This window comes from Acanthochromis polyacanthus, chromosome 1 (assembly GCF_021347895.1).
Source record: "Acanthochromis polyacanthus isolate Apoly-LR-REF ecotype Palm Island chromosome 1, KAUST_Apoly_ChrSc, whole genome shotgun sequence".
NCBI classification, from domain to species: Eukaryota; Metazoa; Chordata; class Actinopteri; family Pomacentridae; genus Acanthochromis; species Acanthochromis polyacanthus.
In genome coordinates this window covers 22,712,585-22,985,383 of record NC_067113.1, presented here as the reverse complement: position 1 = coordinate 22,985,383, position 272,799 = coordinate 22,712,585, and the positions used below count along the sequence as shown (strand labels likewise).

Genomic DNA, 272,799 nt, shown 5'->3' with positions numbered 1-272,799 from the left:
TCTCTGTTGCAAGAAAAAAGAGCATTTTTAATCCTTTTCCCCAAAGCAGAAAGTCTGTTTCTAAATCAAACTGGAAGCACATTTATGTCTTTGCTCAGTCTGAGACATGAACCAGTATCCGACTCAGCTAAAACACTCTGCTATTCTGTATTTTCATACAAAAATAATACTTTTTCATGTCTGCAAAAAAAACAAGCAAGGACAAGTTATTTTTCAGGATGCAAGATAAAAGCCACAGCACACAGCCCAGGGAAACATGTTGATCATGTATTTATTTTTGGATTTTGGAGAACAGTTGAAGGTGTTGTTTTCCCTCAGCTGAGAATCTGTGTCACTGATGGAGAATCGTCAGGAAATAATTTGGTGAAAGGGAGACACATCTTACAGCTGAGTAAAATCCAAAATTTTGAACATGGACAAAGAAAACTTTGTCTTTTGGTTCAACATACCTCACTAACAAATCAGTCTTTCTATGTAGTGCAGTCCTTGGGCATCACAAGCCTGTGCTAGAGCTGTTTTTCCCTGTAGAAGAATAATGAGGAGGTGCAGTCAGACCATTCTGCACATCGCTGTGTCACCTCTAGAGAATGGTCTGGCTATGCAACACTGATGTGGTTGTTATTTTACCACCCATCTAAGCATTGTTCCAGGTCAAGCACAGTCCCTGAATCCTGATTATCAACAGCACCTCTCTCCAAAAGGAAAATGTGCCTCGTCAGACTGCAAGAAAGGCTCAGGAACAGAAAAAGCCAAGCCTTTCCTCAAACAAACTGGCTGTATATTAGTTCCTTTGGTTTGCAGCGTTTTCTTTTTCTTTGTGAGACATCAGTCAGTGGCAGGTGAGGTGAACGACATCGACCAACTCGTAGCAATGTTCTGATACAAAACATTTGACATTCCTGAGGACTGGTCTGACTCTGCATGTAGATTTTGGGTATGAGCCTGCCACTGGCCAAGCATTTAAACTGCTGCAGTCTATGTGTTAGTCTTTTCAAAAACGTCATCACAATGGGAAATGACAACCATCTCTGGGCAGTGACATGCACACTGAAAGTTTCAGGTTCTGCTAAAGGTTTAAATCATTCAATGAGGCAGCCCTGCTTGTTTTTACTTAGAATTTTCCATTTAATTGGCAGCACTCACCTTCCTGCATGCAAATGTTTCACCAAAACAATTCCTCCATCAGTGTCTTAAGGGGAATGCTGCCCGAGAGGTAGCCTAACCGCGCTAGACAACCCACGGCAACAAATTTAATTCTCTGCCAGGGTGGGTCTAGTTACCCTCCATAAGGCTTGGGGCTGGATTCTCCTAAAACTGGCCGGACCAATCACCATGAAGTGTAGAGTCAGAAGGCGGGCGTAACTAAGTGACGACAGAGGCGCGACGATTCTGACAGAAACAACCGGAAACAACTAGCCTAGCCGCGCTAGACAACCCACGGCAACGAATTTAATTCTCTGCCAGGGTCGACAACAAAAACGACAACAGTCGTTGAGCTCCATTAGCACCGACTCTGAACAATCTTTCTGTTAACATGTCTGTAATATACTTGAGCTTCACCCATTGACTGTATAAATAAGGCTTCACCGAACTACCATCCTCTGATTTCCGGCGCTCTAGGAGCCTATTCGTTGCGCTGATTGGTTGTATACCTACCCAATTGCTGCAGAGTGATTTGAAAGACAACCTTTTAGCCCGCCTCCCTCCCTGTCAAGCGGCCCTAGACCCTTGTGCCTTCAGAGCATGGGTCTAGCGCGGCTACCCGAGAGGTGTACTACAAAGCAGTTTTGACAGGCTTTCTTTATGGAAGCCAACTAAAAAAAAAAAATCTAAAACTACAGTCAGAGATGACAGACATCACACCAGTGGTTATCAACTTTCTTTGTTAACGCACATTTTCTGCCTCAGACTGCATGTTCACATGAAAGGGGGCATTTAATGCATCACATGGCTCTTCTTTCAAACAAAATGGATCAGCTGGGTATCACTTTGCAGTCAGAGGAAAAGGTTGTTGGAGAGTTAACCCTTTGATGATCAACATGGATCATGACCCATGTTGTGAATCAAAGGATTAAGAAGAATATAAAAATTTATGATGGTGTGTCAAGATTAATTTTACCAATCGATGCAAACACTAATTTCTAATGTGACGGATGCACATTAGAGCTGTTAAACTTTAAACTTCAATCATTTCAGCATGATATTGACAAAGTTCACTTAGGTCTGACACTGTCCCATTTTGATGGATATTACTTTGGCTTTGCAGTTTTTTTTTCAAATCAAAAGTGAAGTTAATGTTATTGATTGGATATTCTCTGTGATAAATACCAGTAGACTAATCATTTTCTTAATCTCTGTTGTATTAGCTGCGGTACCGCCAGTGTAAAACAGACTTGGCAACTTATCAACACTAAGCATAAAAACATATTAATGCATCACCAACTGAATGCATGTAAGTTCACATACTGTCTGTAATACTGTAACTGTACAGCAGGGGTGTCAAACTCCGTTCCTGGAGGGCCATATCCTGCATGTTTTACATGTTTCCCTGCTCCAACACACCTGATTCAAATGATCAGGCTCGTTATCAGGCTTCTGCTGAGCTTGATGATAAGCTGATCATTTGAATCAGGTGTGTTGGAAGAGGGAAACATCTAGAACATGCAGGATAGTGGCCCTCCAGGAACGGAGTTTGACACCCCTGCTGTACAGCTTTGTTCAGTGTGTTACTGACACACAGCTCAACGGGTCTGCAAATGTAACATTTTCCCTCAGCTGAGAATCTGTATCACTCATAGAGAATCATCAGGAAACAAATTGGTTAACGGGAGACCCATTTTTTAAAATCCGACACTCTAAACATAACCTCATGACACTGAAAACTCTGACTTTAGGCTCAACATACTTCGCTGACATATTAATCTTACTTCATGGCAGAGCCCTTAGACATCCTATTCTTAGCCCAACCCAGACCCCTCTATAGAAGAATGATGTTGAGGTGAAGTCAGGCCATTCTACACAGCGCTGTGTCAACACTAGAGAGCAGTTTGGATATGCAACACTTGTTCCAGATCATGCAAACTTTTTAAGCCCTGACTGGCAACAGCAGTCCTCTGCAGCAACGGTGTCTGCTGAAGAATAATGTGTTACGTCACGCCACAAAAACTGCTCAGGAACAACCCAAGCACTGATACAGCATGCAAGCTCTCCAGTTCCCAGTCCGGTTTAGTATCCATGGGATGTGTTGGAGCAAACCCAGTTCAACTGAGGATCCATCCCAGGATCCAAAAGATTTGCTGCCAACAGGATGGTGCTATAGACCACAGAAGATCCCCAGAGGTGCATGTCCAGGTCCAAATGGGTCAGATTTTCATCATTTGGCAGCATGAGATGGATGAGGTGGTTTTAATGCTGTGGCTGATGTGTCTGAAAAAAATAGAGAGAAATGAATTTCATCTTTCTGGCCTTTTGAGATCAGTTTAGTTTTTTTTATTATGGATAAAAAGCGACCACAGTTTTAATCCAGTAGAAATCTTAATTACGCAGAATAAAGTTTCTTTAGACAATTGTGTGTTTTTGCTTTGTGGCAGATAAGGGTAGGCTTAGTTTTTCCAATTTGGAGTGGAACCTCATCGGGGCAAAAAGCTTTTGTTTCAGAGAAAATTTCTGTAAGAAGTTTTCAAAGTCTGTGGAGGCTTTTGTAGCTGCAGATTAAAGCCTGCTGTTTTAGAATGAAATATTTAACAGTCATATTAGTCTGATGTTTATGTGCCGAATACTTAGTCCACACATTTAAAGCAATGCAGTGTAACATTCACATAGGTCTCTCCAATCAGCCAGGAACACAACAGATGCGTGATTGTGTCGTTCACAACTTAATTGAATCTGTGGATGAACAGATAAGGAAGCTGCATTCACGTGCAATTGAGTTTTCATTCTCCAGAGCACACGCGAGGTTCCTTTGAAAACTTGTGACCTAAAACTAATGACACTCTGTTGAATTAACTAGGCCTGCAGAATAAAGGACGCCGCTATTATTCATTGGAGAATCTCTTCAAAGATCCAATTAACAAGCTCTACTTACAGTAGAGGCAGTGATTAATTTAATGGTGACCCGGCTTTCACTGTGAATACTAAAACTCATTCCTTAACAAGTCCACATCCAAAGCAGTTTCAACAAACTCACAGTAGTTTGACATCCTGAACTTTGCCTGCTGTTTGTCTCCAATTTTGGTTCACCTTAAAATTAATCTTCAAGAGTAAAGTGATGTGTCCGTTTGGAGAGGAATAGAGCAATAGATTTGCAGGATAGTCAATACTTGGCAAGGATTGTGGTGATCGTCGAGTAGTTTAGTGGAAAATACTGATAGGTCTTGGCTTGTACTAACGTCCTTAGCCTGATCTCATGTTATGCTTTTTTATAGTTTACCATAACCTCTGTCATGGAGGGCATGAAGCAGAGCTCCTGGATCAGCAGTTCACACTCCTTCCTCCTGTCTGCTTTCTGCTGAGCAGGCATACACATCATCCAGTGCAATCCTCCAGTGTGGGGGATTTTACTTCACACCAGTTCACAGCTCCACTCCTAGTTTTTGCAAACTAAACTGTGACTAAATTTAACTTCTGTGTGAGCTCTTTGAGAAGAAGAAGCATTTTGTTCCACTAATATGTGCAGTCATAACAAGAGGCATGTTAAAATGTCAATTCCTTTTACACTGAGACTAAACACAGTCCATTGAGTCGTTATGTTCTGCCACTAAAGGGATCTGCATCTGCGCCCAAAGCAAAAGTTGCATGAACTTCAGTTGAACTTATTAGAAGGCACAGTTTCGTGATCCCATTTAGCAGAACAACAGACAGGCATGTAGCTGAGTGAACTTCACAGAACTAAACTCATGCCTTTGCTTTGCACATTCATAAATAATGAGGAATGATATTTTAATAAGGCCTGTGCTGAAAACACTGTGAATTTATGCTTTGATGTGAAATCTAGGCTTCCGCAAACAAACCCTGAATTCTTTAGTGAGATTGTGTCACTTTGAGGACTGTGATTTTTCTTCAAACCAGACGGTGGAACGCTTGGCCTCAAGTGACTCCGTGATCCAGTTAGCAAAGCGGCACATATCCATTTCCCCGCTGACGGTGTGATTTATTATGAGCAGCCAGAGCTTAGTGACAGAATTAGAGAAATTAGACTGATTAATGATGCTATAGTGGTGTGATGTGCTGTGGTATTACAGGGATCTTTAAAATTGTCACTCGAACACTGATTACTGGGACAAACTTCTGTTTTTCAAAGCAAAATCATGTTTGACTAATTTAGCAGTAAAATGTTCTTTTTTTCTTTCAAAAGTCGTAATAATAGACATTTCTGATATATAGATTAGCTTTAATTTTGCATACATTTAGCTTTAAAATCATGATATATTATTTTTAACAGCTCTGAAGATGCTGCTTTTTTTTTTTTTTGTGCAGCTTAAACGTCACTGACTGCAACACTGAGCTTACTCTGATGTGTATCTTTGTGTATTTCAGTATCAAACCAACATCTGATTTTGTTATGGGCATGCCACTGGGCATTCGCTGGCCCCAATTCACAGCAGTATGATCTCTGTAAAAATAGATAATAATAACATGCATCAAACTGGATCTTGTCATGTAGCCATATTCCAGGTTGATAGTAATGAGTTGGAATAATGTCATGCCACCTACTAGGCTTGCCTGCTCAACTTTTATGAATGCCTGTGGTGTGACTGATGTAGTGTGTCACCCAGGCCTTTATTTCCCAGAATGCACATGCTTATATTTATGTGATTTCATGTGTTTATGTATACGGCATGCGCGTGTATGGGTGGATTCATGGCAGATCAGTCATTCTGTCTGATTAATCCTAAATATCTGTAAAATGAGGGACTTTTGTTGTAATTTTGGCTGTGACAGCTGCATGTCAGAACCTATGAATAACATTACTTCAGCTGGGAATCGATGCATAACGAACCAAAAAGCAATACAGCGGGAATCAAACAGGAGGATATTTGGGCTAAAACCACCAGAGACACAATTTATAATAAGAACAGTCCACCCAGCCCTCCCACACACACACTGGTTTATTATTTGTCAAAGGATATGTGAGTAAATTCATGCTCCTCCTCCCACACTTCTGCAGACAAACACATCATGTATGCTGCATGCATGCACACACACTTTTCATGTGCTGTATAAGGACTTTTCCCAGCTTTATGCACTTGCTTTTCAGTATGTCTTGGTTTGCCTTTCTGAACTGATGCATAGCCAACAAGGCAGGTGATTCATAATTAATGCTCAGCTGAATATACTGAAATTCATCATGTGTGTTTGAGCATGGGTAACCCACCGGGAAGTAGCCTTAACACGCAGTATTTCTCTCCACATTTCTCACATTAGCTGCCTGCAAGTACATATAGGAGACATTCAGCCAACTTTCAGTGTCCCTGTTGAAAGTGATAGCTTCTAAGTTGGTTTATTTTCTCAGTGTGCCTTGTGCAACCACAGAGTCATCAGTCACCAAGGTGCTCTTCTTATTCTTTTAGTTTCCGCTTGGCCAAATCAATTTGCTTTTCATCAGCCAACAATACAGGCAGAGAAGTCGTTGTGATAAGCCAGTGTGCCACATCTGCTCTAGCTGAATTAATGCATTTTGGCTATATCACAGTCCAAAACTGCAATGGCCTCCCTGGCTTGGTTTCTATGACAGCGGCTGTTATTGGCCAGTCAGATGTGATAAAGCACAGTGGCACCAGATGCACAGTATGTGCTATTGTCCTGGATAACAATGCACAGTCCGTGGCCACATTTTTCACTGCCCACAAGTGAAAGAGAGGTGTGATTAAATGTAGCCATGCATGTACGGACGCTGTTAGGCAGGAGTATATTTCTACTGTGTCTGTACAGTATCATGCATGTTTCACCTGAAGCCATTATGAGTTCAATTAGGCAGCATTTTTTAAACTCTTCTTTTTATATTCAGATTGCATGGGTTTTTGCTCATGGAAATGTGACAGATTTGTGCAGTTTATGTGTGGTGTAAAGCTTTTTCTGTGGTTTGTCTCATTGTCTTGCAATAAAGGGCACCTCAGTAAAACTTTAAAGTTTTTCACATAATTGGCTTTGTGTTTTGTTAGTTAGATACCTTCCATTTTTTTGCATTTTACATTTTATTCTGTGCAAATGAAAATAAACCTCCAAGTAAAATTTCCAGAAGTCCAGGTTTTTCTTAGCCTAGCCGCGCTAGACAACCCACGGCAATGAATTTAATTCTCTGCCAGGGTGGGTCTAGTTACCCTCCATAAGGCTCGAGGCTGGATTCTCCTAAAACTGGCCGGACCAATCACCATGAAGTGTAGAGTCAGAAGGCGGGCGTAACTAAGTGACGACAGAGGCGCGACGATTCTGACAGAAACAACCGGCGCACAATAAACAGCTATCTTTCGACTCGGCTTTGGTCACAGCCCTTAAAGATTTGAAGCTAAAATTCAACTTGAAAGATAAACAAAGGACGGCACTGAAGTGTTTCATTGAGAAGAAAGACGTATTTGGACTTATGCCGACGGGATATGGCAAATCCTTAATATACCAGTTGGCTCCGCTGGTTGGGAAGCTAATGGGACTTAGCCACAATCCGCCGGTGCTCTCGGAACTACGTCAGCCTATTCGTTGCGCTGATTGGTTGTATACCTACCCAATTGCTGCAGAGTGATTTGAAAGACAACCTTTTAGCCCACCTCCCTCCCTGTCGAGCGGTCCTAGACCCTTGTGCCTTCAGAACATGGGTCTAGCGCGGCTAGGCTAGGTTTTTCTTTGACCTTCCCAGGTCATATCATGGTAGGATGGAAGTGTTGAGCTGTTAAGATGTGAACCAGCTGAATAGATGGTGAACATTAATCACTGTGCATGCCTCCAACTAGCAAAATTACTATATCGCTGATGTAATTCGATCTTTTATATATCACACATGCCATTTTACATGTTGAGAAACCAGAGTGAGAGTTGGCACAGTGAGATTTAAATCTGAAGCTTAAATTGTCACTGTTAAAAAGATGCTGTAAGGCTGGTGTGGTCCTATATTTTGGTTATTAAAAAAAAAACATATAAAGACCTAATGTTTTTGAATTTCCTCACCCTGTCTGTGGTACTCAGCCTAAAGCCCAGTTATCCCCAGTAAGAACATTAATCTTTGATAAAAAACTAAAAATGTTTATTAAAAAAGCCTAAAGACAGTAATATCCTAAACCAGCTGGGCACTGTGGTTTCATTACTCAAACAGGAGTAAATAGTGCATTTTAGGGGGACTATTTCCGGCCTCTGCTTAGTTGTACTAGTTAGTACTTTCCATAGAGCAATGATGTACCAATCAAGACAGATAATACTTATTAGTAGTTAAATCATTGTTGATTTTGATAAATACAAATAAATACCAGTAAAATCAAAAATACAGTTGCTTATTCTTTAATGCTAGCTTGTTACAAAAAAAAGCAGTCCAAAAACTGGTGCTTTTCTGTAGAGTGACGTAGTCTGATTTAATGCACCTGCAAGTCCTTTCAGGTTGCATGTAGAATCCTAATAAAGCAGATACATTTTGTGACATTTTCAAATGTCTTCCTGCCAAAAGGGCACCAAGAAAATGAATCTGCGTAACACTGAGTCAAGCGCCTTGTGTGTCACGGCGGCTTTGTTGTACTTTAAAGCTAAGAGGCAGGTATTGGGAAGATTAGTAGTCACACGAAAAGCCCCAACTGTCAATCTCATCATCAAATGTGATGGAACTAGTCAATTCTCCCTTTTACTTAAAGGATTCTCAGCGATAATCTTCCACTTTTAGGTGTAATCACAATGCCTTTGTTGTTTGCTTTTAAAACAAAATTAAGTCCTTTGTGTGTGATTTATTGTTGTTTTTCATTAAATGTAAACTCATTACCTACTACTATGCTTTTTAAGTGTCAGATTCATTGCAAAGAGCCAATAACATAGGCTGTATATAAAAGGTCATTGTAGAGATCGTGACACATGTAGGTGGTTTGTGGAGAACCATTTTAAAGTCTCGAGGCACTTGTGAATCACAAAGTGAGTGTATCCTTCTTCATCACCTAGTTTACTCTAAATGAGACCACAATTTACTAAATGAGCACTGCGTTGTGTTGAAAAAGACTTGGAACTAGTAAGTAATACCATAAACTCATCAGGAAAGTGTTAACTGAGGTAAAAAAAATTAAGTGAGAAGTAGGTTCGTTTTGGGCTTAACTGCAGTCTTGTTTATATTTGCAATCAGATAAGTCTCCCCCTGCTGGCCATTGCAAAGAATGCAGGTTTACTTCCACACTGGCCTCACTTGTCAGATCTGGAGGCTCCATCTTTTATATACAGTCTATGGGGATTACACATTCAACCCTGAAGTGTGTGTCTATACAGTACATCAGTTGTGTGTGTGTGTGTGTGCACATTCACTGTAGATGGAGGAGAAATAAGCACAGTGGTTTGACCCCTGACCGCTTATCCTTCTGCTCTCATTGCATCAGTCCTGTCAGAAACATTCCTCTTTCTGCAGCAAACAACATCAAGGTCCCATATGTATAGCCAAGGTCTTTGACAGCTGCAACGGGGCTGCACAGACACGCACATTGATATAGCCATAAATATAGCTGAGCGGAGTGAAAATGGGATTTAAAACCCCTTTTTCATTTTAATCTACAGGAAATACTGATGGTGTCTGTCACATCACATTAAAAAAAGAGTGTATTAAACTTGTCAGCGGCACTAAACTAAGAGCAGGAGACTGGCAGCATCTTTGTATGATATTTTTTTGTTAAAATAGAACTCGGATGTGAAAGGATTTGGGTACCAAGGAAAATGAATGAGATTCGACATAGTAGTGGAAAAAAAGTGCAATGTTCCTACTCGACTATAAACTATTCTTATCACATCGTCAGTGCAACTAACTCTTGCTTCCAAGGAATGTGGAAATCAGTGCTCTTATTCGCCCTGGTTTAGTGTTTAATTTGACCCACGATCCAATAATGTAGGTCTGTCGTGCCCTAAAGTGATGACACAGGTAGAGAACCAGTCAATGCACATAAAAGAGCTGACACTGTTACATCCTTCCTGAGGAATTCAAGATGTCACATAAGGTTAGTGGACAAATTTGTAGCTATAGAATTGATCATTTCCTAGGGCAGTTGGTATATCATTAATAATATTGCCTTGTACGTGATAAACAGCCTCCTGTGAACCATATATGTTAACGTTGAGGATACACCAGCTTTCTGATTTCTTGAGTCTTTCTTAAAGCCTTCTTCATAAGTTTGCATTTTTCTCTACATCTGGATAGGTCCCATAATTCCCAACCTAGTCATTCAGGAGAGTGGAACTCAGGTGGAGATCGTGAACTTTCTGTGTCTGAATGAGGCCTGGTATCATGTTCAGTCCCAGCTGCCCACAAGGACCACATTGAACTGGTGTCTAACTCAGCTGCTCTGATCCTTTGGACCACCACAGTCAAAAATATGGATATCAAAAAGTTCTTGACCGACATTTACGTGTCTCAGAAGACAGGAATAGTGTTCCTTCTTAGGCTGATCTCACACCTAATGAATGAATAATGTCTTATGTTCATACCGCCACAAAAAGTCCACACCTGACTTTAATTTGAATCCATGTTCCTACATATTAAAGTGCACTTACTCCTCCATATGTACACCTTTACTGATTCCTCTTCTCCTTGTCCTTCAGTATAGGATGAAACAAGTCTCCCTAACAAATTTCTCACGAACACACCTCAGGACTTGTCACTGCTCCCCATTTGACGTTGCTCATCCGCTCATGCTTGACCGCTGCGCCCCTCTACCCTCATTTATCCACCATTTACTCAAATGGTCTTCATTGGAGAAGTGTTTTCAGAGAATAAGGTTTGGTTACCAAGATGTTATACTGTGGTTGTATCCATCTCATCAATAAAAATATATTCCAGGGATCAATAAGTGCAACTTACCATGAATATCTAGATGATAATCAGTATTTTTTATCAAGGGCACATCAAACAACATGCACAGTGCCGCTGTCAACCCAACCATTAGCTGATGTTTTCCTTTTTATACATTATAGTGCCTTTCTAGTATTATCTGTTCATCGTCCTCCTCAAGTAATATTTAATGCAGTCTCAAATGTATCCTCTTTCATTTAATGCAGGACTCATGACATCTTCACCCCGGGGAACCATGTGACACAGCCAAACTCATTTATTACATATTTTTTTTAGCCCTGGCTCTCTTCCCACGTCTTTCATGTGCTCTCACCCATCCTAAATTAATGGAAATGAGCTCCTACTTTAAAAATCTACTTCTATGATCACCTGATTAATTTTGTTTATGGCTATCTGGGATATTCATCTTAGCCCAGGGCTCGGCTCAGCCATTATAAATAAAATTGACTTTCAAATGTCCTCCTGTCATTTTCATGCTCTTCCTGCCACTGATTGCTTTTTCCCTTTGTGGTAATATATTCAAGTGGACCCAAACAAATGATTAAGAAAAACAGGCTTTGGCAACAGGTTTTGTTCAGTCCATAGACACAAACAAACACACACTCTTGTGCAAGTTTCTCATGCCTGAATGACACACCAGAGCACCACTCAGCTGGACCACTTGCCAGTGGGTAGAGTTGTGTGCACATTTGCCTCACAGATGCTGCTAAAAGTCAAACTGTGATGGCCTTTGCGGTATTTCCTCCCTCGGTGGATGTAGTCTGTGTGTGTACGACACGCTGAAGTGTGAAAGGAGATCATTGCTGAATATTGAACGACTGAGACACCTCGGAGGCTCGGTCGGCCCAAGTGTATGTCATGTAACCAGGAAGTCTTGCATGTGAACCTGATCTTGGATCGTTGTTGCATGCCACTGTGTTCCTTTTTCGCATTTCTATCTGCTGTGGAAATACAGTCAAAGCAAAAAGGTATGTACTGGACAACACAACACCTCCTGGACTAATGAAGGGATAGTTCATAAATATTACGACTAATTACCAAAACATCTACCCAGTTGTGACATTCAGATTTATTAATGGTGTTTACTAGGGCAGACTGACACATGACATAATTGGCATTTTAAATGAGTAGCAATTTATTTAACAAACAATTATCTTTTTTCTTTGTATTAGCGGCTAACATCATATATAATGTACTATTTTGACATAGATAACGAAGCATTTTTTGATTTTTGGCATGTCTTTTTGGTGTAATACCCACCGGTTGCCACCTGTCATTTGGATTAGTGCTGCAAAAGAACGCTTTGAGTTTTAATTCAATTCAATTTTATTTAAATAGCAGCAATTCACAACATGTCATCTCATAGCACCTCACAGATGAAGGTGAAGACCTTATGGATTTTAAACAAAGAACAGAGAACCCAATAATCCAAAGTTGCATTTGGATCCCCTTTGAGCAAGCAATTGGCTATGTCAGGAAGGAACCAAAAAAAAAAAAACTCTGACAGCACCAGGCTCAGGTAAGGCGGCCATCTGCCTCGACTGGTTTGGGCGAGGGTAAGAATGAGGGAGGTGAGGATAGCAGATGGAGAACAGACAAACATTTGAATGTGCTGGTCATCGGGATCTTTTTGTACGCTCTTGCTATGTTCCTACTATGCCTGCATGGGTATTCTTGGGTGTTCGTTATTATTGTCCCTTTGTGTTCGGCCAGCATTGAACTGGCAACCTGTCCAGGCTGTACTCGCCTCTCGCTCAACATCAGCTCCAGTCCCCTTACGAGCCTCTCCAGGATAAAGCAGGTAACACTAATGGATGGACAGATGGTTGCATAGCTTTAAAGAATAAGTTATGTTAGCTGGCCTGAGGGAAGGCGCCACAGGATCAAGAGGACGAGTAGAGAGACATGGATGAGTGGTGTGTTGAATGCTAAGAGCACAGAAGCATGTTATGATGAAACATCCAGCATCCCCTCTTTGTGCCATTATAGTCCATTATGATCTCTCGTATACAATGCTCCTGGTCATTGTTCCTTTCATCCATGTGTAGCATCACGGTTTTGTTCCAGTACTGTCAGATTGTGTTTGACATTCTTCAGACTCTATGGCATAAAACAAGGCTCTGTTGACCTTTCTTCACTCCATGTGTGTAAAAATGAAGGTATACAACCAGTCACAAACATATATTTGTATATTGTGCTCTTCCTTCAGCAAGTGGAGAAGAGGAAAATGTGATAACTTAGAAAATGCCGAGGGCCAGGGTTAAATCAACACCTCTGACATCTGTGTCAACAAAAAGCTTTAACCTTCCCTAAGGCAGAGGGATGACAGGACTGTTGCACAACATTTTGTAGAAATACAGACACCACAAATGAGCAGAGGTTGATTGAAATGTCTACAGTGAACCACTTCAGATTAGTGTCAGATTTTTTTGTAAACAAGCAATCAAAATGCGCGCATGAGAAATTGTTTTCAAGAGTGTTGTGTGGCTGAATCCCAGGCTCCTGTTCTGAATGTGCAGTAACTGACTGACAGGCAGCGAACGGATCCTCCTCTGCTCGCTGCCATTTCTGATTTTACACTCTGTTGAGTTTGTTGTCGTGTGTCCTCATGTGTGTATGTGTGCCATTATTACTAACACCATGGTTGTACTTCCCCCTGTGACCCATAGAAACATGCTCTCACAACACACCCAGGTCAAAGGTCGCACCGAATCACGAATTGCATTCAAGGACAATGGGTGATTCATCTCCCTGATCAAATCTGCTCCAGCAAATGTCATCTGCTGTTTATTTGAATAGATGCCCATTTTGGTATCAGTTTCTTTTATTACGCTGTGCACAGTCAGGAATAGACCCCATGTAACCTGCTCAAGGTCATTTTATAAGAGCCGACTTTATTTAGAAGCTGCAAATGTCAAAACGCAGTTCTTAGTATTTGATCATTTAGATTAATAGGAACTCTTTTATAAAGATTACACTACTGATCATCATTTTTAGTTATTTAATTACATATTTGGCCATAAAAACATTTGCTACAGCAATTTATTTAGCTAATGAAGGGAAATTATTCTCTTTACTTAGGAGCATGGCGGGGAAGGATTCTATTTTACACCATTCTGTATTTAACACATGAATAAACATTGTACAGTTGCAAGCTTGTATGCATGCAGAAATGAAACACAATTCATAATGACATCATTCATTTTGAACAATGCAACTGCAGTGCAACATCTGTTTACCCAGCTGATGCAGACACACAAGATCTGTGAGAACTTGCTTCACTTAAAAGCAGAAACTGAATGAATACAAAATGTCATTGCAATCTTAGTGTGAACAAGCCCCAAAGGAGGAAACAAATGCAACTAGAAACTGGCTCCTGTCGGAAAAAGTAATGCAGTTCAGCCTTTACATCAAATCCTGAGCAGGTGCAAAAAGTCAAGCATATTTTCAGCATAATTCTTGAAAAATAAAACCCCTCTGTGAACAGGAACATTTAAGAAAATTAATTTGATAGAAATAAGACACTACTGTACTACAAGTTGGAGAGTTGTTTTCAACACAAAGCCCTTTAATTAATCTCTTTGGTTTTGATTCACACATAACTCAGTTATATAGCGGAGATGAGAACAACAGCAACTAATTGCGAGACGTGTATCCCTGCAGACCGTCATTAATTAAACTCTCACAACGTTATCTAAACTTAGCCTTGACAGTTTTGCCTCTGGAGAACTGGGAGCTTACTTGCAGTGATTTTTTGCTTTGAATCTGGGAGATTAGTTCCACTCTTTAAATCATTGTGACAGGAGGATTAAAGACGCTGTAAACCCTAACATAAATAAGATTAAATAAGCATTTTTATGCCAGAAAATGTTAACCTGACTTTTAACTTGAACAGTTAATGGCATGATATCTCTTGGAAACTTCAACAGACTCTTCTGTAATGTGACACTTGTTGAGTCACACAGCTTTAATTTATCCTGTGGCGTCGTGTGCCAGCCCGATCTCACGAGGATTCGTGAAACTGTCACGTAAGTTTTAGTTTCGGTTTCGTGCGCACCAACACGATTTCGTCATGTTTTTCGTGCCGCTCACCACGAAATGCGCACCAATGTATTTTAAACGGCGGACTTTTCGTGCCACCCAGAACGTATTTCAAACGAATGTGTGTATTATATTTTTAATGTAAAACCATGGCGAATCCAACGCTATATTTTGCATGACATCGTCCCTAACCATAACCCTAACCATAACCATAACCCGGTGGTACACTTACCTTTTTTTTTTTTTTTTTTTTTTTTTTTTTTTTTTTCCCCAATTTGCATAGGAATTTCAAGAATGTCCGGCGGCCGGCGGCCGCAAACGCGATCACACAAGCAGTATACGCCGATGGACAGCTTAGATCGCCATGAATCCGCTGGTATAAACCACTTTCAGCTGTGATTACCACAGCGGGTTTCGTTGTGAGCAACACGAAAAACATTTCGTGGTGAGCGGCACGAAAAACATGACGAAATCGTGTTGGTGCGCACGAAAAAGAAACAAAAAATTTACGTAACAGTTTCACGAATCCCCGTGAGACCGTGTTGCGTGTGCAAGGCAATACGCTTTGGATTTTATAAATCTCAACTTATTCACAAGTATTTAAGAAAGTAAACTAAAACATATGCTCATTATACAGTAGGTACTTAATTTGACTTGCAGGCCCATCATTTATCACGTTTTAAAGTCTAATTTTTTTGCCACAATGTAATTAACTAGACTGATTGCTTTAGTACTTGAATCATTTTAGTCATTATAATATCATTGCTGACTGCAATATATAATCATTCATATCAATAAAGTGAACAGGATTTATCGAGGTAACTAACATTTTGACGAAAATATATGTACTGTTGAAAACTTCTTGGAATTTAATATCTTTTTCATTATCATAGTTCACATTTCTGTAACACACTAGGGCTACAGAACTCAAAATGTATATGCATAGTCTGGCCAAAAGGTTTAGGAAGGTGGTAAGAGGGCAGACACAGCAGATGGGTGTGCAATAGATGTGAAGATTTATTTTAGAGTGCTTCTCTTATCATGTGACACTTAAAATTGCTAAACAATACAAGAAGATGATTTACAAGGAAAAATCTTTTCAAAATTAACCCTTAGCTACTCCAAGAAATGCATATTTTGGCAGCACAGCCTCAATTCTCCATCAAAAGAGCAAAGTCTCTACTCTTTATTTATGGTGTTCAATTCACACCTGAATCACTTCAGCCCAACCATTACACAGCATAATGACCCACTCTATAACCTTGAAAATGCAAATAACATCACTTTGCACTACAAACTTGTTGGCATTTGGAATGTCTCCCTAAGAGCTAAATATTTGAAGTCAGCACTACATGATGCCTTTTAATACAAAAAATGTGTAGCAAAAAAGCAAAAACCGTCCACTTGGACTGGCCCAGTGATGTCACTCTGATGTCACCAATAGATTTCAGGAAGTGCTGGGCAGCCCCTCCTCAAACACAAGTTCTTCATGGTGAGTCAGAATGAAGGAACAAAGAAAGGTAATTTTGAACAAACACATAATTACACCACATTTGACCTGTAAATTGATAATGGATAGCTGAAGTGAATTAATGCTTGTGCGTTTTGCTTTAATCCCCCTTGATGGAAGTAAACTGTTACATCATTTTAACACAAACAAGCCCATGATGGTTTGTGCTGCAATGTTTTACTAGCATGGTTAAATTAAAGCAAAATACACAAGGAAAAACGCATATTATGTAATGTGTAGCATGAACGTGTTGAGGGACAAGTGGTGAGGAGAGTTCTCACTAGAGGTGGACTGATCAGCCTGCCTGATAATTGTAGCTCATTTCTGGCATTTTTCGTATTATTGGCATCTATATTTTTATTGATAGATTATTGATAAATTAAGGGCACTACTTCAGGTCTAATGCAGTTTCCTCTCTCTGTAGTCACTCTGTGGCGAAAATTGAAAAAGAAACACAGACCGTTGCCAAAAACCAGCTTCAGATTACCCAGAAACAGTCTGGAAAACAATATTTAGCAATGCTTTAAGATATGAACCTTAGTTTGAAATAAAAGTGACAGAAAAGTGAAAGATAAGAAAGTAATTAATAGCAGACGGAACTGCAGAAGGCGAAGTAATCGATTTCAGTCAAGAGCGAACTAATTTAATCACTCTTATTTCTATTTTACATATTCAGTTATAGCCATCCTTATAAATGAGGACACATAACTAAGAATATCAGGTTCTCTACTATCACATGCTGTTCAAACGTTACATCTGATGTATATCGGCTCAAAATATTGGTTATTGGCCTTTCTTGATCCTCAATAATCGGCATCAGTATCGGCCCTGGAAAACCAATATCAGTCGATCTCTAGTTCTCACTCATTTTGTCACAGTATGAAGACTAGAAAACAAACCTGCTTTTTCTCAGTCTCTCTCTAAATTTATAAAAGACAGAGTGCTGATCAAAACTGACATTTTTGTCTTTTCTTGCTGTGAAGCACTAAGACGGGTAGTTTATCTTGTGCAGTCACACTTATCCTCCACAAATGGCCTGTCCATCAGCCGGCCCAGGTGAGGCTCTTGACAGCTCAGCTTTGTCTTTACTGGCTGCTGTAAACCATAAACAGCAGCCATCATTTGGAGCTATAACATGTACCTGCCAACGTGCTGCCACAATCCCCTGCTGCGCTGTCACCGGCAGCCCACTACTTAACCTTTCACTTCCAATTCTCCACAGCCGCTCTTCATCTTCATTTCCCACATCTCGTATTCAGATTGTAGCCTGAATGTGTGACGGCGTACGAGGTGAGGGGGAGGCAGGAGGTTATGGCTTAGTGCTGAGTGATAGATGAGCAGTGCAAAGTGTCACAAAGCATCCATGGAACATCTGGAGGCAAGAAGTGACAGGTGCTGATGTGCCCACTCCTGAGGCGATGCCCTTCAGTTGATATTCAAGAGTCAACTCTCGTTTCATTTTTTTTTTTTGTAACATTAACCCACAATGCATCATGATCCAGTTCAGTTTTATCTGGTTAAATTTTGCGTGAAGTATTTTTAAATGCTCGACAGCGAGACATGAATGAGAAGTGCCCATCAGAATTCTCATTTCATTACTGAAGAAAGGCGTTTGCTTTGTGATTCTTAAACTCGGCCACGCTGAGCGGCCTGTATGTGTGCTTGCTCATGTGCAGCACCGTGTGAGTCACTGATCAAGGGTCTTATCCTTCCCTTGAGTATCCTTGCCTTCAGCAGATTTCCCAGTAGAACCACCTTTACCTTTCCACTCACTCGGTTGTTTTCTCTTTCCACTCGTGTCTTGGCTTTTCACTTTGAGCTGCTGGCTGTTTTGGGACCCTGTCGCTTTGATCTTGTGCTCTAGCAAAGCCTGCTGCGTTTTTCCAGAAGGGAAAAAGAAAAGTGAATGAATTAAATGTGGTAATTTAATTTGATCATTTCATTCTGCAAGCTTGTGCTTTGACTTAAACATCATTCTGCACTGGTAGGGATCTAGCAGGAATATTAATGAGATAAGTACTTTTCAGAGACTGCAACACATTCAAACATGCCATTGCACAAGTGCTCTATAGCTGCAATAATTGTGTATTCATCATGCTTTTTTGCTGCAAATTAATGCTTTTATCCATATGCATGTGTGTTGTTGTGTTATAGTATCATGTTGTAAAAGCTCTAAAACAGTGAAAATGTGCCATTACCTGTGTGGTCAGTAACATTATGACTAGTCTTTCAACTGCTGCATTTGGTTTTTCTTGTATATCGAAACATTTTTGCACTTTCAGTATCATATTGTGGGGTCAGTGTGAACAGGTTAAAGACAGAACATTGATATATCATCTTTTATAAAGTGGATATGGAGAGCCTTTTGGCAAACACTTGCTTATTAACACATTCAGCAGGTATGGGGCATCATTATCATTCATTTGAAGTTCTGTTTCTATCCAGCTGATGAATAATATCTGGCTCTTTGACTGCTAAAAGCACCACTATGTTCCCCAGCTAGTTGCCAGCTTTTTTGTCCATCTGCTGATTGATGCTGAGCAGGTAGTGTGCAATGGGGTTTTTCAGAGCACTGGTGCTGAAAATACCTGTCTGCTGTGGCTGAAAACAACTTTATAAGAACGGTGAGAGTGAAACAAATCCGTAAGGATGTGAGGAAATGGCTAAAGACTTCTGTATAAAGCTCTTTAATTGTCTACAAGTGTCTAGGAATTTCTAAAACTGAATTTCTCCAAGAAAAGAATAGCTATAGTTAGTGATGTGTGAATTTACAACAATTAAAATGCTTAGGTAGCCACATGTTTAGATCATTCTGGGTGTTGAACTGCCCTTTAGTCCCCTTTGTGCCTCCGGAGCCACATAAAAAAAGAGTGCCTGCTTCATGTTTCTTTATAATAGCATAAACAGGGTGTTTTATTTCTGGAGATAAAAGGTTCTCCAAGGACCATTGCTTCCACAATAAAAAGCAGGGAAACAGTTTAGGGGTCACCATGTGAATTGCAGGAGGATTTCCGTGGGATGTTTGTGTGCAGAAGCTGTGCTATTTAGCCTTTAATTAAGGATCCTTCAACCTCAAATGTTGAAACATTTATCTTTGCTGCACCGTGGGGTCTTGTTGGTGCTCAGCCTTCATAATGTGTGGCTGGTAGTGTTCCCTCCCCGCGATTTATAACATCAATCAGCCGCTTACTGTACATATTGTTCTCTCAGTCACGGCGGCAACCCTCATCTCAGTGAGTTAGGATGCAATTGAATGATGACGTCTGGAGGAAGCTTCAGAGGCCAGTAATGAGCTTGTGTGTCGTTGCTTTAATCTCATCTAGATGTAAATGCATTCTGGTACAAGTTGGCCGACTAATTTATTCAACCAAATGTAGCTCAATCAATTTAGCCTTCATCTTGCTATCAACACTGCAAAAGTCTTTCTGATGGGAAGTGAGAAGCCGACTAAGAACAGTTGAAGTTTTTCCTCCCACCAGGAGAAAACAGAAAAAGGATTTTTTTTTCACTTCAAATGCGAGAATGAAAAGCAGTGTGGCTTGGATAATTGCTTCATATTTAATATGACAAACATGCAGATGGGTGGGTGAGAGGCTGTCTCAGACGAACGCAGTGGTTGCGTGCCCCGTGCTGGTGCTCTTGCTTTTGTCCTTGTTGGCCTGTTTCCGGTATGCACTTCTCATGTTTGCTGCAGTGGTGCATGAAACGTGTCACCGGATGAGTATGGCCAAGCACTCACAGTGAATCTGTCTGAGTAGTGTGTGCGCGTGGACATGTGAATGTCTGTGTGGTTAGTTGTAGTGAGCTAGACATGTAAAATCAGTATTATCTTGTTGCACAATTGTAAAAGTAGCTCCACTATTTTTAGAATATTAAAAGAAAATTTGACCTTACGTTGTTTTTTTCAGTTTCTTTTCTTTGTAGGTCTCTTTCGGGGCCTCATAGTGTCCTTTGTGTGTAGAGTTTGCTAACTTTTTTGTCTTATGGAAATGAAGATGAACCAGTGTTTCATCGCTCCACCCACAACTTCTGTACATTAACTCCAGGAAAACAAATCTCTGGCAAATCGGTGCACCAGCTGTTATTTTGCTGGAGCAATTTCCCCTGCAAAATCAGTTGGTGTGCAGATTAATTAAAATGCATTGTGGTAATGTGTGACATTTAGAAAGACACATGGGGAGATTTTTCAGCTTTGAACAACACTGGTCTACATGCTTAGATAAGCTAATCTGCTCTCCATACTTTTTGCACAGGACTGGGAAGCATATCCCATGTAATAAATCACAGCCTGTAGCAGATAAATCACCTGTTTTGAAATATTTATGATACTGACCATTATAAGGGCTAATAGGAGTTGACACTGATGTAGAAAAGAGTGTTCCGATTTTTATACTCCCCTGACCACTTGATCTTACATTTCCCACAATGCAACTCTAAAACCACTTTACTTTTAACACAGGTTGTCCCTCATAAATAACCTTAATTGCACCCACATTGCTGCAGATCTAATCATTATATAACAGTCCCCACATATCCAGTGACCCTGCAACATTTTACACTTGTGATCATCGTCACAATGCAGATCATAAAATTTGACCCAGTTTTCCAAACACACCCGCCCCCCTAAAAAGGATGAAGCTAATTTCCTGGCCGGGATAACACCATTCTTCACCATATACATTATGGAGAAGAGCCCCTAACAAGCTTACATAGTTAACCGGGTATCGAAAGTGGATGGATGTATGAATGGAGGCCTGTTGCATGTTGCAACATATTCCTAAAATATGAACTCTGCCCGCTAAAATATTGATTTCATGTTTTCTTGCTGTCACTCTGCCGTCTGGGGAAAATGATTCCATCACTGTGCAGTTTCACTTGAGGGCCTAATCTTGTAGACCAGATGAATGGTAAGTGGTCTCTAAAAGGCTGTCAGTGTTGATTAAATGATAGCTCTCTGAAAAGGTCACCGACCCTGTCAGTTCACATGCACATAAACACACACGTGCACAAAAAACACATAACCATCATTCCTCGTTTGTCGTCCCCTTCAGCAACGAAGACTTTCAGTGCCAGTCACAACAGTGAAGGATGACCATGGAAGCCAATGTCACTTACTCAAGTAGCTCTGAAATCATGCTTTATCTTTTCAGACATGTTCACTTTTTTTTAGCTCACTAGATGGACGAGGACCTTTTTGTTTGTGCTGGTTTACAACAGATAAAAAAAGTCAATATCTCAAGGCTGCATGAAAGTCGTGCTGTTGGCTATCATAAAGAGATCATTAACTACAAAGAAGTATCACAATACTGAACATATTTTTTTTTCAATAACATTTTGTACACAAATTTTGGTAAAGTTTTAGAGCGTTGCTTTTATTTTTTTTGATACCTCATAGTGTTTAAGCAAAAATTTTTTAAAAAGTAACCATTAAAATGAAATCTAGAAATGGCATTTTGTTGATAGTTTTAAGTAGAATTAGAGAAAGTCAGTGAGCTCTGGTACATATTTGGAGTTATTCTTGTCACAATAGGACACAAATACTATAAGATGTTATAAGATGAGGAGCATTTAATAACGTTGAAAGCAGCTACGACTTGTTAAAAGACATTTTGATTGATGAATATCATGGCGAAAATGTAAGAGATGGACTTCTTTGAAGGTAAAGTGTATGATTTAATGGGATCTTAGTGGGGAAAAATGGAAGTGAATAATCATATTTTCTTTCGTGAATTATCGTCTGAAAATAAGAATTGTTGTGTTTTCATTGCTTTAGAATGAATTTGTATGTTTGCAGGAGATGCATCTTTCTATAGTAGGTCAGAACAGGCAAACCAACCAATAACTCTACTTTTTCGTTTTCACCTGAGGTTGTCTTACTTGCTGCTTGGTGAGGGGAAGTTGAAACCAATCTATAGCCTGTCCACTTGTGGCCTCTATATCCGACACACTCATCCTTTAATATACTTCATGAAATATTTTACATTTGCACTCTTGAACAGCATAGATGTTGTGTAGTGGTTGCTCAAAGGGATTCCAGAGGAAATTTTGGATTTGTTTGTATAATTCTGCAAGCTCTTCATGTAACTATGAGAAGTGCCAGTGCCTTGGGATGACATATGTTGGGAATTGGTGCTATACAAATAGAAATATTGTGCTGCAATGCATCAGCACTTTGTTTGGTATAAATAAAAGACCTGCCTGAGCAGCAATGACCAATGCGACCGTACAAACACAGCCCCAGTACAAACACCCCAAAACATCCCATAAAAATGTCACCAGAATAGTTAATTGTAAAGAAACTAAGAGAGTTTCAAGTTCACCTGGAAGTCTCCAGAATTTAAAAAAGACTGCCTCACATGCCAAACGCCTAGTGTTTTATACTTCGGGCTGCGTTCACAAAGCTGATACATTTTTCTGACCTTCAAGCTCTGTTTCTGAATCCCAAGAATATCGTGCCCAAAATGAAATGTAGAACAATGTGGCTTTGCTTTGAGGTTGGGATAAGGTCGTGCAGTTGGTACAATTAACGATGATGAATTATTCATACGTACACGAAGACGCGATACATTAGCCGTTCATCCTCAGAAGGAGACACATTCTAGGCCTGCAGTTAATGGAATAATTGTCTCCTGCAATTTTGTCAGGAGAGGCAAACACTGAAAATTACCAACTCCAAAGGTTGTATCTCATGTGGCAGTCGTATATTTACCAGACATTTAAAGAGGAAGTGGGAGGATTACAAGTTCGTGTCCGTATGTTGACTGGTTAATAAATTGTTCCGTTTTTACTGATGACATATTTATTGTGGTTGTTAATGTGCTAATCTCTATAATGCTGGATCTCCTCCATGTTTGATGTCTTTATTTTTCATTTACACCTTGAGAAGCATAAAGTGGTATCAACCCGGGAACAGCCTCATCTAATGATGTTTTGACTTGAGTTCTTCTTCAGCTCAGCTTTGCATATATGTCTTGCATTGCTTAAATTCATGACAACATATAGATAAAACATTGCATAATGCGAAGCTGCAGCTTGCAAATAGATGACACAGTGCAGGTTTTTTCCAAGTTCCTCTCAAACTCTTTGCACTGTTCTCCGTTTTCTGTGCCTGTTGTTGGGTTCACAGTTTAAAAAAAAGACCTGATTATCTGCAGGATGAGTTCAGCTGGGGGGTGGCTGAGTAAGCTAGTGTCGATTGCCAGCAAAGATGTACAACTGCAGCCTCGGTATCATGGTTTAGTGGTTAAAAAAAGAAAAACCCACACACACAGTTTAGAGAGCTAACCTCCTTTAAATCAGTTTCATGTTTCTTTCCTCCAGCATGGTCCCGCAGCTGTCAGAAACACTCAGCTGTCGTTGTAGATTTTATGTGTTTGTGTCATTTTTTTTTTCCTTCAAATTGCTGCATTAACTTTAATAGCACAGAGAACACAGAATCATAAATGAGATTTTGTTCTGAGTGGAGCACTACCTGTTTAAATCAAACACTCGCCCTGTTGAATATCAATGGAGTCTGTCAATGTGCCGCCGACTGGAGTGGACACCGTTGCAAAGGGCTGAATACAGATCAGAGACAAAGTCGCACTTTTCTGCTGCTGCTGCTCTGCTTTCTGTCCAATTTCCCCTGATAAATGTTTTTCCTACACAACCTAAGCATCTAAGAATAGAAGATGCTCTATTCTATGCAGATTGTTAGTACATTTTAAGGCACCTTTGTGACACGGAACTTTGGACTGAATACATTTAGCTTCAATGATCCAAATGCACAAATTATAATAAAATCTTGATAACCTTTAGCTGTTAAAGTTGTCTTTTCATCATATTTAATCCATAATAGCTCTTCGTGTCCTTGATCGGAACATATTTTTGTCAGGGCGCTCTGTTGTTACCTTCTCTGTCAGCTAGAGGTCAGCAGCAAACTAATTTTGGATGGATCATTTTGTTTGTGCAAATCAAAACTGAAATGTTTGGATGAGCTCATGCTGCTTGTAGAACAAACAGTGGACAAAATATCAAACAGGAGTCCTTTAGGATCGAATGCTACCCCATATAATGGCAATGCTACACATGGCGGGCTTTATAATGACAAACAGTTGACAGTTTGTTTGTAGAGATCCATCCATCCATCCTCTATACACCGCTTTATCCTCATTAGGGTCGCGGGGGTCAGCTGACTCAGGCGAAGGCAGGGGACACCCAGGACAGGTCGCCAGTCTGTCGCAGGGCTACATATACAGACAAACAATCACACTCGCATTCACACCTACGGACAATTTAGAGTACTCAATTAACCTTGTAGAGATGTTGCATTATATTTTATTTTGCTTTCAGAATTAAAGGGATTTTTGTCATTTATTTACATATATAATGGTACATTTCTTTTCCATTTTACATTAGAACATCTTTAATATAGTATGCATTAAAATCCCGACTGTGTTGAGCATCCTTGTATTCATCAGCAGATGGCAGTGTGTTTCTACGCTCCACATCTCTCTTATTTGAAACAGTCTTTGGCCTCTGAAATGAGTCAAATGAAGACACCCCCTCTGTTCTTTGGCAGTCATCTGCATACTTGCTTTGTCTGCCTCTGAATCCTGTCCTCGCAGCACAGTTTAACGTTAAACCAAATCAAGGGTGACTGTGTTTTCCAGCCTGACAACTGAAGCGGCTCCAGTCCAACAGGCGGACAGCCGCTGTGATGATTGTGACCCCATTAAAATGTGACTCTGTGCCAAACTGGAGTGGACTGCTGCTGCTGCAAACACGGGATGTGGTGTCCACTCCATTAGCAAATGCTGCTCCAGCCCAGTGAAGTCACGATAGTAATTAGTCCTATGGTAACTCATCGATTTAGTAGAGCTTGCCTCTTTTGTGATGTTGCATTGTCTCCTTTTGTTGTGCCACTATTAGAGCTCGACCTACTGATTCTAATATTTCTATATGCAGTACGAGAGATTTCTTTTCCCGTAAGATCTGTATTTTTAGGATTTACTTATTTGCAATTAAAATATTATGAATAACAATCAAGAATAATATGTAATTAATACAATTTAGTGCTATTTTAATCATTTATTTATTCATTTTATTTTATTTTTTATTAATTTGAACCAAAATGATGTAGCATTCATCATTTAGGTTCAAATTTCTCATTATAGGTCTAGCTTTTCATGCGAAAGAAGAAAATTATTTAACTAGCTGACCTAAAGCATACAGTCTGAGCTGATGATAGAGATAACTGAACAATTGTCTGAGCTTAGTTTAATCATATTTAACACTGATGATCACTTCACTAGATTTACCTCATTGACGAGATCAAATATGATTCACCTTCTTATGCAATTATTCCTCCATGGGAACAGTGTTTTAACGAATAGCTGGCCAGATTATATGGATTTCTGTGATTCTTCAAGGATATTTCTCCCTGTTTTGTGAATCCTCAAATCCAGCTGGTTTCCCTGCTTTCCCCAGTGTGAGTTGATAAATTTACATCTCTTGAGATAAAGATCTCTTATGAGGCGTTTTGAACCCTGAGTTGTTTTCAGAAACAAAATAGTTCCTCCCAAGTAAACGGGCACGTGTGTCAGCCTCCACTGTCATGTCGAGTGAAAGCACCAGTGGAAAAAACCTTCCGAACATAAGATGCTCCTTGAATGTAGCCGAGATGTGCTATAAACATCAGGAATGAGTGAATGCACATTGAGCAGCTGCACAGCGTGTGTGTGCTACCTCAACAACTGGACTGATTGAAGTGCACTGGGGTGTTTCAGCCCTTGAATACGACTGTGTCTGGTCGCTGGGGTTTTTTTCTGTTTAAGCCTCGCCTCTACTCGGCCTTAATCATTTGGCCAGGGAGTCATCCATTTCTCCCCTCTGGATACAAATCAGACTCAAAGTGAGAAGTACAGTAAGAGCAAAACCCATTCTGCTGAGCTTATCCACTACAGTGTAAGTAGTTAGCGAGCATTGATTTCACACCAGATCAAATCTATCTTGGACTTTCTGAGCGGCCGTCTCTGCAGTTTAACGCTGAAGTTTCAATGCAGAAAAGGCAAAAGAGGTTTTCTTTGAATCAGTAGTTTTTCATGTGTCCTGTGCTCATAAACAGACATTTTACTGTAATAGTCATTTTTTCCAGAAGCTCCATGGTCTGCATGCCATCGATCAGCTCAGCAGTCTTTGTTTAGACAACAGTGACAGATACCGAGTCGTCCAGTCTCAGCTTGAGATAACACAGCTGTCCTCCCCTTCGTTTCCACTTCTTCTCTGGCCATTAAAAAACAGCTCGCTGTGATCTGTCCTTTTCCATGTAGGCATCCATTTCTTTATTTTTTTTTCCATCAAAGTTTCATTCCACATGCCCTGTGCATTCTTTTCAAAACTCATTCAATGCCATAACTCAGTAAAGTCAAGTTTGCTATCAATACTGAAGTTCTGATTGATTAAAAAAATAACTCATAAACAGTAGCATATATTGTATATTCTGTATGTTTAAACCCTAAAATTTGCAGAACGGTAAGCTGGAATGCTGCGTGATCTCCAAACCACAAATCTCCAACTTACTGTCAGACTTTCCGGTTGGAGAACACTATACTTAGGCAGATCAGCCTGGATTATATAAAGAAAAAAAACAGCAAAAAGTTGTCTGACAGTTGACAGGAGAGCTGCTTAATCATGCCACTTTTTAACAGCAGCCCCAAAATAAATATTAACATAATTCATCAAAGTCAGCACCTCGCATGTGGTCAAAGAGGGGCACTAAAATCATTCAAACACCCCACATGCTTCCACTTTAATGGAGCAGGATGTAATAAAGTCAAGGTCACTTTACACTAAACAGTGATGTTTAACCTCCTCGTGAAGAGAAAATGTTTCATTACTGTTACTACATGTGGCTGGAATGAGATGTTAAAATGATTCAAAAGTCAACATACTTGTGTTTTCTACATGCTAAGTGACAGAAAAATGCAGTTTAGTGTTTGAAGTTCCTAAAAACAGGGTTTTATATTCACTGTGGTGATCACGATGACCCACTTTCCGGGGTGAAGATGACGACAAAGCATGTTTGCTGTGTAAAGTGAGCCTCCTTGGCTCGTGTCCTAAATGCAAGACAAACTGTTTTGAAGCGTCGTCTCCTTCTAATGACTTTCTCTTCCTTGTCTTGTCTACGACTAATAAACCAGTGTGCGAGTGTGTGTGAATGTGTGCTGGATTTAGATTAGACGGATGTGTGGGTGTTCTGCTTAAGTATATTTTATGCTACCATACGAGAACTGTTTCTTTCCCACAAAATAAGGCGGAAACTAATCATTTATTTTTCTTATTAGTCTCCATTGGTCAGATTTTAGTGCAAAATGTTGCTCAAAATAGAACAAAAAATTCCTCATTTTAGTTTAGGGAGATATAAACTACAACAATACTGTAGCTATTCTGCACATTCTCATTTTTTTAATGGATGTTTTGGACTGGGTGGGTGGTTGTCATGGTGACAGCAGACTAACATCTGAATAGCAGTGTTGCTGTGAGGTGGTTTTTATTTTTTGTCAGTTTTTGTTGAGTTTGTCTGTGACTGGAGGATGTCTTAGCTCTGGTCACGAGAGCAGACAACAGGGTTTTCCCATTTTTCAACAAGCTCACATAGATTTTGTTATGAAGTGATAAACCTACCAACAGTGATTAGGAACAACAAATATGTCTATTCACCTTGTTGCTGTGGGTTAGATGAGATGACCGACACATCTGAAGTTTGCATACTGAATACATAGCTGGGGCCAATAGTCAGTTAGCATAGCTTAGCATAAAGGCTGGAAACAGGTCAAATCATCTATCTCGCTCCAGATGTAACCACCAGTACCTCTGAAACCCTTAAGTCTAAAAAAAATCCCAAATTCAGTCATTAACAGCTCTACAGCTGTAAGGCCAAAATGAACAACCTTGGCTCTGTTCATAAAAAGGTACTTGAGAGACTTATGAAATCCAATAAGTCTCTTCAGTCTCATCACCAGGCTACAGTGAGATTTGAAAAACTCCATTAAAAATTGACATTTTTATCTCAGTCCTCTTAAAACTGCAAATTAGACAGTAAATAACATCCTTATGACAATGAGCAGAATTGTCTAAAATGAGATTAGAAATGATCAGCTTTACGTATGCCAAATATCATGTGAAAGAAGTGAAGCACAGCAAGTGCTACATTCATTTTATTCACAGAATTAAGCAGCCTATTCAGTGAGTGTGCCATATTTTGCAAACTTCAAAAAATTCCAGATGTGCTGAACGGTGATCGGTGGCTGGGCCTGGCATCTTTCTGTGTGGCGTTTGCATGTTCTCCCTGTGAAGCATGGGCTTTCACCAGGTTCTCCGGCTTCCTTCCACAGTTCAAACGTATGCTGAGGATAACTCATGATTCTAAATTGTCCGTAGGTGTGAATGTGAGTGTGCTTGGTTGTCTGTCTCTCTGTGGCCCTGTCATAGGCTGACAACCTGTCCAGGTAAACCCTGTCTTCTCCTTGACTCAGCTGGAATAGACTCTAGCATCCCTGTGACCCTAGGGAGGATAAGCGATGTATAGGTGATGGATGGATGGAAAAAAATTATGGTCTGTTGTCTGTAATAACAGATTTAGCCTTGTCCAAGTGCAGACACCTCCAAGGAGGAAAGGATTAACCTCGCAAGTTGACATTTTATATGTTGTATAATCTATTTAATAATCAAAAATGGGAATTTGCCATTTTATTGGGGTTTATGTACTATAATAATGTGTCAGCAGGGACTGGAAGCCTCCTTGAGTCACTTCCCAAGGCATAATCCAGCACATACTCTTCAGTTTTGCTCAGAAATAACATCTAGAGGTATAAAAACAGATTTTGTTTCCATCAAACAGAGACAGACTTGTGGTTTCCCACATATTTACATGCGTTAACTTAAGCTGAGCTAACCCTCTGGCTCCAGCTTCATATTTACCATGCATATATGAAATAGTATAGATCTTTTTCATTTAACTTTTGACAAGAAAGCCAGTTAGTGTATCGGTGAACTGTGAACTGTTTCTGTAAATGTAATATTTTGTTAGTTATTGTAGCTTGTCATCATTAGCACCAATGCTTATCATATCATCATTTCAAGAACACAAAATATCAACTTCAGTTCACTAAAAAAAAAAGATCAAGAAAAAACCTGGATGCTTCTTCTCTGTAGTTTCACTTGGGAGTTCAAAAATGTATTTTATTTCAGTTTGACTTTGAATGGGGAGAAAATCTCCCACCACAGCGCCCAAATCCTTTCAGAAGTATCTGCATGGCTCTTCCTGTTCTTCACTAATCCGCCTTACCCCACCGGTACAAAAAGTTCTACATTCTGGATCCGAAACATTTGTGATCCTAAGCAGCCCTCTTGGCCGACAGGTTGATCTCCAGAATAACACGTCTGAAAATGTTTCCCATGCAAAAAAAGGAGGAAAAAAAACAAAAGTTTTGTAATCTCTAACAGTCAAGCTGAACCTGACACTTTGACAGTTTCCTCTCTCAAGTTTTACATTTATATCAGGATTTGTCATGGCTTTCAAGCCCGTTCCCTGATTTTGATCACAGGATTTATTTCTCTGCATGAATAAATGTGGAGAAAGGCAGCTGGATATGTGCACCCTTTGTGACAGGAAATCTATATAGGACACATCTGTTGGGGAAATCCTCTCAGATCTCTAATTGAAGGAGGACTGAGGCGACGGGGCGGATTCGGCGAAGTCACGACATCAATACTCCGGAGTGAACTTTGAGCTGGTTGGGTGGAAAGGTGCTGCTTTGTTTCCCGATGTTCTTCAAGGTACTGAACTTCACTCTTGTGTTTGAAATCAGTGTGACTCAGGTCCTATCTTCTTTTCTCTTTGTATTTGAGTGTGACACAGAGGAATTGTCAGGCAAAAAACTAAATGTGCCTTGTCGAGATATTTCACCCCATGTGCCATCGATGCACGCTTTAATCGCCAGAGTCTGCAGAATATTCCAGACACTATTCAGTAATAAGTGGCAGATTTTACCTTCAGACTATTTCTTCTTCTTCTTAACCTGCTTCACCTTCAGTTAGAAGTTTCCTACATTTCCCAGAATCCTCTTTGACAACCACACAAAATATGCATTTGTGTGCATCCAGCTGTTGGCTCTGCATGTGGCCAGGAAAAGAAAATAACAGTGACAGTGATATTAGGAGAAAAACAAACTCATCCTAGTTTCTGAAGAAAAAATATTCTGAGCAACTGACAGTAAACTTGAGGACAGATCTGTTTTTAATGTCACTCCACTGTCACTGCTGGAAATCTTATTGTCTGTGACTCGTTGCCTCAAAGAAACGATTGGAACCAATTGACAGTTTTGGTTCAGGAGTTCATCGCACACTATATTTAGTACTGCTTGATTTGATCTTTTGAAAGAGTCTTTGTTTTCTTGCAAATATTGCTCAATGTAGAGCTATTTTTAAGCATTTGCCAATCATCTATCAGCTACAGAGCTAGTTTAGAAACAAAACTGTTAAAACAAGGTCAAGGGATAAAATGCAAATGGACACTTTAGGACCATAACTAATGTTAGAGTTATTACACAAAAAACTAACTTGTACGCATTCCCAAAAAATTATGACTTTTAGATTTCCTCCCCCTACGAAGTAATTAATTACATTTCTCATTATAGTATTTTTCAATCTCCTGACATTGTCACCTAATTTCTAGTCAGCAATTTAAGGACAAACCTTACACATGTCCAAATACCTGCACAAATTACATGCACAACATCTTTTTTGTGATTTTAAAAAAGCCACAAATTGATGAAACCCAATCCAAAAAGGACCTCATAGAAAAATGTTGTGGGATGAAAAATGAATAAAGTCGTAACTGTAGAAGTAACGGGAACAGTAATGTGCTGCGTACCACACAAACACAAATATGATGTGATTACAGTAATGGTTGACCCCAACACTGACCAGGACATGCACATGCATGATAATGATGGCTTCACTCATTTTGGTACAAGATTTTTATTTTTTTTTTACACATTAGTTTCTAAGAAATAAGAGACAGCAAATGAGGTGAGAGAGATTGATCGCTTCCAGCTGAGAAGCCTAAGGGGCGAATGCCAGATAAACTGATCCTGGATCAGTTTTGTTTCCTGTGCTTTTTAGCTACCATTAAAAGCAGCAGCTATGAAAGCACTGAATCCAAGTGCACGCTTTACCATATTTTTTAATCAATAAAATATTGGAAAGTACTGTTTAAAATGGATCTGCATGCTGGCAATTCTTCTAGATTTAATTACAGCAAAACTGCAATTGCCAAAAACAAATTAAAATTTTGACTGGTCGAGTAGAATTACTTTCATTTGGGGTGTGATCGTGCTTAAGAGGGAGATGTTTTGTAATTTAGAAACAGAATCTGCATTTTGTTGATATGATTAGTAAAATAACAATAATATCTGGTGGGCTGTTGTTCTATTGGATACCATGTTTTTCAGTGTGATATTAAATTTTTAATGTGTGCTGCTGCCACAGGTTGAATTGGTTTTGAATAAAAACAGAAGCAGCCTGACGTTGCCAGCCACTGGTATGTCTTGTTGATTTGGTGTGGCTTGTGTGGTGGATGGATTAATCGCCCGCACAGCTTTTCTGTGAAACCATCAAAACGATGTCAGCTCAGCTAGATGGAGACGGAACGTCTGCACGGACAATCTGCTCGGTTGAATCATCCATCTGGGATGCGCCACAATCTCCTGCACATTGTTCAGCAGGCATCTTTCAGCTTCAAAAGAGGCAATGATTTCGAAGGCTGTGCTCGCTGGATCCAGGTGAAACAATAGCTTGAAGCAGGCTTCTGGGCATGTGTGAATTTAAGCAGCTGGGGTTCCTCAAACAACAGTGTTTTTTTTTTTCTTGGTTCATTGCCTAATCCATTATATTTAAAGAAAAAGCAGACTCAAGCTGATTTTAGTCCCATTTTTTCCCCCTCCAAAAGGATTATTCCTGTATGTTACTCGTCATAGAGCACTCTTAATGGATTGGGAAATTATTCTGACACGACTCTGTTCATAGGACCTAAAAGATACAAACCAGAAGGAGATGGAATGAAAATAAATTTGTTTGGGGAAATATGATTTCTGCGTCTTTGTCCTGCTAGCTTTGTGCTCTCTCCGTTTCTCTCCATCTTTCAGATTGATTTGCAGCGAGACAGGGAAATATGTCTCGTAGGATGTAACGCTGTAGCCTCTTAAAGGTTTGATTTCTTCATCCATCTTCTTCTTCAAGGCTCTGTTGTAATCTCACACAGCTGTCAGACGCAGGAGAACGTGGACCTTCGACAATTTTTTTTCTTTAGTGCTATTGAGTGAACAGTTTCCACTTCGGCTTTTTCAGCTCTAATGCTTTAAAGAGTCTTTCCAAATTGCTGTAGACTGTCTCTAATGAATGTAGCTTGTGTGCTGCATAAAACTGAATATATTACCATTGATCTTCAGCCCTCTACATTCAGACTAAATGTCCTGATGAAATCACTTCCAAGATGTATTTATTCAAGGTTTTTTTTTTTAACAAAACTGCAGGCTGAAAAACGTTTAGCCCATCCATTTGTCACCCACAAGAGACCAATACAATGAGTTTAAATAGATTTTGCATACGCATAAATAAAACATAAAGAATTGTTCTGATTACATTGCTTCAGGAAAGATAAGTAAACAATAAGGAGAACAAGAATGATCAGATTTTACATCAAATATGAATACATTCGTCAGACTTGTCCGTGTGCTTACTAAGCTTTCATTTTCTGTATTGTGTGAAACAAGTAGGTGCACTTCATCCAAGACAAACGGTGGCCGGCTTTATTAACTAAGCCATGTAGTAGAAATCCAGTCCCATTATGAATGCAACACTCTGCTGCTGCATACATAATACATGTTTTTCTTCAACTTTTTCCTCTCTCCTAACTGTATGACAGGTGGCCGTATAAAGATCCCCTCACTGGTTTGTGGTTTCCTTTCCTTCACCTCTCCACCGTGAGGGTGAGACACTTTTATCTCAGGCACTTTCTGAAGTCACGAGGTTATTAACTGACAAACTCAAATAATATTTTACAGGTAATGTAGCCTGCAGTCTAAAGCCGTACATTCTCTACATACTGTACATCGTTATTTTTACGCCTTTTTTTCATCTCCTATAGCTTCTTTCTTTGCTGGAATGGAACGACATTTGGGAGCCTATTTGTTTTCTTGCTGAGAGTTGAAGATCAGATCAATACCACTCTCATATCTGACCTCAAAATGTGAGGACAGTCAGCAGCATGTTAGTTCAGCTTAGTATAAAGGTAGCAAAATCCACCTTCAAGCACCTCTAAAACTCTGTGTTTTCCCCAAACGTTGAACTATTCCATCAATGCAAATCTACAGATGAGAAATAACTGATCAGACCGTTACATGCAAGTCTCTTTCCCATGAATTAATGAAAAACAAAGTTAATTTCAGTTCAAACTGTCTCATGACCTGACCTGATTCAACTTGTCCAAGCAGGCCCAGATTGGGTCAAACTATAAATATAGGAGTAAAACTGACACACTTTCTTGCTGTGTTTAAGTACAAAAATGTTATTTCCAGTCCTGGGTCAAGTTAGATGGAACTTCATCCCTCAGCAAATCTGTTTCCTCCAAGTTACTGTAATATTATAACTACAAGATTTGTTTTTAAATGAACGAAGAAGTACATCAATGAATTATACTACTGTTGGTGGGAGGAGGTTGGGGTAGATGGTGGACGTCTGAAACACAGGGTTCATAACTCTGATCTATAGTTAGGTTTAGGCAACAAAGGCACTTTGGTTAAGGTTAGGAAAATATAGTGGTTTTAGGTAAATGGTAACAAATATGTTGTGTGTAAAGTTACTGCAGACTTTTATCTAACCTTTCCAACTTCTAACTTTAACCAAGTGCAACCATGCAGTGCCTAAACATTACCATAAAAAATAATAATGCTTTAGTGAGTACAAGTGGATCTAGTATATCAGAAAGAAACATTTTAGTCGATAGAAATGAAACATGTTGTTAGCGAGCAGTTAGCATCCACATTTCAACTCCCTAAGCATATTAATTAAAAGCATTTCCTCATTATATTAATGGAAAACCTAATCCAGGATGCATTACTTTTCCTTCTAAACACATTTGTTATTGCAGATTAGTTGTATGTAGATGTGATTTCTAAACAGGTTTGCACCAAGATGGATGGAGTGTAAAATACTGACAGATGTCAAAATGTTAAAGACAAAACCATCAAAAATTATACTGTTTTCATTGTGGAATTCCTTTTCAGTCTAACACTTCTAAAAACTTGTTTGTGTATTTTGGCCCAGGCCTGGAAATAACTCGGTCACCACTGAAAAGCTCAAAGGTTTTGCATGTTGTTTAAGACAAAAGCAGGATACTTTTATAAAATGACCCATTAAATGACCAATAAAACATATGACATTGGTACTGAATTAAATGTATGTACAAGAAGTGAAAGTAGTGATAACCTGATAGATTTATACATCGTGGAAATAGCCATTTCCTCATGTTTTAAGGCAGTCATTATGCACAAGTCTCTGTTTTAATCAATGATGCACAAACTGAGATTGATGGCCAAAAAAACGCAAACTGTCTTTAACTTTCAAGCGTAGCAATTCCTATGTACATTTGGGTGAAGAGTTTATAGTGTGATCATAACATGATGATTATGTAGCCCACTGTGCCTGTTGATACACTCATGCAGCCTGAAATGTATTTCATGACGTATCTCATTGTTAAAGCTGCACTTGCCTGAAGTAGAAGTAAAACACCTTTTCCTCAGTTATGCTTAGACGATGTTTTTCCTCCTCCAGAGTAGAGATTTTGACATAATTTTTAAACCATTTGCATCTCATTTCAACATTGATGACCTTTAAAGACTGAAGGGATGCATTTAAAACTTGAATAATAAATAATAATCTCAGTACTTTCTACTAAATTCTGCAAATCAGTCTAATCTTCCATCATTTAAAGTCAAGCACAATGTCAAGTGTATCCATTATGGATGCATTTTAGCACTTTAAACTGACATTTAGCCATTTAAAGACACCACTTGTTTCAATAAATGTACATGAAACAACTTAAAACTAAGTGAACATAACTCATTTTCAGGTGATAAAGTCTCAAAAAACTGTCATCCAAAGTTGAGAATTTTGAAAGCATCATGAGAAAGTATACAGTATAAAAGCAAACATTAAATCAAGCTGAATAACATTTTACTTTTTAATATGCCTGTTTAAATCTTAGTAAGTGGAAAAATAATAAACAGCACTGCAGATACCTGTGTTGACTTTCTCTGTACATCTTTTGTCCCATGGAAGCAGATCAGACAATTTTCATACTTGAGTTTATAAGAACATCTGGAAAATATTCGCCAAAACTGTCCACTCTCTCTCTGCAGTCTTTTAAGTCCACATGTTGGTAAAAGCTGCATCTCTTGAGTGCCAGTTTCATGCATTTATGTACAAGTCAAAAATGACCAGACATTCTGGATAAATCTACCTGTGAAGGGGAGAAGAAGGAACCAGTTTCCCAGAGTCTCAGCTTTTTGAAGTGATGCAGGAGGGATGCCAAATGGCCGAGTCTTAGATCCAGTTCACCACCGAGTAATTTCTGCCTCTTCCTCGCTCCTCCCATCTTTATCTCCATACCAGTCAACACAATGCAGCTGTAATAGCTCACAAGGGCTCTGCTCTTCCAGCGGATGAAGCACAGAAAGAGTTTTAAACCTACAAGGTGGTGTAGATGTAGACAAAGATGATCACTACCAGGTTGAGAATGGTCCCAATGATGCCCAGCATGGCCAAGATGCTCTCCTCCTTACTTTCCTTGTCTTGGATTCCCTTTTCCTCATCATTGTAGACAGTGTTTACCATTTTCCCTGGAAAAGTCTGCAGTTTTCGTCTCAGACCAATCTGGAGTGGGCAGATAAGAAAAAAAAAGACAAACACAGTCCATGTTTTAGTTAATACAACTGGTTATTTCCTTTACTTTGAAGATTCACAGTGTATGATGAACAGCGATAATGGCAATAATCCAACAAGACAATTTATCTGTTGGTAATTTGGCTGGTGAGGCAATACGATAATTAAAAAGTGATTAGGAAAGTAATTGATCGGCATGCTGTTATGTAGAATGGATTACATTCATTGCATGGAAAACTTGCATTGTGATGCCAGTATTTGGTGAAGCAAATGCATTATTATTTGAGCAGAAGTAGTCTCAAGTGGCTTGCAGTTTTGATCTATACATGAAAGAAATATACAGTATGTGGGAAAATGCTGAGGCCCTGAGAACAAATCAACAGATTTGCCTGACATGAAAAAACAATAACGTGTGATTGTCTTTTGTTTTTGTGCCATATTTAGAGTAAGCCTTTGCTGCGTGATTGGTAAAAAGGGGGTTGAATCTGAATAAATATGCTGTAATTCTGCTTCCTGTTTTGTTAAAGATCTTGATTTTACTGATACATCAAACAGAATATTTACAGTCTGCATCACTTTGAAAGGCTTTACTGTTAGACACAACGAATGTCAGTCGATGTTCTACCTACATCACAGCAACACACAAACCGCACACTGCGCATGTGTCAGGTTTACTGTACTGCTGTTGCATCAAGTTGCCTGTAAGCTGCTGTAAAACTATGTTTTATTCAGGAACATAAGACAGACTTTCTATTAAAAATATATCACATTCGTTCCTTCAATAAAATATATCCTGAACACACAAGATTCAGAATACGTTGTTAAACAGCTTTTAAATGATTTTGCATTCAAAGTGTTAAACAGATGCAACATTGAGCACTGAAGCACTTTAAAATGCATTCACAATTTCTGCACACATTATTATTATTTTAAATCAGCTTTAATCCAATGTGTCGTGGCTACTACTAATTACACACGTATGATTACTCCATCATACAATGCTTTTTCTTTCTATTTGTGACTCTATATGTTGATTCCGAGCACTTTCAGGAAATCGTAAAATATTTTTGGTTATGAACAGTACTTCCAATGTGTCCGTTTGACACTTATATGAACTGCAGCATATGGCGCTTTATCCTTTTTTCAGGTTTTATGACCGTATCATAAAATATCCCAGAGGCACGCACTGGGTTTTCACTTTAAATAAATATATCATCATTTCTGCTTATTCTTATTGTGTTGACACTTGTTTTCAAACAAGAAGCGAGAATTCTCACAATCGTGGGAGTTTGTGTAGTTCTGAGCTGCCCTCTTGATTGACATGGTGAGCATCAGATGAATGGCCTTGACAGCTCACTGAAGCCCAGTGAGTGGGGAAAAAAAGCTGCAGAAATTCCTGCACTCCGCTGTGTTCAGCTGTGGTGTTTCTTCAGCTGTGGTGGGACTGCCCCCAATCCAAGTTCTCAATGTGTCAGCCCTCATATGTGAGTTTTTCAGGGGTGTGCGTATTGATTTGTGTAGCCCGGGGTGCAGTATTAGAAACTAGCTGTATGTTTTTAGCCTGCAGGCGCAGCAGCTTGTGCAAGTTGGCATTCAAACACCTCTCAGGAGGAAAGTGCTCCTTTTGCGGGTCAATGGTTTTTATATGCCGACGAGCAACAGAAAAGCATGTAAGCTAATGCAGACTAAAAATAAACCCTCTAACTGGGAGCTGTTCCTCTTAGTGAAAACCTTTGATGCAAGATAAACTACACATTTTGACTTCCAGCAAGAGTTTACAAGAAAAAGTATCCTAAAGTACTTTCAGGGTACAAAATGTTCCTTAAAAGCTGATGGTCTTTATTGGAAAGGAACTGACTTTCCAGCAGTAAAAACAATCCTGAGCCACTTTTTGTTTTAACATTTTGTGTACTGTCACTTCTTGGAATCTAAATTGGATTGAGAACATCTGATCAAAATGAAAAAAAAAAAAGTCAGATTATATTCACCTTTTATCTGTGTTGGCATGTGTATTGCTTTCTGTTTACTCTGTCTTCTCTGTGCTGAAGCCACCTGAGGGAGAGTTAGACATCAGAAAAGAGTCTCAGAGAATGTGAGGTTGCGACTGACATGTCCAGAAATTTCAACACAGACTTCCTAAACATTTCTTTCTCCTGTCGATAAATCCGACTTCGCACAGTTGTTCTTCAAGTCCCGGATTGTTAAGGTCATTTACAGAGTGTCCTTTGCTATAATTAGAATTTATGCAGCCTTTTGAAGGAGGTCTGACAAAGTAGTTTTTATGTCATTGGTGTAGCACTTTCCCCGCTTTTTCTGCGTACTGATTGCGTTCTCTGACAGTTTGGCAAGGGAAAAAGGTCTTTGCAGAAATCCTCCTTTGCCAGGAAAGTCTAGGTATTGTCTACTGTGGATATATTGCAAAGAGGAGAAACAGACTGAGTTGATCACGTTCATTATGAGGTCAGTGCAAGTGTAGAAATGTTACATTTTATGAGGGGAAAATTCAAATCAGTTATAAAAGCACCACTGCCAAGGAATGGCGTCTGTGTTTAAAGATGACCTATAAGTTTATATAAAAGGCCTTTAATACTGTAAAAGTCAAGCTCCTTTTGTTCTGGCCTGTTTATAAGGGTAAAAGCATCAAAATGATTGTCCTTTCTAAAGGCTAACATCCCACACGATTACTCTCTGAATGATCGCACCGTCCAATCACCGCCGTGCATTGTGCTCTGGATGCGCATAAAAACCCCATCGAGCCGTGTTTCTGTGTTGAAGTGCACCCTCCTCCTCTGATCTGTAACAATGGGCTTTGATTGCCTCTCCTGGGGAGCACTATAAACAGGGCTTCCCTCAACCTGAATGGAGATCTTTGTGTGGCGCGCTGGATGTGCCCTCATGCATGAAGACGCCTGCTTGCTGCTGATATAAACAAGTGCTCAACAAAAAAAAAAGCAAGAAAAAACAAAACCAGAATTGGTTGGGGTGGAATTATGTCCTGAAGATGTTGAGGGAGAAGGAAATGGGAGGAGCAGGAGGTGGTAGTGGAAGTGGCGGTGAGTTGGCTGCTGCCAAAACCTGAGCATTGAGAAAGCAGCGTGTACAGCTTCACGTCAACCTTCTGGACGATCTCCAGTGCCTCCTTGTTCAACAACTCAGTTTGTCTGTGCAGTTTCTGTTTCAATGCTGGCATAATCATTAATCCATAATGAGCTCCTCTGTCTGTTTAACACCCAGATTGAAGACTGTGTGACAGAGCTGTCATAATCTGGGACAATCCAGAAATGACCGTCACTACAAGTACACTTAACAGTCTCCACTTCTCTACCTCTTATCGATTGGTCATTTGACTGTGTGCTCCTCTAAGCTGCAGGCTTTAGTATTTCGGTATTGATTTCTGTTGCCACTCAAGAGCTCATTTCCTCACATTTTTATGTCTTCACTTTTCTCTCTGTGATTAACCCGAGCAAGTCTGTCAATACCAGGAGTCCTGTGCGATACATGTGAGCATCTCTAAGCCAACAATTTCAAAATTAAAATCACCTCCTTGAGATTTTATTTCTCGCTGAAGTGAGCTCACACCTGGATCTTCACTCATACAGCAACAGCCAGAAGCGTATTTGTATAAAAAGCAGCAGACAGACAGGAAGGAGGAGAGAAAATCGGGTGAAGTCATACCTGGGACAACAAATCAGGACACTCCTGCTACACCTAACAGAAGCTAACGTTCTCAGATCAGATCAGTGGAGAGTAAAACCTTTTGCCACTTGAATAATCCTGAGCATGTCAAACAACTCCAGATGCTAACTGGGTCTGACAGGCACAGTCGCTTTTGGCATTGTTTTAAAATGGAATTAAAGCAAACGGCTCCTCGACCCCTCCCCAGTTTGGACGTACACACACACACATACATACTGGCATACATGGGCTGACGCCCAGCACAAACAAACTACGGAGCATGGCGAGATCTAACGAGGCGTACGCGTGGAGTAATCAAACAGGAGGAAGAGTGACAGGAGGAGGAAAAAATCAGATGAAATGTTGCCAATAGTTAGTTTGACCCATTTTTCCGTAGCCTGTACTCACTGTTCTGTGAGTGAGAGGGAAGTGACAGACCTATTTTTGATTTGACAAGATTGCATTTGCACTGTTTTTTGTGTGTGATCAAAAAAATCCAGCAAAAGATCCCACAGAAAAGTTACAGGAAGTTACATGTTAAAGAAATCAGACAGAAGCATCCCTGCATAGTTGATAGTTTATCCATAATAGGCACAGGAAAACTTTTATATTGTGGGGATTTAAACTTCATCATTCCTGAGAAAAAGACTGCTGTTGAATACATAGTTTGACACACAAATAGGAAAAGACATACTTTCTTTTAAGCTTATCCTTCTGCATTTATAGGAAGCATTTAAACTTATTAATAATATGCATGAGGTGGAATACTCACAGATGAATGTGGATGCATTTTCTGCACAAATAAGCACCACAGCTAAACCGGCCAAGACAAAATAGTTTGATTGTAAAGCGGGATTCAGGGTGTCTCTGCTGCCTTAATCAATGATTCATGCAAAGACAACTGAGAACTGGAAATATCCCATATTTATAAAGAATATATCACAATGCATAATAAATTCATACTCGCTGTCATGACATTTAAAAGCAGTGAAATATTCATGAAGTATTTGTTGATTGTTCACAGATTAACCAAGATGAGTTTAATGGAAAGAGAGAGGGAAAAAAGCTGTGGCTGTGGGATGACAGTGGGACTTTAGAGACCTACCTTGCAAAGCATCAGGAATAACATAGCATTGGACATGCTGGAGGGGGACGCCTTTCCGTAGTGCACAGACATCCCTGGCAACTAAGGCGAAAGTCGACCCCTCTCATCCTTCGGCTGTGGTGGGGCACAGGATCCAGAGAGGGCTGGCTCGTCTTCCAGGCGCTCCAATTTCAGGGCTCTCGTTGGACGTCGTCTCCCGCAGCGCTCCAGCGTCTCCTCCCCGAATTTCATCTCACTAGTGGCCAAGTTCTAGCTGCTGTCACTTTCTCCTCCTCAGCCGTGTGAGAGCTGAAAACTGTGCTGCCCACCTCCTCTCTCTGCTCTTCCTCCTCTCTTCTCGCCTGCTTTGCCTCACCACCGCTGCCTCTCTCTTCTCCTTCTTCTTCTGCTTCTTGTCTGTGTGGAAGGATGATGTCAAGTTGAAGAATGGAGTCAGTTGATGGGCAGATGGGGGTGGGAGGGTAACAAAGCTGTTTCATGTGAATACTTCCATCCTCCTTTGTCTTTTATTCCGCAAAGCTTACAAAAAAAGGAGTTTTTCGGTCGTGCCTCTCCTTCCAAGACGCCCTGCCAACCCTGATTAAAGGCTCATGTCTTTTTTCAAACTTTTCTACTGCTCAGCAATGTGAAACGGTGCTGATGTCTTTAAAATGTTTCCTAAATAACAAAGATAAGAAAGCACCCCTTGCTGAAGTGGTGGAAGCCCCTGCTTGCTCTACATGATGTGTAACCAAACATACCTTTCCTTGCGCTCCAGTGGCTGAGTGTGTTTCCCCAACTAACTGAGCAGAGCGTGAACGCTGGACGGATATAAGGAAGAGACAGAGGGAAAGAGGAGGGGGTGTGTGTGCTGTGAGGGAACCAGTCCCCTCACACTGACGCTGTCGTGGTTGCTTTCGCTCCACAGGCAAGAGGTATCCCCTGCTCCCTTTCTACCGCGCATATTAATGCAGCCACGGTTGCCTGGCAACCGACTCAGGGGAGTCACACACAGCCTGACGACAAGAAGCATTTGTGACAGAGGCCGGGATGAGGGGCGAGGGTCTCCTCCGGTGCGTTTTTTTTTTTTTTTTTTTTGGAGGATTTTGTGTGTGTCTGTGTCTGTGTGCGTGTGTGTGTGCGTGCTTATGTAAAATGCACCAGTCATTAGTCAATATGTGTGTGCAGTTCTGTTTGTGTTTGTGCAAAATGCCAGCTCCTGTCAAAGTTGCAAACAGTCAGTTGATGGAAGAGCATGAGTAGGTGTGTGTTTGAATAATGTAGCTATTCATGCATAAGGCACAAGTGCACATGTGTGTGAAAAAGAGAAGGGTGTGCAACTTTCATGCGTTTTAATGCATAATGCCAAGCAGGCACTTTGTGTCCAAAGCTTCCATATAAACAGTATTTTAAAAACAATAACATTTTGTAGACAAGCCAATTAATTCCAAAGGAATCAATTAGTGGATTTGTTCATAGAGGCAAAATAAATCCATACAAATTCTTCATGTCAAGTTTAACTTTAGTGAACCTTCAAATTCTTGCTGCTGTTCACAAATAAACCATCTTGGCACTGCTGACCTCTGTGGATACAGAGAGTCCAAGAGGGAGTCATTTGTGGCAGGATGTTAGTTTTGTTGCACCATCCAATTTTATTTATTCCATCTGGTACAATACAAACTGTTCCACAAAACAGCAATGGTTTTCTGACAGTTATCTGACAGTGGAACAAGTACATTGTTGAACAATCAACAAAATATAAGGGCAGAGTAAATAGTAAAGTGAATAGTAGTAAATGGAGAGATGGCGAGAGGACTATTGTGACTGACGTGCTGTTAGCTTACAGTAATTCACTAATGCAATTTCTCGCTACGTCACAAAGCTTCTAGGACCAAATACTCAATAAAGAAACGCAGATTCATTTCATTTTTGAAGTCTCTGATGTGATGGAGCTTAACATTTGATTTAAACTTTAACCCATTTGAACCCCAAAACCTACCAATAGGTTTTAATGCATGTTATCATTAAAGCAAAAAAGACCACAACAGCATCATTTATCAAAGCCAGAAATGATAAAAACAGAAGAAACTGATGAATTTTTAACTTTCCAAAGGTCAGTGAACTGCTCATCTGTGACTTGCCAACTAAACCAAGTCTAATGTTAGCATTATATTTCACCAAAATCACTCGTCTCGTTTAAAAATAAGCCAAAAATCAACATTCAGATTCTATTAGATGATAAGATAATAATAGTGATGTGCTTCTCAACTGTGTCATTAGTGACTCAGTGATGTAACAATAATTCAGTGTTTTTTTAGACGCACCGGGGGAAATGTTGCATCTGTGAATTCAAGGAATTTTTAATTTTTGCAAAAATAAATAACTAAGGGAATTAAACTTTCTTTTCTTAACATTTCTGGTATTTTAACTGTGTTATACTAGCCTAGCCGCGCTAGAACCAGGTCTGAAGACGCAAGGGTCTAGGAACTCTCGACAGGGAGGGAGACGGGCTAAAAGGTTGTCTTTCAAATCACTCTGCAGCAATTGGGTAGGTATACAACCAATCAGCGCAACGAATAGGCTGACGGAGTTCCTAGAGCGCCGGAAATCAGAGGATGCGGTAGTTCGGTGAAGCCTTATTTATACCGTCAATGGGTGAAGCTCAAGTATATTACAGACATGTTAACAGAAAGATTATTCAGAGTCGGTGCTAATGGAGCTCAATGACTGTTGTCGTTTTTGTTGTCGACCCTGGCAGAGAATTAAATTCGTTGCCGTGGGTTGTCTAGCGCGGCTAGGCTAGTTGTTTCCGGTTGTTTCTGTCAGAATCGTTGCGTCTCTGTCGTCACTTAGTTACGCCCGCCTTCTGACTCTACACTTCATGGTGATTCGTCGGCCAGTTTTAGGAGCATCCAACCTCGAGGCTTACCGAGGGTAACTAGATCCACCCTGGCAGAGAATTAAATTCGTTGCCGTGGGCTGTCTAGTGCAGCTAGGCTAGTGTCATACTGCACTAAAGACAAATTTGAGTTTTCTCTACTTCTAGTCATGGTTGTGTTGTTTCCGTAAAAGTGCAGGACTTTATCTGGTAGGTAAAACTGTGACAGGAGCAGATAATACCCACACACTGCTTCAAAGGGGTTAAGTTAGAGGCCAGTGTCTGCAGTTATTTGTCGTTAAGATGATGATTGAACAAGGATTGTACACGTTGTGGCTCAAATTCTTCACTGAGACCGTCTGTGACGTAAAACTGCACTAATAATCTCTGTAGACCAAATCTTCGCTGACATATGGGACTCTCTTGTTGGTTTCTGCTTTCTGTTTCTTCACGTTCCACACTTATGTTCAACGTGAGCTGCCAAACTGCCACCAGGTGGGTCATAGTGAAAGTTAAGGCATGGGCCGTAAAAGATTCATAAAAATATACAATGTCAGACCGGGTTAGTGCAAGTGTGTCAGAGCTGGAACAGCCATCAGTCAAGAGCGTGCATGTGAAAGTAAAAGCACCTGGTGTGTTCACAAGCCATGTGTTTTCATGCATGAGGTGAAAACATGGATGTAAATCTGCAGAGGTGTGCATGTCACCTTTTACATTTCTTTCACAAACACACTGTATTTCCTCATCATATACATCCACAGTACATAAGTTATTTCGCCTTCGGACAAGCGGCGCATCAGTGTCAGTGACAGGAGCGCATAATGGATACACTGATCAAACATGAAAAACCCTCAGGAAATTTGCTGTGCAATCCGACACCAGGACGCCGTACCCTCCCTCTCCTTGACTGAACTGTCCCGTCCTCTCCCTCCAAACTCGTTTTCTCACTTTCACCTCAGCCAAAGGGAAGGACACGGGCTCTGAGTGTTTGAACTGTGAACAGAAAGACTTATCCCTCAGTCTTTTAGAAGATGTGACTCACCGAGGCTATGCCACCCATTTCTCATTTAAAGAAATAGGCAGTTTTATTACTTGAATATTTATAGCAATTCATCAATTTACATTTTGGCCTTTGGCTTTCTGCAAGAGATATATCTTTCAAGTAAAGAGGGCAGAATAAATGCTGCATCTTAATATGTTTCGTTATGACTTCTGAGGTCTCAGCTTGCTTGTGTTTTTATTACTGGGGATAGTGAGGATGTTTTAGCTGCAGTTTTTTTTCCAGTAGTTTCTATTTCATCAATTCTTGAAGAGCGATAATATCGAAGCATCTACAAAAGTAGCTTGATGTTGCATTTGAACGCAAAGTGAAAGGTTCATCTATAAGCAATGCTGGTGAAAATTCTGACCTGCACATTGTGAAATAGAATAAAATAATTTGGATACTGATTTTCCCTTGAACAATATTTCATTATGTGGACAGGTTTGGCTGCTAATGGAAATGTTTAGAATGTGAAACAGCTGCCAACAAATTAGTTTAGACTTGATGTTGCTTTGCGCATGAAATGACCCGGAATGGACAGCAATAAAAATGGAAATGTAAAGGAAACATTCCCTCCGAACTGAAACCACCGGTGTGCATAATTTTACTGCCGACTTTCCATCCCTTCCCTGCTTCAGGATTAACTAACTTAAACTGTTGCTGCCTGCATGGGCATTTATATCAATTAATCAGAGGGTCCATTGAATTTGTTTCTGTAATCTGGTAGAGTGTTTTCCAACTGCATGATGACCATTCTTTGTCTCGCATCAGTTTCCATTCAAACGAGTGAAGATCAGTCTCAGCACAGACTCGGGCAGCTGTATGCTCATTGAAACTGTTATCAAGCAAAATGTGTCTTTTTTTCTGTGCACACGACAAAAGCCAACAATATTTTATCCTAGAGTTGTTAAATGTCCTATTAGGATTGCAATAATCAAGTTAGCAATGGTGCTACAGCCTATCAATTGTTCGCTTGCAATTGCTTTTTTAAACTGAAACCTACTAAGCACTGCTTGTCCAGCACGTAACAGCAACCAGACAAGGTTAGCAAGCATAATAGAACATTTATCCACTAACATGGCGCTAAAATATATGTTAATATTGTATTAAAACCAAGCAACAACTTCCATGGCGGAAAAATTCAGTTGAAAATAGCAATTTCTTGAATGGCCACTAGATGCTGCCTCTAAGTATTGGTCAGTCCCCATAAACCCTCATGTTGAAAACTTCAACTTCACAGCAGAAATTAACACGTTTACACCCTGGTGCAAGAAGCTGTTTTAGGGTGCTTTCACATATACGCCTTTTGGTTCACTTAAAGCGGACTGGAGTCCGCAACACCAGCAAGTACGGTTCGTTTGTGCTGGTGTGAAAGCAGACCAGATGTTTTTGGTGCGGACTAAAGAACCGGACCGAGACCACCTCTCCCGCTTCTATGTGAACTCCAGTTCGGTTCGCTGCTGGTGAGAACACAAACCTGTCTCCATTCGGACCGGCTTGATGGCGCAGCAGACTTTTTGGTCTACGGGAGCTTCGGTAGCAACCTGCACGGGGAATTTTGGGATAACGATAATGTCTTGCAATGCATCTTCTCCGTGCCAAAAACGACTGTGTAATGTTCTCGTACCGAATGCGAGCTTCATGCTGGAACAACAGCAGTATTTGTGCTTGTTGCATAAAGCAATGATACGAATATATGGCAACAAGAACGAACAGGAGAACATAGTTCATTGTTTACGAATAAACCTCGATCCATGGAATAAACCCAGCCTATTGTTTTCTTCTGGGATTTTTCCCTCTTCACATGCTGCGCCAATCAGCGTTCACCTACATCATTATTTTTGTGAACAGCGCCGCCAAACGACTGGGGGGAGATATAACATTCATCGTAGTTGGTTCAACTGCAAAAACACTGGTGTGAATACGAACCGAACCAGTTGAAATTAGCAACATTGTAACAACTTTTGAGTCCAAACGAACCACTCTAATGGACTAACAGATGTGAAAGCACCCTTAGTCTCTGTAGATAATTTTCCCATTTCTGCAACTATATGGATCTTAAATGCATAACTTAAAGTTATGTGTAGTAAAGGATGTAGGAAACTGTCTTTTTATTTATTGTTTTATTTATTTTCATCAAGGCATCCACTTCTCTTTTTTTGTTGTGGTTCTGCCAAGTGGCCAAAAATTCAATTTGCATATTTAAAATCATAAACAAAATTATTTCATTGTTTAGGCAGAAAAAGCACAACTGGAAAAAACATTGGTAAAGGTAATGTCTGCCACGTACAGTCTACACTCGGGTTCCACGCAATGTAAGCCTTGAGTTTGCTTTAATTAATTTCACAGGGTACGATACTTCAGCTTCCATTTCATCAGGCAGATGTGAGGACATGAAGGCATTGTTGCAAATTGGTGAGAGAAAATAACTCACCCCCACAAACTTCAGTGTTTTGTTTTAGATTCAAGGGTAAAGCTAATGGAATCTGAGGGTCTTCACAATCTAGATTAATGGAGAAGTAACCAGCAATTAATGCCTCGGGTTTTCTTTCTTCATGTCTTCTCTTGCTTTTTTGCTGTGCGTATATACACTTGTTCCACCTTTGCTTTCTAATTTGTCCTTCAGCGAACGCAGCTCAGCGTTGCCACCTCATTAATTATTGACAAGCCAGAAAGTTGTTCCCTATGAGCAAAGTTTGCTACAAACCCGAAACACGCCACATATCCACCCACGTCAAGGCCCCCGAACATTGGATTTCAGAAGTCTAGTCCAGTAAACCTTTTGTATCGTTGTCAGGGAACCTTGAAGAAACATAAAACACTAGCAGGTCTGACAAACTAACAAAGTGTTGGCTGAGCTTGAAAGAAAGACATCCAGAAATCTACAGAATCTTTCAGTCTCCATGCTTGTTTTTTTTTTCTTACAGGGTAGAGATGTGCTTGTAAGTTAAGTGGGAGCAGTTGTATGAAGCTAAAGGAAAGGCATGGCCGCCATTAATCCTAATTAGCAGAGAACATGACAGCAGCATATGGGTGTCCTCCAGTCAGAGAGCCTGACCTCCCAATCCGAGTCCTGTCACTAAAACAGATGCCAGAATGAGGGAAATAGAAATCCAAACTTTGAGAAATGTTTTATTCTTTCAATCTGCGGTAAAGATGGATGATTCGTGAGCAGAGGCCGGACAATGTAAAAGCATTCCTGTTGATCCTGTCGTAATGGGGTCCTAGTAACCTCAAATCGGTGCTCTGTGTGAGCTAAGAATGTAAAACAACAAGAGAAGCCATTAAAGATTGATTTCAGAGTTTTCTGATGCGTTTTCTTCTGCTTGGGATAGAATGGAAAAAACTGAAAAACACTCTTGACCTACAGGGAAAAAAAGGCTAAATCACTCAGAAATTTTTGAAAGTAGTAGTAGTAATGCTTTTAGGCTTGATTGGTCAAAGCCTGCTGCGAGCCGACCCAAGACTTGGCTTCTGATTTTCATTTTCATTCAATTATTTCATCGCGCAGCTTCATAATCTAATCAGATGCTATATGTTCAGTGGAAGTCCGATTTGACTCCCAGGTAAAGATTCTAGCAGTCCTCCACATATGGCTTTCAATTGGATGCAGAATTATGTATTCCATTTAAAATGCTGGATGGAAGATGAATTAGTGCATACATTGTGATTAGGAATGCAATATTTCAAAATGAATGAAAAATTAATGGCTTGGCTGGAACAGCACCACAGACTTGAGCTTACTGAGTTGTTCAGTTCTTTACATATTCAAATGATGTATGTTGTGATGGATGTGGTGCTGGAGAGGAACATGTTTGTAATTTGGCATTATGAGCACTTTGTTTCCCTCGTGACAAGACAATGTCATAAAACTTTGTTAGGGACACTTTTCGAAGCACAGAACAGCAGAATGTGCCTGTAAGCACAATGAATATCACTGCTGAGTTAGTTTCATGCACTTATGATGTGGTGGTTACTTTCTTTTCCGGATCTTTGAGTTGTGGATGGAGCTTGAACAGATGTCTGAGTGTTTTTAACCAACTAATGGGGCTAACAAATTGTAGTTGACAGTATAAATTGAAGCTTTTGATCACATCTCGTAATATCGTGCATAAAAATATGCAGCAACTGAATAGATGCTAAGCTGATTTTTTTTTGTTTAGATTATTTGTTGAACCACTACAGAGAGAAAAATGACCTCAATTGCAATCTGTATATCCCTCAGTACATGCAATTAGAATACAGGGACTGACATGGCCTAAGTATAATAATTTTCTCCCTTTTTGAGATGCTCAGACACACCGAGAACTTTTTATTTTAAGAATGTTTTATTTGCTAGTTTTTACCTATAATTTTATGAATAATTTGCTGTTATTGTACAGTTTTGTCCTGATTGAATTACAGAAAAGTACAAAAAACATCAAAAAAAATATTTATTTACACGATAACCCTAAAAAAAATGGGACAAAACTGTAAATAACGTCCACATAAAAGAGCCCCTTTTTTATTGAATTTAAATTAAACATTTTACTGATATTTACCAACCATTTTTTTTTAATTATGCATATTAGGGATTGGAAAAAATGCAAATAATGTTTGCAAAGTGTTACTTTACAGATGTTTCCTGTTTTGGTAAATTACAGATTATATAAAATCACATTTTTTAAAAAAGTGTTGTTTTTTTTACCTGACTGTAAAAACAGAAAAAATAATTATGTAATGACAGATAATGTTCACATAAAAAAAAACTATATTTTTACATACAGTAATTTCTTTTAACAATTTGTGGCTAACATTCCACTGTTTCACTGTTTTAAAATCAACTTTAAAATGAATTCTTTTACAGGTATTTGCTGCTATTTTCAATTTTTCCATATTTTGAATGTTACAGTATTCTGCTATTCTTTAAGCATACTTTTTTCTGGCAACATTGCTCCCAGAATTTCACTTCTTTTTTTTAAATTTATTATTTTTTTACCATTTTGTTTTTCAGTGCATATTAAGGGAAAAGCCAAAAATAAGAAGCTGGTTGATGAGGATGCTAATGAGAGTTTGAATGTGTGATTGTGTTGATTTTTCCACATCTGTGACCATATCAATAGACCATCTTTAAAAATGACATTTTAACCTAAATACTGGTGATAAACATCCGCACCTCGTCCAAAACACAAAGATACATTTCCACCTTTGTTTTCCTGTCCGTCTCTCCTTCTCTGTCTGTCTTCTGGTATTCTCAGGGCCTAATCTCAGACTCTACTACTTACATCAAAAGCCTGTCAGCCCAAGCACATGAAAGCCTGTTTTCTGAGAGCTGCTCGTCGTCCGACTGGAACGCTCGATGCAGCTTTCATTTTTATCCTCAGAACATTTGGCGCATGGTAGCCCATCCTGAGACATCCGTGGGTCAGCACATATACACTCAAATAATTGTATTTTTCCGATGGAGACGCATTCAAATGTATTCCGCTTCGTGTATCTATGCGCACACATCCCTTTGACTGTGAGCGTTAACTGTGACACATGAACTTGAAGCACAAACAAAAACCGGTCATCAATCAGGCTGAGATGGGGGATAAAAAGACACGAGGCAATCAGCTTTGTTGTTCGGCTCGTTCAATATTATTGTCAATTTTCAAAGTCACTTAGGGAGGACATCTTTGTTTGCCAGCAGGCGTGTGACACTTCTACACTCCGACTTCGCCAGATACAGTAAACAACATCTGGCTTTTGTGGGAGTTTCTTATGGCATTAACGCATGTGTGAAATATCGCACACATCTACTGACACAATACAAACTGATGGAGACTGTGTGTACAAACAACTTCCTGCTTCTTCGGGTGGGCGTCTGTTTTTGTGCAAAAATGCCTGAATTAATGAGTATCACGATATTAAAATGTCATTATGCCAACAGATGCAGGTTGAAAATAGCCTGTGAATTAATCATCATTCTAAAGCAGCCGAATAATAGAAGTCTTTACTGCTTTTACTTTGCTGAGGAGAGGCTCTGTTACAGCCCCCTGTCTTCTGGGGGATCTGATGGTACAACAGAAGGTGTAGTAATAAATCATGTGTTTCACAGAAAAAAAATATCATAATAGCCCACAGGTTATTCAATATTAAAATGTTGGCGTCTGAATGTAGAGAACAGTCTTTGTTTTCGCTTTCAAATCCGTGTTTGAAAACCATCGATTTGGTATTCAGGTAGATTTCTCTGCACCAACATCATGGCACTTTATTGGGTGTTTGTTGAATAAAGATTCTCACGTATGGAATAAAAAGTTCCCCCTTTAAGAAAACTGGCCTTAAGCTATTAAATAATAAGGATGATAATCAAGGACAGAGCAGCATTAGCAAGGCTAAGAAGCATCCTCCACATCAAATGATTATTTTTCTCTCCAACTTAGATAACTAGGCTAAGTAGGACACTGTGGAACTGAGAAATAGATCATTATCTGGCTGAAAAATAATGTGTTGAGAAATGATTCAGGCAATTCAAACATACAAAAGCCTCTTTTATGTTCGGTCCTCTGGGTAGCGACAATGTGATGTTCATCCTCCGCTGTGCACCGTCTTTCATACGGCTGCAAAAATGTTCTTGGGCATCTCTGGTCCTGCTTGCAATGCATCTTCTGCCCTGCTTCGACAGACAAACACACACGTGTATTGCTGTATCGATGACGAGTCGGGTGTACGGGGGGAAAAAAAACAACACGCAAAGATTTTAAAAAGGCGTGTTGATACATCTGTCTTTTCTGAAACGGTTGCAAGCCCATCTGCCAAGACTCCCTGACAAATGATGCATTTGGTGGGAGACATTAACATATTGAACATGGGGGATATCGAGCCAAGGGATTACAGCAACACAATCCTGGATGGATCTGATCTGGAGGTATTAAAAATGAAATAAGAAATCTCGCAGCCTTGCATCGAGCTCCTCTGTTTTGCTCCCCTCACTGCAGGTGATTTAGGAGGTTTAACAATAGCACTTATCCTGCAGGAGGATAAGTCTTCCTCCTCTGACCATCTCTCTTTCTGCCATTCTCCTCCTTTTCACGCATACATACAAAGAAGCACCTTTGCTCCTTTGGAATGAGCTGAGATCACTGAGATTTTATTTTTATCGATACCACAGTAGGTGAAACTCAGCCTCTCTCTCTGTTTTTCCAGACAGTGTTTGGGGAGTCTAGAAGGTTAGAGCTACGGTTAATAAATGATTTAACCTATTAAGTTTTGATCTCTCAAAACAATGAAAGAAATACACTTTAGCTCGTTTTAGATTCCTAATATGTTCCAAGCAGTCCATTTTTTAGTTCCAGTTATCGATCTGTTTCAGGAAATATGCTGTGATGCAGATCAGTCAGAACCCCTAAAGAGCATACATTGTCTGGGGTTGGTGTAAAATTGTGCTATCTTACTAAAATAGCCTGGGCTATTTCAAACTTTGTCTCAAATATTACCTCAGTGTGGTTTGAAATGCACCTGGAAGAACCCTGTGCCTAAATCTGCTTTTATTATTTCAGATTAGTTTGAAATAAAAGTTTAATCTCAACATGTTAATATTGATTCAGATAGGGAAACAACGCATACAAATGTATGCAATTCAAATGAAATACTGCATTTTCTTTCAGACTAACAATACGGAAAGGAAGTTTTCTCATACCCAGTGTCTTTTGCCATCATTCCCGAGATAGTAGAAATGGAGCTGAGACATAAAGAGAATAAATTTGAAAAGGATGAAATTTGGAAGGTTTATGTCTTAAGCCCCAGGCTACCAAATGCCCTAAATCTTAAAAAAAAAAAACGATCAGCTAAAACTCAGAGGAATCCTTTACGGTGGCTCATTCATTCACAATTAAAGGCCACAGTAGTCCCTATAGTACGTGAAATGTTCATACTGATGTGGTCCAAATTATGTGTCGGCACCAAATTCCTTTAACTATCAACAGTTTAGTATAGATTTTAGAATTTCTTATTGACTATATTCCTTTTTTTTTAAAAAAAAAACAAAAACATAACCCATAAGAGCTACAAAGTAAAAAAAAAGAAAAGAAAAAAGTGTCTTGATAAAGAAACTGTGAAAATCTGGCGACAGTGGTGAAAACAACAGGAAATATCTATGAAATAGTTAGATTGTTTTTAGCTAATTTAAATACAAAGCAGCATAATGTCAACGTCACACATTTTAAAGAAACAGATTAATGTTTGTAACAATGCAGATTATTAATGTGGACATTAAAGTTTTAAAAAAACTATAAAAGCTGAAATAATTAATGGATACAGAATGACCATTTCTAATTAAGATTATGTATTATTGATTTTTAAGTGAGGAAATGTAATTATTATTTCGACTTGTACTTTATGACAAATGTTAAGCTTTCTTGGATAACGTTCAGGGTGGGCTGGAAAAAAAGCACTAGCTTCATGCCCATCCTATTTTGGTTATGATGATGAAATTGAGAATATAATGTTGTGTTGAAGTGTTTGACCAAAATAAATTCATTCATTCATTCATTCATTCATTCATTGTACACAGCTTTGGTCTGTGATTTGTTTTTGTTTTTTGACAATCAACATGTAAATTAGCACTTTTCAACATATAGATTATTGTAAAAATGGTGAAATAGTGTAACATTTACATATGTAAAAACTGTGGAAATATCCATACTGATTTAAAAACAGTTAAACTGTGTAATTTTACCATCAGTTGATTTTTATAAAAATGCAGAAATTGGATGTGAACGTTGTGTACAGTTTTGGCCTGTTTTTGTGTTTTCACAGACATATGAATCAGTACATTTCACCAGTTACTATCTGTAATTTAACAAAACCATGAAAATCTGTAAAATAATAGTAAATTGGTCCAAAAAATTACTACTTAAAACAATTTGACTATAAAAAAATGGGGAAAAAATGGCTTTTTTATTATGGAAAAATACTGTCGGTGCAGAGCTTTAAAGTTGGCTCGCTCTCTAGATTTCCCTTCAGGTGCCCAATTAGACCTCCACTCAAATTGAAGCGGGAGAGAGCTATGAAATTGTCCATATAGAGATGCTGTAAGTGTGAGGAACAATAAAGTCAAAGAATCTGTACAGTTCTGACAGCAGATCCATTCATGTAAAGTAAGTGAAAGCAACAGTACTTAAAGGGATGTTCTACATTTAATTCATCTTTGGTCACATGTGTGCAAAAACCAATTAAATGTGTTCCGTGTTGTTATGTGTTCACTTAATAATGAGGACAATGGTGTGTTGATCTGAACACACCTTTATATCCCTTTTAGGCCCATGAGACCGTTATTCACCCGTACAAACTCCCTCAGTATCAAAACTGTGCCTTAGTTATTCAGCTGAAGATATTGGCCCCAGTAGGAAATTATAAATTCTCAGTGACTGCTGATAACAGTCTTATTTCAGTATCTTCATGATAGGCGAAAAGCGCAATCGCCATTCGTCGGCTGCTCAGTGAAAAAGGCTGATACGGTACATGTCATTTTTTCGATGATAAACTTGTTTAATTCCACTGTACTTGACAGAGCGCTGAGAATATGCATGAGTGAGTATGCATTATTAAAACAGCCTGTTCAGACAGCCCTAATGCAATAAGGAGAGGGGTCCTCCATGTTAATCTTACAGGCATTCCCTGCTGCTGACTGTGCCTCTACCAAGAGTTAGAGGCTATGTTTCATATCCTATTTCATAATTATACACAGCATTTGCATATTTTACTGAGGGTTTCAGAGGAGAAGGGAGACTGACACTCACTCCTCTTGACTTCCTTTATACAGCTATCAGAGAAAATGACTTAGGTGGCAAATATATCACCCCATGTTAGAGAGGTGAGTTCATGACATAGGTGCAATTTAAGGAGAGCATGTTTGAAAGAGAACAGATAAACTGTGATAGAAAATCTAATGTTCCAGCAGCCATTTAGGTTCATATTTGACTGGATGGTGGATAAAAATCTTCAGCGATTTCCAAGAATATGCAAATTTCTGGGCAATTAAATGTAGTTTCTGCAGGAGACTACAATAATTAACATTCTGTTTCCTAAACATTAGCATTAGTAAATATATAAACTACAGACTGAATTTTAAATAGCAGTGGTAGACAGTAAATTGAAGATTTTTCCACACAGCATTTCTACTTCTTGACTTTTTAGTCTTGGCACTGCCTTCTCTTTATGCAAAAGAGTTTTAATCAACACATTTTGAAGATTTATGATATTTTGTGGGATTATGTGGACTGTTAAAGCCATCTACTCTGACTTCATGTGAAACTTTGTCTGTTTTCAGGCCCTACTTTGATTTATATTACACTCACTTTTAGAAGGAACAACATATTTCGGATTCCTTCAAATGATTTCCTAAATGCAGCTGTTACACATGGCAAACTGTGTTTCCCCTTTTCAGCAGACAGGGAGAATGCATATTGACCTGAGAGAATCTGACACTTTGTCATCCCAAGTGTGTTAATCAATCTCTTAACAGCCCCTGAAAACAGACGTACCACCAGCTGACATGAGCATTCAAAAATGCCCCCAATAAACATTTATCTGAATTGCTATTGTCACCCCTCGTTAGCCATCATTTCATTCAGCGAAGAGCTGAGCATCAGCGAATCTTCATTTGCTGGCGCCACGGCGGAGGCCCTTAAGTCCAAGGAGCAGAGGGAAGCACACGTCAATAACAGTAAGCCAATTAAAATCAGTCTTCATTTAAGCTGTGATCTCTATTGATTGGCCTTTCAATTCTCATCCATCAACCCAGCAGACTGCCTTGAAGGGTTGGAGGGATGGACTGTCTAGTGACTCCAAGCCTCTAAGCTGCCACTGTACCAGCCCATACCTTCAGCTTTTTTGAAAATCAAGCCAGCTGGTTGCACAAGCTAAGCAAATCCTTCACAAGAGAGAACTTGTGGATCTGATCCTGTTACAAAGCTGCAAACAGCAAGTACAACTGGAGCAGCCACTGAATATCAAAGCAAACACGATAAAAATATTCAGAAAGCAGCACGTTACAGAAACAGACACAAACACAAGAGTCCAAACCTGCTTTTGTAGCTCATAAAATGGATATAAAGGGGACAATTTTCAGAGCATTGACACCAAAAGTTGGCTACAACCTTAACACCTGACATGACATGTAGTAGAACATGCTCATAGTCAGTTAATCCCATGTTTAGTAGTAGCTTAGTTGTTCAAGCAGAGCAATGAAGATGAGCTTGTAATAGCGGAAAGGCATCAGATGTCTCGTGCTTCACCACCACTGGCTCCGTCAGCAGCTGTGTGCCATCAGCTGACCGGTCACATGCAGTCATATTCATGCTGTGTAGAGCATGACCTGACACTTCTTACTAATACGCTCATGCCAGCACCGTTTACTACCAAAGCTCCCTCCACCACCCCAACCTTCCAACTGTGTTTTTGGAAAGCTGATTTGATTTAGATTTAAGACTCATGTGCCACTGATTTCTGAGAAATGGTCAGAACGGTCAGAAGTGACTGACTGAAATTAAGATTTGCTTAAAAAAACACAGTTTAACCTTTGATTTTTTGATTTGAAATTTAAAAAAGAAGTATAAGTCTACACAATAAAACAAATCCTGTATGAAAAAAACCAAAATGAATAAAAGTCAGGAGTCGGTACCAATGCCCTTCAGTAATCGTCAGCTTATTATGGATTTTAGCCATAATAACTCATCAAAACATACTTTCACTGTAAAACAAATCCTGTAAAAAACAGAAATAAATTTTAGAAATAAAAAATTAAAGTCTGGCAACAAGAGTGCACAAAAAACATATATTGAAAAAAAGGGTGAAAACTGTCATGTTCAAAACCTGCAGAAAATGGTAAAAAAAAAAAAAACAACAACAACAGCAAATATGTTTAAAATAGTGACATTTTTGCTTATTTAAAAATACAAAAGCAGTGTAATTATACAGTCACACAATGTAAAAGAACAAATTACTATTTATAAAAATACAGATTTTTGATGGAGACAGACGATCAGTTTGTATAAATTAATACTTTTTTTTCTGGGGTTTTACTAGTTATCCATGGTTTACCAAAACAGTGAAAATGTATAAAATACTGATTTTTTTTTCATGATAGTTAAACACTGTTTTAAAACTGACTGTGTTGCGGAGACATGATTGTCTTCATTAAAAAGATTTCACACAACTCATTTACCAGAGGATTTTCTGATCTGAGCACCTAAAATTGTTTGGGTTAAGAAAGAACTGTGGCCATGACTGCTGGTCTATGCTTCTGAGGCATTTCAACCAATTATCATCAACAGACTCTTGTTTTTCTTTGTGGGACTGTCTCATGGATGGATAATACACAACACAGCTTAACTGTAGCAGTGTCCAGTCTTTTCTGTTGAGATGAGCTCAAAACGGCTCCTTAAATGGTGTCAAAAATCTGCCAGAGACAGTCTGCTTGATGATCAATTCCATGTGAAGGTCAGTAAGAAGATGTGCACTGGCCCAGGGGCTTCTTTCTTCTTTCTTTCTTCTTTTGTTCTTCTGACTTTCTCTCTCTCTTCTCTCTTAAAAAAAAGGCAGAGGTGGTCAAGCAGCAGCAGCAGAGTGGGGGTTGGTGATAGTGACCTGACATGAATTGTAAATGAGTGAATAAAAGTGTGGACGTGAGCGTCCATCTACACAGCACTGCTTCAGCCTTTTTTTTTCTTTTTTGCTTACTTTCATCTAATACTGTCTTGTAAGCATACCTAAATGTTAATAATTCTAGTGCTTGCAGATGCATTTCTACCGCGCTCCCAGTTTTCTTGCAGACTCAAAGGCCTTGAACTGTCAGTGTCTTCCCCCTCGAGCACATACAGCACAATGTAGCAACTTTCTGGTTCAGCAGCTTTGATAATAATCTGACCTCACCTGTTTGGTTGACTTGGGGAGTTCTGATTTTCATTCTGTAAGCCGTGTGAACATCACAAAGTGGGAGAGCGCGTTCATCCTGCAATCGTAACCCTCCTTCATTTTAAAAAGGTTATTTGGTGGCAACAAGCCTCCTCTAAGACGGTGTCGTGTGAAGCAGCCTTGTCCTGGACTGAAGCCATTTTTTCCCCCACAAATCACTGCCAATTAACATTAAAAGCTGGCGGGAGATGGCGGCTCCATTTTCATTATTGTAGCCTGATAAGGAGCGCTCACACAAGCGCACAGTGACAACACATTAAAAGGTCACCGTGACAAGGTGACAGGTCGGTGATAGCTGTGAACTTTGGTGAAAAACAAAAGCCAAACACTGAATTTTCTCGAATTGGATGGAAAGTCCCTGTGAAGAATGTAAAGGCTTTATACATTATTACAGTAGAAGCAATTTTCTTGAAATAATGATATTCTCTATAAGAAGGCTGCCTTTATGCCTTTGATTTATTCATAGTGGCATTTCAGAGAATGTGTGTACAGCTGACAGACCTGAAGTAGGTTATCTGTACTCCTACACTTAATACACTCTGAAAGTCTGGGGCGCATCTGGCTCTCTTTCTGCCTTTATTCCTGCCTGGAGGCTGTGTTTCCTTATCAGGCCTTATCTTATGTACGCTATGTTTTACTGCCCTGACAAGGCACCATAGGTGGCAAGTACATCTACTCAAGTCCTAAAATTTAATTCCGATGTGCTTTACTGGGGTATTTCCATTTTGCGATTAAATTTCAGAGGAAACTAATCTCTTTTCTTCTTTGCTATGGCTACTTTTACTTTTCTACTTTTCAAACTTGAGTACCTGTAATTCATTGATTTTTGTTTATACCTAACTTCAACATAACAAGAGTTTAGGTTCTTGGGTAAGTGGATTTAACACTGTCACAGTGATGGGAAGGAAACAACTTACAACAAAGATATCTGCCTTTCCTAAACAGACAGTTTTGTTTTTGAAAAAGGAAATGAATCTTTAAATGCCTATACGAGAGGATTCTTAATGGAGTCTATACTCAAAACATTTCATTAAGCTATAGAATAGTAATATTATAGCTTTTTAACTGTGTTAAAGTTGATGAGTTTCAAAGTCTTATATCTCATCTTAATTAGTCTTTTCGGAAAACTTTATTTCGTTCGTGACGTGCATGAAATTGATATTTCTACAGTAACAACGTATTAATTAAAATCTGAAAATAATGTGCCAGTGTCAAAGGAGTCACCCGCAGCAATAAACCTACAATTACTCCCAAATCTGCAACTCCTCTCAGAGTTTTGAATAATTGTTTTGGTGTCCACCCGCAACTTTACTGCTTTGGTTAACTCTCCCTGGTCTCTTACCTTCATTTTAGGCAGCAGCACTCAGCTTTACTGTATAAAGCCACGGAGCTTTCATAAAACCATTTATCTGCACTAAGAACTGGTTAGCATTAAGAAGAATTTAGCAATTACAGAGCCACATATTTTTGTCAACATTGGTAGACACCAAAAAAGAGAGAGAACATTAAGTTAACAGTCACCAGGAGGTCAAATAAACCGATTCAGATAAAATCTCATTGTCTGCTAGATATGTGAACAACTAACTGCTATTAAGTTCACCACATGGGCTTTAAATGGGATCTTTAGAAAATGTTTGGTGGCTTTAAAAAAACAACAGATTTATGGTTTGAGTGCTGCTAGAGGGTGTTTATCCATCTCCAATATCACAAAATACTGTGACCTAATAGGTTTGTTTGATCCATAGATTTTCTAAATTCATATAGATTTTTTTTTTTAACCAGAACCACCTGTTTGGAAAAATCTGAAAATGGTTGCTGTTCAGAATTTATCTTTTAAGTGCACCTGCTGTGAGCATAAGCATAGGAGTTTAAAAGATTTAAACAGTAAAATGGAAAAAGTTTCAATGTTTCACATGACAGCAAAGGGGTGCAAAAGTAATTCTAAAAGGCTTTTACCATTGCTGTTGTTTTATTAGTGTGTTTGTGTGACTGAGGTGTGAATGCCTGAGATATCTGTCCGGTCAGCAACAACACATCTAATAGGAATACAATGCAAAAGGGGAAAATGTGAATTAGGTGAATTAAGACATGGAACAGCCCGAGTGTGTGAATCCTGCCTCGTAGCTGCAGCCTGAGTTCCTAGCAGAAGTCACAGTGGTATGATGGTCTTCGATGCTGCAGAGGTTTCACCATGGCAACGTGTTGCCTGTCGCACCCTGGCATGTGCCAAGGAGGCCCCTGGCAGCACTCGCTCTCTGCTGTGGCAGCCCCGGTGTTCCAGGCCGCCACATTGTTTCGCCAATGATTAATTACCATCCTGATGAAAAGTGAAGGCTCTAGAAATGTCACCGGGATGACATGAGCTTGTCAGTGTGGGCCAGCAGGGAGCAGCGTATCGCACACAGACATCTGGAAGGATACGAAGCACCAACTGTTATTATTACCTGAGCTGGTTCCTGTTGGATTTTTATGTGACTTCATTTTTAACAATTTTATTATACCTCCCTGAATCCGAATTCCAAGCTTCTCCCGTTGTCTCTGTTAAATCACTGAAATGTAAACCTCGTTAAAGTCAAACTAATTCATCAGGCAATGTCAGAAAATGTGTTTTCTCCCCTAATTCAACAATCAATATCAGCTCACAGTGAGGGAGCAGTAAGCAGTTGATTATATTCATTATTACAATGCCTCTAAACATGCACTGAGCCCTTCTCCTTCATGCTGCAAACGCACAATAACCCCTCATGCAAATGTACTGTAGGTTCAAGATGTCTGCATAAGTGTTTAATCCATTTGTGTTCGCGAAAAAAGCGGAGGAAGGTATTGCTTGATGAAAAACACAAATGACATACCAAATTTCCCTGATGAATTGGTCCATTTACTGAAATAAATTGAATTGATGCAAAGGATCCCAGAGGAGCAGAAAATTGTTCAGCTATGGATGAAAACCCTTGCAGAGCTTCAGCACCTACAAGCAGCCGAGCTTATTTGTATTACACATAAGACTTGTAAAGATGTGCTGACAGCCCCTGTTTATCCCACTTAATAAGAGCAGATTTTTTTTTTACTCAGAGCTAAAATGTTTGCTAATTAACTTGGGATGAAAACAGGAACAAACGCAATTATTTAAATGAATGAATCTGATTTCCTTTTGTTATGATATGAGAGACGCATGTGTTGAACTCTAAATGATGGCTCTGTTTGTTTTCCTCCTACAATTATAACAACAGGTAAAGCGAGTTTTGTTGAAACCAAGTGTCTTCGTGCTTGGGAAGCTGTGACAGTTATTTCATGGTTTAGCATATGTTCAAAAATCACAAGAATGCAATTTCATGCCAATGAGTAATTGGGCTTAGGCCTTTCAAAGTCACTTTCAAGGATCTTTATTCTGAAAGGTTCATACTGTATGTTCAAGCTTGAGACAACCATCACCGGAATTTATTGATTTAGATTTTTTTTCTGTGGCTTTCCTCTGTTTTGGCAACAGATAGTCGCACATCCATCGCTCATCATCGCCACTTTGATGCTGCAGAACATATGGCGAATTACCAGAATGGCTGTGTGAGCAGATGTTATTGGTTAATTGAAATGCATTTGATCTTGAATGATTAGTGTCCATCAGAGCATTTCCTTGTTTGGTGTCCTAATGACCGGAGCTGCTGTGACAGCGTGTTTCCTCACGCTGGTTTTATGGGAAACTTATCCACACGCCATTACCAGCTTCAGATCACCAGTGTCAGCATTGCAAGTCAATGCCTGAGTTTGATCAACTCATCTGGATGCACAGAGAACAACATCATTAATACAGCAACATTACTACTGTATTAGCTATCTTTAACCTGACAATAAAGAAGAGAAAGAGGTGCATCAGATGATTCCCAAAACCTTCACACAAGTCTCTTTTCTTAAACATTAACAGCAGGGTACTGAAAGGGTTACGCTGACCACTTTTGGTTTCAGCGTATCCAATATGGGATTAAAATGCTGGCAGCCAACTCATATCCCAGAGTCATCTGAGAAAATGAAAACTAGTTACACTCAATAACACAAATAAACATTTCTAAGCTCTCCTTTCAAGACTTAATAACCATTATTTTTTTTAATTTGGCAAGTTAAATTTAAACAAAAAGTAAGTAAAGTTATGTGTATTAACTGATTCCGAGAATATGCTTTTAAGGTCTCTAATCTGCAGGCTATCAAATCAGAACCACCAGAAAACTCTGGTTTCACTTCTCATTTTTTGATAAAACTACAAAGAACAAAATAATATTGGCACATACAAGACCATTTAACAACTCAGGATTTACTCTCAGTGCCAACATTCAATACCAATGCAGGAGGTGTTTTTATACTTCTAAGCGGCGATATGAAAATGATGGGTTTGAAGGTAAAGGTGGTGAAAGGGCGTGTAGCAAATCAGACTGGCATGCAATAGGTTGAAGACCTGTGAAAATGGTTGTTTATTTTTAATGCCATAATTTAGTCACCAATATCAGTTCCTAACCTTAACCAACCCTTCCAAAATGCCTGCACATAACGTAAAAAATAACAACAATAAAAAACTTTTTGGGGTATTTGACTTTGCAATTTGTTTTGGATGAAGGGAGAAAAGGACTTTACTGAGTATAGAGCCATGATTTGGGGTTAGAATTGCTGCTTGGAAGATCTCCAAAAACATTGTCTCTCATAGAAAGACTGCTGTGCAGGATGGTCCAGCTTCACTTATCACCATTCTGCTATAAGTGGGGGGGAAAAAATTCTTGGCTTGTTTGTATTTCCTTAAATTAGTCCCAGTTGTCTTGGTGGTGCTAAGCCCAGGATGCAGTGATGGTACCCCTGCAAAACAGTTTTGGGTGGAATATATCTTGGTGAAATATTTGCACGCAGCAAAGGAAGTCATTCAAATGAATTCATTGAAAGAACAAAGCAAGCCAGCTAATCTAAATCTTCATTAAAAGTTGCTAGTTTCACCATGTTAGTCGCTGCTTGGAGGCTGTTGCTGTTTCACATAGTGAAGGGGATTTTAAAAAATGAAATTAAAATAATGGACATTATTGAAGGATTCCTCAAAGTCTACACCTGGTGAGTCAGACTCTAGAAACAAAACACTGAAATAGGAAATTCATAGCAGGTCGCCAGTGGGCCTGAACACCTTTTTGAACGTGCTGAAAGGACAGATGCTTTGGTTGTAGCCTTGTGGGTTTTGTGCGATCATATACTGGCTATCATTGTAGGTCAGTGTAATCTCTATTGATATTGTAGACGTGCTGCTAAATTTCATTGTGATATTGCACATATCACAGCACTTTAGAATATTTTTTTTTCTCTTTTCAATGACTCAGATTGGATCCACTAGTTCATTTTACTGACAAGTTTCTATTTAAAGGATTTGTTTGACTTGTTTCAGCCTCATTCTTGGTGTGTATACTCAGTCAGCAGTTAACTCCTTTTTGACAAAAGTGATTTATCTTTGGACAACTCTTTCTACAGACTTCAAAGCTGTACTCTCATCCTACTAGACTTGAAGCCTTAATTTGAGTGTTTTTTTCTTGATTTCTGTTGTTGTTTCCTTTTGGTTATTTTACTGTGCAGAAGTTGAGTGTTTTCACTTAAACTGTGCAAAATGCATAACTGTCAATCCCAAGACACCAAAAGGATGAAGTTGACAGTGTTGCCAGCTTTTTTTTGGAAAGATCTCAAAGGTCCAAAAAAAAACTAAGCGGAAACAAAACAGAGACATCATTTAATGAGCTAAAACTGTAAAAGACACTATTTTCACTTAAATATTTAATGTAGGATTCCCTCATTAACCATTTAACAGATATAGACGTCATGAAGCACTTGTGTATCTTTGACTTGTTCATTTCTGACATGGAGGCAGTGGAGAGGGATATTGCAATTAGATAAAGTGAGAAAGACACTAAAAGCCTTCGATCATTTTTTCGCAGTTTCCCTGCTGGGCTCAATATCATCCAAAGTGAGATTAGTCTCACAACATGAGGGAATGTCATCAACTTATCAACTTTTCCATTATGGAACTGATTAGTCATGAACAACCCATGAAAAGCTGTTTGTTAGTGGATTTGGGGGAAAAAAGCAGTCTGTTAACTTGATACAAACAGGTTCAAAAAAGATTCCTGTTTAGAGAGCCTGCTTCCAAAGACTACTGCTGTAACATTTTAATCACCCTCACTTCAGTCCTTCTACCAACATCAAAGACAGTGTTTGGGTCAGAAGTCAGACAGCTACCAGCAGATCAGAATAGAGTAGGAGCTGATGTACAGGAGGAATATTCCTGCCAAATGGTAATTTGCCGTTTCAGTCTATATTTGCGGCAACCCTGTGCCCCTTGTGCTTTTGAAATGCTCATCTGATTAGGGAAGATCTTTCAGAAAGAGGCAAATATGGGTTACAAGTTCTCCAAACACGCAGCTGATTATACATTCTTCCTGTTTCATCAGCAAATGAGAGGTTCTACCGCAGAGTGTTTCTAGACAACTTTGTATGTAGCTCCGACTGTGCAGTTTTCTCTGATTTACAGTGGTCATCAGTGGTTTTCTCTTTCTCACCTTGCATTTTTTTTGACATAGTTTACTTTAAAAATATGTTGTAAACATAAAATTCAGCCTTTACAGAATTCATAATAGAGCACGCTGCTAAAAATGCACCCAATAAGCAAACATCAGCCACGTCAACACACTTCGCTGAACAAAACAAAAACAAAGCAAACGCCCGAAGCCGTCCTTGGGCTTGGTTCGGGCTGGGCAGAGGGGTAACCTAAAGACTCAGAAAGTGTGTAATGAGGATTTTAGTGCTCGTGGGGACTCGAGGAAAACCGTGGTCTGCTGCCCTGGTGGCTTGTGCCGGGGATCAATGGTCATTAATCTTTCCAAAGAGGCTCCGGCTGCACTTTTTAGGGGGTAGAAGGATTGCTGACCCAAGTACAGGACGTCTTTCTGGGTCCAACAAGCAAGGTTTTCTGTGTTTGGATGTCGAAGCACTGCTGACCCGTTGTGTTCGGCTCCAAGCAGAGCTCAGTCACAGTGGAGACTAATTAGTGGAATATGAGCAGAAATCATAAAGCACCGATCAACGGACAGGAAGTTACTGTTGTTTTTTTTTACTTTGTGATTATGCAAGATTGTTTGTTTCTTTTGAAACTTTGCATTAGCATGTAGGTATTGATCGTGCATGCGATGATGAATCGAGTCCTGTATTACTCATAATTACAAGAAATCACGTTTTAGCTTAGAAACTGTTTACCAGTGCTGGTGTCTGTGGACATCTGATGGACTGTAGTGCCATTTTTAGACACTAATCCTTTACCTCTTCATTTTGTGGTTCTAAATATTTTTACTCCATTACAATTACATTCATTTGACAATTTGAGTTTGTAGTTACTATACAGATTAGGAGCTTACGAATAAACCACAGAATGAACTTACAGTTAAGCTAAAATTGTTCTAAAGCTTATTAAATGCAGTATAAATAATTGTTCCATCATAACCATATCCAATGGTAAAATGTTACTTGCATCTGTGTAAACAATGCAGTTAAATGATATGGTATATAATATTTAGTAATCTAAATGTCTAGTTAATTTTGATACTTTAAGAAGCGATATTTCAATGCAGGTCTAATTTAATTGTATTTAAGTACTTCTGTTTGCCCTGCAGTAGTGCTACTTACTGTAGGTTAAATGATTAAATATCTTCTTAACTTAACACATTAAACAATAACCTCAATTTGTATATGCTTCGATTTTTTTTAATACATCATTGGCAGTATAAAACCTCCAGCCTCCACCGAACGCACAATATTCATTTGTAATAATTGAATGTGCAAGATAATCGAACGCATTGAAATGCAATCCTGAAATTACCAACAAACCACTTGAGAAGAAAAGCGCAGGCCTCCCTGCAGCTACGAGATATATTTGAAGGGTACCTTTCACTCTCGAGCGAAGTTGTAAAGTTTAATGACATAAAAGTACAGCTGAATGGCTTAATGAACTTGCACATGCAGTATAATCCCCGTGTGATTCAACCACCCACACAAGGTTTTCACTGAGCAGCTAATTTGTCATTATAAAGAATTATAGGCAGTGCTCTAAGTAGACCTGTCATCACACGAGACATAACAATACTTCAAACTGTCTTACCAATACTAGTGCAATGTACCATGGGGTATTACACTGTATATGGCATTGTACTATAAAAGCAGGCAGGCAGGCAAGATATTTCAATTCAAATTCTGTTGAATGTCTTACTATAAAGTCGGGTTTAAAACAAAAGACAAATATATTTTATCTTTTGAGAGGATTTCTTCAAAGTTGGCTTCATTGTCTCCCTCAGGTTGGCTCAACTTAAATGACTAAAAGCTGGTCAGTTACGAAGGAGTTACTACTTTTCATCTTTTCTACGCCGTTCAGAGCTTTGTTTTGTGCCCACAAACTGCAAATACAATCTCAAGAACAGGCTCTCCACTGCCTGGCTGGAGTCAAGGGCACTTAGTGACATGACGCTAATAGAAACTGGCACTGAAATATAAAAAATACAAACACATTTAGGTAAGAGGGCTTCAAGGATCTCATAGGGCAAAGCAGTAACTCTTTATGGCCCGACAAGAGCAACTGTGCTTTTAAAGAATCATGAGTATAAGGTTTTTATCGTGTCTGCCTTTCAGAAATCACTGTCCAACATAGTGAAATACATAAAAATACTTGTCATTTTTGCTTTAATAATGCATGCATTGCATCCAGAATAAAGAAGCCTACCACACATTAACTCTATACTGTGTGTGCTGCATGTTAATCATAGCCGCATACGTTTGTAGCAAAATGTGCAAAGTGGTCACCGTACAAAATTACATAATGAGACACTGGATGTTAAAGTGCATTTTTCATGGCAAGATGTTTTGCAGCTGGTTAATGCATTACATTACATATGATCTTATATTTCTGTCTCTTTCACCAGTTTTATTAAAACATCAGTGAATCCAAAGCAGAGTGAAGTTTACTGCCCTTTTGCATTTATTTTGATGAACTGGCAGATGGTGTTCTAAGTTATAGAGCAAAGCTGCCTTTATTGAGAATTGTTATTCGGGCAGGCATAGAAGAAGCAAAAATCTTACATACAGTGGCTGTACTGTGCAACCAAACAAAAGGTAAAAAGGTTATTACAGTACAAGTGAACATCTGACCCCATGTAAACCTACAACATGGTGAAAACACACGACTTTTCATCCTCACAGTCCATTTATTTTCCACCCGCTTCCTGACCGCACTTTATGTTTTCCTTTGGTCAGTATCACAATGGCACTGAGGAAATATTTTATATATTCAGCTCATTATTCACTATGTCTAATTAATGCTACACTCGAAATGAGGAATGTGCAATTTAGCATCTCTCGCCTGTCCCTGTAGGGGAATGCATTTAGGTACAATGTAAAATCCTCTTTGATGTAGAAATCTATTTTCATTGGTATACAGAACAGTTGATGCACCAACACAACAGCGAACCCTCTACTTCTTTATCCCAAAAGGAATTCACTTTGCTGCAACCCCTGTAGCTACTTATACCTTCGTTTTAAGTTTATTATATTTTTCTGAGGTTTAATTAAAAACATTTGCATCCGTCTGTTTACTGGATCCTGTGCCAGTTGACATTTGTCAGTTATGTTGAAGCAGCAAAGTGAACAAGAATCTTTAAAGCCAATGGAAATGCCAATGCAAACATGTATAAAACGGAAGATAACTGTGATATCTCGATGGATGCAAGATCTGAAGATAAAACTGACCAAGAAATTACTGTTGTTTAGACTCATGTTGTCTTCTTACTCCTATGTTCAGAAAGTCAAGATAAATTTGGGTGTTTTAATATGAATAGTGAGTGTTGAAACTAAGATAGATAGACAAAGTGGTGGTGCATAAATTGAAATGGTTTTCATTTTCTGTAATCGGTGGTGAAGGAAAAAGATAAGCTTGCATCTTCTGTTCTCCAACATTTATTTAAATTAAATCAATTAAGAGATATGAAGGGGGAATGTCTCCAGGTGGAAGTGTTAATAACTCATAGACATCTGAAGGAATCACAGGTTATATCTTTAACAAAGCATTGCATTTTATGCTATTATTATATGTAAAGTGTTATTTGGAAAAATCTGGAGTGAAGACAACTGTCATTGAGTGAGAAAGATGACATTTCTCTTTGTGATATCCAGTGGAGTTGAAATATAAAGTAGCATATAGCAGAAACATTCAAGAACTAATATATCCAGATTATACATGAGTAAATATATTCGGCTATTTCAAACATTAGCATCCCTGGTTGCCTAGATCTGCATGCGCAAAAATAATATCACAGAAATTAAGCTCTGCACTGCGACATGCGGGAAAATAAACAGGCTTCTTGTTATTGCATGAACAGAGTTTCGCCCTGTAGCAGGCTGTGGTGGTTTAATATTTAATGATCTTCTCTGACTCCAAGTGCAAACCTTGGCAAACTAATGCAATGTTGTTTGAAGCTGGACTCTTGAAACTGTGTTACATACGAGAAGTCGATATAAAGTAGCTTCGGTAGGATTAACAGCTGGTTTGCATGCAAATTACTCATAGTGGGTCTGTTTGCATCCCTGTTTGTGTGTTTGTTTCTTTCCCTTGGCCTCCAGCCGACCAGCTAAAGGCCCAGATGACCCAGATTGGGGCCAGTTGAGCTGAGCAGAAAGCGAGGCATGGATCTCATCTGGTCTTCATTGTGGACACATGAAGGACCTCAGCTGGACTGGAGTTAAGCATGTAATAACAGGAGAGCCAAATACACTAATTAGTTACATAAAGAGTCACTTTCCAAAAGCAGGGATCCACCATCATAAAAAGCATCATTTACCCTCTTAAAATGATTACTGGCATTAAACTAGGGCTCACTGTGAAGGCTAATAACCATCACCAGATGTCTTCTCACAAGGAGTGGCATTTGTAACTATTGAGCTGACTACTTTCTGCGGTTATGCATTAGCATACGGGACATAGAAATGTGTGTGTCTATATGTAAATGTTCTATGTGTGTGTGAGTTTTTGAGTCTGTGTCTATTCATCAGAGTGAATTAGCATGTCTTAGGCTTTACAGTCACCCATAAAAAAGAGCTGATATGTTGTCAGAATGACTATAGTACATCTGCATTTCCTTGTATAAACTGTTTCGCTGTCATTTTGCTCACCTAAAAAGCTGAAAATCCCATTAAATCTCTTTTAACATTCTTTATGTTAATGTTTGTGCCATACTGCAGGTCCTGCCCTAAATTCCTGACAGGCACTATTCCCAGTAATTAGGCTGACGCCAGCTCCCAGTAATGCTCCCACCTGGAGATTCCTTGTGACAGAATGGCAAAGAGTGTCAGGTATAAATTATATTTACAATAAACTCCCCCAGTGGACCATGTTTCTAAAGCACGCCAGGCCTTCAAACGACATCATGTAGTCTCTCCTGTTGCTCAGTGCAACACGCACCATGCCATATTAGAAATTAAACAGATGTTTTGTTTGGTGGTTTTTGCCTCACATATCCTAACTTGAGCTTCTGGACATTTGTCTACTAAAACTGATTTTGTTTGTTTTATATATTATACTGAGACTTCTACTCTTATCTTTTAATCGTGTGCTGTCTTCTTTTATCTACTTTTGCTTAAATGGGTGCATCAAACTGAACAAAAAGAAAATATGTTTGTGTAATTACATCTTTATTGTTGGACAAATAGAAATAATTTAGCCCTAAAATAGATTCTAAATAAGTACTATTATAATTAACACAAATCTTGAGCTCTGTTTTAAAAAAGTAAAACATTGTCTTTCCTGTTTCAAATTACCTTTGGTTGAACTCAGAGTTGCATAAAGAAGAAAATGATGTTATGTAGATTGAAGCCTCAGAGAGCCGTGTCTATCAAAACATTTGTCATCCAAACTAATCAAGGCGAGGCAGCTACATTCATTAGCTCGCCTCAGTTCGTGCCCACTTGTCTGCAGACTTCAAGCTCCATTATTGTTACGGGATAGCTCAGTGACATTTGGCCACCACTCTGAATATTCATAATGCACAGAGTGCACTGTGAATGATCAGCAGCCCTGACATGCTGAATGTGCAAACACCAATTGTGGCTGTGCTCTGAATCTGTGAATGAAACACAGTGAATGAATCATGTCCTACAATGTCATGATATGGCGCCTACTTTAAGGCTGTCATCACTGATTACGCATGTTTATAGTTATCAGAGCTTCACTAGTTTTCTTATTGCTTTGTTTGTTTAAAGGACTTGAAGAAGTACAATTATTCTGCATTCTGCTTTCCTAATCATGACTAATAATATCTCTGGGGCTGAAAAATGATGTGCCAAAAACTCTGAATTGCCACTTGAGGCTGCCTTCAAAAATGAGCCACTCCCCACAGACCGCCATGGTAAAATGTCCAAGTCTGCAGCAGAAACAAACATGTTCACAGCCTGGTATGAAAAACCACAGATTAAACCAACTGCTTTGGTGCAATCAGCAGCAAATATAAACCTATTGTTAAATTGGAGAGTTTGAGTATTTGGCTCATTAGCTTCCTTGCTTAAGAGTGAGCTAAGATAATGGAAACCACTCTTGTGTTATACTTTCATTATACCAAACAGACAGTTTTAAAAATTACAGTAGACAGTTTTTCTTCTTCTTCTTCTGCCCTCATCTACTGTGATGTCCCTCAGGGGTCAGCCCTCGGACCCATTCAATTCAGTTTTTATCTGTATACACTGAGCGATAGTATTTGTCAAACTGGTCTACCTCTGCTATGCTGATGAGTCCAAATTATTCATCTAACTTGCCCCAGATAATCATGAAAATCTGCACTTTATGCAATGCAGCCTTGTTGCAACCAAATGCTGGATTGCTGCTAATTTTCCACAAATGAAAACAGAAAAAACTGAAGTCCCGATTAGCCACATTATCACCCTTTACCTTGAACTGCTATAAAGCAACATAACACAGTCAGCCAGTGAGTTATTTTCAGTCATAATCTCAACTTTAACCAACACATCAGGACTCTGGTCCAAGCAGCCTACAACTTAGGAACATTGTTAAGATCAAGCCTATAACATTGTTGAAAAGCTTCAACAGACTCTCATTTTCTCGCCTCTGGACTAGTAGAAGTCAGTATTTACCCTCCTCAATGACGCAACAACCACCTGGTTACAGTTTAATCAGAACTCAGCCAGATTCCTCAGAAACACTCGACACGAGGAACAAAGAACTTTAGTCCTGGCTAAATTAAGCTCCCCAGTTGTTACAGAATTCAGTTTAAGATTCTGTTGATCACTTTGACCCCTGAGATCTGAGAATTAGAGTTAGCAGTCCCGCAGTCCAGACTCAAAACAAAGAGGAACCATGCTTTTACTATTTTATTTGGAAAATAAGTCAGAACAGCTCAGTCAATTCCTCAGTTCTAGAAGCTTTAATAACTCACCTATACAGACAGGCATTTAATTTTAATCAGTTGTATTTCATTGCTCCTTATTATGTGCCATGTCTTCTTTTAATGTTTTATTGCTGCATTCTAGTGCTTTGTCTATTTTAAAGTTTTGTTAGTCACTTCGTAACTCCAGTTTTGAAAGGTGCTCCAGAAAAAAGTTTATTAGGAGTATTATTAGTATTATTATTGTTACTCAGTGAAAATGAAATTACTGCTGGTTGGCTTATCTGACCACACAGACTGGTAGTGTTACAAGGGGTTTGCAGCAGACTATTTCTAAATTGAAAAGCGAATAACTGCTATTATATTTACATCATTAAACATGTTTATCTGCTCTCATATTCAGAACACATGAAAGAAAATGGCAAGAGATCACTAAGTTTAGCTGATCTTGTCAAAATAAGCACAAACAGATTTTTTTTTTAAAGAGGACATAGCTTGGAGACCAACAATGATTTGTTTTAGGTTTATATTTCCTTCCGCTCGCATTAAACCGCAATCCGACTGATTTTGTGATGCAATCAAGTAGCAAAGCTGGAGTTCACATTTTCTCCAAACAAAAGCGGAGAGGAGGTGCTGATCAGTCCAGACGTGTCTCTCAGCGGATGACTTGCCAAACACAGCAGAAATCCAGAGGTGGGTGGGATGCTGGTAAACAACAACAGCCTCTCCCTGTTCATGTAGTGAAGATGAAAGTAAGTGTCTCTGTCAAAATAAGGGAAGAGAGTCTGACGGTTTTCTTAGTAATGATAACTGCAGGCAAAATGTAAAAGATTAATGAGAGGATCCTGTCAGGAACGAATCAGTCAAGTTAAAGCTCAGTCATCACAGGCGAGAATTGGTCTCCTGCATTTTTCCTTTGTTGCTCTTTTAACACACACTCCTTCTTTCTTCAGTCTGTCATTCTCTGCGTCTTTCTTTTAACACAGCAGACACGATGACAGACTCAACAATGAACATGAACTGCATGACTAATATACTGTACGAAACATTGCCAAGACCTCATGATGTAACCTTGCATGCAATCAAATCCTTGCATAATGATCGGTGTTATCCTGCAAAGTGACAGACAGTGAAAGGTCAACCTTGAAAAGTCCTAGACAGCATGCAATACTAAAAGGCTGCCATGACCTTCAGGCGGTGGCATTCTGGGAAGAGGAGAGTGCCGTTATGATGTGGGGGTAATTGAAACACAGTGCCGTGATTAGTGGGGGCTTTTATTCGTGACTTCGTGGCAGTGAAAGGTCGCAAAGATGGCGCAGTAACTCATTCTGATCTGGCGCCTCGCACTGCTGTACTAAATAATGTATATATCACACGTGCCAAATTAAAAAATGCAAAGAAAATAGTAAATTTACTTTTCTGTGACTGTCTTTTCTCCATTAAATCATCATACATTCCCTTGACCCATCATGATATCACAGAGATCATTAAGGAGATAGATGATGAATAGTTTACCAATTATTCCTAATCAAATGATGATTAAATGCCATCTACCTACACTACCTCCACTGTCTGTGCTCTTCCTGCTTTTAAATGTACTTACTAGACCAGAGGCATACACTAAAGTAAGGTAGTGTTTTTTTTTCAGATTGACTGCTTTGCAAATGCAGCCAAAACCCCTTTTCATTTCTGTAATGAAGAAAACGAAGAGCATGACACCAAATTATTCAAACTATCTTAAAAAAAAAAAAAAAAGAAGCTAAAATTAATGTGTGCATGAGGAAATCTTATTTCCTTAGAGATCCATAATGAGAGACAGCTTGGAAACTTAAGTGAGATTTCCCTATATGGAGACAGAAACTGTTAAACAGAATGAACAATTTTTAAGCAGTAATCAAATACATTGGGGCCTATTTTGAGTCTATGGCAAAACACTTTTTACTCCATTCATTTTTTTTAAGTTAAAATGCCAATTTTGGAAAAGCAGGTTTTCATTTTGCAGGAGGCAGGCTTAGCTTAGCTTAGCTTAGCAAAGACTAGAAACACAGGTAGACGGTTACACTGGCCTCAGAAAGCCAGTGCCAACAAAGAGCTAAACTAAACTAAGTTAGCCAGTAGTTAGCATGGTTGTCAGTTTTCACCAGGCGTAAACTAACCGTGACGTCACCCGTTGGTTTCAACGCCGAGAAAATGAAGCCCGGATTTTGCTACTTCCTGGTCGCCGTTTTGGATTTTTTGGAGCCAGTGACGTAAAAAGCGTCATCAAACAGACTGGACCGGAGAGCAACTAGGGGCAGGATTGGCTGAGAACTCTCTTATCCCGCCCACGTTTTACCGCAGAGGCTTCTGTTGCTGTCCATCGAGTATAGCCACGCCCCCTGACTCCGCCAACTTTAACGATTTATTTAAAATTCAGTATTGATTTATTTTAAGATCGGCCACCTGATCTCTCATTTTGACCATGAAAACTAACGGGAAAAAAATCCTGAGCTGTAGAAAATCAGTCTATCAAATTTTATTTTCTCCAAAAATGAATTGGGGTCTATGGAGAAAAAGCTTTTTAGAGCCAACCCTAGCGGACGGCGTGATATTGCAAGTTTTTGACACTTCCGGGTTGGCTTCAATTCTGGAGCCAGATGCTACGTCCACTTTATATACAGTCTATGGTTTTCACACTGGGAAGAATCAGTCTAACTGTGCTGCACCGAGATCTGCAGAATTTGTTAATTTCACTGAAAAAATTTCCCTCTTATTCTTCTGGTACTTTAACCATCTCTGACCCTTGTAATAACTAAAACATATACAAACACAGACATGTTTATATCTTTTTTTGACATGACTGAATTCATTAATCTTGGCCTAAAACACAAAAAAGATAAGATCTGCTTTTTTTTTTTATCTCTAAATGTCTAACTAGAGAAATCTATGTACAAATCAAAGCCTTGATGAGTTGAGCTCTAACAATAGGCCAGCTTGCTCTATTGCTGCTGACACCCGGGGTAATTGCCCTGCTCCACTGCTGAAATGTCACGGCTGCTCTTATCCCAGGTGGGCTATTCCATCAACTAATAAATGCCATTGCCCCGCTCTCAGCACCAAAGCACCGTAACATAATATGGCACAACACTCATAAAAATCAGCGGATGACACACACCTCGCTGCAGATGTAATTAGCAGCACTTATCAAGATCTGATTTACTCGCTGCTAATGTGGGGACTAATTTGAATGCGACTAGTCTTTTAGAGCATTTTGTAATCAGATAGCATTAATGGGATTAACGGGTGTCTAAATAAGGCTAATGTTCATGTTTTTATTAGCTCTTATAAGCGTATTTTTTCGTTTTATTGTGTTATCTAAATCAGATGTTTTGCTTGAGCATATTTCGCATTTGAAAAGGAACATACATACATACAGGGATGATGCTCTACAGAGGAGATTCCTGCCTCTGTGTCACACTAAGTTTCAAGAGTCATAAATACATTAATTCAGGAAACTCAAGCCAATCTATTGTAAAACATCCCAATTTCCTTCCACATGCAGACAAACTGTCTCCGATGTCTCACTATTTGGTTTTAATTTCAACCAGCAATTACCAAAGACCTTGTCTCATTTATATGGTAATAACACCTCTGATGTGAGCCCTGGCAGCGCGGATCCACAGCTAAGGGTTGGCCTTTCGTGGCCGGGGCTTGTTCACTTCATTCTCCTGCCTGACTGCACTGACCAGCAAAGAGAGGTCAGCGTCTGAGGAGATCGAGCAGGGGCTCCAGCGTTTGTGGGTCGGAAATTTAATTTACTGTGACATATTATTGGTCGCACTTACAAAGGTGATGTGTGGTCCCTTTTGTTTTGGACCACCTGCACAAGAGGAACCTTGACCTTCTGTTGTGTTTATTGGCAGCAGGGATGTTTCTGAGTATCATGCTGCATTTATAAATATAACAAAATGTGCATGAAACCTCAAACAGCAAATGCTAAATGTTCACCACAAAAGAGATCATACAAGTGGAATTAATTAGTCATAAAGTGGTAACATAAGCCGACAGAGTGGAGGGGACAAGTTATACGAAGAAAGCCTAACAATCTCTTTCACTAATCCTAAAAGAAGTTTCTGTTTTATTGCAAAATTAAAACATATATATAAATACAAGCAACAATTTCACCTTTCCTATCCAAATATGTAAGTTGAATAGCCAGCACACAAAATAAGTTGCACTATCTTACATTTTTCCTTTTTTCAATGCTGTCATCTAAATGCTTATTTGGGTTCCTTTAACCGAGTTTTTATTTTAAAATTAGCCAGATTAGACATTTAAAAAGTCAGAGACGGCAAGCATTAGTATTACAATTTGTCTGGCAAGACTGATTGTTACAGACTGGAAATGAGAAGCCTGCATTTGTTTACTTCTCTCTGAAATCAAGGACTCTTTGAATTTCAAATAATCTGAAACTGCTAATATTAAAGAAAGCTTTTGTGCAACGCAAGAAAGTTTCAAAGAGAGCGGTGTGTCTTTGCTAAAGGTTAGTGGCTTGTACAATAAAAAGGGATTAATAGAAGAAAAGAAAATGTCTCTCAGCAAACATGTCTAGGGTAAAACACCAGTATTCACATCAATCTTGCAAGAGAGTTCCTTCGTTATACAGAGCAACCTGGTTACTAATTTCTCACCTCTAATTGGTATTCCAAGAAAACATCCTGCAAGTGTTTTCGGAAAGAGATTCCCGTTTTTTTTTTCTTTTTTAGGCAACTGGGAGATAATTCTACGTTTTTGCCCAGAATGGATTAACAGAGACTTGGCAGGAAAGGCCACTCCACATCTGAGATGTGATTTGAATGATATCCATGTCAGACTGTGATAGCTGCTGTTAATGGGAGGTCAGCCAGAGGTCAGAGGAAAGTGAGTCTGTGACATGAATATGACTAACGGCATTGCCTAAATATCTCAGAAAAACTGAGCAGTTTATTCAGCCTGGAAGCTTGAAGGAGCTCATTGAAAAGGAGGAATAATAGCACCCATCTTCTCTTTGTTTTTTGTACCAACATATCGTGTTTTAGGGTACAGTTTAAAAAAATGAGCATTTTTTTTTCTCTCCTGGCCTTAAAGTGTCTGCAAGGTGCTCTGCCACTAACCCAGACTGCACTGGGTTTGATCTCTCTTTCCTTCAGTATTCCCTGAATGTTGAAAAATCTGACCTGTCTTCTGCACAGCAGTATAAGGACATTAATGAGAAGCACTGTATTGATTTTCTATGAAAACACTCCACTGCTTTGTTGCATTTCCTTAACCTTGGCTTCCCTGAATCTGAAGCTGCCCAATTCAATTTTTCTTTGTTGGATTTTCATCTCTCTCTCTCTCTCTCCCAAGAGGAAATTTCATTAACTCTTTATTCCAGTGCTTGGCATCTGTTGTTCCACCTGTAGTTTAGTTACAAGAGGGGAAAAAACTAAAGAAAAACATGGTTAAAGTCGACCTATTTTTTTTCTCCAAACTGTTGTGCACTGCACTCAGTCAGGGCTCAGGGGGATGTGAAGATGTTAAATTTACATTTACAATGCTGAAAAACTTTGTGCTCCAAAATATGACTTTTCAAACATAACAGATCTGTACAGTCACCTCTCAACAACTCCTGAATCCGGAGCTTGTGGCGAGCTGACTCCCACTCGCAGATGAGTGTCGACAGCTTGTGTTTCATGCTGCGTTTTAAGCTCATTTGGGCTCAACAGTGTTGGCAGGTCAAAACAGAGCTATGAGCACCATCAGGCTTGTCACTGAGCTGAGCTTTCGGATGTTGGTGGTCTGTTTAACAGGCATAACGTTTCTCCTCTGTCAGCCTGGCAGGTGGGTGAACTAACACTGTGCTTCTGCATGGAGCTCAAAGTTAAGTCCTGCAATCTGTTTGACTGGTGTCACAGAAACTGTCATTTTGTATCAAATCTGGTGAAAGAGAACACTAAAAATGTACCTTTAGAAAGCCTCGGTGCGACAGACACATTCAGTTCAATTTAAAACTACATTCTACTTGAAATTTCCAAGGCTGTCAAATGCCAATCTTGTGTATAGAAGTTTCTTCCTGACCTGGGTTGATAGCCAAGGCTACAGGGCTGCAAGTCTCCAGCCCCCTGCCCAACCTGTAAACTCCTGATGTAAACCAGGTCGGTGCAAAGACAGACTGTGTGAGAGATGCTGCTGGGAGCATTGAATAATTCAGTTAGGTCCGCTGAGCTCTGATAACACAAGCAGAACAACAGCAGCGTATGAGCTCTGTGCAAGACAGCCGGAGTACCAAATCAGTACATATGAACAATACCTTGGAGTCAGTTAGAGAAGGAAGACAGAAATGTCTTGACTCGCTGTGCATTTTCACACAAGAAACCGGAGTCTCCTTCAAAAATGAAGAGAAGTTCATACTTACATCTCTATGCCACACATTTTAATATATTTCTCCACATGTACAGTATAACTAGTGTGACTTTACAAGCCTCGCTCAGGACTTTTAGACAAGAAGACGTCATAAAGTGAAGAAATGCTTAAGTCGCCTCCTGCATGGCCCCCATCTAAGCCCCATTGTAAGGCTTTGATCAGCATAACCTGCCATATGTCAGAGTATGTTTACTGCGTTCTCATTATATGCAGAGGTTGTTAACTTTTACAACCTCTTTTGAATGATGGGGGAAGTGCATACGTCTTCACAAAAAACTGTTGAGAAAACCTCCTTTTTTTCCCCCTTTTTTTCTTTCCTATCACGGACTTTCTGCCGTGTCTGCCAGATCCAAGTGATTTAGATGTGGATGCAGACGTGCTCATAAATCTTACAAACACTGAGGTAACGTGTTTCAGACTTGCTTACCAGGTGTAATTTGTCAAGAATGGGTAACTCTATTGCACACAGAGTGCACCCTTCCGTTTCAGGAGCTCACGACAGGAATTAAGGTTTAGTATTCAGTTTGGCATCAACGCATCAGGTCACGGAATAGATGTTATCGAAAGCAAGACAAGACAACGGAAAGTGGCTCACTTAGAACCATCACAGCATGCCTGTATTTAGTGTTTTAATATCATAAAGCTTGTGTTATTTTAATGATTTTATACACAAATCCATGTGTATTTACTCAAGAAGGATTCTTACGTACAATTTGAAGTTATTTTACTATCTGTGACATTTTCAATTTTATTCTATTTTTTACTCAACCTGAATGTGTTATGCTTCACTTCTAATATTAAAGGGGAACTTTGTTTTTTTTTTCAACCTGGGGTCTGCTTTCATTTGTCATTTCATACATGTGAGTGATGGAGAAATGAATTTTCGACATAGCTCCAGTATTTAGCCAGGCAGGCAGCTTAGCAGCTCAGCTAGCAGCTCAGCTAGCGAAAAGTATGGGGCAACTTGCCACCCCACGTCAAAGTCCGCCCTAACGTGCTTTTTTTCCCACACTGACCAGCTCGGATACTCTCAACGAGTGTCCCTCAACATACTAGAGATGAGAAGTGAACGAAAACCTCCACATTACCTGGCGATCGCTCTTTGTTGTGGTCTGTATCCAACTCTCAGGACGCTAGAAACAAATATCGTTCTGAAATCGCGCGATAGCTCGCGCCAAAACACCGGTATTGCCGTGAGTTATCGCCCGATTTCGGAACAAGATTTGCTTTCTAGCATCCTGAGATTTGGATACAGACCACAATAAATAGCGATCACCAAGTAATGTGGAGGTTTTCGTTCACTTCTCATCTCTCGTATGTTGTGGGACACTCGTTGAGAGTATCCGAGCCGGTCAGTGTGGGGGAAAAAAGCACATTAGGGCGGACTTTGACGCGGGGGGGGGGGCAAGTTGCCCCATACTTTTCGCTAGCTGAGCTGTGAAGCTGCCTGCCTGGCTAAATACTGGAACTATGTCGAAAATTCATTTCTCCATCACTCACATGTATGAAATGTCAAATGAAAGCAGACCCCAGGTTGAAAAAAACCGAAGTTCCCCTTTAATATGCTCTGACAGGTGCCGCACTACCTGCAAAATGGTACGTTTACTTTAATTACATTTTTCTCTCATAACATTTTACTTGAGACGAATTTTGCAGAACTTGTCTATTTTTAAAATGTACTATTTATATATCTTTTGTACTTAAGCAATGACCCTTCTTCCTTCACTGTCTGCCAAGGGACTGCAGATAAAAAAATAAATAGAATGAGGCTGGTGCAATATATCAAATGGCAAAGTTTGCAGATAATATTGGATATTGTACTTTGCAAAGTAAATAAAACTCAATAAGATTGTTGTTGGCAAGTTTATTATCATGATTCAAAACAACAAAAAGTGAGGTTATATGCAACTATATATAATTTCTTGTACTATAAATAGCGCTGAAGAACTCTTTGCAGTACAAGTTGATCAAGAGGTCACTTGGGAGGTGAGTCATCCTTAATTAGTATCTAAAACCAGTTTTGCATTCTGTGCACAAAAGAGCAATTCATGCCTATATCTGCTAGTGACACTGAAAACATCCAACGGTATTTTCTTTGTCAGCATGCCAGCATGTTATGAAAGAATCAACATGGCTTGTAGATGCTGCAAATGACAGTAAGGCCTTAGCGGTTGGCTTTAACTGCATGTTAATTAGAGGAAACATTTAGCCAATAATGCTGCTGTAATCACACCTGAGTAGATTCCCTCCCCGGAGTCTGATCTGTAAGCACGAGACGCAGCAGTGGGAGCACAGGAGACAGTCACTCTAATAAACAAGGAGCATTCACATGCTGCTACCTGACAGTAAAGGTTTATGTGGGATGTTAGCAGCAAAACAATGTGAGATTCATCGCTGAGGTTCTTATGAATAACTTGATCCACAGGAATATGAGAAAATACAAGCTTAGATTACCTGAAATGTTGAAGTGTGTCTTGTTTACATTGAATCAAAAACCTACTTGAACAGCAAAACAGAGGCTGCATTTCCCCTGAATGAGGCTTTTTCCAGCCTAACATATGAACCGACAAAATAACAGAGTAAGCAAATGATATGCTCTTTGGCTTTGGAAGTAATGCTAAGTTAGTACTGTAATGTAGGTAGTAATTATACTTTGCCTTAGGGCAGGCATACATAAGCATTTATCCATTTCTTACACTTCTGCTCTGGTGTTCTAGCTTTTGGAAAGGGTAAAGAAAAGCCACCGCTCTCGAAAATCTCGTCTCCATTACGTGGAAGGTTGGCAGTTTGGTATCTGGCCCCTACACATGTGAAGTGTCCTTGAGCAAAGCACTGAACCAAAAGTTTCTCTCGGTGGCAGGTGGGCAGCTTGCACGACAGCTCCATCACCATCAGTAGGTGAGAGTGTGCGGATGGGTGAATGGAAATGTTGTAAAGTGCTTTCAGTACTGCAAGACTTTAAAAACATCTGTAATTTTACAGAACTGGCCCTTTCAATTTTAGGAATTTTTTTCCATATTTTTGAAATACACAGAAAAGGCTAAACTAGACCTGTTGACTGTAAAATACTATTATTAATATAAAAAATCTGCAAGTGTGAACAAACCTTTATGGGAAAATTTTTCTTTCTTTTTTCATACATCAAAAGACAGTTAAAATACAGTCACAAATCTCACCTAAGTTCACCAATATGATGCAAATAAAGATAATTAGTACTTTTTCCTACAGTGTAAGGTAGAAAAGTGCTGACCATTTAGCATTTATTTTTCACCATGCCATCTGATAGTCTTCAGGATGTGTGGGGTTTAGGGAACTCTCAGTTATGTCTTAAGTATTCGGTGTTACATAAAAAGTCAAAAAATCACCAAATCTCCTTTGCCAAAACTGCTTTGCTAAAATATTATTACTGACTAAAGTGGCACAACAGTGAATTCATGATTTAAATGTTGCTGAACTGTCATTGGTGGATGAATTACATCACTAGTCCAACCAAAAACTCAAATGCCTTTTTAAAAAAGCAACTATTTATGCAACAACAAAAAAAAGTCACTCGGAGTAGAAGCTGGTTGAAAAAGTGTGTTTTCAGGGCCTGAAATGCAAAGAAAAATGCAAATTCAACTGGTCCAACTAACATTCAAGACTCCTCCTGTAATTTGTTCAACTTTACTTATAAGTTCAAATTGAATTAAATTCCTCTCTCGGTCCGCTTGAGAGTAATGTTCGTTTGCAGTGCACTTTATTGGGATAATACCTTTAAGGGTTATAAAATTAAACAGCAGAAGGTTGTTTATGTAACACACTGTTGCACTGGTGGAAGATAAACCACAGTTTGCAGAAAATTCGCCGCAGATGAGTGAAAGTTTCTTCGCAGGGAGGTTTGCATGATAATAGAGCCGAGCTACCTCCACCGCCTCCACACCCCCACCGCCGCTCTCTCTGCCTCAGCACTCCCCCACACTCACCCGCAGCTCCCTCCTGCTCGCTTTTCACTCCAGTCTGGATCTTTCCTGCTCTCTCACCCTCTCTGTCACACTGACTCTGGACTGTCATAGAAACAGCTCGTGATCCAAACCCCTCTCCTGTTCTCTTCACTTACATAAATGCCACATACTGTTGGGAGTCCTGAACCGTATTTTTAGACTGGCATAGACAGGCCATATAATGATGCCAGTCCCATTATGTAACAAGAAAACGGGAGGAGGCAGGTGCACATGCATGACACTTTCTTCAGCAGCACAGGATACTTTTTTAACCCGTCTCTGGCAGCCTTGTTTGAGGACAGGTAAAGCCTTCACATACACAGTAAACACTGAGCAGTGTTACTGTACAGTGCATCCCATACTACACTGCGAAAAGCAACCCACCACATGCTCTTGTTGTCTGGCAACTCTGCAACAAAGCCAAAGACGGATCTGACTTTATTGTTCAGCCACCTGCAAATGCTTTCTTACGGCCGATCAGTTCAAAAGAAAGACTTCATTTCATAGAAAACCTTGAAAAGTTGCGAGAAATCTGTGGCGTTATTGTGATCTACATCAATTTTAAAGGACTTTGGGCTTCTTCTAAGTCACAAAAGCTGCGTCATAGCTGTTTATCCTCTGGGCTTTATCAATTAAATAGTAAGGTTTTTAGCTCAGTTGTCCGTTCAGTGCCATCTGGGGCCTGTCAGGACCATGGACAGCATCAAATTCGTGTTGCTTCCTCTGCTTTTTCCTCTACCTTCAAAATGTTTTTTGGAACAGAAATACCGAGGGAAGGAATCAGATCAACTTTCATATTCTCTGTGTTGTTTTGACAGAGAGTAGAAGAGAAAAGACAGGAAATCACTGACAAAAAACTGTCTGAGGTGCTGTTCGGCAGATGCCTTTGTCAGGGTGGAAACAGTATTTTAGCGGTATCTGTATTGTTAAAGAAGTTACATTTATTGATATCACATGAACAGTTTTCAGTTATTAAAAGGTTGCTTTTGAATGGAATATCTATAGCTGATACTGGAAAAAAGCTGCTTTTTAATAACGATCCATTTCTCTCATGCTAACATACTGGTGACACAAGAGTAAAGATCAAGAGGTCACACCGGTCATTAGGATTAACTGTGAAGTCCATGTATATCCTACAAAATCTGATCGTAATATGTCCAATAGAAACTTTATCTCCAGGTGATGATGCAGGAAAACCAGGGGATCTCCAGAGTCATTAGGATACATCCTCTGGAGAACAAGAATGAATTTCAAAGCTTTTAAACTTTTCATTTCCACCATTTAAAGGCTTCATTTTGACTCGACTGTTTCCCACACACCACTAAAACTAAACAAAGACACACAATGCAGCCAAAGAGAACATGAGGGATTTCTGAGAAATAGTGTACCACGGCTTTACCTTGGTGTATTCTTTCCACATTAATGTTGGAGCCAGGACCCAACCGAGGAAATGCCTCACATAAAGTTGCTCTAATCGCCATGACACACTGTCCAACAGCACTAAACAAAGGAGAGGCATTTAAAACCTGTGCTGGGGAGGCAGAACCAGGTTAGCGCCAGCCGATGAACAAAAGGGAAACTGAAATCTACTTACATATATAAAGAAGCGGCTAATCAGACAAAACTGAAATGAACAGACCAGATAGTTTCCATCTGACACATTAGGATGCTGATAAACAAGCCAAGTATAATGCAAGGATTGATTGCTGTGAGTTTCTCTCCCAATGAAGTCTCTTACCTAGTAGGTAATTAGGAAGTGAGCAGATGCTGGTATTGAGCGCTTTGAGCGCCAGAGAGAGGCAGTAATTGTTTTCTGTTGATTACATGGCCTTTTGACAGAAAAATGGGTCACTGCAGTAGTGACCACAGACTTGGCTGAGAAGACCTTCCAGCACATGATTACAACAATTCCAGAAGCAGAGCAAAGTGTGGGGAAGAGAGAGGGTCCTAAAGATGTGGTGAAACGTGTATAGCTGAAAATGGTTGGCTGCGTTTGTGTGAAACATTTTTCTTTTATTTTAAAGTAGCACTGCATAAAGGAATATGCCAATTCATTATCCACATTAAAATTGAATTCATAAGCAGTAAAACACACTCTTGCTCAGTTCACAGGTTTTACTGCTGCAGCCTTACTTGCTCTAGTTTGACCTTTAGCTTATGGTGCTAAAATGACTGTTAATAATAGTGTTCTACTGCTGCAGAACAGTCATCTCTACTTCTGTAACTGTTGCAACACCTTTTCCTGTAATTAATATAATTCATAATTTGACTTCACATTCTTCCATTCATTAGTAGTGCTTTTGTTTCCACATTTGTTTTCCTTGTCTTGGCCATCTTTAGTAACTTTAATGGTTAAATATGCTTCCTTTTAAGTCATTGCTGTTCCAGATTAGATCTTCACTTTTACGAAATCCAGTCAAGACTGATTGCAAAATGTTTTACGTGTTGTTTCTCTTCTATAATTATTGAAAATACTGAAAGACAATACTGTACTGTATCACACCCAAGATGCCTGTTTGTATCCACTTTTCCTCAGTGAGCTCAGCAGATCCTTCTTCACGTATTTATCCTAGGAAGGAAATATGTTGTTCACAATGTGGTGCCAGTTACCACTTTACTGTACAGCGACCTTCTAAATCAGTAGTAGTCAATATAGAAGAAACTGTGTTATTTCCTTTTCTTGAACGCTAGCTCCATCTGCTGTTTATAATCCTAACAGTCACTTTAAAATGTGTGCTGCCACATGAGGAGCATAAATAAAATCAGGAATCAGGAGGTGAAACAGAACCTTGTCTCATACCGTAACCTGATGAAGGCATGTTTCTTAAGAAGACTGTCTCTGAATGAGAATAAAAGGTTTGCAGAGGAGACTGGAAATGTTCCCCCTCGAACTTTTACCAGAAGTCGTACCTTCATCTCTGTGACGTACTTTCCACGTCAACACAAAAGCCTTTTTAACGCTTAGTAATCTGGCAGATTAAGAGGGACAGTTCAAAGATAAATAGAGATGCCCCTCGTTCTTTTACAACAGTTCAACTCCCCTTTGCTGCACTGCCTGTTGCCCTGACAACCTCGTGTCACTGTGTCCGAGCTACAATATCCCCTGTCCCGGCTCTGCTCGTCTGTTCAGTTGATTACGTCTGTGCAGTGTCCCAATGGAGCTTTTATTTGAGTCCAGACTTTGCTTTGTTACCCTGTACAAAATCAGTAATGTACACTAGATGTTAATAAATTGGAGTTGTAAAGCGTGAGAAAAGAGAGAAGATAAAAGAGAGATAAAAAAAATAAAACCCCTGTTCCTTCCTCTCATTCACACACACATGCAAAACTCTATAACAGATATAAAGTAATCATACATTGCAGAGGAAAATGCATACACCTATGCAATTTTTTAAATTTTTCATCAGATCTTTAATGCTGTATTTTAAAACTTATTTAATGGTAGTTTTGATGTGACATTACTGTGTCCTTTACCACAATAAAAACCTATATACCTGAAGGCAAAAATATGAAATAGCACTGAAATTATATTTATATAATAATGGCAAAATAACCACATGGTTCCAGGATTAAACAGAGAAACAGTAGATATGATAAAGTGGTGCAATCTTACACCAACATAACACTGGTTTAACATTATTTTCCTGATGTTACATCTGTTGAAACAAGAGCCAGTTTCAACAGATGAAGTTATACATCACCCTTGTATTACTTAAAAACTGAATCTGATTATTGTGATAGCTTAAGTCATAAAAAGTTTTAAAATTGTGTATAACAATGAATCAGTATATAAAAAGATAGAGCCCTTTGGGAAAAATGTGTTTTTGGGAACGGTTCTTTGCAGGGAAAAACTTATGCTTTTACATTTAAGGATAGTGTCTAAGGTAATAAGGTTTCTAAATGATTTAAGCAAAGAAAGAATGTATGTATAGTGAAGCGTTGTTCTTTTTGACCCGTTCATGTTCCTGTTTTTTTACCTGGTTGGCTAAGAGGCCCAGACATTTTTACTGGAATACCTATCAGCGGGGAGCAGGCCTGTTAAATACTCTCCAGAGATTTACTTTTTACAGACGTGGGATCATTTTTTAGGCTTAAGCATGATAACAATACTGTTATTTGTTGCCCCTCAAATGGAGCAGCTGAGTCATTGTAATTAAAGTTTCTCACATAGGCCGTCCTGCCGTTAGAACGGAACAAAAGACAGACTATAGTGAGAGTTTGAGAAGGATTTGATATGCAAAGCTGTACAGACTCCACAACTACAGTTTCATGAAGACTTCTCACAGTCTTTCAAGTCTCCGTCCATGTTGGAGGAATACTCTTGAAACTGGAGGAAGTCAGAGAAACCACAGTTATGTAGTGAGCTGGGCTGTGGCCTCCATCTTGCAGCGGATCCTCCCCTTCGTCTGGAAGCTGTTGAATTTTTCTCCAGATGTGGCCGCCTGATTTCTTTAATGATACACTAGCTCGGGCCAGGAGAGTAACACAAATGGGGGTTGGAAATAACACAAACAAGAGTCCGTGAGAAGCAGGGTTGGAAAGAAAGCCAGTTCTTCTGGTTATTATCTAAAAATAAGACTCCTGCATTAACTTAAGTAGGTTTTAATGGCATTTTGGAATTGTGGGGAGACAAAAACTGTAACACACAATTATGCAATTACTGCACAGTCAGAAGGATGTTTTGGTTTTGCAGTTTTGCTTATGAAGCTCTTTTCCCTATAAAGCAAACTCTGAGGAAACTTTTTTATGAAAGTAATCACATCTTTGGATAGCATCACTTATATGCAGAGTGAGTCATACTGAAATGGAGGCCATGAAATGTAGCTAAATAGCTGCAACTTAGGGTATTAAGCAAAAGAAATCTTACAGTTATTTATTGTTCACTGTTTATGTCTTAAGCATGTTTTTTTCAGCCACATAGAAGGAATTCTCCCACAGTAAAGCAGGAATTTTCTCGATGAGACATCTGGGACTTGCAGGGCTCATTTTTTTCTCCCACTTTTACATTCAGTTGCTTAAACAACAGGTGTCTTTGACTTGGTCGTCCTCCAGAGAGAACAGGTTGCACAGCTGTCTGGCACACAGACACATGTGTACACACGAGCAAGAAAAGAGAAAGAGGCACTTAATGAAAGATGGCAAACAACTTTTTTTTTTTTTTTTTTTTGCTTGGATGGACTCTGGGTTCTTGTTGGACAGCCCTGGCATTGAGGTGCTCCCGCTGTGTCTTTTGTACGTGCAAGTGGACCAAACAAAAGCTTATTGAGGAAGCTCTGGGAAGCTCAAGCTGTTGGAAAGGAATGCCCCCTCTCTTGTGGCCCAGTCAGTCACTGGGGGGGGGGCCTCCAGCATCAGGCTGACAGGAACTCACTCACTCTTGACCTCACTTACCGCCATAAAATCTATTAGCTGAACATAGAAGGGCAATAAGGCCGCCATGTCGCTGATGTGATGCAGATAAATCAAACTAATTACTCGTGTTAGCCTTTGCTTGTTCACACTGTCTTATGTAATGTCTTTCTCAGTCAAGCTAATGGCTTCATTGTAGGCAAAAAAAGTTGTAATTTGTTTAAACGTGTGCTTAAATTGTATAATAAATGACAAAACACAGGCAGAAGGGAGAGTTTCTACAGTAAAAGTGAAGGTTATTTTAGTCTAGTAGAAATAATAGCAACATAAAGGGTGTGTTTTCCCCTCTATAAGAAGGCGGAGTTTTGTCCCTGGGGTCCTGAGCCAAACTGTGTTATGTAACGGATACGCTGTTTCTCATCCTGATGTGGAGTTGCTCCAAAGTTTACAGACTGACTGAGCTCCGTTCCAGTGACACATGTGATGATTTCAGCAGGACCTGGAGCGAAACATTTGAAGGAAAACCAGCCCCGAGAGCTCATGTTGAGCCAAAGAACTGTCTTCCAATCGTAAACCTAATTGAAAACTGACCTTAAACACTGCCAAGGATCAAGCCTTTGTTGGTTAATATTCAACTCTGGAAGCTGTTGCTGGGCCTGAGGGGGAATTTGGAAATGGGACTTTAGATTTCCAAAACAGCCAGACGCACGGACATGGGCACCGGTACGAGTCGAGGAAAGAGAGTCGCACCTGCGTGTGTCAGCGAGGTGAAGGTGACCAAAACGGGCTCCGGTGTCACTTCATCCAAACAGGACAGTCACCCTTTCAAGCCGCTCAAAATCCATACCATTTTACGCAGCGCACGTAACCGTGCGCAACCGGACTGCCACAGCGAGGGGCACGACTCGAACTTTTCTGGAGAGGAGGATGATATTGACGGAGAACTGGACACGGTTCTGGCTGATTACGAGGAGCGAGAGAGGGATTCTGGGAAGAAAACTCCCGCGAAGAAGACTTTCATCCGATCCAAAACGTACGGACTGTGCCATTTTAGCCGGGAGGACGCAGAGGAAGAGTTGTCAGGAAGAGCCGAGGAGCCACGTGTCTCTCACTGTGCGTCAAGAGATGTAAACAAGAGGAGCAACTCTGCCTTCACACATGTTAAAAAGCACACATCTGGGTGCCCCACTCAGCAAAAGGTAAGGACCATTATATTTCTATATCATTGAACAGATTGTTTTTTTAATTATGCAAAGCAGTTTATTATAAATGATGACCAGCAGGATGATTTTTGAATAACAATTAGTCTGAATTGTTGTTCAGGGTTGAGCAGAAAACATATAATATCCATTCTTTCCTCTCTCCTTAATGCCAGTCCTCTTCACAGGGCTTCCTGACAAGAGGGCCTTTGTTGGAAGCTGTTTCCACATCAGAAAAACAATTGTAAGTAGACAACTCAAATAAATAATTGATTTCCGAGCTCGGTGGAGTAAAGAAAAAAGACCACTGCCAGCTCAAATTCACCTTAAAGGGATCGAAATACCAACCCCATTATTCTCAGTGCAGATCAGATTTGTCAGAGGCTGAGCAGAAACAAACAAGTGTCTGTTGTTGCTGCTTTGTTTAAAGTGAGCGTGAAGAACCACAACATCAATATTTCCACTGCAGCCTGAAAGAAAACTAACAAAAATAAATCTTTTGCCAGTGGCCTTTTCACAATCAGGCATCTCCACTGGCAGTGCTGAATGTTAGATGTTGCTGTGAGTTGGTTTTCTCAAAAGATGATGCATGTGGCAGGGGAGAACTTCAAGTTACAACATGGTGTGGCTCATAGATTTTCTGTTTTTAATCAGCATCCTGGTGACGTGTTTCTTCCTGTCTCCCAGGACTTTTGGCAGCTGCCATAGCTCCTCTCTCACCATGCCAGTCATCCTGTACGATGGATCAGAAGAGGAGCTGATGGACACCATTGAGAGGGAATTTAGCTGACCCCCAGCTGACGATAATCCAGCAGTACTGTCCTCTGCAGCGGCCTTCATAGGGTAAAGTTAGTAGACGGCATTTATAAAGAGAACCAGGGTTGCTTCTGACAAATTTCCTGTGACCAGGGAAGGATTCGTGATCTGTATTTATGCAGCGTGGATAAATTTAACACTGTTTGGCTTGAACTTAAACAGCTTCACTCCTGGCCCTTTGCATTTACCCAAGTCTTATTTAACAACGTGAAGCACTGTAATTGCAGAGTTATAGCACCAGCTTGAACAGCTGCCAGGAGGTTCGGCTCACGCTGGACGGAGCCCGTTAACTGACAGAGGCCTCCTCGGTCTGTTATCTGCAGCAGCAGCAGCGGGGTGTCACTGTCATCCCATCAGTCCGGCCGGGCCTCCCACTGAGCCTGCACGGTTACCTATTACTTACACTCTTTTAACCTGTCTGTTAATAGGTAAATGAGAGAACGCAGACATTTTCTGGCTGATTAAGTTCAGCAGTTTTGCAAATTTATGCAGCAGTCGCATTCCTGTGGCCTATTGGGCAAAGCTGTATGTAAAGATAAACAGTTCTCCACCAGCAGTTTCAGAACACTATAGCTTTTCATATGTGGCAACCCTGCAAAGGTATGAGCAGGGAATGTTTATTTAAGGTTTCCTTCCTGACCACAGTTCCTGCACTTTTCCATCCTTTTAAGGGAGGAATGTGGCACCTCAGAGACTTTCAGTTGGACCCAGCTGTGCCTCTGCTGACACGATTCGGCTCCATTTCAACATAAAAGCCTGCTGCCACTTAGTGGTGAAGCTCAGTAGAGCAGACTTGAACACTTCAGTGAACAATGCACGTGTCAGCTGTAAAATGTTCTGTCATCATCTGATGAAAGGTGGTTTTTAATCATGTAGGTGACTTTTTTTAAAGTTTTGTATTGCAAATAAAAAAATATTCTGAAAGAAAATGCATGTGTGTGTTTTGTCATTGCATCATTTGACTCAAGTGTTGGCTAATAATCCACACGAGGCAAAAACGTTTCAATGCGTCATTTAATCATCACAGGGACAGTTTGGGAACGTTTCAGCAGCATGACTGTACAAAATAAAATACGCATTTGTAAAACAATAACGTAAAACACCATAAAATATTTTGCATCGTGTATTTAACAAATAAAATCTCTGCCTTGTGTGAAGTTCACACTAAGGGCAGTACAGTACTTTTGAAAAATCTTGTAGGTTATTGCATTCTCGTTGACATGTAACATGTTTATTAGGTAGTATTTTGCTTCTTTGAAGGCCTGTAGAACGATATCCTCCTCTGTACGGACTTCAGGAGTTTGGGAGGAAGGAGAGGAAGCTGATTTCTGAGCATCTCGGAGGTCCTCACGTTCTTTGCAATGTAATCCTGACAAATCCTGTCAGGAGGGTGGAAACAATCTGTCATTTCTCATTTCTATTTTGGGAGAAAAGTACATATCTAAAGTAACATGACCTACTAAGTAAAACACCTTTCAACAGCATTTGTACTTGTCATAGCAGAAGTAAAACTAATATTAATGAGAGCGGTTTCTCTGCATAAATACTCTGCAGCCATCTGTTAATCATTATTTCACTTCTGTCATGTGAAATTATTTGTGTTTACCTTCTGCAGTTATTTTTTAATAAAATCATGTCCTTGCTATTGATATAAAACAGTGGGTTTTTACCTGAACAGAGGATATGGCTGCATCTGGAAGACAAGTGCATCATTGCAGTGACCCTGAAAAGAGATGTGAAAGGTTTGTACAGGTCCATTCTGAGTCCATTTGCAGTCGTGAATAATTTACAGGACTATATGTTCATCACATAGTTTCTTCTACATGCTTCATCTGTCAACTGTAGCGCCTACAGACAGACAGAACCTCTCTATCCACAAGTATTTAAAGGCGCTATAACTTAGAAGTTACAGTTTTGGAGCACAGTTCGGAAACATGAAAACATTCTATTTTATGTATAGAGGTGGTTGAAAATCAACGGCTATTCTGAATGCATAAATTTCAAGGTTGATCCTGTTATCTCAGTTTACCCCCATATAAATTTTACGTGCCACATACGTTTGTCTCTCCGCGTGGTTTCAGAGTCGTGTCTGTGTCAATACACATTTACAAAACTTCATAATTTGTTTTCAGCATTTTATTTGTCATGTGATGATGCACTAGGTTTTGTAAAAAATAGAATGATGTCACATCTGTTTTTCAGCCTCCACAGTGGCTTCTGTGTGACTTACTGTGTCGACAAGCAGAATGTAGTCACAACTGCCGCCAAACACAATCACATCACAGTCTTTGCTTGGACACGCTGTGTGCCACAACCTTAGACAGGGGATTAAAGAAATTGTTCAGTATAGATAATGACACTTTCCTGTACAGAGTAATAAATGTGAAATATTAATAACCTGCTACCTTGGTTTATTCTTAAAGGGATGCTCCACTTCTCTCCATTTCTTGGTTTCAATGTCAAGCAGCCATCCATCACCTAATTGATGAGAACATGTACTATTGAAAAGAAACACTTTGAAGACATAACGTGACAAAAGGAAGTAGGACATATAAGTGAACACATTTTCTTACTCATTGGTTTGCAGTCCACGCTGAGACCTCCGAACAGGAACAATGCGTTGTCTGTTACAGCTGTGAGCGTGTGCCATGACCTGCCCACTGGAGTGGTGGACACCGGGACTCTGGAAGGCATATTTAGTGTTATATTATTAAAAACAAACACGGCAATAACCTGATAACTATTTATATAATATTTATTATTTGAAGCGCGGGTTTGGTCATGCATATTTTACACCACATACTGGCTGAAATGACACATTCTGTGTATGGGCACCTACATTTCTGACCACGTCCATGATTCAAGGTCTAAACAATGAATGTCACTCGTCCTGGTTTCCTGCGTTTAAAAACACAAGAACAGGTAATGTATGGCTGTCTTTAATCAGTATGACACAATGAGATAAGAGTAGCACTGAAATCCATCCAGGACTCTCACCATGACTCTTCCTCCACAAACGTATCCTCGACGACCGAGTGTGGCGCTGGCGTGAGCCGCCCTCGGGGCCGGAGCTCGGCCCTGCAAACAGGAAAAGTCACAGTGAAGCATTGGCTTTCTTTACCTTTTACCAATATAACACTGTCTTGAAATGTCACAATAGAAACATTTCTATATATAAAACATGTATTGGCAACTAAACTCTAAATAAATTACTTGGGTTTGTGGTTCGCTCCAGCTGGATTGAATGGGGTCAAATATATGGACCTCATTGTTCCATCCCCAAAAGACATCTTCCACCTGAAAACAACAAAACAAGGGAGAAGAAATTTTCTAAACAAAGCCTTGAATAAATACAAATCAAAACATACAGTATCAACCACGTGCCATTTTTAGAAATGTCTTTAATGCCTCCTGGAAAAGCCAATTTTTTTCAGACAGACATAATCAATAAAATCTATAAAACATGCTACCCATGACGTTTCATCTACAATGAAGCTTCTGTTCCTGCTGTCAACATCGGTCAGTAGTTTGTGGCCGTATCCTCCAAAGTAGATGATCCTGGAGAAAGTTAAACAAAAATGCTCACAATTGCTGTTATGCAAGCTGATGTTCAGTGGTCGCCACGTCAAATGGTATAAGAAGAACAGTAAGAATATAAACATTTGAAGACTATGGCTTCCAGTTTACTAAGGAAGAGTGACAGCACAGTATGAAATATGGAAGTAATCTCATAAACGGTGAATGGTTTGGGTAGGTAGGTACTGGTACAGGACAGAAAGTTGCAACAGTTGCACTAGAAACTTGTGTGGTCTTTACACAACAAACTGCTTGAAGATTTCCGTGTGTAGACAGCCCATAGATGATATATAAAAATATAAATATAATGATATTGATTGCTATTTAGAATCTATGGAAAAGCCTTTGCAATTCACAAATCTTACCTTCCATTATAAACCCAGCAGGACAGTTTGTCTCGAGGTGAAGGAGCAGAGCCAAACTCATGTATGATCTTCTTCCACATATATTTGCCATCTGTCAGGTCGACACAGTACATCTGTTGGAAGTCAAACATTGATCACTTCTTCAAGGAAATTTTGTTCAGCTCAAACAGTGACCTTTGAGTGTCTAATCGTGCATATTTACTAACTGTTTTCCAATAAGGAACACTCATCAATATTTTAGGGGCTGATAATGTATCTGCTTCTGAGAGATTTAAAGGACCCAGGTGAAGATTTCAACCCCTAGTAGCACTGCAGATAAACGTTTTTGTGACCTAAGCTAACAAATATGCATGTAAACAAAGCAAGGTTCAGCATTTTTAAATATCATTTTTAAAAATTGCAAATATTTTATGACTGTTGAATGTTTGTTGGAAATCTCCTTAGGGCACCTTTAATCAAAACATTTCCAATTTGACAACATTTGCAGGTGGAAGAGTTAACCTTGTGCCATCAGTGCTGCTATGTGAACAATAAATATTAAGAAAAGAGACTAATTATCAAATTCTTGTCAGTTTTACATGTATCACTGTGCCCATACTCTTACGTGAGATAAAATAAAAGCCTCACAGGAACAAAAGACAAAGAGTTTATGCGAAGTAAACATTGATTTTGGTCTATATCCATATGTACAATTCATTATGCTTTGTATATTGTCTTTATGAGGCCTTTTGCTATAACTTTATTTTTTGCCTCATTGTACTTTTGTGTTATCATATCTTATCATATCTTAAGTAAGTCCTAGTCTCCATCTTACCTGATTGGTTTGTCCATTGTCATCACAACCTCCAAATATGTACATGTGTCCATTCAGGGAGCAGGAGCAGGTCCCTGACATGGAGGGCGGGACTTCCCCTGACATGTGAAACACTTTCCTTCAAAACAGTAAGAAGAAAGAATGTAGAGAAACTACTCACATTCCCGTACGACAAAACATATTTTTGGAACCACAGATGTGACAGCAGACAGCTCCAGGGCAGTATTTGTCAATCCAAACACAGCAGGGATGTTATATGAGTTGATGACAATCGCCAGCAGGCAAAGTGACTGTCATGAGTAAACACACACTACTATTCATTGTTTTGACGTATTTGGAATTTATGTCATCTTCTTACCATATACCTCCTTCTAGATCATAGGCCCAGATTTCATCATTGGGTAAGAAAACTTCATCATCAGCAACGGACTGAAGAGAAAACACGAGTAAAATACAGAGTAAATACAATCTATCATTGTAAATTATTAGAATGATGATTTTTTAAAAAACAAACAAACAAAATAAAAACTGTTCATTACAAAAAAATGAAAGTAAATGTATCTTTCAGGGCCAAAAGTTTTCTTTCCAGTTACATTTAAATAGGCTTTTGGCTTATTATATGTTTTTGTTTTGTTTTGTTTTTTGGTTAAAACCAAAGGATAAGCCTCTGAATGACTAATGTTTAAAAAAAAAGTTTGTATATTCTTACAAAAAACACAGAGGTGAATCAAAACGTTACGAAACCTCACTTTTTTAAGCTTTCCTCAGACCAGTAGAATGATTTTACTGCTATTTGCAATTAAGCCGCTACCATCCAAGAAAAGAGCTGGGACCCCTCAGTATTATCAGTTCTGTTTTCACATTGCACCTCTTTTGTACTTTCAGAATACTGTATTTTATTGTATTTTGTGCTTTTAGAATACTCTATTTTATTGTATTTTGTACCTTTCTTATACTCTTTGTAGCAGCAATTTTGCACATTATTGTAAGTACCAACTATTTTTATGTACCTTTGTTGTAAATACCAGCATTTCTGGGACTATATTGCTTGTTCGACCAACACAATTGGTTCGCTAATTACTTGCTCTTTTGTACATTGTTTCCACATCTGTCTTGTATGTAACATGTGTGAGCTACTGGATACTTTGCCCAAGGAAATGAATAAGTAATCTATCTATCTATCTATCGATCGATCATTGGGTCTAACAACTTCACATGATGTTGGAGTGTCTTCCCCTTAATAACTGATCATAAACCTGAGAGTATACAAATGCAGCAGAGAAAAAGCTGCAATACTGTCCTCTGACATGTAATTAAGTATTATAAGATAGTATAAAATGAAAAATACTCAAGTATAAGAATCAACACAACTCAAGCACAGTGCTGGAGGGAATTTACCTATTTTTCTTACTGTGTATGACACTGAAATGCCTTTAAATAAGCTTAAACATGGCTTTAAGTGATGCTTGTTTTTTTTCCTCACCATGTATCCTCCCCACACATACAGCAGGTTCCCCTCCACCACGGCCGTGTGTCCGCTCCTCTCCCGGGCCACCAGCTCCGAGCAGTGCCTCTCAAAGACTGGATCCATGACGCTCTGCTATAAATAGAAAAAAGAAGGCATGGCTTTGAAACTAAAATTATAAAAATGTGTCTAAAAATGTCACCAGCACCCTCAGCTGCGGTTAGAATCTCATCATAACACAGATAACATAATAATAACACATATAACACGACTGAAGCATAAACTATGCAACATATAACACCAGCTTTCACACTGTTGTCATCGGTTTAAGATAAAAACGCAGTAAATTATTAGATATTTCTACAAAATCGTTGTTCTTCTGAACGTTACAAGCAGATAAGATCGTTAACAATCTGCATTCACATTGAATAGACGTTTAAAACAAACATTTCCGCAAATATATTTTAAAAACATACTCACAGGCTACAGGACACCCCTAGCTGTCGTGAAATGTTTTCCCATGTTGTGAAAACCAAAACCTTTTACGTGAAAACAGAACAAACCTTTCGTCAGCTGTGTAAACACCACTACAAAATAAAACACTACTTCCGGTTACAGCCGTTTTTCAGAATACAATCAGAATGCCGCAAATGAAAAATATATAACAACTTTTAAAGTTTACTCTTTATTTTTTAATTATGTCACCACATTTAAACTCAACAACAAAAAGTTAATTGTAGCTTTTGTGATTTTATTATGATTTGACAGATAAATGAAGACTGGAGTTTTAAAGTCTGTTATTGTGAAATAAAACAGGATCAAATAATTTTTCCTTAATGAGCTTAATTTGATACCCCGGGTCTCCAAATGTGATTTGTAGTAAAACACTTTTAAAAAAAAATTCTTACACACTAATTCATGAAGCTTTTAATTGTGAGTTTTTGCCCGAATAATTTCCATTCAGTGAACTTCAGATGATTAATCTTTATAAAAATGCAGAAATAATTCTGTTAGAATAACCAATTAAAAGCAATTTATTTAAGCATTTATTTGTTTATTAATTTTTTACCACAATGAATACAAAATCAGCAGCAACAAACAATGTTTTTCCCAGTTACAGTGAGATGAATTTGAAGTCTGTGGATGTAGAGACTAAATTAAATGTCAGGATATTTTTAATTATTATGAAATCTAAAGCAGTTCATACAGTGATTTTTAACTCTGATGTTGAGTTACACTGAGGTTTCAGCACAGCAGATGTGTCATCCATTGTGGTTGTTTACATGTTAAAATCCATCCCAGCCATTTTGCCTAATTGTTTATATGCAGATGGAGACTACAGCTGGCCTTTGGGGATGCAGCAGTTTGTAGAATACCAGGGTTACTTTTCTCCAAGGAGAATAACAAAAAGGTGCATTGATTGTATTCATGCCAGGTTTGCTGAATTAATTTAATATTGTTTGTGTTAGAATTAATCAGATGCACTCCACGCCTTTGCACTTACCTGATTAAATTTTAATAGTATAACACTAACTTGAACAGATGCCAGCAATAGTTGCCAGATCCACCCTATTAATACACAAATTAAGCCATTTGGATTGTTTTGAGATCAGAGAAAAGTAGTTTATTTGTGATACAAGCTGGGACAGTGTATACTGAGAGGCTGAGGGAGTATACAGGAACATCTGTGCTGAGCATGTGTCAGAAGTCCCAAAGTCCCAATGGGACACACCAATGAAAGCGATTTATAACAGCAGAGCTACAATCCTGTGGGACTTCAAATTTCACATTGACAAGCAGCTGCTGGCTAACCAATCTGACGTAACAGTGGTCGACAAGCAGCAGAAGAGGACACTTGTAATGCTGCTAACAGCAGCATCAGGATGAAGAAGCACAAGAAGATCAACAGATTTCAAAGGTGAAATTCACAGTGGTTGTAAACAAAAGGGTCATTATAGGATTTGAGCCTCCGTACTAGCTCCAACAGATTCCAACAGATTCATGTACAACATCTAAAGTTAGTTTAAACACAAGACACTTGACCATGTACAACATTGTTGTCCAGAAGAGTGCAGTTGTAGGTTCAGCAGAACTCCTACAACTTGTAGGCCTATGTTAACTGTTTTCACAGTGAGGCAGGACAAATTATTCAGCTGAAAGAGGTCACTGCCGTGACCGAATACTGTTGCCATTAAGGTGTGTATGTGGTGTGCAACAGAGTTTAAATAGTCAAAGTAATATCAGCTTAAATATATATACATGTCTGTCAGTGTGTGTGTGTGTACAAGAACAAACTGTGATTGTGTATATCGTGTAGAATGTTATATAAAGAAACATCAGATGGTGAGCTATGAAAAAATAATATTGTAAGGCAGTTCAGGTGGTAAATTTACAGTAAATAATAATAATAAATTATATCTGTAATGCCCTTTTTATTTCTCAAAGTGCTAAATTCAATACATTTGCATATTTTAAAAGTAGTTTGCATATTTGCAGTTTTTATTTTATTTTATGTTATTTTATTGGATTTTGTTTTCGTTAAGTTTAACTTAGTTTTAGTTTAAGAACTAAAAGACAACGGACAGGCTACAGTACAAGCATAGATTGTATCCATAGACTGTCTGGTTGTATCTATGACGACAACAGAAGTGACGACACATACGCGGAAGTTGACATTTAGCGCCAAAGCTTGAGCGCAAACAGAAGAAGAAGTGGAGACAACATTAACTATGGAGGTGGCTCGGAAAATAAAGGCAAAAGTGTCCGCTGGCTTCAAGATGAGAGGACTCATACTGCGACCGTAAATATTAAATTCTATCACGGCTGCTTTGCTAAAGTTGTTTTTGCTGATGTCGGAAACCTTCGATAAAACAACAGCGTGTTTTCAGACACTTCAATAGGCAGCAACGAGCTGACCGCCGTCAAAACTCTGTTAAATTTACACTATTGATTACAAACAATAGATGTTATGCTGTTGTGTAGTTTTTTTTTTCATGCTGTGTGCTCTTCTGAGGCCATATGGTGTGCAAAAAAAATCATTTTCTGTCTAAAACTAATGACCCTGTTTAGATACATGGACAGCTGCTTTTATCTGAGTCAAACAGTCATAATGTGAAAATACACAGAACTCGTATCTGTTGTGATTGCAAAGGTATGCCTGTGATTTTTTTCCCCCTCCGAATCGAATAATTTAGACCAAAGAAAAGTATGGAATTTAAAGCATGATCAGACATGACAATTACTTATTTTTTCCTAGAATTACAGGCATTAATTATTATTATTGTGTCTGATGTTTAGGCTGTATTTAATAAGCATTTCTAATTTCCTTGTTTATGTTTGAAAACTGCACAGTAATTAACATGAATAACGGATGGGTTTAGTATGTCAAAACAAACTACTATGTGTTTTGCAAGTATCCTGGGGTTGGAAACTTTAAAATGTAACCCTAAATCACGTGTCATGCATTAGCAACATTTCTGACATAATGTAGGAACTACATTCATTGTTTTGACAAGTGGAAAACTGCAGGATAGGTAAACCTGCATTGTTCATAGCACAGTGGGATCCTGACATTGATATATTAATAATTAGTTTGGTAAACTCACACCAGCAATTTTACTTTGTATTTTGGCTCAATGGCTGTTTTTTTTAAGTACATAAGGAATGATGATTTAACTTGGCTAGGCTGTTGTTTGTCTAGATTGCCATGTTTCCTACTTGTGTTGTGTTCCAGTGAAGCCAGCAGGTACCTGGTAGAAGTGCTGGAGTCTGTCAGTCACACTGAACTTGATGATGTTATTGAACGGGTCCTGGATGCGGTGGAAAAGCAGCCATGTAAGTACATTACAGCTGGTTTCTACAAGGGACTGTGTGTTCAGTACATAGTCTGCTGTGTGCGGATTTGTATTTGTCTGAAGTGTTTTCACGTTATGAATGTTGTGTGTTTTCCAACAGTGTCCTCCAGTATGATCGAGCTGTCCGTGGTGGAAGTTGCTGTGCAGGACTGCACTCAGTCTTGTGATGAAACCATGTAAGTGAGGCTGCAACTTGCAGTTTTTTCTTTCTTAATAAGTTTGTTGTGTTATGGTTAATTTACTATTTTGTTTATTGTGGGATGTTGTCCTATTACTTAGCATACTCACATTATCAGTGTTGTTGTGTGCAGTGTGCTTATGACTTTACTTCTGTATGTGGGTTCAAGACCGTATTCTCTGTTCTGTTCTAATTCTAACAAACAATAATTATACCTATAAAGGCTGTAATGATTAACTGGCTTTCAGAATTTGATAGATAAGTTCAACATTTTAGTCCACTCTTATATATCATTACATTAATTGACTAGATGTTTTCACTGATTCCATATGGACAAAAGTTACTTGATGATTCACTGTAATGATAGGAGGTGGATTAGAAAGTGCACAGACAAAGCTGTTTGGACTAGAAATCCTTCCAGTTAGAGTTGCTTGCTGGAAATACATGGACCAAACTCAAATCTATGTAATATTATAATAATGCAATCATGACATAACACCGACATTTTAAAGTATAATATAATATAATCAACTTTATTGTGCAGTAGTCTAAAATTTACTTCTGGGATCTTTCTTCTAGAGATAATGTCTTCAACATCATTGGAGCCTTTGATGTGCCCAGATACATTTACAGTGTGGAGAAGAAGAAATTTGTACCGTGAGTAAATGATCACTTTGATGATACAGAAGTACAATTATTTGCCTCCTTGGTACCTATGATTGTAGGCTAAGTTTTAAAAGTTTTTTTCTTGCCCTCTTCATGCAGCATCAGTATGACCAGCCATCCAGCCCCCAGTCTGTGTGGTGTGGCCAAAGACAAAGCTGAACTCTTTAGGGAACGCTACACAATCTTACAACAGGTCAGTAAGATCTGACTCATCATTCCACCACAGAGGAGTTGACCTCCTCTCTTTGCTGCTGTTTCTACTATGTGTGGTTTGCATGTTGTATTAACACAGACATCATTTTCTTTGTAGCGTACACATCGGCATGAACTCTTCACCCCTCCAGCAATAGGAGCTGCTGTTGAAGAGGGTCAGAACAAATTTCAGGTACAGAATCTGAAACCAGTGTTATGGCTTCGGTTTAAAGTATGTGTTTAATGTAGTTTTTTGCACACCTGGTTTACTGTTTTTGCATTTGGCCGACTACTCATGCTGTTGTTTTCTAGTTGAAGACAATCGAAGCTTTGCTCGGTAGCACAGCTAAACTGGGAGAGGTGATCGTACTTGGGATGATCACACAACTGAAAGAGGTGAGTTCACGATTTTACCTATTTCTTTGAAAGTCGTAAAAAATTGTGTCTTTCCATTCAGTTTGTCAGAAAATTTGTTTTGTATCTGCTCTCTAAAACATTTCTAAACATTTTTTAGGGTAAATTTTACCTGGAGGACCCAAGTGGAACAGTACAACTGGACATGTCTAAAGCAATATCCTTTCATCTGTTTGGCAGCCCGTCAGCAATAAGTGCTTTTTATGGCTTTTAAACATAATGCATTCCTTAGCGCCATTCTCACCAGTTTCATAACGGGCTGTACACAGAATCCTGCTTTGTGCTGGCAGAAGGTAAAATTCATTTCAACTCCTTCTGCAGCTATAGTAAAGAAAACTAAATAGGCAGCCACATGCTACACGTCTGTTGCTGAGGTGGAGTTTTCCCCTCTATCCTACAGGTTGGTATGAGGATTCTGTGTTCCACGTCAATGGTTTCGGGTTCCCACCAACAGAGCCTTCATCAGCTACAAGGTCAGTGGGTTAAATGGTGATTGAACAAACATTTAGTCAATATAGCAAGATGTGCATCCTGATATTATAGACTGAGGTGAGATGTGAATCAAGCCTAGTCTGGTCTGTGCAGATGAGCATGTTCGGAGCATCCTGTGTCACATCCATGAAGTCGTAACCTTGTTCTTCTTGCTAGTCAGTAAAAATGTCATGAATATATTGATGATGCCAATGAAGGCATAAACTCTATATTTACTTCCGTAGTGAAGTCAGAGATTCTTGTTAATGATGTACGTATGTATGATGTAATCTGACAGCATGATCAGCACTCCTCAGTAGCAGACTGTGAAGAATAACTACAATTACAGTTTAACATGCAATTAAAAGTATTCTACTAATTCAGCTTTAATTTAAGCATTAAGTTATTCACACATTTTTTCCCGTTTAGTAAGGGATGAATTCTTTGACTTCATTTTCAGTCTTAAGGCTAATCCAACCTTATTTTCTGGACTAGGTACAGCTGAACGAAATGCAAAAAAATCAAAAAATGTCATTATTGTTGACAGATGTGCAATGTGATATGAATCACGATTTTAGAATAAATTTTTAGATATCTTTCACACTGGAAAAAAAAATATGAAAGTGATTGATTTTTGCCGCTGCTTGTCCCAAACTAGCATGATTGGAATCAGGGCACCTTTGCAGTAATCAGTCCCACTGGAAAGTATTTCTGCTTCCTCACAATACGGTCATTGGTGTAAATTCCAGGGCATACTACGGCAACTTGAACTTCTTTGGGGGTCCATCCACCACTTCAGTGAAAGCTTCTTCCAAGCTCAAGCAGCTGGAAGAGGAGAACGAAGACGCCATGTTTGTAATGATCTCTGACGTCTGGCTGGACAGCGTCGAAGTGATGGAAAAGCTCAACATCATGTTCTCAGGTCTTATGCTGCAGACTTTACAAGTCAAGAATACGCACTTTTGAGACAACACTTATATTGTCAGTCTGTCTTTTCTTACAGGATATGCTGCCATGCCTCCCACCTGTTTCATTTTCTGTGGAAACTTCTCTTCTGCCCCATATGGGAAAACACAGATTAAATCACTCAAAGGTGAGCCTTTTGGACTCTAATCTCTCATAACAGACTTTTAAATTGGTCCATAAAGTTGGACAGATACTGTGATTTCATTGCATGAACACACAGTACACCTTTTATTCTGTATTTTGGCACAACCAGATCTAGAGGTCGAACTTACCATGAGCCCTGAAATCTCTACTAAAGTTCCTTAACCCTCCTGTTGTCTTCATTTACAGGCAACAAAAAATATTGTTTCCTTGTCTGAAAAAAAATCCAAAAATTCAGCAAAGAAATTCAACAAATTTCTGAAAATTTGCAAAACCTTCAGGAAGAAAATTCTAATAATTCCTTAAAAGTTTCCCTTAAAAGTTTTATTTAAAACAAAAATCCCCCAAATTTGGCAAGAAAAGTCTTGTAAATATTTTCAAAAAATGAGCAAAAATCTTCCCAAAAAAATCCTCAAAATATCTAAAGTGATTACATGTATATCAGTAAAACTTCTAATATTTTCATTAAGAACATTCACATAAAAATCAACCAAAATCCAGCGAATTTCGCTGGATTTTGGTTGATTTTTATGTGAATGTTCTTAAGTAACATTTTTAGCATTTCTTTTTTACCACCAAAAACTGTTCAAAGATTTCCCAAAAATGTTGAAAATGTAGACATCAGAAGTTTCACTGTGAAAATTATTTTTTTTCATCATTTTCAAACTTTAAAACGGGTCAATTTTGACCCGCAGGACGACATGAGGGGTTAAACAAGATGGCATCAGTGTTGACAGAAAAAGAGATTAGTTAATCTGTGTAGGCGGCCACTCCTCATTTCCCACGTAGCGCACCGCATCCACTGTCTACTTTTATTTTAGTGTTTTAATCATCACTTGCTAGCGCCCTCAAACATGCCTTGATTGAATGAAAAAAGGAGTATCAATGAGATTTCCACTGCTCTCTGCTAATAATCCTATGATTCAATCATGCACTTCAAATACAAAAGCGATAGGAAGTAGGTAATGAATGAAGGATGTAATCTCTCAGCCAAACACAGCATTACTTGGTGCAACGGATATGAATAGAAAGTAAGATGACAAAAATGACGTTGCGTCTTGGAGGGCTGAAGAAATTTAGTTTCGCTAATGCACAATACACTTTTAGTCACATTTATTACTACTACAGTGATAAATTTATAGTGGCTATGATGGCACTATAGACTGTGGCATTAATCATACTGCATAACAGCGAGCTAAAGTTTTTAACTTGCCAGAAATCTGCCCAGTTGTGAGAGAGCTACATTAATGATTGTTCCGACTAAAATCTGCCAGAATGAATAGAATTACATATTCTTTCTTTAGAATCACTGAAGGCTCTTGCTGATGCTATATGTTCATACCCCAGCATCCACAGCAGGTAGGATTCAATAGATTTGGCATTTTGTTCTGCTCAAGATTATTCCTAACTATTTCAGTTTCAGTGTGTTTGACATAAATATGTTCATCCTAAACCTGCAGTAGTCGCTTCGTGTTTGTTCCTGGTCCTGAAGACCCGGGTCCAGGCAGCATCCTGCCAAGGTAATCCTTCAGAGACATCTGGCTTTTAACATCATTCTGTGATATTCACTCAGAGGTGTGGACAAATGTGGTTAAATATTTTTCCCTCAGGCCTCCCTTGGCCGACCACATTACGGAGGAATTCAGACAGAGGGTGCCGTTTTCTGTGTTCACAACAAACCCATGCAGGTAAAACAAATATGTGGCTTTGACATTGGTTGATCAGGGTTTCAGTGTAATATGAAGTAGTTTTACATGCAAATAGACATTGTGTTTAGTTTTCAAACTTAGCGGAAATTGTGTCCAGACTTGTCACTGTCACTGCTAGAAAACTGAATTTTTACTGTGATTGCACGTTTTTCTCTGTCAGGATCCAGTACTGCACCCAGGAGATCGTCGTCATCAGAGAGGACCTGGTCAACAAGATGTGCAGAAACTGCGTCCGATTGCCAAATAACAATCTTGACATTCCAAACCATGTGAGTTTCAGTGTTTCTGAAAAACCTGTTCACACCTAAGTGAAAGTCCTCTCAAGAAAGACATGCACGGTAGTAATTTGCTGTTGTCAGAGGCTGACTTGCACTCCTGCACAGTGTTGTAAATGCCAGGAATTGTTTGTAAATATTGTTACAGAAATGTGTGGCTATATTTCCAATAAAATGTGTTAAAATGTTAAAATGTATTTTTATTTCTGTCAATAAACCGTCTTCTCTTCCTCTCTCCCAGTTTGTGAAAACTATCCTCTCACAGGGTCACTTGACTCCGCTGCCTCTGTATGTCAGTCCTGTTTTCTGGGCATATGACTACTCCCTGCGTATCTACCCAGTACCCGATGTCATCGTCTTTGCAGACAAATACGACCCCTTTAGCATCTCAAACACTGACTGCCTTTCAGTCAATCCGGTATGCAACAGAAGAAATCTGAATCAATGGCTGAAATTATTCTTTGATAGATAAACAATGCCTTTGCAGCTAGACCTTTGGCATTTATTAATAAGTCGTTATTCATTTATTTCTGCAGGGATCATTCCCAAGAAGTGGCTTCACTTTCAAGGTGTACTATCCATCCAACAGAACTATTGAGGACAGGTGGGACATATTTTTGAAGTTTTTTCTTTTTCTATTTGAGTTACTCAGTACTGATAACTGATCTATAAACACTTATTTTCATACTAAACTTTTGTTTGTGTGTCTTCACAGCAAACTTCAAGGCCTGTAAAGAAAAACTTGGATTTTCAAGATCTGTTTTCATTTGCTTTGTACATTGCCTTTGTATGATACTGGATGTTGAAAATTGAGTGGTAATCAAACCGTTGTATCTGTGCTTATGTGTTTTGTCATGAATAATAAAGGTTTTATTCTTTGTAGCTACTGAACTTTCTGACCTTTTATTATACTCTCATTTGCACAAACTCCCTGGAAAACAAAAAGGGTATAGTGCAGAGTGTTTGTATAAAAATGCACTTATTACAGAGTGCCAAATTGGGATTTATTGGGACTGTAAATAGATTTGTTAATACAAATGGGTAAACAGGTAAGGACTGTCAATGCTTTTATTTATAGTTTTTGGGACTCACTGGATAGCTTAATAGTGAGTTTATTCTTTTTTTTTCTATACATCAGCTGACAAATTTTAAGTTTTTTAAATCTAGTAGTAATATAATCACGGGTGGACTGGGGCAAAAAAATCAGCCCTGGCATTTTTGGCCTAGACTGGCCCACAACATTGTCGGTTGACTGAATCAAGCACTGATTTTTGAATGCAAGGACAAAAACTGACAGAATGGTCGGATTTCAAAACAAAAATTCCAAAACATCTGTAGAGACCTAGACAAACTTGTTAGAAAGTTGGAAAAAAATTGCAATCCAGTAGAGCAGGGGTCTTCAACTAAAATAAAATAAAAAATGGGGTGGCCAATCAGATCACCCCTCCGGAAGATCCGCCACTGCCCGGGCATCTGCCCAGGCTTTCAAACACAGGTGCAGCCTGACAGCTGCACAATGACTGGGGAGCGTGCAGGACGGAAAATGCGGACCGGATTTTCACAAACCTGGCTTTCTGTGGAGTAAAAACGTCAACTGGATTTCCCCAAAGGTTAAATATTCCCATAACAGCAAACTGGAAGGTTTTTTTTGCCTGTGTGATGTTTGGAGTGTGGCGTGAGAGCGTGTGAAGGGACTAAGTTGCGTGTGTCTTACGGCCAAAACGTGAGAGTTGGCAGCCCTGCAGTTACTAGTAATATAATAAATATTCGAGTGCACCTCTTCCCTGCAAAAGGCCACTTCGTTTTGTTCTGACCTCATCAAGATGGCGGATATGAGTAGTCGCTTCCTTCCGGTCGGGCCCCCAGAATACTTGTGATGACCTCACGTAAATGGCAGACTGCTTTTGAATTCTGCAGAACAACAAACATCTGTTAAGGTAACGCAATGACAAGTGCGAATACATATTGCACTGACCAATTAAATGTTAATGTTCGACATTAATGTTGTAAATCTGATTTTATGACGCTACTTACTAGCAACTGTTAGGGTGTTTGTTATCAAGTTTACAAATGCTATGTTGCTAACGGTTGTGCACACGTGAACGACCAAACAGCTGGTGTTTGCATACTAGCTGGGTTAGCTGCCACGTAGTACATGGCATTTTAATCAAATATATAAAAAAACTTAAGTCTTTTGTTGGTCTTCTCTTTGCTATAAACGTTATGCTAACCGCTAGTGGTCACTTACTAACCTAAATAGTTAAGCTAGCAAAATAGGTCAGCAGTAATCGTGCAACAGCTACCGTTACATGACCTACTGTCCTCAGACATGCTCAGTTTACTTTACCAAAAACGAAAATATCGAAGGTATAGAGCTAGTAAACATTATATGCCTTCCACAGGAAATTCATGTGTTGCTATTTTCTCATGACTAGCACAAAAAATCTTGTCATTTCCTGACGACCTCTTTTATGAATGTGGGTCATTCTCTGTTGGTTATTGGACAAACAAATTAGTTAACTGAATAATCCTATCACCGCTAACCTCGATGATTTTTTTCTTCCTCTCACTTCTTACCTTGGTAGGAGACAGGAGAGACTGACATGGCAGAGAGAATGGCAGAGATGGAGGAAGACATGGGAGATGTTCCAGCCGGAGAAGATGACAACGACTCAGATAGAGAAGAAGAAGCCGGAATATTTGTTTGGGTGGGAAATGTTGATATGGAAGAGGACGAGGAAGACGAGGAGGTGGAGGACCCTGAGGCATCTGAATTCTTCGAGCTGGACACCCCAGCTGAGCGCAGTGGTCACATAGCAGTGGTTGATAGAAACATCATGTATGTGTGGGGTGGATACAAGGTACGTGTAAAAATGTTATTACGCTCATGTATTTTTCAACAGTCTCCACATTTTTCTTAATTACACTACATCCTCTTTCTCTGCTAGAATGCTCAAAACCACGGATTCTCTGACTTATATCTGCCAAGAAATGAGGTCTGGACATACAACATGGAATCAGGAGTGTGGTAAGAAGATAAAAGCATTATCATGGTTTCTGTGTAAACATTTTTTTTTTAACACAAAGCAGATAAACAAAAGACTGTTCTGGATGTTTTACAGGACAAAACATGTAGCTGGTGGTAACCTGCACACGTCGATGTCAGGTAGCTGCGGGGTGTGCGTTGATGGCGTCCTCTACCTTTTTGGAGGTCATCACGCCAGGGGAAACACAAACAGGGTAAAGTTTGTTTGTTACAAAAAGCAAATTCCTATCGTCTTGTTATTTTCCAATGGTGGCATCATGTTTGCTCATCAGACCTCGAGGCCTGTTAGTGTTTGTGCTGATCATCTTTCAGAAGTCCTGTTTTCTGTGCTGTGCTTTGTAGATCTATCGCCTGCCCCTGAGAGCTCCCAGCCTCAAGTGGGAGGAAATGAGGGATCTTAAAGGGCTTCCTCCGTCGTGTAAGGACAAACTGGGGTGCTGGGTTCAGAAGAACAGGTGAGGGATGAGAGTCTGATGATAAATAAGCTTTTCTGAAACAAAATGTCAACTCAAATGTGCTTTATGTCGAGAAATATTAATTTACAAATCTCTACTAAAAAGGGGCAGAGCAAAACAGCCTCGAGACAGCTAAGAAAAATGTGTTTTTGTCACAAAGTGTTAAAAAAAATTCAACTGGATGTCCTGAGTGTTAAATGGCATTACATAATAAACATCTAATGCACTAATGTGGCCATCAAGAATTATTCTTTGTTTATATCATTGTTATTATAGTTTGAGTTGTTAATAAACAGTAAAAAAAATGCAAAAAAAAAAGGAATTAACTGGTGGTTTTTAATGAGTTTCTTATATTATGTGTTGGCAGACTAATATTCTTTGGAGGCTACGGTTACCCAGCAAAGGGATGTCCTCGAGGGACTTTTGAATTTGACGAATCGTCTTCTCTTGTGGTCTGTAAACAAAACATCCTGTTCCTATGATAAACAATTATTTTTAGGTGTTTCATAGTTGAATTAGTGTAGATTTGAACTTCCATCTAATTCTAGTTAAAAAAAAAAGGGGGGGGGGGGGGGTAAATTTAAGTTCAGTCTATTCATGGATTCAAATGTTTACGTATTTGGGACAGTGGGACAGCCCTGGACGAGGCTGGAACAACCACATCCATATCCTGGACCTGGAGACATCAACATGGAGTCAGCCCATCACCACGGTAACAACACCAACTTCAACACAAATAATTTCACACAAACACACACACACAAAGGCATCTCGCCATCAAGGAGCAAACAACAGCCTCTTCCTTGTCTTTCAGAATTCCGGCAGCTCTAATGTTCAATAAACTATTCTGATGAAACATGTCATCTTGTACATTTTCTCTGTCTTGTTTTGTCCTGATGTAGGGCTATACTCCATCACCGAGAGCAGCTCATGCCTGTGCTACAGTTGGCAACAGAGGTTATGTGTTTGGGGGACGATACAAGGTAGACAGGAGGAAAGGGAAATTTCATTCACTTTCTCTTGTGATGCATTTTCGAAATGCTGTTTACATTCCTGTACTTTTTTTTTTTTTTTGTTGGCCATCAATCCCAATGCATCTTCTTTGACCACAGAACTTTCGACTAAATGATCTGTACTACATTGACCTGGACACATGGGAGTGGCATGAAATGTAAGTTTAGTTCCTCATAGTGTTTTGTGATCTCGCGCATACTGTGAAAGCTTTTGGATCCATTTATCAGAGCAAACACTAGTTGTACATGCAGATTCATGAGGTTACTGATTTGGTTTCTGGTCAGTTCAGTTCTTGAAAAAAACACACACTTTTTTGCGTCCTAATGTAATGAACAAAGAGGGAATCACACCCAACACCAGCTCCGTTATTAATATGCTCCAACAGTTACTCATCTACTTTGTGAACATGTTTCCTCAACCTGCCAGCATTGTGTCATTCCTGTTTTTCCTGCTCTAATATTTCCCCTGACTCTCCCTGCTCTGCTGTAGGAGCGTTCCCCAGCAGGGTCCTGTGGGCCGGTCCTGGCACTCTTTCACTCCTGTGTCACCAGACCACATCTTCTTATTTGGAGGTTTCACCACAGAGAAAGAAACACTGAGTGAGTCCAACACTTGACCTCGAGTCGCTACCAGCCATCTCAAATTTACACTTGATCTCATAGAGATATTCTCTATTTGCTTCTCAGGCGATGCTTGGCTGTATTGTGTGAGCAAAAACGAGTGGAAGCCTTTCAAACACAGTCACACAGGAAGCCCGAGGTAGGTATCTGGTTCTGTGCGTTTGGATTATTCTGCAGCTCAGTGTAAATGGAGACAGTATGTGATATTGTCTTTGTGTATTTTAGGCTGTGGCACACGGCGTGCTCTGGTCCTGATGGAGAAGTGTTTGTGTTTGGAGGGTGTGCCAACAACCTGTTGTCTCATCACAGAGCTGTAAGATGCACATTGTACAGTTAATTCATAGTTACACCAATCAGTTTGTTTTCTACTTCATTTGACTTTTTTTCCTTTTTAAATTTGACAGGCTCACAGCAACGAGTTGCTGGTTTTCAACGTTCAGCCCAAATCATTAGTTCGGTGAGTTTGTACAGAAGCATAATGTAACTTAAACTTTGTACCACGAATGACAAATCTGCGAACCAAGGACCATGTCGGTGATTTGTTGTGTGTTGTAGGGACAATTTGTCAAACCTCAATAAATATTAATATCTGGTTATCTTCCACGTTAAGGCTAGCTACACAAAATGGCAGTTCAGTGCAATTGGGCTGCAAAAACTTTTTGTTGTTTTTGAAGGTCTTAATCTTGTTTCAGTCTGCTGCATGAAGTTGGGAGATTCAGTCAGCTACCACTGAGTTACTGTAATGACAAATGTTTTGTTTTCTGCAGCTACAGAACTTTTAAAATTCTATCCTTGAACACCATTTAAATATCCCAGCTCAATGTTATCACACCGTGTCCTCACCAGAGTCACAGAAGGTGCACAATACAGTTTTTCAAAAGTAATTTGAAAAGCGCTGTAACTGCTCCCAAATGTTGCCGATCTGAAATTTGTGGCAGGATTTCAAAATGGTCGATCGTGTACAAGGTGTGGGCAGATGACAGAAAGCCAAGCTCTATATAATGTAAACTTTGTTTTTTTTAACACTTGAAGCTGAGTTTAATGTCTCTGGCAACAAGTCCTCAAATTCATACGACCGCATAGGTCGTTTGCACCGTGCACCGGAATACGACCTATGCGGTCGTATGAACGTTTGCGCCCCTACGGGGAAAAGGAACGCTTTACGGGATTTAATTCGCGAAACGGCTTTTTTCTCACTTTCCCAGCACGGGTTTAGGGTTATGGTTAAGGTTAGGGATAGGGACAGGGATAGTGTTAGTTAAAAGTTTGTTCATGGTGACGTTTCAGCTGACACACCGGAGTGTCGATATTTACTCAACCGCTAGAGGTCGGAAACGTCAAAACATAACATGCGGTCGTAATACGGGCGTGTACAGACGACCTATGTGGTCGTTTTTCTTTTGAGGACAGGCTGTCTCTGAATATCTCTCCCCTATTCTCCAGGTTCTGTATGGAGACTGTTCTGCAGCACAGGGAGCGTTTGTCGAGCTACTGGGACTGTTTGCCTAAACACCTGCTGCACAGCCTCAAACAGAGAATGGCACATGTCAACACACTGGGCTCCTAGGACAAGAGGAGGCCAGTCACAATCATTCAGTCTGGAGGATTACAGGATAATATGTATGTATGGAAGATGTGAGTGTTTCTTTCAAAGCAGGTAGTCCTTTTAGAGCATTCGTCTGATGTGTGTGGACACTTGTGTACATAAAAAAAAGTCTCTAAGCAACAGTGAACAGCTGTGGTCCTGACAGACACACTAAGGTTCACAGGCGATTCTCTAAGCTGTTTGTCACCTTTTTAGGTTTATTTTCTCATCATTTTTTCAAGGCCAGTAGGACCTTGAGTGTGGTAGCAGTGGTGGTGAAGCTCAGACTGTTGTTAGGGCTGTAGATACAAGAGAGCAGAGGCCCTGCGCTACTTCTAGTTTAGTTTTTGTTTTAAGCTTTCTTTGCTCACAATCACTTTCCGAGGCGCTTCTTTCAACAGTCCTGAGTAGCTGAAATGTGACAGCGAGGATTTCTGTCTATATTATAACATGTACTACTGTACTGGATTTGTTTTTATACAGATTACTAGTTTTTCTTGGCAACTACAGCTATAAAGACATGGATGGTCTTTTGTTTAAATGAAATGTTTTTTTTTCTGTGTAGTTGAAGATTCCATTTAGCCTAATACATGGAGAGAAAACCCCACTCATATTTCAGCTTTTCAGGAAGACTACTAAAAGAAACTAAATGGATTGTGTTGATGCTTGTGGGGAAAAGTAGAATTTGGAATTGCAGCAGACTTCGGCTCTAATTTTGGCAGTTTTCCCAAGATTATGGTTCTTCCTGTAGGCATGCCCAAGAGTGCAATGGATAGTTCTGATTTTTTTTTTTTTTTTTAAGGAATGCATGATGTTAAACACAGATGATGATTTTCAGATTTTCACTGGTCTTCCTCACAAAATGCCATCATTGTCCGAACACTAAATTCAGTGGTGCAAAATCCAAAGTAAGCTGAAGCAGGTTTGCTTCAAGTGCAGCGCTGAGTTACAGGTGGTTTGTTCTTCTAATGATTACTGTTACTAATCCTTGGGGTGATCTTGAATGATTTAAGTTCTCACAGACCTAAAACTAGTGTTTTAAGCTACACAAGACTATCTACTCTGGAGCGACAGAAATGTTACTTTTAATTTGTATATATAGTTATATATTTGTGAGGAAATGCGTGGATTCTGTCTTTTCAAAAAGGCTTTCAGAGCCTGTAAATCGTCACAAGTGGCTCCTGTAGCACTTGAATTTTATTTAATCAATAACTTAAAATACTGCGAGTGTATTGGATGTTGAGCCACGTTGCACTGAAATGCCTCATGTCAGTAGGGCTTTGTTTGTACTTGCCTGGTTTGCACAAAGTTCCCTTAATAATGTTGCTTTTTTTTAATTCTAGGATATGATGCATATTGTTCATATTGCAATGCATAATTTGTTCTCAAAAAAATAAACACATCCAATAAGTTGTGTTCTCATATTCAGTTTTGTTAATTTACATGTTGCTGACCAACAAATACAATCAGTCTTTAAAATAAAAGAATTCTCATTCAAATGAGGGCACAGCACTGATGAGCGAGCTGCAGCCCTCATGTTTGAAATATAGAAGAAACTTGGCAGAGTGTCACTGAACTGAATTAAACTGCAGTTCTGTGCTGATGAAATACTGTAAATTAAAAGTCTTGACAGTGCTGTATTCACCCAGCTCTCACTTCTTCTTGGCAGCCAGCAGGTTTGGAGCAGAGACTTTAACTTTTCCTGGCATGTTTCTGGATAGATCTGAATCCTGGAACACAAAGGGGACAGAGTTTAAACTGGAACATCAAGAAAAGCAACACTACTTTAAGAAAAGGTTAAACAGACAGCGATAATGTGAAATCTTGGTCTGCTCAACGGTCAAAACTGCATCAACATTCATGTAAATCCCTAAATATAATAAAGTGGAATCTGAATATTTTGATAGTTTTCTTTAATAAATAAAAATAGATTTAATTATTGAGAGCATATTATTTTTTCTTATGGTTGCTAACTTTGTTACTTTGTCATTGCAGCACTACAAATGAGCATCAAAGCCTGGCTGTGGTTTTTTTGTTGTTGTTTTTGGCTTAGGAACGTTTCTAAATAAGTGAAATGACCTTCAAATAATAATTAATATGCAGCTGTGATCAGAGCTGCTCAAATCCTCTAAGAACTAAGGAAAGGTGCTTGAGTCCTTCCTTGCATACTTCCTTTGACATCAGATACACCGGTCTACTGTGTGTAAAAGAAAAGATGTCGTGACATGTTGTGCCAGCAATTTTCAAACCAACACATCTGCTGTTGCATTAACAGTAGTACAAGTGCAGTCATGCTCTGAGCATTGCTGTTATTTCTTACGTCTTTAAGAATTCTACTGCATATCTTTCCTTGACCTTATGATGTTTTCCATCGAGGTTAAGGAAAAATGTTTAGGCACCAACATAGGACATCTTTTTGACAATTCCACCACAACCTTAACCTTCCATTCAGCAGATAGGCAGAAGTCGGTTCTAAATTGTTTACCTTGACGCTGCGGAGCAGGTCTTTCTCTCTGGTTGAGACCTCTTTGGCTTTCATGAAGCTTAATACTGCAGTGCGTGCCGCTGTTAAGAACAAAAACAGAACATTGCTGTCAATTCTAAAATTCCTTTTTCACTGGGAAAACATCAAGCAAAGGCTTCATGAGTGTCACAATAGATGACCATTCTTACCTTTTCCTTTCTTCTGAGAGCCTGGTGTCAGTTTCACTTTGTGTCTGTGGAAAACAAACGACTCTTTAGCCTGCAGATGCTCCATTGTTTTGCCCTATCTCTTACAAAAAGGTTAATTGCACATACTTGTAGTTGGAAAGGGCAGTGTAGGGCGCACAGACTGGCACCGCAAACAGCAGAACGTCCTCAGAGTGAGGCTGGCCTGTCAGAGAGGTGAGCAGGTTCTCTGCTTCCTGGAGCAACAGACACAGATACGATTCAAAATGAAGGATTTTTGAAGAGAGCAATTTAGAAGGAATACAGATTTTGTTCTATTACAGACACATTTGAATGTTTTCACTTGAAACCAACCTCTGCTCCGGGGTTGTCCTGGTCCACATCGTCTTCCTGGAAGAGAAGTTAGCATTGATGACTTTAGGGTAAAAACAACAAAATTCACAAGTAGTGAAGAGTTACTCAAAGATACAGAAGTCTATACTATGCACATATGTTTAATCTATATGGTAACAGGTAACAATGTGAACATCACCAGACAAACAGTATATTTCTGACTCTTTATTGAATTCAACATGAAGTCCTGTCATCCACCTTCTCCTCCTGTTCTGCTGGACCTCCCTCCTCCCCCGGCTGCCTCTCCTCCTCCTCGCCTCCCGTCTGCTCTGGTTTCTTTACAGCTGCCTCCACATTACGAGGTTTCTGCTGTTGTTTCTGAGAGGCCGGTTTCCTGATGGGCTCCTCTTTCCCCTTCCCTTTCTTTCCTTTCTTCCCCTTATCCTTCTCCTCCTTAGTGGAACCAGCCGACTATGGGAGAAAAGCAGCAGAAACGTTATTTATTGAGACAGAAGACGACTTGAAGTTGGGTGAAAGCAGCATCCTGGCAATGTTGGTGTACAGGCAGCACTCGGTCGCGCTTGCTGAGGGTTACACAGCTGTGTTGTTTTTTGGTTTTATTTAGAATTCATCCTCACCCCAAGCAGCTGCATCATCAGCTCTCTGTCCTCTTCATCCTGGTCTTTGTACTTCTCTTTGATTTTTTTCAGTTTGTTCTGTAGCGACAACACAAGAAACATGATCAACACAATGCAAAATATGATAAATATATGAAAGATATGATACCGTTGACAAGAAAAGTTTTATTTGACCATGTGGATTTGGTTACATCATATCATACACATCAATTCTGGAATTAACAAAATCATTACATTCTTTTTTTAGTAACTCATGATGGAAAAAAACATGTATAGTCCTACTGATGCTATTGTTCATGGCCTCCTATTGGCTGTTGATTTTTTTTAGTTCGGATTTTATTTCTCGTCTAAATTTTATGTTTCATAGAAGAGTTAGATTTTGCCAGCTAAGGTTTATAAAAACAAAATAATTTATTAATAAATGTTCTAAGCTGCGCTGGAGTTGACCCTTAGCAAAGGAAAGAAAAAGATAATGTTTCATCCTCAACCTTCTCTCTTACCTTCTGGCCTCTCTTCAGTGGAGCCTGTGAGGTCCCTCCTCCACTCTTGGACCCCTGATCCACAGCTGATCCACTGAATGGAATGTCAGTTTTCTCCTCAGCCTCACAGCCTTCTTGTTTCTGCTTCTTCTTTTTTTCTTCTCTAAGGTTGAAGACAAAGGCACAGGAGGATTCAATCAGTGACTGGCTATGTGGGTTCTTCTAAAAAAAAGGCCATTTAAAAACCAGCCATCTTCATCTGCTTTTCACATGAAGAAAGATTTGCTTTGCATGGATCTTGTTCCTCACCTTCTCTGCTTGGCAGTCATGTGTTTCTTCCCTTGTGAATCTGCCTCGGCCTGAAGAGAAATTAATAACTTATCAGTGAAAGAAGTTACAATAAATTTTGATTTGACTTTGATTGAATGACTCAGAGAAGGTAATTACCTGAGCGGTGGTTTCTTTTTTGAAGCCGGGGTTCTGAGCGCTCCTGGAAATAGGAAAGGAGAATTTAATTATGTGCATATACACAACTATTGTGTCGGTTAAGTAGAAACTGTAAAGGCCTTTTTATTCCTTGATATGCGGCATTACTACCTGCTGGGTTGTAAATGAGAGAGGGAGATGGTTGTATCTGGAAAGCTGAATTCTTCACTCTCATCATTCTTCATCTCTTTTTCCTGATCACTGTCTTCCTCTCTATGCCCTTCTTCCTCCACGTTGCTCTGTTCAGACAGCATCTCTCCTGTATTTGCTGCAGTCCTCTCATGAGCAGCATCGTCCTCCTTCACAATTTTTTCCCCCACCTCCTTGCTCTCTCCATCTCCTGTTTTCTCTTCCCCCTGATCTTCATTACTGCTATCATCCCCTGCAAAGGCAACAGGAACAGTTACAGCACCTGCATATAGCTTTAGCTATAACACTAAATGAAAGTGTCCTTCTACCTATCAGCTCCTCTCCCTCCTCTAACAGCTCAGCAGTTCTGGACGTGACATCCTCCATGTCCTCCTCAACCGTTTTCACCTTCCGCTCCCCGCGGTGCCGAAACACACTCTGCTCATCCACCTGCAGGAGGCAGAAGAAGGCATAAAAGTTGTTTGAAAATGATAAAGAGTAAAAACGTACTTATTGCTCATGGTGGTATTTACCTTGAAAAGGAATCCAAAGCCCATAATCAAGTAAGAAGGAGGGAGAAAATTCTTCTTTCCTGGAGAGGAAAAAAAATAAAACTGAAGTCCTCTTTTGGACGTCATCATGATTCTGTTTCTGGATAAACTTATTTAAATTTTAATGTAACTGAATGCTAGTGTTTCATACCTCTGATCATGAAACTTCCAGTGGTCAGGTACTCTCCAGTAGGAGCTGTCTTTGACACCTGGAAAAAAAAATACACAAAATACCATTAATTAATTTAAAAAAACATCAGGGTGTCAAGGCCAAAAAAATGTACAATAACATGTATTGAAAATGTCTAACCAGATTCTATTTACCTCTGTTTATTTTGCCTTTTTTTTGACAAATAAATTATACTGAATATAAAAGCTGGTGGATAAAGGTGGAAAGAGAGTTCATGACAATGATTCTATATTGTGCTTCTGATGGAGTGTCTACTAAATGGAGCCAGATTATTTCTTATATTTTTATGACAATGCCCATAACTTCTACTATATCAATATTCTATTCATATTCAAATGTTTTGCTGATGATCATTATCAATTTATACTTTTCTTTCCTGTGCCTGTTAGTTAAAAGCACCCAGTATAGTGTCTGGACTCAAGCAGGATTATGAAGCAATGTTTATGAGTGGGTCTCTGCATTGTTTTATGTACCATACCAAGAAAAATACCAGTAAATGTACAGTTATCAGCTTACCAAATGTTTGATACTAAACATGGTTATTATACCTCAAAGATACAATCAGTGGATATTTGTTTACAAGAATCAGGTTAGAGTTTCGGTAAGTTACTCTGCACAGTTATAAAAATGCCACAGATTAGGTATAATATGAATCGCATATACACAATATGATGACAACTTATTAGGCTGCCGAGTAGTCACGACTCACCTGATGATGATGAACCCACCAAGCACTGGTGATGATCTTGGCATCCCAAGCAGCGCTGTAGCACACGGCCATCGTGCCGGCTTCTGTCAGAGTGCGAGGAGGGATGGGATCCCCTGGAGCAAGCAGAAGGAGAGGTGAACTACTAACAGGTAAAAAAATGACAAGATAGTGAACTAGAAGCAGAAAAACGCAGCCTAAGACAAAAGTGAAAATGTACCTGAAGGGTTTTTGATGACACAACTAGTTGCTCCATGTAGGTCAGCGTGAACATAGATGTCACCTGAGAAAGCAAAAGATGATGTGATAAACCAGCTTTAAAATGTGTTTACAGCAAGAGTGCGTGGAAGTCGGTCTACCCGTCCGGAGGTAGCGCTTCACAATCATCTCGTTCTGCTGCTGGTCTCTTCCTGCGATGACGAGGTAATTCTCGGAGCTGATAAACCACAAGAACTTTTCAAACCTGCCAAAAGGAAAGAGATAGTTGAAGGAATTAAAGAATCCTCTTGGTTGCATGTAAAGTTCAATAGATGCACATAGTTAACTGTGTCTTACCAATAGACTTTCCTGGCCTTCTGGATGGTGGTTACTGTCTGAACTTCCTTTAGTGTTTGCTGTGTCTTTTTCTCTGCAGATTTCATAGCCTTCAATGACATGAAGTTGGAAAAACATTTAGCAGAAATTCTGAATAAAAACACAAAGCTGTCTACATTACCAGCAGTTATAGGGCACATAACAGATGTTCTATAGAAAATCTAGTGATTTCTGCAAATCGTGCAATTAATCAAAAACCGTGAGGAAAAGGTCGTTTTATCACCTTGTCTGCTGCTTCAATGGTTTTCTGCTCCTTCTTTTCAGCAGTGCGTTTGAAGTCATAGTACCTAAAAAAATGAGTCCATCAGCTGTCAACCACTCCATCAACAGCATATTTCTGTGTCTAAATCATTAAACGTAAACCTACTTTTTGGCGTTGGCGTAAGCAGACAGGCCAAGATCCACATCCACCAACATGGGCTTGTTCTTTTGCAGCTTCTTGTTCTGCCCTTTGTCTTTATTTTTGTTTTTCTTCCCTTTCTCTTCCACCGTGTCTTTGTTCTCTTCCTCTTCCTGATCCTCCTCAGAAATATAGGGATTCCTGAAAGGTGATACATCAGTTGGATTTCAAATGATATAACAATTAGCAGGAAGATTAACTGAAGTTTGTAGCTTCAGCGACAGTCTCACTTTAAAAGCATGGTGATGTGGTTGGTCTGAAGCTTCAGCTCCTTGATGGCACATGCCACGGGGTCTCCAGCAGCTTGTGCTTCTTTGACAATAATGCCGATCTCGGTCCAGTCCACCTGGTTGGCCAAAGCGCTGCGCACAACCTGCAGCGCCCTCTCCACCACGGGCAGGTTCATCTCCACCAGTTCACCCTTTACTCTGTCCACCTCCTGCAACACACAAGACCCATTGACTGGTGCAAACTTCTGCTACTATTTTGCAGCGACACCAACATGAATGTTTCACACACATACATGAGAAAGCAGGAGCAGGTATGTGAGACATTAATTTAAAAAGACAAACTGAAAAGCCGTCTGTTGCTAACCTGTGCTTGGTGCAAAGCCTCCAACCTCTGCTCGTGGTCCCTCTTCACATTTTCCAACTTCTTCAGAGCCTGTTTCTCCTGCTGCAAGGCCTTCATGTCGATCTTCTGACTCTCCATCTTCGAAAAGAACTCATCCACTGCCTGTTTGAGAGGGTAATATTGCATTAGCATGCCACTTTAGCAAAAAGGATTTCAATCTTTACCAAAGAAGTAAAATGAAATATGCAGCCAAGCTAATCCTCACCTTGTCAAAAGTATCAAACTCCAAATAAGGGCTCTGCGTATGCTGGGCGAAGAGGAATGGATGGAATTCATCATATCTGTAAGTAGGCATCATTGACACAAACTTACTAAGCATAATTTAAACAGGAGTACTCTCTAAAGTAACTAATTATGCATTAGACAAAACACAACGTACGTAAGCAGTTCTTCACTGGGTTTCCCCGGAGTCAAACTTGGTTTCTTTTCTCTCTTCTGAAGGATGTAACCCTGGAATTTAAACAAACGTTAATGAATATTACAAATCTATTTCAGAATCCCAAAGGACTTTTTTTTCTCAGAATAAAGACTGCTTATGAAAGATCTCTTATGTACTTTGCCACTGAAGTTCTCAGTTTTTTCCATGTATGTTTCTGCAATCTGCAGGGCTTCCAGGATTTTAGGTGCAACTAAAAAAAAACCAGACGGATCAAATGTATTATCAAAATAGATTTACAAGAAGAAAAAAAACATTACTCCAATGGTCCTACTATACCTTGGGCAGCATCAACTTGACTGTCAACTTTGACAAAGCCTGGCAGTCCTGCTTCTATCAAACTGTGTTCTATCAGAGAGGCTCCGTAGGCTAAAGATGCATTTGGAAAGGACACAAAACGTGGTTCAGTCTTGTTTCTTACATGATAAAAGAAGTTTAGGAGACTTGGAATGAGGAGAAAGTCATATGTATCTGCTGCCTGGCTACTTACGAAGGTGAGGGTTCAGGACCCTTTTCACTTGCTCTCCATTTGGTGCTTTGCTGAGGATTTCAGTGAGTCTATATAAAGACAACAAAAAAGTAAGTTATGATATTTGTTCACTGAATTGTGATGGATGGCCATTTTATCCAAAAACTCAACAAGCTCATGAAAAAGTATGGTTACCGTTCCAAACTGATGAGGGGTTCAGGGGGTCTGGCGTTCTCCACGGGGTACCGCTCTCTCACAGCAATCTTAACATCTTCTGCCTCCGCAGTACGAAACCTCAGCAGATTCAGGATTGTGTACTCATGGTCAGCAAGTATGATGTTACCCTAAAAATGGACACACGCACGCATCAGTGTTACAGTTCTCATTTGGGTTGATTTGTTCAGTGCTGGATGTGATCCATGTAATTTAAAGTAGCGTCTGAAATAAAGCCACTTCAAGTGCAGTTTTCTGACCCTGTCGTATAGTTCGATAATCAAGTGGTAGGCGGCTTCATCTGAACCAAACTGGATGTCAACAATCCTGTCAATCCCAAGCTGCTTAACCTGGGTGAGTCGGCGCGTCTTCAGATGTTTTCGGCACTATTGAGAAAGAAAAGTTGCTTTAAGATTCAGTTTTATTACTGCAACCAATTCAACAATTAGCAAGCATTGACCTGTGAGAGATATGATTCAGAAGAAAGAGAAAAGAAGTGTGTGCACTCATGTTGGCGTTTACTGCATGAATCCATTTGCTTATGGATGGCATGGAATAAAGCAAAGATTTGACTGTGTGGTTATCACAAGAAGGTTTCATTAATTACATCACATTAAAATTTATGTCATTCCAGTTAGACGAATAAAGAATGTTTGCCAGCCCTAATGAAACAAAAATGGTATTTCAGAGTAACATGACATCATCAAGGTGTCCTTACTTTCATTGCAAAGCCTGAAGGCATCATGTTCTTGGGCCATTCAAAGTCTGTGGAGTGAATCCGAGTCCCAGACTCAATCAGGAGAACAGCTTTGCTGTCGGGTCTGAGACAACAATGTAGCACTCGGTTACATATCCTGACTGAAAGTGATGGAAGCAACTAAGTTCATTTACTAACGTTCTGTGCATAGGTGCAGTTTTGAAGTACTTAATCAGCACTTTATTTCCATGTTGATTTATCTCTGTACTCTACTACATTTCACAGGGGGAAAAAATCAAGGGATATTTTTTACCAAACATTTAACTGACAGCAACAGTTACTAAGCAGAGTCAGATTTCACAATGAAAACACAAATATAAACACAGAATATCAATGATCTTTTTTGACTCAGAGAAAGAAAAGGAAAAATCGTCTGTTTTTTGGGTTAGAAAAGGGTGACATTTAGCCAATTATGCACAAAAATGTCCTTGACCAATGATTTAGCCAACACTCTAGTCAGGTGTGGCTTTAAAGGACAGTGAGAAGATAGCATGACCAGCACACAGACACTCCTTAGACTAGAGAATATAAAAAGGGATGTGAAACGCAACTTTATTCAACTAACACAACGCCACAGATGAGAAGAGAAACATAAGAATCAGCTGTTCGTATGCTGGATGTTGACATGCCACTTACAGCCATAGTCAAACACTTTAATGTCAACAATTCTATTTGTCATCTACAACAACAAACAATCTGCCATATAGTGCTCTGGGCGGACAACAACGTGATACTGTCCTTAAAAATATCCAACAGCTGTGCCAAACCTTTCAGGAGAGAATCAGACAATATTCTACAAGCAGCATCAACAACTTCAATAATAATGTGTTGCAGACGTGTGACTGGTTACTGATTTGTGATTTCTAGTCTACAACCTCACTCTCATCTGCCATAATCATTTCCAGTAGAATTTGTGCTCGGTAGTTTAATGCTACCCATTCTGTTGTAGAAATGTCCTATATTGGAACAACAGAAACTTATTCTATGGTTTAAATAAAGGGCATATTTGAATAAAGTAATTCATGCTGTGTTTATGCTTTCTTAAGTATATATAAAGCCATATTAGTCATTAAAAAAAATAGAGAATACGATAAAAAAAACGTTTCAAATATTTTTTAGTAAATATGCTGCTGTTTATTTCTTAATGCATCAGTTGCAATTCTCAAACAACTTAACAAAAAGTTGCATAATGACTACTTTTATATTTCATACTATCAGAATTCATACTTATCATAGTTAATTAAAATTACATGTTTCAATGCAGGGATGTTTTGTAATGGATGAATCTTGTGGTATTCCTGCTTTACTTTGGAGCTTCAAGTCTTATGAAACAGTGCAATGAAACTTTCAGAGACACGTTTTCAAACTGTCCTTACTTTTGTAGTCGGATGAGATACGTCTTATTATCGATGTCGTACACGTTGTTTACCCTCATGCCAATGTAGCTGTAAAAGAAACAGGCGGAATAAATGAAATGCTGAGCAACATCTGTAAACAAATCCACAACAGCCGTGGCTTCAATAGTCAAACGAGGCTAAGTTAGCTTAGCCTAGCAACAAACCACCTACTTGGCGTTAATTTCGGCAATAACTGCCCTGATATCCACAGTGGTGAATCTTGTTTTCATTGTGACTTAACACCTGGGTGAAGTTACAGGGGGAAAAAAAAGGTGAACATTAAAAGAAAATTCACATTTCAGGTGCAACATCAACAAGGAAGACGCGCAGGGAAATGCCGAGCATGTGCAGATAGGACAAGTTAGACGGAAGCCGGTGGGGCGCAAAAATGACCAGGTCCACGCCTTTTACACACAGAAGTGAATAGAATACATTGTGTGTGAGATGCATTCGTGCCCGATAACGTCACGCTATTATAAATGCAGTGAACCAGCGGCTTTGCTCCTGCAGGAACTGCCTCTATAAATGATTAAACTCATGGTCGGCTTCTGGACATTAAATGTGCACTAATGATGCACTACTCAAACTGGCTTATTGACGTGAAAAACAGGGCAAGCCTTCGAAATGCGTGCAAAACACCACCTAACACTGACTGGAACAACAGGGGAGATGTTGTGGATCTGCAGAACAACAACCCGCAGTCTAATGAGAAAACCTCCGAGCGAACGGTCACCACCCTCCTCTGGAAAAAAGGTAAGAAGGTGAATTGTGGAACCTGCCTCGTCAAATATCGGGGCCTGGTGTGAATAATTCAGCTTGACTGGTATTTTTTTCTTACATGGCAGGGCTTACTGTGCTTCGTTTTTTTCGTTTAATCCGAAATATTATCAGACTGGAGTCAGAGAGTCACACATTCAGCCGGAGTTTCCAGTTGCTTCCTCAGGTCAGAGTGGAGGGCGAAGGCGTGCTCCGTTACCAAGGCGACGGTCAGCTAACAGGGCTAGCGGGGCTAAGCTAGCACCCACTTTATTGCCCCTTTGACACCTCGATACGTGACGAAAAAACACACATTTTGAAACTTAACATTGAAATGTCCTCTTCAGACATGCATGTTACGGACATTCGACTTCAATGCGGCGGCTAAGACTCAAAGGAATGCATTGTAAGTAACGAGGCTGAGCGCGGTGATGACAGGTCAGACGGGCGGTCGCATGTCGATGAGATTTCTCTTCAAATTTCTAGTTTGCTCGCAGTTCTAACCTCCTAGAACATCTGTCATTACGTCTCGGGAACAAGTAGGAACGCATACGTGGATGTTTTTTTATGAATAATGTTTCCATTTAGGTCTTTTGCTATAGATTTAACCAGTCTTTTACGTGAAATGTCTTCAAAAGTATGAATACAGGGATGCCATACACTTGACCTCTCCTGTTAATAACTCTAGCACTGGCACAGCAGAACTGCGTGGGAGTTTGGCAACAACACAAAGATAATTATTAATCAGCACCAATATTAGACAGGTCACAGTTTTCAGTTTGTGAAAATGGGACCTAAAACATTACTTTCACACAGATTTTTAATAGTTAGAACAGTCCAGACAGCTAAACCAACACAACTATCTCCTTAAACTGTGAATGAGTGATTAAAAATGGTGTCACCTGGTATGACTTCAGCTAAAATAACTGTTACATCTGCAATGAGTGGTCCACAAGCGTTATCTTCCAGTAAAAATCTGAATATGTGCTCCTTGCTTGCAATAAACAGCTAAAAATAATGAGCTGATAATGAAAATCTGCAGCCCTGCTTGGACTTTCTTGGAAAACATTTGGTCTGAATTAGTGTTATATGAATGCAGAACAAAAGCAATTAGTACATTAACTATTGAAGATGAATCTGTCAGCAAAAATGCTAAAAGACAACAGTTCTTGGCTCAAAAACATAAATATTTGCTGCTTTTCCATTTCGTCTTTGATAGTAAGGTGACTTTCATAATTTTTTGGATGTTTTTTTTTTTTGGACAAAACCTTTAAATATATCAGCTTGCCATTGTCAGAACTTAAGTTTTTTTTCCTTTTTCTTTTTTTTTCTGGGATGAAACTAATAATTAGTTGCAGCCCTAAATGATTATGAAAATCCCAGTTCCCTGTGCCACAACAATCACCATGGGCTTTGGGAGTGTTCTAGTTTTTACTGTCTACGGAGCACAGGGTGTCCCTATAGATTACGCAGCCTTGTTTTCTGTTGCTCGGTTACTCACAAATAGTAGTTCAATAGAAACGTACTCATGCACTTGTTCTTCTTTTTATCAGTCTTCGTATTCTCTTGTATTTTTATCATTATTGTTAATGTCGTTGTTTTTGCAGGCTACAAAATAATCAAGAAAATCGGGGAGGGCACATTTTCAGAGGTGGTGAAAACTCAGAGCCTGAAAGATGGGAAGTTTTACGCCTGTAAAACCATGAAGCAGACAATTAACAGGTATGCGGTCTGCACACACCAGCTAATCCTGTGCACAGGCAATCAGTGGTGGTGTAGTTTCCCCATACTCTGTTGTGTATGGACCCTTGAAACTTAAGCCAGCAGCTTGACACCCCCCTTGCCTTAAGTATCCTATTAGATGTCAGTTTGCTCTGCCTTTGACCTTGTGGTGATGAGGTAACAATAGATGTCAGCGCTTGAAACGTGAGTGGACAGTGCACTGGTTTTTTGACATCGATTATGCACCTAAAATCTGTTCACACATTATTATCTACCATTATCTACAGTGTTTCCATCCACTGCAGTAACACTATGCTTCTATCACATTAAGTTATATTATAGAATTGCATGTGTGTAGTCCAATTTCCTCAACCTCATCACACTATACCTCCAGTTAAGTAAGCAGATACGAAATAAAATACTGTACACTGTAGTCACACATTTGCCGTCTCTGTTCTCTGTTGAAAAGTCTGGAACAGGCCAATAACCTGCGGGAAGTCCAGGCAATGAAGAGACTGAGCCCTCATGCAAATATCATCCAGCTGCATGAACTGATTTTGTGAGTACCCGTGTGTTGCTCATTTTGCAGCAAATGCAGTTACTTATGTGACTTGGCATTTCATTTTGGTTTGACACAATGTTTCAGTGACAAAGAAACTGGAACCGTGTCTTTGATATGTGAGCTGATGGAGATGAATATCTATGAGTACATACAAGGTAAGTTTGCAAGTATGACAGCAAATCGCTGTAACTGGAACTTTAAAATGTAGTTTTTGTGCAACTTGTCACGTTTCTTATTCCTCGTAGGAAGAAAAACCCCACTGCCTGACCAAACAGTAAAACACTACATGTACCAACTTTGCAAGTCACTCGAACACATGCACAGGTAACAATGACAAAACTCAATTTAAAATTAAATGAAAAAAAAAATACAATTTATCATTTAAATTTGCTGAGAGTGTTTTCTTTTCTTTACAGCTGTGGGATCTTTCATAGAGATGTAAAGCCTGAAAATATTCTCATCAAAGTGAGATTATTGTAATTAATTTTACCCTTGAAGAAACCGTGGTCATTTGTTCCTGAGCAGTTTTTAAAGTAAATTTTGTACGACTTGCAGCAAAACGTTTTGAAGCTGGGGGACTTTGGCTCATGCCGGAGTGTGTACTCAAAGCCGCCGCACACAGAGTACATCTCCACACGCTGGTACAGAGCCCCAGAGTGCCTCCTCACCGATGGGTATTACAGCCTAAAGATGGACATCTGGAGCGCCGGATGTGTCTTCTTTGAAATCATGAGGTATTTCTGCAGGGGAAGGGAACAACATTTCGCCTGGAACACTCCATCTGTACATTATTTGTTCATTTTATGCAATAATAGTGCATTTGTCCATCTTTCTATTTCGCTTTCTTTTGTAATTTGATCCTATCTGGTCACCACAGGCATAAACAAATGTCAAACAAAAGCGATGCAAATGTCTTAGTGAAGGCAGTCGTATCCTGTTATATACACCTCTGTGTTTCAGCTTGAATCCTCTCTTCCCGGGAGGCAACGAGTTGGACCAGGTTGCTAAGATCCATGATGTGTTGGGGACTCCAGATCAAAGCCTTCTCCAAAAGTTCAAGCAGTAGGTGTTAATGTTTAGATGTGCTGTCTGAAGAGTTTATCTACCTGTTACAGAAGCAGCACACATAGACTGTGAAAATATATTTTATGTACTTATGAATAACAAAAAAGACTTGTCTTGTCTTAACATCTGGCAGGTCGAGAGCGATGCATTTTAACTTCCCCCCAAAGAAAGGCACTGGTATCTCGCGGTTAATCCCTAACTGCCCAGCTCCGGCTCTGTCACTGCTTTATCAGATGCTCGCCTACGACCAAGATGAGCGCATCACAGCAGAAACAGCCCTGAGGCACACATACTTTAGGGAAGTCAGGTAAAGTGCTTTAGATTAGAAACAAACATTTAACATCTCTTAACTTACAGCCGACATCACAAACATATGACTTTGTGACTTTTTTTTTTTAAATCAAATTTGGATGACCAGGTTTATTCTTTAAACTGTAGAAGGTCCAAATGTATAGAAATGTTACTTGCTCTTGCATCTTTCTCCCAGGATGGCAGAGAAGAAAGTAGAGACTCTTCACAGAGTTTCTGGCACTATGGATGGAATTGGGAGCAGTGTGATGCACAACTCGTTCGAACACATCTGGCGACCAACCAGACTTGGCAAACAGCTGAGGGGAAGACACACAAGACAAACGCCTTTAATGAGCGTAAGTTTCAACTCTAATGGTGAATGTTAAAGTCCACTTAAAAGAAAGTGTAAAGATCATCTGATACCGTCTCTTTTCTCAGCACAACATGAAGCATGTAGCAGACCCCCTCATCAGAAGAAATGTCCCCCATTACCCAGCAGAGCTGCCCAAGATTAACATGGTCATACCGGGACCACAGATCTCCTTCCCAGTCTCCACTATGCCTGCGTTTAGCGTGACTCACCGAGGCACACTGCCAGCCATCACGTCGAAAAAGTGCCAGTCACAGTTGGCCAAGGTAAAAACAGCAGTACTACACAGACATCAGCCTTTTTACAGTTTGGAATCCTTCAGTCATTTAAGCCTCCACAGAGTTACATCCACCAAGGGCACTGTAGTGCTGTACATAGTGGAACACAGCTGAGAGGTTCGTTATAAATATCAGGGGATGTTTTGAGTGTGCTTACTATGTGGTTTTAAGGACAAAACAGGAGCATTAGATTAATTAAACAAGTGCCTCGCTGGTGCTTTTCAATAAGGGCTTTGAATTGGCATTCACTCTGCATTTCCTCTCTTCACAGCCCCGGGATGAGTCACACCGCGCAGCTTTCAAGACCTGCTACATGCCACCTCTGGATAGAAAACATGGAGGCTTGTGAGAGCCAAATACACTGAAGTATTACATTTACAAATGCCTTTTAAAACAGGACAGACCTGTACTGGCAGATATGCTGAGAGGACATGCTCTAGGTTGAAATCTGTAGACACGCTTGAGAAAGAAATGAAATCGACCAAAACTGTCATCTTACCAGTTCTTACAACTGCTACACCAAGCTGTTTAACCTCAACTGTAATAATGCAATTCAATGTGACCTCTACCCAATGTATTCTTTCATATAATGTTGGATTAAGAGTGAGTAGGTTTAGTTTTACTTGACCTAGTCAGCCGTTATACGTTTACAACCCTTTAACAGACTTTAAACTGAGTCTCATTTAGTACACAAGCTAAACAGTATACTGTAATTGGCAAGAGTATTTTACCATTAGCGATCAACATTTTCAACTTCTTTTAAAGTAATGTGACACTTTTAAAAAGTAGTCACACTTCAACTTGTTCAGGTTGTATTATTTTACAACTCTGAATTAAGCTGTGTTGGCACTGATCGGAAAAAAAAGACTTAAATGTCAAAGTGAAAACAAATCTCATCAATTCGTCATCCTACACTGACAACACGTCTTTTTAAATGATAAATTAGATGAGACTCCAAGTTTGTAATTACAGCCGAACAAGTGACTTTAGGTTGAACACACTGGGGATCAGGAAGGTCCAACAGCGGAATAATTAATTTCCTGGTTTGAGAGAGAAGATTCATTTCCTGGAAGAATAAGACTCTAAACATTAAATGAAAACTCCACAGGAGAATAAAAATGTCCTGGAAAAGCCAAGTCAAAGTCTAGATTTGAATTCAACTGAGACAGAGTACAGAAGCTGGAAACATTTAAATGCTACATCGTAGTTTTATTAATCCACTGAAATTCAAAGTTGTAAAGTAAGAAAAACTCCAAGGTCAGGGTTGAAGTCTCTTTGTAATAACTATATACTTGTGATAGCATGTCTTTTAAACTACTATGAAATAGGTCCTCCTGATTTCCAGGGTAATAGTCTTCCTGTACAAAGGTCAACTGCAAAAACATTCTCATTAAATCGTCCTCTGTCACAACATTGTGTGTAGAGACGTACTTTAAAGGCACGTTTTGGGATCTAGCTGTAAGCTAAATAAACAGCTTCGAGTGGGCTACAAAAGACAGAAATGGAACAGTTAAGAAGAACTGACCTTACTTTTAGATTAGCTATGTATGTGGAAACACCTGTGTTGATATGCTTGGAGAATTGTTGCAGACTGGGCCTTAGAAAGTCACATATTTGAATGTTGCGTTTAGAGTGTAGCTTGACCTGTACCTTCATACCCCTCACTTGAGGCACTGTGGCTTAACAACAAAAAAAAGTACCATTTCATGCTGAGCTGTGAGCTCATTAAAACAGACTGTGACTCAGTCTGCACTTTATTGTGTTTGTTATTGTGACGCATTGTCAGAGTAAAAAATTATCAAGTATCATTTGTATGATGTTGTCATTAACCTGCATTACAAATAAAACATAATATAAGCACAAACTGCTGACAGAAACATGTTAACAAACCAGTGATGGTTTTTTAATGAACAATAAAGTGGGATTTGTAAAAGGACTTAAAATAGATCGGCTTCACCAGTTTTCTGTCTCTTGCCGGGGTCACTGAACTCCAGCCACAGTGATCAGTAAAACTCCATTAAAAATGCATTAGTCTCAAATGGGAAAGACTTCTTGGTTGAATCTCAAGTTTCTTATCTGCAGTCTTTAATGTTTCTTTGTTAAAGTTCTTTTCAGGAGAAAATTGGAGGGTATTCTCCTGAAAAGAAGACAGCTGGTATCAAACTGAGGAGAGTCTTTTGAGGTTCAACCATTTGCCAGACTTTCTGAGCATCACAGACTTCCAAACCTGAGAGCCTGTTCTTTAAGGCTGCAGCATTTTCATGATGGAGACGTTTGAATTTTGAGATGCAAGTACATTACATGTGAGTGCACAAAAAATGAACGGAAAACAGTGTATTCAAGATTATTTTAATATTATTAATATGTATACTTTAGGCTTTAGAAATATAACTATCAATGACAAAACTTCCACTGGAATAATGGTAGTTTGCTTAGGCCCCCATCAAATCAATTAATTACAATATACACATTATGATACAGAGCAGATTCGAATCTGAAATAATATTAAAATAAATGCTCAATAGATAAAGGTTTTAATAGTTTTTATCATTTTCTTCTCCTACTGTATTAGCCATCTGTGAGTTCTGAACACACCCAAAAATGTAAAGCCATTTTCTTCTAATAAACTAATTTAAGTGCAAACCTTTTTTTTTCCTTTAAAGAGACTATGATTGCAGCAACCAGCTTTATAGATTCAGATTTCAAGACTGAGGATGTTAAAGCCGAGTGCAACAAGGCAGTCCTCAACCCTCCTTTTTTTTGTTCCATTAGAGTAGTTATAAAAACAAACAACAACATAGCTAACAAAATCAGTGCAAAGTCGTCAATGGGGAGATTCTACTTAAGAAAAGACAGAAGTGGTGGGTGAATGTGGATGGATGCAAAATTTTCAGATGCTCACGCACTTGGTCATAAAAGGATAGCTCTTTCAAACTTCATACTTTAGTAACCCTGAGCCTACACCGGGTTACATAACAAAATCTTAAAAAAGGGGTGAAGAGATTATGAAAATTAAATGAACTATCCCTTTAATCTCAAGCCACAATTGTCTGGTTTGCATCTAACAAAGCGAAGCCTTAATTCCAGAGAGGACAACAGTCTGATGAGATCGGACATGGAAACAAAAAAGATTTTTTTTAAAAATTCTAAAATATGTTAAAACTCCAGAGAAGAATAGTACTTGAGCGCAATAGTCCACAATTGCACCGCACCTTTTCCTGTTCCATTCCTCCTCTAGGTCAAGTGTGTGATAAACAAAAACAACAGAAAAGCCATTAACAAAACTGGGGAGAGGGAGGGGTATAAAAGAAAAGGAAAACTTGCAATGCTTGCAGGGTGAAGAGCAGCATCAGACTCTGGGTTGCAGGGTTCTTTAGCAGCAGAAATATTGTGGCTATACTACTGTTCCACTGGGAGAGCTGGCTTGGTTTTGGGATGACAATAAACCCTGGAAAAAGGAAAACAAGGAGATTTGCATTGGGAAAGTCCACATACTACAGCAAAATCAAGCAACAAATAGCTCATTAAAAATAGCTCTCATCCTTCCTTATCCCGGTCCCTAGCATTAAATCAAAAGCCTGTGCACAGCAGTCAAAGTAGATGCGTAGTGTACAGTGTGAGACTAACAGTGTCTTTGAGAGGTTTTCTCGATCAAGGCACTTTTCGAAAACACCATCGGCCCATTGACTTGTTTCTTCAGAAGGCATTTCTGTTTTACCCCTGGATTCAACCTTCAAGGGCATTTGAGGACAAACTATCTTTTCTACTGATTGGTTTAAATGAATCATCACGTGTACAACTTTTTCCTCCAGCCTCAAGTATCCAATTAGGATGAAAATACAAGGGTGTTTTCCCCTGTGAATGTCACACTTGTTAAAAATAACTGCAGTAACTAGAAGTCAGACTTCTAGTCATGTTCCAGATTCCGACTATCATGTGCCTCATTTTTGCAAAAATCTCTCAAACCACAAACAAAAGAGAAGCATATAAGAGTGTATACACGCATTAAGCTGTAAGCATGTGAGGAACTGCAAAGATTCCTTGGGCAAATGCAGAGCTAATTTATAAAAGCTGAAATGTGAATCAATAGCATTTTGTCAAAGTCTTTCAACTTCATTATTAATTCTGATTAAGTTTAGCTTTGATCATTTGCAAATAAGTCAAGTTATGAATTCAGTTTAGGTCTGTGATCAGCTGTCACTGGACAAGGATCCTGAAGTACTACAGTTTTCAGTGATGGCTAGCACTTAATTAAAATAGCTTGCTCATAACTTGTAACCTCCAACCTGAAAACAAGATCAGAAATGTTTATTATGGATTGTTTGACGCACTCAACAGCTGCAACAAGATAACACCAGATAACGAGTTTCAAGTGTTGATTTGATAAAGAAGAGCGTCCACTCTGTTGAACAGCACAAACACAGATCAGTGGTGGTTGCAGAGGTATATGATGATGACGTCTTTTCGCTCAGTCTTTGGCAGAGTTCAGTCAACGGCTTGGAGAGAGCACATGGACCAACAAGGTTTCAATGGAGCTGTTAATAACTTGATACAGCTGATATGATCTACCATTGGAGACGCTGGTCATTGTAACCGGAGAAAGGAACAGTGGCTATAAATGAGAAGCTGCTAACTTCACCTGCTTGGTTTGACCGTGAGACTTTGCCAATGGGAAAAAACCCCAAAACAAACAAACAGGAGAGAGACAATTAAATGAGAAATTTGTTTAGCTGCAGAGTGTAAGGAATCCTGATATTTTGTTGACCAGAACTGGATCTAAAATGACACCAGCTCCCAGAACCCAGCCCCTAAATGTGAGAGTGTATGCAGATGACTTGTCGGCTATGCTGCTACGCACTGTGGGATGATTATGGAGAACCAATGAACATACTTCATATGGAAAATGTTTTTCTTCATCTCACAGGTCTATACAGAAAATTCTACTCTCAGAATAGATTTCTATAACCAGGAACTAGATGTTCAAAGCATAGGTTATATCTAAAGCTTAGGCATCAGAGTCTTTTACTGGAAAGCAGGTATACATAAAACAAAGTCTGATATGTTACTCGCCTGCCTGCAGAATGACAATTTGATTATAAAAGCTAATAAAAATGCTATTCCAAATGTCCACAGTTTTTTGTATGCCTTCAGAATGTCATTTCCTGGTTGCTTAAGACTGACAGACATAACATCATGGCGTCAATTTTCCCCACATTTCCTACATTAAAAAGAACTTACCACTTTGCCTGGCCTCGCCCATGTGCAAATAAATCCCTCCTGACAAGCAGTCACTAAACAGTCCTCTAAAAATATGAGTACAGTCAGTCTCTCGTGTGCTATTTTTTTACAGATGAGGGGCTCAAGGAGGGGCACGTCCTCCATGCGTGGACACAGCAGGGTGCCCAGAGTCTTAGCAGGGTCCGTTTTGGTTTTAGTCAGCAGGTTGAGCTTGTCACTGCTCTTACTGCTGATGTGACCCATGCTGTGGTTGCGTTTGTGGTCCTTCTCGTGGTGGCGCTCCTTCCGATCATGGAGTGACAGCGTGGCAAACTTGCTCACACCTGTAGCAATGGCACTGTCCATAATACCACTGCCGATTCCACCACCGCTGCTGGCCTTGTTGGTGTTGTTTGCTGTTGTTGTGGTGGTGCCGGCTGAATGAGGGAGGCTGTTGGAGCGTGGTAATGTGGTAGAGAGGGAGTTCATGCCAGGAGTATTGGCACCGCTGTTGTTTCCGTTAGTAGTGTTACTAGAGGTGTTAGTGATTATTGTAGCACCCGCAGGAGGGCTGGTAGCATTCATCACATTAGTATGTGTTCGTGTCCGTGAGAGGGGAAGATGGGGGAAAAGGATGTCCTCGGTGAGGTCCCACAGGCACAGTTGGGTGTCCTGACCCACTGAGCCAAACCGGTATGTGACACTAACAGGCCGGCTGTCTGTGGAGTTGCGCTTGGAAAGTCGAGACTGTGTACTGTTGGCACGATCTCGTCCAAAGTGGATCATCTGATCCTGAAAGTCCTCATCGCTGCCACTAAACTCCATTGGGTCACTCTCCTCCACGCTGGTGGTGTAATGGTCAAATGCCACCACACTCACCCATGACTTGTGGCCGTGACCTCGGGCAATGACTCTGCAGTCCAAGAACGACCACACAGTCACTAGATCGTCCTCTCCACCTGCGACTATGTACTTTCCATCAGGGCTCCAGCACACACACAACAGGCCACCAAAATAGCTCTTCATGGTGCCGTGAAGCTCAACAGCATCAAAGTTGAACACCCGTAGGAAGCCGTCTTGGCTTACACAGGCAAGGAACTTCCCATCTGGAGAGAAGGCAAACTCGTTCAGAGCGCCCTCACCCACTGTCCACTTTAGTAGAGGGTTCCGCGTGGATTTACTCTTGCAGGTGTGTACAGAGTAGTTCTCTCCCTGTTTGAGCAGCTGGTAGTGTGGCGCTGTGGTGCCACAGGTATGCTCCACATTGTACAGGTACATATTCCCACTGGCATGAGAGACCAGAAACAGGCTCTCAGAGCCTGGCACCCATTTCACGCAGGTTACTCTGGACTTGTCTATTAATCTCTGTCAGTAGAAAGGAAAGGTTGAGATTTGAGAAGAAGATGGGAAAGGAGAGAGCAGGGAAGAATAGGGAAAAAAACAATTTCAGCATGGTATCATGGAATATGATCAATATTTATAATAAGATGAAAGTATTACAATTTAATACAGACAGTCTCGAGTCATTACATCTTTTTGAGGCCAATACAGTTAAAGGTGGTAGGCAGGAAAAGCACAAGGTCACAAAGAAAACCTGTGATAAATTCTTTGAACACATCACTCTTTTTTGCCATTCAGATCCTTTACATCAGATGGCAGAAGAGCTTACCACAAGAAAACGCAAAAAAAAAAAGATTTTTTCATTTATGTTATTGTTTAAGAGAAATTCAGAAGCAGTGCTTTACATGAATAACCATTTTCACACAGCAAGTTGTACATTATTTTTTGGTTCCTCTGTGGGGCATAAACCTAATAAATTGTGTGGAATTAAGTGTGATACAAAAAATACTTTTTCAGCCACAATGGCCTTAAAAATATTTGGATGTCTGTCTGATAACATGGCTCAACACGTCAATCATTACCACAAAAAGTGATAGAATGATGATTAAAAAAGGATAATGTACACAGCGTTTTTATCTACTTTGTCCTTCAGAGACCTACCTCCTCATTGAAAAGCTTGCTTGTCTCCTTCTTGATGGGGTCAATGAGCTGTACCTGTCCTGCTGAGAAACCCACCAGCAAGGACACACTTTCTGCTGTAGCTGTGAGGTGGTTGAAGTCATGACACGTGGGCTGCGTTCCCTTGTAAATGCGCTTGTCTATGGGCTTGCTCAAGTCCGCAGCCTAAAGAGAGAGAGAGAGAGAGAGAGAGAGAGAGAGAGAGAGAGAGAGAGAGAGAGAGAGAGAGAGAGAGAGAGAGAGAGAGAGAGAGAGAGAGAGAGAGAGCATATATGCAGATGAAGTAAGTGCAGTAACCTTTAAATATCTGAAATGACTTTATGCATTTTGCTGCAAGACGAAGGCTACTGCTGCTGGTCAAACTGTCAGGAAAAAAAAACCACAGGAGCTGAGTGTGCAGCTATGTTTTTTTTCCTGTGTTGCATCTCAAACACATTGGAACAGAGTTCAGAGAACTTGAAGGAACAGTGTTAATTCCACTGATGAGAGAGGAGACACTAAATTTGCCCTTCAGCCCGTCCTTTAAAAGCAAGCTGCTCGCAATTACAGTGCACAAGAAGTGACTGAATGTAAAATAATACTGTACAACATTCAGCAACACATCAAATAACTCACATTCCCTGAGCAAAAATGAGGAAGAACTCAAGTACAGAGGTATGTCCTTTCTCTATAGATAAATAGTTGTCAGCTGTCCTAGTGTACTTGCTGTTTAAGGAATCAGGGAAACAGCAATATACTGCTGCAAACACACCATAGGGCCTTTAGATAACCAGTATAACAATGCTCCCATTTGTTAATGATTTACAGTTTACACTACTGGCAGAATGGAAAATTCTTTTAAGATGATGACTCAGTAGTTTCGACATTAGTGCTGGACGTAACATTTGGCTCTTTCTGTCAGAGCCAAAGTGTCAAATTAGGTCATAAATGTAGTTTAAATCAAGTGTCCAGTCAAATTTACAAAAGCACAGGTGTAATGTCTCACAATGACAGAAATAAGTCAAAGACTTTATCATACTATCCATGAGCAAGACTGAGATATTTAGCCATTTTGTAGAATTACTGCCGTGTCAATAAATCAAAACAGTAATCATTGTGCGAAACAGTGCTTGGTTTGACATTACATAAAAAGAGCTTTACACAACAAACCTCTGAACAGGTAATGAGGTTTTAGATTCACACAAACAATAACAGAGCCTGATAAATTTAACTGTGAACTTTGTTTCCAATTTTTTTCCAAATAGGCGTAGCCACATGTATACGATAATATATCGGAACAATAAAATCCCAGAAATTTCCGGCTTCTCTTTATGATATTCACCTGATAGACTACATTTGACATTTCATGAAAAATTTAACTTGCATAGACTGACAACACTGGGGTCACCGCACAGTTTTGACCTCATACTACATGCACATTTAAACTCTAATTACTGGTAGTCTTTAGCCAGTCTACAGCTATTTTACACTTGAATGATAGCATGCATGACACTCACATGTTTCTCTATGAGTCTGCTAAAGCCTGTGACACATTGCATCAGTTTGACAGTCAGCTGATCCATGATGCTAAAGTTGCTGTCATAGAGCCAAAACATACATATATATATATATATATATATATATATACATACACACACACACACACACACACACACACACATGCTTTACGGTTGAATTAAATGTGGCATGTGGAGAAATTACATCATGATACTGAATGGCATCTGAATACCATAGGGATGAGTATCTTGACAAGACTAGGTAGCTAGAATCATGTGATTCCCACCAGTTCTCCGCCTTCTGTATAACTATGAAACTCATATTCATCTGATCTACCATCACGAGGAGTTGAAGACTTAGATTACTTATCAGTGACTGGTGTTACACGGAGAACCTACAAATATACTGTATAGTGCTACAGTCTTTCACAGGCACGTATCCCTAGCAAATGCAAAATCGAAATATGCCAAGTCAGCTGAGTTTGATCAGGACACAGGTTTTGTCCAGGCACATCCCCAAGCAAAGAGCAGAGTGCCATTACATTAAAAAGGTGACGGCAGCAGCTAGTTTGCCTGCCAAATATTTGTCTATACCCTGAGTCTGCATCATTGTGATTTGCCGACACCTGTCAGTCAAAGGGACGTCGACAGGTGTTATGTGTGGTAACGCAAAAAGCTGTCACTACCGAGAGAAACACTTTCAACACAAACTATACCCGTTACAGAGGCAACTCCAACACTGACAACTTCAACCATAAGAAGCGTTCAACTTTATACCAACGATATTTATGTAACCTCAAGAAACCTATCATACAGTAAAAGTAAAACAGGGCGACGGGCTGGGGACAGAGTTTAGCCCCTGGCCTCGGAGTAGCCTTGCTAACGCTAGCCAGTTGCGTTGGCTAGCTAGCTAAGTGGGCTAGCTTCATCATAGCTCCGAGCTAACTAGCTAGCTGCCAGCTAATTTCAAAGTCAAGCACCTGTCAGAGTTATTAAACACGGTAAACACAAGCCTAAACTTCGACAACAACCGAGACAGCAGCGATGCGTGTTGACTTGCAGTGTCGCCAATTTCCGTTGACATTAGCCGCGTTAGCACGCTACCTTTCTAACGCCTTTGTAGATGTAGAAGTAGAGCTCACGGCCCACATTGAAACAGATCCTGTCGCCGTTGCCCGACTGGTCGTTGACGTTCACGAAGGAGACCTTGACGGGGTTGGAGCCTTGCGAGTTGAAAGGCACCCTGTTGGGACGGCTGTATTCGGAGTGAGTGAGGAGTTTGTAGACACCTTCCCGAGTGGTGAACTGAGTTTTAATTTCGTTCATCTCCTTCCCTCCTCCCTCCGCCGCCATCTTTGAAATTAACATTCATCCCTTTCCCTCAGGCCGGATCTTACGCACGGATGGGAGCGGGCATTCCGACTCTCCCGTTCCCCCCAACGGTTCACCGGGGAACTGGTGCAGGGATGCTACCGGTGAATGTTGTGACAGCTTTGTCAATTTAAATAAAACCTTAACTTGAAATAAAATTGGATGAATAACGGTTTGTAACAGAAGTGTAGGATTTATTTTACTTTGGTGGTAAGTTATTGGTTATGTAAATGTGTAACAGCATTACCAAGTAAACAGAAACCTAGATTTTAAAAGTGGAATTATTATTATTATTATTATTAGTTGTTGTTGTTGTTATTGTTAGTTTTTGCAGATTTTTTTCACAAAAATAATCCGTTTTTATTGTTGATTAATGAATTTATTTATTATTACTATTTTCTGTTGTTGTTTTTGTTGTAAAGTTTGTTGTAAAACCAGCAAACAGGTACTTTCTGGTTGGTTTTTGCAGATTTTTTAACGAAAAAAATAAGCTGTCTTTTAATTAATAATTTAATGTATTATTATTATTATTATTATTATTATTATTATTATTCAAACAGCATGTAAAGCAGGAACTACGCTGTTGAACTGTTTGTTGGGCTATCAAGTCATCTGCTGCTTAAATAGACAATACAGTCTGTATCTGCTTGGCCATAGGAAGCGAACAGTTTCAAAACTCTTAAAAAACAGTTGACGAAATACAAATGATGAACATAATTCCCCTCCTGAGTAGCTACAAATTGTTTGTTTTAATTTCTTTTTATACATTTCTGGCATGACAGTGACTTTGCTCGTCTTTGCATTAAAATCAATTTTGCTGGTGGGAAGAAAAAACTAACAATGCAAAATAAGTCTGTAGTTTAATGTATATGAATGTACATGCATTTACTTTTTTCCTTTTTATACTATTAACATGACTCATATGTAGGGTCATTAAAAAATTAATACCTTTTTCTGAAAAAAAAAGGCTTGCAAAGTGGTCAGTAAGAGTTTAAAAACTACAAGAAAACACATTTAGTCACTCATACACACCTAAATAAATCTTCCAACTCTTGAAATGAGTGGCATTTTAAACTCATGACAGCTGCTGGTGTGCATCCTGCTCACCTGTGCCCACACTTGGCTGTTTCACATCAAAGCCACCTGGTGGTTAATTAATCCAAACATTTCCTGACTGCATTGTCACGCATTGTCACAGCATCTTTTCAGTATTTTACCTATTTTAGAAACATAATGGCACAAAGGACAAGACGTCATCGTTCACTTCCAGGTATGTGTCGGTATTTCCGATCAAAAATTTTTGGTTTTGTAACGTGCTGAAAGATTGATGCATTATTTATGACCTTAGACAAGGTCTCTTTGTACTGCAGGACTTTGTTTGTATAGCAATTGCATCATTCCAATGTACATTGTTGAAGTATATATTTTTATCTGCATTCAGACCAGAGTGATAGACGTGACCCCAACTGCATGGACCAGCTCACTCAGAAGTACATGGTAGGTTTAGGTACCCACAATACTTTTCACAGGCCTATCTGCAGGCTCTCTGATTTAAATTATAGATTACTTATTGTTTCTCCTGCTATGAAATGCTCATGTGAACTAGAGTGCCCTCTATTTTGTGTAAGGACATGTGCAGAGTGACATCCAGCACAGATTCTGACTCCGAAATCAGCGCAAGGTGGTCAGACACCAGCACTATGGTACTGCTTTATTTGATGCTCTGAACACTCTCACAGGCACAATGAGCACGTAGAATGTATATTTATACAGCATAACTACTTTTTCAAATGCTTTGTTCTGTAGAATTATAACATGTTCCTTGAGAAAAATGTACAAAACAAAAGATGAGATCAAATTTCTTTCCTACAACCTTATCCTATATGTCCATTATAACTTTGGTTTCATCCCTTTTCATTGCGCACTTCTAGTACACAGCTTCATACAGAGATGTTTAACTAAAGATCATTTAATTTAGGAAGCTTGCACTGACATTTCTAGGTAAAAATAACTTATGTTGTTGTGCAAAAAATGAATTCCAGTTTTTTGTGAGTAGGGGTGTGTGAGCAGTGCACCAGAGAGTGGGACTTCACAACAGTCAATGCAGTTAACAGAGAAACCTGCAGAAAAGCCTGGCTCTTATTCTGAGGTAAGCATCCTCCTTTCTCTCCTCTGTCCACGTCTGCTGCTAAAGCATCTCCATGCCATGCTCATGAATGAAAGTGCATGTGCTTGTAGAGTTTGGACCCGTACGATGGGAGCTCTGAGGATTCTGATGAGTCACGCATGGATGTGGGCGTCTCCAGCAGGCAAACGAGGCAGCAGGGACAAGGAGGTCGCCTGTTGAGCCGGAGCAGGCGATTTATCCTTCATCACTCTGCCTCTAGTGCCTTTAGGAGTGCGGTGAAAAATGGGATGAGAGACTCTGCAACAGAGAAGCAACATCTTATGGATGTCCAGGTGAAAAGTAAAAGTGACTCTGAGCTGTTGGTCTGTGGGCCTGACTCTCTGCCCTCTCATGGTGATCTGGAGGGTTGTAGAAATCTCACAGAGGAAAAGATTGATTCAACAGCACAAGCCATGGATGTAGAGTTACAACTTAATGATTCAGGCTTACGTCGTATAAAATCATCCTCTTCTCACACCCCAGTGAATGAAAGCTCCCCTCGTGTACTAACCAGTTCCTCTGACAGATTCTCAAGCTTTCTTTCCAAGAGAAAGCTGCCTCTCCCTGGAGCACAAGAAGTGGAGTTTTACCAAAGAAAGAGGCAATGTGTTGCCGGCATGGAGCACGAAAAGGAAGGAAAGACCTCTGCATCTGAGGCACTTTAGAGTCATCTAACCATGGGTTGCAGTCATATTAAATGCCTTTTAAAGATTGAAACTGGACTAAAATATTGTAAATAGTTATTTGAAAATACACATTGTTCACTCATGTACACCAAATATGTATTCTAAAGTGTGATGGTGGGTGTTTTTGTTCAAAATCAGCTAAATGTATTTATGCTGCTGCACATTAAGTTTGTTAAAATGTTGAGTTGTTTGAATTTTATCTTATATACAGTGATCCAAATGGACAAATGCAGAAATTAAGGGATGCATAAATCAACTACTAATGTAGAATCTCCACCACTTATAGATGAACTGTAAAGTATGTTTTTTTTTTTTTTTTTTTTAATGGGTTAAGCTGAAAATGCACCACCTTGTCAGGAATAATGTTGGATTCCATGTATTTTAAACGTTTGCGCTCAGTATTTGCGCCGACTTAAATAGACAAGGACCTAAAACTCACATTTGTCTGAAACTTTTTTGTATTTTTCATTTTCTTAGAAGCTTGCAAAGTTTACGTTTCCATCAAAAACTTAAGTCTTCCCTCCAATCAACAGGTGGTAGAGTTACACTTTAAGTACAGCATTTTTAACTGTTTTGCCTTAGTTCAGTGAAGCCTTTACTATATTTGCATCACGTTTTGAATAACAGGTTTATAAAATGTGATTATGAGGTCTATGACTAACAGCTGCAACTGAAGATGAGGTTAAGGTCTACTCACGTGACCTTTGATTTTCTGGCTTGTGCTAATTTTATCCTCTGTAAAATCAAAATGTTTTTTGGTACACTGTTGGTGATACTGTTCAGTTTGGGAAACCTCATTTATAGAAACAAAACAGGCTGTAAAGTGACAAGGTCATTTGTCAGAATATACTGAGACATTTTAACTGACTTGGTTGCCTTGTTTGATCATGCCAACACAATTTATCATTAAAAAAAATGAACATTGTCATCTTTTTCAATAAATGTTCACCTGACTTGAAAGTATGTTTAACGGTATAGAAAGAAAAGGCATCTCAACAGAAACAAGAAAATGCCATCAATGATACAGATTAAACATTTACAAGAAGAAAAGCTGAAGGCAGTTCATGATTCCAACGAGATTTATTCAAATCTAAAAACATTGACTCTTTCATTAAAACATTTTCCTTTCAACTTTCCTTTTCCAACTCACATGTTCTCTTCATTTACCATCTGACAACATTCACTGACCTTCCAAAACACTTTCCAAGGACACTAACAATGGTTAAATGGTCATTACTGTTCCACTAATGTTTAAGTTTCATATTTGAATGCAACAGGCTACAACTACTTTCAATGAAGTGATTACATGTGGTAGAATGATTACTTTCTAGTCTATAGGAATGACTTGTTTCATTTACTCGGTGCACAGAACAGCAACTCCACGCTCATAGAAGCTATGAGGATCTTCCTTGGTGGCAATGTCAAAGTCGACAGTGAAGATGAGGACAGACCGAGTGAAGTTCAGGTACACTGGTAGAGTCACCTGCAATGAGAAGAAAAAAAAAACCCAAACAGTGATGAGGACAGCAAGGCCAATGCTTTTTTCCCCCCTAAACTGTTGGACAGCACAGAATAAACACAAAAATATAGTTGTTTTGTATGTCCATATGTTGTTTATACCATGTGTCTCTTCTCAGCATTGCTTTGCTTGATCCAGCGGAGCTGAGTGAGGGGCAGCTCGGTGGAGATGGTGGTGGACAGAGACAGCTTGTTGTTGGTACAAGTAGCTCCCTGCAGTTTCAGACCTGGAAGACACAGATGACATGTTTACATTAAGAACCTCTAAAAACTACACTTTACATGTCTCTACTGTAATAAACCTCAAATTTATCTTTGAGAAGCTGGTGAGGCTCATTTGACTTAATGTCATACAATATATGTCTACAGGATATTTAGACCAATCACACCCACAGAAATTGCCATTACCACAGTTCACTTTGTTAGGCAATACATTTTTTTCTGACCTTTGATACCAAAGCTGCAGGCGTCTAGAGAAGCGCCCTGTGCAGTGGTGACATTGACCTCCAGACACAGCTCTTCCAGGGACCAGCTGTTGGCCTGCGCCACGTACTGGCGGGTGGCGGTAATGTAAGCCTCTGGCACAAACAGACTGCCCAAGCACACATGGATGTTCTGGAAAAGGAGAGACAGAGGAGTTGTGGAACAAGGAAAAAAGTAGTCGTACTAAATGCGTTTCAGTTACCATACTACTTCAGACTTGTTTGATTCTGTATGCAAATAATACCTTCAGTTCCTTTGCACCTCCACTAGCAGCTCCCTGGGAGATCTGCTGCAGCTGTTTGATACGCTCACTGAAGTCTGCCACCCACTGGATCACAGTCATGGCGGCTGGGACTGTGTACCGACACCAGCTACGAGGGAGGATTCCTGCAGAAAAAGAGGCATGTGTCTACCATAGATAGCGCAACAGACATTCAAAGTGCAGTCTGCCATCATCTTTATCTGACTTCAAATAAATGTGCTAAATTTGTAAAAGTAAATGAACAAATGTGGGTCAAACCTTTGACAAGGTCACTGATGAGTGTGCGCAGGTAGTTGGTCTGCTTCTTCTTGCCCTCACACACTTGCACCACATCGGACAGATCCTGACGAACCTCCTGAAGCATCTTGCAACCCATCTTCACCTCACGTTCAAAGAAGCGGAACAGTGGGTCCTGGTGTGTTTGGAAAAAGATGACATTACAGCAAACACAGGTGCTGGATAGATGCATCAAATATAGAGGAAAAAGCAAACACATTCATCAACTGAAAAGAAAACCTGTGCTTATATTTCTTTCATTTTAACTGGTTATTTCACTAAATTAAAACAATACAAGTGACCAGCTGTCAGTGAAGTAAGTTCTTAAATTAATAAATAAGGATATTTTGAGCTTGTTTCAAGAAGTCTGCTGGCATGCCACCGTCCTTATTATTCATCAAGTCATTACCTTGATGTTCTCCACCGTGCGTTTGAGTGGATTGACGGTTTGTGGCATCAGTTGCAGCCAGTTACAGGCGGTGGTGTGGAGGGTCCTCATCCAGGCTGGCTGGGCATCGGACGTGGATGAAGTGCGCTCCTTCTTCTCCGTCTCGTAGGCAAGGTCATCCTCATCCTCCAACATCTGCATTTTCAGCATCTTACCCATCATGTCAGTGCCTGCGCAGCCCGGCGGAGTGAGCGAGTGAGCAGGGAGGGAGGTGGAAGAGAGGTGGAAGACAAGGCCATGGTGGGAGGTAGGGGGAGAAGAAATTAATCGTGGAACAAAGAAACAAACAGCTTACCTCAAGGATGTGTTAATAAAGGGTTTGCTTAATCATAAACGGGACTGTGCCAAACAGATAAAACATCAGGGAGGACAAAACACAACAAGGCTGCAGGCAAACTTTCCATTAAATGTAACATTCAGCATAACTGGGAAGTTCTTGATTGACGGGATCTGTAAAAGAAATAAATGCAACCAACACAAGGTGGCAGGTTTGAGGGAGAAACTAAGGGGTGGAAATGAAGATGAAGGGAAGGGGGAGTGTAGAGGGAGGTCTCAGCAGCTGGGACTTTGGAGGTGTTGCAGAGATCAATGAAACAAAACGGAGGAGGAGGATATAAAAGGGGGATCTGCGGGATAAGGACGTGGGTGGCTGCTTTAAAACTTAATCTGAGAGTGGGATGGAGAAAGTATCTTAGCAAAGCGACATGATGGCTGTGAAATACAGCTGCTGGAGGGTGAGGATACACACACCCATCCTTGGGGCAGAGCACCTTCAAGTACGATGGATATGACTACAGCAAGGGAACACTCTATCCCTGTGTTATACAAGGCGACAACTAGGGACTAGTTGTTAAACCAATTGGTAGTAAGGTGAGGAAAACTGATGAGAAGATGAGAGATTAGCAGATTGAACACCCATAATGTTTTTTTTTTTTGCCACCACAGAGTATTCTGCCCAAAGCAGATGCAAAAACGGAAACTCTTGACCTCAAATTGCATCGAGACTCCCTGTTAAAGTAGGAGTTAAGACACTAAAACGGAGAGAGAAATGGTTATTGGTGTACCCTGTAAAAATAACAATATATGGTGTGTAGATGGAACAAGAAACGGGAAAACCTGCAGTCCAGTAACTGCATCAAAACACCAGAGCACAGATAATGAAGATGACTGGCGGCGTCATACCCTGAGTGGTGAGCAAGACCTTCTCAGCATTGCTCGGCAATCCGAGCCAGGATGGAGTCTGAGTGTCAGGAAGCATCTCCACCCAGTGCATGAACTCCTCACGTCTGCAAGTAATGAAAATCAAAAAAAACAAATGTATACATTTAAGATCATCAGAAAACATTCTTATTATATTCACACATTTAGCAGTAAAAGCTGAAACCCAACTGATACTGACCGAATACCGTCGGGCATCTTGATGTCTTTGTGTCCGTCGACCTTGAGAGCCAGTTTGAACTCGCTGTCAAAGCTTCCTTTGGTGAAGATGCGTTCCAGGAAGGTGATGAGCAGCCGCTGGTCAAACTCATTGTCAATGCGGCCACCATAGATGGACTGAGCCATCAGGGTTTTCAGAGCTGCCCAGGGGATCTTGTCTGGTGCGATGTTCTGACGGCCCTGTGAGTGTGTAAAGTTGGTTCGAATTTTTACAGCAAAGTGTCAAAATCTTAATGGTAATTTATATAATATATTTAGTATATCAAAAGGTAACAGCTGTGCAAAATTGGGGGTTGTTGATACATTTTTCTATTAACTCAAATACGGATCATTCTTCTGCTTAGGTTTATAACTTCTGCAATCATCCCCAACCTTAGCAGTGTCGTCCAGCCAGGTGTCGACTGTGTCACAAGCAGAGCGGAGATCAGACTCTCCAAATTCATATTTCTTGGACCAGCCGAGTGGTGCGTAACGCAGACGCTCCTGGATGACCGCATGGAACCAAGCCAGCAGGAAGTAGAGACGAGCACGTTCGTTGGGAGCCTGGAGAAATTAAAAAAAATAATAATTAGAAAGCAAATATGGAGTCAATATTGAGGAACAATTATTAATCTTTTGAAGTGTGTTTGTGGATGCTTTGCTCACCTTGCACATGCGAGCCACAGGGATGCTGCTGAAGGTCCTGAGCATGTTGGCCTTGACACCAGGAGGAGGTTCGAACACAAAGATGCGACCAGCACGAAGCAGATTCACGGGCACCTGAAAAAAACAACAGAAAAGTACTGAGAAAAAGAGGAACTTTTGGCCTATAATTGATAATTAATTCACTGAAGATTTGAGTATTACAATTTTTAGACATTAGATATATTCTTATGAATGATGTGGTGTACCTTGGGGTTGATCTCCATCGTAAGGAAAAGCCTGAAGCTGGCATGAGGTTGCATGGAGTGAAGCTTCTTCTCCAGCTGCATCAACCATGCAGGGGCCAGGTGGACGTTCTCCAACATCACCCACCTGCAGCACCAAACAGTCAGGATTCCAGCACAACGAAGGAAGCAAACTGTGCTTTACAATACACAAAAACATTACTCACCTGCCAGACTTGACAGCAGTGTTTATGTCTCTGTCAGCCTTATTGAAACCTTCAGCGGAGCCTGTAGACAGTGGAAGTACGCAAACATTTAGAATCTCCTCAATAAGCTTGTAAATTAGAGGGGGGAAAAACTGCCAAAAAACTAAGATCTGGTTAATATGACAGTTGAACCAAGAAGTCCATATTTATTTACTCCTCACCAATAGAAATGGAGGTGATTTGTTTGTTCTGCTCAGCAGCCAGATCTCTGACTAGCCCGCTGGCATCATAACCTGGTACAGAACACATCAACACTGGAGTGCTGGGCTTCACCTGCAGACACAAGAAAAAGAATGTGAACAAGCTATTCAACAACAATAATAGGAAGGCTCTACAAGTAAAAATATTTGAAGAGGAATTCTTTTAATACTACCTCACTGTCCACAATGTTAGCCAGGTCAAGAGGTTGCTCGATGATGTTCATGAAGCTCTCTCCCAACACCTTTGCGACGAAAATGTGCGACATCGCCAGCAGACGGTCGGGACGGAAGGCCTGAATAAGCAGCAGCTGGTGGACTGCCTGGCCGATGGTGGCTGAAATGGTAACAGGTCATGAAGACAAAGAATGCACATGCTGTGCTGTACATACCCTGCCTGGCTTCAACGCTCCTGCATGATTTAAAAAAATAAGTTGTAATACTCACTGGACTGCTTCTCCTCTGACCACAAGTAAGGAACAGCCAGCTCTGGAGTGTTGCTCTCAATCCACATGAAGAATTGCTGTAAATAAAAAAAAGTGAGAAAAATCTTTACTGATTTTGTTCATACAAGTCATACTAGTTAAACAGCACTTGTCAGTACCCACCTCATCAGCCTCAACTTTGTCCACCAAGTCTTTGAATGCTGGTAGGCGGTTGAGCCGGACCATGGCTTCACTCTGATCAGTGGTCAGACCCTTCACTTTGGGCAGGGACATTCCTGTCAGTACAATCTCCTTACCACGCAAGAAGTGTTGGAATTCTGCATCGTACGACGGCTCACTGGAGGAATGGAAGAGATTTATGATGATCAAGAATACTAAGAAACCATCTTTTATGTAACATGACTGCTGACATTCCATCTGTGTAATATTACCTGGTCATGCCCTTTAGGCTGATCTTAGCCAGCAGCATTGCAAAGGTAATGTGGTCCTGATGCAGCATACCTCTGGCCACTCTGTTGAATGCCACCTAATTCCACATAAGCCAGACTTAAGCACATGTCTATTGCATTCATACCAAAGAAAACAAGGACTTCATTTTCTAAAGATGTAGTTCAAACCTGGAAGAGGTCCTTGGTGATGAGAGCCAGCCTCTGTGAATGATCGCTAATGCTCTTGAGATTGGGGTTCTCATACAGCACTGTGTGGTATGTGTCCAGGAAAAAGTGAAGAGAGTACTGGTAGAGGAAGTGCATCTGAAAGGAGAAACAAAACAGTTTGTCAATGTTCATGTTTCACGTCTTGTTCCAAACAAAAACATATAGTACTTAAAATTCAGAGTTCTTAGCTTAGTATCCATTTATGTTTGAAGGAAGTAAGAGGAAAAAGAGTTCTGTGAACAAGTGAGAGGTTTACAGACCTGGTTGAGAGCCTCCATGGTGAAGTAGATGCTGCTGCAGGCAGAGGACAGAGACAGGTACTGCTGTGACACTGCCTCCACCTCAGCCATGACGATATCCGTCTCCTCCACCTTCCTGGTCACCTCAGCTGCCTCCTTCTTCAAGTTCTCCAGTGTGGTGATGATGGTGTCGTCATCAAGGATGCGACCCTTGACCTCATTGAGCGCCTGCAGCAGGGATTTTTCCAGCTGACGAAGACGGAGCTGAAACTCACCTGAAAGAGGGATGAGTCGAGTCATTTTAGGGCTTTATCATTTCACTGACCTCTTTTTTCTATCACCTGTACTTTGTCATTATTTTAGGGCAACTGCTTTGTTCTCTCACCCTGCAGTTTGAGGAGGTCAGAACGTTTCTCATCTACATCGGGTCTCTCAGCCTTTAGGACCTCGTTGAGACACTGGCTCTGAAGGCTGCTGCGAGTCACAGTGAAGTTGACAAATGTGACACGAGAGCACAAGTCTGGTGGGAACTCAACCTGCATAAACAAGAGACACCATATGATACAGATTAACTTTTTGTACCATAATTTTCATGCTCTGTACATTTAAAGAGGAGAGTAATTAAGCATTTTGTTACTTGACCAGCACTGGTTAAAATGAGCATAATGTCAAATGATCTTATTTATATATCAATTAATACTGAGAAATAAATAAAATAGAGTCTTCCTACCGTTGGGTCTCGTGTGGAGAGGAAGATGACGAAAGAAGGTGACAGATCGATGTCCTGGTCTCCGAGGGTGATGAGGACACGACCTCCAGTCCTGCGGACCTCTCTGTTCAGCACCGGGTTTAGGATGGGGTCATAGCTTTCTACATCCTTAAGAAAACAAGAAAAATAAGAACCTATGAATACACAAGTTCTCGATGAAAGTTAAGGCAACGTATGTGTTTGACTACTGTTCAAATGCTGGCAGTGTGAAGTAGCCGCTCTTACCTGGACCAGCAGTGGGTTTCCGAAACGCAGTGCACTCTCCAGATTCTTCCTGAAGGCATCATCCAGGAAGCTGGTTCTGGTGATCTTGCGGTCTTTGTACTCATTCATTATGAACTCTGTGGCTTGGCCGGATGGATCAATGATTAGTGGGTACCTAAAATGGCAAATATGCAGAGAAAGAACTATTTAACTTAAGGCTCATAGTAACGCCTCAAACATCAAAATTCTGCATAGGTTAGTGTTCCTTGAGTTAAAGAAAGACACTGACCTGTTGAACCGCTTGAGCATGATGGCGTTTTCAGTACAGAGGTCATCAGCTGGGAGGGAGTTGGCTTGCCAGCGCAGCCTCTCATCTGCATTAGACAGGTACTCAGTTCTGGCAATATCCGTACGGAACTAGGGGAGAAAGTTAGGACAGCAAGAGTTCAGAATAATGTCTTCTGGCAATAGATTAAAAGAAAATTTCAAAATATGTATTTTTTTTGGATATGGTAGGATATGTGTTAACCCTCTAAGATGTGCTTTGAAACACCATTTGAAGATTAGGTAAAACAAAAGTACATTAAATGCTCAGTGTGGTCTGGTACTGATGAAGTACCCAAAAATTTGTTAAAAATCTAAACACACTAAGACTTCTTCATCAATAGATATGTGGTTTGGTGTACTTTTCATATTTGCATCAATGATTACAAAACCTATTGTTTTAAATATGTATTAAAAGATGAACGAGGCCGACACTTGTAGGTATGTTGATCAGATCCTTAAATACCTGGATGTTGGCCTGTTGCAGGTGATGAGACCATGTAGTGAACAAGTTCTGTCTCATCTGCTGTTCAAAGTAGCCAGCATAAGTGATGAATGCTGCAGAGAGAAGACAGTCTCCTGCAATGGTGGACATCTGGTTCTTGAATGTCTCACTGGTCTTCTCCCAACGTTCTCTTTCAGCTGACAAACTCTTTAGCAGGGCTGTGCTGCGATTGACCTGAGAGGAGACAATAAAACACATTGAAAATGTTAAGACCAGCCCTGAGAACGCTAATATGAATGAAACCAGAAAGAGGTTTGATGACTAACCTTAGCCTCGACTGCAGCCAGATCAGCCTTGATGGCCTGGGCCTCTGAGATAAGGACAGCGTACTCCTCCTTGTAGCGAGCAATGCTAGCCTCCAGGTCTCTGATCATCTGCTCCACTTCTTCAGCCTTTGTCTTGTTGTCCTTGGCATCATCCTCCAGCTTCTGCAGTTCATTACGCAGAGGCTCCACGCGCTTCAGCATGTCAGCATAGTTAAGCTAGAGGAGTGACAACAAGGTTTGTATTAGATGAACACCCTTTTTACCAAATTGTTATCCTTATTTCAATGTTTAGGTTTCTGTACCTGAGCAATCGCCCATTTCACCATAGGTCCACAGGCCAGAGATGCCCTGTTGACTTGGTCATAGTTGTAGCTTGGGTTGGAGAGGTAGTTCTTCTTCATCTTCTCACGGATGGAGTCGCTGGATATAGTGGAAATAGTCCGATAAGTTGAAATACAGCAGTAATATTTACAGTCAAATACTTCAATGTGAATGTGGCGGAATGATTTGAAATCAGTGGGAATGAAACAGGATTTTGTGGGATACCAACATGATTGTGTAAATTTTGTTTGGAGTTGGGAAGGGGTAAAATTACTACCAACTAGACTGTAATATATCATGACAACGGCCACAAACAACTATAGTAGTCATGACCACAGCTCATTTTGTGATTCCAAATCAACTTGGTTAAAAAAAATTCAAATTAGGCACAAATCACAGGTGCCATTCTTTCTGATTGCATGATATCATTTTTGCTTTCATTAGATGAAGACAAAACAGACATTCTGACACTGGTACCTCATTTCCTCAGAGGAAAAGTTGACTATGCTGGTGATGAAATTATCTCTGATAATAACTTGTCTGATTTTTTTCCAGTCATTGGTCTCCTCGCCAAGCATAAGGCAGATAGACTCCAGGGCCAGTTTGACGGCAGCTGGGGGATTGGTCATAGTCCGTAATTCTACTAGATGCTGCCGCTTAATAGAACTCACCGCTAGTTAAGCAGTAGGAGGAATGTGTTTTAAATGAAGACACAGTAAGAGGAGGGGAGAGGAGAGGTTTAGGGGAAGAAATGGGGGAAGACCAAAGAGAAAGAGAGAGACAAAGAGTTCTTTAGTGAACAAATGCAAAACAAATTCTCTCTTATTTCACCTGATCTCCTCAGCAGAGAAGTTAACAATAGTAGGGATGAAGTTTTCCCTCATGATGATGGACCGAATCTGCTTCCAGTCAGTGGTGCTCTCTCCCAGGAGCAAGCAAATGGACTCCAGAGCCAGCTTCACAGCTGCGGGTGGATTGGCCATGGAACGCACCTCCACCAGGTGCTGCTTCTTAATGGACTTAACAGCTATCAACATTAGGTGAACAAGGATGAAGATTATGACAAGGAAATGGGCAGTGATGAGGGGAGGGTGTAAGCAGAAATCAGATTGTTAACTTGAAGCCCTGTGTATAATAACAAAAGTCTGTAAAGTGCAACTGCAACATATACAAACACTTCTGTACTGGTTTTATGACAACAAATGAACACCGTACCATTCTGAGCCTCAATCACAGCTGGCTCCACCTGGTCCAAGTCCTGTTGGACTCTCAGCTGCTTGTCCTTGATCACCTCCTGCTGCTTGTACACAGCCTCCTGGATCTCCTGGCTCATCACCTGCAATCAGGGTGGTGACAGTATAGGACTATAATCTAATGTACTAATAAACCCAAACGGCCTGTGTAATGCAGGCTAAAGGGATCATGGCTATCAAAATGACAGCAAAGTCATTTCCTGTTTTTAATAGTGTAAAATTCCTTCCTGTGTACCTTTTTCTTCTCAGCCTCCTGTTGGTCTTTGACCATCTTTTTCAACTTGTCATTGGCAGCAGCATTCTTTGCCTCCAGCTCCTGGCTCTTGATTCTCAGGTCACGACGAAGTTCCTCCACCTTGATAAATAGTCATAAATGCTATCTGTTTTGATACCTTGTATGAAAACGACATTAATGGAAGAACCAAGAATATTAGATGTTGTAAGGAAATGGAAGATTACTTTACCTGATCGACAGTCTCCTTGATCTTGCGGAGACCAACATTGAGGTGCATCTGCTGCTCCTCCAGCTCACTGCGCTTCTCATTGAACAAGTTGGCATACTGGTTGATGAAGTCGAGGTAGTGGCGAGGAGTAATGGCCATAGTGTGACCACCACGCTTGGCCAGGCGGTTATTAGCCTGTAAAGATTGTACACCAAGCATTGTTTAAGGTATGTGATTTTCCCCGGGGAGGGATCGATGAAGTTCATCTCATCCCATTAACAAATGTTAAATGCATTCACTGTTTTAAACAAAGCTTGCAAATGTGCAATTTCTGTTAAAGAAAACTATACAATTAACACAATGACAAATTTGAAGACATCCATACCTGGTGAAGTGTCTGATGTACAAACACACAGCCATTGACAATAGCCTCGCGGTGAGATGGAGGCTGAGGCAGTTTGTCATAGACGATGGGCATGTAGTCTGGCACCTTGTAGTTGGGCTTCTCCAGATCCATCTTGCTGGTGAACTCCTTACCCACCTGATAAAGGGCCTCTGTGGACCAGTCTCCAAACCAGTTCAACACGCATCTGACACACAAGACAGTTTTCAGTAAACACAGAAACTCTCATCTTTCAATGCAGTTTCATATTTCTCTAATACAATACGTTCATTCACTATGACTTTGGTACCTGTTGAAGAGGGCAGGAGATGTGGCAGCCCTATCCTTCAGGCCTTCTGATGAGGGGTTCATGGTGAAAACCACATGGAGGTTTCTGATAACCTGGCTGGTGAACCATTTGTAAAGCTCCTCGTGAGTGTCGAGCATCAGGCCCTCTTTCTGGGCTCCCTCCTTACATTGAGTCATCAGAGTGGCATACTCATCTCCCTCAAACAACCCAGGAACCTATAGAGACCAGGGTAACATTAATATAACAAGAACAAAAAGATTGTACACACACAAAAACATTTGTTACCTCAAAAACTGAAAGCTTTTTCCTTTATTTCAGAAACTTTAGGACACCAAAAAGGTGCAACTGGTACCACACAATAAGCTTTGATGGCTGCAAGTTACCTCTCCGTTGGCCAGCAGTGTGTTCATTCTCTCAAGGAAACCAGAATCCAGCACATTGGATTCATCCATGATGAAGGCGATCTTCTCGTTCTTGCAACCTGAGCGACGCAGCACTGTACGTAGATCTTCATCAAAGTCCTCTCCAGTGTATTTCCTGTGTACCTGAAAGAACACAGAGTCACAAAATTCAATACACAAACACACAAATGTATTAATTTAAGTCCAAATCCTGCTTAACATTTACTGCACCCACCTTGATCTGATAGACACTAAGTCCGTTCATCCAGGCTACAAAGCGAGACAGGGTAGTCTTTCCTGCTCCACTTACTCCAATTAGCAGGAGATGGCCCTGAGGCTGACGGAAGATTCTAAAGAAAGACATGAACTTTAGAAATTTATGCAAGAACAAGTATTTCAAATTTAAAATTCTAAGCATCAAAGAGCAGCACAGAGAACAAAAAAAATAACTCAGAAGGTGTTACGAACCGGTCAATTCTGAGGACGTGATCCAACACTTCGTTAAAGAGCACCAGAGGAACGTCCAGCTCCTCCTCATAGAAGACCTTCAGACGGGCCTTCACATAGTCCCTCAGTTCCTCCTGTTCCACTGGGATATAGTCCTGTATGAACAAAATTCAAGAAACTCAGTCAAAATGGAAATGACTTGAAGTAAATTCTCATTATTTAAATATTACAGAAACAGAAATCACAGTATGGTAAGCAGATCTCTAATTTACCTTGGAGAGCCAGTTGCTGTAGAGGATAGGCCTGTTCAGAGCCTTCTCTTTATCGATGTTGGGGAAGTGCTTGAGAGCGACCATGTCAATGTTTTCATCAGTCCACCTTCTCTCCTCATCACCAACCAGCCTGGACAACCAACCACATGATCATTCTTAAAACGTCATCTAATAAAAGAATTACTCCACTTAGCTGACACTGTGACTAATTAACCTCAGTCTAACAGAAACTAGTACTCACCTATCTTGGAAGAGACGGAGCGCCTCATGGGCCCAGATGCGGATGAGTCCCTCGACTGGAAGTGTCTCAAGAGGTCGCAGGGCCTCAAAGATGCCCCTCACCCAGCGGGTCATCTCCCTGGGGGAGTAGATGTAGTGAGGTTGTGTGTCCTGGGTGAACCGCTCCTAGAGAGGAAAAAAGTTGGAAATTAGTTACACAATCACATTAGTAACAAAGACAATCAAAGAAATCAATGAAATGTGTATTTTATATTGATATTTCATCATCTCTTTTACCTGAGACATGGTGTAGAACTCAACCATAGCAGCTGTAAGAGGTTCAGCATAAGTTCGTAGAGATGGGATAAGGCGCAGCATGGCACGATTGAAGGTGCCATAAATCTGGGTGAGAGAGGCTGGACCAGGATAGTCCACATACACCACAGGAACGTGACGCAGGAACCTGGAAAGAGCACAAAAGTTAGTTAGTTAGTTAGTTAGTTAATAGTTTATTTCAGACAATGACTTTCAGACAACATAATTTCAATGCAGGTATCATTTACACAACAGTAACTGGATAGGTAGTACATGTGCTCACATAGCCCATATAGAGTGCCTGAAAGGGAATGGGAAGAAGCGAACTTATTCAATCCCACCCCCTTTTACATAAATTATAAACATAATATCAATGTCGCTTCCTGTTCATTTCTGTAACATAAAAAACTCAAAAAAACAAGAATACAAGTACAGATAAATATTAGGTAAGTGTGTGACAGAAGTATTAGAATATTTTTTGTTACCATAGGCAACTTATACATTGCAACAACTATAACATACCAGCAATGGTAAGAAATGTAATACCAACAATGGTAAAGAAGAACTGTCCCAGTAAGGGTGATGGACAAAATACCAACAATGGTAATGAACAATATACCAACAAAGGTAAGGAAACAAGTACACAATAACACAAGTACAACAAAATACTGATATCAATTTAAGAACCACTTTCTTTATACTGTGACCAGACCATGTTTTTATATAATAATTTGAATCTGTGAATATTATGGCATTGCTTGTGCTGGGTTTTCAAATTGTTCCAAAGTTGCACTCCACATACAGACACACAAAAACGTTTACGATTATTTTTGGCACGAGGCTGTTTAAATTTTCCATAACCTCTCAAATTATGAGCATTAACTCTTTGAATAAACAATTGTTGTAAGTTAGATGGCAACGATTTATTAAATGCTTTATAGACAACTAAAGTCATTATTGGGATTTGTCATGTACCATGTTTTGCTTTTCCATTTAAAATATTCCATTTGCTTTGTGTTAAACATGGTGTTAGTGGAAATGTTACAGCTATAACCAGGTGTAAAATCTGAGTGCTGTACCTGTGTGTGAGTGGCTTTCTGCCAGGGTCAGTGGGAGGATTACAGGCTCCAACAAACTGGATCCTCTCCAGTTTCACCCAAGTCTGGTCTGAGGTGCGGTAGAAACCTCCATGTTCCACCATCTGCAAGGATTTCAAACAGCCATGATTTTACTTTGCGAACATTAAAATATAAAACAGTCGTGTTCAAGGTTGCGTCTGTTTGCCAACAGTGTACCATACCTGTCTGAGGAAAGAGATGACTCTCTGAGTGCCGTACTTGTCCATGTCTGGCAGATTGATTTCATCACAGAACAACACCAGCCATTTGCCCAGCTGCACAGGGGCGAGGACCACACCATTAGGAGTACGGCGGTACTCACAGTAGTGGTCAAACGTTTTCAGCAGCAGTTCTGGGGTGGTGGCACTGGAGAAGTTCAGACCAACAACCTAGCAGAAAGCAGTAGAAGAAATGTTCAATTAAATAATGTCTTCTTGATATTTAATTAGTTTATTCATTTTCATACATAGAGCAGTACATAAAATATTACAGATGCTTGGCACAAAAAAATTCATGCATAAGGATAACAAACCAGTTTCAAAGTCAGTTTGCAGCTGATGGGTTGAAGTTTTAAGGACTGATTTATCAGTGTTAAAATTCCTTCAGTCTAGTCTCTCACCTCCATATCAGGCAAAGCTCTGAGGGCACTGAACAAGGTCATAGTCTTTCCAGAGCCAGGGGGTCCGCACAGTACCAGTGGTTTGTGCTCTGCCAGCCATGTGTAAAGCAAAGCCTCATGACGAACAGTGTCCAGGGTCGGAACCACAACATCTGGAGATGCCACCTTGTGGGTTTCAACTTCAATCTGTGGCACCTTGCCCTGCCAGGACTGCCATTCACCAGAGATGCACACCTAAACACGAATAAGACAATATAATAGTTATTCTGACAACACAAGAGTGAAGCAGTTTTGGTTTTCTTTCAGAGACAGCAGATAAAGAGAATCACAACTGCATCATTTAATAAAAAGAGGTTGTACCTCATAGTCAATGATGGGGACATTGGGAGCAGAAGGGAGGGGAACGGTGGTAATGCGGCGGATGTATTCTCCAAGTTCGGCTCTCATCTTCAACCGTCCATCACCAGAGAAAGACCAGAGCACAGCGTAGATCAAATACCTCTGTAGAAAAATACAACAATTCAGTTTTAAGAAAAAATGCATCTATTTTTGCAGTGATTAAGTTGCTGTAGCCAAAAACAATCATGTATGTGTTTTAATTGTATAAAGAGTGGAGGGTAGAACATTACCTGCATGTATCTCTCTAGCTGATCGATGGGCATGGGGAAGTCAGGGTGGTTATTGTTGTAGAGAGCCACATTACGGCAGGCCTGGTGCAGCATTGAACACAGTGAACCCAAACAGCGCAGGCGGGTAAAGTCCATGATGTGCTCCATCTTTGAGGCGTGCTCCAAGGCCTTGATGACGAGGCCTGTGGAGGTGAAATATGGCTGCAGGATCGCTGCAACATCTCTCTGGATCTAGATTAAAGCACACAGTCGAACATGAGTAAAGAATAAATATGTAACTATTCTTGTGCATTTTTAAGTGTATTTTATGCCCTTTAATACCTGCAGCATCGGTGAAGCAGCCTCATCCTCATCCTCTATGCCTTTCCTCTTGCGCTGAGCTTCATCTTCTCCCTCATCCAGTGGGATGCTGCGAATGCGAGCCAGGAAGTTGTTGAAGATCATGTCAGTGCTGAGGACATCCTCACTGAACCAGACCATACCACAGCGGGACACAGTGGCCAGTGTGGCGTACTTCAGGTCCTGTACTTCAAACATTACACGCACCTGGACAGCAAGAAAAAAAAAAAACCTCGGTAAATACAAACATGCTTCTCAGACTATAAAAAGACAAAAACAGACAACTGTATTTGAAGTGATGTGCTCTTACATTTGGTGGTAAGCTGAGACGCTCTCCATTTGGCAAGGTGAGCAGCTTGTTGTCGTCCAGGACTGAGTTAAGATTTTCAACCCACTCTGGGTCAACGTCACCGTCAAAGATGATCCACTGTCGCTTCTGCAGTTCACCTCGAACATTGTCAATGATTCTGAAATTCAAGGCAAAGATATTTTACAAATATTGTATTTAAATAGTCATATTTTGCAAGATGTCTTTAAAAAGTACAACTATCAATAAATTGTGAACTCACTTCCTGAGGATGTGCGTGAACAAGCCATCCGTCCATTCACGGGTGTTGGGATCTAGGGTTCCATACAGGTGGTCTTTGCTGATGGCCTTGGGGTCGATAATGTGGGCCACACCCTCAACACCCTCCAGCCTCTCTAAAGCCTTGAGCAGCACCCTCCATGCCATGGTCTTTCCACTTCCTGAAGGACCCACCATCATCAGACCATGGTTGATCTGTGTGATCTGGTACAGCTGCAGCACCTTCTCCACCCACATGCTGCCGACATCGTCACCGTCTCCGTAGGTGAGGTACATCTCTGCACAGACCTTCTTCAGCTCCTCTCTCAGAGCAGTCATCTCTCCACGGTGGTACTGAACTCCAGGGAAGACGTCTGACAGCAGGCTGAACAGCAGAGGGATGTCCTCCGCCACCAGCTTGGGGACCATGGTTTCACACACACTCTGGATCAGGATCTAAAGTAAATGGAACAACTGAGTGAAATGACCAAAATCCCGAATTTTCAAAAACAAATTTACCTGAGCTGCCAAAAATTTGCTTTAAATAATAATGAAATTTGACTTTGAAGTCCAAGCGTCTATAGTTTTTATACCTCCTGTTCAGGAAGGTTCTCAGCAATCTCATTCTCATCAACATCCTCTCCACGCTCAAGCTTCTCCCTTTTGATCTTCTGGATGCGCTCACGCTTGACATTGCCAGCACTGATCAGCACGCTCTTGAGTGCTCGGAGACCGAAGTCATAATGGCTCTGGGATGACAGCTGCTCATCGCAAAGTCTGAAATAGAGGCAAGAGATTAAATTAGAGAAGATTTCTATTAAAAAAACAAACAAAAAAAAAAAAAACTCTTTCATATAAACTTATTAGATAAACAGAACACGTACTTGAAGAAAGGTACAATCTTCTTGGCGAGGATCTCAGCTGTTCGGAAACCTTGAGAGTAGAGCATGACCTGTGCGATGAGCTGGCGGTCAGGCTTTGTCATGGCCAAGCTACGGAACAGCTTTTTCAGGTTGTCAGGCAGGTTGGAACGGCCAGCATATCCAGGGTTCATGGTGATGAAGATGGCCATATCTGGGCTCACCTTCACCTGCTTGTTGAGGAGCTCTGTAGTAACGGGCACACCTGGGAAGGAGACAAACGATGGGTTGTTTACAACACAGCCCACTGCACAGTTTATAAACTGGTGATGAATACAATGGCAGATATCAAGTTGGTATTTACTTGATATGTACCTACAGTATGCTGGGCAATATATGCTGAACTCACACTAACACCAAATCATGGTGAATATGCCAAATCTACAGATATTACTAGCGTTTTTTAAATTTATTTATAAGGTGTAGCTGGAGTTAATTTCTTGTTAAGGGTTTTTTAAAGCCATTAAATGCTTTTTACATTTTCATTAAAAGGACATCTGCTTTATATACTAGGACATGCCAGTTCCCACACATATTATACATACTCCTGTCTCTGTTGGGGTTGCTGTGCTCCCTCAGAGCCACCTGGATGTACTGGACCTGCTGTGAGACAGCAGACAGCATTCTCTCCTCTAGACGATTGAACTCGTCAAAGCAGCCCCAGGCTCCTACCTGGCACAGACCCACGAAGATACGACCCATGGCCTAAGGAAGAAGGATTCAACAAAAACAAGGACACATTAATAATCAATAAAAGAAAAAAAGTGATTTGTTTTATTAATCTCTTTGGGTATGTTGGTATATATGAAAACAGTTATGTACCTGGAAGTCGAAAGTCTCATCACAGTTGAAGACCAGAACAAACCGGCCAAGCTGGTGACCAAGAGCCTTCACTGACTCGGTCTTCCCTGTGCCAGCAGGACCTAGACGGAGGATAAATTCAGCACAGTTTATCTTTTAATGTGTTTCTTATAAACAAATTCTCCATTTCTTGCAAGAAAAAATATCACATTCAGATTCCATACCAAATGGTGATCCACCAAGACGAGCCTCGAGAGCCTGCGTCATGGTGAGATAGCAACGGTCTGTCAGTGGGGTCTGGACAAGCTTATCCTGGACACCCAAGTACTCAAAACCATAGTTGAACTTGGCATTGGCCATCTGAATGGACAGCTGTTGCAGGACATCCGTCTGCTTGGGGTCAAAGTAGAAGCGCATCTGACTGAGCCACTCAAAGGACTTGGGGTTGTCAATCTTGTTCTTGATCAGAGTCCTGGTCACATCACGCTGGTGCACCAGCTCGGTGATCTAAGAATAATTTGAAAGATGGATGTCAGACATTTTTCATTGTACAACAAACTTTTAAAAGCATACTTTAAAAAATTCTCTCTAACCAGGTGCTCCAGTTTCCTCCTGCGGAGTGGAGGCTGCTCCATGAGCACAGTGTCAGCCAACACATTGAGGGTAGCTTCCACGTTTGACAACACTTCTTGCATGGGTGACATGTCTCCACCACCAGAGATGGTGGTCAAGGCAGATTCGATGTTCTCAGACCAGGCAATCTGGGTTGACAGGACCACCAGCTGTGCCTGAGGAGCAAGGGCAGAGAGAAAGCGACAGTAGCACAATGCTGGATTTGAACATCCAAAATAGCATTGTATAATGAATTGACTGCAGAATTAATGCTCTAAGTCCCAACCTGGTAACGATCGATCCAGTTGATGTACTGGCTCAAGTCAACAGTGGTGCCCTTGTTGAAGGACGTCACCTCTGTGACAGACTCAGCTAGCAGCTTGGCCAGTGTCACTCTCATTTCTTTCTCCACCAGGGTCAGCCACTCGTTGATCTTCGGGTGCTCTGTGATGGAGACTGGTGTCTTGTAGAGGATCTCCTCACCCTCACGTGAGGAGATTCCCAACACCACAGTGTTGTCCTCATTAAGTAGGATGCTGGAGACGCCAGCGAACATCTTTTTGAAGTGCTTCTGGAGTTTGGCTACATTCTTGCTGTTGCCAATAATCTCAAGCAGATCCTCATCTCCCACGAAGTAGAACCTTTCAATAACGAGAGTGATAGGACAAATGGTATTACTCAATAAATAAATGCTTAAATCAGCCACATATTCGACATAACATAGCTTCTAAATTTGATTATAAAAATGCTTATTAGCAATATATATTTGTTCCCCTGCCTGATGTGCCTCTGAATAATCTTCATACCTGGGGAATGAGGATCTCTCTCTTTCTAGGTATTCTCCAAGGGCTTTCTGGATTTTTCCCAGAAGGTCAGCCAGTCTCTCCAGGGACCTCTGCACTCCCTGTATGTTCAGCACATCCATCACTAAGGGAGACTTTGTCACCTTCTTCATCAGTGCCAAGAACTCTGTGCTGATACTGGAATGAAGACAAAGAGACAGATTACAATATGATATAGCAAAAAAATAGTTACTGTAGTGAATGGGAGTAAACATGAATGTGCCAATATATATACAGTTGGTATTGATTTTTGAAAGTGGCTTGTTTTATTTACAAAAAAAACATATCCTATAAGTTCTGGCATAATTGCTGAAATTTACAATGAAATCTCAATGTGCTGAAATAAAGCACCACCATTTACCTCTGGAATCTCTGGGTTTCAACAGGCAGCAGATGTTTGATGTCAGCACTGCCTGTAAAGATGCCTTCCAGATAGACCCAGCGACGCTGGACATCAATCCAAACATCAAACAGAGCCATGATGCGATTCAGCTTGTCTTCCCAACTCAGAGCATCTTCCTCAAACACCTAGGAGAAAAAAGGGAGACAAGCACGGTGTTGATGCCGTTCTGAAAAACCGATGTATTTGAAAATTATGAAACTACTGTCTTAATGGGTAGAAGGTGTAATTCCGTTTACCTTGTAGTAAGGAGACAACTTCATTGCAGACACACTGTTAATGTGTTCTTTGACCTTGTTGAAGAGGTCATCCCAGCCTCTAATCAGACGACACTTGTTCTGGTAGTTCACCAGGTCGAGCTCATACGAGTTCCACACTTCACGGATCTGAAAACCAAAACAATAAATCGATTTAAAATAATAATAATTTTTGCTCAAGTCTACAAACCAGAGAGTGGTTTATAATAATTTAGTTTTAAAGCTTTACAGCTACAAATATAAGTTACTCCTCTTTTGTGGACTCTCCCTCCTCACCTGTTTAAGGAACTCCTCTAAAGCCATCTCTCCCTGAGCTACAAGGAGAACATCCTTCACCACCATCTCATTCTTCTGCAGATCCACATCCCAGATCTGTCCGAGAGTCAGCTCTGATAGGACCCAGTTCACATGCAAGCGCTTCATCAGCTGCTTCCAGTGACGGTCTTTCAGAGCCTCTGATTTGAGCTCAATCACCAACATGTTCACCTTGAAAGAGAAAAAGAAAAGACGGAGAATTTAAAACGCATTCTATTTTTCTTGCCGAGTCCCAACTTGGGCTTAGTAGACCAACTAGTTTACTGACCTTTAAGTATCCTTTAAGCAGCCTCTGAACGTACTCATAGGAAGCGTACTGTCTCAGTCTTGCTTGGAAGTTCTTCAGCTGGTTCAGAAGAGCATCCAGACTCTGACGAAGCTACAAATACAAAATACAAAGAGTCATATTTTATGCAGAATTTAACAAGTATAGTACGGTACAGAACGATGTAAATTTGACAGAACGGTATTACTGTGCTTTTAATACCTTGCGAGGCTGTACAGAAACCCATGGCTGCTCTTTCATCTGGTCGATCTGCTCCCAGACCTTCGACAGCTCAGACCACACCTCTTTCAGGTCATGCAGCTCCTCCAAGGCCACCTGCAAGTCACCACAGAGACAGAAATGATTTACCGTAAATGAAGGGCATCTTTTCAAAAAGATTGTTTTAGTTTGTAAATATGTATAAAAAGACAGAGGTAGGATATATAACTCATGTGTAATGGGTTAAAAGACAATGATATTCCAAATCGGTGTCTGACCAGTATATTTAATATATTATTATAATTAATCTTCAGTCGAGAACTAAAAACATTTCTGTAAATGTACGCAGTCATTACCTGCACCCTCTCTTCACTGCCACTGAGCAGACCAGTGTCAGTGAGCTCCAGGGCCTCTTTGGCCCGGGCACACTTCTCCCTTTCAACCTTCAGACGGCCAAAGTTGCCTTCATAGATGGTGAGAGACTGGAGGGCCTCCTCAGGACGCAGGTTACCCTAATGGAACAGGTTGTATGTTAGATTTCTTAATTTGCTTTCATCTTAGCAGTAAATTAATACAGAATTATGCATTCAAAAATTGTGAGTTACATTTAGATGTGATTGTAATGCATTTTAAATTTAATAGGATAACTCAGTATTTCTTACAGCGACTGGTTTGGTCTTTTCCCAGTCATTGAGCAAGTCAGTTGTGCGGTTTTCCACTGCTTTGTCCTCTTGGACAATCTTCATCTGCAGGTTGGCCACTTGCTGCTGGATAGCAGTGTCTTTGCGCTTCATTATGTCGCTGAACGCACCCCATTCACCTTCAATGTTGTCAATGTAGAGCCAAGAAGGAGGGAACTGGAACCTTTGCTTCTCCAGCAAACGTTGTCCATTGCGGAACAACTATGGTAAAAAAAAAAAAAAAAAAAAAAAAAGAACGAATCAGATTGAAAAGTGTTTAAATCATTATTTTCAACTAGGAGAAGCTATTTTTATTAAACAATGAGGGAAGGTAAAGGCGAGGATACAGAATGTTGTAAGTACTTACGTCAACATTTTTCTCAAACTGCTTGATCTTGCGCTTCAGGGTCTGGACATATGTAATGAAGTTGACGGCATCTGAGGTGCTTGCAGTGTCCACAGAATGTTGTTCAAGATCTTGACGGGACTGGTGAGAAACAGAAAAATGTGTGTAAGTGATAAACACTATTGTGAAGAATCATTATCATACGAGTGTCTTTCAGTGTACCTAGACAGGTTAAACATTTACTTTTTCAAACTGTACATTACCTTAGAGATCTGGGCATGGAAGTCCTGCATGTTCTGACCTAGCATCTGGCCAAACTTGCTGAGCACCTCTTTGTGCCAAGAGTCATACTTCAGGTTCACTTTAGACTGGACCTGTAATCAGGGGCAAATACAAACACTTATCAAAGAGTTCTACTGCTCCCCTTAAAATAATGACCAAAAAACAAACAGTATAAGATTTGAACTAAAATGAATTCTGTATTTATTAAGACGCAGCATTATGTAATCATTTTAACACCTAGAACTGTCAGTCATTACTACCTTGCCATAATCGATGACCACAGGTCCAAACTCTTTCCGAGTCTCAGCGTTGTCGAAGGTTCCACGCGCTTTGCGGATCTGGACCAGCAGAGCCTGCCACTTAGTGAGGTCTTCACCAAGACGGTTGTAGATGTTTTCAGCTTGCATGTCCCACAAGCACTGGTACTGCAGCCACACCTGGACACGGGAAACAAAGAGAAAGTTAATTAATACAATTGGAGTAATATATATATATATGATGATGTATATCTAAACTGATGATATAAGCTAAAGACAGTAAATGAGACAGGGGTGAATAAAAACACATAGTAGTCAATTGTCATAATTGTCAATCGGCAGTAAAACAGCTGATGTTAAAACAAGATGGCTCTTACCTTAACATACTGCTCCACCTCATTGACGATGTCTTCCACTGCATTATAGGCCTCTTCTAAGGCTGCAGGACCATCTGGCATCCTGGTCAGAGCGTTACGGTAGAACTTCTCCTCCTCTGAAAGTTCGTAGTGGACACCCACCTAATGAGGCAGAACAGACAGGCTTAGATAAAAGCTACACTACACAACATCCAAATGCCATGACTTGGCTAAAAAAAAAAAAAAAAAGACCAAACAATTTTACATATAATGATTTTAAATGAGAAGAAATTTGCACCCACATGTTTACTTAACCACAGATATTTCTCAGCTGTTTTTAAAGTCCCTACCTGGTATCTCTGGCTCTGAATCCTGGGCAGAGAAAGAATGACCATCTTCCAAGCAAACATCTCCTGGTAGAGTTTGTAGCGGCAGTCTTCAATTGGCGGGTTTAAGTAGATCACCTGGTTAGTGATCCTCAGCTCATGGATGACATTCTGGAATAAACAAACAACATAGTCAGCTGTCTTTAGAAACAAAAAGTTTCCACAAGGTTTGTAATGTAACATCGATTTAAAATGTGTAATACGGCAACACAGCGGCTACCTTGATCTTGGGCTCCCCTCCAGGTTTGTGGCTGACTTGTGGAGCCTCAGTGTCCATGTCCACATCAGCTTTGTCCTCCACCTGGCCACGGAGCACCTGGGTCCAGGCCTTTAGACCAGCCTGAAGTCGCACTCCAAGGATACGTTCAATCTAAGAGAACATCAACAATATTGGTCATTTCAGCTTACAAAAGTCACACAACTATATGTATCCAGGCTATTTCATGGTACCAACCTCGATGTCAAGCTTGTTGACCCAGATGGGCAAGTTGGAATAAGAATGCAGATTGAGGTCATCCACAGCTTTCTGGACACGGTTGAGGATGTCAGAGAATGTCTTGTGGTCAAACATGCAAGTGTCCAGAGAGCGGACCTCTAAATCTATTTTCTCCTCAATCAGTAAGAGGTCATCCACCTAGGAAGAGCAACAATTGGTTAAACACTGAAGACTTAAATGCGAGTTTGGAGTCTGTGTTCATGCAGGATGTATGCAGCTACTGAATGGTGACAGCTCCTCCCCTCTAACCTTCTCCTGGAAGTTGAAGACAGTCTCAGCCAGCCTCTGAACATAAGGATCCAGCTTGTAGGACTCCCAGACCAGAGTGATGCCTTCAGTGATGAGAACTTGAACCTCTTTCTTGAGCCCAGCCACAAGCAGAGAGATAGAGGACCTCTCCTCCACTTTCTCACATGTACGCTCATAGGTGCGCACGCTCTCGATCAAAGAGATGGCAAATGGGTACAGCTGATTGGCTTGGTGGGCTTTGTTGACGATGGCCAAGGGAACACGGAAGCTCAGCCACTTGAGGTTGCGGACCTCTTTAGACAAGGTGATGATCTCTGGCAGGAAGTTGACTTTAAGCTTGAGCATGTTTCCTGTTCTTCCACGGGCACGGGTATTCTCGATGGTGAAGATCCGTCCAGACACACCAAGGTTACGCTGCTGCACCTGATTTACAAGAGAGTGATGACAAATATTTAGGAAATAGCAATTCATAAAAAGCAAAAACAAGCAAATGTTGAGTAAAAACTAGTTTGGTCTGTACCTTGCGAGCCCAGTCATCAAATATCTCTTGAGTATTGAGTTTGGCCCTGAAGCTATCTCCGTCCTGCTTCAGCTTCAGCCCCTCCACATGGTTCTCCCAGCCTTTTCCCAGAACATCCTCCACTCTCTTCATGTACGCAGTCAGCTGGCGGTCGATCTGCTTGGCCCATATGATGGAGCCAGACACAGGTGGCAGGTCACGGACGTGGCTCATCTTACAGGCCTGGCTCTGAGGATACTGCACTTTGAACTTGTCATGCAGTGACTCAATGTCATCTTTCACACGCTGGATGAGCTGTGTCTGGTACTCCCGAATGGCACCGCGGATGTGGGGGCGAACGAAGAGAGCATTGAAGCGGGAGAAGATGCGGAACATCTCGTTGGCGTTCTTGGCGGTTCCCAGCTGATCACGTAGGCGGGCAGTGATACGGGTCTCCACGCGGTCAATGCGTTCATCGTAGCGCTTCATGGCAGCTTCCCAGGCTTCCATGCCTTCCTTAGACACATCCAGGCCATCGACCTCTTTGACATTCTCATATGCCAGGTTGACCTCCTCGATAGCATTTGCATCAGCAGCATCAAAGAGGACTCCAGCTACCTTCATGTCTTGAGGCTCGACTGTCTCTCCAGGGGCGTGCTGTGGCACTGCAGATACCTGAAGACAAAAAGTTTTTTCAACAAAGCCAAATATGAAATCCTGCTTTCTGGGAATTCAAACAAAAGAACAAAACTGGTTGAAAAATAAGAAAATAACAGCTTGACTTGTTGTCAGTTCAAACAGGACCATTACAGATGCTGATGGTATGTTACCTGAGGCCTCAGCACACGGACGATGACAGCCCTCAGCTGCTCATGCTGCCTTCTGAAACGCCTCATGTGGTCCAGACGAGACTGGAGTTTCCTGTGGGCAGGGCTCAGACGCCACACCATCTTCAGGTTCTCTTCTCTCTTCCTCTTCACAATGTCCCTCAGAAGCACCTGCAGTTTCTCATACTCATCCTCCCAGGTCTGGAATACCTCAAAGCAAGCTACCATCACCTGCAAACAGAAGATAAAAGGACATTTAGAAACACATGATATTCTGAGTAGCTGAAGTAAGTGCATATTTCTGAATAGAAATCCCAACAGGTTTCAGATTATGCTGGAAATCCTACTACACTGACCTTTTCGAATTCTTCATAGGCAACATGCATGAGCTTCCTGGTACCCAACACCTTTAGGAGCTGTGAGCTCAAGTCCCTGGAGATGGCCTCCACCAGACGGAGTGCTCTCTGGATGGGATACTTGGTATTCCGAATCTTTTTAAGATGAGTAAATATAGCCATCAGGGCTTGGCGGATCTTATCAAGCTCTGAGGCAGAAAGCAGGTCATTGAGAGGGAAGTCCTTCATCAAAGGATTGTAGTCATTGACCGTTTCCACTGCCTGCTTCAGACCTGTGAGGAGTAGAGAAAAATCAACATTTACTCAGATTTCACTACTTTAACAAAACTATTGCAAATTAAAAGAGTAAAAATTGTGTTTTAACAGGTTTTCACTCACCAGTGTCAGTGTCAAAACTGACAGTAGCATGGAAACGTTTGCCATGTTTGAGGATGTCCAGTGTAAGCAGAACCTCAGGGCTTTCTCTCTTCTCTTGGATCCTGTTGAGGGCTCTCTCCAGATTCAACCAGAAACTGATCTCCTGTAAGGCTGTGCCAGAGGCTGGGTCACGATCGAGCTTTGTCACCTGGATGGGAGGGTTAGTGACAGGAACAATAAACCCAGTGGTATATATGACAGAACAGATTTTTTACAGAACAGATTTTTCACAGAAACCAGATGTATTTTGTCATTGTACGGTTTTGTTTAAACCTGACAAAAAACTGTTGGAATGCCTCTTACCTTTTGGATCTCCCTGATCCAGCGGTTAACACCAGATTGTAACTGGTTGAGGAAGGTTGGGTCCTCTACTTTGTCACCAAAGTCAGTAACCTTGGGCTTCTCAGCACGCTCATAGCACTGCTTGGCAATGTTTGCAATGATGGGGTGGATGAGCAGGCTGATCTCGGGAATCTCAATGTTCTGCTGCAGGTGGAGAAGGCCCATCTCCAGCTCAGCGATCTTCTTCTCAACAGAGGGAGCCATCTTATCCCCATCTCTATAAGTTTACGACAGAGGATAATGTAGAACAGACTTATTTTTCTTCCAATACATTCACTATTCAAAGCAAAGTCCGTGATTCAGCGTATTTTCTAGGAGGTTTTGAGAAATAACATGTATAGGAATATTACCTGTCTGCCTTGCCAGACTCACGGATGTAGGACTTGAAGAAAGGAGCGACAGCGTTGCTGATGAAAGAGTGGAGTGTCTCATAGGGAGAATCCTCACTCAACGTCAGAACTCGGACTTGGGTTGATATGGGCTTGTCTGCATCAATGACACCTGTCCTCTTGATGAAAGCCAAGCTGCATGGGCGAAAATGTAAACACACTCATGTCTAGAATGACCAGAACAGGGCACAAAGTAGCTAAATTATCTTTAGGTATAGGTCTTTTATCATAAGATTGTGTAATACTGAGTGTCTGAAAAGGAAACCATTGTGCAATGCATCAGTTGCATCACTTACCTGTTGGACTTGATCCCATAGTGTATGTCAATGTTGATGTTATAAGTGATGCACTCCTTCTCCTCCTCTCCCTCATCTCCAACATCCTCTGTATAAAGTACGAACAATGTCAGTTTTATCTGAACAAGTACACAGACTATTCATCAAGGAGTATGTGTTTCAATCAGCTGTGTTTATTTAGATGTGCACCATAAAGCAGCCTGTTTTTCTATTTTTTTCATATTATTTAGAGAGCTGCAACAAGTGGTGAGAGCTGAATGTTCAAGGCTGAAAAGTGACACTGCTGCTAAGGATAAAAATAAATGATTTGGATGAAAGACAAGACTGAGTATATTTGTGGATAGTGAGCCAGCAGGATGACGGTGCAATCAAGGAGCTTTGTCTGTTCACTTTTCTCTATTTCCCCACCCTTCTTTGAAAGTGTAGCTTATCGGAATATGATATATATCTGCAGACACTGCACTCTGCATTGCAGCATCAGTATCATTAGCGCAAAACCATGAACAGTCTGGGGAAGTGACTCTCCGGCTGGGAAATCAAAACCTACAGGCTGAGTGGCTGGTCATGTGCAGTAACAAGGGATGGAGATTCAGCACTTATATAAAAAGGAATGGAGCTCAGAGGCTTAATTTTCCTGAAGGAAACTGTGGATAATGTGTTCATTGACACAAGCTGGTTCACATGATGAAAGCCCTGGAAGCTGCAAACAACCTGACTTGCAGATGTGACAAAAGATTCATTGTAATTTGAACAGCATCAACATGAACTACTGTTCTTTATAAATAAACCGCACTTAGGCATAAAAGCAATGGAATTACATAAAGGTACACGCGATAAAATAATATTAGCTCTGTTTTCTTCTCCCCACCCTGTGTGGCGCAGTGTAGTTGTAGTTTAGCGTTTTAATGGCAAGCTTGGATAATGTTGCTAACTAGTCAAAACTCAATTCAGCTAACAGTAGGTTAAAAGCCTTGCTGGTGACTTTAGAAGCTAATTTGCAGAGACGCTGCGTTCGTTTTGATATGACTGAGACAACAGTGTTTATATAGTATTTAGTGGCCAGCTAACTACTGCTTTGCACAAATACCTTTGAGAGCACTTCTCTCCACCAGGATAGTGTGAACTTGAGGGTCAGCCAAGAATTTCCTCATCTGCTCCACGGCGCTCTTCTCCTCCAGGGCGGTTTCCAGTGAGGCCGGGGCCTCGCCGCCATCTTCCAACAGCAACGGTACCAGCTTCCGAATGTGCTTCTGGAGCACGGAGGTATCAGCAACCGTCTGAACGGCCGACACCTCCATGGTGCCGGAGTTCTCCTCCGTCCCCCCGCCGTCAGACATTCTTCAAAGCGGTCAGCGTCGACCAGTTAGGGAGTAAACGTGAACAAAGAAACAAGGCTGACGTTGTACGTCTGACTGCAGAACCCAGCAGGCTGACGAGACACCAACTGCTGCTGTCAAAACGCCGCAATCCTTGACTATAGCCTTTATTCGCGCACAGGACTATGGTACTTGCTGTTCCACAGAGAAGTATGTCACAGGACTGTGCCAGTTGAAGACTACAACCCCCATAATGCAGTTGAATGAATCACTTTTTTCTGTCGTTTGTTTGTACCATTTGTGACAGATAGGGGGAGAAAGGGAGTAGTCCTTAATGATGCAGCAATATAAAGTGAGGAAAAAATTACTAAAATATTATTGTTACTTCTTCACTGACCTTATAATGTTAAGAAATTGTAATTGGTGTTACCCTTGCAAATTAATATGCATCTTGACACAATTTGACTGGCTTTAGTGTCACAAATGCATTTTTTGCATAGTCATGGCAATAAAAGTCAATGCAATGCATGCATAATTTTTTTCATCCACATAATAATAATAAAGTGTACTTCCATGTTCTATTTAAGTCACTTAAGAAGGCACTTGGACTGAAGCTTAAAATGTACACATTTAATAATAAATATTGGATATACTGCAAGAAATAGTTTTTGGAGACTTGAACTGATATCCATCCATCCATTGTCTATACACCGCTTTATCCTCACTAGGGTCGCGGGGGGTGCTGGAGCTTATCCGAGCTGACTCGGGCTAATGCAGGGGACACCCTGGACAGGTCGCCAGTTTGTCTCAGGGCTACATATATAAACAAACAATCACACTCACATTCACACCTACAGGCAATTTAGAATAATCATTCAACCTGATATCCTAGATCTGAAAAGCTGAAATTACAAAATTTAAATCTAATAGCAAGAAGTAGGTTAAAGAGAGGAAAGCATTCCGCGCCGTTAAATTCAACACACGGTTGAAAACAAGTGAAAGATTTAGCATGTAAATGTTTTAATAAGACAAGGAGCAATGTGACATGATGGCGTTGGTGTTTATTTAAAAAAACAGCATACAGTAAAACCTCAGTTCCAAAGAATAACCATAGTTAAAACTATTACAAGCATGAACACAGCACAAGATGAAGAGCCTGTGTACACCATTTCCCTGAGCAACATATTCACAATATTTACACTAATTTGCAAGTTATGTTCCACATCCCACACACATCAAATGTAACTTCTTACACAGTGATAAATGGCTTTTAAATAATTTATGGCTTCAAAAGTATTACTGACCTAACCTGAGAAGGCATCTGTTTTTTTGATGATGAAGAAGCACAGGTTTAAGAAATACAGAGAAAAGACTTCTGCTAGCAACTTATGTTAGCAGTCTTTTGCACTCACAAAAATTTAATTTCATTAATTTACCAACTGGCATATACATGGACCCTAATTGGAAATAAAGCCTCAGTGTCCACAAAGTCAGCTCCTATTTCACAAATCAACAGGGAACTCTAGCATCACATTCTGCATGACAAAGTAAAACCAGGCATCCTCTGCACCTTAGCACATGATCTTCATGTCCAAAACAGAATAACATTACAGTTCATAAGTGGATTCTAGCCTTTGGTATGAGAACTAAACGATGCCTTCATCATCCCTTTTCAGCAGAGACAGCAAATATTTATTGGCAGGTCTGAAAAAAACCCAGTCAGCTCCAGTCCACGATCAGATCCTCAGTCCTCCTCAGGGAACTTGAATTTAGCGTAGACGATGAGCATGACGATAGACATGACAATACACAGTGAACCAATAACGAGGTAGGCAATTCCAAGGAACTCATTCTTTCCACCCATCCAGGACACGTTGCTGAACACCACCTTCTTTTCCCCGTCAAAGCTCAGAACAGGATAATCTGGGAGACAAGTGTTAAGGATATGCAATGCAAGAATATACGCAAAAATACAAACACTGATGTCATTCTAACACTTTTACTGGAGCATTGAATACAAAGAAATATTTTAAGGATGATACTACTGATTTGCAGTTTTAGTTTACTTCCTACAACTCATGTACATTTGACATGGAGCTGTGTCTTAGAACTTAGAAGACAATTTTCAAGGCACCCACTGCCTTATATGCCAGTGCAATATAACAATTAGCAAACTCGAATACGCGAATGCTTGCATTGGAATTGACCAAAAAATGATTTATAATTAAAAACTGACCTGATGAACACATTAAAGAGGTCTTTTACATAAAATGAAAAGATATCTCTGAGCACTTTACACACTGTAGCTCCTGTCCTGGTAGGTGGCAGTCAATCAAATATTTATTTGCCTACCTTGCTTGTCCATGCCAGAATATTTGCCTGTTTTTTATCACCTCAAAGAACTCCTTAGTCATTGTATTCATTCAGCCGAGGTTAGAGCAGAACCACACCCAACCGGTAAAACAAGCTTAGACTACACTGCTGTTGTTGTAGAATGACACGAAACACGAGGCCATTTCAAAACCTGGCCCCTTGAGCATTGTTTGATACTTTTAAAGCTTGTTACAGAGAAGTAAGAGTATAAAACTGTTTAACGTATGATATTGAACATGTGTTCAATATCATCTTAGGATAAAGTCTATCATTTACACCCACTCCAAGTTGTCCAAAACAAATAAAGAGCAGCCACTGATTAGCAGCATGACTGCTTGTGTGTATTTTCTCTCTTCATACAACAGCATTCATTTGAGAGTGGACAATTTCAATGTTCTGTATCTCTAGTTCTCAGGTTGATTTTACTGGCTTGAAAACATGATTTTCCACACTCCAGGATGATTGAATGTAAAAAGATAGAAATCAACCTTTACTTCCACCCCTGATGCCTGCTTCCGTCTACGTGACCAGATGAAAGGTCTTTAAGAATTACTCACTTGCCTCATCATAGACTCATTTTGACTTTTGATGTTTATTTTTGGAGTGTCTACTATGTTAAAGTCAAAAATTTATGTTGAAATCTGTAAGAACAGGCCAATGTGCACCACTTTAAGCTGCATTAAGTTGTACCAAACACGCAATACAAAAAAATTTGATTGGAACTACCCGTACCTCTAAGCACCAGCCATAAAAAGGATACTGTAGGCAATTTCAAGGGAGTAGTTTCCAGCCGGGAGACCCTCTGCATAATCCCCCTCTGTAATTCGTCGATACAGCTTTCTGAAATTTGGAAGGGCTGCCCTCCTCATCCACACCAGGAAGTCTTGGTTGATGAAGCCGTTGTTAGCTGGGTCTGTGGGGTCCAGCTCGTAAGCAGGCCTCGACCAAAATACAGGTTTCACGGTACCTGCAAGTCGAAGTAGCCCACTTTTAAATGTACTCACCAATAACAATTTAATTTTATTAATCATCTAGGCAATTTATCTCCATAACAGCACTATTTAAACAAGAAAGGCAGCAAATTATAGTACATTAAAATAAAATTGCTACCGTTGAAGGCATTCCTGAGAGGTGTGACACTGGGGTTTCTGTATTTGACGTTGTAGTCTGTCCACCAAGCAATCCCTTTACCATCAAGGGGGACCTGCTTCCTTGCCCCATTGACAATCTGATACAGCTTGAAAGTATCTGCAGACAACAGACAGAGTTGTCAGTGCAGCCAATAAACTTCATCCCAACCTCATGTGCACAGTTACTTTAAATGTCATACATACCATTGAACATGCTGTTTGCGATTGACCCACATGGCACAATTGGTTTGTCGTTGTCGTACTGGTAGGGAGAGCAATCACTGCTGGGATTCTTCAAGAAATACAGAAAGCAGTCTTTTCATTGCTCAGATAAACAATTTGAAATCTCTGTTTATATGTTAATAAAGCCAGATGTGCAGCTGTACCACCAATGTTGCTTTAGGTATTGCTCATTTTCACAAAACTGCACTCTGATAAAAATATGAATGGTGCCCAACTGACAACTTAGCATATTTGAGCTCAACTTCGGTCATCTTTAAAGTCTTTTTCATTTTAGTTACGAAAATGAAAACCAGAACATGTGCGTGTGTTACCGTGTGTTGTTCACTCACCTTGAAGTATTCCAGGTCTCCAGAAAGCTGGCTAGCATCTTTGGACGCCCCGTACCTTCTGTAGTTCTGGAAGTAGTTCGTCAAGCCGTAGTAAAAGAACACAGGCCCCTGCAGTGGAGGAAAGCAGAATCACAAAAACACGAATGGGTCAGAACAAGAGCAGAGCTAAATCTGACTAATTAGAAACTGTTTGTGTGTGAGCATTTGTCCATTGCAACCTTAAATAGAGTGTCAATGGAGAAGTCCATGGTGCACACACAGTTCTTGGTATCTGGGTCAGAGCACCTGTAGCACGGTGAATCCTGCGCAACCCCGGTGTAGTCTATCTGTGTAAGAAGGAACAAGCAAGATAGTATGAATTATTGATGCCTACAACACCTAGTGCAATTGTTTGTTAGAAGTCAGGAAGCAGAGAGCAACTTCTGTCCATCCAATACATGCTGGTCCACAGGGATTCTATTTTTCATCTGCTAGATTGTTTTTGACATTGACTGAATGTTTGTCGCCCTGTCCTCTCTATTTGCTGGTTTAATCACTCAATCCCAGCATGATGACAAGCCTGATGTCATGTCTTTCAGTGTCACGGTCTTACCTCCAACACCTGGATGCTCCGAGAAGTGACAAACAGGGCGACGCCAATGCCGATGAATGCCAGACCAATGAGGACAAACCCTGGGATTACAATACCAGCCGAGAGCATAGGCTGCCATGCAGGAAGCCTCTGCTGAGTGAAGGCGGTGTTGTCGGGCCGGTTGTCTAGCTCCTGCTCTTGTTTCACCATTTTCTTGATTCTGTTGGGAGTGATTTTTTTGATAGCTTGTACTTGTGAATTATATCACAGCTATGGCGAACATATGAACACTCCTTAATGTAATCCAGCTTTCCCTTATCATTCTTTACACAAAGATGTTCCCATTTCTTTAATTTTAGTGTTTATTTTCTCATTTTGATTTAATGTAGGGCCTTAGCCACAGCTCAAGCAATTCTTCACAGCTCAATTTGACTCATTCCACCCCAAAAGGTTTTACATTACACATAAAATGTAGAATCTAACCTCCCAGCGACACCCATATTAGTGAAGAGCGCAACACAGACAAGAGGACTGACTTTTACCTCACTTTAAAATGACCTGTTGAGAGACATGGGGAACCTAAGGCACACATTCATAATTTACAGAAAGTGTTACTTACACGCAGGCGGCTCAAAATGGAGAAACAAAGGAGTCAACAACACATCGGTATGCTTCCCTGCGTTGTGGGCGCGACGGAGCAGCTCACCTTTACCTGTCTGCCCCCACCTCCTCAGCCCATCCTCTTCCTCCTCCGGGTTGACGTATTTTCTCCCTTCAAACCGTAAACAGAAATAAGCGATCGACAATTTGGATGGACTATAAAATGTCAATTTATTATTTTTATTTCTACATGTTTATACGCCCAAAACAATAAATATATGTCATCCTGTGCAAAGGTTATGAAATCGAGTCAATGCGGTAGTTTCGAACGTAATTCCCCGCCTTCTTTTAGATTGACAGTTATTTTAACCAATCATGTCATTGAGTAGTAATGCATAACGTTTTTCACGGACCAATCAGAAAAGAGCTCTTTGAAAGAAGACCTGCTACTGTGCCGTCTTTGTGTTGACATCTGCGGGGGATTGAGAGGTATCGTTAATATTTTCAATATTTAACGTTGAGCTTTGTTTCCTATAACAACACGACGTGATGTTTGGAAGTTTATCTATGATTTAGCTCTCAGTCGATCAGTACAGAACGTTTTGCAACCCAAGCCGACGCACCTGCTGCTGTGCCACTGCTAGCCAGATCTCATTGTTAGCGTCAGCTAACGTAGCATGGTCTTTGAAAATAAATTTGGACGAAAAGGCGAGTATAAGCGATGCAAATGTATTATTACACAGTAGCGTGTGTTGTTATTACACCAAAGGGTCATGGGACTAAACTCGTGTGTATCTCTATCGAGAGCTAAGCTGCCGTTTCCTAACACAGGCTACCATTCTGCTGCTAGCTTTGCCGTTAACTTGCTAGCTAACGTTAGTCCATTTGGCCAAAATGGCAATACGGTAAGACAGATGGATTTTCCCCAACAAAGGTCTCTGTTTAACAGCGATCTGGTTTCAGATTCATTAATCAAACATCAGGGTGCAAAATGACTGAAGTTCAACCTGAGTTGATAATCTCACTTTGATTAACTTATTAAAAGTCTTGGCGATCAAGGGAGCCACTGTAAAGCGCATTTTAGCTGATTACCCTGTGCTGGTCGGTGTATATTTGTTCTTTGGCTGAACGAAGTGAAATTTCATTCAGTGTCATGTAAAAGGCCAACATTTTTGTTCAGTAGGTCCTGTTCGTAACCATATTTCTGGTTCTGTCTTCATTTCTTAGTGTTTGAATGGATATTACCAGGTGCACGGAGAAATGGGTAAAACAAGACAAGGTTACTGTACCTTGGAGCCCTCATTTCATAAAACCATGACATTCATGCACAGTTAACATTCTTTAAATCATCCAATGATGGTTTTGGATGATATGTTCCCCTAAGCCGGGCAGCAAGTGTGTAGCTGATTAGGGGTTTTCTTTAATGCGTTTTATGTTTTAATTTGTCACCATCAAGTGTGTAAATTACCAATTTGGCATGGGCTTGTAGTGTTTACAGATTAGACAAGAAATGAGTACACCCCTGTGCAAAATCACTTAAATATCAAATGTTTTCAAATTGCATCAATGCTTAATAATTGCCTCATTGCTATGATGGACATTAAAGCATTTCCTCTCAAGGACATGATCAAATATAGCATGCAAAGTGGAAATTCAGTGCAACTAAAGTGAATACAGCTGTGATCACTGATGCACAAGTTTGACAAACCTGTAATCGATGAGACAAAGTTGAGTACAGCTGTGTTATCCAATTAGCTTAACTGCATTAACATGGTTATAAAATGACCAGTGAACACTAGAAACCTTGTAAATTTTGGACCAATGGGCTGCTTCGGTCTGCATGTCTGCATCATGGCTCAGCATGGAAAAGAATTGCCAGAGGGGTTTAAAAATCTGATTGTGAGACTGCATAAGGAGGGCAAAGGATACAAAAGGATCACTGTCCAAGTAAAATCAGTCGAAACACAGCTGCAGCAGTAATCAGGAGGTACAGAATGAGCCATAGTACCACACAGAGCTCCAGAGGTCATCCTGCTAAAATGATAAAACTGGACATCATTTTAGCATGTGTTGATTCATATTAGCTGTTCATTCTTTGGTCAGATGAGACCCAAAATACATTTGTTCAGCTCAGTAGTGGTACAGCATGTTTAGCCAGGACTACCACTGTGAATGCGTAGTCCCAAGACTGAAGCACAGAGGTGAGAGTGTCACGATATGGGGCTGCATGGGTGCAAAAAGTGCTACGTTTATATATGGGACCATGAATAGGTGTGGATGAATCCAATTGCAAGATGACTTCCAACCTGCAAAAGCTTTGTAAAATAGGAATATCCCAGCATGACATCTATTCAGGATACACTGCTAAAATCACACAAGATTCTACAGAACAAAAAAGGGTGGAAACTGACCTGGCCAAATATGTTGCCTGACTTAAATCCAATAGAAGTACAGTTTTGAATCATTTGACATTTATGATGTTGCACAGGGATGTACTCATTTCTGTTGTATGCTGTAGATGTTAACTATGACATTCAAATAAATTGGTTGAAAAATAAATACGTTGTGAATAGGGAATGCAACAACATGCTGTACAAAAACACACATTAGATATTTGTTTCTTTTCCAGCACTCAACCCACACATCATCATTTTCATCTAATGAGTTGTAATTTTATCATTGGTTATGCGATTTGGAACATTGAAATTTCAACCATTTCACTGAGCAATGATTGTACCCTCAGATGTTGTGTGCTTCATCATTAATAATTCCTGTTGCCTGTTTGTTCAGGAGAGGCCTCCGACATCCTCTATAATGCTGTCTAGCAAGAAGTCCGATGCTGGGTCCTCCTCCTCCTCCTCTTCATCAACTGTTGGAGCAGTAGGAGGTGATAGGGCCCCGGTTTCTGATGCCCAGACTGGTCCCTCAGCCTCGGCTGCCGGACCTATGGATTCAAAGAAGAAGGAGAGGTCATCCCCTAGTGGGGAACCTGGAGGAGCCCCTTTGCCCCACCAGTCAGGCCCTGGGGGGGCAGATGCGGACTCAGCTGAAGTCCGCAGGACTAGTCGACGCAAGCGAGCAAAAGTAAACATTTTAGGTTTCTGCACGGGCAGGAGGAAGAAGACATTAGCTGAATCTGGCAGGGGCAGAATTCACTATTTTCTACGGCCATTTACTTGTTTGCTTAAGGGATGAATAGTCATTTAAGTTGAAGGTATAGTGTGGCTCTGTACCTTAAGTCACAAATGATCCTTTTCATCTGTGCCTCAGTAGAAGCTAGAAATGACTTTTTTTTTAGTGTTGGCGGTGTGATGTTAATGGTATTTCTCCTGAAAAGGTTTCAGCATTTCTTTTTTTCTCATTATTTTTATTGCAGTTTTTACATTTTAATACAGAACAATGTCTTTAACAGACAATAATAATAATAATAATAAATAAAATAAATAACTAAAGATTAAAAAAATTTACAGAACAGCTCTGACTTACGGGAATAATGAATACAAAATTTATAAGAGTCGGTGGATTCCACATTATGAAAATTATTTCAGTTGTACAGAATTCCTTTTAGAAGGGTGGAGGAAAGGTCATTTCCAATGTAGTTCAAGTGTGGGCGCCACACTCTGAAGAATTGGTCCACACTAGAGTGCATAATACTAGTGAGGTATTCTAGAGGGATCAGTTCAGAAATAATTTTTTGCCATCCGCTTACAGAGGGGGCCTTGTCACTGACCCACTGCAAAAGAATATTTTTTTCTGGCTGCAAAGGTTTCAGCATTTCTAAGAGAAGTGGGAGAAAACAAACTGGTCGGGAATGCGAATGCGGGTTTTAATGATGCTTTTATTGTGCCTACTGTTGCAGGTGGAGTACCGCGAGATGGACGAAAGCCTGGCCAATCTATCGGAGGACGAGTACTACTCTGAGGAGGAGAGGAACGCCAAGGCAGAGAAAGAACGGAAGCAGGTCATCCCTCCTCCAGCGCCACCACCAGAGGAGGAGAATGACAGTGAACCCGAGGAACCATCCGGTTAGTTAAACGCCAAAACAGCTAAAAAATTGAATATGAAAGCATCGGTTAAAAGTATGATTTCTCTTTCAAATTTTATCTTCATACATAAATTCATGATTTCTAAGGCTGTGTTTGATCATTCAGTTTGTCTCAATTATAATTTAGAACTTAAATGCTTGTCCTTTAGTTATTTATGGATCCAAATGACATTTAGTGTTAACATCAACAAATCTGTATATTCATCTTTAGGTGTGGAAGGAGCTGCTTTCCAGAGCCGTCTTCCTCATGACCGTATGACTTCCCAGGAGGCCGCCTGCTTCCCTGACGTCATCAGTGGTCCTCAGCAGACTCAGAAGGTCTTCCTGTACATCCGTAACCGCACGGTATGTGCCAACATAAACACAGTACTTTGTGCTTTCTAGACAGATGACAGCAGGTTGTTTGTTTTTAATCATATGTACCACTTAAAGTTATGTTCTCTCTCATCCAGCTCCAACTGTGGCTGGACAACCCTAAAATCCAGTTGACCTTTGAGGCCACAGCACAGCAGCTTGAAGCTCCATACAACAGTAAGACATTAGTCTAGACAGTATTTAAATACTTCTTGAAATGGAAATACAGAAATTGAGATGGAATGTCCTTTTGTTCTCTTTTTAGGTGATGCGGTGCTGGTCCACAGGATACACAGCTACTTAGAAAGACATGGCCTCATCAACTTTGGCATTTACAAAAGGGTCAAGCCTTTACCCAGTGAGTTCACCTCAGACATTACTCTGGCAAAATAACCCCAGCCATTAGCCACACCTTGGTATTAATTCTACACAACACTGAATTTGGAAGGCAAAACAGACGAGATTTTTTTCCCCACACTCAAAGGGGATGCATAATTTATTCTCCTCCTGCTTGTTATTGCAGCTAAGAAGACCGGGAAGGTTATAGTCATTGGTGGAGGCGTTTCAGGCCTCGCTGCAGCCAGACAGCTGCAGAGCTTTGGGATGGATGTTACAGTCCTGGAGGCCAGGGTAGGTCTCCAACAGGATTTCTATTCATCTGGTATTGTCAAATTTTGTCAATTAGCTATTGATACAAATGATTGTTGTAGTTGTTTTATGTTTACTGTAATTATAGGACTAATAGCATTGTGAGATTAGTACCACTGTCTCTACTCTTTCATTGATCGACAATGAAGTGACCTAAACCTGACTGCATTTTTGAAATCTTAGAATTGCCACAGGTTTAGCATGTTCCGATATATTTTTTTAATGAAATTAATATTTGTTACAGGACCGTGTTGGAGGCAGAGTGGCCACATTTAGGAAGGGGAACTATGTCGCAGATCTGGGAGCCATGGTGGTGACGGGGCTGGGTAAGAACCACATTCTTTTTATATGACTACTGGAAATACAATATCATGAAAAATAGAACATATCTAAATTATAAGTCAAAGCATCCTGTATAGATGTTTAGTGTCCTATGGTGTAGTACAGAAGTGTGTTTGTGTGTGTGCTGTGCCGCTTTCATTCCACTGGAATACTCAGTGACTAAAGTTCAGAATGTAAATGACTGGTTGTGTCACATTTGCTTAAGACACGGACTTGGTTCTCAGTGGCATGTGATTTAGGTCAATCCTCAAGCAGAACAGGATTGGGTTTTTTTTACTGACAAGGCTCTACAGTAGCTTAGATCATCCTCTAGAGGGTGATAATTGCCCATGTATATGATGTGTCACTGTTGTTTTTGTGTCTGATCAGGAGGAAATCCAATGGCGGTGATCAGTAAGCAGGTTAACATGGAGCTGGCCAAGATCAAACAGAAGTGTCCGCTGTATGAAGCCAACGGCCAGGCCGTGAGTATAATGAATTATCTTAAGCAGTACAGTGACTTGCCTCATGTCCATTCGCCCATCAGGACTCCTGAAACAATTTGTTGATATTTAAATATTTACCAGAGTTCAAAAAGACTTAATTTTTTGTTACTATGTGCAAAAATCCAAGTTTTCATGAGAAATGAATGTATTACTTCACAACTCAATAGATGGCAAGAGGCTAATGGCACTGAAGGCATGCATGTGATTTATTCTAGCTGAGTGATGCGTGAAGAATATGTGCTTGCTTCAGTCATGCTGACATTCTGGCTGACACACCCACAGAACATTCCCAATGCTGGTAGCAGAAGTATGTGAACCATCTGATTTAATAACTTGTCAAACCTCCATTAGGAACAAGTGTTTCCCTCAGCTGCAGATCAACCAGCACAGCGGTCAGGAGGGATTTAGAATTTAGTATTTTCTGCTTCAGCTCATCTGTATTCTAAGGATGTCTGCTCATCCCTTGACTTTATTTCACATCATCTGTACCAGGTTAAAGTCTGAGCTCTTGCTGGGCCACTCCTTTTTGTAGTGTGTTTACTTAGATATTGTGGGTTTTTTTTTAGTGTTCTGCTTCATCACCCAATTTCTACTGAGTATCAGCTAGTGAACAGCCACTTAACATTATCCTGTATGAACTTTTCAATTCATTTTCTCCTCAGTGATGGCAAACTGTCCAGACACTAACTACTTATCAGTATGCAAGGCATGGTTCACATCTACATTCATGTCTTTGAATAGCAAGCTGAAAATGTTCGTGTGTGTTTTTTTTTTTTTTTATAGATTTAAAGTAGCTTTTGCCCCCACATTCAAGCTCGTTGTATTGATTCAACTCCAAGTTTGCTCACTCCTGACTCCATTTAGCTTTTGAGCTGCCATTAGTCGAGTGGTTCACACACTTTTCCCATCACTGTGAATGTTCTAATGAATAAATGTTATGTTCATTAACAAAACAATGATTGCCGTGTTGGGATTGTTTGTAATTGTTACTTAGAAGAGCATGTGACTGCTTTAAGACACATTTAAACTTAAATACAGATAATTCCAGATAGCTCACTTACTTTTTTTTCTCATCACAATAAATGTTCTTCCATTTAAAAGAAAGAAACCAGGACCTATTGCTGTTTAGTTTACCAGAAGACATTTATGTCTGTACAAGAGCCCTCTCTTGGCTCTAAAATGCTCTGAATCTGGGTTCATAGCTGTTCTGTAAGCCTGCTGTTGTCCTCAGGCAGGGATCTGGCTTTCCATGAGCCACAAAAACACAGTGAATGTTCGACTTTACTGAACTGCTTACCCTTGCGTGTCATTAACAACAGCTCCAGTTCCTCTCAGAACAGAAAACGGATGCAGCCTAATGTGATTAAATTGGAAATAAACAGTGTTTTTCCCTTTCATTTTTGTTCTGTCCATTAAATGGCAGCAACATTAGCAGGATGTTTAGGTTCCTTCCATTGAAGTAGAGATTGGCCAGCAGGGCTCTGGGCATATCCACATCATGTGTAACTGGTTTGCTCCTCTGCAGGAAAAGGCAAATTAAATGTACATGTTTTACTTGTGTGCAAACCTGTTTGAGGTTAAAGTTGTGTTTATTGAATATGTTCTCTCTCTCCACCCCTCCCTTCTTGTCTTTTCAACCCCTTCCATGTTCATCTTTTGGTGAACTACTAAAGGGTGAACGGTGCACAAGTGTATGTATATATTTCTCTATTATATTTCTTACTTAACTCTGAACCACATTTCATCTCCATCTATTAGAATTTCACTTCATGTAACCGTTTTTCACATCCATGTAGGAAATGACAAATTCATCTTAAGCGTTGTGTAGAGTTTTTTAATTAAAGATAATATCTACAGAATTAGTAGAAGTCTGCTCACATTTATGATAAAGTACTTTCCGATGACTTTTTTTGGCATAAATATGCTGGATTCTAGTAGATATAGTTTGCAGTGAAAGGTGTTCACTGCTATATTCAAATTGACTGAATACTACAAGTGTGGATTTTCTCTGAAATGACCCAATCTATGATTGATGTGCAGCATCTTTGAACCTGAAAATCAGTCACCTTGTACGTCCAACTACCAGGGCTGCAGTTGGGAAGAGCAAGAGCCCTACACCAATCATAGATTGACTCATAAAATGCCCCACTAATACTAAAAGTCTTCGTGCATGTTGAGCAAGGCATGAAGCACTGAAATCATGAACAATATTTGGGATTCTATTTGAGGAACAATGACTGCAGTATTACTGTTGTTATTCTGCTTATATTAGTAAAACAATGATTTAAGTAACAAAGAAAAGAGAACTACAGATATGGAGTTCCAAGTTGGTAGAAATATCGTGAATTATAGTAAATACAATCAGTGAAAAATTCAGTTACAACACAGCGTAGCATACTTTTCTTCCTCTCTGCTGACTTTCATATGACTGGTGCTACATTGTCTGTCTCGTGCGGATGTGTGTGTCCAGGTACCAAAGGAAAAAGACGAGATGGTGGAACAAGAGTTCAACCGACTGCTGGAGGCCACCTCTTACCTCAGCCACCAGCTGGACTTCAACTTTCTCAACAACAAACCTGTTTCTCTCGGACAGGCCCTGGAGGTGGTCATACAGTGAGTACAGCAAACGCTTCACGAACTCACGCACAGGATATAGTGGCTGATGTATCCTGTACATGTGCATCCGAACCACAAACATATGCAAACACCACGCTTCTAATCGTGTATCTGTGTGTGTGCAGGCTGCAGGAGAAGCACGTAAAAGATGAGCAGATAGAACACTGGAAGAAGATTGTGAAGACTCAGGAAGATCTCAGGGATCTTCTCAACAAGGTGAGCATGAGCAGTAGACTTAAATGACAGTCATGCTGCTGATAATGATTGTCATTTTTGATGTACTGTACAATTTGCCAAGCACTTCAACTAAAACAATAAACTGTAAAAAATGCCCCTCTCAAAGCAAGAAAAAAAAAAAAAAACCTTATTTTAAGGAACTTTTACCTTGAGATAAGTGAAAAAATCTGCCAATAGAACAAGTGAAAATTGGCTTGGTAAGATTTCTTGAAATAAGATATGATATTTAGAATATTGAGATCCTAAAATTAGCTGGGAAAACTTATTTTAAGCTTTATTATTATCCCCCGCCTCCATGAAGTGGAAAAAGGGGATATAGGTTTGGCCTCCGTCCGTGTGTCCGAGATGACGGGGACAGCTTTTCTCGGAAACTATTACAGCTAGGATTACGAAATTTAGTGTGTAGCTTCAGACTCTGGACACCTTGATCAAGTTCGAAAATGACACCTGTGCGATAATATTTAACAGAGTTATGGCCCTTGATCACTATTTTGGATATAGACTCATATGAAGGGGACAGCTTTTCTCGGAAACTATTACAGCTAGGACTATGAAATTTAGCGTGTAGCTTCACATCATGGACACCTTGATCAAGTTCGAAAATGAGACCTGTGTGATAATACTTAACAGAGTTATGGCCCTTGATCACTATTTTGGACATAGACTCATAGACATCACATGTGGCGGGGGATATTGATGACCATGTCGTCTTGTTTTACCAGGATTGTCAAGCTTAGGTGTCTTAAAATAAGCCAGATATGCTAAAAAAATAGTAGTTTTTCCACTCAAAAATAGATTTTTGTTTTCATGTAACCTCCTAATTTGAGATGTATTTAACTTATTTTGAGTTTTCTTGTAAAATACAACTCAAAACAAGATAATTTCAAGATTGTCTGACTTAAGATATTTAAGATGCATTGTATTAAAACAAGTCCCTCCATCTTGCTGAAATGTCACTTGTTAAGTGAATTTATCTTAAATCAAGTGGGATGATAGCCTAGCCGCGCTAGACAACCCACGGCAACGAATTTAATTCTCTGCCAGGGTGGGTCTAGTTACCCTCCATAAGGCTCGAGGCTGGATTCTCCTAAAACTGGCCGGACCAATCACCATGAAGTGTAGAGTCAGAAGGCGGGTTTAACTAAGTGACGACAGAGGCGCGACGATTCTGACAGAAACAACCGGCGCACAATAAACAGTTATCTTTCGACTCGACTTTGGCCACAGCCCTTAAAGATTTGAAGCTAAAATTCAACTTGAAAGATAAACAAAGGACGGCACTTAAGTGTTTCATTGAGAAGAAAGATGTATTTGGACTTATGCCGACGGGATATGGCAAATCCTTAATATACCAGTTGGCTCCACTGGTTGGGAAGCTAATGGGACTTAGCCACAATCCGCCGGCGCTCTAGGAACTCCGTCAGCCTATTCGTTGCACCGATTGGTTGTATACCTACCCAATTGCTGCAAAGTGATTTGATAGACAACCTTTTAGCCCGCCTCCCTCCCTGTCGAGCGGTCCTAGACCTTTGCGTCTTCAGAACATGGGTCTAGCGCGGCTAGGCTAGTGGGATGAGACATTTTGACTTAAAAATAAGACAAATAGGTTTGGTAAGATTTTGAGTTTTTGCAGTGAGCAGCTTCCAAATCAAGTGGCCAAGAAAATAGTTCAGCTTCCTATTTGCACTAAAAATGAAACGAGTGATGACATGCAGTGTACAGGAATGTTCAATTTCCTCAAAAGACGCCCTTGTGTAAAGCATTAAATCGCCCTTCTCTTGAGCCAAAGTGTGGTCAGTCTTAAAATGGAAACAAAACCTGATAATGGAGATGAAAAAGAATTTCCAGTCAGTCACAAACTTTCTACTGATTGCAGCTCTCATATTCTTCAAAGTTCAAACGCTACCTTCTGCTATCTACAATCGTCTCACGGCTTACTTGTTCTTAACATCCCTCTCCCTTTCCCTCTTATCTTTCAGATGGTGAGCACTAAGGAACGTGTTAAGGAACTCCACCAGCAGTACAAAGAAGCGAGTGAAGTCAAGCCACCCAGAGATATCACGGCTGAGTTCCTGGTGAAGAGCAAACACCGCGACCTCACGGCTCTCTGTAAAGTACGTTCAGCACAGAGAAATAGGATCAAAAACTGAACAGTCATATGGGCATTACAATCAAATGCATTACATCTCTTTACATTTCCTAAACATTGTACTTTTAAGCTGTAGGCACTTATCTAAAGTGGGTGTTGTCCAGAACAGATTCCATTGTGACACTTTCATTACTTCCTCCAATATCTTGGACGAGGCAGAAACATGACTGTAGGACTTAAAATACTAGGAGCAGCTGAGTTTAAAAGCCATTAATGTTGAACTATGTTTGTGGTGTTGTGGGTATTACATAGTGTCTGTGTTTTCGTTTGCTGTACTTTAAACTAACAGTATTAGATTTCATAGCTTTTTTATTATTAGGTGTATCCGTGGGTCAGGAGGTCGAAAACCACAAACTGTAGGAAGGAAACTTAGTCTTTGTTCTGAAGGGTAGCATCAATCAAACAAAGATCAAACAAGTTATTTGTACCAGTATTATAATGCTAAAGCAGTGCGAGCATGTAAAGGGGATATTTTATGGATTAGTAGGTCAGGGTGGATGCCCCACAGAATTTTAATGCCGTGCTGTCTAAGTAAACCAGACAGGCTGTGTTTAAGTGGTTTAATGCCTTAGTCGGATGTATTATTAGAGTGAGTGCTGCTGTTTTATTTTTGGTGCGGATAAATCACCTCCACTACTGCTGTGTGTGTATTTTAGAAGGAGGTTTTAGTTGGTTTAAACACAGCTGGTATCTGAGCTGGATTCGTCTGCGACCCATCCGCTGTGTGAGAAACCACTTCAAGGCTTTGAATCACAGTCTGATGGTCTTTATGTCTGCTTATGTATACACACACACACACACACACACACACACACACACACACACACTTAGAGCAATGAGCATTTAAGTGTGTGTATGAGAAAATGACATGCATTCATGACTATACCATATAGCAAGATTTAAAAGCCAGCAAGAGGATGGCTGCGTCATTGTATTTTAGTTGTAATATTTCACCGTCTTCTTGCCACTTTTAGGATTTCCCAAGGCCAGCTTGCTAGTCTGCAGGCATCCTTCCTTAAGACATTAAATTTTCTAGACTTGACTCGGGGGCCTGACGCTGTAGGTGGCACGACCAGACTCGGCGCTGTTGTTGTGGTTTGTTCTGTTGCGGTGAACTGATGAACAGGTTGAGTCAGCCCTTTCTGTCAAAACTGCTTGTCCTTTCTACATGACCTGAAACCCTCTGGGTGTGCACCTTGTGTGTACATATGCACACACACACGCCTGCCACGCACTTTCACCTCGTAAAGACAACACCAGCTCCTTAAGTCTGACTCACAGTTCACCTTATTGTAAAATATCATTCAAGCATTACCACCTAGAAATATTAGCACTTCATTTATGAACGGATCCTGAAATCTATATTTATAAATTGTAGCTGTAATCTGTCAGGATGTTGATGTAACATGCCCAATATAGAGAATTATTAATTTGCAATTATTTGTTGCTATAGTAAAGATCAAGGCATATACAAATGCAAGAGATTTCTCACTATTTTTCCAGTTGTGTAGCCTCCTGATAGTGACATTGTACTGATGAAATTTAAATGTGTGTACTGTTATTACATTCCTTGCCGTGTGCCTTGTCCCTTCATAGGAGTATGATGAGTTGGTGGAGATGCAGGTCAAGCTTGAAGAAAAACTCCAGGAGCTGGAGGCCAATCCACCCAGGTAACTTCCCCTGCTCGGTTTCAACATCTTAGCTGCTGCTCCTTCTCTTCATATCTGATATCCCATTTGTCAACAAATATACAAGGTTTTACGTAACCAGCATCTTGTTTGTATTTGGATTATGTGCACCTCGACCAGTCAATGTTGTGTTTCCTCATTATATGCCCATTTAGCATTTCTTTTTAGAGATGTTTGCAATATATTGTTGATCCATTAAGGCTAGGAAACACTTTATACATCATTGCAACTTGTTTGTCTGGTTTGGGTCGGTACATTAGCCTGTGATGTAACTGCTATTGTGGATCTCACAAAAGTCAAGGCGCTGTTATTAATGCCGCAGGTTTAAAACGACAAACACTGAGCTAGAATGCTTTCCAATAGAGGAATAAGGACTTCTGACTGCTTTTATTAATTGTTCTTGTCAGGGGCTATTCAGGTTCAGTATAACAGACTGGCTAATATGACTTGAGGGGAAATGGTTTGCTTGCTTAATGGTTATAAAACAACTTGCTTGTTGGAGCCCTGCAGTCCTTAGCAATACGTGTTTACTTGTGTTATGCCCTGTAGCAACTGGCCTTCTCAGTTAATGTGATGTGTTGACAAACTTATTGTTAAATTAACAGCAGTTGGAGTTAAGCTAACAGTCACATGTGCCAGTCTGTTCCTCAGATGTCTGAATAGCTGTCAGGATATCTCACGTCTTTTTCCTTTCCTTCGTTCCCACAGTGATGTTTACCTGTCATCGCGGGATCGGCAGATCCTAGACTGGCACTTTGCCAACTTGGAGTTTGCCAACGCTACGCCCCTCTCCACCCTTTCTCTCAAGCACTGGGATCAGGTATGTACATGCACCCATTTTGAAACGTTAGAAGTGTGCAGTGCAAGGCTGTCAGGGCTAAAAACACTTGAGGTTCTTAGAATCCTGCATGCGTAATAAGTTATTTAAAGTTGAAATTTAATAGATTTTAAATAAAATTCAGTTTTATTACATTAGGAAGTTTATTGTGCCACATGTCGTTATTTATGTTTCCGCAGGATGACGACTTTGAGTTCACTGGCAGCCACCTAACAGTAAGGAATGGTTACTCATGCGTTCCTGTGGCCCTGGCTGAGGGTTTGGACATCAAACTAAACACAGCAGTGCGGCAGGTCCGATATACCGCATCTGGTACGTACACAGGACTGTATTTGTGTCTGCCACTTAACAAAAGTGGGGGGAAATCCCACAATAAACTGGAGCTTCTGGAGCAAAGTTCAAATGAAGGTATGGTGAACGTTAAAAGGCTATTATGTGTTCGTTGTCCAGGCTGTGAGGTGATAGCTGTCAACACTCGCTCCACGACCCAGACCTTCATTTACAAGTGTGACGCCGTGCTGTGCACTCTGCCCCTCGGTGTGTTGAAGCAGCAGCCCCCTGCGGTCCAGTTTGTCCCCCCGCTGCCAGAGTGGAAGACATCAGCTATACAGAGGATGGGCTTTGGCAACCTCAACAAGGTTAGACTTCTAAATTCTATATGGCATCATCATTTATCTCTCTGCTTTTTTTTCAGCCCAAACTACATTCAGATTTGCCTAAATTCAAGACATAAAACTGTCACATGTTTGATTTAGCCAAGATGGCCCCGAATGGTCTGATGCTGAAGTGGGAGGCCAAAGATTTTGATGTTAAACCCTCATCCCCTACAGAATAATATATGCCAGCTGTGGTGATGTGCCATTTTTTTTTTGTCCTACAGTTATAACTTCTTGGTCCTGAAATGAGTCACCGTGTCAAATCGGAGTTCAAGCCTCTTAAATCTGTAGTTTTTCCAACAAGTCTGAAGGTTTGGTTCTTTAGGAAGACTTACTGCTGTTTCTGCTGCAGTGTCCCTATGCTGGCAACTTGACCTTCAGCTGCTGGACGGCTCCTGCAGGGAAAACACAATAATTATTCATAATTTATTGATTGCATTCCTTGGGGGATTTACATTTTCCACTTACAAATTGCTAAATCTGCACCCCTGCTGTATTTAACTGATTTTCCCTTTGTGTTTTTCCCCCTCCTTTCATAAATTAAGTCTAGGTGTTAGTATACAGCCAAAACAGGACTTATTTTCCCTGCAGCCTCCCAGATATGGGTTCTTTCTCACATGGAAAATGGGGAATCAGATTGAGACGATGACAGCGTGTGGAGAGGTGGAGCCGGAGCCTGTTGGCATGCAAATGAAAGATGCTTTTTGGTCATGTGTTAGTAATCCGATCAGAGTGCTCATTCTGCGTCACTCCTGACCCACCAGCTCCGGCACGCTCTCTGTCGCTGAGCATCATCTGCAGCAGAGTAGTTTTATCTCCTAATGCTGCTGCAGCACTGAGGAGAATGCGGCATTATTATGCAATCTGAGCTGCTACTAATGCCGGATCTCCAGCAGAGGGAGCGCCACCATTCACATGGTCAGAACTACTGCGCCGAACATGAGATGTACTTCACAGGCAGCTGGGATTTGGACTGAAATAGGCACTTTGATTGTTGTGTGACTGTTCCTTTTTTGTGCTCCTCCCCGTTTGAAGGTGGTGCTGTGTTTTGACCGTGTGTTCTGGGATCCAAGCGTGAACCTGTTTGGTCATGTCGGCTCCACCACCGCAAGCCGGGGCGAACTCTTTCTTTTCTGGAACCTCTACAAAGGTGGTTAGATCACATACGCATCATTCAGATAATTAACCGATGCCATTTTGTTGGTAGCACTTTTACAACAAGGCAACCTGATGCAAAGCGATGTGATATTAAGATCTGTTCATGTGTGCTCTTCGTTTCTGTACACGTAACACAGTGAGTGTCTATAACAAACTGTGACTTTTCACTTGTCAGCCCCGATCCTACTTGCTCTAATGGCTGGTGAGGCCGCCGGCATCATGGAGAACATCAGTGATGATGTTATTGTGGGACGCTGCCTGGCCATTCTCAAAGGAATATTTGGAAGCAGTGCCGTACCACAGGTATGTCTGTGAAAGTGAAGATCATGCCACTCTCTTGCATGGCATCTTCATCTTAACGCCACCACACATCATTTTTTCCTCTCAAAAACAAAGTCCTGTTCTTAAATTACAACTTAATTAAGTTTATTATTTACAGAAAAGTAGTGGTGGGTTATATTTTCTCAGCTCGACCATTAAGTTTTTTTTTTCCCCCAATACTTTAAGTGGAATGTAAAAATTCATTCTTGAATTGACCCCCATAACCAGCACAACTTTACACAGCGAGCATATGTGAAAGCACTCACAAGGGGAGCCGCGTCCAAACCACCCGTCATTATAAATCATTTACTTATGGTTTCAAATGGACTAAAATCATATGCGTGCAGGCCAGCGTTGGAACTGTTCATCATACAGCTGTTTACAGGTCCCTCTAATACCATCATGGAAACTCCTTCATAGTATGTGTTGTTGTTTGTTGTCATGACAGCCAAAGGAAACTGTGGTCACTCGCTGGCGTGCCGACCCCTGGGCGAGGGGCTCCTACTCGTACGTAGCGGCAGGTTCTTCGGGCAACGACTATGACCTTATGGCACAGCCCATCATACCTGGACCAGCTATACCAGGAGCCTCACAGGTAGTGAAACTCCATGCTACAAGTTTACATTTGTGTGAGAATGTCTGCGTGTATGTGTGTGAGAAAGCGAGGGAGAGAGAAGGCATCCCAGCCTGCCCGCAATATTCAACCAAACCAAAGCAGAGCAGTTTGTTCCCAACACAGATGTTTTTTGGCTGTTTTGATGTTGGCATGCAGATTGATGTGAACAAGTTATATTTATGTGTCGACTGATGACTTCTGACAGTTTGCCACCACACTCTCCCCCCGTCCCTCACCAATCCCCTATTTTCTTTTAATTCCTCATTATGTCGGAACAATTCAAAATCGATCCCAATGTGTTTTTGTTTTTTCTCCCTTTTCCATCTCAGCCCGTCCCTCGGCTCTTCTTCGCCGGTGAGCACACTATCAGAAATTACCCCGCAACGGTTCACGGGGCCTTGCTCAGCGGTCTTCGCGAGGCCGGGCGCATCGCAGATCAGTTCCTGGGTGCCTTGTACTCGCTCCCCAGACAAGCCACCCCGACGGCCACCACCAACCCTCAGCAGGCTCAGCCCACCGCCAGTGTCTGAAGTGGCCTCTCTCAGTTTGTGCCAACTCAGGACTGGCTGACCAACTACGGTAGTCTGTGAAAAAACATAAACTGATGTCTGTGAGTGGAAGTCCCAGAAACGACTTTGCGTTTTTGCCTTCAGATTGAAATGATGAAACTCGCGAGTTGATTTTTCTGGCTGCACGTAATGTGGAATTGAAAACCTTTCATTGGAGCATTTCATTTCTTCAGACTTGTGTTCCCAGCCAAGCTGAGAGTACCTGTACAGTATGCCTGCATTAAACTAACAGAGACGGACTACAAATACTGAGATGTCGTCAAACTAAGTAATAAATCCTGATTTTATTACATATTAATTGAATAACCCATCTCAAACATTCGAAATGTGCAGCTTCTCCGTCTTCAAAAACAAAAGTATAGGATTACTTTTGGTACTTCAAGTGAATTTAATGTATTTGACCTGATGTGGAGTTTATCAGAACCAAATGTTTATTTATGTGGCCCTTTGTGAACATAAAGGAATGGCTGAAAACCTCTTTATGTAACGCACACAAAACCTAATATCCAGATATTATCCATGGTAGATGACCAACTCAGTAGCACAGTCTGTTTTACTTTTTAAGGGAAAAGCAGCTGTTACTCCAGAGGTCTTGTTTTGGTTGTCTTAAGCATTGATAAACACTGTAGCTGTATGTCTCTTAAATTGAATTTCTGTCTTTTAGGTTGCTGAGTGTAGTGAAAAAAAATTTTTAAGCTCAAAAGACAGATATGTAGAAAGATTTGTGAATGTTTTCTGTTGCCATAGCAGCTTAAGTCATTTATTATGGTTGTCAACACTTTTTTTTTTATATATATTGCCAAATGTTTTGTTATTAAAAGAAGACAGAAAATTGCATCTTGGTTTCAGTGTTTCTTGAAGATAAAACAGAAATGAAAGAAACAGAAAATGCTAAATAACTGTGCAGTTTATATGAATTACTAATGCTTAATTATTGGTTGTACCAGGCTTTCTTTTTGTTATACGATCTTCTATTCTTCTGAGTGCAGCTTACATTTTCAAACATAGGTTGTTATGATATTTATGTTTTAAATGGGAAATGGTGGAAAAACCAGCCAATTTTTACTATATTTATAGGCAGCAAGGTACAGATGGGAACTCGCAATTAATTGATGTTGCTAGTTTTATTGTCCTTTTAAAAATATAGACATTTTCCTTAACCATTTTCCTTTAACAGCACTAAGATCATGAAATAAGATTGTCCTTGTTGGTGAAGGACTAGCTCAACAAGATATTCGGAAAATATTACTGTTTTAGACTGCACTTATTCACTGAAACGATTTAATGAACAAGAATGATGTTAAGTGCATATATATATATCATGGTAGAGACTGCGATTTGGTAGAATTGGAGTTTCTACCAGTAGAGATTGCGATTGGAGTTTCTACCGGTAGAGATTGCGATCGCAATCTCTACCGGTAGAAACTCCAATTCTACCAAATCGCAGTCTCTACCATGATATATATATGTCACAGTAGAGATGGCAGTTTAGTAGAACTGGCAATTCTCCTAGTAGAGATGCCAATCGCAATCTCTACTAGGAGAATTGGCAATTCTCCTCACAGACATTGCAATTGCTAACCCTAACCCTAACCCTAACCTTAACCAATTCAGTAGAATTGGCAATTCTACTGGTAGAGACTCCAATCGCAATCTCTACTGGTAGAAGCTCCAATTCTACCAAATCGCAGTCTCTACCATGATATATATATATATATCAAACATGCTTGGATAGACGCATTTATGGAGAACAGATCTCAAACTCTGAAGGATGGTGTTACGTGTACTGCTATGTATGCTTATGCTAAATAGCAGGGTTGATAAATTCATGGTACAACTAAAAAGAAGTAAAAATTAAAGGCTGGAAAACTACTTAATAAAAATAATTGCTATAGGAACAAAACAATAACTAGAATTAGATAGCTAGCTATGCATTAGCTCTGTCTCAAGGCATTAGCTTTGTATGGGTAGCAGGTTGTTAGCCTTACCTGTCAAAAAGAAAGGAGGCAAACTCAAAATGCTCTTCAGTCACTCCTGTAGCTCTCTCCTTCTCCTAAAAGGTTTTTTTTTTCTTGTGGTTTTTGAGCTATATGCTGTAGTTAGCAAATTAGGTGTCAGAAATTTCGCCATAGCTCATAGCCACAGCTAGCACAAAGAACCTGACGAGCCTCGTTCATACAGAGTCGCTATGCTTGGCTGGTTACAACATAGTTAATCCTGATTGGTTGATTGGTTTATGCTGTTTTTTGTTTGTTTTTTGTAAAAAGGACAATCAATCAAAGACAAACAGACATATTTTTAAAAGTAACAACTCAATAATATACTTTTAAGGACATCCATCCATCCATTGTCTGTACACCGCTTGATCCTCATGAGGGTCGTGGGCTTTTAGGGACATGCAACCAAAATGAAAATGAAATAATATTGCTTACTGCAGCTTTTAAAGTCACATTAGTAAGATTTCAACAACTACCTCCTGCACTGCTACTGCCTACATATGTGCATTGTTATTTTATTGTACATGCAAGCCCAAAACTAACATGGCTGCTCCTGCTTTGACCCTCCCCTGACCCTCCTCATTGCACTGGCTGCTTCCCAGGGTCTGTGGTACTACTGTGTGTGTGAGGGGGAGAGATGAGGGTCCCTGGCAGCAGCTCCACATAGTGGGGGATCTGATGAATGAGGGGGGAGATTAAAATGGTCAACCATGAGCTATGAGCTTTTCAGGGCTCTGTGCCCCTCTGTTTCCATGCACTCTTGAGCGTCACAGGCCTTGTTTTCCCTCAGCGCTGCGGTTATTATTATCGTGACCAAAGGAGATGTTTGATGTAACAACAGTAATTTGAGCTGGGGTTTTGGACTGCAACACTCAGATATTTTCACTCCCTGGTAAACCATAGGCTCAGAGCAGTGTGTAACTGTTGACTGGTGAGGTTGTTTTTCATAATAGCCTGTAGCCCACATCAACTAGTGACTTGATAGAGAGGCAGACAGAGAAAGTCGGAGTTATAAAAGTCCTCTGGATGAGTGACCACAGTGTTCCTGAGCTCATCACATGTGATTCATAGGTGTTGGGTGGAATGTGACACTTACACAATTATAAACACCTCCCACATGCTGTTGCATGAATTTTTGACAAGATAAATCCAGAAATCATCACCGGTCACTGCACAAGAGCTTCAGTTGAAGTGTTCCACTTTTCTGACACCAGTACCAGTTCACTGCTTTGATGAAGGTTGAACTATCCAAACAGCCACTCATGCTTTTCAGAGGATGAATCCTACTGACTCTGACTTCCCACTGAGCTCCATTATCAGACAAACATTCGGTGTACTTTGGTTTATGACTAAACATATGCAAAGCTAATGATGTTCCCATCAGCCTCGGCTGTACTTTGTTACTGCCACTAAAAAATGTAAAGTGAACACGGTGTACTGGCTTATCAGCGTGTTTGCAGTGTCACTGTGAGCAGGAGGCTGATGTTGGTGGTGTAGTTGTAGACGCTTGTTTCTTTAAATAACATAAAAATCTGATTCTACATGTGCACTAATTGAGTTTGTTGCACTTCTAAGGCTGAACACATGACCTCACTAACTATTTGGATGTACTCACACATCGAATAACCCACTCACTTGTCCTTTAACGCCCCTTCTCACTCCTTCATCTTCCACATTCTCCTCCACTCGCCTGGAGTGCCACTGAGTCATTTCCACGGTTGACTTCACAGCACTAATTCAGGTCAGGCATCGACGCTGAGGCTCAGGAGTACCAGGGTCCAAACAGGCACCGCCGTGCTGTAGCACCTCCCTGCATTTGAATTTGGGACAGATTAAAGCACACCAGGCTTAACCCCTGACTCTCAACCATTTAAACGGAAGACACCTCACATAGAAACGCATAACTGATTGTCTTATGCAGATTTATTAGTTGGCAAACAATCGATTGGAAGTGATAATCGTTAATTTTACTTTTACATTTTTAGTCACAGCTTGACTTGAAATAGGAGAAGTAAAGATGCTGCTAATAACATTTACAGTGACTTCACTGTTCAATACCTGAGCCTTGAGACTAAAAGGAATTCAGCAACTAATTAATATTATTTAACTAATTTAATATATTTTTTCTGATTAACATTACTTCAAACATTACTCTTAAAATATAGAAAATAACAATATATGTAAAAAAAAAAAAAACATTACTGAGATACAAATGCACCATAACATGTCAAATACTGACAATAAAAAATAAACAGTGAATATGGCAAAATGAAATCTTATATTTCCTAAATGTGTGTTTACACACACACCATATTTATTTTTTAATTACTGATTGCATTTGATTCGATTTTCTTAACAGCTGCAGTAAGTAATCACCTTTCAGTTCCAGTTATGTAGATCTAAATAATATAACTAAATTTATCTCAGTGATCAAATGTAACAGTAAAATTCTATGTACACACACACACGTTTGTGCAATAATATTAAGTTTATTGCAGAAATATACAATACTCACAGCTGCCATTTTACCACATGGATACTTTGATATTTTATGTACAGATTGCTGATATTTTTTCTGTGTTTTTACGAAAGTTTTTAAATTACAGATTTGCATTGGAGTATTTTTGCATCATCTATTGATACTTTTTATTAAGGACTAGTACTGTATACCTTACTGTAAATATGACGCAAAGTTGCACCGTTTTTTGCAACTTCTCAAAATCTAGGCTGCTATTTAGGCATTTTAAGTAACTTTAATCAAAATGTGTACAGTGGAAGGATTTTACTGTAAAGGCAGAATGTTTTAGCCGTGTTAAAGGGATTTTCTTACTCAGTATATAATCATTATATACACAGCTGCCTGTAAATGTCCCTCTATATTTAGTTATGAGACTACGAATACACACATTTGCGAAGTTCAGTCCTGCAAATAAAAGCAAAGTAGCTGAGTTCAACATGCCGAGGCTTGTGGCTCTGTACAAAACTGCCTGGGAAGGTAGTAGGAAAAAACACCAAGCAGCTTCAGTTAATTTAGGTAGAATGAAAAGGTAAATCACAAGAGCACCCTGCATTACGTTCTTTTTTTTAGTAAAGTAAGTGCAACTGAGTTCATAAAAAGCTGGATTTATCAGACAAGATCAAGCAAGATTAGATGGCTATTTAAAAGTAACCTACGGTTTCAGGGAAAAGAAATGCTGGCTCTCTCAAAGTGAGGCGCAGCTGTTTAAGGGCAAGATGTGAGTGTGTGTGCTGACTTTGCATTCCGCAGCAGCTTGTGGTTTTTCCTCCTTGTACCTGACCAATTTGCCTTATTTGTCTGCATGCTTATTTTGCATACCGTCAGCTGCTGTTCTTTCTTTCTCCCCTGCTGTAGAAAGCAGCAGATTGGATTCACACACTCATAGAGGGTGTACTGCTATGAAAACAAAACTGGCCGAGCTTGTTCAGCAAAAAAAAAAAAAGCTTAAAAAGAGATGAACATACGCGGTTGTATTTTACACAGGGAGCAGCTCTGCACTCGCACACACAGGTTCGGACATGGAGACGTGTTACAAACAGGTTGGTTTTTATTTTTATTGGAATACATATGGTCTGCTGTACAGTTGGCAGCTTCGAGAGACCTACATGCAGAGTGCGCCAGCCACAGTAAGGTTAAAACATGCACAATGTATTAAGTCTAAAACAGAAAATAAAATTAAAAAAAAAAAACAGCCTCCCCACACAGTCCACCTGGCATTGCTGACACACTGAGAAGCGAGAATAAATCATAAAACCCTTTTGAGCTGATTTTGTTACATACATTGTTGCGTTTGACACCTCTGTCTGTCAGTCTCCTTCGTTTGCAAGCGAATTTTACAGACACTTAGCTATACAAAAAATAAACTGATTGTACAGGCCAGAAATGTGGATGTAAGAGAGATGAGATCCAGTTAAAAATGTCTTGTTTTTAAAAGTTTGAATTATTCCTGTTAGTATTATTGGTGTGCGTCTTATATATGTATATATATACAGGAGTGTCTGAGGCCTGCACGCTTCTTTCTTTGGCAGCTCTTACAAACATACAGCACAGAAGATGTACAAACCCTGAATTTATGAGCGAGGGAGAACAGAGCAGCAGCAAAATAGGAGGAGCACCGAATGGTCGCCATTAAAATCAGGACGACACATGGTGAACCGCTCAGCGCCGGTGACCTGCTCTGCTCTGATAAAATCCACATAACTCTCATTCTTCAATGACTATGACACAACGCCGGCCTCTCTCTTTCTGTTTTGAAATGAGCTTCCTATGTGACCCATGGTGCGTCATCACGTCTCCAGGTTGTAAGAAATGTCTCACATTAAACTAACAAAAACACAAAATACAAGAAGTAGAAGAAGAAAAACTCTCCAGGAGTGTAATACCAATGATGAAGATACATTACCTTGCAAAAAAAAGGAAAAAAAAATCATTCTTAAAATCAAGATAGACAAATAATATATTTCAATAATAAGGCCCACTTTACAAAATTACAAGATTTTCCTTAAATAAAATCTATCCAACATAGATTCCAAAATAAGACATCTTTTGTTTAACAAAGAAATAAAAACATACATAAGCAGAAAAAAGATACAACCCTCAAATTGAATATTTCCCCTTTATTTCAGTATCTCAGAGACAGGGCATCCATCTGGGGAAACACTCACAACTGTCTAACTGTAAACTGTAAATACTGTGGAATGATTTTGGCACAATGTTAGAAGGCTGAGACACAGACATAGCAGCGTGCCACACCTCGACACATACGTTCAAACAGGATTTCTTCACTGAGTGCACGCCAATTTTACTTTAAATGATGAGATGATTAGAAAATACTCTAATTTGGCTGGCGTACGGCGCATATACATAGATATTTATACATACGACTGTTACATTCAGCAAACAGCTACTGAAGACAGACGTAAAGTACAATTATGGCGCACAAACGAGGAAAACTTTTTGACAAAGGGGGACTAAGGGGGCATTAGTCGTTTGAGGTCTTAAAGTTAAGTGCTGGTTAAGTGCAGATTACAGTCTACGCCACCCAATGACACCATGACCCCGGCTTCACAATGGACACCTTTGAGGAGTGAGCCATTTCTACCTCGCCACTCCAATCTCCACTAAGTACATTCTAGTCTACTTTATAAAAGGGAAAAACAATGACTTGTAAATAAGGGATGTTTTTACATACACCAACACAGCTTAAGAGGATTTCCTTAGCTGGTATTTGAGCAGGAAAACGCTAGCAGCCTCCTTTTTCTCTCCATTGCTGAACCACATCTTCTCCTCGTATCAAACTTGGCGTTGCCTGAAATAATCTACTACAGCACCAGCTTTTACACCGGTGCTCTGATTCAGCACGTTCTGCAAAGACTGTCATCGATCACAAATCAGAGGAACAATCACAAACACCCAGCAGTTTCTTTATAGCACCACAAAAGCCTTAGAAGTCTATAAACCTGTAAAGTCTTCACTCAAATCCCAGATGACCAATCAGTGCGTTCCACCATGTCAACACTGTACAGACTGTCACCACTGGAAGAGCCAGTAAGACTCATCACATGCAGTCTTTTGCACATATAGATAGAAGTGGTGACTGGTCTTCTTGGGACACAGAGCCCAGCTGGGTTTCATTGGACGGAGTGGACGTAGAGCCGGGTTAGCTGTGGTGTTAGTGTACTTTGGGGCCTTGTAAGGAAGAAAGGCAGCATGCATAGCCGAGGATGGAGTTTCAACTGTGCTCTTTAAAAAGCCTTGCTTGCTTTGAACCCTGTCTCCAGGAGGGAAACCCTCCAACGCGTCATAAAACCTACAGTTTCCGACAGCTGGGCTCTTCCTGGGACCCCCGACTCAAATGATCTTTTCAGGGAAAGAGGGGGAGAAAAAGGTTGAAGAGCAGAACAAATTAAAGGTAGAAGAATGAATGGAGGAGAACAAGATGAACAAAAGGCTTCTCAGTGTACTCTACCATGCACTGATTGTCTGCATGGTAGAGTATCACAGACTGGATGGAGAGAAACGGGACATGAGAGATTTATTTGGGAGGGCAGTAAGGCGGGATAAGGGTCGAGGAGGGCATTGGTGTTAGCAGCTGCATCAGTACGTTGCTATCTACAGTAATCCTGACCCACAGTGACATCAGCCTCAAAGACAAACTAAAAAGTCTTGAGCCCTGCATGTCCGCTCTGACACACACACACACACACACACACACACACACACACACACACACACACACACACACACACACACACACACACACACACACACACACACACACACACACACACACACACACACACACACACACACACACACACACACACACACACACACACACACACACACACACACACACACACACACACACACACACACACACACACACACACCACACACCACACACTTCTTACTCAAGGATCTGCAAAAGTTTACAACACGCTTGTTCACGTGCCGAGCCTTAAATGAGGACCCTCGCTGACATATTAACAACATCACACACCCATAGAAGACCACGTGGAACTCTGGCAGACTGATGGCAGGCAGAGCTGGACATTCAATACCCAGGGTGTTTTAATTATCCACAAAGTGGACATCACTGCCAAGCTGTCCGTCTTCCTCTCTCCTGTATTTAGAAGCCCTGAGTCAAGATGTAGAGACAGGATTAGAAGCAGCCCTGACCTCTGACCTTCCAGCTACCCAGGGAGCTGCCCATCACTGTCTGGTGACAGGCCCCTGGCCTTCAATAAAACAACTCTCTGAAACCAGCAACAAATATGACTGCTGTTTAGAGCCAAGGCTTTCCTTCTAGGAAATGAGAATCCAAGGAAAACGCAGAGAAACAGAGGAAGGTAGAGGACAAGAGGCGAGGGGAAGAAAGGGACACTTGGCTTCTCTAAAATACTAAAAGAGAAGCTGGAACTGGTTGAAAAGAGGAGAGATTGGGGAAGAAATGGCTTTTCGTCTTGGTAAATGAGAAGAGTGGCAGCACAAACAATAACAGAGAGAACACAGAAGGACTATATCATCATCAAGTCATGGCATGTGCACTGAGAGCTCTGAACAGTATGTCTGGTCTGTTTTTACTCCATCATAAAGCCAGCAGTGGCCATGAAGAAGCCGCATGGCAATCCTTTTTGAGGCTACGCTGCACCCTGCGACTCTGACAGTCAAATCCAAAGGACACAGCTTTCTGGGCAGTGTGGTCTATATTCTTTAAAAGGGTACTTTGGAGTTGGGTTCGAACAAAAAGAAAAACGCAGGGAACCTAGTTCTGACATCCCTCAGGGAGGAGTTCCGTCGGAGAATCAAAATACTTCTAGAATGATCCATGACAATCTTTAAATTTAAAAAATATAAAGTTAAAAAAACAAAGTAAAACAAAATTAAACCCTACAATCAGTATTGCATGTCATTTATCTGCACTGTAAGTGTAATAACATGGTGCAAGTCTGACTTTGTTGGGACAATCTACTTCTCCTATTGTATCTCAAGGCACAGATGAAAATATTGTAGATATTTCTAGCAAAGGGTAAACAATGGAAATAAACATCAGTGAAAATGTGCATTCTGAAGGTAAACAAACTTTTGAGTTTGGACCTGGCAAACTTGTTTTTACAGTCATTACCTCCTATATCTTTATGTACACCACCATGACTGACATGGCTACAGACATTGTATGGGGGAACACTTTGATTGCATATAATCTCCTGCTTGCATAAACAGTAAAGTGACAAAGTGGCAACAGACTGAGCTCCGGCCACCAGGCAGGCCTCTTCACAATTAAAGAACCTGTACATATATGGGTACTAATAAATACTACAGCTAGATGGCAGCGGGTAGAATACAGGAGAGCTAAGAAATGTATTCAGACTGAATCAGATCATCCCCAGCAGGGTCTGACACAACACAGCATTGAAATCCACAACAGCAGAAGAACCAGATGGAGAGCAGGCTTGAAAAGTCCCAAGTTCTTTAAGAGATCCAGAACCTGGTCCACAGTTGTCACAGTTATGGTTACGTTACTTTGTCTGCCTTTGAGCAGATTCAAGAGACAAAGAATGCAGTCGTGCTGGATTAATGCATCGAACCATCAAGCAATTGGTCATTCTCAGCTGCATTCCTTAGCAACATTCACAAATTTTGTTCTGGGATCGAAAGTTTACAACGCCTGTTGTTCTGCAGTGAATCTTGAGTCAACAGTCTTAAAATTCCAGCAGGAGCCTGTAGAAAGACTTTACAGTTTGAAATTGTCAGCATGGTTTCTGTCACAGGTATGCTTCTCAGTGAAAACACCTTATTTTTTTTTACTGGCCAGTGGCTAAATCTATTCTATGGCACACTCACGGCTGCGGTGGCCCCCGCCAATGAAAGATTGCTCCAACATACCAACCACAAGTCGATGTTTTATGATGAAACAAAAAAATAGTACACCTCTATAGAAATAAGAAACATCTGGGATGATTCGCACGGCGAACTCAGTCACATACAAGTTCAGTTTCTTGTTGGAAGTCCAACCCCTTGGGTCTTTCCTATGACTGGCTGGTGGATACACAGTATTTATGACAGGACTGAAAAAACGCCAGGTCAGGTTTGCTGGTAATCCAAAGTTCAATGTTCAGTTCAAACCGAAACTCCACTTTGCTATGGCTCTCTTAAAAATACACAAATGAGGACAGTTGCAACAGCTGGAAAAGCACCATGGAAACTGTATCCTGGTTTAAGGTTATAAACACTGACACCCCCACTAATCTGTTTTTTTTTTGTACATGTGGATTGCATGTCAGTGCATGCAATCTACGCTCTTTATACTTAACATGATTGAGAAGAAAGAGAGATGATGATGCAGAACAGGAAGCGAATTACACCAAATCAAAAAAAAAAAACATAAATAAGGTCCCAGTCTGTCAGAAATAATGTTTGTGTGTCTGCGTGTGTAGGCACGCTCCTAAAATGCGGCCAACCAGCAATCCTTGAAGCAGACTGCATGCTGAATCACAATCTTTCAAGTGCGCTTCGTTTATTACTTGGAAACATGCAAATGGCCGCTCAACATCTAAGACCCCAAATTACATCCATTCTGAGGTCAGTTCATGCCGGAAAGTGGTGAAATGGATTCAGAAATAAACCTAAAGTTAAAAATGTGCATGTGTTTGTTTGTCGTTTGTGGATATATCTGCATGGTTTCCAAATCTATGTGTGAGATAATTGCGAAAAGAAGCCTGTAGAGCCTTCCAAGTGAACGGACGAAAATATTATACTGAAAAGTGGGTAATTCACTTCCTGTTTTTGGTCATAATTAAAATAAAGATCTTTTGGTTTGTGAAGCCCCATGACATAAAGGTGCACTGTTGATGACTGAAGACGGGGTTTGTCTTTTCAGCGATGAAGAAACGTTGAAATTTCGAAGCAAAAGCGGCACATCAAGCTCCGCTGAGGTTACTGTAACGGTCCTCAGAGAAAGGCATTCACGCTTTCAGGAGAACCTTCTTCCTCTAGCTCTCTTTAAACCCTCTCTGGCATGCAGGAAAATCTCCAGCGCTCCCCAGCATGCCAGCCTCTCCCTTGTCAAGTTTCAGGATTACACTATAATACATCCAACACAAGAAGCAGAAGAGGATACGTGGGCTGGTGAGGTGACCTCCGAAAAACTGTACAGGCACTGGCTTTCCTTTTATACCTTTTCTGGCACAGAGAAATTTCCGCATAGTGAGAGATGCTCATGTCTCAGCGTACACTCAGGGTCGGGTCTGTAGTTTGTTGTTCTATATTGCTGCAACAGATATTTTCTTTTTGTACTTGTTGCAAAAGCTGCAGGTGTTGTCCGCTAGAGATGGTGGTAATATATGTAGCCATGAGTTGACGGGAGGCCGGTGTTTGGCCCTCCTTGTGCCGATGAGAGCTGAATGGAGTGCTGTAGAGGAAAAAATAAAGCAAAAGATCTCAGTAAAACCTTCACATTGAATTTTTTTTAATCATATCTATTCATCTTATTTGGAACCATAACTAGCCTGTATTCTCGTTCTAATTTCTTTGAAAGTGTGCCAGAGGGAATAAAGGTGATTTGGTAGTAATAAAAGGGGAAATAGTGAATGTGTTTAACTTGTGCACTTCCAATTAAAATCATTATCATTGATTTACAGCAGATCTGCTAAATGTGCAAATGTGAAGATAAGAGGAGTTTCTAAGTTTCCAATTGTAAATTAATAATTAATGAATGTTCATCTAAACGTAAACTGAGCTTTTACATTAAGGACGTTACAATTTTCTAACATCTGTACTAAATTGTTGTTTTTTTCTGGTACTTCTCAGGGAAAAAAAAATCTTAATTAAACAAATATGTACAGAGCATTTCTGTCAGTGCGTGCTATCAAATTCATCCACAGCAGAATTCACCTGGAACTGTCTTCTGCAAGGATGCTTCTGGAGGCTGGACAGTAGTTTTTACAATGACCATTTCTCAATGACTTTAATGACTGCACCAGTGAGTGTAAAAGCACTTTGATTTTGCAAATTTGATGAGGCAGCTCCTTAAGAGACTTGACATTGTATCAGGGCTAATTAACATCTTTCTCTGTTAATTAAAGAGTTTCAGGAGTCAGATGAAAAGAAAAGAAAAAAAAAGTAAGGCTTCTCCTACCTGTTCTCTTGCTGTCCTGTTCAGATCCAGTTGGTCTAATGATGTTCAGACTGACGGTGGCTCCACTGTCTGCTTCCCGCTCCACTCCTCCCCTCAGCTCTGGCTCCTGATCCTTGACCCCGACTGGACCAGAGCTCCCCTCCTCTGGAGGAGGCTCCTGACGTCTTCGACCGGTCATAAGAGCTCCCCAGGTGGTGCGAGTCGCTGGGTAGCTGTCGTCTCCAAGAGGCCGGGCTGTGGCTCGGGTTTGGACTGGGATCCAAGTTATCAGCAGCCTGAAAGAAAGAAATCATGAAAGAAATTCGATTAAAAAAAAATCTAAACAGTCAGCAGCTGCAGCAAGTTGTTTGGATTAGTTTGGCATGGTCTGGACAGAAACATTAACACAGAAGTCAGTTCATTCAAAACCATATTCTGGAGTTTTGGGGCATTTTGTTTGTTTAGTTTGGGGCCTTGTTTGGACCTTATGTGGGCATTAAATACATGCTGTTTATGTTAACTGGTGTGTGACAAGGAAAGTCTGCCATGTGGACTTGTGCCAGGGGAAAAATCCCCAACCAAAAACCCCAAACATACCCCAAGCTGAGAGATTTATAATTTGGTGGGCTGACTAGAAAACAAACCCCAAGTTACTAGTCTGTGGTGGCTACAACGGCACGTCCCCTCTCATAACCTCAGCAACCCTGCTTGAAAAAGCGAGAGTTAGATGACGATGCAGTTCCTAAAGCACACAGAAACAGCACCCCGCTCCTGTAATTTCAGCTTTAAAAAAGCACCATAATTAGTGACATTTGGTGGGTTGGAGTTGGCTTCTGATGCAGTTTTAGAATGCATTCTCGCTAATTGGCTTTAATGGAGCCCTGCTGGACTGCCTTTCTCGGTCTCCAGGGGTAACAGACAGGAAATCAGTCACCAGAAATCCCTGCCAAGTGGGTGTGCTCAGTGTGGTCACTTCCTGCTCCAGTCACTGGGGGAGGAAACAGCAGAGTGGCATATTCTCCTTCTATGGTAAGCCACTGCTGCAAGAGCTTTCACAAGGTTTCCGTGAAAAGGACTAAAGCGTTCCTCCTACGCTCAACGGGAGGCTTCTACTGTACAACGCACTGTAGTGGAACTAAAATAGCAGCATCTGATAAAAATACATGTGACAACTGAGTTATACTAAAGAAAGAAAAGGGTTGAAATTGCGCCAATCAGTGAAATATACTATATACTAAATGTTAGATTAATTGAACAGCGTTTAAAAATGCCTTTCAGTTGAATGTGCCAGTCTTTTCCCCATCTGGTTTAAAGTTCATTTAAGAAAATATTTGGTCAAAAGGACACGTCAGCCCTGTAAAAAAATACTGTCAAGTCAGTGGATGTGCCACAGCAGGGGAACTGGCACAACAAGTGCTGCTGTCAACACGGAACCGCTGCTGTTCACATCTTTCAAGCACATTTTTAGGTTGCAACACCTAATAATCTCTAGCAAAGCAGCATTGGGATGTGACAAAATGAGTAGAGAAAAAGTGGGACCAAGTTCTGCTCTCGCACCAACATTTTCATGTCAAATGAACAGAACAGGACACACATGTTCTGACATATTTAAAGTAACAGTTTGACATTTGGGAAATAGCCTCATTTGATTTCTTTCCAAGAGTTAGATCAGAAGATTGATACCAGTCTAATGTGTGTACTGGAAATATGAAGGCATGGCCAGTAGCTGGAGCATAAAGACTGGAAACAGGGGGAAACAGCTTAAAAAAAAAAGAAATTCAGCTTCCAGCACCTCTAATTAAAGCATTCTATCACTTTGGTATATTCTGTACCAAAACTTAAGTGTAAATGCTCCAAGTTGTGAGTTATCTACTAGACTATTTCCTTCCTGAAGTCTCTGCTCACAGTCTGTCATATTTAAAGCTTTTTTAAAAAAACTTTTTTGGCACGGAATAAACCAAACAAAGACGTAATAATTTGTGAGTTTTAGAGTGGCTAGCAACAGCATTTTTGTTTCATTTAACAAAGAGATACATGCTCCTTTCTTCATCATGTGCAGAGGAATCTTTCTTACTACATCAGTGTGTTAAGAAGAGTTTACATTAAAAACCAAAAAGAAGCTCTCCAATGCAGAATGGTGAGCATCACATTTAAGAAATGCAACACGTAGCGTGTCGGAGCTTCTGCAGAACAAATTATATCCTCGTCTTAAATCTATCTGCCCCTGGTCTCTCGCCCAATTTACAGGGAATGATGTTGCTCTGCCAAACTCTTAAATCTGCTCTATAGCAAGGCAATACCCTTGACAATGCAGGTGAAAAATTTTAGGAACGGTGAAATTTACCTAGACGATGAGGATGATGATTGGTTTATTGGTTATGATTTACAGAAGCCATTCATTTATTGCTTTGTGCAGTCTCTGCTCACCGGTTTTTCTAAACTGCTACTGACAGTGCCACACAGCTGAACTCAGAGTGTTATTCCAGAGGGATCTTTCTATGCAGGTCACATCAGGCGAACAGTGAATAGCGGAGCAGCTCTGTTTCCACACTTCACCTTGCTGCCACTGGTTTCTGATTCAACAAAGGATGTTTTGGTATCTCGCTCATCGGCCATATCGGCCCCGCTGTCCTCGGCCAAACATAAGTTCATGGCTCATTCACGCACAGGCTGAGGTTTCCTACTGCTACAATGGGGAGGAAGTACTACAGTGCAGTTCTGTTCTGGAGACTGAGGTGTGGAATGACTGCTACAAAAAGCAGGCAATTCCCATTTTAACACTGACCTGTAGCCTGGTCGGCCTTTTCATATCAGACTTGGCCCTGAAGTGTGTTTGGAATCACGTCCGGTATGGACATTTTGTCTTTTTTTAAACAAAAAAAAAAAAATCACATGCTTTCTATTTCCAGCTTCTTAAATTTGAGGATTAATGCTTTTGTTTGTTGCACATGATGGTAAAATGAATACTTTTCCCAATTTGGAGTTGTTGCACAGACAAAACAAGGGATTTATAGATTGGTTTGGTGGAAATTAGACAACAGGTATCAATATGGTCTCAGACTGCAGATAAAATGGTTAATTAAAAATTCTGCATATTAGCTGGTAAAAGTAATCATTAACTGTAGCCTTAACATGGTCAAAACTTCAGTGCTGATTTGCTGGGTAATGGTTTTCATGTTCACCATCTTAATGCTACCATTTACTAATTTGCACTAAACATAAAGGAGAGCATAAGATGATGAAATTGTCATTACATTTGGCAGGCATTTGGTTTGAAAAAAGGGTCACCAGAGTTATACAATTCATCTTAAAGAGAGCCAGTTTCACGATGGGGATGAATTATGGAGACAACTAAAAATGGCAACATCAAAGTGGTGCCAACAGAAATGATAACAAATGTCTTAATCTCTTGGGTAATGCTAAATGTCTGCAGGAAATCCTTTTGAAATCAGTTGGGATAGAACAACATTACCATCTGTAAAAAAGGTGTACTGTTAACAAGGGATTAGACAAACCAGAAAACTGAAGTCAAAGCTGATCAGCAGCCACAGATTTGGACCCTGATGACAGTGACCTTTCACAAAATGAAATCATATCATTCTCTGCCCCACACAAGTCTGAATAAATGACATACAAATAAATTAAACTTGAGTCTAAAAAAATAAAGCTAATCAATAAGCTATCGGTCTGCCCAGGTTGCTCCAGGATACTTATGGTATTGGGAGTGTCATCTCCTCCTTAATTACTATAGATCAATATCACCTGACTGATCCACGGTAAGCTGATTTTCAGTGCGCTCTACTCTCATTGCTTCTGCATGAAAGGTGGGCATAGAAATGAAAAAAGCTATTTCCTGAAAGTATACTGAGAATGCTCCTGTGCTCATGTGTTTTTTTTTTTTCAACCAGCCATTTTATGTTCAAAGTGAATTCATGAGGAGTAAAGCAGAAACACATGTAGATCGCAACTTAGATGGATCAACGTTTGGCCAAAAAGAGAAGACTAAAGATATCCAGTTAAATTACAAATCGATGGGACGTCAGTTAATGATGACTAGAGTGCCTCCATCTACAACCTTGTAATAATACAACCCTCTTCTATCAACCTTTGACACTGCAATCACAGACTAATCTTAACCTTCCACTGTCCTGACATACAGCTGTATTTATCCAAGCCTCTTGGGAATGGATGCTGTTCAGACCACTGAAGCGTTTTGAAAATCCAAACCAAAGATGATCGGCTGAGCTCCAAGACATGCTTCAAAGCCTGGTCATGTTTGGAAGCATCTCTTTTTAACTGTGGCAATTTTTTCTCATAATTGCTATTCAAATCAAGTGACCAGTTCATGCATCAAATATAAAGATGAACAAGGATTTACCATACCGCAGAGTCAACCGAGTGGCATTTAGGAAATTCCTACAACAAAATTACAAAGTGCACGGCTGATAAAAAGCTGAAGGAGCAACAACAAGACAGCAGTTTATCAGGTTCCGGCTGATTTACCGCATCAGAAGGGATTCGTTTGAAAGTCAATGACCAGGTTCCCCAAGGCTCTCATGGATGAGTGATGTGGGGTCAAAAAGAGGAGAACAGGAGCCTTATGTCCGTTAGGCTGTAGTCCTGAAAATGCAGAGCAAGGGTCGAGGCCGTGTGGTGGAAGTGAGGTGCACTGAACTCGACAGAGATCCTCAAATACGCTAGTCGAAGTCATTTTGTTCACATCGGGGCTTGATGACAAATTAAATGATGGGCGGATGAGGAGCGAGTGAGAGAGGAGGAGTCAGCATCGACAAAACAAAGGCCGTTGACACTCTTTCTGTTGGTCTATATCAGCAATGAAAGGGGTGTTAGAGGGTTGAAGCTCAGTGTTAGACAGATTTCATGAAGCCCATTGAGGCTAATGAGAGGGAGGAACCCTGGAGGCAATTACAGCCCAAAGACCGTGTTAGCTGCTATGTTTTTATACAATGGCGAGTGGAGAGAAAAGAGCCCAGCTGAATGTTCTAATGTCTGCTGTCTTTGCCGTGTATAACTATAAACTATGCTGTAATGGTGCATATCTGTATGTAAAACTGAAGACGTGACACAGAAGCAGAGGAAACAGCTGGACAAGTATTCACGTGGACCACTGCAGGCTGTTAGTCTCGTAGCAAGTCCATACACTTAATTTAGCAAAAGAAGCTATTTTTTTTTTGTTACACGCAAAATGTTGACAAAACAAAACAGGCAACTGACAATGAAGAAGTCTGAAAGTGCTGAAATCTATATGAGCCAAGTATGAAACAGGAAGGTTAGAGCTGAAATGTTTACCGGATTAAATGAAAAGTCAATAAACGAAAAAAATTAACAGTGACTACTTCATAGTGGCTTCATCACCACGGTACTGAACAGGAAGCACTGCAAAGTTTGGATGGGAATTTAATGGAGAATTAATAGATTATTACTCAAAATAAATTTCAGGATTTGACATTACATTTTGTTTTGTTTTGTTTGGTAGTTAAGGACACATTTTGGTCAGTACAGAAGAAGTGTTTTGACCATAAATCTGTCAAAATTCAGGCCATAGCTAACATGCCTGCATGACTTTTTTTATACGATGGAAGAAAAATTATGAGTGAAAGAAGCAGTCACTGTCATGACTGAGTATTTGCTCTGTGGAACTACAATGTACTGATGACCATCTTAAAAATACATATTCTGATTTTATGGGCTTATGTGAGACAAACCTAAGGATATAATCCTGTCCTTATTCTTCTACAGAATTATTCTGTATGTATGGTTGAATTCTGCCAATATTACAACTTGCTGTTGTGTAGCGCAGAGTCCTTTTATAGTGACTGAGCAGGAGTGTAAGTGAGCTAGTGTGCCTGAGCTGCAGCAAATGAGGAAGAGAAGCAGGGACTTCACTGATCTATAAATTCTACAGGAAGCAACAGCGTAAAGCCATAGCCAGCCACTTTAAGGCCGTCAGAGGTGAACGTCTTTTATCTCTTCGTCTCCTTTTGTGGTGTTTGATGCAACTGAAACCAGGTTTGGATATTTTGTTAAACTCCTCCATCTCCACGTCTCCGCTCCATCACTTCAAAAACTTTTAAAATTTACTTTCTGTTAATGCAGTAGATCTAGAGGAGCATCATCAGAACCGAATCTGAAGAAGAAAATATCAACCACCTGACCTCCTCAGAATCATCTGGTTCTTCATCTCCAGTAACTTTATTAATGATCAGAGTTCTACCTTCATACTGTGAATATTTCCACAGTTCAAAGTCCTTGAAGTCCATAAAGGTGGGTTCAAATTTATCACCTTTTAATGGACTTCTTCCATCATTTCTGAGCCTCAGAACTTCATCAGTACTGCATATAGACATGTGACATTGTAGGAGGAAAAACACATCTGAGTTCTGCTAAAAACTGACACCAGATCAGTTTTACATCCATGCAGGTGAGAACCAGAACAACGCAAAAATGGTCCAAAATGACTTGAAAAAACAACTGGAAATTGTCCAAAATGAGCCTGCATGATCCAAAGTGACTCAAAAATCTGTCCATAACTCAGGAATGATGCAAAACTGCTGAAAATACATTCAGAATGACCTAAAAATTATATAAAAATTGCTTTAAAAATAATCCAAAATGACTTCTAATATATAAATTTGACACACAGAGATGAGTTTTTAGGTATTAAATTAATCACCAAAGAGCATTTAAACTGGATAAGAGTTCTCAAAGTTCTCCCACAGAACCTATGAAGCTGATAAATGACCATGAGTTGCACTACTTCTAAATGCAGACCACTTCCATCATGACTCAAGCACGGCAGCAAAAAAAAATAAAAACAAAAAACCCCAACACATTACAGGATGTCATCATACATAATGTAGTGTGTGAAGTAAAAAAAAAAAGAAGTCTTACAAAATCTCTCCAGGACTATTTTCCACAGTAAATTTATACAAACATGAGACAAGAACATTTTGACTGGATTTATCTTTATCACACTACATGGCAAAAGACGCCAAAGATGATGGATGGGGCAGCAGACACTTTGCATGTGTGTGTCTGTCTCCTTGGCGACATCCAGTTTATTTATAGGGGAACATATTGGGATCTCACCCAAAGGCCTGTAGTGGAGCCTATTAGTCAAGCTGACAGACTGATATGTTATTGCGGCCATAGAGCCCACATGTGTAAGCAGTGTTACATCCATCTGACAATACATTATACACCAATAGACAAGTTCGTTAATACTGTATCCCACTAGCAGTTTTCACCTCGTATTTCTGACGACTTGTATAAACGCTCACACCCCATTAATTCAGAAGCAGATATGCTCACATGTGAATGCATAAGCACACACACTTTGTACTGCTTTATCCTCTGAAGTGTGGGAGAAGTAATATGTCAACTTGGCTGGAAAAAGTTTCGTCATACTAGATGTGAAAAATGTACCAACTGCAGGTGGAAACTTCAAATGAAAGTCATAAATATAAGCTACACACACCTTTGCATAGATTATGTTGAGGTGAGGACTCCAGCAATTGCCTTCAGTAATATTTGTGTAGAACAGCGATGCAGGCGGGCAGGGTCGCACACTGTAATGTGGTGGCACATTTAAATAAAAGAAAGCTATTTTCTTCTCCTTGAGGTTTTCCTAACCTCCTTTTCCCCCTGTTGAGGTCTTTTTCATTTCCATCCTCCCTCATTTTTTTGTCCCACCCTTTTCTCTTTGTGCTTGCTGGGGCAGCAGGAGAGGGGCCTGAAGAACTGCTGCGCTAAGCTTGAAGTCACAGAGCCTGGTGTCAGGAAAAAATACAAGCTGAGCTCTAATGCAAAGTGAACACACCAGGAGCTGAGAACTGCGGCTGTACTTTCTGCATTCTTTACCTTCAAGGCGAAAATATTTGGAGAGCGCTTTGGAAAGTACCTTCACCTGTAAAACAACTTTTATCTGATAGAAAAGTGACTTTAGAAGTGCAGCAATACCTCAGGATTTTTTCTTGATTTATGCCCGAAATATTTGACAAATTCACCATGAATGCAAACACAAGACCGCTTTTCAAAAACGGCAAGAACAAAACTGTCTGAAAATTAGTTTAAAACTGTATCAATGAGAAACATTTGATAGATTTCACATTTAATACCAACAAAACCCGAGACAAATACCTCTCAGCTCAATACTAGGAAACATTTGTCATATTAATGGAGACAAGCAGACCATGTGTTAGTCAAATTAATCACTCTTGCAGCAAAGCGTAAAACCTGAAGTTGGTTGTCCTACCGGTGGTTGTTGTGCGTATGATCGGCTCCAGGACTGAGAGGTAACAGGTGCGTGGGGTATGGTCCTTCCCAAGCCTCCAGATTCCATACTGGGAGACTGAGAGCGTTTTCCTCTGCGAAGAGCTGGCTCCTCGACTTCTCTCGTGCTAGTAACCACACTGTTGATCCTGCGCATGTACACCTAAGATAGCAAAAAACACAAATATGAAGTATTTAGTTTCTGTGTCAAAAAAGTACACATTTTCACCACTGAGAATGAAACTCATTGTGTTTATAGTCTCACCTCTGCAGGGGACGGCTTGACTCCCTTCTGTGCTGCAGCATTACCAGCAGCCCCTGATCCACTGTTTACTGACTCCTCTGTATCAAAGGTGGTTGCCCGATAAGCCCTCCATGTTGTTGCAGCTTCTGCTTCATCTTCAGACCCACCGTCTGCCGTGGTCCTTGTACCTCCTCTTCCTCGACCTGCCTCGTCCCCTGATGAGGCGCCTTTGTTCCTCCAGGTGCTCCTCACAGTCACATTCTTTGTGTCTGGTAAACTGTCTTCTTGTGAGTGCTGGCTTTGTTTTTGGCTTCTCCAGCTTGTGACCGTGGTTGTGCTGCTGCAGCTGCTCTCGAATCCAGACTCGGTGTCGTTGAAGTCCGCAGAGGTGGTGTCGGGGGACTGGAGGCTGAAGTTGCTGCGTTGGCAGCACAGGTGGCTGGTGCTGGTTTCCACCCTGGAAGTGTTGTGGAGCTTGGACCTTGATGAGGAATCACTGTGGTTGTCTGCACCGCAGTCCTGGTCCTGGCACGACCGCAACGTGATCTCACTCTTGGGTATGGAGATCTCATAAGGGACGGAAATACTGCCATGGTGGTCACTGCTGGGGCCTGGCAATGAGTAAAATGATATCACATATTGTATAAGAAAACATATTTACAGATAAATTGAGCTGACAGTAACACTGTGCCCTTTATAATGTCCGATTTTGGACGGAAGTTTTAAAATGGAAATAACTCTACAACAAAGTTTGTGACTTTAAATAACAAACATTTGATGTAAATATAAATATTATATGCAAATTGACACACATTCAGAACAACAAAACTAAAGCAAAATGAACACATAAAAATCACACTCAAATGCACTGCGTCTCGAGTTAATGTGCAATAATCACAGTACATGTTCTACTCCAATTCCATGGTACCATATTTTATGAAAAAAATGTTGAACTCTGGGCTCAGAAAAGGATTTCTGATAAAAGGGTTTGATCTGGAAGTGCTTAGATGTCACATCACATAATAATGCTTTTTTTTTGAGAACGAGTAAAATGCTGCTGTTACTGTAACAGTTTTGCACAGATTAACTGTGTAAGACTGACTATAGTACTTATTAAATTGTTCTATAATGTTAACACTTACCTATGAGGATGTTACTGGTAGATGTGTGCCGTTCTCTGACAGGCAAAGGTTCACTGGACACGCTGCTGCTACGACTGCTGGTTCTGGAAGAGCTCGGGTCATTGGGGTAGATGGTGATGCTACTGGTCATCTTACTAGTAGTGGTCACGACTGGTTTGGTGGAGATCTTGGGTTTGCCATTTGCAGACAAAGGTTCTGAAATCATTACTTCCTTCCTGTCAATCTCAATAATAGCAGGCTTGATGACAGCTTTTGACCTCAGCGCCTCCCGTGGGCTGCACACTCGCTGGATTTCAATCCCTGACGGAGTGTGGATGGGCCCCTGGTGGCCTCCTTCAGCTAACTGCGTCCTGCTGTGCAGCTCCTCATCAAATGAGCTTCTGGAAGAAGAGCCCTCTGAATGCGAGTCGTGGACATGGGGGTATCTAGCATACCTAGAGGTTGCAGTCCTACTGCTTACAGTCGTACTAGTCGTCTCAGTTACAGGGTCTGGTTCAGAGGGCCTTGAACCCGTAGATTCTGTTTCAGAGGCAGACGAATGACCCTCTGACCCCGGGTCACTGGGCAGCAGCGGAGTGATGTGAGATCTGTAGGCTGTGTATGATCCATTGGCTTTGGATAGACTAGAAGTGACCGGTACAGAGACAGACTCCTGAACTGGGTCTGCTGATTCCTGATCTGAGGCAGATGCTGTGTCCTTCTCTAGTGCAGAGATACTGTTCATGGTACTGGAGCTTTCAGGCACTACATCAGAGTTGTTTGATTCGCTATCACTACCAACGTATAACTTTGAAAACTTTTCTCTGCTCTTCTTAATGTCCCCATCAGTCTGTTTATGAGCTGTCCTCAGCGGCTTCTGGTCATTAGCAGCTGGAGGGTAGCGACTAAGAACAGACACCTTTTTAATATCACTAGAAGTCGTATTTACAGAGCTGTATGTGGCTCCTCTTGTCTTTTCCTCAGTTCCCCGAGCTGTGTCTCGTATTCCGTTATCAGATGAAATCGAAGAAGTCGGGGTTTTGGGTGTCCTTCTACTCTTGTGAGCAGGACTGAGGGCTCTCCTTACAGATTTAGGAGAACTGTCTTCAGATTGGCTGAGCTCTTTGCTCCTCAGTTTGGGTTCTCTCTTATGCTGAGGAGACAGTTCCCTGTTTCTGTGTTTTGGGGAGCTCGGTTCTGAGACATTTGCTGCACTTCTGTATTTCGGCTTCTCTTGTCTAAAACCTCCCTTCAAAATCTCTTCATTCTCAGCTTTGCCATTCTCCAGGACCTTAGCAGGGCTGTTGGTGCAAACGTTAGTGCTTCCATTGCCGTGTTTTTCCATGTTAGTAATTCCATTTCCTCCAATTCCACCTTTTCCACACAGCTGCGTCCTCAGCTGTTCCACCTGCTCGCTCAGTTGGCGAGCTCGGTTGCGTTCTATCTGAAACTTTTCGTGAAGCTCACCATTCTTGGACTTGGAGTTCTTCAAATCCTCCTCCACTATCTCCAGCTGTTTAAGACGGTTCTTCAGCCTCTCTACTTCCTGCGTCAGCTCCTTTACTTTGTTGTCTTCCTCTTGCAAACCTTCTAGACTGCTGTTCTTCTCATTCTCAGATTTGTTCACGATACCAAGCTTATCATCAGCCAGTTTTAAGTAATCCATGCTCTTCTTGCGTCCGGCCAGTTTACTTGTGAAGAGTACTGTGGATGAAAGCTCATCTTCAATTCTTGGCCTCATGAAATCTGCACGACTGGGTTCTGTCGACATGCCAAGGCGATTTTTCTGATCATCCAGGTTTTCTGTCAACATTTGAATGATCTTTGCATCTTCTCTCTGTTTCTCTAGTAGCTTCTTGCGCTCACTCACAAAGGTCTGGGTGAATCCCTTGAGTTTCTCAAGCTCCATAGCCAATGCCATCTCTGCTCCCTCCAGTTTTTTCCCAGAGCCCTCCACCTCCTTCAAACGGTCTTTGAGTGTCTCCAACTCAGACGAAAGCTTCTTGGTCAAATTCTTCTCCTCGTTGAGGCTAAGGCAGAGCTGGCTGCAGTCTGACTTGCTCTTCCCAAAAGCTTCTTCCAGTTTCTCCAATTCAGCCATTCTTCGTTGAAGACGTTCAATTTCGGCCTTTAGCTCCTTTGTAAGGTTTTCCTCCTCTTCCAGTTTCTCTCTGACTGTACGACATAGATCCTCAGCTTTGCGTACCTCCTCATCTTTACCCTGGATCTTCAGGAGACGCTTCCTCAGAGCCTCCACATCGCAAAGCAGGGACGAGTTGCTGCCTTCTGCCTGGATGATCTTGTCCTACAAAGGGGAAAATTCAACTATTCATTAATCATTTCATGTACTGAATTTGTCTACATGACTAATTGCTTATGAAATGCAAATACATCAAGTCAACTGGTACTGACCTGCAGGTCGAGTAATTCATCCTCAGACTTTTGCAGCTTGTTGGTGGCTTCTTCCAGTTCATCCAGCCTTCGGCCAAGACTCTGTAGCTTGTGCCGCAGGTGGCGATGTGTCATGTCTTTATGATCAGACATGACTACAAAGTTCTTTCTGTTGTATCAGTGGGATTTGTTTTATTGTCCAGATTATTTGATGACAGCGTTTCTGGGGGTCCACATTTGTGTAGCAGTGACAGCGAGTCCTTAAAGCTCTTTTCTCTTTGCAATCTGTCTTGCTTTCTTTTTGCAAACGTCTCTTTAAGACTTCAAAGTTCCCTTAGAGTGTTGCTTAGGAGGCAAGTCTGTCATCTGTAGGAGGGAGAGAGGAAACAACACTTAGTCATCCCTAATTTGTCAATGACAATCATTTGTATTTTAAATGTAGCTCAGTAAGTGAAGCAAATGAGTCAAAGAAGATAGAAATTAGCAGACAGCTGACTGCAGACTGTGCCACATGAACATAGCCAGCATGTAATTTCACAGTTCCATCTAATTGCTGTGACACAAACCATAGGACAGGAGCAAACAAGGTCAAACACAAAACAAGTACTGTAAATACAAGGGCACATCATTTGGCACACACATGGACAATATTTTTCACTCTGCAATTTATGGCATATACAAATATGATCAGGAATTAGTTTCTAAATCACCATTAAGCCAGTTGATCTTTTCATTCATAAAAATAAACATTACGTTATCTGTGGCAAAGGTATGATTCATCATTATGGCAATCAAGCCTGTGCCTCTCTTCCTTTTTGCCACTAAACCCTCATGCATTTCACCTTGCCTGTACTTTGTAGGAGCTGGAGATGGCACAGCTCACATGTGTGGGTGGGGGTTTCAACATGCCTGCACAGGCTTCTACACACAGACACACACCCACACACTTTGTTGTCTTCCTGCTCGTTTATTCAACATCGATTCCTGCTTGCCTGCCTGCTTCTGCTGACAGCAGCATATCTCAATAACACGACCTCCTCCATTACACTGTCAGCCTGTCCAGACACTACACCATTATGGTCCTTTGGGACAGCGATGACGATGAAAGAAACTGCAACAGAGACTGTAAGATGCCCTCAAAATCCCTCCAACACAAGCGCATTTCACACAATTGAGAAATCCCATAATTGCCACAAATAAGGATATTTAAGCTGTGATGTCCTTTTCTCTAGTTAGTCAGTATAATTAGGCAAAAGGAAGAGGTTTGTACAGCCATTATCATGCGTTAGTTTCCATCTGCAAGCCCAGCATGGCTCATAGTGATGAGAACACAGATTATTAGCACACCGCGGTCTGCCTGTCAGCAGGGCCTCTATAAATCCAACAGTCAACGCTTTTGTCTCATGCATGATTCAGGTAGTGGCCTTTCCTAAATCCCATTACTCCTCATCCCCCCCATCATTTTGCCGAGCTTCTCCCACTGACCACGAGGGAAAATCGACCTGAGGGTAGGACACAACATCTGCACACATCATCACTTATCGACCCCCTAGCAACCGGCTCCATGGCTCCTCTTTCCTCTGTTTTACAGGACTGTGTTCAAAGATTGCCTTTTCAAAGCTACAAACCACTACATTACATGGCTTTCTTTTATATTAAATAACCTCTACTGCTGTAAAAAACATCAACCAGTGCAGTAAATTCACTAAATCTTTTTAATCTATATGAACCGTGTGTGCAAATGGTATACAATAAGGTATAACATGCCATTACAATTTACTATAGGATAGAATAATATATTTTCTACAGTTTCATTTGGTCTAAAAAGCCAAAACCACTCTTCCCACAATTCATTACATGTCTTGTTGAACATAAACCAATGCAATAAGCTTTGAAAGTCAATATGGCAGAGATTACTTTATGACAAAGCACAACGTCAACTCAAAGCGTTTAGCTGTAGCGCTTTAATTATTTCTTACTTTCATGAGGTCTAGTGGTTTGGTAATCTTCTCGGTACAAGACTTTAAGGAAATAAAGTATACAGAGGAGGAAGAAAGGAATAGGAAAAAATGTTGGGGAAAAAAAACTGTTAGCCTCGCTGTCCACTTGAATGCCAAAACACCTTAGTCAATAAGTCATTCTGTGATGCATTGGCATTGCTCAGCTGTGGCTTGTTAAGTGAGTTGTAGACCAATTTTTCTGTGTTGTCTTGAGCTAGTCGCTGTGGTCCAAAGTTGTCCCGACTGATCCTCTTCCAGTGGAATACAAACATTATGAAAATTCCCATAAATCAATTAAAAATAGAACTGGTAAAAATATTTCATTTCAGTTCTTTATGGCAGCTCTCCACACTGTAGAATGTGTCTCAAGGAAAATATACCACTGTTAGTGCTGAAAAAAGCATGTTTATTCTGTGTGTCTCAGTTATTCTAGACACCATAACTGCATAGTAACTTTTCCACTTTGGTGGACAGATCTTTCTGTCCTGACCCACTCAACTATCAAACATTTTGGTAACTGTTTTGATTTTAACATATTCCTAGTTTGATTTAGCTCCACAAAAAGCAGCTCTGGTTGAGCCCCATCCTGGTTAATAATGGTGATTTGCTAGGTCCAGTTACTCCTGTCTTGGCAGGCTGCCTACCTCTCCTCTCATTCTCCTTTATTTCTTTGCCAGCTCTCCACCTCCCTCCCTCATCTCTCCCCTCCATCTCTCTCTGACACGCACATCAGCACAGCCAAGTTGAGCGCTTTTAAGGGGTGGCAGTGCGTGCAAAGTGACTCTGGCAAGGGCCTGCCTCTGCCAAACCAATCAACATACCTGCTTCACTTATGGCAGACCCGGGGCCTCATTAGCCACATTCAGGACAAGACAGAGGGGAATTAGAAAGATGGTGGAGAGACGAAACACGTGGAGGAAAAAAGAGAAGCAAAAAGAAATTGTGTGTGATTGAAGCAGAGGAATTGTAGGCCGGCATCGGACCATAAATTCCTTCCATCTCAAGATCCACACAGACAAGTACTCAAACTCTAAATCTATATACTCAGGAATCAGGAGGATATTCCTCACTTTACGTATTTCAATAAGAACATGGAACAGAGATCATATTGAAAACACGGAGAAGGACGGATAAAAAGTGAAGGAGGTAGGGCAGAAGGTGGGCTCCTGAGGTATTCTGACATGTCTCATATTGAGTTTTATTCTCCTGCTCTGTGCTTTGACAGACAATTATGGAGAACCTGGACGGGGGCAGGAGCTGTGAGGGAAACTGACCCCTTTCATGTAGACACATTCCTAATGATGGACTAACCAGGGCATTGCCAGTCCCTCGCTCTGCCTTGTCTGCTTTTAACCAGGCCGCTGACAGGCTCTCCTTGGCCTTCTGTCTCTACAGAGGGTTCATCTTAACTGGGACATTGTCTGGGTTGTACAGCCAAGTCTGAGAGAGTATGAAAAAAAAAACTGTCTGCTTGGAATATCAGGTGGGTCAAGACAATTTGCAACCAGACAAGTTTTCAGTCAGAAAGATTCCAGTGATTGGTTCTGACCACATTCTGGCCTTTTGCGACTGACTGTGGATTCACAAGTGCATATAGATTAAAAAGAAGACTGAAAACAGTGTAAACCACCTTTTGATTAGCCGCTTAATACAACACTGTATGACTCTGGCCCCTTTCACTTCCCTAAAATCTGGAAAGGATGTTCCTTTCTTGACCTTTTGCTCTGCTCTAGTGTCCTATTGCCGTTGGTATTACAAAAAGCACTGGAACTGTTGATCGGCAGTAAGTCTTGATAACGAAGGACTGGAGTTAACTCGAGATGAGCTCTGTCTTAGTAAGTCGTAGAGGCTCTTTGGGTAGAGAGCAAAGAGTGAAAGTCACTATGGGGGGTTAACTGACAGAGGGAAAGGATGAATTAAGCATGGTGGATCCAGAGACAAAGACAACAGTAGAATACTAAAGCAGAATAAGCCAGGAGCATGTGCAGCTAAGGAACACAAGGACAGAGTGTCATTGGCAAGGCTGGATTACCAACAAGTTAAGCTTCTAACTGCCTCAGGGCCCCCGACAGTCAGGGACTCATGTCAATCATTATGTGGCAATTAGTCATTTCCCTAATAGATTTTTTTATGTATTAATACACTAATTATTATTAGTTTATTAGTATTAAGTAGGGGTTTATTAGTATTAAGGCACTAATAAACCCCATTAAAAACTAGAAAAGCAGGGGCCTTGAGGCACCTTGAGTGTTGTCAAAACAGTTCATTCAAATCTAGTTTTTCAGGGTTTAATATGGACTGTATTTTGCCTATAACGTAATAAATTTGTGCTAACATAAACAAAGCAGTTGCTAATTATTTACTAATACATGTAATACACAAACAGTACAAGAAAAGAGGCTCAGTAGGGGAACATTGCTGCTTTTTGCTTTGGGACCCCTCCTGAGTCAGTACTGTCCTAAGACGATGCATTCATGGGAGGCAACACAAATATATCTTCTTCTTTAGCCCTAAATTGCTGCTGCTGTTACTTTCCTTTGTTATAGGATAATAGGTTGGCAAGTGTAAAACTGGTCACATAATGTGCAGCAGCAAGAAGCCGATAGGTGTCCCACATTTAAAAATACAAACTAAGAACCAATTTGTTTTGGCAGGTTGATGAAGAAGCAGGAGGGCCAGACAGTGATGCATGCAAAAGAAGGGGAAGAGCAACGAGGGGAAAAAAGCAGAGGGGCTTTTGTCTCAGACCAACAATACAAGCAGTTCTGGAAATAAAACTCAGTTGAAGAGGTCCATCTACTCTGCCTGTACTCTCTCAAACACACACACACCAAGGTTACAATCATACACCATATCATTAAGGCTTTAGCCACTCTCTTCCTGCCTGCCTGTTGCCTTCAGTACATTCTGTTCTCTCCGTGATACAGAGAAAGAAGGAAAGAAAAAGAAAAAAAATCCCCCCTCTCTGTTGCACTTGACATTAGGTTGGAACTTCTGGGTTTGAAGCTCTTCTGCCTCATAAACGGTAGTTAATAAAGGGCCCCAGTCCAATCAAAATGCCTCAACCGCATCTTCATGTAGAGGGCTGCTGCCGGTTTGAATATGTGCAAGTGTGACAAATGCTGTGTGTTTGTGTATATGTGTGTGTGTGTGGAGGGACAACTGCAGTGGATGGATGCTGGCGCAGCATTGGAAGCCACAAGATGGTGGAGACCTGATGCTTGGCCTGCATTTTTCCGTTTTTCCAAGAAAGAGAAAACCGGCATCCCATAATGTTCGGTTTGCCGTTTCCTGTGCTGTCATGTTACTTTTTTCCCTGTTTCTTTCACCCTTTCGGTTTTGTACCGCTTCTGGAAAAATGGTAACGAAGTGAAAGGCAGTGTTGCATTTCAACAGAAAAATGGGTGAGGAGCTAAGGTCATGTAGCTCGTTCATTAGAGCAAGCTGAACCAGGATGTGGAATACCTACTTTGTTTGGATTTTTCCTCAAGATCCCGGGTGAAATGGCCACTTACAGTACGAGTACTGAAATGTGGTGAAATAGTGGGTAAACAAAACGTCGTCTCGAGTAGAAAAATAGATTTGTTTATGGGAGAAGACATGAAAGTTAACCACAATACCACCATAACGACAAAGCAGATGCTGTCTGCTTGTCATCACTCAATGTTTAACATATTCCTTAGTGACCTTATTTCACTTTATTCTCTTCCCTTCGACCAGTTATTTGCCCTCCCTCTCCCCCAAGAAAAAGACTGAGGATGAAATGAGAAGGTGACTTGACAAATTACTCTTTGGCTTCATTACTCTTGGGGGTATTTCCTCCCAGGCCTGGGTGCCAATGACTGAAATCACTCAGCATGAACACTTCATCCCATTTCATTTTGTATTACCAATCATTTGTCAAAGCATTTTACATTTTACTTATTTATTTTACATCACATGGAGTGGCACAACCAAGATTAGAGAGAGAAGGAAGCACAAAAGTAAACAACACAAGTATGGAACAGGTGCAGAGCAAATGAAAGCGTATATAAAAAGAAAGGAAAGGCTGTGCACACACAAATTATTCAAACAGGTATGAGTGTGAATCAACATCACGTCTCACTCTGCTGTATCTGAATGACATAAATGAAAACTTCCTTTTCCCAAAGGTGGTCGAAGGTTTTGCTTAGGTTGGTGATACAATTCTGTGAATATTAGGGTCAATTTTACTTTGAAATCATCATTGTAAAGTAGTAGACCTCTCTCAGGTCTTAGCCAAGTAACCCAAAGCCTTTTCTAGGGCTCCCCTCCCCTTCCTTCCTCTCTCATGTCTGTCTACATCAAGAGTCTTGTTGCTGGGGCTTAAAACCAGAACTCTGCTTGTACGGGTGGGCATGATAAGAAGATGAGAGAGGGGGGGAAAGAAGGAGGGGGAAGGGGAGGAGAATTGCCAGAGAAAGGTGAAGGAGAGTGTAAGACAGATGTGGCAGAGTGGGGGAATAAAAAAATCCAGAGGAGTTACAGTGTCTGACCCGTCAGCTCTCTTGGAAGAATACGCCGGTTCTACACATGCACTAAATTTTTGGCTTCTCTGTTTATGACCTGATTATAGACGTGACTTTGAAGAGGTGGAATCAAACTTAAAGCCCCCAGAGCTCGTTGGCTCCGCTCCTAATCTCAGTGGCTGAACAGTAAATTAGAGCATGTTCTTCAACAGAAATCAGCGCAACATGCAGGATTACATCTACAAGTCATGGCTGCAGGAACGAAGAAGCAGAGCAGAGTCCGGATATTAGATGCTCTATTTAAAAACAGCAGCACCCGAAAATACTAGCCAGTCAGTAGCTAGCTTGTCCTCAGGCAGATCTGCAGCCAAGGAGATCTAAAGCAACAAAGAATATCACAGAAATGCAGGCAGGGAGGATTCAGTGACTGGTTGTGTATCAAAACACAAAAAGCTCAGTTTACTCGCTACTATTACCCGTTACTGCTAATATCCAACCAGGAATCTGATGGGTCTAATTTAGTTTTGGCAAGTCAAAAGCTGCTGTTATGATTGAGCATTGGTCACTGCACATGCCAACTGTGACATCAACCATAACTGTATATACTCCTGCTTGACTGGCTGCCGTCTTCTCCTACATGATGGGCATCACTGCTGAGAAAAATAGACTCTACACTGGTGGAACAGCAATAGATCTGCCTCCGTGAGTCCTGTGCCATCTGGGCATCCTAAAGTGATCGCAGAAATGCCTGTAGAGACGAACCTGCTCATAGACTTGTGCCTTCAGCTCATCTATTTTCTCTATGCATCAGCTATGATGTGCATGCCAGGTTACAAAAAGTGGGAAGCGTACGACCAACCGAAACATCATGAAAGCCCAAGTAATTAAGGTTACTTTTGGCAAAAGCCACCATGTGCAAGATCCAGCAAAAATAAACCATAACCTGCTCTGGTAGGCATTAGACTGCATAAACATGCTGGGATGTCACACTGTCTGACATTGGCTCACTGTATATTACCACAATATATCTCAGTCAATACAGAAAATTGCAACACAGAAGATGTCAAAGACACTATACACCAGTAATTTAAACAAAGTAGCTAGCCCTCCGAAGACAAATACAAATGTTGTTTCTTAAAAGTTACATGCCTCATTGTTTCCTGGTCACAAAGCTTTAACAAATTGCAGGGAATTCTCATTTTAAACACTTTTCTTAGACAAAGCAAAAACAAACAAGATTTATAACAACAGTTGCTTAATTTTTTTCTCTCACATCCATATCAGCCTCAAAAATTCTACGCCTGGTATGTGTGTCAGTATGTCTAATAGAGGGTCCTAATCAACTTGCAATCAGCTCTGATTACACAGTGGGTTTTTATCGTTCAGAGGAAATAAAAGAATCCAGCATGCTAAAATTGTTCGCAGCCCACATTTTAGACTGGTGAAGCCTTCTACTACTGATGAGTGAAAGCTGATGTTCCTCCTCACTTTAAACTTGTGCGGCTACAATCAAATGTGGAGAGTCTGGAGAGTTGTGACGAACAGCCTCTCTAAGATATTCTGGAAAAGAACTGCATAATGCAACACATTTTCTGTCAGTCCATTCATTTTGGATTAGGTAAAAAGTCCTAATATTCAGTTTTGGGTAAAGTAATTGCTACAAAGAAGACAAATACTCAGTTTTTAGACGTGATATGGGTCGATATTTGACCTACATTCATACAAACTGTATATATTAAGCTACATTGACACAATGACTAGAGTCGACTCTCTCATTGTTATTTCAAAAGAATAACAATATTTAAGACGATACCCGGGGACTCTAATGAGGATAAAGTGGTGTATAGATAATGGATAATGGAAGACAAACTATAAATGTAAATGCAGGCCCAGTTAAAGATATTAGTAATATATGTGAATATATGCAGGGCTGTGTGTTTAAACACTTGCAAATCTAATCTGGCATGTCCTCAGCCTGTTGGCCCCTGTGCTCGAGGTCAGAGGCCACTGACACGGTAAACATGTAAAACACTCCACATGAGGCAAACAGGAGTGAGGCCCTGATTAAGAAAGCAGATTGTGGTATTTTTGAACTAAGCTGAACTAGCTGGAATGTGGAAAATAAAAATGCTTTTTTTGTCGCTAAATAATAGTGGTCGTTGTACAGATAACAGAAAACACATGGGCACTTTAAATATAGGAAAGACAATAAAATGTTGTCTAATAAATGTTTGTCATGGTGCTAAATTCTGACATTGAGAATTTCAGAATTTAATAGTCAGCAGTTTCTATCGGCTTGTGTGTATGTGGGTTGTTGTCTTGTGGATGAAACCGCGGGAAGTCCCAGCTGTGAAGTGATAGACAGGAAGGCTCCATTGGAGACGTAACTGTTAACTCATATGATGACATTAGCATGATAAGATAGGCTAATCAGACCGCAGAGAGACAAAGAAAGACACAGCTCAAATCCTGAATAGACAACTAACAAAACTATTTAAAGCACTGATCAGGTCATTGACGACACTGAATGACAAATCAGTGAGACAGTACGTATATGTAAGCTGGCAAATATAGTGGAAAAATGCTATATAAATATACCGGGGTAAGCCAATATGTTTTTATAATTTTTTTTTCCATTTTTTTGCAGCAAAAATTATTATCTTGGTGTAAAAAATAAAAACTGCAGACAGAAGGAGGTGGCTGCAACAGAGTTAATGCAGCCAATTTTAAAATTAACTTATTTTATCAGGAATCTGTTTTAAAATAATGATACGAATTGAAAAAATACAGAATATTGGATCTATTCAGCCAGGCTGATAATCACTTGACCATTACTTTGCTTTTGTGTAGTCTGTCCACTGGAAAACCTTCACAAGTTCATTTTTCAGCTGTAAAATGTACCACACAGTAGATATCTACAAAGCAATTTTAAGCCCGACCTCTGGTGATAAGTTTGTTAAACCTTGTTAACATGTGAACTTTGCGTTTCTATTCAAATCCATGAGCCTAATGAGAAGTCAACATGATGACTGAGCATTTCTCCCTTAAAACTGCAACGCCTCAAAAACACAGTTTCAAATTTCCAAAGTTTCATATTGAACAAACTGAAGGACCCGATCCTGTCAGCACGGCGGGGCTTTCCATATTGTCATTACTCTTCCTCGGAATAGGTTTTCCAGTTTTAACAGATATGGCTGAATTATTCTAGACTTGCCATTGTGTAGTGCAGAGTCACGAGCATGTGGAGGAAGACTTCATAGATCTCTACTTTCTAGAGGAAGCAGCAGTGCAGAGTTACATCTGAGCCGTTCTAAGGCCAGAAGGGATTATGTTCATGGGGGAAAAACTTCTAAATATGTAACTTTGATACAGAGATGAGCTTTCAGGCCTTTCAACAATGACCAGAGAGGGAGTTTAATACATTTTTTAATAAGCATCTTTTGCATCATTTGCATCTTTTACATGTTTATATAACTTAATATTAGCTGATATATAATTATTGGACATGTTCAGCTCTTACATAAAAACAAGGGCCTGAAAGATGACTGTGAGTCTATGTGTGTGTATGCAAAGAAAGGAAGTTGCATTAAATGTTCATTTAACATGCCTCCTTTTAGTAATTGAGGACTTTACAGCATAAGCTGACAGATTAAACAGAATACTACTGTATTATTTTCAGAAGAAATCAAATGTGGCTATTTTCTGTCTGAGAGATAAACTTACGTTTCTCTCTTTTATTTTATCTAAAAAGGACCCAAACGCAAAATCATTTTACCTTTACTATGCATCTCGATTAGCTGTGTGTGTTCCCACATTGTACACGTCTCTGCACACTTGTTTGATAGTGGCGGTCAAGACTAGTTATCTATTTAAAACTTTCAGCATACGTCAGCTAAAACCCTTATAGAAGTGAATAAGAGCCTGCTGAAATGTGAAGATGTCTGTGGTGATGAACTGCTCTGTCAGGAATGTGTGTGTGTGTCACTATTTCACACTGATAAGCGAACACGAAAACATCACAACATGATGACACTTGTTCAAGTCAACATTAGAGAGCCAGCAGTCTGCGGATGTCTGAGCGAATAAGTATGAGTCAGGTTGAGAAAGAATGAGGCGAGGCAGATGGACAAAAGTTGAGTGAGAGCTTCAGTGATGAGGACATGGGAATGACAGTCAAATAATTGAGCCTTTTACATACTTATTCATTCATTTCCACCTACAGAGGTGATGTCTTCTGTTTGTTTATGTCTTTCTCAGTTTGAGTTGGCAGGATATCTAAAAAATGTTTGAATAATATCTGTTGAGTTACACCAGAGAACAAGTGATTCATTGTTTGATCACATCATTTGGCACTTTATTTATCATTGGATTCGTTTCAAAGTTTGTATTTTGGAACATTTTGTATCTTTTGGTTCTTGTTCTTTGCATGTAGATGCAGAACTGAATTCTGAGGAATGCATACTCTCATTATTTTCTAGCTTTACTTGCGATTGTGAAACAACTCTTGACTATACTCACCCCAATAAATCAATATTTACAAAATGCATTGCTCCATTTCCAGTCACATAATAACAGAGCCACACAGACTCACTGGCAGAAAGTTTGCAGACACACAGAGCAACATTTAACTATGCGCCAGGTGCTACAGAGAGCAGCACACAAATGCATTTTCAGGTTGGTGAGGACAGATTTGTGATAAAAATGTGAAAATCCATTGTCAACATAGTAAAGTGAAAGTGTAGGAATAAGAAAGAACTGGTCAAAAATCAACATTAGCCATGTTTCCATAAAACTGTCAAGCACATTTGAAGTACATCTTTGAAATTTCGCAAATATATGCCACCAAACGCAAAGAAGACAACAACAACAACAACAAAAAACAACAAAACTTTAGCTATCATGAGAAATATGAGTAGAAGTCTGAAGGAACTGCTTTTGATCAGGCAAGTTCTATGCTCACTTTAGCTGGTATCAACCATGTAGATGTGAAGACAATGAAATAAGCATCAGTGGTCTATCCATTACACGATCTAAATGCTTGCTATGTCACAACCTACTCAGAAAAGGCATTTCCATCATCTATTATCTTTTAAAAAAAACATGAAGTAAGCATAAAAACATTTTTTATTTTGCAACTGGGGATGTCTTTTTAAAATCTGCCATTTCCATTCACTTTTTCTACTGTTATATTTCCAAATGCACATAAAAATCTGTTATGGAAGCCTGGCTCATGGGAATCCTGTATTACACTCGATGCAGTGAATGAAAATGCCATTTGAATGTAATGATGGAAGGGTATGACACACAAGCAAAAGAAACTACTCAAACACAAAACCAAAATAGAAGGTCAGCAACTGCATATTCTGCCATTTCATCCAGAAAAGGTCAGGGACAAAAACAGCATCTTATTACTAGTCATTCCTTTCTGTCATCACCTTCTCTACCTGCCTCCTTCATCATCAATCCTGTTCCCTTTCATGAAACCTCGAAATATCATCCCGGTCCCCATTTCAGCTGCTGCATTCCTTCAGTTTCCTTCCCTCGACCTTCATCTTAATTCCCCTGCTTTCCTGCTGCATTTATATGTTTCTTCATTTGTCTCTAAAAGAAGAGGGGATGACAGCTGATCATCAACCTCTGCAGCGATAATGGATTGAGCATTTTACAAGGCTAACCCCCGGCAGCTAACCCACAAACACCGTCATAGACACATCAATAGCTCTCAACGCACAGCCCTTCTGCAAGGGTGCTGGACATCCTGCTCATTCATTGCTTTCCTAGCCCAGCACAGGGCACACACAAACACACAGACGCACAGAGTTTGCTTGGCAGAGCTTGGCAGTGATTCATCAGCCTGAGCCTTGGCATTAGCAGCCTTCTGCGGGTGAATGGAGACCTCAGTGGCTCTCCGATGGGGAAAGAAGAGAGAGAGTGGAGGTAGAAATGCTGAGACAAAACAAATGTGCAGAACAAAATGTGCGTAATAATGCGAGGTAAGCAATGGAAGACCGAGAGAGTGACTGGCAGAGAAGCAAACAGACAAGAGAGGAGAAAGAGACCCGCTCAAGGGGAATGACTCCACTGAATGCAGAGCAGGTAGCTGCCAGAGTGGATTACTGCAGCAGGAATGCAGCACTGGCTGCAGGATGGAGGAGAGGAAGAGGAGACGGAGGGAGCAGGAGAGGTAGGGGGAAGTAAAGTGATGACGTTGAATATCAGAGAGATTGGGCCCTGTGGGATGATGCTGTTCTTACAGATTGTCCTTACAGCGGATTGATCGTAAATGTGCATCGAAGCAAGGAATAAAAAAAACGATAAACTCAGCAGCATATTATATTTTACATCAGCATAAATCACTCTTAGCTGCATCTGTTTTTAAAAGAACCTCACGAGTGACCATGAGAAGAGTACATGCAAGTGGGAAGCGACTTTAGTGAGAGCACACTCTCAGTTTTTCTGGTCTTTGTCAGTTTTGGGTTATTCAGGTTGAATTCAGCTCCAGGAGGATGTGAAACAGCATCCGGAATAACAAGCTCATCTAAATTCAGGTCAGTGAAGAAGCACAGGACACGCCCTGGCCACATATTGACCTTAAAAGGTTGTGAGCTGACAGTTGACGAGACATTATAAGACAGTGATACATACACTGTGTCTGCTGACTAACCATGTCAGTCACACTAACACACAAACACACCAGCTGCTGTCCCTGAGAGCACTGTGAATGTTTATGACAATTAGTGCACAATGGGGCTGAATGATTTGGGGAAAATATGCAGCTGTGATTTTATTTTTACAGGGACTGTCATTTGAGTTCTTAATATAATGTTTTAAGTTAAGTTTCAGTTCAAAATTCACTGTGTAACAGATTTTAAGACATGTGATGGAGCATTACCACGAGACACCATCAAAAGTGGAAGTGCCACACAAGGAGGAGAACCACTGAAAGTATCAAAACAGCATTAGTCTCATTATTCAACACTCTGCATCTCAAAATCTCATCAGGATTGGAGGACATGTTATCTTCATTTATCACAGCCAGAAACTGTGATAAAGAATAACAGAATGTTCTATTTTAAGCTACCCATCAGTTTGAACCAAAAAATAATGGTTAAAATTTCCCATCTCATTTATAAATGCGCCAAAAACAAACCATATGCATTGACTATTCTGGCAAAAAAATTTTTTAAAAATTTGGTGCTCCTCGACACAGCCGCAAAGCCATTTGTGACTCCAATGCAACCACTAGTCAAGCAACAAAAATTCAGGGACTTTTTGAATGAACTTCATGAAGTGTTTAATTTCAGGTTTTGTTCAATTATTGTGAAATAAATGACTAAAAGAAATTACTTTCTTTGGTTCTTTATGGTTTATGGCAGTATAACTGTGGTACACAAAAGACATTTCTGAGTTTTCTCAAACTCTGTATTTTGCTCGACCTCACGGATCGATACACTACAGAATACATGCAGCATAATATATACTTATGTGTGCCACTCCTGTGTGACTTCAGGCTACATGGAAGGAAATGCGGCGCCGGCATTTGTGCCCAACAGGAAACAGACTCACAAAGAGCAGAGGAGGGGCGGAAGAGGCAAGGAGGAAGAGTGAGGAGGAGGGGGTGAGGAAGGGAGGAAAACATGGGCAAGGGATGAGGATGACGAGAAGAAGGACAAGGAGAGAGGAAGAGGTGACGGGATTCAGTGGAAACCCACAAAGTTGAAATTCAGTCGCTACAGGAAAATAGACACTATGAAATGGTTAATTATTGAAGAACAATTCGTTTACTTGACACTATGCTAAGCTGCATCCTCCAGATGCTGAAGACACAGGGAAAGAGCTAGCCTGGCTATGCCTCAGTAAATAAATTGCCCCGTAAAGTCACACTTTGCTTAAAAGGGTGGTTACACACTTTATTTCTTAAGAGAGCAGCTGAGAACAGTGTCTTCTCATCACAGTGAGGGTGCTGGTAATGCTCTTGAAATGCTCTGTGCTTAAGTGCTGGGTGGACACATTATCCCCCCCCTAAAACCATAAATACTTCTTTTTACAAGGCAGAATGTATTAATTGTGAGCCTTAGATGTGCCTTTTAATGAGTTTTGACACCCTAATTTTGTGCAGCAACATTAAAGCCCAAAAATAAATCATTATCCAAAGCACAGCGGGGCATAACTTACTTAACTTCAGATGCATCCTTTTGTCCAAAACACATCAAGCTCCTCTCCACAAACTCTCCATCCTGTGGTTAAAACACACAAAGAGGGCATGAGGTTAGTAAAAGTGAACGCACCGGTCATCATAATATCAAGACACTCACTCATGGCATCTTTCACCATTGTTATGTTTGGCAGTTGGCAAGGCCCGGAGCCTGCAGCCAGGCTGACAATGCATTCACTGTAGGGAGATCGTTCACAGTCAAGCTAGCAGGCTAAGAATGAGCTAACTGCTCAGATATGGGACACATTCGGAGGCTTTGCAAAAGACTCATGCATGAGCAGACAAGAAATGTTTGGCCACGACAACAGAAGGCCCTATTCAGTTCTCTGGGGAGGCACACACACGCACCATTATCATAATCATCATCATCCTAGAAGCTCTCATCTGCTTCAAAACATGTGCAAACACACACACACACTCACGCAGAAAGCAACCCAGACTTGAAGCATTCCATGACAGTAGCATTCCATATGTTTGGTTAAGCACAGAGAATCCAGATTTAAGACTGGAGTCTGGACTGAATTTAAAGCATGAGAGAGGGAAGTGGAGAAACGGGGAAGAGGAGGGAAGACTGAAAAAGAGAGGGAACATTTCTGTTAGCTGTAAGCAGCAACCGGACACTCAGGTATAAAACTGGGAATTAGCATTAACTACGACCTAACAAGCTAAACTTTTAAGTCAACATGTACAAGGCATCTTAAGGAATAATGTAAAGTTTGAACAATGACTGAGCAAACTCCATGTGCTGATGAAAGCTGCAGAATAAGCCTGTGAGCCTCTTATGTTAACTGTCCATCAGGACTTCTAACAAGGAAGAGGAAATGGGAAAAAGATGGGAAAAACTAGCTGTAGTTCACAGTAATTTTCACTACTGATTAAAGGAAGGCAATGAAAACACTCCACTATCTTCCTAAATAAATCGTCAACGCTGAAGACAGATGTTTCTCTTTTCACTCAGGCTGAGCCAAGTAAGGAGTCAGAGACAAGTGATGTCCTCAAAGACACTTTGATCATGTAAGCAGCAACTGATGGACACAGGGAATCGGTCTTTTAGTTGCCCCTGACACTCTCAACTCCTTTTCTTGTCATCCTGTCTGTTTGTTCCAGCACATCTTTTCTCCACAGGAAGGAGACAACCCCGCTGCTCAGCTCTGTCATGTCAGACTCATAACGTCAACACAGGTTTTGCTGAATCATCTCACGTTCTCACGCTACGCGACAACACTGCACAAAACCAAATGTCTAATTCTGCTGATTTAAAAACTGGGTTCTGATCAATAAAACTGGATCTTAATTGAAACAAGTGATTTTACAAATAAGATTTGACACATTCTTCACAATCCAGCAGATGCCAAATACTCAAGCGACCAGAGACTATGTCTGTCTGTGTTTGTGTTGTTGGGTTGTGTATTTATGTGTGAGAGTTGGAGGGGGGGGGGGGGGGGGGGGGTCGAAGCTATTCATTCAGACAGTCAGCCAAGCCGTAACCAAACAAAACTGAAAACAGCTGTCTCCCTCTCATCCTTAGCTCCCCCTCACGCACACAGCATGTCAGGTTGTCGAGGTTTCATGATGTTACTCAGCAGAAAAAACTGGACCAGTGTGAGGCGGCACTTCCCCCGGCGTCTGTCTCAGGCTCTCAGCGAACACTCATCAATTTTCCCACAGCAAATGTCTTTTTTTAGCACATAATCTATTTGACTTGTATTGATTTTCAAGATGCAAACATCACAAAATAAGCAGACTAATGCTCACAGAAATCATAAGACAGCATGATAATCAATGATTTGGAGAGCAGATAATTGTAAACTGACAAGGCTGTGAGATCATATTATCATCATGTGATTCTACTGAAAACATACCAAGCACAACTGCAATGTAGCAAATGAAATCTAATACAAAAAAAACCCAACAGTAAACTCTTCATTCAAACTGTCTTGCATTATACTGACAAGCATCAACATCACAATGTAGACAAGTAGATTAGCCTCATCACAGGTGGTGCAGGGTAAAGTAAAGCAAGTAAATCTAACACATCACGTTCCGAATATATTTGCTGTTTGATTTTGACAAAAAAAAAAACATGTATCTGATAGAACATGATTTATTCTGATTTGGGCTTTGTTTTTATGCAGATATTTTTAAAAATTTATTCACAAGACAAGGAGTTTATTGACATGCAAGTGGCACGTGTGCACAGAAAAATGAATAGAGAGATGAGACACGCTGAAAAGGAGGATTTGATTGCAAAACAACAGAACACATCCCTTGTATGGATGTATTTTGACGACAGACAGCACGACTTGGACCAAAAACAGGTACTTTGTGTCAACGGTGTCTTGTAATTACATAACACTAATTTGTTTGACCATTTAAATCAACATTACAAAGCCACCACAAATTCAAGTTATTTTTTCAGAACATAATACATGTCCTAGAAAATATAAAATCGTTAATATCACGCTACCCTAATATTTGCATGTCTCATAATGGGGTGGACAAAATACTGGTAACATCTGTCAGTATAAAGCCAGTGTTACACTTTCCACATCACGCCACAGGTACTGTGTATGCACTGGAATATACAGACGCTGATCTGCTGTGCATGTGTGGAATATGTCCTCAGTGCATTGTATGTTTATGTGCAAAATGTTTTCTGTAATAGAAGCAATTGCTTTTTTGGGGAATATCCAAATTCAAACCTGAAATCAGTGCATAACTTTTACGCATAATAAAAACACAGCAACCTTTAATAATTTCAAGATTCAATAAATGGTAATAAAGAGCTACTAAGTGCATATTTGGTTCTGTACCAAATTAAATCCGGAATTTTCTTTCTTAACTCATCTGATAGTAGTGGCATTGTTTTGACCAGTTGAAAAGGAGACATCCTGTGATATCTAGGTTTCATTTGAGCTAAAATGTCACTTCTAATCTTTTCACTTACAACAAATGATATTCAACGAGGATGATTGCCGTTTCCGTAAAATCAGGGTCAATATGTGATATGATTAGCGGTCAAAACACATCTGCAGCAATCTGTGCATTTATCAGTCATTTAGGACTCTTTGTACTGGCCCACTACGCATGTACAGTCAGTGTGTTGCTATAGTGAAACAACACAATATTCCCTCCTTGAAACTACAACCAGTGATGCGTCAAACAGAGAACAGGAATCCCTGTTCAGGGGACTCCACTCCCTTTTCATTCCACATAAACATTTTTATGCAGTGTTTATGTTTGAGTGCGCCTTTATCACATATATAATGGAAAGTTGTTGATAAGATAACGGTGTGTATGCTTTTTCAGCACTTAGGCTTTCAATTTCCAAACAGAGTAAATGGAAGATTACACTGTGAGCTTGAAGTTACTTTTCAACAGACAAATGTGAAACACAAATGCTCAAATGCAAGCGACACAGAAGACAACATTAATGTAACAGCTGGGCCTGAATGAAAAGGAGCGAGAAATAGAGTTTCAAAAGGGACAAAAGGATGGACCACTAGAAGGAAGGAAACAAAGGAGAAAAACAAAACTCATGTTCAGCTTCTTCTAATGGAGAACCTTAAACTCCATCCTGGGTTCCACTGTCCAGGCGGGCCTCGTTTGCATGGGAGCCCATTTCCTGTGTGTGATTAGCAGACGGGGAGAGTGTGTGTCTGTGCGTGCACATGTGTGTGCACACTGGGGGTTGCAGTTCAGAGAGGTCTGGGGTTGTTTTGTCTGCTAGGGGGGAAAGGAATGCCCAAATCAAACACAGTGAACAGGACGTCGAGCAAGAGAGACGGACAAGGGCAAAAGACAGAAGCAGAAAGGAGGAGCAGATACACAGCGAGGAGAAAGATGGGGAGGGACAGGAAACAGAGATGCAGAAAGCAGCAGACAGAAGGAGCTAACAAAACGGAGGAGGAGGGAACACCAGTGAAGAACAGAACAAGAGGCTGATTTTTCATTTGCTGCCACTGCAGACTGCCAACAGCATTCCTCCTGCTGCTGTCTGCATTCCAGCAGAGCTACAAGGTGGAGTAAGGAGTTTGTCTACAAGCTGATGAGCTGTCAGATGGAAAACCATCGACATCTCTAACTTCACCGGGAACCTGCAAAACCTGCCCTAATATCTAATGACTTACAGCCCTGCAGCCCTCCCTGCTCCAGAAATAACAGCTGAGGGTTTCACACGCTACTACACAGATAGGCTCGTCCAGACGATTACTCATTATGCAGCAACAGTAATATGACAGCAAGCAATGTCACAGAGCAACTTGTTTGGCTTCATAACACAGCTTAACAATCCAGAAACCTCCTGGCATGTAAACTAAGGAAAACGTGAGGAGTCTTCAAGGGTCAAATCCACCATTTAGAATAAACAGGAGGACTTGAAATCAAACTGAATTGGAAGGCATAACACTCCTGTCTGAATGGATTCTCAATTAACTCATTAAGAGCCTGCATTTGAAAGAGTTTTAAATTTAAATTGTCGTCATTGTCAACCAATTTACTGGCTAAATTCAACAAAATTATGTGTGCTATCGACTAAGACAAAGAAGAGCAGCAAGTCCTTCGATCTAGAAAGTTGACAACAAGGGAATCTTTGGTGTTTTTGTTCTAAAAATGACTGAAATTGTTCATTCAGTTATATACTGTTAAGTAGTTGCTGGCAATTTTGTCATTTGAGCAATCACTTTAGTTTTCAGAGTTTCCTTTTGTAAGTCAAAGAGCAGATTTAGGTACATGCCAACTATGTAGAAGATTCTAGCTGGGATGTAAATCGTGTCTTGTTCAGCGTCAGCATTTCCTGGCACAGGTTTCAGTCCGAGGAGGTTACCTGAATTGTTTCTGACCACAAAGATATTCTGAAACCTTAGTAGTTCACTCAAAATCTCTGATCAAACATTTCACCCTCACTAAGCCTGTCACTTTTCATTTAAAATCCAAATTGTTGTTTGAAATGATAAAATTGTTCAATAAAGGCATAAAGAGGCTTACAGATATTCTAACCCACTGCATGCCTTGTTGCCCCGTCAATAAACGGAGCTTTTCTTTTCCTCTTTTCATTTACACAACATCAAGAAGTCCCACTACAGCTGCAAAGTAATGTATGGAAGCATACTGGGTTCAGCATTATATGTGGAAACACTGAGGATAAAAGTAAGTTAAAGTCTGGTTATCTGCAATAGTAATTAACAGAAAAACTGAGCTAATTTAAATGTATTCAGATTTGATATTTTTGAAGATAACATACAACTGGGGGTCACTAAGGTTATGCAAGTTATCAAAGAATTCAGATTGGAAGGAAATACAACTATCATAATCCAGGTTCTTCTAAAATTCTGGCCTTTGTCCTTTACAGTTTACACCTACTGTTTTAAAAAAACAAGACTTTTATTTCTCAGCTTTTTCTTTTTTTTTTTTTTTAAAGTTCACTTTCCAAACACTTCCTTGTGTTGTGTGTGTGAGCCGGACCCTGCCCAAGCAGGAGCGAGCCATTCCTTGACTGGCAGAGCAGAATTGATAGGCTGCTATTGTTTCCTTTTAAGGTCAATTGTGTCTCAAATACTTGGCATGGCTGGGAGTACAGATGCAGCTGGCTGGCAGGAGAGATAAAACACTAATTTAACCACATTCTTCCGTGCAGTCCACACCTAGAGAGAGAGAAACAGGGAGGTATGGAATGAGTGAGAAAAAGTATTTAAGGCAAGCGGGGATGGGAAAGATTTGAAGTGGTTTAGACCAAGAGACGAAAAAAATGTATGGATAGAGGGTGAAAACAAGGTGAAGACTACAAGTTTATCCAGGTGGGTGGGCAGGAGCCACTCTTTGCCACGGGCATCGAGCTTTTCAGTACCGTTGTTTGACTAGGCAGTCCAAACATGCCTCCATATGTGGCAGGCATGTTTGTCAAAGCCACAAAAAGATGGTAAACACTCACATACATGCATACTCGCCTACCCACATAAACATCTCAGAGAGTGACGAACCATGCAGCATTTCATGGCCTCAAGTTCAAATATTCTGGAACTGCTCTCACTCACTGCAAGTTAGTCCGAATAAAACCAGCGGCTAAATGTCTACAAAGCAATGTTTAGGTACTGCTCCAGAGGGGCGAAGGGGTGGAGAGGGGGCACAGTCAGACCGACTTAGCTTCACAAATAAACCCAGACGTGGAGAGAACGAGAGGGAGCTAGCTGAAGGTTGGATCATAAAATATGCCTGGTATTCCACAATGTTCCACAGTGCACAAATGAGCCACTCAGGGACCTGGGAGTGTTACGGGATTCCTGTGAGGCTCCTGTGTCCACATGTACACACATTGCAGACGCGTACACACACAAACACCTCAACCAAGCGTGAGCCACAAGTTCAACCTCTTTATTAATGTAAAAGTGTGTAATCCAGTGACGAGTGTGTATGAAACAACCTCCAACAAAGTAAGCAAGTGAAGAATTGCTTATGTCTTTTGTTAAATATGACCATCAGGTCTAAAATGTTAGCCTACTTTGCAATAAAGTAATGCACCTAGTGGGAGAAACAAAGGAAGCAAAGCATTGATGAAGAGACCACCAGCAGGAAGCTGATGACTCGTGCATGACATGAGTCGCTGTGTACATTTGTCTGCTTTAGTCCAAGCAAAAAGGAGAATAAATGTGTCATGATGACTGCAAGCAATTCAATATGTTTAGGGAAAACACAGGGACATCCCAGTGACTGAGAATGTTTGTAAAATGATTAGTCTATGAACTGATTCATTGGAAAACATCAATTAAAAAGATGATTAATTGACAACTTGGTAAATCAATTATGACTAAAGTAATTTATCAATCAAAAATGTCAGGAATTTGCACTGATTGGGGTAACTTGGTAACCAAATGGTTAAGAAGCGGATCATATAACAAAACTAGTTTTACTCTATTTGCAGACCTTTGTTGCATGTTATACCCTCTCCTATTGTTTACTGTCTGTATACTATCAACTCTTCAAATAAATCCCAAAATACCCCAAAATAATGGTTGCTTGCAGCGCTACTCAGCCGAAAATTCTTCTTTTCCTATTCCCACTTACTACATAAAACTCTGACATAAAAGGGTTTCATGACCCTTGAAGTAAAAGCTGCACTTTAGCAAGTCTATTTTTACGGCCTTCACCAAAGCAGCATTGTGCTGCTTCACTTCCCCTGGTCAGGACAGCTAGCATGAGAAGGAGCTCCAAAAGCAACGTTGGCATGGAGGGGAAAACCAGCAAACCCAGGCCTCAGCTGCCCTTAACAAAAAGCAACAGTGCAGAGATCTCCTCCAAAATAAAACCAGCCAGAGACGAGGGGGGCAAAGAGGGGAAAGAGTCGGAAAATAGCCGAGCAGTTGGGGTCTGCATGCATCAGCTCCACAAAGATGAAAGGGCCAAAAAACAGACTTGCTAATACACGGATGGCTGGATGAATGGAGGGAGAGATGCCTCTGGGGGAAGAAAAACATCTTACCCATTCAGTTTTAAATTACACAGGTGAAAACAAAGTACAAAGTATGGACAGTAACATGTAAAAACAAGAAACAAAAGTCATACACATTAAAATTGTGATTACATTTACCAAAATATTCAAAAATAGCTCGAAGGTTCAAAAAAAAAAAAAAAAAAAAAAAGTATGTCAACAAGTAATAAGAGCACAGAAGACGAACTACCCAAGGACGGGAGAAACAGAAGAGGAGGAAGTGTTGAACAGCCAGGTTGCCATGGCGTCCGAACATTCCTCTCTCTGAGAACATGTATATTTTCTGATCACAAGAAAAATAATCTGCAGGAGGAATTTTATTTTGAGAGCCGCCCTGTAGACCCACGGCTTAGAGCAGGTCAGACAGGAGTGTGTGAGACTGCATATATCCCTCATACAGTTCGGTGAAAACACCTCATGTATCACCAGACAGATCATTTATGAAGGAAGAGCACGTGAGGATCCAACACCAGGCGGCTCAAGTCACTCGTAATCAAATGAACAAACATCTCCACCCACGCATGGGGCAAGCACCTACACTGTACTTCAGCGAAAATGGACTTCTAAACGCCACTTTTGAGGATATTTACACAGGTATTACTAGTCCAAAGTCCATGTTTCTCTTCCTCAGATTCTCAGTCATTATGAAAGTTCCCCTCTTGGTGTTTTCAGTTCAACATTTTTTTCCCTTGGCACTTTGGTCTGAAGAAATCTCACACAGAAATAGATATATATATCTGTAAATGTGTAAAATTAGAACGGATTAATATATTTATCTTAATTTATTCGGTTATTGTTAAATATTTTTACCAGGATTGTGACATTGCATGCAGAATAAGAGGTGAGGAATTACTTATTGAGGGATAACATCTATAAATTATTTGAGTTCAATGAATAGTTGAACATTTTGGGGAATAAGCTGGTTTGCTTTCATGAGGAAATACCCCTCTCATATGTGTCCATTCAATGTAAAACTACTGAAGGGAAACTGTTAGCTTAGCCATGCATAAAGACTGGTAACGACTAGCCTTGCTCTGTCCAAACATGAAAAGGTAACCGATTAACACCTTATCTTGTATTTATTTGATTTGTTCAAAACCACAGAGTAAAACATCAATTTGTCATTATGCAGTGGGCAGGAGCTGCTTCTGTTTCTTTGTTGGGACCAGTAGCTCACATTTGTGTGGCAACAGAGTCAATATTATATTCCAGTGTATATTAGAATTTAAAGAAGGGTAAGAATTTTCTTATCAAATATCTGAAAAATGGAGGTGACCCAATGGTGGGTGGTTAAGACCAACAACACATGGTCACTTTTACCTTAAGTGAGTCCCAGTAAAGGACCATTTGCACCCATTTTAATTGCGTCATTATGCATTCTCTCTTTAAAATATTTGAGATTCCCTTAGAGTAAAACCAGACGAATCAAAGGAAAAACTTCAAGTGTAACAGTAGTGCTTTTCTCTAACTTCATGCTACTGAGCTGCAGGGATAGAATGCTCTTCGTCAAACAAAAAAATCTTCCCTCATTTGGTGATGGACAGCACTTTCTATAATGTCTAACACTCCAAAAACCTTCTACGCTTCTTGAACTGGGATCACATCTGATGACTGCAAAAGAATACAATTCACGTCATTTTCATTATCATCAAACTGCAATTCACTCCGGCTTCCTCCCACAGTCCAAAAATATGCTGAGGTTAATTGAGTACTCTAAAATTGCCCGTAGGTGTGAATGTGAGTGTGAGTGTTCGTCTGTGTATGTAGCCCTGCGACAGACTGGCGACCTGTCCAGGGTGTCCCCTGCCTTCGCCCGAGTCAGCTGGGATAGGCTCCAGCTCCCCCCGCGACCCTAATGAGGATAAAGCGGTGTATAGAGGATGGATGGATCAAACTACAATTCTTTGAGCTCTTACATTTTCTCTGCACGCATTTATTCAGGTGTTTTTTCTTTTACAGGTGGTTCTCTAATCCACTTTTTCGTACTAAGATCAAAACATGAGAGGCATCACACACATCAAACCACACGACAAGACAGCACACGCATTTGATGTCGGCTCTCTGGGCTTCACCCACAAACAGCAGCACTAAGAGGACGACAAATTATTATTTGATATTCCTAATATTCCCTGTCTTATGACTTTAAAAGCTGCAGGTTTGTCCACACTAATAGAGAAATTCTGTAAAACAAAACATGGTGTTTTAGGTCACTCAGATGGACATTTTTTGAAACCTTTTGCCACTGCATGGATGTATAAATCAGAGAGTTACTGAAGTGAAGTGCCTGAAACAAGAACAATGGTGGATATATAGTTTGGTACATCAAGTTAACACTAGCAACCACACGTTTACAGCTCAACTTGGCCTTGCTGGACCACTTTATGCAAAAGCTACTGCCTGTAAAGTCAACAGGAACAGCAGGCGTTTGAGATACTGTTGCTGTAGACTGGCCTGACTCCTGGATATTCTATAAAACGTCAGCCTTGTGGAAAGAATTGATTTTTAAAACAGAGGAGAAAGATATCCGTCTAGAAAAATATCCGTATTAGTGTGGACGAGGCCTAAGAATACATTTGTCTGCTCTGACTTGTGACCTCATGATAAAATGGACCTCTGCTGTGCACTGGACCGGTATCACCGCAGTAAACTCCTGCCAACCGCTGTCACGTCAGTCAGTAGCCGTCCGACTGCAAATAACAGACTAAAACATCATAAATTCTAGGGGAAAGAAGCAGTGACCGTAATGCTATGGAAGAGAGGTTGAAAGAGACATATTGCTGCTCTGAGCACATAAACACTCATCAAATTGTAGTGACGGTACCCAAGACATACAAACCCTGCTGCTGGGTGAAGGACTTTGGTTCAACATTATCCTTTTATGGATATTATTGAGGTTGTAGACTTGTTGTGGGATTTTAGTCATCTGTCAGTGCGTAGGTGGCATGAGGAGATATTTTTGCATCTTCAACCACCTGCGTTGGCAGCTTTTCAGCTTTCACTAGATCAAAACGAAGCATGTGAAGCCTGTGCCACCTACCACCACCACCGGCATCACAAGACTGACAGGAAGTAGAGCGTGATGTTCACCTTTCTTCCCCCATGGATCGCTGTCTGTCTGTCTGCTCGGCCAGGTCTCTAGGAAGAAGAATACATCTTGAACCAGACTGGAATGGCTCCTGAAATATGCCAAATATGCCCCTGACACCCCTCCTTTCCTGAAGACTCAGGCATGTTTCCTAGCCCACCCTCCTTCCCTTCTAGTTCCCCCCCAACCCACAGCATTCCTGGGCTTTACACAGCACCAAACGCACACATACTTATAATCACAGATGACCCACTCGCATAGAAAATGTTAAGGACATTAATAACACGAGTTTCCACCCAGCTGACCCAGACATGCCTTTTAAGGGTAAGCGGTTCAGATTTCTCTTTTCATTAACTTCCAAAAATACTCCTGGACCAGCCAGGACAAGGGGGAGTGACAGGAAAAAGGAGGGGGTCTCCTCTTTAGTGAGGCGAAGGAGAAGGAGAGAGTGAGTGGGACAAGATAACAATCGGAAGGAGAGAGGGGAAATATTGGCCAGTTAATGAGGAGAACACCTAAAAAAATAGAAGTGTGCCTGAGGAATTTACAAGTAATGTCTTAACTTTAGCTCTCCCCTGTTAAAGCGCCTCGGTCCCTTCCACCCCTCCCTCTCTCTGCCTCGCTGTGCCTCCTACATGCTTTTGAAGTCTGTTTCCTTTTGCACTTCTTTCCTCTTTTCTTCCAGGACCAACAAGGTAGCCATTTTTTGAGGAGCCAGTACAGTGTAGGAACAAAACAGGCGCACAGGGGACTTTCTGTAAAAACGACTTGCTGGAGGCCGAAATGTCCAACAGTAACCCAAATCCCACGCAGGAACCAGTTGGAAAAAGTAAAAATTCCCAAACCGAAAGGAAACTCTTCTGTTTCAGGTCAACCTGAAAGCATGTCAAACACAAACACAGTAGCAGAGTGACCCACATTGTTAGTCAATGCGGTCCAAACTCCAGCCATGTGGGGCAGCTGGCCTGGCCTGGCGAGGTTACCGATTAAACATTTGAGGACTTATCACCTGCAGCTATCAGGATACAGCTAACATCCACAAACACATTCTTGGCAGGAGTGTTCAGCAAAATAAACTGTGAAAGAAAGACATAGCTTGAAAGCGAAACAAAGAAGGAGCCGCATCTAATCTGTATGAACTAAAATACAGAAAACTGCCATTATGGAACAGATTATCCAGAGTCCTTGCACCTGTAATACGCTGCTATGAATGCTGTTACTGTTTGCAAAGAGACAGACAAGACACTTCAAAAAGATGACTCACACGAGAAACCTTGCCCTGTAAAATCTGAAGACTAAACTAACTGATTCACATTTATCTCTACCACAGATCACAGAACAAATACAGAAGTGGAAATAAAGGAAAAGCGGGAAAAATGTCAAGCATATGTGAATAATCAATCAAGTTAACCACAAACAGTAAATCACATTCCGGTGCAGCATCTATGGACTCAACTCTACCTACATCTTTGTATGTTCTCGTGTGATGAGGAAAAGGTGGACGGTTGAAAAGTCAAAATGAAGACCAGATGATTTCCCCCCCCCTTTCTCTTAGCTACATCCCATACTTTAAAATCTTACACATGGTCAACAGCAGGCCAGCTGCCTGATTTTAAAGACAGGTGTTCATAAATTAGGCTTCCTGAAATATGGAGCTATGAGGCAGTTTAGAAGTCAGCATTATAACCGGTAGATAATTCTGAGCAACAGTGACAGAGGAGCATTAATCTGTGCCTCTGCCAGTTTTACAACATTTCATGAAAGATACCAGAATTGCATTTGCTACCAGAAACTCCCGTCTTTTCCGCACAGTTGGTTTTATCTTCTCAGCTAGCATAGCCTGTTTAACGCAGGTAAATATAGCAACAGGATGAGGAAGATTTACAAATATCACGGTGCAGCTCCACAAGGAACTGTGAGAATTTCTTCATAAAACAGAGGGAAATAGAAACCTGTCATTCTGTCTTCCCAGCAGCACAAATTCTGAGTGAAGTGACAGTAAATGTTTGAAAAACAGAACTTTTTCTCCTCCAAACTTGATGTGTTGTAGTTAGCAGCAGAGCCCAGTGACATGAAACGGGTGACAAATTAGAGGAAAACCAACAGAAAGAGTTTCAGTAAGGCTCTGGGACACCATATGCTGCCAGAATAGCTTCAAAGCAACTTGGTGTTGATTCTCCAAGTCTCTCCAACTCTGCGGATAGGATAAAACATGATTGTACCCAAAAGATATTCCCTCATTTGGTGTTGTGATGATAGTGGTACAAGAAAAATCTAGGCTACATGTTTAGTTGGGTTGAGATCTGATGACTGTGAAGGCCAAAGCACATGATTCACAATATTTTCATACTCATTAAACCAGTGATCATCAATTGGCGGCCCGCGGGCCGAATCCGGCCCGCCGAACCGTCCAATCCGGCCCGCGACTGGATTCCAAAATTGTGAGGATCAAAGAGAAAATATCATGTGGTCCACACTATTAAAGCAGTCAGTCCAGTCATTATTAAAGGATCTGTTTTCCACATCAACTTTTCGTTTCGTGGCCTTAGAGAGTGCCATTTTACCCGTGTTAAGAGGCCTTTTCCTGTCACTTCTGCGGTGTTTCTTTTTCAAGTGCTCTGTGAATAAAGTTGACTTGAGATGAGGCAAAATATCTCTATCACTCCTAGTGGTTGACTGTGGTACAGGTGATAGGAGCACTGACTCATAAAGGCTAAAAATGCCTTCAGTTTTGTAATGAAATGGAAAAAATATAAAAAAATAAACATCAAATAATAATGTTATGCCAAAATTCGATTTTTATTTAATTTTTGTTTGAGGGTCCGGCCCCCAAAGTGACTGTCCGGTAAAATTCTGGCCTCTGGCAAATATAGTTGGTGACCCCTGCATTAAACTGTTCAGTGATCGTTCAAGCCTTATGTCAGCAGTACTGTTATCCTGGGAGAGACCACTACCATCAGAAAAGAAATGTTTCAGAGCAACTTTGTTTTGGTTTGCAATGACTCTTTCCTCTGAATGGACAGGTGGATCCAAACTATGCTAACATAACACTCCACGCAGCATAATAAAACATCAGATTCTCTCGTTGTGGGGTCAAAGGTTCAGTTTTTTCCCCCTACAACTTATTACCCGTCTGTGCATTTATTAACCTTAGCTTTGTGCCAAGTATACAAGAGTTGATCACTGTACAAACAGCCTGATCTGGGAGAACAACTCACTTCATAACCACACACTCATGTAATATGTTTGATAACCACCCAGTGATGGCGTAAAAATCTTTTGCAGGTCAGTAACTACCAGAGATGTCAGTTTGGCAAACTGGTTTAATAGAGGGCTGAGTTACACAATCCTGTGATGTTGCTCTGAATCACAAATTACAAAACACAAGCTACAATGCAAAGCCAAAGAGGCTGGCATGCAAATAAAAACAAAGAAAAATAGGACAAACTGGGCTAACTTTGAAGCCCTACAAGAAGAAGGCACAGCATTTATTTGTCTGAAATACATTTTACAGCACTGTGAAATGTTGTTTTCGTATATCCCAATTGGGATCAGGGTGCAGTGTCAACAGCAACCCAGGAGCTGGATGAGTTAAGGGCCTTGCTCAAGGGCCCAACAACGGCAGCACTGGGGCTTGATCCTCTGACTTTCTGATCATGAGACCAGAGACTTAACCGTTGTGCCGCCACAAACCCATCTCTCCAGGATTAGCCAATATGACAAGGTCTGTATAATGACACAAAACAAAACGTGTGTTCCCCAAGGGTACTTCCACTTGTTTCTGAGGAGGAAAAAATAACTTAGGATGCATATACACTATATAATAGTGTGTAGACATGAAGATCTGCTGCAGTACACCGGATGTTGTATACACTCATGTGACTACAGCATCAAACATAAATTCCCGTGAAGAATGTGTTGGTTAACAGTCACCTGCATCACACTGCACTACTAAGACCCCAATAGGAAAACATGCCTCCACATTGCAGGGAGCCCATCATCACTGTTGGTAATGAGGAGGCAGTTTGGCACGGTTTGGAAGGCTAACGATGGGGATTCATTCACACTCACACACGCAGAAGAGGGAGTATGAACAGACTCCATTCTTGCTTTGACATGGAATTCTTAAAGAGTGAGGGCATGTATCAGTGTGTCGATGTAGGTGTTAATGAGAGCCTGAGTGAGGCGTGTGAACGCTCACAGCTGAAATGTACTTCTGGCTACTGCTCGCTGAGTGACTGACACGCTTAGCCTCGAGTATCTGATGACAGATTGACATGGATGGGAACAGCACCAAGCAAAAGTGCCCTGGAACACAGAAATACCTGCGCAGACACACACAACAAAGTCACGATTACACAGAAAGTTCAAGCAGTTTGAACCTCAGCTGAAATCATAGAGTCCTGCCCTTTTACTGACCTACTGTTTAAAAAAGAAAGCGGTTAGGGAGAGCAGGCAGGAAGAGCGGAGGGAAGAGAAGGAGGAAAAGACAGTAGAGGAGAGGAAGGATGTGAGAGAAAAAGAAAATGTTCACATCCTAAAAACTTCTGGAAAAGGACCAAAAAACAGTCTTGCAGTTTGAATTGTCTTCCAACTAGTCAAGTTACAGTTTACATCTATAGGTTTTCAGACTTGACCATTTTGTAATAACTGGCCTTTGAATTCTCGAGTTATGGACAAAAATATGTTTTGTCAGGCCACAGTGAACTTGGCCTTTGACCACTACAATTTACTCACTTCATCCCTGAAACTAGGAGAATGTCTGTGCCAAATTTGAAGAAATTCCCTCTAGGTGTTATTGCGTGAACGAGAATGTCAGACAATGCCTCCAGGGAGTAAAACAGTAAATCTCCACACTGAGGAACCTGAAGCCAAAATATTTAGCAGTTCCTTTCAAATGACTGATCAGTTAGCAAAACGGTTGTTAATTAGTGCTACTCAAACTCAAATTGACAAAAACATTTTTTTAAAAAAAATCACAACAAAAATCAAAACATTGGCGGTAGAGAAGGTGAAAATGTTTGCTTGAGAATGCCAGTTATTTCTCAATTGTTGTTAAAAAAAATAGTTTTGAACAGCTGATCGTGTCAGCACATAAATGCAGTGATCAGCAAAAAGACAAAATGCAGATGTACACGTGTAGACAGCACATGAGCATCTGGCAGACACACTCCTTCCTCTAGGGCTGCAACAAGTGTTTATATTCATGATCGATTAATCTACTGAATACATTCATGACTGACTGACTGACATAGTGAATAAAAGAAAAGTCCAAGGTTACATTTCTAAATATATTTTTGATACAATAGGAGTCTAAATATCAAACAGAATCAGTTTAAGATCTGTAATGACAATGAAAAGCAGCAAATTCCTACAAAAGAAATAAATGCTGCAAGCACTGCAAGGAAAGATTTATCAACTGTCAAAATGATTTTCGGTTGATTTGCTGTCAACTCATGCGTTATTTTTTTCCCCTTTCAGCTTTTCCTACTACCAGCACATACACTCACAGATACAGCATGAACAAGCACAGAGCTTCACATAGGCGTCTTTATGGAATTCGTCCATCTTCCTACAATTCTGCTCATACGCAGACAGCAGCTCCAGCTGGCCTGCATACTGTCAACAGCAGTCTCTGTCCCGGATACTGACTCGTTTATTGCATTATCACAAAACACACACACACTCTCATGAAGGACCAACACTCATAGGCTGTGTGTGGGCCCTAATACAAGGCTCTCAGAGATCATGATTCATCTGGGCTATTTCCAGGACGCTCCCTGTTTGTAACGCCTGCAACATCACTCTGCATCTTCTGCCGGTCTATTCCTGGGTTAGAGGGTTACCAGAGATAAAAATGAGAGTCTACCACTAATAATAACCAACACCAACACCATCCGGTCCTAATTCTATGTCAGCTATCCGTTACAGCTTATTACAATGTATAGGTTACGCCTCACAGGACACTCATCTGCTTGCATTGGTGCTGACTTTTCCTTTCCCATTTATACCTCTGAGAACTTACTCCAAGATTTTAAATAGATTTTTCATTTTTACTGATGAAGACAATTAACTTACCAGTGCAGATATTTATATCTAATTTGATTTAATATAATTGGTATCTTATTGCTTGTATTTTTGGCCACTACATGACTTCTGTTATGTCATTTATTTTTTCTGAGCAAGATGGTTGTATTTATATAGCGCTTTTATCCAAAGCGCTTTACATGATACATCACATTCACCCATTCACACACTGATGGCAGAAGCTGCCATGCAAGTTGCTAACCATGACCCACCAGGAGCAATTAGGGGTTCAGTGTCTTGCTCAGGGACACCTCGACATGAGCTCGACGGGCCGAGGATCGAAGCAGCAACCTTCCAGTTACAAGACGGCCACGCTACCCACTGAGCCATGCCGCCCCTGAGCAAATTCTGGCACAAAAATTTCATTCGGGATTCAAACAGTTACATCTTATCTATCTGAGATAGACAGAATACTAAGCATCACTAAGCTTTTCTGCTATTTTTGAGTAAATGTGAACACTTTATGTATTCCATTGTCATGTTTGAAAGTAAATTGCACACATCTGGGGTTTGGCATTTTTGTTTTGATTAAAAATGCAATTGGAACTCATCAACTTAGGCCTTGGAAAATAAAAATGAACATTTTCATAATGTTCAGACAATCTATGAATCAGGAAAATATTCATTCATTCATGGGTTTTACAACTTCAACTAACCTTTACATTCACTGTCAACAAGGTTCCTGATAATTAGCTGTTAAGTGTAAGGTCAGAAATCAGAGACTGATTTCAATCAATGTTTCCCAAAGCTCAAAATATCTTCCTCTAATATCTTGTGTTGCTGACAGCTCAAAAGAAATAATCAGTTTGCTCTCATAAAGGAACAAAGAAACCAAAGACTATTCTAAATTAAGAAGCTGGAATGACATACTACTATTTTTTGTCTTTAAAGAATTACTGAAACCGAATAATTGTTTACCAAACCAGGTGGAGATTAACTTAATGGCTGACAACTGATCAATCAAACATTGCCACCATAATAGAAATAATATTGGATGATCGGTGGATAAGGTATGTTTTTCCTTTCACTGAAGAAATAACAATATCCATACTTATTTCCGTGCACTTGCAGCTCATGACGTCAGCATCCATGTCCTGTAATTCCACACCGATGTGTGATCGTGCTACACCAACAGGACGGACCGTGCACAAACCCTGATGTGCGGAGTGGCAGTAATATTACCACCGACAGGCTAAGTTTGACATTCCAGTGGTTTGATTCTCCCAGGCAGAAAACCTCAATATTTTAATTTAATCCCCAGAGCAGTCATTTAGCCACTCCGTAATCCCCAGGTCCAGTGCTTAGTCTGATAATTACCCTTATTGGACACCCATAATGATTAGTTTTTGGTTTCACCCAAAGCAGTGCAGGCAGTTTCATTGGGCGGTCGCAGCGTTCTGCGGAGTGGAAAACCAATCATGCGTGGTATAGCCCAGGTCATAAAAGAGGAGAGAGAGGTATGATTATTACTTCGCATGGCAGGCGACAACTCCTGGACAGGACGTGGTGCAAACTCTTCGTGCAACTTTTTTGGCATCAAGTCACTTTAAAGATTGCAGAACAGGTGGCGGTGCTGCTGGTGCTTCTGCTGTGTCAACATTAACCAGTATCATTGTGCTGAGCAATCATGTTCAGAGGAAAAGGTCAAAGAGGGCATCTGCTGGGAATTACTCCTCCTGAGAGCCAACTGAACCGAACCAAACTTGGTGCATAATTTTCCCAGGACTGGAAATGCACGGATCAGGTGGCAATCGGGGAAATTTAGACATCTTACTCCTCACTTTGCTGCTACTCTCATTTGATTTTCCCTTTGCATTTCTCCCAACATTTCCAAACTGACAGCATAAACTGCAGACATTCCCTCCACATGCGGTGCAATAATCCCACCTAAAATACCAAAGGAAACCCATTTCGCACCAACATGACAAGCTTCCACGCAAGTGCCTGTGCTGGGTCCAGGAGAAAGTGGCTTCACAGCAGCAGCACAGGCTGGTAGCTCAGCTGGTATAATCTGCAGCTGGCTGGGAGGGCGAGCCTTACTGGAAAGTCATCAGGGATTTTTTTTTGTCTCCCTCATGTCTGAAACAGGTCAAGGCAGGTCCCCTCCATCTCCTTCCCTCCCCGTGCTGCTCTTTACGAGCCCCACCTGGCAGATTAGTATTCCACCACGACAGCTACCTTTTCTGCCGTTTACACGTGCACACTATGGCCGTTCTGCTGAGGGAGCACAGGGCTCACACTGTTCACACTTCACCTCCGCCGCCTCGTTTCATACGTGTATGTGGAACCCATGCAGCATGACACATTCCATCACATGTGTAGGAAAACAAACACTCATAAGTGTATTTAAAAAGAACAGGGATCTCTGGGTGCAGTGGGAATTTAGCAAAACATCCAAGCAGGGTCATGATTTAGTTAGCTATGATTTAATGTGTCAAGTACTTTGCTTTAGAAATGCTAGAAAATCTGCGAAATGCGTTACTCTATATTCATATTCCAGACAGGTGAATGAAAAAAGCAGCGAATCGTTCCTTCTGACAAGCTAGAACCATAGAATAGGTAGCATTTTGCCTCTGTAAATGAATAGAATTTCCATTAATACTATTCAGACTAAATGGTAGCACTTACATTCAAGTTTAGCTTCTTTTGGGGTTACATTAAGGTTTTAATCAGTGCTCACATGAACATCTGTCTCTTCTAGCAACTGCCAAATGGCTCTATTAACAATTAACTAGCTTCAACAATACCACAGATCAAAACAAAACTTATATTCAGATCCTCCGTTAACCATGACAAAGCTACTATTCAACCGAGAGTCCACACAGGTAAACATTACGCCATAATGCAAAACATCATGTACGCATCATAAAGCAACAAACCAATAAAGCCATAAATACAAAATAGAGGGAAAGTTAACTTAGGAGAGAAAGAAAAACACATGGACACCTTAGCAAAGCTGCAAAATTAATTGAATTCTTAAGCAGTTGTCAACTGCTAAACTAACCCACATTTATGCTGATAATCAGTTCCGCCTTTGAGGTAAATCAGTGTACATTTTCTGATTCCAGCGTCTTACATTTGATTATTTTGCTGTTTACTTCCTCCTCTGAGACTCCAAACTACTTTTCTTTATGCTGTGGACAAGACAAGGCATTTAAGGGTGTCATCCTGGGCTTTGGGGAACACTGATTTACATTTCTCAGCATTTTCTGACGCTTTACAGACTAAACAGCTTAAGAACACACAAAAAATGAACAAATTGTGATGTAAGGGTGTCCAGATTGGGAGTTTTTAACTTAGAATAGCCTAAATACAGCCTGTGTAAGGCCAGTCTGCATACTGTTTGCACATCATGCTTACTATAAAAACTGCAGTAGCCTCAAATGAATGCATCTCTTAAATAAGACAATATACATTCTGTAAACATCATGTTCATAAATTGTGTTAGAGTGACTGAGCAAGCACAGTTTTCCTGCTTTTTCTCCCACTGTTTTGGAGGAATTCTGGGTCAAAATGGAGCCTTTATAAGCTAGTAGCTCGGCTGGCTTACAAACATCAACAGGAGAAAGTGAAACAGTTTTACTTCATGTATTTTAAGAAATACCCTAAAATTCCTGACCACGTAGGAGGAAAGGTACATGTTGAAACAGCTGAGAGAAAGCTAATGTCCTTGGCATGTAGAAGCTAAAACGGAGGCAACATGACAGTCAAGACTGACAGTTTTTACTGCATATTTTTGACTCCATAACCTGAACTGGAGCTTCACATGCAGCACCTTGGATAAAACGTAGCAATGCGCGTAAACACAACAATTGCGCCAAACTGTGATACAAATATGGCTACATTTTAGCAAAATAGGATGCAAATGGGTAGAGCGACGCTACATTTTAACCACCTGAGGTTTTCGCCGCAGACCTGGATGCTTCCTTTGGCTTCAAACCGAGCAGAGGAGGAGGAGAAGGAGAAGGACGACGAAGGAGGAGGAGGAGGGTTGAAAAACTTGCCGCAGTTCAGACTTCTGCAGTCCCGACTCACTGAACTCAGGAAGCCGCTCTGGAGCCCATAAATACACTCTGTCCCCCAAAAAAACACACGAATGAAGTGTTAAAATTTACCTCAGAGGCTCAACAACGCCGAACAACGCAACGGTAAATCCACAACTTCACACGGGTCGAGCTCATGCGGACGGTCGGACTCACTGCTGCTGCTGCTGCGGCCGGGACAAGTTCATCCACATATTCTCAGACCAGACCAGAGAGTTGGAGGCGACAGAAAAGGAGGGGAGACCGCTTTTTTATTTGCTTTCCCCTTTCCCTCCGCCGCTTTCGTTGGTCCTTTCCTCTCGGATATTCCCCTCCCTGGTCCGTTTGAGATCAAACCATCACATTCCAGCGCGTCCTTAACAATGAAAAAAGGTGGGTTTTCCTTTCTATTGCCGGAGGACCCACCCCTCGGGATGACTCTGCCCGGTCTGACCGCACAGAGAACGCCCTTCCCGGCTGCGAGGTCCCGCCTCTTCCAGGGAACACAGGCGAGTCTGGCCGGTGAGCGGATTTCTTTGCGATGTAGGCTCTCCAAACATTGTCACCACCACTTCCAAACCATAAAGATAAGAATTTAAGCGAAAAACCTCCCATTAATCTCACCATTGTCTATCACACTCCCATTATTCTGCAACATAATCAATGATAGAAGGGTTGGAAGCTACTATAAACACCTGTAGCAATGATAAAGTCATTCAAAGCAAGAAAAAATTATAAATTCACTCACCACTGGCATAGACTTATTATAAACCCCTACTATATTATTATTAGGCTTTCATAGTGTGCATAAAAATCCAAAAACTACAAACTGGTCACCACAAAATGCTCTGAGTACAGTGAAAATCTGCAAATGCCATAATGAAGTTATGCAACAATGCATGTTCTTAGTGGAAATTCAGGGAGAAGTTTTCCAAGTTTGCATGGAAAAAAATGGATACAGCATGTGCTCCCAGGTTCCTCTGATAAACGTGACTTATAACTAAACCTCATAATTTGATTGAGTGTGTGACAACTACAGATAGACAAGACACCTTTTTGTGTCCTTATTCACCACAACTATCTGGTTAAGGTTGAAGAAAATGAAAGGTTGAACCAAATGAAAAAATGACAAAGAATGAAAATACACAAAATACAAAAAGTAAGCAAAAATGGCATTTGAATTAACTTGAACATGATTGCAATTAAATATTAATTTATCCAGTTCTAGTGGTTCAAAGTTGGTCAAATCTTAAAGTAATTACATGCACGTATGGATAAACCTCTCAGTATTGATCCCAAAGTCTGAGTTTCTATTACTCATCACAAAGCACAACAATCTAGACTGTTTTATTGTCAGAGGTGGACTGTGGCCACTTCTGCATATCAGTATTCAGCATCTCTTTCACAAAATATACAGCTATTCATGTCAAAATTACATCTCAGTTTATACAAATCCTTTTAAAAAATCCATTTCCTCATAACAAAAGATGTTAAACCTTTAATGCAAAAATTCGGATCTGTTTTGGCATAAATGAGTGGACAGTGAGATAATAATGATGATAAGTTTATTCTAAGTCTGTTTTATGACCATAAACCTCAATGAAACTTACTTTATGAGCTTTATCTCTCTGTTTCTCATTCTCTATAGAAACTAATAAAACATTAGGATTTGTTCTTGAAATTTATCCAGTCTTCCTATTCATATTGCTTTCAGAATTTGAATTAATAGATACACGCTTTTATAATAGTAAAAGAATAATACATTTTATTTTTAGGCCCCTTTCAGAGCACCAAATGACACTACATTATTTGAACACATTCAAATAAACAATATAAACTCAAAACTGTGAAAAATGTAAAAGAAGGAAATTTAGCAATTTTTAGAACAACAGAAGAAGAAAGAGGAAGGAGGTCAAAAGACAGTATGCTTGGTTGAATAGGTGGGTTCTGAGCAAGGGCTCAGTTTGTTTTAAAAGTGTGTGTGTGTGTGTGTGTTGTGGGGGGGGGGGGGGGGTACTAAATCTCAGGGCCGAAATTTTTGCCCCTGCATGCCTCTGGGTCGGAGCTTCCACTTGGCACAGGCGCAAATTTAGCATCTGTTTTTTTTTTAACCTCACGAAGGTGTGCTGCATGTCTGTGCAACTCTCGGCCCAGTGCGGATGGTGCGTTCAGGAGCGTCGGAATTTTCTATACTGCTGAAAATTAACTGGGTTTACAACGGCTTACATGTGAAGAATTTGAATGTGTTGGAGACAAATGACACCTGACAAAAAGTGGGGGGGACACATCCCCACCGTCCCCCGAAACTGACGCCTATGGTTCTGAGATGGGATTTGAAAATGTCCAGCTTTTGGTAAAAGTGTTATGACTAACTATAACTCTCTGACAATTACATGTAGAATAACTTCACCCAGAAATATTGAATACAGTGACAGCACAGTCGCTTTCCATCTGTCTGTTATTAGCGTACTGCTCTGTGAAAATGGACAGCGTTTTAGAGTTTAAAGGTCCTCCAACAGTTTGAAACAGGTCCCACCAAATCATCTGTAATGGGTGTGTACACTTTAGTTTTAACTTTGGTGGCACTGAGTGGGCAAAAACACTGCGCTAATTTAGCATAATAACTTGGACAGAGGTGCATTGTTAACTTTGTTATTGCAGCAGGATTATGGTGGTGCAGTAAATTCTCAACAGTTGTTCACCGTCTTCTCGTGACGTAAACAGGGGAAATAATTTCACCGAGATAAAATACTTCCTAACTGAATGTGATAAGCGGCCGGCCGACCAGGTGAAGTCATTGTTTCAGTGTCTCCTGAGCTAATTCTTGTGAAACTCTGCTGTATTTGGCAGCACAGAAAACATAAACACTACTGACATTTTAAAGTTGCCTTGTTATCAAAAATCAAATCTATATGGCCTCATTGCTACTCAAAAGTAACATCAGCAGCACTGTGCTCTCCATTTAGGGAATGGATACCAAACACACTAAACATACAGTTCCTTGCCATCAAATCATCAATAATGTTTCAGTTGTATCAACTTGATTTAATGGACTAAGTGAGGTATAAATAATGTCTCTCTCCAGGTGGGGAAATGCCAAAGATGCCAAGTAATCATGGAGAAGTGAAATGAAGCTTTTACAAGCCAAAGGCAGAACCAGACACGCCTATGACATCTGAATGCCACAGCAGGGAAGCCAAGCACAGGTGTATGTGAATATGCATGAATGCAATCTATGGTTTTGTGTGATATTTATGTACGTGTGTGTTTAAAAGACAGTAAACGCTGTATTAGAAAGGAACACCTTCTCAGTTTTCCGAGCAACTTGTCTGCTATATCCTTTAAAAATAACCCTTGATCTGTAAGGAGACAAAGCACAAAAGAGCACCACCGCAATAGAAAACAGTGAGATGACTTTTAAGTAAAGACAGGCATGGAAAATGGCTCTTTTTATGAGGATGCGTGTCGGCCATGTTTCATCCATCTTGAGAGGTTTGGCTCATGCACAGACAAGTTTCTGTCATTTTGGGAATTTGCCTTAATACATTAGATGCTATAAATGCATTGCACAGACCGCAATCTAACGCATGAGGACGGGATACCAGGGAACGTAATCTCCTGCACGGCATACTGTAGCAAACACAGGCAAGCTGATTCAGGAAGAGCAGGTTCTGGCCAGCATCCTTCCTAATCAAAACATCCTTCACCAGTCAGAAACATTAACTTGTTTATTCCTGTAAGAGTTGCCCAAATCGCAATCAGGTTATATAAAAGATTCTCTTAAAGACGATGGTTTGCTGTTTGCATTTCACATTTTAGCTATTTTATCTTATCCAGAGTGACTTGCAGTGGCTGCAGCAGCGGATAATCTCTAATAATCCCTGCGCAGATCACCAAAAATTACAAGCAACCAATAGCAGAGAGAGCAGTGCTTGGCTCAACAGTCGCCTGACAATATTCCTTTGACTACAAAATCAGCATGTAGAAATAAAATGAGAACAAAGTGGAAGGATTTATGTCACAATATGGCTTATGCCGGAGCGTTCCCTGCTTTTATGCCTTTTTATAGTGGGGATAAGGATTAACATACTTAATTCAGTGTCCTCTCAGTGTGTTATGCCCGTATTTAAACAGATGTAACCCTGATGGATCAAAATGTGGGGCAGCCTGTCATGTTAGGGAAACATGCACTTATCCAATGCTTAAGGCACTGAGAGACCATTTATAAAGACAGTCTCCCTTGTATAATACAGTCATGTGCATCTCAACAGTCTTTCCAAGATAAATCAATAATAGTTGACTTCCAGCTGCTCTGATTAAGTTCTGCTGTTGAGGTTTTTATATCTTACTTAATACACAGTATGCCCCTTGAGAGGGAACAAGCTCCAAATCCTTTGATACGTATAAAAAGTCCTGTCCTACTGTCAGGTTTTATATCATTTTGAAGTACAGATGCTCGGCCTGTCTAGTTCACCCTCCCATGGCCTTCTCTTTCTCACTGCAGGGGGACATTCCTCAATCCTCAGCCTCTGGCATGCAGTAAAATCTGCCTGAGAGAGACCTACACTCTCCAGTCTGCCAGGAACCCTCTGCCAGGCAGGCAGGACATGCAGCTATTTATCAGGTCTCAACCTCATATTTCTTTCTATTCTCCTGAAGTGAACTGTGCTTAGGAGACTTACCGCATAAATATCTTGTGCAAAATAGTCTACTAAGGTGTTTCGTGTCTGCCAAAGGCAAAGTGCCTCAAGGTTAAGCTGAGGTGAAGGAGCAACTGTTAAAAGGTGTTAATGGGACAAGAGGAGCTCCACAAAGGCAGCTCCCTCCCTTCTAGCATCTCAGCAGGACTTTTACTTCTGACTATACTGTACAGCTCTTCCAAAGTAGCTTTCCCATTAAAGAAAAAAAAAAAGGCAGTTGAGCTCCTGGCAGCATTCCCTCTCTTTGTCTCTGAACACCTGGACTGAAAGTACAACCACTCCCTGAGAGGAAGGATTCCTTAGACTGACCTGTGCAGCAGTGCCGAACATCAGCGATCACCTGCATGAATCTGGGTCTGATTTTTGTTCTCGCTGCAATTTTTAGAGGTCCTACAGAGGACTCGAGAAAGGATTCAAGGCTTGCAGGCAGGGGCTGGAGGAAAGAGTGAAATCTATGAAAATCCCTTAAAATGAAGTTAACAAAGGAAAACTGTCTTATGTAATACATTTTAAAGTTCAAATAGCACACGATATTACTACAATAGCTAATTTTTGTTTCTTTAAACACTGATCAGATGACTACTGGTGTGCACAATAGGTCACTCATAGTAATAAACCATTGATAATTATCTTTTTTCATTTCAGTTAACAACTGTTCAATTGTAATGAGAATCTACTGCCATTTTATGTCTGAAGTAGAATAATCATCATCATGGTGATAGTAGTATTTCCATCTGTGTGAAAGGAAACAGCAATTATTTAACTAGAAAAAAACTAATACCACTGTCATGTTTGTACAACTAGCAGCCAGTTAGCTTAGCCAAACACGGAGACTGAAAACTTTGGGAAACAAAAACATATTTACATATTTATGTTGCTGTGTTACACTTATACAAGTCTATATAATGCTACATATACAAGCATTTTCCTCAAAGCTAAACACTTCCTTTAATATGTGTTGAAAACACAGAACAAGTTTTCAATGGGTGTTTTTTTCTTCAGGTTTTTCAAGTTATTCAAGTGTCTAACGCTAAGCATGATATTTATTCAACTCATTTACAGTCACATTGACTTCAAATCAGCGGAACCCATGTTAGAAAAAAGCCCAAAAAGTCAATTTTTTGAGTAGAGCTGATACAGTAGAATTGATATATGGCATTTGTCCAGTAGTTTGTACTGAAATCCTGAGTGTGCTAAAGTCAATCCTAGCTGAAATTGGGTGAGAAGCCAGATAAATTGTGACTAGGTTACTGACAGACACAGACAACCACTCACATTCAAACTACTGAACAATTTAGAATTGCCAGTCCATGTGTCTGGACTCTGGGCAGAAACCAAAGCCCTGAGAGGAAATCCACACAGACTTGGGCCTAACATACTAAACTCCAAGCAGAAAAAGGCCTCAGCCGGGTAGAGCACACAAAAACAACATGTATCCAGCACCGTACGTCGAACCAAACCACATCTCACATAGGCTGCTCTCCATTTCACGACCGAGACAAATCTCAGCGACTTACTGTGGAATCTTTTGAATCCACACCCAAACCATGAGCAACAAGTTGCATGTGAAAAGATTTTTACGGTGTGAGCCAGCGCCGTATACCCGGCGATGGCACAGCATGCAGGGCACAACCACCGAAATAAGCTCTGCTGTCTTGTTCCACTGCCAAGCCATAATAACAGCAATAAGGTTGGGGAGGCTCGTTAACCTTAATCTAGGAATTATACTGTGGCACCAGGGAGAGGAGGACGTGTTGTGTTGTGTGCTTGTACATAGGAGCTGGAATTAAACATTTACCACAGAGGGGGGCTGCTGCAGCTTTGAACTGTGCAGAGAGGCAGAGCGGTGGTTCATGCAGTTCACATCACTCCCCATACTGTGCACCGTTTAAACAGTAAGCTCTTTGTATTTGTCTTTGCTGCCACTGTGTGGTTAAAATGCATTACTGCCCACTTCAACTGCACAGAATCTCCTGCCAGTGTTGCATACAGGAAGGACTTATCAGGATAATGTTGACAGAAATTAGTTTTATTATGGGTGAAGAGCACAATAAATTTACGATAGGCTAAAACTACCAAGGTATGTCATCAAAATAAAAGTGTATATCATCTATTCCACCTGCAGTTCCTCCCATGACCCACATACAGTCATCTTTAGAAAGCTTTTTTCTTCTTTTGTGGTTTTGTGGCAAGATACAGCTTACCAATCGATTAAATATGATCATGTTTAGAGGTTAAACCACTGAAATATGAGTTAAGCAGCTGAAATGAGCCAAACTTCAACAAGCTTTGTCAAGAAGATGTTGCTTTCAATGAAATGCATCAATATTAATACACAAATAATGTCAAACACGTATTTCAGTTCAATCCCATTTTTTCAACTCAGTTCAGAAAGCACTATTTGTCCCCCGAGGGCAGCTTAAATGGTATATATGCCATTTATATCTTAATGAAGCACTCTAAAATGAGCAGTTTCGCAGAATAAATTATTTGTTTTAATTAAAAAAACAACAAAACCTTGACTTTCACTGATAAGACTCTGTTAATATTGTTTTAATGCTGCATTGCCTTCACCAATAACACTTGCTGCTCCTTGTCCTTAATGCTACAAGGGCTTAACGACTAGTAGAGATCAAGTCAGATGAGCATTATAACATTTTTATGAAACTGGATGATGCCGTTTTTGGAATTGTGGTGGTAGGAGCAGCAAAAAGACACTGCTCAGAGAGACTTTTGTAAGAAATTAGCCTAAAAAAACAGTAATAATGTGTGTATAGGCATTTTTCCACATGATTCTATGCATTGTGGACAATAGGGCGACAATATATTGGGTGCAGGGGTGTTCTTTAATACCAAATGTGCCACTGCCCGTTAAAATGTCTGCACACGTTACCGATGAGCTGCACAAAGAGTGATGAAGGCAAACTAATGCCATTAAATTAAACATCAATCAAATCTGTATTTATTCTAGCCGATTACTTGTCGTCATTCCAACTAATAGCTCCAATCATGACTCACTGATGAGACAGAAACTTGTTTAATTAGATGGCTTGCCGCCTGCAAATTAATTATAGACGCTAATGACATGTATAATGTAGGAATTAAAGAGAAAATAAAGCAACTCCTTGGAAAGTTAAAGGCGCTTTGGTTTTAATTTGAGGCAAATTGAAGCTGGTGCTTTGACAACCTTATCCTGGAAGGGACAAAGAGCAAGTTTAAAGTGATACAGGGAAAAGGGATCACCTTAGCTTTGTGAAAAATTAGGATAAAATTGCTGCTTTTTCTTATAGTTATATTTCTACACCTATTAAAGATTGATGTTGTATTCTCAAGAACAACAGAGGAACCAGTAAGACACTAGCAAGAACCTGCTTCTCTATTTCTTCAAAGCAATAAAACAGTAAATCCATATTCCTGTGATCAGTGGAACAGGAAATGCCAACTGTACAACTCCAGAATTGCGTCAAAGTGGGCGTCTCTTTTTATGTTGACTGTGATGAACAAACACGTGAAAACATGGAGGTGAACAGGCTTCTTGCACCATGTGGGGCTTTCCCAATAAGACGAGCAGAAGTTCACACCTCCTACATCTTGACTTATAACACACTCCTACTTGCACACTATCACATACACAAGTCCCGTCAGCCAGATGAACACAGTCTGAGTTTGCTTCACAGCTGCAGCAGCATTTCTAGTGTTTACACCTTGAGAGACGCTCAAAGTTGAAGAAGCAGTCCGGTAAGTCGACAACCTATAATTTTCTGCCATTCTTATTTGGGGATATTAAGACAGGCAGACAAAAACAAAGGCTGTTTTCAACTGTGAGGCTGCAAATCAAAATGGGTGTAACATGTCTGAAAACGTACAAATAAACTCTTTAGTATTCAGCTCAACAAGAAGCATTAAGAAAAGAAAGAAAAGCTTAGTTTTATTATTGATATTTTTTAAAACTAAATTCATTTATTGTGACTTCTGTGTGGGTTGTGTAGAGCTAAACAAAAAGAATATGTGTGGTTGAGTCGGGAATCTAGAAAAAAATCTAAAAAAAATCTGCTGCATTTTGTACTTGCTTCATTTCTCTCTGACGTGGATAAATTAATAAAATTAGTCTAATTTGGGAACTGAGGTCTTCTGCTCATAAATTGTCACTGTTGATATTTGTTCTATGGTTTTACTCCCAAATGATGTTAATTATCACATCATATAACAACCATTAAGACGTCCATTAATTACAATATATTCATCATTTATAAAGGTTGGCTCATTAATTAGCACCAATATTCATATTAAGAGGAACTGACTTAATTTCTTGCAATCTTTTTCTGGTCTCTACTGAAAACCATCCACAGAGTTTTAACTGTCAAGACGTGTAAAATGCTTTTTCAGCACATGATGTTACAGAATGGCTTATTCCATGGAAATGTTATGTATATTGGACTTATATATAAGTTGTGACTAAAACAAATCACTGCTATAATAATTCACTTTATGTTGCCTAGTTTTCACTCATTGGTTTTTCTGTCATAACCGGTATAAACGACGCCACTTAACGAGCTTCAACATGTCGCTGCTTTTACAGTTTGAACTCTTATCTTGAATAGCTGGTCAGGTCAGACAGAAAGCAGAAGTAAGCCTCCCTGATGCAGATAAGCACATTCCACTGAAATTAAATTCTTAGGAAACAGAAAATGATCATTTGTAAACCTTTTGAAGTACTAAGAAGTCACAAATAAGGAGTATTTTGGAGTAATAAAACGGAAAAGCTTGTGCGCTTTTTGCCGGGGAATGTGATCTTCCCAATGCGGGGGTGTGTATGTTTAAGGACAACTCACCTTACTGTAACTGAGCAAACCACCTACTTTTGTATTTTATCACTTTAAGTGTAACTGCAGACACAGATTCTGCTCTTAGGTTAATAAATGACTTGATTTTTGCTACTTCATTTAATGACCGGTCACTTACAGAGGAATAGAGGAAGGATCAAGTAGAAGTTGACTTTTACTCTCATGTCTGACTTTCTGTTTTGACTTTAGACGGTCCTCACTGTGATTTCTTTTGAGTTACTTAAAGCCACCTGATATCAGTGCTTATACAGCCTTAATGCCAGTGAATCTTCTCAGCTCCTTACCACTTTAGTATTAGTGGTTTATGGTCACAAATTCCACCTCAGTATCTCACTATTGATCTGTAACTGATTTAATATGACGCGTAGTCAATGAATGTTGCCATTTATTGACATTTGTGTCCTTTAATCTAAAGTATTCGTCTCTAAAATACAAATTTTTCATCTGTTTTAATAATCTGCTAGTCACAAAAGAAGAACTGACAAGAGATAAACTTAGATACAGTCATGACGCCTTCCTGATACGTGTTTATATATGAAACCAGACCAGACAGACAGCAGAGGAGTGAAAATGCTCTATATATGATGTGTTGAGTCAGAGTCTACGTGCTGCCAGTGAGGATGTGAAAGCAAGGAAATGATAAAGAATGTGTTTTAAAGAGCCTTTATCAGCTGATTTCATTGAAAGATCAAGATAATGGATGGATGGAGAGCAAGAAAATGAAAAAGCGAATGTAAGAGAGGGAAGAAAACAGAGAGGAAGCATGTGTGAAAAAACATTCAATAATTAAAAAAAGGCAAAAGAAAAGACAAAATGTGACAAATATACAAGAAACACATATGTAATGACAGTTGAGGGTTAGACAAATTAGTCCTTGATGCAGGTAGAGTAGAACTGAAATTTAATTTATTTTAATTATTTTAAGTATTTGTATGACTACTGATGTGCAGAATCAGTAATTGCTATCAGAATTGCTTTGGTAATGCCGTGTTTGAACATTGTTTACTTGTATCTGCTGTAAATTGCATTATCTTTAAATGCAACAGAAAGTCAGTGAGCCCCTTTCTAACCTAAACACCTTCAGTCACATTTTAAACCTTCATTTAAACCCTTCTAAAGTAAAAAAGTATAAAGCAACATTTGCTTCTTCTTCAATTTTGATTCAATCCGCTGCTCAAACATACTTCTTTGGACTTAAACCACCAGAATGCTTGTTGTTTTGATTATATTGATGATATATTTTTTCCTCCACTGACAGAAATGCTGATGACCACTCAACCAGTTGACATGACAGGAACCCCTCATCTGGGCTCCACAGCCGTCGATAACTCCACCTTCCTGGACTCTGAGTTTCGTTATGTGCTCTTCCCAGTCGTCTACGGCATCATCTTCATCATGGGCATCTTTGCTAACATCTACGTATTGTTCGTTCTCCGCTGCCTCCGGGAAGCCAAGGCCATGGGCGAAATCCGCATCTACATGACCAACTTGACCATCGCTGACCTCCTGTTTGTGTCTGCCCTTCCTTTTTGGATTGGGTACTACAGTCGTAATGGCACGTGGGTCTACGGAGACTTCATGTGTCGGCTGACGGGCTCGTTCTTCTTCATCAACACCTACGGCACCATCCTCTTCCTGGGAGCCATCAGCGTCAACCGATACTGGGCGGTCACTCGGCCTCTGGACGCGGCCTCTTCCGACCACAGGCGTCGTGGGATCATCGTGTGCGTCATCATCTGGGCATTCACCCTGTCGTTGGCTATCCCATATTTGGCATTTCCAGGAACCAACACCGACTCCAACAACGTCACTCGCTGTTTCGAAGGATACCAGAACCAAACAAACTTTGAAAAGAAAAAAGTGGCTGTCACTCATTTTTTAATAATTGGAATGTTTTTCGTTGTCTTTTTCCTTGTTGTGGTGTGCAACTTCCTCATCGCTCGGGCCTTACTTTCTCAAAATGTTCCTCAGTCAGAATTTCAAGCTTCAACGATTAAACACCGTAAGTCCAAGAGGACCATGTCTTCCTCAACGACAAAGCCCCGAGGGGTGAAGCGGAGGGCTCTGCAGATGTTGTGGGCAGTCGTGGGAGTATTTGTCCTGTGCTTCTTGCCCCACCATGTAGTTCAGGGTTTCTGGACGTTGGCTGTGCTTCAGATCACAGAGGGTTGGGGCCACGTGAACTGGGATGAGAGCACTCGTCAGATGCTCAATGACATACATCAGATCACTTTGGTTCTCATGGGCCTCAACTGCATTTTGGATCCTATCGTTTATTATTTTGCGACAAGGAAGTTTAGGAGGTTCATTATGGCACACCTTAAAAAGTTCTTGAAGGGAGAAGGATGCTCGCATACAGTCACTTCACAGCTGTCCATGGACAGCAAGAATCAGAGCCAGAGACTCCAGAGTGAGCACCATGAACCCAGAGACGACTGATTCAAAGATTAACAGTGGTAAAATGTAGATATGGTGACAATCTCTCATGCTGCTGCTAAAAATGACAAAATTTACATTCTTTTGATGCATCTCTTGAGCTCAGCAAGATTTCAAGTGTTTAGAATTGGTGGCTCTGCACAATATAACGTGCAAAAATGTGTGAAAAGTGATCTCACACTTAATATTTTGGTATAGATGTAAGATCTGTGGTCTGAATTGCACCAGCATTTCTGCCCTTCCTGTGTGAAGCACAAACTGAACTGCAGAAGTTTTGCAAGCAGAAGTATGTAACTCTGATCATTCTACAGAAGGATGATGCTGAGCCGTGGAGATGTTAGACGTGTTATGCAAATCTTCACAGTGCTGTTTTCGGCACAAAGTAGGGCACTAAAAGCAGCAAAGAAGTCAAGGATGATACAAAAATATGAAGCCTGGCCACCTCCTTTTGGCATATCAGGCACTAGAATAGACACACACTTGAACTTCACAAACTGGATATTATATCAGCAAAAACGTGATAATGAGATTGTTGTCTGCCCTCAGGGAAGTATCTTTTTTTTTTTCTTTAACATTGCTTGGGCAAGTTATTTCCGGTATTGTGACACCAGGGAACAGAAGTAATAATGCCTGAGTTGTGTTTCCCCTCTGGCATCCAATATTGTGACATTGTATCTACGACTCGTGGTAAAAATCCCATGATTCACTGTGGAAAAGAAAGCCAGTGCTTGTAATTATTCAGCTATTTGTTGTACATGTGCGACACTGTATTATATATTTTCGGCGAGCTTATTTGTTTTTACAAACCAGATGAATGATGTATTTTTTTTATTCAGAGTAGCAGCTTTGTTATCTTGTGCGGTGTTATTTTGATGTTAAAAAAGAAAAAATGCGCTGTTTGCTCATGTAAATAGCCCTGACGTTTAATAAAACCATTATTTTCGTGTAAAGCTGCCATGTCGTGATCATTACTATAAATTAAAAAACAATTTCTGGGACATCAGCAAGAAGGAAGACAGCAGATAGGCATCTACTCTACACACTTTGAACTACACAGCTGTGGGTTTTTAGTACATTCAGACAGCGATACATGACTTTTGTGAAAATAGATTAAATCTAACAAAGGCAATTCACACACTGATGGCAAACTTCATCTATCAGATTAAATGTAATGCAGAGCTATACATGCGGATAAGACTCAGCTTGAGTCGTTTGTCATTCTTCCACTTTTTATTGCACATCTCCACCTTCTCTCAGCTCATGATTCATCATATACTTGAGTACACATTATCCTGAGTCATAGTAGTGGGATCCAGATCTGTGTACGCTGGGTTACTGCCTGTGTAATTTATGTACACATCTCCGTCACTGTCACCCTCTGGCAATCCTCCCCTGGTGTACAGAAAAAAATGTGATGAGTGCGTTAATAAATACAACACAGATCAAGAGAGCAAAGTCCAAACACTAAGATTAATGCAGAAATAAATTCTTCTCTCATGACTTACTTTGATGCCATTTGGGGTCCAGGCAAACCTGCAAGGAAACACTATTATTAAAACGATCCACAGAACGTTTTGATTAAAATTTGCAAGCGCTCAACGGTCCACCTTACCTTTACCCGGGGTGCCGGAGGTGGTTGTTGTGCCACCAAGTCTTTTGCAGGAGAGCCAGAAAATAATCGCAATGATGAAAACCCAGGACAGAAGAGAAAGGACGAAGCCAGCCATTCCTAAACTCTCTCCCACTGATGTAATTTGGGGAAACAACACAGAAATTTAGGCTTTGAATTTAAATGTCACAGCACAATAAGAGCAATTGAAAAAATTAAAAAAGCCATTCTATGTTTTGCTAATACTATAATGGCTTAGGTGATAACTTACCATTTGCAGACAGTCTTGCGACTTTTCACTGCTGACATATTTGATTTTTTAACATCAAAAACAAATATGAATACCTGCTTTCAAATTCAGCACTTCTATAAACTGTTCCATTGATTTCTTTACCAAGAATGTCATGTGACTGTCTTGTAAAATATGGCAAATCCTGATCACAGCAAGTTATTGCATGTTGCTGCATTCATTCAACTTTCACCTGTTCTAAGCCCCAAAGGCACGATGGAGGTAGAACTGTTGCAAAATAGCATCTAACAATAATTTACTTTTGCTCCATAGAGCCCTGACTAATGATGACTATTATTACCCATCAGCATTAAAATAAAATGGGAAACATTGTTGTGGAGACCTGCAAATACTTTCACATGTGCAGACTACTAACCTGTTGCTTGGATAGAGATGATATAGACTGTGTGGCTTGTGCTCCATTTCCTCTGAGATGATTGGTTCTCAGCAAGGCAGCGGTACTGCCCACTCTGCTGTGGCTCGGTGAGCGTCAGATCGCTGCCATTGCCCACTACTTTCCAGGTCTGATGTTGCAGGTGTTCCCAAAACCAAGTGACGTGTGCTGACATGTTACCAGTTCTGCAGCTCAGACTGACACTCTGACCTGCTGCCACCGGGTAGTCTGGTACAGCCACCAACTGGAGAGATAGTTCTGTGGAGAAACGGAATACAGTAACAGGACGTATCTTTAAAGGTGATATTGGTGATGCATGCTGTATGTATTTTTGGTTTTTTGCCTTACTAGTGACATGCTTCTGCTACTGGCAATGTTGGTCTACGGTGACCTAAGTCATCATGAGCTCATGATTGTTGCTTTTTATATTAAAATACCTCAAAAAGCACTGGATGGATTCCCATGAATTTTAGTTCTGACATTCGTGTCCCTATCGTATAACATACTCTACATGTTATAAGTTAGGATTTTTGCTACAAATACTGCAGTGACCCATCATAATTCCTCTCATTTATCACTTATGACCCACTGAAAGTATGACTGTATATCTATTTGCAGATATACTGACCTCTGCCTGTATATATTCTTCTTTTCTTCTTACTTTGCTGTGTCCAGGACATTTATGAGCTGCGGTTTTAGGCCACTGAGTGTGTGGCCTTCAGCCAATAACAACGTGTAAATGAGGTCATGACATACATGAGGTGACAGATCGTAAAAGCTACAAACAGCACGGCACAACACAAGTGGACCAAGTAGAGAAAACTCACTGCAAAACAAGAGTGAACCCATTGTTGGCTTTAACCTACTGACAAATACTGAAGGAGAGGATTGGGAGATGGCCTAGTTGTTGTTGGACAGGTAGGAGTTGGAGGTCACCTTAGATTATTTCCTACTGCACATAGACTATAAACAAAAGATGGACATAGCCAATGTGATGCCACTTACTAGCTTGTTGACTACCATTTTGAAGCCTGCAGTTTGCTATTGAACCATCACAATTTTGATTTTTGAAACCAGGTGCAATGAGTGAGGTATGGATCTTAAGCCCATGTGGAAGCAAACTGTCAATCCAAGGGCACCCTTCACAAAGCACACCCCAGTTTTTCATCTATTTTTACCCTAAATTGGACAATATTTCACTAAATGAACATCATTCTCTATTAAAAAAAAAGTTAAAACTAGTGACTAAAACCATAAATCTACTAGGAACATGTTTACTGAATTAACAGGTCACGGAGAATGACTTAAATACAATCAGATTTCTTTTTGCAAACAGTCGAGTCGCCCCCTGTTGGCTATGAAAATGAATGTAGGTTTAAAGTGTATTTTGGATCTTTAATATGCAGTCAATGCTAAAGGATCCAGCTTTTAAATCAGAACAAATGCAACAGTCCAACAATGGTAGCTTTGTAAGAAGACCCAAGTCTGGATGTTGTATTTGCAAACAGTAATCAATACTTCCTGTCTAGTATACCTTTCACTTTATCAGCACATCGAAATTTATTGCTTAACTTCTCAAATCTGATGTATCGCTTAATACCAGCAAAACTAATAGTATTCCAATGACCCTCAAATGCACTTTATGATTAGTACTAGTTAGCAAATGCTGAAGTTGTATTGCGGTAAACTGAGGTGGTAACCAAAATAAACACCATACTTCTGCATAGAGTGTTCCTCCCAATACTTCTGCATAGTTTCATATCATCAATAAACATTAGCATTCAACTCAAAACAACACATGTAGCAGACATTAATGTGTTCAGCTTCACAGAGCTACCTGCATTCATTATTTTTAATACTTTATATTACTGATTTAAATAATTAATTTACCTTCACTAGCCGCTGTAGTTTCTGGCAGAGCAGTGCTGTTAATCAGTCTTGTCTGGTTGTCAACCGCTAAAACATCAAGAAACACAAGAAAATCACAAAAATAAAAATAAAAAATAAAAAATTCGAAAACTGAATTCTGGATTCCTTTACTATGTTCACAAATTCAATCTTCTTACCTGTGCTTTCACACAAAAATAAAAGGAGAATAAAGCCAAGCAGCATGTTGTTTGAGGCAAAAGCAAACACCACAGGTACGTCGAGCTAACAGGTACAAAAATGAATGAATGTGTTGCAATCAAAGCATAGGTAAGACTGGAGGAAGTATGAGACTGGGAAACTGAAAGAAGGGAAGTATCAAGTTCCTTTTTCCGAATAGTTAAAGCAACGATAAAGAAATAATTTATACCATTAACCCAGTTTTTTTTTAGACAGGGCAGGAAGCAGCAGGCAGTGTTTTCACCGCTTGGCCTTCAAACAACTGGCAAGGTGCACAAACGGCAAAAATAGGAGAAACACAAATCAGTAGAGAAACATAATTAAACCCAATCTCACCCAAGAAAAGCTCTCAGTTTGTAACATTTAGAATCTGTCAATCAACGTATGCCCCGCGGGAAGAGAGCTTACAGGCCTCGCTAACTTTTAATGCATTTTTTTTAATTCACACCTGGCAGGCAAGTCTATCAGACACTCCACACACTTGGTTTGAAATGCTTCATATCTCCGACAGTGGTCACCTTCAGGCTCAGACTGTGATGACAGCTCAGATTGTTGCTCTTGGACAGTTTGACACCAGACCTCTCACCTGAGGCAAACGCTCAGTGGCTGCCAAGACGGGTCGGGAGGAGCAAAGTGGATTTTCAACAGTTCTGTACAAACACACAGCAAAAATGTGTATAATCTCACAATGCTATGCATCAGCTGCATGAAAAGTACTTCTGTTGGTAGAAGTATGATGGGTTTTAGTGTCATTTTCTTAATTTGTGGATTCACCAAACACTCTTGAGTAGTTTTTACATTAAAAGTTTTCATGAAGTTTTCATAAATGTTGATTTTTTTTTTTATTTGTCATTACAACTTCTCAAACATGACTCCCATATGTAATTATAAGCTTTAATTTATAGTCTACCAAGACTTTAGTTATCACATTTTCACTCAGCTTCATTCACACTGGAAGAATGTTTGGCAGGTTGAATACATTTGAAATGTATTTTTGTCACTTGTGAAGACATATCTCTATATATATTGTCATGAATAAAAAATTACATACGCTTGTAAAGACCGTGGCTAGTTTCCAATGACTCCTATAATTCAGAATTTTCAATGATGGATTCATTGAGACCGATGCTTCTTTGTTCCAAAAAAATACCCCAAAAACATTTTGATTCTTTTGTAGATTTATAGCAAGTTTTCTAGAAATATGATAACATCTGCTGGGTCAAAAATATACATATAGCAACTTGAATTACTGATTTTGCTGATGTAGAAAGTAGTGTTCATGAAAGTTTGTTAGTGGCATGACCTGTTAACGTCTTATGAGCGATTCTGATTGAATACAGCTGCTGACTCCTTTGAGCCATTTAAACTGGACCCATTTGATGAACACTACAGTGAGAAAGATCTGCTAAAGCAAATCACTGAGTCAAAAAAGGAGCCAACTCAAGACTGTCATGTTATATGTGGTCTTATGTAAACTTTTGTTAGCCTCGATATGTTGGAAGATCACTCATTCGAGGTGTTTCTCAGCATCAAAACTGTACAGACAAGTTTTTGTCCCTTTAATGTAGTCCAGAAAAGACTTTGGTATCTTGATTTAATTCCTTTTAATGATGTTTGTTTTTTTTCCTGTTTGGTCTGAAAGCAGAACAAGTCATCTGTCTCATGGTTTTTTCCACATAAGACAGAGCTGTAATCTCTCTTGAGGTAAAGGCGTTCACATTGTTTTCGCACATGCAACAAACGAGTCAAACAGTTATGTCCTGAAACTGTAGGAAGTGGTTTCTCTTGCGCCATAAAACTGTTGCTAAAACGACCTGACAGCTGCTGTGAATTTCTGCGCAGCAAGAATACATTTAGACGGAGAGTTAGGCTCCATTACACACAATATTAAAAAAAATAATAATCTCACAGGTTTGACCCAAAGCTGCTTTGCTCAGTATCACTGCTGTTAACAGTTGGTGATAACTGCTGAATATGCAATTATGCAACAATTTGCCAGGAAGTTGGCTGAATCAACCTAAAAGGTGACAAGACATGATGTAAATGTGGCGTTTGTGACGTGTTTCTGCTGTGCAAGTGGTCCAGAGTATTAGATACCGCATGTTTAAGTGAATGCAACAACACCAAATACTCACACTCAGTTGTCAGTAAAAATACAGCAATGAAGTTGTGCAACGAGTGCACACTGTGTTGAATGAATAATTGTTATTTAGGTAGAATGGCAGTTTACTTTAACCAACTTTTGTCATTGTGTGAATTTAACAGCATATATTGTACAATACCAATCAACACACAGCTCCGAATTTACAAATAAATACATAAACAGCACATATGGAACTACTGTATATAGTCCACAAAAGTGTAAATGAGGGAAAATGTGGTTTAAATTTTATTCTTCAAAGTAGCCACTTCTTTTCAGCTAACCACACTCTTTCACATATGCTGAACGGTTGTCTGATTTTCCTTCACTTAAACTCATCCCAGACCTCCTCAGCTGGATGTGTTTTGGGTTATTTTAGAGGCCAGCACATTGGATGCAGCGTTCCAACGCTGTTTTTCTTAGTCAAACAGAGTTTTGCTGGAGGTGTGTTTTTGGGGTCATTGCACTGTTAAAAACAAAAGACGGCCTCCATTAGCTGCAAACCAGATGGGACGGTCTACTCCTGCAGAATGTTGGAGTTCCCATACTGGCTTAAATGTTGCCTTAAATCGTGAATAAATCATTAACAGTATCATCAGCTACACTTCCCCCACACCGTCATAGCTCCTGCTCTTGGCTTCGTGTTCGAAACCAGACACACAGACAGCATTTGTATCCCCTCTTCAAGTCTCTAAAAGACACAGAGGTTCAAAACAAAACCGTTTCTTTGCCAAAATAGTTCTCTCGGTCTTATTGGTCTCCTTGTTGTTGTTTATTTTTATTTTTTTATTGTTGATCTTATTTCAACAGTTGTTTATTTCATTGTTAATGTTGTTTACTTTATTTTGTTGTTGTTTAATTTATTTTTGTTGTTCATTTTATTTCTGCTGTTGTTTATTTTCTTGCCAGTATTGTTTATTTTAATTAGTTTGTTTATTTTATTTTTGTAGTTGTTTATTTGATTTGAGCTGTTTTTAATTTTATTATTTCTGTTGTTTGTTTTAGACTGGCGACCTGTCCAGGGTGTCCCCTGCCTTCGCCCCAGTCAGCTGGGATAGACTCCAGCACCCCCGCGACCCTAGTGAGGATAAAGTGGTGTACAGAGAATGGATGGATGGATGTAGTTTATTTAATTGTGTTGTTGTTGACTTTACTTTTATTGTTGTTTATTTGATAATTTTTGCTGTGTATTTTATCGTTTTTGCTCCATATTGTGTTTTTGTTGTTCAGTGGTTTCTTTGCAGCAATTCAACCACAAGGGCCTGATTCACACTGAAACCACTGACCAGCTGATTAGATCATTTGATCTGATTGATAGCTGTTGACATGTATCTGTCACTTGAGCAAACAATGATGAGGGCTCAAATCTGAGATGCTGTTTATTGTTGATTTTTGTAGCTGGTATCTCTAATTAATAAACCAGGCCCTTGTAGCAGAGGTAGCTGTTAGAGTTGCTTTCTTTGACAATCCTGATAAGAGTCATTGTCACCACAGTGTTGGATGATTATTAAAAATGCACTTGAAGAAACTTTTAAACTTATTCAAATTTTCTAGATTTACTGATCTTTGTCTTGGACTGTCAAGTATCTTATATACCAATATATCAGTTCTAACATTATATAAGTTGACAGCAGCACAACCAAACTGATGGTCTTACGGCAAGAAGGCAAACAAATATAGAACTATATATATATATATATATATATATATATATATATATATATATATATATATATAATTTCTACACATTGTAGAAATGGTTTCTGCTTATTTTTTGAACAATGAAATTACTTTACAAAAAATTCTCTATTTTGTTAAATTACAGATAATATCTAGGAAAATCACAGAAAAAAGAAACAGTTTGTGTGTTAACTGAAAAACAAACAAAACAAGCCAAATAATATATACGTATTTGTTGTCTTAATTTTACAGCTTTTTTTCTTCTTACAATGTTAACTCAAACTCATAAAATCACACTGGATTTTTTAACTTTTAAATCTGTAATGTTTATTTTATGGATATTTGTCATTATTTGAAAGAACATTATGTACAATAACATTATTTGTAGTAAGTAATATTGAACTGTTATTTTACAGATTTTGCACTGTTTTACAAACTAGTAACATCATAGAAAGAAGTATTAATTTACACAGACTGTAAAAACACCAACAATAGACAAATAACACACCAAAAAATCCACATAAAAAAATCTGCATTTTCACAAATAGTACGTTGTTATTTGCAATGTGTGACCATAAAATATATTATTATATTTTATTATCGTGTTTTTCCTTCCTTTTAAACACAGTTTTTACAGAATCTGCAAACTAAGTGGTGAGTCGCCACGTAAACACAGGAAACACAGTAATTCTCTCAGTAGTTCATGTTCTTTTGGTGTCTCTCATGCTATTAAATTTGTCAGCACAAGACTCATAGCTTTGTCTTTCATAATATATCAACGGTGAGCAAAAGGAATTTCCGATATATCCTGCATTAGTGCATGAATTCATCCTGAGTCACCTGTTAGTCACTATTTTATCAACCTTTTTCCCTGTTGAGGCGTAATTTAAAACCCTATAAACTCATTTGTATTTATTAGTTTGACTAGTTACACTTTGCTGTGTTACCTTTCTCAATAAAAACAAAAAAACAACAGCCGCTTGTTTCCACTTCTACTTGGTCAATATTTGCCGTAGATATGATGAAGAAACGATCAAAAAGTTCACCGAAAGCTTGAAGTTTTTATTGAAGCATCAACTGCTGGAAGTTGATTGCTTTCAGTAATGCTGCTATTTTGAGTTTGAGTGGGAACAACACCTTCTTGCTGACATCGCCTCTGCTATTTCCTTTTCTTTTGCAGTATGAAATCTAGTGTGCGATTGTGTGTCTCCTCGTGCCCTTTGGCCATCTGTGACTTCCTCTTAATGAAGTTGTGTACACCGGAGGGGACAGTGGTTCCTGTGTCCCCTCCGGTGATGGTGATACCGTGTAATTATCTGTCTTTGTGTGTGTGTGTGTATCAGTGTGTGTGTGTGTGTGTGTGTGTGTTTAACCTCCAGTCATTACTCTTCATTATTTT

General features: G+C 40.3%; 12 protein-coding genes and 2 long non-coding RNA genes across 31 annotated transcripts; 6 read left to right on the top strand and 8 right to left on the bottom strand.

The window, feature by feature from the left end:
• Positions 1–33,085: 33,085 nt before the first annotated feature.
• Positions 33,086–42,240, bottom strand: LOC110954447 (uncharacterized). 3 transcript variants are annotated; one of them, XR_007937424.1, is made up of 4 exons: positions 42,066–42,218; positions 41,326–41,721; positions 38,534–38,597; positions 33,086–36,536 (listed from the first exon to the last, which is right to left on the bottom strand). It is a non-coding gene; the product is annotated as an uncharacterized LOC110954447 (long non-coding RNA). The 3 variants fall into 3 exon arrangements; XR_002595925.2 differs by having other exon boundaries at positions 41,326–42,222; XR_007937422.1 differs by lacking the exon at positions 38,534–38,597 and having other exon boundaries at positions 41,326–42,240.
• Positions 42,241–87,742: 45,502 nt separating this feature from the next.
• LOC110954446 (uncharacterized) lies at positions 87,743–90,295 on the top strand. Of its 3 annotated transcripts, XR_007945409.1 has the most exons (4): positions 87,745–88,550; positions 88,727–88,794; positions 89,238–89,393; positions 90,038–90,295. XR_007945409.1 is itself a non-coding variant. In XM_022198982.2 (3 exons), exons 1-3 carry the CDS (start codon positions 88,065–88,067, stop codon positions 89,338–89,340), a joined length of 645 nt encoding a protein of 214 aa, XP_022054674.1. In that variant the 5' UTR covers positions 87,743–88,064; the 3' UTR covers positions 89,341–90,295. The 3 variants fall into 3 exon arrangements, 2 of the variants coding, with proteins under 2 accessions (XP_022054674.1, XP_022054673.1); XM_022198982.2 differs by having other exon boundaries at positions 87,743–88,550; positions 88,739–88,794; positions 89,238–90,295; XM_022198981.2 differs by having other exon boundaries at positions 87,746–88,550; positions 89,238–90,295.
• A 67-nt stretch (positions 90,296–90,362) lies between these two features.
• Positions 90,363–96,208, bottom strand: LOC110954445 (kelch domain-containing protein 1). Of its 2 annotated transcripts, none has more exons than XM_022198979.2 (14): positions 96,067–96,208; positions 95,605–95,721; positions 94,480–94,550; positions 94,122–94,239; positions 93,308–93,420; positions 92,837–92,924; positions 92,580–92,663; positions 92,364–92,444; positions 92,206–92,264; positions 91,940–92,049; positions 91,772–91,844; positions 91,597–91,681; positions 91,037–91,089; positions 90,363–90,745 (listed from the first exon to the last, which is right to left on the bottom strand). In XM_022198979.2, exons 2-14 carry the CDS (start codon positions 95,710–95,712, stop codon positions 90,601–90,603), a joined length of 1,188 nt encoding a protein of 395 aa, XP_022054671.1. In that variant the 5' UTR covers positions 95,713–95,721; positions 96,067–96,208; the 3' UTR covers positions 90,363–90,600. The 2 variants fall into 2 exon arrangements, with proteins under 2 accessions (XP_022054671.1, XP_022054672.1); XM_022198980.2 differs by having other exon boundaries at positions 95,605–95,718; positions 96,067–96,200.
• A 2,045-nt stretch (positions 96,209–98,253) lies between these two features.
• Positions 98,254–105,334, top strand: pole2 (polymerase (DNA directed), epsilon 2). Its single transcript, XM_022198961.2, has 19 exons — positions 98,254–98,386; positions 99,320–99,420; positions 99,541–99,616; positions 100,198–100,275; positions 100,384–100,477; positions 100,595–100,669; positions 100,789–100,872; positions 100,991–101,047; positions 101,135–101,183; positions 101,291–101,363; positions 102,111–102,283; positions 102,365–102,454; positions 103,773–103,827; positions 103,929–103,988; positions 104,079–104,156; positions 104,338–104,446; positions 104,694–104,870; positions 104,989–105,056; positions 105,168–105,334. Exons 1-19 carry the CDS (start codon positions 98,316–98,318, stop codon positions 105,184–105,186), a joined length of 1,587 nt encoding a protein of 528 aa, XP_022054653.1. The 5' UTR covers positions 98,254–98,315; the 3' UTR covers positions 105,187–105,334.
• Positions 105,335–106,226: 892 nt separating this feature from the next.
• Positions 106,227–112,584, top strand: LOC110954443 (kelch domain-containing protein 2). Its single transcript, XM_022198978.2, has 14 exons — positions 106,227–106,389; positions 107,038–107,313; positions 107,401–107,480; positions 107,575–107,692; positions 107,841–107,953; positions 108,321–108,405; positions 108,582–108,665; positions 108,856–108,936; positions 109,066–109,124; positions 109,457–109,566; positions 109,654–109,726; positions 109,813–109,900; positions 109,992–110,044; positions 111,031–112,584. The coding sequence occupies exons 2-14, from the start codon at positions 107,056–107,058 to the stop codon at positions 111,152–111,154; spliced, it is 1,326 nt and encodes a 441-aa protein (XP_022054670.1). The 5' UTR covers positions 106,227–106,389; positions 107,038–107,055; the 3' UTR covers positions 111,155–112,584.
• On the bottom strand, positions 112,584–122,604 carry LOC110954440 (ribosome quality control complex subunit NEMF). The gene is made up of 32 exons (XM_022198974.2): positions 122,425–122,604; positions 122,233–122,301; positions 120,818–120,920; positions 120,360–120,485; positions 120,082–120,230; positions 119,908–119,975; positions 119,697–119,786; positions 119,537–119,610; positions 119,361–119,431; positions 119,187–119,262; positions 118,943–119,083; positions 118,579–118,787; positions 118,316–118,489; positions 118,172–118,235; positions 117,910–117,998; positions 117,714–117,817; positions 117,575–117,637; positions 117,358–117,470; positions 116,610–116,667; positions 116,441–116,499; positions 116,237–116,357; positions 115,890–116,160; positions 115,740–115,782; positions 115,602–115,651; positions 115,314–115,455; positions 114,814–114,891; positions 114,434–114,646; positions 114,197–114,232; positions 113,972–114,078; positions 113,846–113,889; positions 113,658–113,737; positions 112,584–112,902 (listed from the first exon to the last, which is right to left on the bottom strand). The coding sequence occupies exons 1-32, from the start codon at positions 122,481–122,483 to the stop codon at positions 112,825–112,827; spliced, it is 3,222 nt and encodes a 1,073-aa protein (XP_022054666.1). The 5' UTR covers positions 122,484–122,604; the 3' UTR covers positions 112,584–112,824.
• An 88-nt stretch (positions 122,605–122,692) lies between these two features.
• Positions 122,693–129,242, top strand: LOC110954442 (MAPK/MAK/MRK overlapping kinase). 2 transcript variants are annotated; one of them, XM_022198976.2, is made up of 12 exons: positions 122,693–123,006; positions 124,617–124,731; positions 125,201–125,290; positions 125,378–125,448; positions 125,539–125,617; positions 125,710–125,758; positions 125,849–126,027; positions 126,254–126,355; positions 126,492–126,665; positions 126,846–127,005; positions 127,088–127,285; positions 127,569–129,242. In XM_022198976.2, the coding sequence occupies exons 1-12, from the start codon at positions 122,823–122,825 to the stop codon at positions 127,644–127,646; spliced, it is 1,479 nt and encodes a 492-aa protein (XP_022054668.2). In that variant the 5' UTR covers positions 122,693–122,822; the 3' UTR covers positions 127,647–129,242. The 2 variants fall into 2 exon arrangements, with proteins under 2 accessions (XP_022054668.2, XP_022054669.2); XM_022198977.2 differs by lacking the exon at positions 122,693–123,006 and adding an exon at positions 123,215–123,415.
• A 388-nt stretch (positions 129,243–129,630) lies between these two features.
• Positions 129,631–137,426, bottom strand: wdr20a (WD repeat domain 20a). Its single transcript, XM_022198975.2, has 4 exons — positions 137,134–137,426; positions 134,516–134,698; positions 132,536–133,879; positions 129,631–130,745 (listed from the first exon to the last, which is right to left on the bottom strand). Exons 1-4 carry the CDS (start codon positions 137,395–137,397, stop codon positions 130,692–130,694), a joined length of 1,845 nt encoding a protein of 614 aa, XP_022054667.1. The 5' UTR covers positions 137,398–137,426; the 3' UTR covers positions 129,631–130,691.
• Positions 137,427–141,314: 3,888 nt separating this feature from the next.
• On the bottom strand, positions 141,315–169,332 carry dync1h1 (dynein, cytoplasmic 1, heavy chain 1). The gene is made up of 77 exons (XM_022198972.2): positions 168,945–169,332; positions 167,858–167,945; positions 167,523–167,696; positions 167,134–167,389; positions 166,792–166,978; positions 166,414–166,685; positions 166,061–166,288; positions 165,252–165,905; positions 164,732–165,154; positions 164,441–164,620; positions 164,207–164,356; positions 163,951–164,097; positions 163,622–163,762; positions 163,248–163,424; positions 162,969–163,079; positions 162,727–162,846; positions 162,342–162,581; positions 162,036–162,191; positions 161,683–161,796; positions 161,464–161,574; positions 161,157–161,366; positions 160,863–161,009; positions 160,585–160,751; positions 160,188–160,361; positions 159,668–160,022; positions 159,363–159,557; positions 158,994–159,276; positions 158,791–158,891; positions 158,514–158,673; positions 157,933–158,173; positions 157,642–157,825; positions 157,053–157,504; positions 156,794–156,950; positions 156,466–156,690; positions 156,145–156,375; positions 155,876–156,016; positions 155,516–155,749; positions 155,079–155,285; positions 154,858–154,979; positions 153,761–153,926; positions 153,486–153,649; positions 153,245–153,374; positions 152,994–153,127; positions 152,761–152,875; positions 152,508–152,669; positions 152,125–152,339; positions 151,818–152,022; positions 151,454–151,627; positions 151,225–151,344; positions 150,952–151,072; positions 150,568–150,763; positions 149,718–149,835; positions 149,416–149,631; positions 149,111–149,323; positions 148,610–148,737; positions 148,342–148,495; positions 148,078–148,224; positions 147,733–147,883; positions 147,369–147,622; positions 147,070–147,204; positions 146,884–146,978; positions 146,615–146,789; positions 146,454–146,529; positions 146,183–146,343; positions 145,971–146,082; positions 145,771–145,831; positions 145,568–145,691; positions 145,323–145,436; positions 145,050–145,220; positions 144,640–144,857; positions 144,423–144,526; positions 143,202–143,410; positions 142,775–142,928; positions 142,499–142,641; positions 142,218–142,386; positions 141,874–141,998; positions 141,315–141,736 (listed from the first exon to the last, which is right to left on the bottom strand). Exons 1-77 carry the CDS (start codon positions 169,192–169,194, stop codon positions 141,608–141,610), a joined length of 13,923 nt encoding a protein of 4,640 aa, XP_022054664.1. The 5' UTR covers positions 169,195–169,332; the 3' UTR covers positions 141,315–141,607.
• Positions 169,333–170,214: 882 nt separating this feature from the next.
• On the bottom strand, positions 170,215–174,781 carry tmem30b (transmembrane protein 30B). 2 transcript variants are annotated; one of them, XM_022198970.2, is made up of 8 exons: positions 174,439–174,781; positions 173,841–174,039; positions 173,467–173,574; positions 173,249–173,356; positions 172,881–172,968; positions 172,657–172,794; positions 172,307–172,513; positions 170,215–171,096 (listed from the first exon to the last, which is right to left on the bottom strand). In XM_022198970.2, exons 2-8 carry the CDS (start codon positions 174,027–174,029, stop codon positions 170,918–170,920), a joined length of 1,017 nt encoding a protein of 338 aa, XP_022054662.1. In that variant the 5' UTR covers positions 174,030–174,039; positions 174,439–174,781; the 3' UTR covers positions 170,215–170,917. The 2 variants fall into 2 exon arrangements, with proteins under 2 accessions (XP_022054662.1, XP_051813702.1); XM_051957742.1 differs by lacking the exon at positions 174,439–174,781 and having other exon boundaries at positions 173,841–174,432.
• Positions 174,782–174,819: 38 nt separating this feature from the next.
• On the top strand, positions 174,820–191,976 carry kdm1a (lysine (K)-specific demethylase 1a). Of its 6 annotated transcripts, none has more exons than XM_051957729.1 (22): positions 174,820–174,908; positions 175,647–175,683; positions 177,210–177,503; positions 178,279–178,444; positions 178,676–178,809; positions 178,917–178,995; positions 179,084–179,176; positions 179,342–179,448; positions 179,711–179,792; positions 180,178–180,272; positions 181,967–181,984; positions 182,764–182,906; positions 183,035–183,125; positions 185,126–185,260; positions 186,892–186,965; positions 187,692–187,803; positions 188,001–188,133; positions 188,272–188,459; positions 189,513–189,627; positions 189,811–189,938; positions 190,405–190,551; positions 190,902–191,976. In XM_051957729.1, the coding sequence occupies exons 2-22, from the start codon at positions 175,654–175,656 to the stop codon at positions 191,100–191,102; spliced, it is 2,565 nt and encodes an 854-aa protein (XP_051813689.1). In that variant the 5' UTR covers positions 174,820–174,908; positions 175,647–175,653; the 3' UTR covers positions 191,103–191,976. The 6 variants fall into 6 exon arrangements, with proteins under 6 accessions (XP_051813689.1, XP_051813697.1, XP_051813683.1 ...); XM_051957723.1 differs by having other exon boundaries at positions 174,832–174,908; positions 175,647–175,698; XM_051957737.1 differs by lacking the exon at positions 175,647–175,683 and having other exon boundaries at positions 174,828–174,908.
• A 4,710-nt stretch (positions 191,977–196,686) lies between these two features.
• Positions 196,687–251,687, bottom strand: luzp1 (leucine zipper protein 1). 6 transcript variants are annotated; one of them, XM_051948540.1, is made up of 9 exons: positions 251,076–251,687; positions 241,096–241,143; positions 230,486–230,547; positions 215,845–216,189; positions 213,454–215,737; positions 212,333–212,922; positions 212,051–212,230; positions 203,797–204,071; positions 196,687–203,070 (listed from the first exon to the last, which is right to left on the bottom strand). In XM_051948540.1, the coding sequence occupies exons 4-8, from the start codon at positions 215,974–215,976 to the stop codon at positions 203,832–203,834; spliced, it is 3,426 nt and encodes a 1,141-aa protein (XP_051804500.1). In that variant the 5' UTR covers positions 215,977–216,189; positions 230,486–230,547; positions 241,096–241,143; positions 251,076–251,687; the 3' UTR covers positions 196,687–203,070; positions 203,797–203,831. The 6 variants fall into 6 exon arrangements, with proteins under 6 accessions (XP_051804500.1, XP_051804507.1, XP_051804503.1 ...); XM_051948547.1 differs by having other exon boundaries at positions 241,046–241,143; positions 251,296–251,687; XM_051948543.1 differs by having other exon boundaries at positions 251,296–251,687.
• Positions 251,688–259,127: 7,440 nt separating this feature from the next.
• Positions 259,128–263,998, top strand: ptafr (platelet-activating factor receptor). Its single transcript, XM_022198963.2, has 2 exons — positions 259,128–259,640; positions 262,005–263,998. The coding sequence occupies exon 2, from the start codon at positions 262,007–262,009 to the stop codon at positions 263,183–263,185; it is 1,179 nt and encodes a 392-aa protein (XP_022054655.1). The 5' UTR covers positions 259,128–259,640; positions 262,005–262,006; the 3' UTR covers positions 263,186–263,998.
• A 121-nt stretch (positions 263,999–264,119) lies between these two features.
• LOC127536675 (uncharacterized) lies at positions 264,120–267,432 on the bottom strand. The gene is made up of 5 exons (XR_007945771.1): positions 267,365–267,432; positions 265,457–265,732; positions 264,795–264,926; positions 264,688–264,715; positions 264,120–264,574 (listed from the first exon to the last, which is right to left on the bottom strand). It is a non-coding gene; the product is annotated as an uncharacterized LOC127536675 (long non-coding RNA).
• Positions 267,433–272,799: the final 5,367 nt, after the last annotated feature.

Bases quoted from the DNA above. Each gene is read 5' to 3' on its own strand.
- pole2 (XM_022198961.2), top strand. From the start codon at position 98,316: ATGGAGGTGGCTCGGAAAATAAAGGCAAAAGTGTCCGCTGGCTTCAAG. The intron at 99,617-100,197 runs GTAAGTGAGGCT...TCTTTCTTCTAG, and splicing joins CAGTCTTGTGATGAAACCAT to AGATAATGTCTTCAACATCA. The intron at 101,364-102,110 runs GTCAGTGGGTTA...TGTAAATTCCAG, and splicing joins GAGCCTTCATCAGCTACAAG to GGCATACTACGGCAACTTGA.
- LOC110954443 (XM_022198978.2), top strand. From the start codon at position 107,056: ATGGCAGAGAGAATGGCAGAGATGGAGGAAGACATGGGAGATGTTCCA. The intron at 107,954-108,320 runs GTGAGGGATGAG...ATGTGTTGGCAG, and splicing joins TGCTGGGTTCAGAAGAACAG to ACTAATATTCTTTGGAGGCT. The intron at 109,567-109,653 runs GTGAGTCCAACA...TTTGCTTCTCAG, and splicing joins CACAGAGAAAGAAACACTGA to GCGATGCTTGGCTGTATTGT.
- wdr20a (XM_022198975.2), bottom strand. From the start codon at position 137,397: ATGTTAATTTCAAAGATGGCGGCGGAGGGAGGAGGGAAGGAGATGAAC. The intron at 134,699-137,133 runs GTAGCGTGCTAA...CTCTCTCTTTAG, and splicing joins TCTACAAAGGCGTTAGAAAG to GCTGCGGACTTGAGCAAGCC. The intron at 133,880-134,515 runs GTAGGTCTCTGA...TTCTACTGACAG, and splicing joins GCAAGCTTTTCAATGAGGAG to AGATTAATAGACAAGTCCAG.
- dync1h1 (XM_022198972.2), bottom strand. From the start codon at position 169,194: ATGTCTGACGGCGGGGGGACGGAGGAGAACTCCGGCACCATGGAGGTG. The intron at 149,836-150,567 runs GTGAAATAAGAG...CACTATATCCAG, and splicing joins TTCTCTGCTGAGGAGATCAG to CGACTCCATCCGTGAGAAGA. The intron at 146,790-146,883 runs GTAATATTACAC...CCATTCCTCCAG, and splicing joins AGCCTAAAGGGCATGACCAG to TGAGCCGTCGTACGATGCAG.
- ptafr (XM_022198963.2), top strand. From the start codon at position 262,007: ATGCTGATGACCACTCAACCAGTTGACATGACAGGAACCCCTCATCTG.
- LOC110954445 (XM_022198979.2), bottom strand. From the start codon at position 95,712: ATGGATCCAGTCTTTGAGAGGCACTGCTCGGAGCTGGTGGCCCGGGAG. The intron at 92,664-92,836 runs GTAGCATGTTTT...TGTTGTTTTCAG, and splicing joins TTGTAGATGAAACGTCATGG to GTGGAAGATGTCTTTTGGGG. The intron at 91,090-91,596 runs GTAAGTCACACA...ATCTCTTTTCAG, and splicing joins ACATTCTGCTTGTCGACACA to GGTCACTGCAATGATGCACT.
- tmem30b (XM_022198970.2), bottom strand. From the start codon at position 174,029: ATGGTGAAACAAGAGCAGGAGCTAGACAACCGGCCCGACAACACCGCC. The intron at 173,357-173,466 runs GTTGCAATGGAC...CCTCCACTGCAG, and splicing joins CCATTGACACTCTATTTAAG to GGGCCTGTGTTCTTTTACTA. The intron at 171,097-172,306 runs GTATCCTTTTTA...CTTGTCTCCCAG, and splicing joins CTCCCTTGAAATTGCCTACA to ATTATCCTGTTCTGAGCTTT.
- luzp1 (XM_051948540.1), bottom strand. From the start codon at position 215,976: ATGTCTGATCATAAAGACATGACACATCGCCACCTGCGGCACAAGCTA. The intron at 212,923-213,453 runs GTAAGTGTTAAC...ACTCATTGCCAG, and splicing joins TACCAGTAACATCCTCATAG to GCCCCAGCAGTGACCACCAT. The intron at 204,072-212,050 runs GTAGGACAACCA...TCTTTCTTTCAG, and splicing joins CATACGCACAACAACCACCG to GCTGCTGATAACTTGGATCC.
- LOC110954446 (XM_022198981.2), top strand. From the start codon at position 88,065: ATGGGCACCGGTACGAGTCGAGGAAAGAGAGTCGCACCTGCGTGTGTC. The intron at 88,551-88,726 runs GTAAGGACCATT...CCTTAATGCCAG, and splicing joins GGTGCCCCACTCAGCAAAAG to TCCTCTTCACAGGGCTTCCT. The intron at 88,795-89,237 runs GTAAGTAGACAA...CCTGTCTCCCAG, and splicing joins TCCACATCAGAAAAACAATT to GACTTTTGGCAGCTGCCATA.
- LOC110954440 (XM_022198974.2), bottom strand. From the start codon at position 122,483: ATGAAAACAAGATTCACCACTGTGGATATCAGGGCAGTTATTGCCGAA. The intron at 116,161-116,236 runs GTAGAAGGACAC...TTGCCTTTGCAG, and splicing joins GGAGGGAGAGGAGCTGATAG to GGGATGATAGCAGTAATGAA. The intron at 114,892-115,313 runs GTAAGAGAGAAG...TTGTCGCTACAG, and splicing joins CACTGAAGAGAGGCCAGAAG to AACAAACTGAAAAAAATCAA.
- LOC110954442 (XM_022198976.2), top strand. From the start codon at position 122,823: ATGATGCACTACTCAAACTGGCTTATTGACGTGAAAAACAGGGCAAGC. The intron at 124,732-125,200 runs GTATGCGGTCTG...TCTGTTGAAAAG, and splicing joins ATGAAGCAGACAATTAACAG to TCTGGAACAGGCCAATAACC. The intron at 126,666-126,845 runs GTAAAGTGCTTT...TCTTTCTCCCAG, and splicing joins ACATACTTTAGGGAAGTCAG to GATGGCAGAGAAGAAAGTAG.
- kdm1a (XM_022198966.2), top strand. From the start codon at position 177,147: ATGATTGTACCCTCAGATGTTGTGTGCTTCATCATTAATAATTCCTGT. The intron at 178,810-178,916 runs GTATGTGCCAAC...TCTCTCATCCAG, and splicing joins TGTACATCCGTAACCGCACG to CTCCAACTGTGGCTGGACAA. The intron at 188,460-189,512 runs GTTAGACTTCTA...CCCCGTTTGAAG, and splicing joins GCTTTGGCAACCTCAACAAG to GTGGTGCTGTGTTTTGACCG.